General features: G+C 40.2%; 7 protein-coding genes across 27 annotated transcripts in view; 2 read left to right on the top strand and 5 right to left on the bottom strand.

The window, feature by feature from the left end:
• LOC129168120 (eukaryotic initiation factor 4A-I-like) overlaps positions 1–1,040 on the bottom strand; it is a 14,617-nt gene extending 13,577 nt beyond the window's left edge. The window contains exon 1 of the mRNA XM_054753022.1: positions 918–1,040. Within this exon, the coding sequence (XP_054608997.1) occupies positions 918–940 (23 nt within the window). The 5' untranslated portion in view covers positions 941–1,040. The remainder of the gene's footprint in view (positions 1–917) is intronic.
• Positions 1,041–5,268: 4,228 nt separating this feature from the next.
• Positions 5,269–26,437, bottom strand: LOC129168470 (sentrin-specific protease 3-like). Of its 2 annotated transcripts, none has more exons than XM_054753784.1 (12): positions 26,321–26,437; positions 24,229–24,354; positions 16,153–16,842; positions 13,325–13,435; positions 13,134–13,245; positions 12,494–12,641; positions 12,374–12,421; positions 12,217–12,294; positions 10,774–10,911; positions 7,230–7,313; positions 7,092–7,142; positions 5,269–5,951 (listed from the first exon to the last, which is right to left on the bottom strand). In XM_054753784.1, the coding sequence occupies exons 2-12, from the start codon at positions 24,314–24,316 to the stop codon at positions 5,841–5,843; spliced, it is 1,659 nt and encodes a 552-aa protein (XP_054609759.1). In that variant the 5' UTR covers positions 24,317–24,354; positions 26,321–26,437; the 3' UTR covers positions 5,269–5,840. The 2 variants fall into 2 exon arrangements, with proteins under 2 accessions (XP_054609759.1, XP_054609758.1); XM_054753783.1 differs by lacking the exon at positions 26,321–26,437 and adding an exon at positions 24,864–25,197.
• Positions 26,438–29,893: 3,456 nt separating this feature from the next.
• On the bottom strand, positions 29,894–90,477 carry afap1 (actin filament associated protein 1). Of its 7 annotated transcripts, none has more exons than XM_054753299.1 (18): positions 90,416–90,477; positions 70,980–71,108; positions 66,059–66,156; positions 53,638–53,746; positions 52,325–52,536; positions 52,049–52,228; positions 48,341–48,421; positions 48,106–48,184; positions 47,874–48,026; positions 44,701–44,912; positions 44,489–44,634; positions 44,284–44,416; positions 43,730–43,924; positions 43,488–43,617; positions 39,738–39,902; positions 36,686–36,876; positions 36,447–36,614; positions 29,894–34,042 (listed from the first exon to the last, which is right to left on the bottom strand). In XM_054753299.1, exons 1-18 carry the CDS (start codon positions 90,438–90,440, stop codon positions 34,016–34,018), a joined length of 2,433 nt encoding a protein of 810 aa, XP_054609274.1. In that variant the 5' UTR covers positions 90,441–90,477; the 3' UTR covers positions 29,894–34,015. The 7 variants fall into 7 exon arrangements, with proteins under 7 accessions (XP_054609274.1, XP_054609273.1, XP_054609276.1 ...); XM_054753298.1 differs by lacking the exon at positions 90,416–90,477 and adding an exon at positions 86,416–86,649; XM_054753301.1 differs by lacking the exon at positions 90,416–90,477 and adding an exon at positions 86,416–86,649 and having other exon boundaries at positions 44,302–44,416.
• An 18,897-nt stretch (positions 90,478–109,374) lies between these two features.
• ablim2 (actin binding LIM protein family, member 2) lies at positions 109,375–168,962 on the bottom strand. 5 transcript variants are annotated; one of them, XM_054753704.1, is made up of 22 exons: positions 163,534–163,768; positions 156,797–156,946; positions 151,011–151,194; positions 147,050–147,162; positions 146,859–146,985; positions 146,684–146,777; positions 142,798–142,885; positions 142,666–142,724; positions 139,807–139,884; positions 139,572–139,718; positions 137,025–137,142; positions 131,549–131,746; positions 126,095–126,166; positions 124,978–125,085; positions 123,964–124,017; positions 123,528–123,565; positions 118,310–118,403; positions 118,170–118,228; positions 116,357–116,417; positions 115,934–115,941; positions 115,740–115,820; positions 109,375–112,971 (listed from the first exon to the last, which is right to left on the bottom strand). In XM_054753704.1, the coding sequence occupies exons 1-22, from the start codon at positions 163,547–163,549 to the stop codon at positions 112,858–112,860; spliced, it is 2,061 nt and encodes a 686-aa protein (XP_054609679.1). In that variant the 5' UTR covers positions 163,550–163,768; the 3' UTR covers positions 109,375–112,857. The 5 variants fall into 5 exon arrangements, 1 of the variants encoding a protein (XP_054609679.1); XR_008566258.1 differs by lacking the exons at positions 126,095–126,166; positions 163,534–163,768 and adding an exon at positions 168,696–168,962 and having other exon boundaries at positions 115,740–115,941; XR_008566257.1 differs by lacking the exon at positions 126,095–126,166 and having other exon boundaries at positions 115,740–115,941; positions 163,534–163,767.
• A 1,434-nt stretch (positions 168,963–170,396) lies between these two features.
• On the top strand, positions 170,397–263,501 carry pde5ab (phosphodiesterase 5A, cGMP-specific, b). Of its 10 annotated transcripts, XM_054753692.1 has the most exons (24): positions 191,534–193,300; positions 194,964–195,002; positions 202,345–202,541; positions 205,403–205,835; positions 211,363–211,536; positions 225,176–225,265; positions 228,980–229,051; positions 230,249–230,338; positions 232,280–232,420; positions 237,267–237,334; positions 239,605–239,716; positions 239,791–239,869; positions 239,935–240,110; positions 240,350–240,400; positions 242,788–242,934; positions 243,004–243,129; positions 244,468–244,562; positions 244,631–244,718; positions 247,050–247,150; positions 249,922–249,999; positions 250,081–250,144; positions 254,528–254,602; positions 256,288–256,371; positions 258,800–263,500. In XM_054753692.1, the coding sequence occupies exons 1-24, from the start codon at positions 193,190–193,192 to the stop codon at positions 258,917–258,919; spliced, it is 2,811 nt and encodes a 936-aa protein (XP_054609667.1). In that variant the 5' UTR covers positions 191,534–193,189; the 3' UTR covers positions 258,920–263,500. The 10 variants fall into 10 exon arrangements, with proteins under 10 accessions (XP_054609673.1, XP_054609678.1, XP_054609677.1 ...); XM_054753693.1 differs by lacking the exon at positions 225,176–225,265 and having other exon boundaries at positions 258,800–263,501; XM_054753695.1 differs by lacking the exons at positions 191,534–193,300; positions 194,964–195,002 and adding an exon at positions 197,877–198,071.
• On the bottom strand, positions 260,486–267,780 carry mad2l1 (MAD2 mitotic arrest deficient-like 1 (yeast)). Its single transcript, XM_054753706.1, has 5 exons — positions 267,622–267,780; positions 266,875–267,021; positions 265,574–265,694; positions 260,974–261,077; positions 260,486–260,847 (listed from the first exon to the last, which is right to left on the bottom strand). The coding sequence occupies exons 1-5, from the start codon at positions 267,683–267,685 to the stop codon at positions 260,675–260,677; spliced, it is 609 nt and encodes a 202-aa protein (XP_054609681.1). The 5' UTR covers positions 267,686–267,780; the 3' UTR covers positions 260,486–260,674.
• Positions 267,781–274,655: 6,875 nt separating this feature from the next.
• Positions 274,656–282,777, top strand: arsj (arylsulfatase family, member J). Its single transcript, XM_054753705.1, has 2 exons — positions 274,656–275,173; positions 278,578–282,777. The coding sequence occupies exons 1-2, from the start codon at positions 274,899–274,901 to the stop codon at positions 279,953–279,955; spliced, it is 1,653 nt and encodes a 550-aa protein (XP_054609680.1). The 5' UTR covers positions 274,656–274,898; the 3' UTR covers positions 279,956–282,777.
• The last annotated feature ends 5,581 nt before the right edge of the window (positions 282,778–288,358 follow it).

The following is a 288,358-nucleotide window of genomic DNA, read 5'->3' as shown; positions in this document are numbered from 1 at the left end:
TTTTCCCCTCCCATTCAAGATGGTGGATACAACCTCAGACAGGCTTGCCATTCCACGTCGAAAATAGCCGCTTATGAACATTATATTTCATCTCAAATTTCAACTTAATCTTTTTCTACTTCAAAACCTGTCGTTAAATTAATATTTAATCCGTCGTAAAATCACCACGACTAAGCTAGCTATGGCATTAGCACCGTAAAGGTACCGTCACATCCTCTCCTATACGGTTTTTGAACTTCAGCATCACCAGCCGAGTCAGCAAATCCATCGTCTCACACGGCACAAAACACTTTTCACAACCCTTGGACAAGATTTCGCCCCCACTTTTACACACTAGCGGCCTACTCTTACCGGCATTGTTAGCCTGAGGACCATGTGACAGCACCCAACTTCAATAAAGCGTCTATCGAAATGTATGAACGCCACAACTTTGTAAACAATTGTGATTAAATATCAAATTGTGGTTAAATCCATCAAAAATGGCGGGGAACTCGAAAAACACAATATTTATGGTAGGATTAACCAATTTACACAGTAAGGCCTAGCTAACTGCCGCTAGGCCACAAGCAGTCACATGTTACCGGGGCCACATTAGCTTAGTTTAACCCGAGCGAACCAGTCGCCTTATTAGCACTCAACAGTTATTAGTAGGCTATAAAATGGCGGACACAGGTAAACACGAACAAAAGAAATTAAAAGAGGGGTAAAAGAGCGACGACTGGCAAGCAAGGGAGGCTAATAGCATTTAGCCACAAAAGGCCGAACGGATATAATACTATTTCAACATATTTGTCTTGCTCATATAACCCCAAGCGATTGTAAATCACACTCTAAGCATAACGACACACGTAAATATCCACTTATGCAGAGCCTAGTTCAGGTCTTTATTCAGTGAATAACGATGAACAGTTCCTTACCTATTATCGTTCTCAGCCGACATTATTACAAAGAAAGAAAGTATGGCGGAATTTTCTTATATACGTCGTAGTGACGTGTCTGTTGCGAACGAAACGGCTTTTAGATGCGGCTCCATGAAGTGACAATCGGGAGCAGGCTCTTTGAAAGAGTCGTCGTTTTTTGTCATCTTTTTTCGGTTACGACCGTGGGAGGTAGAGGATACACACACACAAGCAAGGTGGAAAGGTGAGGAAAATGAGCAGTACAAAATAACTTTGTGTTTCTGCATGCAAATCTTCACTAAAGACGAGCAAAAACTGTTGCCTGGATGCTGCTTTTCTTTTATTTTGCACATTGTTATTTACATCTCGTTGTGTACTGTTTTTATTGTTGTTTCACTGTAAATAGTTTTTAAAAATTACAATTTGACCTTTTTGTCTAATTGAGATGCATTAATCATATGAATAATAAACATTCAATAGATTGTATATTTACACGAGATATTAAGTTTACATGTATTTTGGCAATAAATTTAAGCAACACAAAAATCTGAGCAATTCGGGAGCCGAAAGACACGGCTCTTTTTAGTCAACCGAGCCAAAACAGACGGCTCTCTAAAAGGACGCGAAGTTTTCATTAGCAATACGTCGACGGCACATCGACGCTTTCTTATTGCAAGGGGCCGCCGTCATTTACAGGTAGTCCCGCCTACAAAAAATGGTGATTGGTCGAAAAGAACGTCGTCAAGAGGAGGCGGGCTTGACGCGCTCGGTGGGAACAGTCGGCCAATTCCGGTCTAAAGATGGCGTCTAATAGTCAAGGATCAGGACTGTCAAACTTACATTTTTTTCTCATTAGTGAATAAAACTTACTTCTGCCTTTCAATGGCACTCTTGTGCAAATTCGAAACGGGCAATTTTGTGGCGTTTTATTGCCTTGATACATTTTTTAATAAATGTGTTTTACTACACAATAAAAGTACAAATTCATGTATTTTATTCATATATCAAATATAAACGAAACTGTCTTAGTTTTGATGAACTACATAATTAATAAAACAAATGATTATTTATTATTTAGTACCTACACCTTCAGTGGGGGCTAAGATGGCCACTCAAAAAGTGATTTAATTTAATTGTAATTTAATTACATTTTTTAATTGACTGAACTGCAACAAGAGTAACATTCTGTGTTTCTGCGGTACTGATACTACATCAATTATAGTGTAAGTCTCCAAATATTCTAATACAGACCCTTTCCAAAAAATTAGAATGTCATGGAAAAGTTGTTTAATTTCCATAATTCCATTCAAAAAGTTTAAATTTCATAGATTATAGATTCAGGGCCCACAATTTAAACGATTTCAAGTGTTTGTTTATTTTTACGTAATTTGGGCTTCCAGCTCATAAAACCCACAAAAACAGGAATTCCAAAAATTAGAATACTGTGAAGAAATCACCATTTACTTCTCAGTTTTTGCAGGAAAAAAAAGAAAGAAATTAGGATCACATCAAATCAATCAAAATATGGTACTTTCAAAACGATATGTCAATCTTCAATACTTGGTTGGGAATCCCTTTGCCTTAATCACTGCCTCGATGCCACGTGGCATTGAAGCAATCAGCCTGTGGCATTGCCTGGGAGTTACGGAAGCCCAGATTTCCTTGATGCTTGCTGTCAGCTCTTCTTTGTTGTTGGGTCTGGTGCCCCTCATTTTCCTCTTGAGAATACCCCATAGATTCTCAATGGGGTTTAGGTCCGGTGAGTTGGCTGGCCAGTCAAGCACTGTGATGGCATGGGCATCAAACCAGGTTTTGGTGCTTCTGGCGGTATGGGCAGGGGCCAGGTCCTGCTGGATGATGAAATCTGCATCTCCATACAGATCCTCAGCAGAAGGAATCATGAAGTCCTCTAAAACATTCTGGTAGACTGTTGCATTGACCTTGGATTTAAGAAAGCAGAGTTTACCAACACCTGCACCGGACATTGCACCCCAAATCATGACGGACTGTGGATATTTCACACTGGACCTCAGGCAGCTTGGGTTCTGTTCCTCACCCGTCTTCCTCCAAACCCTTGGACCTTAATTCCCAAATGAAAGACACACTTTACTTTCATGGGAAAAGAGGACCTTGGACCACTGGCCAACAGTCCAGTCCTTCTTCTCCTTGGCCCAGTGGAGACGCTTCCTACGTTGGCTCAGGTTCAGAAGTGGCTTGACCTGAGGAACCCGACAGTTGTAGCCCATCTCCCGGATGCGTCTGAATGTGGTGGTTTTTGAAGCTGTGACTCCCGCCCCATTCCACTCTTTCTGGATCTCTGCCAGATTCTTGAATCTTCCCTGTTTGATAATCCGCTGAAGCCCACGGTCATCTCTTTTGCTGGTGCATCTTCTCCTGCCACATTTTGCCCTTCCTCTAGACTTTCCATTGATATGCTTGGACACAGCACTCTGTGAACAACCAGCCTCCTTAGCTATGAACTTTTGTGGCTTACCCATCCTATGGAGGGTATCAATGATGGTCTTCTGGCCAGTTGTCATGTATGCAGTCTTCCCCATATTGAACCCAACTGAGACAATTGAACCAAACTGAAGCAATTCAATGACACCTGGGGAAGCCTGTGCAGGTGATTTGAGTTTAGTAGATGATTAGTGTGTGACACTCAGTTTAAAACATTCATGCCCTGCAAAATTTGGGCTGATTTCTTCACAGTATTCTAATTTTTTGAATTCCTGTTTTCGTGGGTTTAATGAGCTGGAAGCCCAAATTATGTAAAAATAAACAAATAAACACTTGAAATCGTTTAAATTGTGGGCCCTGAATCTATAATCTATGAAAGTTAAACTTTTTGAATGGAATTATGAAAATTAAACAACTTTTCCATGACATTCAAATTTTTTGGAAAGGGTGTGTACATTGTCACCAATACTCCTGACTTACTTTACATTCCTGCTAGTAACTTAAGAGCATTAAAAAGAAATGTGATACTAAAACTATTTTGAGCAATTTATCGCAAACAAGCATTCAAGTGAAATAGGCTGTACACCAGCTGATGAAAAGTTTAAGACCATAGCTCAAAAGAACCCAAACCTCAGTCAGTAATGGGTAGCTGCGCCATTCTTGTTAATCACTTGAAAAATTGGTTTGGACATGCTTGATGCCAGTGTTTACAAGAGGCTGCCGGGAGTGTTGCTCCAGGTGATGAAGATGAGATAACTTTACGGAGGGCATCTACTGTCTGGAACTGATGTACATTTTGTAAACTTCCCTTGCCATCCATCCCCAAATGTTCTCAGTTGGATTTAGATTAGGGGAACACACAGGATGTGTCCAAAAGAGTTTATTCCTCTGGAAGAAGTCCTTTGTTAGGCAGACATTGTGAAGTGCAGCGTCGTCCTGTTGAAAAAGCCAGTCATTACCACACAGACGAGAACCTTCAGTCATGAGGGATGCCCCCTGCCACATCTCCACACAGCCATCTGTCGTTTGACGCCCCTGCACAAACTGAAGCTCCTTTAGTTCCATTGAAGGAAAAAGTAGCCCAGATCATGATGGTGCCCCTTCACAGTGCCGTGTGGAAAACATCTCAGGTGGGATTTCCTTTTCATGCCAGTAATGTTGCAAAGGATCAGGATAGTCAAGCTTATTTTCTCATTAGTGAATAAAACTTACTTCTGTCTTTCAATGGCCCATGTTTGGCGCTCTTGTGCAAATTTGAAACGGGCAAGTTCGTGGCGTTGAAGGAGACGAGGCCTTTGAAGGCATTTTTTCAAATTTTTGAATTGGATTTTTTTTCAGTGGATTAACAAGAATGGTGCAGCTACTCACTGAGTCCTTTTTGAACATTTCTCATTTTGGAGGGTTTCAGGGTCTTTTTTGAGCTGTGGTCTTAAAACGTTTGATCAGCTGATGAACAGCCTATTTCACTCGAATGCTTGTTTGCAATAAATGACGAAGTCAAAAATGGTTTTGGCTCACTCCCATTTGAAGCTCTACCCAGAACCTCGAGATCAAACAGTGTAAAATGTAAATTCTTACAATTTGTCAACTGGTCTTTAAAATTTTTCTCAGGAGTGTATATAATTTGAGTGTAATTTCGTGGTGGTTAATTTGTTTTATTCAGTTAATAGGAATAAAGTAATAAAATTGATGTAATATTCAAACTCGTACTTGTAGAGATTATGTACATTATATACACAATATGTATAATAACCTGCTTTAAAAATACTAAAATTAAGTTTTAAAAAAACGTACGTTATTTATGCAATATATTACACACACACTATGTATATATAGATATATGTATGTATACACAGAGAGAGAGGGAGAGAGAGAATACAATCAATTTTTAGTAAAAACACAACAACACTGGTAGGCCACATTTTTAATTTTGAGTAACCAGAATGCATTGTAGAAGATATATAAAACAGTTGCACCAACTCGCTTTTGGGGGAGAGAAAAAAACAAAACCATAAAAAAAGAAAAGCGCCTTGAACCAATATTTTTTTTTAAAACATTTTGGAAATCAGTATCACAATAAAAAAAAAAAAGCCAATTTTTAAATTTGTGTGTTCTCCCCTACAAATATCCTCATTTAGCAAAGTGTAGGGACCTATTTACTGACAAAGAAAATAAAGTAAATGACCTCAATCACTGTTGTTATAAAGGGAGCTCCAACCTGCGGCACTGGAGCTCCACAAGGGGTAATTTTTTTCCCGGGAGGGTGGTCGCCGATTGTCAGAGTTAAAGAGTGGAACATTAAATTCTTGTGTTGTATGCTTATATACAGTATGTTACGGCATTTTAGGACTTTTTTTTTCCTTTTGTAAAGAGAGTTGATGACTACAGAGTGGGGGACGACACAAACAAGTAGTAGAAGAAGCTGATGTTGGCTGTTCATCTTGGCCCTGCCTCCCTCCTTCAATGGTGGGAGGCAAGAGGTCACAGGGTTAGCTTACAGTGACACAGTTCTTTGTACATTTGCCTCCGCAGGCGCGGCATGTCCTGCTGGCCAAAATTGAATGGCTGCCCCAGCGCCAGACACTTGCAGTACTGTATTGTGAGAGAGGGGAAAAAAAAAAAAAAAAAAAAATCAACATCAAAATTGCTCCTCACCAATTGTGAGTGATAACTGCCACCTTACATAATAGAAATAAATGTAAAAAACTTTTTGTATTTTTGCTCATGCACAGTGCACAACCCAGATGAGTTATCACCATCGCTACTCCTCCCAATTAAAGCAAAGCGCCTGTAGATGCTCGGTATTGGGTTTTCTTTTCCTACCGATACCATCCAGCATTTCATGACAGATACCGCTACCAACCAATACCAACACTGGCAGCAGCTCTTCCCTCACTCAAACATCTTGTGTCATGAACGAACACATTATACTGTCATCCCTCGCTACGTCGCGGTTCGAACATCACGCCCTCACTCTATTGCAGTTTTTCAAAAATGAATTCATAAAATGATTCCTGTTTCATGGTAGAATATGGTCTATTTTAGTTGTTTTTTTTAAAGCATATTTAAGCAAATTGTACGTATTCATGGCCTAAAATCAGCATTTTCAAGCATAGAAATGTTCAAATGATCTAAAATACAAATACAATGCATTCAAATGACGTGAAGTGGCGTCAGCTGGCTAGAGTTGATTGTTAGCTGAGTGCTAGCAGCAGGTTAGCAGTGTAGAGAGTGGCCGACAGCAGCTCATGTGTGAATGTTCACCGACATGGCTTCTTGTTAATAAAGCGATTGAAGCGCATTGTGAGTCTCCCCTTAACCATAAACAGTGGTAGTAGCGTAGATATTATACACTGGTCTCTAGGTGTCAGTAACCTTACGTTTATGAGACAATAGCCACCAAAAAGTACGCTGTCACATCTTCAAATCCAGACTAAGAAGTCAAGATTGCATTCTTGCTATAAATGCTTGTACAAGGTCTTTCATTTATTTTCTGTTGATTTTATCCATTGTGATTTTATCCGTATATCTTGTAAAGTGTCCTTAACTTTCGAGAAATTCTCCTCGTCCCGCCAGTTATTAATGCTACCTGGTATACTAGGAACAAATCAAACAACCCAAAATAATCCCCAAAGTCTAGTGTGCTCGCTCTCACATTGGCACATGTGCAACATAGTCAGAATTACTGTGATTACTCCCTCCGGCTAGTTATTTTTTACATTACAAACTTACCTGCAACACAAACGCACCACAGTCGCTGTCATTGTTCTGACGACCCACGTTCTGAAACACACAACGTTTTTATTTTGGTGAAATGTGACACATGCTAGTGGCACACAGGGCGAGTGGTTAAGGGAAAAAATGTCTCACCATTTTGAAAAATCCTTTCCACCCGGTCAAAAAGTCTTGTTGGTCTTTTTTGATGGCTTCTGCTTGCAGGTACTTAAAAATGTGCTGTGAAGAAATCATAGCAACAAAAGCATCAGCTTATGTTAGCATGCTAATGTTATTTTGGATATTTGCAGTCTCGATAGCCATGAAAGTTTCAAAAAAGTGTTACGAAAGTTACAAAAGTCCCAAAGTTTCCTGTGTAAACGACATCAACACAGAATGGGGGCGGGAACGACCCAGGAATTTTCCGCCTTCTGGGATAGCATCAGAGTCACAATAACCATGTAAAATGCTCATGACACCAAAACACATGTTAATTTTGCTGTGAAAAATAACTTTGAAAGGCATATTTGTGTTATATGTGTTCCAATATTGACATTTAATCCTTCTCACATTTTTTTGCCGCTGAAAGACATTTCTGTCGTAGAGTAGACCGAAGAAGAAGGAAGAAGTGCCGTCACTTGGAGAACCCTTCCTCTTGGAACTACACATGGAATAGATTCTTTTCATTTTGCTGTGGTGAATTTTTTTTGTTGATTTTCTGTTATCTATATTTTTTGATATTGTGCCTGCTCGTTGTATGGCAGGCTTTTGCTGGCACACTCCGCCTGTTCACATTTCCAAAAGACGTCATTCGCCGTGTCAGCTTCTTTGGTATTGTGTACGGCACATTGAGGACAGTTGTTTTGATCATGTGCCTCAGGTAAAGGAAGGTTTGGGACTGAATGTAAATTACCACAGGGTGCTTCTACCATCAGCTACAATCTCGATCCAGGCCGGGGCAAGACACAAGCACTGGTACAGATGAAAATAAAAAAGTTTTTAAAAAGACGTTTGACTATGGAAAAGCATGCCAAGGTGGCACTAAGTAAATAAAAAATAAAATAAAATCAACTAGATCATCTATGAATCTTAGAATAATATGGGTTTTCAAGCAAAATTTAAAGGCTAGCTAAACAGGGACCGCTGCTCACTCATCTTGTATCTTCATCTCTGCATACTAGATCTGTCAGTGTCAACCACTGCATAAGAGCAATGCTGTGGCTGGCTTTCGCCAAACTATTTCAATGAAGCTAAGTTAGATGTACCGTGGGTGTCGACCCAGATGTAAACACAGGGCTAGGCTAAGGCTAAAGCTATGAGTAGACGCTGCTTTAAGCCATCAATTCCTTTCAGTAATGATGGGGAATGTCAATGCCTTCATGAACTGATTGCGCTGATAAGGAACCAACAATGATACAAACAGGGAGTGGAGTCTGCTTATTTCTTCACGGAAACCGGATGCTGTCATGGACCTGCCAGGCTGTGCCACCCTGAGAGCCGACCGGGACCCAAACACCACAGGGAAAAGTACAAGTGGGGGTCTTATTCTGTACGCCAACAAAAGATGGTGCCATCAGAACCATTTGAACGTAAAAACTGATGTGCTGCACGAATTTGGAGCAAGTCGCAGGTAGCAACAGACCTTGCCAGATACTGTATCATGTGAATTCTCACGTCATCGCTCTGTGTTTACATTTCCCCAAGAGCAGACACGGATGCATTACATAATAAATTAAATGAATTGTAATGCATAACATTACAAACCCAGCATCCAGAAGCACCTATTGTTATTTCTGCTGATTTTAATCATGCTAATATGGAAAAAAGATTGAAGAAAAAAACAAAAAAATGCTCGACTGTATGTAGAGCTGCAACAATTACCGTATTTTACCGACTTAAGTCTTAAATTTTCTCCAAAATGGACGGGGTGCCTTATAATGAGGCGCGCCTTATGTGTGCACAAAATCTGTTAATGTGTGACTTTGATGAGCGCTCCGCTTGACTGACTGTAAGCATTTCCTGCCAACACGCTGCTTATATAGACGAAAGGCGGACGTGACTGAAGATAGCATGCAGACGTTAAAGGGGGAAGGATGGGGTGAAAGAAGACACTAAAGGCACGCCCCCAGTAGGTACGTACAGTACATAGTGCCGGTATGAGCATTGTGCAAAACAACATCGGTTTGGCTAAGGACCCCCGAAAATGGCACCTACAAAGAGACAGGCTTATGAGGTACAGTTTAAACTGCAAGCTATCAGTTACGCGGAGGAACATGGGAATCGAGCAGCCGCAAAAGAATTCAAGAGAAACGAATCCATGGTTCGTAAGTGGAGGAAGCAGGAAAATTAGCTTCCGGCAGATTACAAGGAAAAGCTGGCCATCTTCCGCTCCTACTGCAGCCCAACCACATCCCCAACATGGACGAGGTGCTGCGGCGTTCAAAGTGAATTTGGGAGCGGTGTGGGAGCGATGGATGACAGATTGCAAACACAGTTTTAATAAGAATGGGAGGCAGCGCCGGTCGTTACGCCACAATATGTGAATGGATGGTGGATGCTCGGGCTAACGTGTCTGGTGCACTGTTGTTTGAGCTTTCGCAAAAGCCGCACGGCAACGAGACTGACTCTGACAATGACGAGAGGGAACCTGGCGTGTTTGATGGAGAACTTGCCCCGCTGTTCATTTGGGATACAGAAGATGAGGACTTTGATGGATTTGTGGATGAGGATTTATCAAAAAATAACGTGAGTACATTGTTAAATACTTCAATAAAAGTACAACTGAACTCAGTTTTGCCCCCGCTGCCTTTTTAAAAACATACGCTAGCATGCATGCTACCGTATGTTTTAAGCTAGCATATGTTTTACCATGCCTGTGCCCAATAATACGGTGCGCCTTATGTGTTAAATACAGAAATAGCACCCGGAACTGAGACTGCGCCTTTTAGTACGGTGCACCTTATGGTCGCAAAAATACGGTAATCGATTAATCAAAGGTTAATCGATTGCCTAATTAATGGACAACTATTTTGGTAATCAATTAATTATATTTTTTTTACTTATATATGTATAATATCCTTTGATTTGAGCCTCTCAAACGTGATTATTTTTTCATTTCCTTAGTCATCCTTGAAAGCAGACCTATTATCTTTGTGTTTTAGCCACAACAAGATATTCACACATATCAGCTTTGACTTTGGAAAACAGTGATGGGCATTTTTGCCTCTTTTATGATATGTTGCGGACGCAACCACTAACTGTAGGTGTTTGCTTCACATTAATTTGGTCCATCTATGGCTCAACCGATTACTCCATTAATTGAAACAACAAGCTTCAAATATCGATATTCAATCGAAGAAAATAATCCTGATTGTAATTTTGTTTACATTTGTTTTTTGACAAACATTTAGATTTTTTAATAATTATCATTTTAACAGAATATTCAAGCAGCAACCTTGTGTTTGTGCACTTATTCGCTCTGTCAGATCAGATCTATTTCTGAATAAAGAGACGGAAATTAAAAATGACAGACAGATGGAATGGAGGTAGCATCAAAAGCCTACAAGAGGCGGGATGTGGCAGCAGTTCCAATAAAAGTCAGCATTTTATGAGTGTTTTTGGGTGACGTTTTTCCGTCTAAACTGCACGGACACGGAATCGGGCTTTGGGAACAAAGTCGACTCCTTGAAGTAAATCTTACCTTTGGGCAGCGTCTATTGAGCGTCCGCTGAGAGTCAAAGTATGTGATGGCTTTGCGAGGAATGTCGACGCTAACCAGGGACCAGTGGACTTCCAGGTGGATGGGGATCAACAGCAGATCCTTCTGGAAGATATCCACCTGTGGGGAAAGCAGGAATTAAAAAAATAAATAAATAAAGCATGCTGCGTCAAAACATTATTTTACTCGCTCCAGTCATGAGTGCTAACTGCCAACTTGCACTATTAAAATAAAAAGTATTCCTCAAGAAACAAGTCCCAAAGTTACCAAAGTCACACTTACAAAGTAAAGTTGTAATATTGCAAAAAATGTCACAATGTTATGAGAATAAAGTTGCAGTGTTACAAGTAGTGTTATGTTTGAGCACTGTTTTTTTTTTTAAATGAGCTTAATTTTTTTGTTCATTTTTTGCAGGAAGCAGCTGATCAGCCCCACCCTCTCTGGAGCCTATAAATGTGTGCAGGTGTGCTTCGCTCTGTGGCTCTCTGCTGTGTTTGTGCTGCCTTCGTCCGATGCAGGCTCGTTCCCACCTAGTCAGGCTCCAGGGCCGCTCAGCTGCTTCATGCTGGCATGATACTGACAGCAGTCTGTTTTTTTTCTTTCCTCTATTAGTTTTTAGTTGTGTTTGTCCTGGTGTCCTGGTGCTGTCCCGTTTTCGGGTTTATTTTTTTTTTAGGGGTTTAGTTGTGTTTTTTTCTCATTTCGGGGTAGCTGCCAGGTGACAGGACGACGGCCCTGTATAGTCTTGGCCTGCTCATGTCATACCCCTTTTCCAGTGAAGTGAACTTTGGTGCTGGTGCAGATTTAGTTCAGGGCTGGAGTCGAACCAGTGTTGGCCATGGACAGACTCTACACCAGATTCATTTTCCATGAATCGTCACAAGGGTTACGCTTCCGATCAGGAAATAAAAAGGGAGATCAGCCTAAGTCACGCAATTTAAATAATGTTTATTAGTCAAATGTCCGGAAGAAAAGCAATGACTCCCCTGAAGGTTTTATTTTGAAGATTACTCATCTTCTGTCAGAATTTGACAAACTACCAGGCAATCAATAATTAAAAAATACTTACAGCTATTATTTTGTGTTTAAGACTACAGTATTTGTTCTTGAAAGTTACATGAAGCAGTGACTAAACACTGCTCTGTCACACAGATAAAACACTTCCTGCTCTCCAAAATAAAGTACAATACGCAATTGTATGCTAGAAATAACCATAAAAAAACATAATGTAAATGTAATATGAGTGTGTATTAAAAGTAATAAACCTAGATGGTGACTTATATGTTTATATTTATAGTATGTATGCGGTGGAAAACACTCTCCATCACAAACATGATGCAATCGCTCCTCCCGCCAGGAATTGCTCCAAAGTGTAAGAGTCACAACTTGTACATAGCATATACCAGCAACGGCTATTTTGCTTACGTTTTTCGTCCACCGCTTGACTCCTTCATAACCTTTTGTCCTTAGCTTATCGTAAAAAAAGCTGTTGAAAAAGTGAACCTGAAAAAGACCAAACAAGACAGAGGTGACATTAAGAAACGAATCAAGAAGAGAATCTTCTTGATAACCTGCTACTCGCCTTCTCTGGAACCGAATCCATGACCAGGTCGCCATACATGTTCATAATCTGGGAAAAAAAAGGAAGGATATTAGACATTTTACGTGACTATTTGCATTATTGTGTTGTAGTCCAACCTACCTGGTCGTTGAGCCAGTTCTGCCCGTACAGCGTACCAAGGTCGTCCATGGTCAGGACGTGCCGTTTGTAGTTGACTCTAAATGTTTTGGCCAGACTGGATCCGGAGGAACGCTGGAAGGACTGTATTAAGTGTTGGACCACTGCTTTCCTACAGAGTAAAACGTCCAGAAACAGACAAACTGTATCAGACTTTGAGGTGTGCCGAAAGGAGTGGCTCTCCTGTAATTTTTTGCTATTGAGACCTGGGGGTGAAGTATAAATTCTCACTTCTTGAAACCAATAGTCACAATAGGTTGTGGGACTATCTGTGTGGTTGCATGTCATACATAAAACCAAAGGGGAAGAAGTTGACAACCTGGCAGTTTTCTGCCTTTGGTCATAGGATCAGCCGTAACAAAGGCGGGATGGACAGTGCTTGTGTTCTGCAATGCCGGCACATGGAGGTGGGAAATTAAATACCCAACACTTATGTTCTTTGTCACCAGAGACCTCTTTTTATCAGATGCTGTAAAACTGCTGCATTCTATAGCCAGATGGACCAGTGCAGTTCGTTTAAAGCAATGTTGTGGGAAAATTGTGGTGCACGTTACAAGTATTTGCCACTTAGTACAGTTCATCAAGTTTACGGTGCATTTATAACCTGTGCGGTTGGGAAAAGTTATCGCCGAAGATGTCCTGGAGCCTCTCTGCGACGTCTTCGACGTGGATTGGGATCAAACTGCCGTATTTCTGCAGCGACTCCTCAAGAATACCTGGAGAGTAAATGATAGAGAACGATGAGATCCTTCCTCCAGTTATTAGTATTGATTGCCACCGCCGCCTAATTCCTACCAGTCACACAGCTCATGTGTTCTTCGGAAAGCGCAGGCTCCACTTGTTTGTCCTCGATTTCCTGTCTCCCTCTGTCCCCTTGCCTGTCGGATGAGATGCCACTCCGTTTGTCTGCCGGAAAAAAAGATGAGAAAAGAGATATAAGTCAGGAAAAAAATTCTGCGTTGACATTGTAGCCCCCCAGTTCTGTGAAGGTGCCGTTTATACAAAGGTACGCCGCTTTCTGGCCTGGGTTGACGTATGAAATACTTGTCGATACTCAGGACAGGCAAGTATCCTGTTATGGACGTGACTCCTCAAAAACTTCGAAGCTGTGTTTTTTTCATGTGTTGCAGGAGTTTTTATGGCTTTCTCTCATGTTGCTTTTCCAGTTAGATGGTGCTAAAAAAAGGCGGAAAAAATTCATTTTGTAATGTTACTACTGAGTTAACATCATGTCGTTGGTGACATTTATGAAAATGGAGAAAAAAGCTAAAAAAAATGCTAACATTTGACATCAATGGAAGCCATTTTTTCCACCCATACAATGAATGCGATGGGGGTGCAAAGTTAACCCAACATTTCTCGCTGTGAAACATGTTTGTACAGGTAGTCGTCCTGCAACTGTGATGTAAGTTGAGTTTTAGTGTAGCTAAATTAACAGACCACTACACTGCTGAGTTACCACTGTCCATTTCATAGTAGAAGATCCTTTCACATGTTCAACAATTCCATCTTTATCCTTGATGATAGCGGCCGTGGCATCAACCGAGCATGCAACCAATGTCCATTTCTCCACTGTGTTACGATGTCTAATCTTGCTTCACTTTTCACTTTCCTTTTCACGCTGCCACCAACAGAGTCTGCCTCATGCTTGACAGATAATGGACGTTCAAGTTAAGTACAGTCATGGCTTGCCACATCTCGATTCCAATTTTGTGGCTTCACTCTCATGGTTTATTTGTATTTGTACTTTATTTATCCCACAGCGGGAAAATTCACTTGTTACAGCAGCAAGCAAGATACGCAAGTAAAGAATACAGTGTAAAGAAAACATATTGACTACAACATGGTTCAGGTGGTACAGGTAACGTGTATCAAAAACATTAATAAATTATACTGCTTTATGGTTGAATATGCCCTGTTAGTTAAAAAAATGCATGTTTAAGCAAATTTGACATATTTTTGGCCCAAACTGAGCATTTTCACCGGATGTAGACGCATTTTGCACATGCGTTTCCAGTTCGGATTACGTAATGCGTAAAAAAAACAATCGTAGGACATAATGGGTTGAGCATGAAGTCAATCAGACAACACTTCTGTATTTTGTTTTGCATCGCAATTCTGGTTAAGTGGCCCCAAAAAAGTAGGACGTTGGAATAAGCAAACATGATTTAGTGTTGTGTATGTCGTCAAAAGTTCCATTTTCGATAAAAAGGAGTTTTCACCATGGCAGTTTCAAATATTGAAAATTAACAAACAGGCAGGAAAAGCACAGTATTTTCCTGTCTTTTTCCTCCCTTCTGTTAACGGTTTCATACAAATGTCACCGACAGGGAATGCTGCAAAGGACGATGTTAATCTGACATTTCTAGCAGTGTTTCCCGAAAAGTTACAAAAGCTGTCTTTGTCTGTGTCGCGGGGCTTTGTCAGTCTTTTCTACAATTTTCTGCATCAAAGTTCTGGTTAAATGTTGCAGCAGGAAAAAGCAAAGTGAAAGTTAAGTGAAAAGCAAACAACCAATACTATACTATATACTATGCCACCGAAAGTTCAGACTTTCCTCACCAGGCACTGGATGATAATAAATTAAATGAATTAATTAATCACACAAGAAATTAAAATGAACTCGATAATTTTTCCGGCTTGAATATATTGCCATGTGCATGTGTCTGCTGTCCTCGTCCCTCGCCTCCAAAGGGCAGGAAGAGGAGTTCACTCTGTGCATTGGTCTCAGCACCTTGGGGCATTTAGTCCATAAAACAATTGCATGAATGGAGTGGGCCATTTTTTTTCAGTCATACAGTCGCTGTCTCAATGTGTAGAGGTGGGGCCGCTAGCATAAACAAAGAGTGCAACATCCATCATTTAGGGAAGTAATTCCAGCAAAGAGTGTAAACACGACCAATTTGTTTCACTGTTCTACAGGGCTCTAATAATGGTAATAATCATATTTAGAAAGTCATAAACAGGTTTTCTATGCTCTATGAAAATATTCCATTTGTTAATATTGAGTCCTACTTTGCAGAAATTCACTTATCGCGGTCGGGTCTGGAACCAATTGACACAGAAGGCTCCTCTCTCTCAAATATTAACAAATCTGTATTAGTGAGCATTCATAACCCATCCACCTCACACATGTGCCATATCAAGAATCTCTGTTCATTCAAAATGGCATCAATAAAATGCACCTGTGTTGGCTAACATACGCCTGCCCGTGCCACAGCACCACCGGCACCGTAGGCCACCTGATCCACAGCACGGCTGCATTTTATTTATGTTAAAATGGTGCCAAAAAAGGCAGCACAGAGAGGGTTGCGTAATGTGAATAGTAGGGTAATGTCATGTTGTCTGTGACATTTATATAAAACCGTTATGGAAAAAGCAGAAAAAAACAGGAAAATATAGCTAAATATGCAAACTTTTGCAATCGTCCAGTATCGGTCCATCTTTTTTCCACCCTTTTCCATAAATGTCACTGACATGGAATGAGGTGAGCGATGACGTTAACTTGACATTTCTACCTGTGTCTCCTCAAAAGATACAAAAGCTGTCGCAGCACATTTTTTTCATGTCGTTGTACCGATTAAATGACAGGAAAAAAAAGTAGAATTAACCAAGTTCCCTACCTTTATTCAGCTGTGTGAACCTTGCGTTAACCTCACGGTTGTCTTCATCGTCTGTGTCGGGAGATGTCCGGTAGCGCTTTACCCGCCTGTGTTTTCCATAATAATTGTACTTTCGTTTGAGGCTGCATCGCAGCCCCAAGAAGTACGCCCACTGGGCACGCTGACGCCAGCTCTTCCAGTGCTGGCTGAGCCGGAACCCAATGCCGCCATGGAGCCGTAAACGGCGGCGGGAGCGCTTCAGCGAGCGGAAGCTGTCATGGCGGGACTGGAAAAAATGGCGTCCTAGCGCCCTAGCCTGGGAAAATGCCTCGTGTGCAACGGCGTCATCATCATTCGTCGTCTGCAACGGTGCAACATTTGGGTACTGGGCGGATTGGGAGGAAAAGTCTGGGAAGTTCCTCTCCACGACGGCCACCTGCTCTCCATGATACTCTTCTTCTGTCTCATTCTCTTCCCAACAATCCCCCTTGAATTCAGCGCCCCGCACGTTCAATTTGGGGTGGTCTTCCTCGTCACCGATGGCCTCGATCCAGCTGATCCCGTCTCCATCCTCTTCCTCTTCCTCCTCTTCCTCATCCTCAACAAACTCGCCCTGCCATGCCTTCTCCTTCTGGCCGAGTCGGAGGTGCATCGGGCTGGGAATGCTGTGGTCTGAAACCGGGACGATGAGGTGGTCTCCTGGGATGCCACCTACAGGCAAAACGCAGGGAATAGAAGCACCATTTATTTCAATAGACAATTGAATAATTCATTCATAATTAATATGAAATATTAAACAAAAAATACAATGCAATTTTAATAATTAATGGAAATAATATAAAAGAAAATAAATAACTCCCTTAGTCTTGATTTGCCTCACAACCTTGCGCTTCAAATTTTTTGGCTTCACTCATCACAATTTTTCACAAAATATATTTAAAAATGGTTCAATACAGCCTATTAGTCAAAACATATGCATATTTAAGCAAATGTTACATACTTTTTACCTAAATTAATCATTTTCAAACATAAAATTTGCTACATGAACTAAAATACAAATATAAGGCATTCAAAGACGATACGTAGTATTCTACGCAGGTGACTAGTTGTCAGTTATGTTCGGTGAGACACAAAAGCGCCAGACTTGATCGCGGAAACAGGCTTTTATTTTATAGTTTCGATGCCCACTCCGCTGACCAGAAGAAATAGCTGCACCAACACCAACGAAGACAAAGCCGGTGAGCACCAAGTGCGCACCAATAAAGAAAAAGTGGCTAAAAAGTTTGGCTTAACTTCATAAAAAAAAAGTTAAAAAAAAAAAAAAAAAAAAAGAGCGGATGGCTCAGTGCAATATTGCCAACACAATATCATGCAAAGGAGCACGACCAACATGACTTAAAGACTTCTGGATTCATTTGTGTAGAACCAACCCCCTGAGTGTCCCATCTTTGATGCTCTACATCTGACTTCCTCTAAGCCACCGGTGTCAAACTCAAGGCCCGCGGGCCAAATGAGGCCCGCCACGTCATTTTATGTGGCCCGCGAGAGCAATTAAATAGGTCAAAAGCGTGCTTTGATCAAAACCTACATTTCCCACAATGCCTGTCGACTACAATACGAAGTGACTGCTCACCGCCACTAAACGGCAGTGTCTCCACATCAATGCCAACGAGTTGAATTGACAAATAAACAATGATCCCAAAATGTCCGAGAGAAAAGTTGATGCGGATGGAAGACCGTTTCAAAAAAGATGGAAAGGCGGGTACTTGTTTGTGCTTCAAGGAGAAAGACCGGTATGTCTTTTGTGTTACGAAGCGGTGTCGGTTGTTCAAGAGTACAATCTGCGTCGGCATTTTGACACTAAACACGCAGCTAAGTACGCTAAAGCTAGCCTTCAAGAAAAGCAACAAATTGGCCAAGAATTAGAAGGCAAACTGTGGTTGCAGCAGAGAGTGGTCACAAAATCCACAGCCAAAAACAATGCGGCAGTGGAAGCTAGCTTCATTGTGGCTGAAGAAACTGCCCACGCTTCCAAGTGTTTTTCAGAGGTCAGAGGGAGCGTTTTTTGAAGCAGTGCATGCTGAAGGTCTGTGAGCAGGTGTGTCCCGACCAATTACAGACTTTAAGAAATATCAGTTTTTAGGTTAGTCACTAACCTAAAAACTTGACCAATATAGTTGTAAACTGAGTCAACTTTTATTTTGTAATTTTTAGTTGATTACATATTATTTATGTGTAGCTGCTGTTGCAATTATTTAGTGCTTGCAGGTTTTATGTTTGCATGCAGACAAATTATTGTAGTCAAAACATCAGTTGGATGCAAGACTGTGCAAATGCTACATCTGTCATACATGTTGTTAGCAGCTCACAATTGTTGATTTTACAGCAATTAAGCCCATTTTAACTTTGACACAAACGTTTTGAACAAAGTTAATGTCATCACTTGTGTTTTATGTTATTTTTCTTAATTCACTTGGATAGTTTGATCCTTGATTGATGGAGTAGTGTGGGTTTCATAAGCTGACAAATTCAAATGATATATGTTGTAACAGAGCAACAAGTAAAGATATTTTTTTCTATGCAACTGTAATGTTTGTCACTTGAATAAGTCATGAATCTAGATTTATTTAACATTAAGGAGTTGTTACGTTTATTTTACATTACATTCGATTACATTTAGTTTATTTATAAGTTACATCTGGCCCATTGAGGACAGCCATTATGTCGATGTGGCCCTAAGTGAAAATGAGTTTGACACCCCTGCTCTAAGCAGTCAGAATCAGGGAAGTCAAACAATAAATGGCGTCTGTCTCATGGCAATGTAACCGAGGGTTTCAGGATGCCCGCTGATGTGGAAGTTCCGTGTAAATAAAGGACGGGATCTATGGCGACAGGAGATAAGTTTATTCATGTGCACAGCTAGTCTCATTTCGCGAAAGTCAAGACACCTTCTCAACCATCACAACACAATTCCGTCCTTCAAAATAAGAGTGCTGCAGTGTACATCCTTTTTACCGGTAACAAATTAAGGATGTCACAAAATTCAACACTGAGGCAAACAAAGTATACTAGTGCTAATAAAGTCATCCAGCTAACGTTAGCATGTGTACTTTTCATCCACAAATCTTTTACAAGTTGTTTGAGATTCTGCACCCAGGTTAGTGCATGTTAAGTGGCGGCAGCATCACACACCAACACATAAACAACAGCATGTGTGGAAAGTCTTTTTTTTTCCATGAGCTTTTCAAAAGTAAACATCTTTTCTGAAAGTGTACTCCTGTACACTGTGTCCACAATTATTAGGCAATTTGCATTATTGATTATTAGTTTTATTATTTAACAACAACAGTGCTCCTGGTCAATTGCAACTGTAAATAAACCTCAAACTTGAATATTTGAGGAAGTGATAGTGAGGTTTTCGCTTTTGTTGACAATATCTCCATGTGCACAATTATTAGGCAATTCAAAGAAAAACAAATATTGCAGTTGCACTACTTTATTTTCATTTTTTAATGTCTGAATGATAAACAAAACAAAAGTTACAAATATATATTCTGACATTTCCAAAAATAAATCAGTGACCAATATAGCCACCGTTCTTTTCAACAACACGGAAAAGCCTTCCATCCATTAAGTCTGCCAGTTTCTTGATCATTTGACCATCAACTTTTTGTGCAGCAGCAACCAAAGCCTCCCAGACACTGTTCAGAGAAGTGTACCTTTTTCTGCCCTGTAAATCTTAGGTTTAATGGCCCACAAGTACTTAATAGGGTTTAGGTCAGGTGAGCAAGGAGGTCATGTCGTTATTATTTAAGACCTTTATTAGCTAGCCACTCTGTGGAGTACTTGGATGCATAAGATGGAGCATTGTCCTGCATAAAGATCATGGTCTTCTTTAAAAGATGCACAGTTTTTCCTGTACCTCTGTGTGGAAAAAGTAGTAGGTTTGGGAGTTGAATTTGAGTCCATCTTCAACCTGAAAAGGCCCACAAGCTCACCTTTGAATAATTCCAGCCTTTACCAGGACACCGCCTCCACCTTGCTGAGGCGTCTGAGTTGGAGTGGAGCTCTGTGCCCATTGCTGATGCAGCCACGGGCCCATCAAGAGTCACTCATCTCATCAGTCCATAAAACTTTTGAAAAATCTGTCTTCAGATATTTCTTGGCCAAGTCATAGCCTTTCAACTTGTGTGTCTTGTTCAGCGGTGGTGGGGTTTCAGTCTTTCTTACCATGGCCATGTCTCTGAGCACTGAACACCATTTACCAGGAATATGACAGCACTGGAGAATAATGGGTTCCTGGGAGCTTCGCGTTTGATTTTTCTCAAATATTTGGCAGTTAATTTGCATGTTTTTCTCTCGAAACGTTTCTTGCGACCCTTTATGCACATGCAACAAAACATTTCAAGAGCACTGCATCCGTATGACAGATGTTTTACAGTTCTTGACTTTTCAGAAACTGTTAAATCTCTTTTCTGGCCCATTTTGCCAGAGGAGAAGCTGCTGCCTAATAATTGCGCACACCTAATAAAAGGGTGTTGTTGATCTCCTAAGACCACACCCTCCCTCAGTACACACATGCACATCACCTGGTCCTGGTATGCTTAAACCCAATAGGCATTCAAGTTTATTCAGCTTGGGGTTGGAAAATGTGCATAAAAATGAGAATGTGGTCAAAATACTGACTTGCCTAGTAATTTGCACACAGAGTAAAAGAAAGGGACTTCATAGCATTTATACTTGTATTCATGTTGAATGGTTGGGTATTTATATACTGGTTGAAAATAGGCCTGTGACAAATTCATAGTAAAGTTGATAAAAAGCTCATATCATTAAATAATTCATGGGGAAGTTCAGACATTCTGGTTAGCACCCCCATTTAAACCATGCAAACTTTTATGACCCTGCTTCTTGAAATCATTGGCATCGAGAATCATTAGGAACTGGAATCTAAACAAGGCACCAGAATCATTCAAATTCAAACAATGCCCAAGCCTGGGCACAATAAAACCTCATCAAAATGCCTAATAAAAACACGGGCTCCTGTTGCGGCCATAACTCACGCCAAGCTAAAACTCAACTCTGAAACCTCGACGTTGCTTGCTGTCCGCCTTGCACTCATCTCCTTTCAGGAACACATTTACAGCAACACGCCGCACGGTGGTCTAGTGGTTAGCACGTTGGCCAGTACAGGAACAGTCTGGAGATCGGGAAGACCTGGGTTCGATTCTCCCCTGGGCATTTCTGTGTGGAGTTTGCATGTTCTCCCCGTGTGCGCGTGGGTTTACTCCGGCTTCCTCCCACATTCCCAAAAACATGCAGGTGAGGTTAATTGGCGACTCTAAATTGTCCATAGGTATGAATGTATGAATGTGAGTGTGAGCGTGTTTGTCTATATGTGCCCTGCGATTGGCTGGCGACCAGTCCAGGGTGTACCCCGCCTGTCGCCCGAAGTCAGCATGTCCAGCATGCCCCTGCGACCCTAATGAGGATGAAGCGGTATAGAAAATGGATGGATGGATTTACAGCAACACACACGAGTTTGACTGTCAAGTCATATTGTATGAAAATGTCATGTGATCAAGATCGTAGCATTCTGAGCACATGGGGGTGACCAATTTATCCTATTTTGATTGATGAGCTTAATTTGTGTTCATAAATAATTGAAAAAAGACATGAGATTAACAGAAGATCTATACTTAACACTGGGATGTCACGAGATCTTGTAAGATTTAAACGAGACAAGATTTCTGGTTCAGAAAAAAAATGTCTTGTGAGCACTAAGCCTGGGACGATAATAAATAACTAAATAAATCACACAATAAATAAAAATGAACTAGATCATTTTTGCCAGCCTCAATATATTGCCATGTGCATGCATGTCTGTTTTCCTCGTCTCCTGCTCCAAACAGGCAGGAAGAAGAGTCACACTCTGCATTGGTTTCAGCACCAAATGCATCTGCTAACAGAGTTGTGGCAAGTTGTCGTTTTTCAAGCCATGTTGTTCCTATTTTATGCGCATTTTTCTTATGTGTGATATGCCCAATTTCCGACAGATTGTGCAATAGTCGTTTCCAAAAAAAAAAAAAAAAAAAAAAAAGGTACTTTTGTTGCACACCTGCCATGTTTAGCTGAGTGTTTTAGCCTTTTTCTCTGAGGTGGAAAAAGTCGAAAATTAGATCTGTTTATTGGTAGGGATCCCCATTAGCTGTGCTCTTAAAAAAATACTAATAAATACTTTTAAAAAAACAACATTCAACGCTTAGTGAACTATGGAAAAAATCTAAAGAATCAGATTCGACTATGAAAATCCTTAGTCGAAGACAACCCTACAGATAACGTGAACATGAACCAGGCTAGTGTGCGTAACGATGTACCTGCTGCTGAAGTTTACGAGAAAGTTCAAGTGCGCACGTCCTACATACAGCTCTAATCGTCCACTCTTAACTTTAGCTAGCAACGGACTACACTGAAACAACATATCCGCGTGGCTCTTCCGTCCCCTCCTGTCACACCAACAAGTCTTCAAGTAAAGTAAAAATGATGTTCAGCGTGTTCATTTATCCATTTCATTCGTCACTTATATGTATTTTGCATTGTTTTCTGCATTTAAAACTATTTTTTTCTCTATAAAATGTGATTTGTGTGCATTACATTCGTGCTTCTCGTTTTGTTACATTACATTGTACATACATTTAGTTTTCTTTATGAGTTACATCTGGCCCATTGAGGACAGCCATTATGTCGATGTGGCCCTAAGTGAAAATGAGTTTGACACCCCTGCTCTAAGCAGTCAGAATCAGGGAAGTCTATAAAATGTGATTTGTGTTCATATTATGGTGTCTGGAACAGATGTCTTTCTAAATAACAAAATAAAAGAAAAATGCGTAAAGTATTATATGGTAATTAGACCTGTCACGTTCATTGATTAGTCAAACGATTAAAAAAAATGAAGTCGGTCAATTTCCTGGCCTTGATAAATTGAGCATGCGTGTTTGTTTCCTCTCTCTACTGCACAGGCTGGATGACAAGAGGGTTCACTCTGCACATTGGTGAAGTTAGTTTCATGTTGGACGTTGGATATTCGTCTCCGTCGCTGTTAATTTCACGTTGGATATTTGTCTCCGTACTAGCAGCGGTAGTTCCCCCTCACAGTGCCCTGGCTGCTCTCTCATGGTGCGGGGAGCTCACACGGTAAGAGCGTATGGAAATATTATCATTCACAACGGCATGTCTTCACAAACACTAACCAGCCCTCTCCTGAACTAAACATGTCAAGGCGGCAACTGGAAACATCGGTGAAAAAAACTTTGATACTCTTACTAGCCACAGCAATAGCCAGTGTAAGCTAGCTGGGTTAGCTTGGTTTAGCAGGACATGCTACTGCAGCTTTGTGTGTGTATGCGTGTGTGCACCACTCAGGCTTAATGAGGTGTGCTTTACTGCATGTTAATGTAACCCAGCGTTTTAGGTTGGCCGCTGACTTCGTGCACGTTGTGTGTGAAATTGGGACAACAGCCACGGCTTCAAGAGGCACTCAATAGCTATCTCACTTAGCCATATTCAAAACACATTTTCATCATACTTCACACTTACAGCCTTCAAAATAAGAGCGGCGCATATCCTGTCTAATAGTGGTAATAAAATAAGTGTCCTAAAAATAGCTTACATTAATAAAAGTGTTCCAATTGCATGTGCAATTTTATGTAAAAGCTCTTACACACTCCTGAGAAATGTAAAAAGTTTATTGCTTTCGATGTGATGGACTCACATTATTATGCCATAAAATTAATTTAAAAATTGTCTCAAAAAAATGTTGTCAATGATAGACTATCAACAATATTTGTAGGACAATTATCGTCAAAAAAAGCAAATATTTTTTTATCATGACAGGACTAACGGCAATAATAATTATTGAGGTGTCTCTTTTCTTTTATTTATCGATTTAATGGTTTCTAGCACAAGGGTGTTCAACGCCAGGCCACTACCAGCCCACAAGAGTCACTTTACATGCCCATTGAACACTACACCACTTATGATGATCTAGTATTATTACCGAGTGGGTGCAAAATAACATTTTAAAAAATGATAGATTACCTCCTCCGGTGTCGTCCTGGCCCACAGCAGTCAGACCCAGATCTCCCTGCCAGCGGTTCTGGGTCAGGCTACCGCCACTGTCTCGCATTATCCACGGACACCCTGCAACCTGCGCCAGCGCGTCACCTAAAACACAACATGACCAAATACACATTAGTGATGACTTCAAATGCTATATTTCCTATACTATACATTAAACTGCGCATTGTTTCTATAGTATTTGGGGGATGGTTAGCAATTAGGTACAGCTAAGTGAAGCACTACACCCACACCAACTATAATAATAGTCTGCTAGGCTACGTCATATCATACAATTAAAGCCTCGTTAGCATTCTATTATAAAGAATTAGCTCCGAAGCTAGCTTGCTAACGGCGGGATATTAGCAAGAAAGTGCTATTTGAGAACATTAGGTTGCTCGCGTCGTCTTATTCCAAACGTGGACAAACTTCGACGCCATTTCTCACGTTTTTTTACCACCAAAAATGTATGAATAATTAAGGGACAATTAAAGTTAGCTTAAGCACACTAGCTGCCGGTTAGCCATGTTGTCGTTGCCAACGCGAGCTAGCGTGTTAGCACCATTAAATTAAACGTTGCGTGTAACGTCTGCCGCACGTATTTCCACGTTACTTACCGTTTAATGGTCGATGTATTTAAATATATATCCGTTTGGGAGCTGAGCCGCGTCGAATGCTGGGTATTATTATCGTTGTAACAAAAAATGCTAACTGTGATGCCAACGCTTCATTGAATGAAAGTCAGCTGTCGCCTTCTTCGTCGATGTCTTTGACGGTTTGAATAAACACGCAAACACACCGCAACTTGGTGTTAGCATGTGTTAAATAAAAAAAGACTTTCTAATCATTTAAAGAACAATATTTATATACGCTAATGTAGCTAAGAAGACAACAGCAGCAGTAGCGCTCATGTCTTCCGACGTCCGTCGCACATCAAACACGTCATATAGGTTGGCACGTCAAAGGAAGCATATTTTTTGCTATATGAACGTGTATATTTTGTAAAACTGAAAACACTAATTTGGCTTTATGAACATGTACTTTACTGATTGTTAACTAGCAAAAAAAAAAACAAAACAAAAGGAAAAAAATCGGTGTTAAAAGCGGCAAAATGACAAACGATATACTTATTTTAAAAAAGGGGGGCTGTCACGAAATCTGCTTGGCAACACGTCACCTAAGAAATGTTAGGTCCGCCTAGCAACACGTCGACATTTTATGTAAAAACTATTATCACTAATAAAACGCCAAATACTACTACTTCTTGTACTACTACTACTATTATTATTAGTAGTAATAATAATAATAACTGACAAACATGAAGTCTGCCCAACAACACACTTTTAATAAAGTGCTTCGAATATTGTTTTGATTTATCTAAATAAATACTAAATTGACCTGTGGGACAGTTATTACTGTTAGTTATTACACCACCAAATATGGTGTTGTTCATATGGTTGCTGAGCAACCAGCGACCTTGTGTAACTATGTGTCAATTAGGGAACTGAGTGCGTGTTCACGAGCTGTAGTAATCCAAGCTAACAATGTATCAATCATAATCCAAACAGTTCATGAAGTACAAATTATCCGTACAGAACTCAGGGCAAAAAATAATACTTAGTTTTTGATTTCTTGCCTCTTTGGAGCTTATACAACATCCCACAATTCAGAATTTGATTTAAAATAATCTTTTCACTTTAGATTTTACAGAGTGTCCACATTACCTATGGTATTTCGGGAAGCATTTTTTCTTCTTCTACTTGTACTTGTGCTAGGAACACAAAATAGCACAACTCTTACATGACTATACGGTGTTCCCTCGTTTATCGCGGGTGATAGGTTCCCAAAATAGCCTGCAATAAGCGAAATCTGCGACGTAGCCAACTTTATTATTATTTTTTTACAATTATATGTTTTAAGGCTGTAAACATAAACTTTATACACTTTTCTCAGACAGGCAATAACATTTTCTAACACTTCTCTCTTGTTTAAACACTCAGAAAAGTTCAAACCTTCATTTGAATTTTAATGATCAACTTACAGGTCAGACAGAAGAAATTATTATGTCACTCACGCGTATTTCACTGCCGTTCCGCTGTACTGTCGCATTTTTGTATCCTTGTTAAAACATGTTGCTGCAGTCCTCCTCCTGTTGCAGTCCTCCTCCGTTCGAACCGAAGATTCATTTACAAGCTAGCAAGCAAGCAAGCTAGATGACACAGGAGACATGGCAGGGCGGCACCAAGGAGATTGACTGACAAGGGGCTACAGCCAATCAGGACGCATAAAACAATGGCCAGTGCAGACAGACAGAGGGAAGAGAGAGACACTCCTTCCCATAATGCAATTTTTCTTAAAGGGCAAGGCTCGGCCTGTCACACATTGCTGTTAGAAGAAAAAAAAGAAGCACTGAAAAAATTCAGAGAAACATAAACATAAACCATAAACATAAACCTAGTGGTAGACGAGTGAAACTGCAAATAGCGATGCTGTGCCTGTCCAGTGCATGCAGGGGCACTTCAATATAAACCTGAAAAGGTCTGCCACCTCATCTTGGCTTGTTGCGCGCTTGACAAGGTGTCTCTCCGCAGAAGGAACCCCCCCCCGAGCCAACCAATCAATCAATGCAGAGCCTGTCCCACCACTCAGTGCCACTGCCATTGAAACAAGTGACAGTCTCCCTATTAGCCATCTTTGAAAAGTGCAGCATCGTTGTCGTTGTGGAGCTGTGGACCAGTTCTACACTCTCAGCAGGGTCCTTGAGGGTGCATGAGAGTTTGCCCACCAGTGTACTTGAGTTTTGTGGACTTGGAGAAGGCATTCGACCGTGTTCCTCAAGGAATTCTGTGGGGAGCACTCCGGGAGTATGGGGTATCGGACCAGCTAATTCAGGCTGTTTGTTCCCTGTATGACGGTTGTCAGAGTTTGGTTCGCATTGCCGGCAATAAGTCGGACCCGTTTCCAGTGTTGGACTCATGCCAAGGCTGCCCTTTGTCACCAATTCTGTTCATTATTTTTATGGACAGAATTTGTACGCACAGCCAGCGCGTTGACGGGTTCCAGTTTGGTGGGTCTCTGTTTTTTACAGATGATGTGGTCCTGCTGGCTTCATCGAAGCGTGACTTTCAACTCTCACTGGATCGGTTCGTAGCCGAGTGTGAAGCGGGCGGGATGAGAGTCAGCGCCTCCAAGGCCGAGTCCATGGTTCTTGCCCGGAAAAGGGTGGACTGTCATCTCCGGGGATGAGATCCTGCCCCAAGTGGAGGAGTTTAAATACCTCAGGGTCTTGTTCACGAGTGAGGGATGGAAGGATGCAACGCGAGATCGACAAACAAACTGGTGCGGCGTCTGCAGTGATGCGGACTCTACATCGGTCTGTTGTGGTGAAGAGAGAGCTGAGCCAAAAGGCAAAGCTCTCAATTTACCGGTGGATCTACGTTCCTACCCTCACCTATGGTCATGAGCTTTGGGTAATGACTGAAAAGATAAGATCGCAGGTAGAAGTGGCTGAAATGAGTTTCCTCCATAAGGTGGCTGGGCTCTCCCTTAGAGATAAGGTGAGAAGCACTGTCATCCGGGAGAAACTCGGAGTAGAACCGCTGCTCCTCCGCATTGAGAGGAGCCAGATGAGGTGGCTCCGGCATCTGGTCAGGATGCCTCCCGGACGCTTCCCTGGGGCAAGTCCGACCAGTAGAAGGCCTCGGGGAAGACCCAGGACACGGAGAGACTGTCTCCCAACTGGCCTGGGGACACCTTGGGATCAGCTGGGAGGAGCTGGACGAAGTGGCCAGGGAGAGGAAAATCTGGGCCTCCCTGCTTAGGGGGCTGCCCCCACGACGCGATCTCGGATAAGCAGCAGAAGATGGATGGATGGATGGATGGATGAAGGTAATAGACTGTTGGGAATAAGTTAATATAATTTCATGCAACAAATAGTAGAAAAATAGAATTGAAGTTGTAAATGTAGACCAGCGCTTCTGGTAGTGGTTAGGCCAGCAGAGTAGGCTTTGCTACCCCTGACTGCACAATACGGATTATTATACAGTATTTCGAACATAATTTTTACAATAAAATATCCCTTATTTTGAAAATTCACATACATTTACACACAATTCAATGTAGGTATTTACAATTATTTTTTTTAAACTAGTTTCCATGGCCCGGCGGTAGGGGACCTCTGCTTTATTTTATTTATGGATTTGGCTGTGTCATGGCTGGAGTTTTTGAAGTATTGAAAGAACTAGACATTACTGTCATGTTTATTTGCATTTTGACTAACGACACGGTAATGAGGGAGAGGCTCCAGCATGCCCCCGCAACCCAAGTGACGAGAAGCGGCATAGAAAATGGATGGATGGAAACTAATGTTGCTTATCCTCCTCCAGTTACAAACATTCATGTCTGTGAGCTGCGACACACTTTTTGGCACTAACTTTGATGTCAAACCACTTTTTTTTAAAACATTTCTGAGACTCCGCTTTCCTCTGATCCAACAGAATTCTTTGCAGCCACGACCTTCACCCAAGACGATTTTTTTCTTTTGTTGGTCACACACACATGAAGTACCACAGACTACATTTTCTGTTTTTTTCTACTTCTCTTACAAGTACTGTGCATACTGAATAAGACACCCGGAACCTACATGAACAAAGGATGTGACTTCCCAGACAGTGCAGTGGGTCGGTTAAGTTGTGTGACACGTATCTTTTGACTTGTGTTTGTTTGGCACCGTGGGTGAGGTAGTGGTCTGGATCGCTGCATGTGAAAAGCTACTTAAACCATCAAAAGCTTGTCTCAGATTGACTGACTGCTAGCAAGTCATGTTGCCATCTTGTATCTTAAAGGTTGAATTACTTTGGAAGCAACTGGCTGGCTGCATTCAACGAATGTGGCCCCCGGGCCATAGTTTGCCCACCCGTGGCCTAAGGGGTAGTTATGAAGCCTGGCAACACATTGGTCAGAAAAATGCAGACAGGAAAATTAATCTTTTGTTTCCTTATTCACTTGTATCAATTTCTTTTATAAAAACTTATCACAAAATATTGACATTTTAGGGTATAACAGTATAAGGGCCGCACGATGGTCTAGTGGTTAGCATGTTGGCCACACAATCACAGTCTGGAGATCAGAAGACCTGCGTTCGAATATCCTTTCCTCCCACATTCCAAAAAACATGCATGTTAGGTTAATTGGCGACTCTAAACTGTCCATAGGTATGAACGGTTGTTTGCCAGCGATTAGCTGGCGACCAGTCCAGGGTGTACCCCGCCTGTCGCCCGAAGTCAGCTGGGATAGGCTCCAGCATACCCCCGCGACCCTCATGAGAAGCGGTATAGAAAATGGATGGATGGTAAAACAGTATACATTTATAGTATTTGTTGCTTTTAATCAAGTATTTTATAGTTTTGCCAAAATACATCATAAATAATTTGGGGCAATTTATTTTACAAAAAATGATGACTAAATATTTAAACTGTAGGATAAAAGTACTTTATCATAAGCCCAATGTCTTGTTTTTAATCAACTAAATAAACACCAAAATAAAATAATTGTCTATGTGGCAGTTATGAAGTCTGCCTAGCAACACATGGGCTGTTACCTTTTCATTTGTATTTGGTACATAATTGTGTAATAACAACAACTGGAACACAATATCAGCAGATATTTATTGATGCTCCTATAATAATATTTCTATATTTAAACAAAGCATTTTGTATTGTCGCCAAAGTGGTGACTGTCGGATATAAAATAAAGTAAAATATTCATAAGGTGCAAAAAATAAAATAAAATACAATGCAAAGCTTAGCTACAAATAGCATTTTCACATTTGTTGACATTACTGATGGAAAAGTGCGCAAAATAGCGCCAATTCTTTTTTATTACAAGCTTAGACAACACAATGAGAAGAACAAAAGAGGTTTAGAATTGTCAAATTGGCGACAGCTGTCCTGGCTGCTCAGTACAACACGGCTACATCGGTAATAAACAACTAACGGAGTGTATGAAAAGTCTCATCATGTGATGTTATTGCGATAATAAACTGACAAACTGGAAATTGACGTTACCATGACAAAAGTGTGTCTGTCAAACACGGTTACGTTGAAAATATGTATATTTATTGAAATCTAGAAAAGTGGAATGTAACATGAAAACTCAGCTAGGTTTTTTTTTTTTACAGTACACCCGTTTTTGACCGAACCAAACATGCCCCTGACCTCAAACATTATGCAAATTAGCGACAGTCAGTCCAGGCTAGTTCAGTTCAAAATAAAGTCAGAGACAAAAAAAAAAAAACAAACAAACAAACAAAAAAAAAAAACCCTAAAAAAATCGTAATATAAATTTAGTTGGTAGCTGCTGGTGTTTGACTGAACCAATCCTGTCTCTTGACCCAAAAACTTAATGACAATTAGCCATGGTTGTTCCAGGCTTGCAAAATTGAAAATAAGCCGCTGATAAAAAAAAAACCAAACAAACCCCAAAATGATTGGAAGTCATAAAGTATGTTAAGACATTTAGGCTTTAAGGCTAAACTAAAACTGACCCTTTTTGGCGTAACCAAAATTACCCCAGCCCCTGAAATGTATAATTATTGCTCAGTAAAATACAGCTAAGTTAAAATTAAGAAAAAAAAAAAAAAAAAAGCTCTAAATGTAAATTAGTCAGTAGCCGCCGGTTTTTCACAGAACCAAACACACCCGCAGAACCCGAAACCCATGCAAATTATTTCTCAGTAAAATATGGCTAAGTCAAAAATAAGCTGCTGATAAACAAGTGATAAAAGATTGGAACGTACATTTAGATGGTAACCACCCGTTTTTGACAAGTGCACCCCCAGAACCAAAAAACCCATGCAAATTATTGCTCAGTAAAATATGGCTAAGTCTAAAATAAGTTACCAATTTAAAAAAAAATTTGATCGAAATGTAAATGGCTGTTTTTTTGCGTGTTTGTCACTTTAGTGTGACAAACGCAAAGATCATCAAACATATTTAAATATTCGTCAAGGACAACACAACTGAACACAAAATGCAGTTTTTAAATGAAACTTATCATTATTAAGGGAGAAAAATCACCCAAACCTACATGGTCCTGTGTGAAAAAGTGATTGCCCCCTAAAGCTAATAACTGGTTGGGCCCCCCTTAGCAGCAACAACTGCAATCAAGCGTTTGTGATAACTTGCAATGAGTCTCTTACAGCGCTGGGGAGGAATGTTGGCCCACTCATCTTTGCAGAATTGTTGTCATTCAGCCACATTGGAGGGTTTTCCAGCATGAAGCGCCTTTTTAAGGTCATGCCACAGCATCTCAATAGGATTCAGGTCAGGACTTTGACTAGGCCACTCCAAAGTCTTCATTTTGTTTTTCTTCAGCCATTCAGAGGTGGACTTGCTGGTGTGTTTTGGATCATTGTCCTGCTGCAGAACCCAAGTTGGTCTCAGCTTGAGGTCACAAACAGATTTGCCGGACATTCTCCTTCAGGATTTTTTGAAGCAGCAAAACAACCCCAGACCATCACAATACCACCACCACATTTTATGATATTCTTTTCTGAAATGCGGCATTAATTTTATGCCAGATGCAATGGGTCCCACACCTTCCAAAAAGTTCAACTTTTGCCTTGTCACAAACCACAGACTATTTTCCCAAAGGTCTTGGGGATCATCAAGGGCTATGTCCACACTACAGGTCAATTCCGATTTTTTTGCCCACATGTGACCTGTATTTGATTTTTTCATGTCTATGTGACCAGCACAATACCGATTTTTTCAAATGCGCCTCAGGCCTCATTCGTATGTGGATGTAAATCCGATATGTATGCGATGTGGCTGCAGTATGAACGGTCAGGTCGCATAAGTCCGACCTGACCGTCATCGAAAGGCATGTACTGTATGGGCGTGTTTACAGAGACTTCAAAAGGTACTTGGATAAAGGTACTCACCAATGTAGGCAAAAGTTCTTCTCATCTAAAAATTATTATTATTATTTTTTTTAAAGGTGTTAGGGAAGCAGCTCTCGTCAATGTCTCACCACTCTTGCCTCAGACATCCACCCGCACGCTCCTTGGAACAGATGTGGCAGCAAGTTGTCTACGAACTGCCATATCCAAAATTCTTGCCTTCTTTCTTCTTAATCTCTTACACGGAATCATTTGGTTGTGGAAAATATTGACTCCCGTTGCACTAAATCCATGAAATTGCCACAAACGCTTTAAGGAGAGCATGCTAGTAATGTGAGGATCGATACTGAAATATCAATACTTCTGATACCAGCTCTTTTAAAGTCGATTTAAAATACTGTACACTACTTTTTAAAATTTACCAGACACATTAGGTGAATTTGTACATAGTATCGGATTGGTATCGCCGATACCAGCCTGTATTGTACCCAGTATCAGATCGGAAATGAAATCAATGGTATCTCACACCAAACTAATGCATGTGAAATGCATGTGATGTTGGGATTTCACGCATGCACGTCACTTTTCAGGTGCTTTGTGTTCACATTAACAAGTCCCATTTGTTTGGTAATGTGAACGACCACATATAGAAATCGTATTTAAACAAAAATTCTGAATTGGGCATCATACTCTGCAGTGTGAACGTAGCCTAGATGTTTTCTGGCAAAGTTGAGACGAGCCTTAATGTTCTTTTTGTTCAGCAGTGGTTTTGGTCTTGGATCTCTGCCAATGCGGGCTGTTTTTGCACGGTGTCTTTTTTTTTTGTGGAGTCATGAACACAGACCTTAACTGGGGCAAGTGAGGCCTGCAGTTCTTTGGATGTTGTTGTGGGGTCTTTTGTGACCTCTTGGATGAGTCGGCGCTGCACTCTTGGGGTCAGTTTGGTTGACCGGCCACTCCTGGGAAGGTTCACCACTCTTCCATTTTTTCACCATTTGTGGATAATGGCTCTCACTGTGGTTTGCTAGAGTCCCAAAGCTTTAGAAATTGCTTTATAACCTTTTCCACCCTGATAGATCCCAATTAATCTCTGTTAAGTTATGTTTTAACAGGGAGAGGACAACCACTTTTTCAGTTTCATTAAAAATTTTCATTTTAAAACTGCATTTTGTGTTCAGTTGTGTTGTCAGTGACTAATATTTAAATTTGTTTGATGATCTGAAACATGTAAGTGTGACAAATCAGGAAGGGTGCAAACATTTTTTCACCCCACTACAGGTAAAATAAAGATTGGAATGTAAATTTCGTGTGTAGTAGCCCGTTTTTGATGGAACCAAATGCACCCCCAGATCCCAAAACATAGGCTAATTAATGCTACCCACAATTACAGCTCAGTCGAAAATACGTCAGCAATGAAAATGAAAAAAGTAACGTAAATTCAGTCGAATAGTTTTTAAAGTAAGCGGCCCGACCCCAAAACTTCCGAAGTAAGAGGCCGGTAAATTGGACGAAACTAAAACCCTTTTTCTTTTCTTACAGAGTGTTTCTGTTATTTTAAGAGCCATTTTTAGAATAAAAGCAAAAGCTAAAAGTTAAGACATGTGGCAAAACCACAAAAAAAGCACTTTGCTGAATAAATGTAAAGAAATTCAATATATATACTTTAAATATATATCAACATAAATAACAGGAAAGCTAGTCTTGTTTTTTACTTTACAAATAAATATTTGAATCTGCTGACTGGAGTGAAAGAAAAAAGCATGCTCAACAGTATAAAAGTGTTTTTTTGTGGTTAATACAAACAACCATTCTAAATAAATATATACACAATTTCAACATAAGAAAAAGAAAAAATGTTGTGAAGGAATTTTATGTTCCACTCTTCTGTTCCCATTCCTGGAAAACAAAGAAAAACAGAGTTAAAGTTGTAATTTCTGTCATACTTTTGACAAACTCTTGTCAAAATTTCCCCAGTAGCGATAGCCCAAACTTTGCACAATTACACCAGTTCTTAATTATGGAAGAAAGAAATAATGGTATCCACAGTACATACACGTTCATGAGGGGTAAGCCCTCACCACTTTGCGCTTTAAATTTTGCGGCTTCACTCTATCAAGGTTTTTCATAAATATATTAATTCATAAATCATACTGTTTTGTAGCTGAATACAGCCTATTATTAGTCACAAAATATGCATATTTAAGAAAAATGTGACATTTTTTTGCCTAAATTAAGCATTTTGAAAAATAAAAATGGTTAAATGAAGTAAAATACAAATATAAGCCATTCAGAAGATAGATTGAAAGACGTTGTAAAGATATGTAGTATTCCACACTAGTCACTAGGTGTCCCGTAATGTTGTAGTTGTAGTAGTGTTACTGTATGTTGGTGAGACACACAAGCATCAGACTTAATTGCCAGAACAGGAGTGCTCACACTTTTTAGCCTGCGAGCTACTTTGAAAATGACCAAGTCCCAAAGATCTACCTACTACAATCAATATAGAAAGTATATATATTTACTATATTTATTTTAAAAATACATGAGTAGGTATTTATGTACGTTACACATGTATATCAGGAGTGCACGCACTTTCTCAGCATGCAAGTACAAGTCAAAATGATCTACCTCTTTCTATAAAACATATACAAAATGCAACCAGTAAACTCTGAAATTCTATTGTAAAAATTAATGATTAGTATTTCACATTTTCAAAGTTTACAGGTAATCAAAGTAGTTGCTATCATAATTCACTTCAATATGGAAATAAAGATAGTTACACATAATTCCTAAATAGTTGCGTACATAACCTGAGTACTGCTAATATGTCAGTCAAATTAGCTATGTAACGTTCATTAGGGCACACAGTTCATGTGTTACATCCCGTTAGCATTTGCTATCAAACATTACCGATATACAAGAATTTAAAATGATGATGCAAAAGTCAATGCAGCCGAAGTCAAGGCAACATATTGAAAAGGTTTCACCAATGGGCACATTTTTAATTTCATCATGAAATAATAGTTTAAGAAGCGAATGTGTAGAAAACACTGATTTCTGTAGTAGAGTTCATGACGCCAAGCAAAGCCAGTAAACAATACACTTTTTTTCTTCGTAACTAGCCGCTACAAGTGAACAGATAACTTGTGTTATAGATATAGACATCTTACCGCTGAGTTAGTTCATCCATAATCACAATAACAAAGATGAAAGTTGCATCTTCATGTGTAGCTTGAAATGCTGCTGGGGAGCAAGCGCGAATCAGGAGGGGAGCTTAATGTCAGCTGACTGATGTCATATGACAACGACAAAGTGACGTTTATGCGATCTACCCAAACTACCTTGGCGATCTACCGGTAGCTCGCAATCGACGTAATGGCCACCCCTGTGCCAAAACAACAGGGTTTTAAGCAGGGTTGCATTATCTCAGAACAGGCACAATAATCCCTAACACCGGCTACTGTTGCGGCCTATTATTTCCCCCCCACTCAGCTCCTCTTGCATTGGAGCACATTAAGTGCAACAAGTATTATTTATGCCTCAAATGGCTAATTTTCTCTTATTATGTCTACTATATTGGGGCTATGGATTAATTTACAGTATTTTGAACATGCATACTGTTTACATTGAATGCTTCATGTTACAATTCACAATTCCACAGGTCTGAAAAGGAGTAGGAAGAAGCACAGCTTATTCAATCCTACCCTCTCCGTATCACATCAATTGCTAATACATATGTCCACTTCCTGTATGACGTAAAGGAAGGTGTAATTTAATTTTTGAGGCAATTAATAAACAACCTCAAGCTTTATCGTCTCTAATTTGAAGGAAAAATAAATTCCAACAATCAGGAAGGGCAGAGTAGTTGTGCAAAATGGGAGTGGGCTAATTCAGGTAGGGAGTGTGTCCAAATATGACCCCTAAAATTTGTCAAACCATAAAGCCTCTTGTAGCCAAAATAGCCCACTTTCTGATTCTTTTAGAGAGTGTATCGTTGAGACTTTTTCGTCCAACTTGTCATGGCAGACATGTCTGCCGAATTTTATGTCGACTGGTGAAACTAATTCAGATTTGGGAGGAAACTACACATGAAACTTTAGCACCATTCTCTGCCCACGCTGTTTGGTGACGGCTAAAAAGCTTTGCAATTAATGTGTCTGGTGTAAGTGGGTAAAGTTTGGCTGTAATGGGGCAAATTCCTTTGGAAGACTTTGTCAAAGTATAACTCCTGCAAGTCCATATCTGGACAACAATAACTTACTAATAAGCTTTTTAGCCTAGCATCTATAGGACTTCTGACCTTAGCTTTCCTCAGGACGTGACCTCGGACTGGCGACGCCTTCTGGATGCCCAGCGGTTGGCGTCGGAGCAGTGTTGCGCTATTAATTGGCAAGCACATCTCGGTGTCGCTGGTGTCGCAACTGGAGAAGGGCGACGACTCCTGTGCCCGCCGTGATGTAGCTGGTGACTAAAAATGTTTTAGTAAGTATGTGGTGTAAATAAGTAAGACAGCCAGTAAATAAAAAGCTACGTGCTAACCTGGACTGCAGAGGATCCTGTTTTTGGTTCTATGGTAAGGCCCAGGGTGACTCCGCCGCTCAGGGCCTTCTTCAGGCTGCCTTTGACCTCTGTGAGCTCCAGCTCCAGGTTGACTCGCTCTTCCTCCTTCTGTTTGCACTCCAACTCCACCTTCTTGAGGCGTTCCGTCAAGTTGGCCTGCGATCGTTTGCCTAACGGCAAAAAAGACAAATTGGTTATACAGCGGAACCTCGGTTCCGGTTATTTTCCGGTTAGCGTACAATATGGCGCACATCTTGTCGTGTTAATACACTACGTGAGTGCAACTGTGTTAATACATGGAAACGGGAAGCGGAAGTCAGCTCCGTCACTCGTCTATGATGTCATTAGCACCCGTAGTATGACAAACAGAATTGCTCCAGGAGAAAGTATGCGAGAAGTAGAATTTGTCACATTTTTAGGGGTGGTGTTGGACAGTGCTCTGTCTTTTAACAAGCACATTTCTAAAGTTTCTAAAACTGTGACTTTCAATGTAGCTCAGTTGAGATTAATTTGCCATCAAATGTGTAGAGATGCAGCCAAGGTCTACATGCATTCCATGATTTTTTTTTTTCTCATTTTAAATACTGCTTAACAACTTGAGCTCATTTACTATAGGTAATACAGCTATACAACCACTTTCAAGTGCTCATGACACCAAAACACGTTAATCTTGTGATTTCCGCCAGGAAAAATAACACTGAAAGGTATATTTCCTGTGTTAGACGTGTGCACGAATGTTGAAATATTTATTAGGGATGTTCTAATCGATCGCCCACCAATCAGTATTGAACGTTTTCTGCGAATAATCACGTGATCGGTAAATGCCCTTCGATGCCTGTAGCTATCCCTGCGTAGTAGTGTAGCGTCTTGCCCTAACTAACGTCCTCCGCCCAATTTCCTGGGATATATATCCCCAATTTCTTATGGTTCCAACGTGGTGCCCACCAACGTGGTGGCCGCGGGTACCAGGGATCTCCCCACGCCCTTGAGGCGCCTGCAAGCCTGCTTTTTGTTCAGGTTTTCAGTTCATGTGTGAACACTAGAAAGAAATGCATTCTGAAATACAAAATGTATTCACTTTCTTTGGATTGAAATAAGTTGTGAAAATAATTGTTTATTAAAATGTTTTTTATTTATAAAGTTACACTTAATGTATGTGATCAGTATCGGCAGCATAACAACCTGATCGGAGCATCCCTAGTAATTACCTATGTCTTGGCCTCCCGGCAGTTAGGGGACAGTGGAATTGTTCCAACTTTTCCCCCTTGTACAGCACCCCTGGCCAATAGCACTTATCATAGATAAATTGAAAAATGTATAATTCATCTAGGAGTGAGCGATATATTGATATTTACAAGCACATGATCAAAAACAAACATATCGTTCATAGCGATATAGACTGTTTTCTTGTATCTTGACACTGATCTCTCAACTCTTCGCTCTGCTGTGTGTCAGCACTCTGAGCGGGGCTCCTACGTCGCCGCCCTCCGTGCGTAAAGGAGGTGGAGAGAAAAGGGTCGGAGCAGAAGCTCTTTGTGTCAAATCTAGCTACTATTTCTGCCGTCGTTGGGAGTTTTTTCTGGTATTTGGGAACTTAAAAGCGAAAGTACGTATTGTTGTGCAGTTTGTGTTTTGTCACTGAGCAGCAGCAGGTTTTCCTGCTACATCCACCCCGCCCCCAAAGCAGTCACAAGCCGTCCGTGCAGTCATCAGCTCCCTCGAGGCGCGATGCCACGGGGGTGGACCTCGCCCTGTTTTACAGAGCGGGATCTAAGACGTAAATGTTTCTTAATCTTCATGAAATGACTAGTCATTACACTCAAGCCTCACTCGGACTCGATAATTTACCTGTCAGTGTGTCAAAACGTGTGATGGAAGAAGGATGTGTGATAAACAAGTAGTCCTAACTACAAGATAAAAGAAAAAAAATCCTCTTAAAACAGGGTACTTTATTTCTTATTTTGTTCTTTTGCTCTTTTGGTATGAAGATTTGAGCATGACTAAAGGTTTGTTATAAAGAAGATTGAATATGTTTTACTTTTTCTGTATTTACTTCTTACAGAGAATGGACTTCTAGTTTAGTTGTTTTTTTTTTATTTGAATGAAACAACTTATAGTTGACTTTGACTTTGTCTAAACTCACTCAGTGGGAAAAAATATTGGAATATATATCGCATATCAAAATTCGACATACATATATCGGGATACGAGTTTTGGTCCATATCGCCCAGCCCTAAATTAATCCATGTGACATCAGCAGATTTCACTCATGGATGACCGGTATGGGAATTGGCAGCATAAAACCCTGATCGGAGCATCCCTAATATTTATTTATTTTTTTTTTAACAGTTTTTGTCACTTCTTCCAGGACTGAAGTGACGTTTACACCAAAAGTTCCCAACAGGAAGCTGCCGTCTACCCCAATGTTCCCCCATTGTTATGGTCCAGTTCTGGTTGAATTTCTGTTTGTTACATATTTTGTTGTGTTGAAGGCTTTTGCTGGAACACTCGAGGAGACAGTAAGCTTGTTAACATTTCCTAAAGACACCATTCACCTCGTCAGATGACTGGCAAACTTTGTGGGACAAATGTTTCAATACTGCCCCGTAGATCTCTGTGGGGATTCTACACTGTGCCTCCTTCTACCATCATAACAGAGAGGTTAATTACATTACAAAACTTAACGTAATTAATGAAATAAATTCGTTACTGCTGTTAACGTGTTATTTTTTTGACAAATATATTGGACTTTTGTTGATCTGATCTTTGTGATGATAATCTGTTAGTGTGTGCTGCTATGTTCATCTGTCTTTTACATTTTGTACATGGGTAATTTTCAATATGATTTTAATATAATTTTATTATATGGAGTACAATCACTGATTGTATTTTTAACTTGCTGTCATTTTGCCTGATAGCTTGTAGCTATCTCTGTTCGGTTCAAAGCTCAAACCCTCTGGTTCCTGGACAACCTGCTGCCCTCCCCGAGTCACTGGCGCCCAAAATGCAACATCATGCTGCTGCTGTTTACCTGACATCCCCTCAAGAGCACCGCGCAGGTCCTTCCTCTCCTGCTTGAGACTGGTCAGATGGTTCCGGATCTCGTGTTTCTTTTTCATCAGCTCGTTCTCTTTGGCCTGCAGCCGCTTGGCATCCGCCTCCACGCGTTTTTTGCCATATTTAACCTGCTCCGCACCTGGAATACAAGTGAAAACACCGGATGAGCCGACCAAAAAAGGCAATCATTACTGCCACGCACTGCCCACACACTGTGATGAAAAGTCGCGGTTTTCATAATTTAACTTTGACAGTAGTGGTTCCCAAACTTTTCACAGCCACGTACCCCTTCAGACATTTGACTTGAAGCCATTACCCCCTGATCCTGCACACTTAAAAAACAAAAACCTTTTTTAAACCTTCATCAACTAGAAATATTGAACATGATTAATTTTATTGTAGGTTTTATAAGTAATTCTGTTTCCATAATTGCTATTTTGCATGGTCAAAATTTTTGCATGAGCGCAAAAAAAGTACCGCAATTTCCGGTGTATAAGCCGCTGCTTTTTTCTTAAAACTTTGAAACCTGTGGTTTACACAGCCGCGCGGCTAATTTATGGCTAAATTCTAATCGTGACATCTCCTTTGCTTCAGAACTACTATTAATGGTTTAAATGCCGTGCTGCTCACGAGTCAGTGGGGAAAGGGTAGCTCTTTCTTTGGCTGGAGCCAGTCACAAGCTATCAGTGCACTCACTATCAAGCTTGTCAAGCCACTGGAAATCGCAAGGTCATTACAGTCTGACTCACGGTGTCATCTTACAAAGAACACAAAACTCATCACACAGCAAACTTAATGCTCAAAAAATATTCCTGAGAAATATACAAACATGTACCTATACAAGTTACAAAATGGGAAAAACCCCCAACTCTTTTAAAGTTTTCCCATAATCTATTGTGTCTGAGTAAAGCGTTCATTGGTGCCTGCCAGGGTGCTGCAATTATGTTAGCCTCCCTCTGGTGGACAGAGGCAGCATTGCAGCGCCATCCATCCATCCATTTTATATGCCGCTTGTCCTCCAAGGAAATGCTTTGCTCAGACGCAACGCATCATGGGAAAAAAAATCAAATATATATTTTTTATTCAAAACTCATATTGGTACACATTTGTATATTTCTTATGTATACCTTTTGTGTTTCAAGATGCTGTGTGATCGCTATAATGTTCTTTGTAAGATGACACCGTGAGAGAGAGACTGTTTTGAGTAATGGCCACCTGCATTTTCCAATGGGCGGACAAGCTTGTGAGTTTTTTCATAGCTCATTATTGGCTCCTTTCAAATACCGTAAAGCACCGTCTATAAACAGCACTTTTTTTCCACTGGTAAGAAGCAAAAAATCGGGGTGCGGTTTATACACAATGACAGGTCTGTGACCAGACGCAGAAATTGACGAGAAGCCCATTTTATAATAGTCGTCTGTGGGTCAGACAGTTGCTTTGACTTTAGCGCCCTCTGCTGTACAGTTGCTGAAAATGCTTGTGTATGCAAAAAAACTTATCTGACGGCTGTCTGTATTTTCACACAGTGAAAAGATCTCTATATACACTGAAGCTAACCTAAGCTTCCAATGTAAAATACAATACAACGTTGGAGTTTATTCAAATTCACACTGAAGCAATGCAATAAAATAATAATAGAGAAAAAGAGAAGCAGTGAAAGATAAGATATCAAAACATCTCTGAAAATAGCAAATTTCTTTATTTTTATTTTTTATTATTATTATTAATGTGTGCTTAGCCATAATATTAAAAATGTAGATGCCGAAGTTCAGATTTCTTCTTTATTCTTCTTTTTGAAATTGCTTAGTACCTTTACGCACGTTGATTTGAGATGAAAGAGTTGGCAAGCATTTATGAACTGAACATTTTTTTCCCCCGCCATGAGCCTGAAAATGGGGGTGCGGTTAATACACGGGTGCGGTTTATAAATGGTGCTTTACGGTAAAGAGCTGCCTGGTCCTCACAGACTCGTGCGTGCCACCGTTTTATGACATGGACATGTGCAGCTTATAGTCTGGTGCGGCTTATATACTGTATGGACAAGTCTGTTTTTTCCTATAAATGTATTGGGTGCAGCTTATACACCAGTGCGGCTAAAACACCGTAATTTACTGTATTTGTCCTAACTTCTGTGTGTTTTATTTCAGCCAGATGTTGGGATCCTTCCGTTTGAATGGGTTGAACTTTGAAGCTTTACTTTTCTCCACTTGCAGTGACTATGATTCAACTCTGCATATTGTTCTGATACCAAATTGAAAGGCAAAGTTTAACAAACATGATAAAGCAGTATTGAAAGTTTAAAAAATATATACTGTATATAAAACCAGCGATTAAAGGTGGTAATCCCCACTCTCTCATCCTGACACACATTCAATGACAAGGTTTTGACAGTGCTGTGACACCAATATAAATTAAATGTTTAAGATTAAACACTCTTAATGCACAACATAATCATCAAACTTGCTTATGTGTTAATATAACTCACACAGAGCAATGAACAACTTCACGCTCAGTCTCCTTCCTTCTTTCTGCTCTGACTGCACTCTGCACTGAGAGCCGTTCCGACGCAGTCGTAATTGTGAGCCAATAGTTTTTCATTTTTATTCACGTATGACAATTTGCATACCCACTTTGGGAACCTAGTGTCTCGTATATGTGAGTCAAATTCTGCGACAATTTGACAAATCGTTTGTTTTTAAAGCGTCCCAAGACCCTTGAGCTTCAAAACAAAACGGCCAACTTGGCTTGTTTTCATGCACGGGTAATATAAAACACACACTCCTGATTAAAAATTTTAAGACCAGTTGAAAAATTGCAAGTATTTACATTTTGCACTGGTGGATCTTAAAGAGGTTCTCAGTAGAGCTTCAAAATGCAAAAGGAAGAAATAGGAGTGAGACAAAAACCTATTTTGAGTAAACAATTTATTGCAAACAAGCATTAAAGTGAAACAGGCTGTTCATCAGTTGATCTAGGAATTAAGACCACAGCCTTTAAATGCCAAAATCTTGGCAAACATGTGGATTGAATATCATTTTCTGTCAGGTTATGGAACAAAAAAGTCAAGTGCTAGACCCAAAAAAATTCCACCATTCCAAAAAAAATGTTTTTGTCCACCTCAAAAAAGCTGAATATACAGTAACATAATTTTAAAGTCAGGTCTTTGTAGGAATTTCAAAGGCAGCCACTTGATGGCAGTATTGGCTTACTCTCTCTCTTGCCCTCTCCCTCTGCAACCAGCTGTTCATGCTTTGACTGATGATAAAGATGTTTTCAGTAATAGTAAGGTGGAGTCATGTTTCATTGCCTATTTACTTTTGCTTTTAAAGTGGTTGTCCTCCTGCACCAAAAGCGCATACACATGAAAAATAACCTCATGATACAATGACAAAATCACGGTGAACATTAATGATCATAAATATGGTTTTACTTGAACGATTTTCACCATTTAAAGACTCATATGCAGTTTGACGTCTGCACTTTGACAGTGTCTGTGGCGCCGGTCAGACTGCAGATACGAGTTTGTAAACTTGTGATTACATATTTATTTATTTAAATATGTGTATTATATTTTCTAGTTGTTCAATGCAAATATTTAATAAAAACATTGATAGATTTAATAAGCAATATGTTGATTATTAAATAATTAAACAGCTTTTTCAATATAAGATTTAATTAATTTATTTATTTTTTACATATTTATTTTTAATGTATTGTTACTTACTTGAGGTGTTGCGTTTCAGAGATGCTGTCCCGTTCACGTCGCTAGGTCCGTTCTTCTTTTGCAGGTTTTTGGGATCAGCCTTCTGTTTGGATGCTGAGCCGTTGGTTGCAGTTCCTGTCTTGCCCTTCACCTAATTGGACGACACTTATTAGCCAAGACAAAACACTAACAAAGCAACTAACCTAGCATTACTGGTGCCCAAACTGAAGTTTTTTTTGAGGGGGTTAGGGTATGTTAGTCACCTTAGCAGGGTATTGCTTTTTAGTATCATGAGTTAGGATCTTAGGAGAGATGTTAGAAACAGGTGTTTGGTAGTGACTCATAGCAGTTGTGGAGGTAGAAGAAGAAAGAGCAGGAGAAGAGGGCTTGTTTGGGGCCGTGTTTTCGTACAGTGCTGCTTCTTGTGGCGGACGCCCCCCTGTGCTGGTACTGGGTGACTGCACATCAGGAGAAGAAGAAGAACAAGAAAGTACATAGTGAAAAGTGAAAGAAGTATTTAGTATTTACAAATAGTGGTTCACTTGGCAGGGTTAGAAAAATGTTAGTACAATCCAGATTCAATTCAGGCATTTTTCAAGAGCTATGCACGTCTGAAGTGGCACAAAAACACGAACAATGTACTGCTATGTAGATAACATACTTAGTAGGAACGTAACTGATATGCATAAGTTGCATAGGTAGGTAGCATATTTAGTATGAAACATAGCAAAATAGTAAATCAAAACGATATAGGGTTATGTAGATAGCGTAGGTAGCATAGAGTAGGATTGAAACATAGTCAAAACAGTGCTCGTACTTGAGTAACCTTCTTTACCATTCCGTCGATGGGCACGTCATCATAGTGCAGCGCCGTGCCGCTGGGGCAGGCGTAGCTGCCGACCGGGTTGTCCAAGTACGGGTTAGGGGAGATGGCCCGCTTGCTGGTAAAACTGTAAGAGAAACATAGTTGGCAACATACAGCATGCCGCTGTGTTTACATGCCGCTGCAGAGCGTAGCCCACCAGAGGGACTGCTTGGCCAGCTGGATGACGTTAGCGGTGGTTTCCACGTCGATGTAGTCGTAATGCAATGTGGCCGGGTCTGCGGTGGAGCCGGTCTCCGCCAACAGGACCCCCAGCCAACGGCCCATGGCTTCAGATGAGGACGCCTGAAGGGAACAAGTTAGACTTGTCAGTGTTATAATATACAAATATACAACATACAAAACATGTACCTCCAGTACGGCCACTTCCTGTCCGTTGCGGAGCAAGCGGAAGGCAAAGCGGTGTTTGTGGTCGAGGCCTGGGATGACCTCACAGCCTCGTAGAGGCAAGGAAGCGATGTGGCTCTTCAGATCGTCCTGGTCCTTGTGGAGGAGCAGCTGGTTGTCTTTGAGGCGGCACCAACGCTCCCGCCACCGGTTATTGGACAGCACGTTCAGGTACCCTTCAGATGACATGCCAGTTATCATTAAAAACTGGCTGGAGGTGCAATTGTATTGATATAAGAAGAAGATTGGACTAGATTTATATAGTGCCTTTCAAGACAGGCGCTTCACATTGAAACCCATTATTCATTCACTGGAGTTAGGCTGACGGAACCGTGGCTGCAACTTTGCACCTATGGCCTCTCCAACCACCACCAAACATTCATTCACAATTATAATCCACTGTGGGCAATACCAGAAGGTAGGTGAAGTGTCATTTAGGTTGCAAGCATGCAGGTGCTTGTGCATGAGCAAGAGGTATTGTCTTTGTTTCTATTATACAATATGGCGGTTGTGATTAATAACTGGCAGGAGGAGTGATCACATGACACGCAAACCTCGGTTTTCGAACGCCCCCGGTATTTGCCAAAATATTGCCTCGGTTCCCGTACACTATCCTGGTTATTGTACAATACTGCATCTTACAAACTGTTATATTTTCGTATGTTGAAACCCTGTGGTGAGGTGCACGGTGGCTTAGTGGTTCGCGTCAAAAATCGGCTTCCGCCACGAGGTCCGGCCGTTCCGGTTGCCGTATAATGTTCCTAACTCTTGGCCACACTCCAACATGGTAGGTGCGGTAATGTGCCTCAAAGGAGGTTGCCACTCGACTCTCGCCACCCGCAAGAAGAAGAAAACGCAACACCACAATGCAAATATTTCTGCAGTATACCGTGGTGAAGTTAGTTTTGCGTTAGACGTTATATATATTTGGCTCCGTAGCTACAGCGGTAGTTCCCCCTTACTGTGCCAGGGTTGCCGAGTCATGAAGCGGGGAGCGCGCAAGGGAAGTGTCGCTCTAACCGCTGGTTGTTTATACTAGGGGCCGTCAATAATTTACTATTGCGTTTAAGAGAATTTGTTAAAAATATGTCATATATTCTAAACCACACCACAAATTGATCTATAACTATGTCATACTCTCTACCTTCGTACCTGCGACCCTAGTGAATGAAGAAAGCGACACAGAAAATGGATGGACAAATTTTGTGGTATTAATAAAGATGTGGACGGAAGATACTCCCAGCATTGGTTGTTTATTGAGCCATCTTGGATCAAACACCCAACACCAAATTTTGCAATACTTACTGTAGTTTACACAATACTGCTGTTACTCAAATGACTGACTCACTATCACTATAAACTAGTCCGTTGGCCATATCAACAGACAGTGCCATCCTGGTGACTAAAGAAGAAATCAAGGAAGCTAATGTTGCCAAAGTGTTAAACAAGAGATCACAGGCAATCAAAGATGTTGAGAAGTTGTTGCTGGTGTGGCTCAACCTTCTGTCAACAAGAGCATCAATAAAAGGTAAAAGTGATTTTTTTTTACCCATTCATTTTATCCATTTCATTCATCATTTACATTTAGTCTGCATGTTTTGCTGAATCTTTTAGGGTGAGTCCAGCCACCCTACGGAGGAAACTCATTTTGGCTGCTTGTATACACGATTCTTTTGGGCACGCGAGGGTGGTTGTGGTTTAATTTATTTCGAACATGCCGCAGTGAAACATTTTTATGGTATTTTAAATCATTTTCAAACTAATTGTGGTCAATATGTGCATAAATAAGCTACATATGTGTCTATATAGTATATATATCCATTCATACAATATATTAGTTAAAATTGTTTTCAAGTTAAAAAAAAACAACAACACATTTTTAAGTTGCGGTGGCTTTTATTTTGTAGTCGCGCACCGCCGCGATCAATTACATGTGACGGCCACTAGGCCCAGCGGGGCCCATCCATCCATCCATCCATTTTCTATACCGCTTCTTCCTCATTAGGGTCGCGGGGGCATGCTGGAGCCTATCCCAGCTGACTTCGGGCGACAGGCGGGGTATACCCTGGACTGGTCGCCAGCCAATCGCAGGGCACATATAGACAAACAACCCCCAGCGGGGCCACTATGTGGAAATACTATGTCGTGTCCTGTGTAATTCCTCGCAGCCTGAACTGGGCTTCGACGTGTTGCCAAAAGTCGTTAGCTGCCTTGTTAGCATTGAGCAGCGCCGGTATGGCTACGCTGTTGTCACCGTTGTCCGTCGACATGTTACTCATGTCGAGTGTCACCAAATGTTGACATGTAAACAACAAGCAACAACCACTTGACTCTCAGTGGCATGACACGTCACATGACCTGGAAACAGGTGTGTGGAAAAATGTGACCTGCCACTATGAAATATTGAGGTAACATGACGAGTTTTGTTAATTACTTATGTTGTGACCTTCTTGAGCCACTTATTTACATTTAGCTTTTCTTTTCTTTTCTTTTATTTGATTTTATTTTTCTTACTAAGGACATATTTATTGTGTTGTGACTTGAGTTGCAGAATTAGCCACAGTAGACTGCATTGACAACTGCATTTTATTAACGTACATTTTGATTATATATAGAAAGAATTCCGTTATTTTTTGTTATTCATTTTAAATATGTATATTTCACTTTCATCGTGTTCTATTACATGGTTTAACAATTACTGTTTTTATTACTTTTTTTTCTCTTTCCAATAAAGATATTTCACAGTAACACATTTTAGAGCTGTATTTATGATACCATCAAACAGTTATATTTTTGCCCAATCTATCAAGAATCTCATACCGGCCCATGCCTACATGACACATGCAGGTTGAGCATTTGCGCACGCATGTGCAGGAATTTTGAGGCCTGCTTTTTATATCTATTTTGCACAGTGGCAGTTAGCATTAACAACTGGTAGGAGGAGCAATCACATTATTACATGACACAAGCACAAGTGCGCAAGTGAGAGTTTGAGGTTTTCAGTTGAATTCTATCATGCAGCAAAGTGGCAGTTAGCATTAATAACACGCAGGCCGCGCGATCCCATTGATAGCACAACATGTACAGGTTGGGTGCTCATTCTTTAACAACGATGCTTCCACTATTGCAAAGCTTACCACAAGTTGGTACGTCTTCCTCCGCTGACGAGGTCTGCTCATCCATGGAAGGCTTTTTCTTGCCCAGACCGATGATCTTAGTGATTTTCATCCCGGTGCCCTTTCCAGTTGTTCCCGTCTTCTGCTCCGACTTGGAATTCTTCTTTCCTTTCCCTGGATATGAATAAAAAAAGCAAAAACGTTCAGTTTAGGTCAAACCTCACAAGAAGCTGTCGTTATTGATAATGCGCACCGTTGTCCTTGTCCTTGTCAACATGTCCGTTCTCGGGCGTTGCTTCGCCGTCTGAACTTGGTCTGTCGCACGACGATTTCTGTCAAAGAAAATGCAAAATAAATGAATTTCAAGTGTCCCTGATTGGCCTATGGGGAATCTTAATTGGTTATTTGTAAAATATTTTTTTTAACAGAATGGATCAATGTTCTGCACTCCTGTTTCCACGATGGCACACAAATGTATTGGGTTTCACCTTTTCCAGCTCTGCTTTGTAAACAGGAGATCCAGAGCGATCCAGTTCAGACGTCCCACTGCCGCACACCTCTCTCATGATCTGAACAGTTGACAGAATACAAAAACCCCAGACAAGATGGTGACTTCTGTCGACAACCAGCAAATTCAAGAAGACATTGCAGCTGAGTGTAAGACTTGTCCTGCGTAAGTTTCCCGTGGTGGCATAGAACCAGGACGTTTCATATGACCAAACTCATGGCACTTTTGAAGACAAACTTTGTCAACGTCACAGCTTTCTGAAACATCGACCGCTGTCCGAAACATTCGCAAAGTATGAGAAACTTCTATGGGACAGCAAAAAGTCATTGGCTGTAAGAGAAAAGAGACAACACCTGTCGGTGGTGAGTACTGTCGGGTTTAAACGCTTCATTGGGCACATCAAGGCTCGCTACATAATGCCTATTGTGGATAAAACTATACACCACATGCATCAAGAAGTACAGTGGTGTATATTTGCCCCCTTCCTGATTCCTTTTTTTTTTTTTTTTTTGGTCACACTTAAATGTTATGTGACTTCTTGGATAAGTCGTCGCTGCGGCCTGCCACTCCTGGGAAGGTTCACCACTTTTCCATGGTTTCGCCATTTGTGGATAATGGCTCTCACTGTGGTTCACTGGAGTCCCAAAGATTTAGAAATGGCTTTGTAATAATGTAATAACCTTTTCCAGACTGACAGCTCTCAATTAATCTCAGTTATGTTTTAACAGGGGGGGGGGCAATCACTTTTTCACACAGGGCCATGCAGGTTTGGATTTTTTTCTCCCTTATAAAAGTGTCATGTTCTGCAGGACAGAAGCGAGCACTTCCTGTCCTGCGCTCTTACTTTGGCGGGCTGCACTTCTTGCTAGGAGGAAACTGCAGCCGCTTCACTCCTGGTGGTTGCTGCGAAGCTGGCAGCGATTAACACTAGTGGCTGTTTAAAAGCCCAGCACCGCCTCGAGTACGGCGCTGGTTCATTGCCTCTAGTCATCTCGCCTATGCTGTTACATGACAGTTTTACTTACCTGCTGCTACTACCAATTGTGTTGTTTTCACAGAGCCTTTTCCTCTATCGCCTTCTGTTTTGTTCCTGTACAACTGTGAGTACCTGCACCTGTTCGTGCATCATTAAAGATTTTTATTTGCACCCAGCTCATGACAAAAAAGTTTCATTTAACAATTGCATTTTGTGTTCAGTTGTGTTGTCATTGACTAATATTTGAATTAGTTTGATGATCTGAAACATTAAAGTGTGACAAACATGCAAAAAAAAAAAAAAAAAAATCAGGAAGGGAGCAAACATTTTTTCCCCACCACTGTAAATGGGTCAGTTTTTCTACATTCCTGCTGTTGCTGACTATTATTCTCTGAGTAATATCACCGGATCAAGCCTTTTCAAACATTGCACACTAATAAACAAGTAACAAAATTATGTATGATCGGTACTGCTGTCGGATTAATATCGGTATAGGCTGATATTCAAGCTGCAATCTCGGGATCGAATAGGAAGTGAAAATAAAAAATATATTAATTATATATATATATTAATATTGGGGCCCTATTTTTTTTTAACCCCAATTCTGTTTTTTTCTGTTAAAATTTTTTAGAATTCCGTTTTTACCTTCCATCCATCCAACTTCGTGGGTATGCTGGAGCCTATCCCAGCTGACTTCGGGCGAGAGGCGGGGTACACCCTGGACTGGTCACCAGCCAATCGCAGGGCACATACATCACATCACTCTCCCATTCATACCTATGGACAATTTAGAGTCGCCAATTAACCTAACATGCGTGTTTTGGGAATGTGGGAGGAAAGCGGAGTACCTGGAGAAAACCCACACACGCACGGGGAGAACATGCAAACTCCACACAGAGCTGCCAACAGAGATTTGAACCCAGGTCTTCCCGATCTCCTGATAGTGTGGCCTTTTACACTTATTTTACCAGCAGAGTGTGTGCTATTTTGGGTTAGTGAATAAAATGTCAAATGCAAAAATCCTTACATTTACTGATGCAATACATCATATGCAAATTTTGGCCATTGATTGAGATGTCAGTCTCTGCACATATTGCTACAAACTGGAATGCCCGTGCTTGTGATTAAGGACGATGTAGTCGGCGATGCAATTCCAAATGCATTATTAATGTAAGATATTTTTTATGACACCCTTGTTTTGTTTACACAATTAGACAAATGTGACAGAGAGCGCTTTTATTTTGAAGGCCGGTAGTGGTAGTGTGTTGTGTGCATTGAGAATGTCTGTTGATGGTTAAGACGAGTTGGGAGCAAGAATAATGTGCCTGTGGTCTTTTTTCACTCAGAACTTGCATGGTGTCAGCGGGCATCGGAAAACGCTGACTTTTATTAAAGCGGTAAAACACAACACGGTGCAAACACACACAAAAAGCCTGTGTCACTCACATACAGCAGCACTAGCATGCGTTGCTAAACAGAATCAGCAACTTTGTCATTGTACAGAGTACAATGAAAATTATGTGCAACTCCTCTTCAGTGCAAAATAAAAGGCGAAAGACAAATAATAAAAAAGATTAAAAAAAGAGACTATAAAAACTATAAAAGCTTCCCGGAACCAGTATTATAAAATTAGCTGCCATGTATCAATGAATAAAGAAATAAACATTGCCCAGTGATATTAATATTACACCACTGTTATATTGCAGGATTTCCCATATGAAATATTGCACAGGTGGGTTATGTGACAAGAAACAGATTTATTAATGCTATGGCCCTGTAAACTAAGCTAACCCAGCTAGCTTCCAGGCACGCTCCGTAAAAGAAGTTTTCCCGTCAACTTTCACTGGTGATTCAGGTCACCATTTCAACATGTTTAGTTGAAGGGGGGGCGGGTTAGTGTTTGTGATGAGATTCCGTCTCGAGTGAGTGGTCCGCCGGGGGAAATACTTCCCCACACAAACATTCCTTCTCCTCACGATGACAGCATTTCTTTCACATTATGTAAATTTCCGCAAGATTCAGCGTTCAACAGTAAATTCAGTTTTTATTGGCCAATTCCATGATTACGTTTACGCTGAAATCATAGGGCCTTACAATAGAAACACTCTATAAGTAAGCATTAAAAGTATTTGATTAAAAAAATCCTGAGCCTACCACCACCGTCAGATTACAAACCTTACGTCAGATTATGAACCTTTGAAAATCTGGCAAAACTACAAACAATCTGCCTCATTTACAAGGGACTACACAATCTTGCGCCTCCTCCACTGATGAACTTAGTTAAACACAATATCAACATGCCTTCTCCACGTCCACAAAACACATGTAGAGGGGGGGGGCAAACTCCCTTGCACCCTCAAGGACCCTGTTAAGAATGTAGCGCTGGTCCACAGTTCCACGACCAGGACGAAAACCACACTGAAGACACCTTACCAGGCAGGCTGAGAAGTGGGACCCCAAGAGAGTTGAAATACACCCTCAGGTCCCCCTTCTTAAAAAGCGGGACCACCACCCCGGCCTGCCAATATCACATTTTTATTAAATGTAATGGTCAAATGGAAAATGTTGTACATGTGTGTTTTATGAAGTAAAAAAAATTAGGCACACGTTTGAATCTGGTGCATTTACATTTCAATGCACTACGCAGAGACAGGTTCAATAAAAATGCAATGCATCCCTCCCAAATAAACCTCTAATCTAAATCGCTGTTACCTTGAGCCACTGCTCTGCCTGTTCCTTACTCTGGACGGCCAGCACCAATGCATCCGCCCCCTGGTGGACAATCCTCAGTTCGTGTCTCTTCTTCTTGCCGTCTTTGGGGACATGGGTGATGCTGCAGCCCGTCAGGGTCAGCTCCATCTGGGGGGTGTGGTCTTTGGATGATTTGTAACACTATAGAGTGGAAAAAGGGGTTGTGGCATCTTCATCATACACTACCCAAGGAGAACATACTATAGATAGCGCTCCTCAGCCAGTAGTACTCCTCACCAGAAGTTTGTTATCTTTAATGACGCAGAGGAGCTTCGACCACTGTCCGAAGCGTTTCTTCCGCAGTAGGAACGCGCAGATGCGGGCGTCTTTAACTAAATCCATAGAAGCCTCCTCAGACGGCCACTGGTGGCGCATCTTCTGGCCCTTGTCATCCTCCTCTTCCTCGTCGTACGATTCGTAGGAGCTGCTCATGGCATCGGAATCGAAATCTGGACGGAAAAGAAAAAGCAAAATGAAAAGGCAGAAACAACTGTGTGCTACGTACAGTAAGGCTGGGCGATATGTACCAAACTCATATCCTGGTGTATTTAGGTTGAATATCAATATATGATATATATCCCAAATTTCTACATTTTAAAGCTTCATGCAAGATGCACATAAAAAAAATCTTATCTAAAAATAGCCTCTAAAACAGTGGTTCTTAACCTGGGTTCGATCGAACCCTAGGGGTTCGGTGAGTCGGTCCCAGGGGTTAAGACACACCGGACCCATCGTGTCAAGTCGTGATGACTCGCCACCGCTTAGCCATCACTGGCTGCAGATCATCACATTACATTGCTTGCCTTGGCCAATCAGTACTGCAAAGAATTTAGCGCGCTCATGGTGCGTTCCATTTGTACTTTGTCGGAAGTCAGAATTTTCGAGTTCCTAGCGGGAACACCCGACTGAAACACCCCCCGAAGTCGGAATGTTCAACTTGGAAGTCAGAGCATCCATACCACCTCCGAGTCAACAATCAATGATGGCTGCCTCGTGTGTAAACGATAAATAATCAATAAATAATTTATAAAAAAAATACTGCTATAATGTGAAGTTTTTCTGACTTGGCAACTGGAACGCTTTTAACTCGGAGATCACGTCACTGTCATTCCGACTTCCCAGTTCCGAATAGAAATGAAACGAACCATCAAGTAGTCAACGTGTGACTGATGCGGTAGTACATCGTGTGATTTCGTTCTTAATATTTTAATCCATACTACGTAACTATGTCGAGCAAAAAGAGAAAGTGGTGGGACGAATATGTACAGCATGGATTCACATGTATCACGAACCGTGATGGGAGTCAGCGTCCTGTCTCTGTCATTTTGTGCACCAGTAAACAAACATATACCTATAAACAAACATATACCTATGTCTTGAATTTGAAAAAAAATATATATTTTATTTTTCACTAAATAAGGGTTCGGTGAATGGGCATATGAAATTTATGGGGTTCGGTACTCCCAACAAGGTTAAGAAGCACTGCTCTAAAAGAAATATACAAAAAGTCAAATACAGTATACAGGTACAGTATGTCGTCACACACTCACTGGATGTGATGTATTCCGGGGCTTTCCCAGGACTTAAAGGGACGGCTTCCTCGTAGTAACCTTCTGGAAGGGAGGAGCTTGGCAAAGGTGGCGGGCCGGCATTTGTGGGCTGTAGGGAAATAACAGAACATTCTATTAAAACATGCAACCCCCCCCAACAAAACACTATTATTTATATTATGAAAGGTGGTTAACATGAATAACTGGAAAGAGGAGCGATTGCGTTGAATAGATGGCAGATCTAGCCTACGCATGTGCTCATGCATAAGCGACTGTATCACAGGCTGAGATGTTTTTGATTATTTCTATTTATTATAGAAGACTATTATAGAAGTTTGTGGTTAGCACTGACAACTGAATAAATGAAATGAATAAATAGTGGAATGAATAAAAAGTTGCCTTCCAAATGGGAGCTACAGAAAGATTTCCTAAAACTGGAGAGGAAGGAATGAGATAGAGGAGCGGAAGGAAGAATGCTAGCGAGGTTGCTGAAAAGACAATAATTATACGGCACTTCTGACAGAGGAAAAACACAGGACAAAGGCCAATGCTGAAAAATGTGAGTTATGGCAGACAAAGGTCAAAGTCGGTACAGACTGACAAAATGAGGGTAGTGCAAACTAGTCTCGGTTGGTGCTGCTGTTTTGGTTAGCAACGTATACTAGTGATGGCTATACTGTCACTGTCCCGCCTCTGATATAACATCTGAAATCAGAACAGTACCAGTTCGATTTCAACCACCCTCAAGAGCGACAAAAAATTGCTCTAAATCATCACTGGGCTGTTTCGTGGTTGACTACGGCCTATTATTAGTGTCAAAAAAATAAAGCATATTAAGCAAATTTTAAGTATTCTTGGCCTAAATTAAGCCTTTTCGAGCATAAACATGATTAAATGAACTAAAATACAAACAGCTTAAGGGAAGAAAAGGACGCTAAAGAACTGTAGTCTACACCGGCCTCTAGGTGTTACTAGTAACACGCACCAGACTTGATTGTTGTTAACAACAATTATTGTATGTGTCAATTATCTCACAACAAGCACAACAATAATACCGTCGTCCCTCGCTACACTGCAGTTAGACCATCGTGTTTTTTCAAAAATTCATGAACAAATGATCACTGTTTCGTTGCTGACTACGCCCTATTATGAGTATTAAAAAAAAGGCATTTTTAAGAAAATTGTACATATTCTTGGCCTAAATTAAACATTTCCAAACATAAAAATTTTCTAAATGAACTAAAATACAAATACAGTTTAAGGCAATACAAGACGATGAACTGCCACTTGGTGTCACCAGGTGCTTTTATTGCCGGTTTACATTATCTTGCAACAGGCACAACAATAACTATCATCATCATCATCATAATGATACTAATAACACAGGCTACTGTTGTGGCCGTACTTACTTCAGCTAAAACTCTGAATCCCCGACGTCACTTCCTGTCCACACATCCGGAATACATTTATTGAAACATACAGAAGCACGAGTCTTATTGTCATAGATGGCTTATTTTCTCTGATTATATCTACTATATTTGGTAATGTGAGTGTAAAGGTGACTATAGGACAGTTATTCTATGTATAGAGGGCTCTAATAATGTTAAAACCCATATGTAGAAGGTCGTCAACAGGTTTTCTATGCTCTAACTACAAAAATATTATATTTAGAATTAAGGAACCCTGGTTCCATGGAAATCCATTTATCGAGGAGCCACTTAACCATGATAAACGAGGGATGACTGTACAGTGCTTTATCTCTTTTATCTTTGTCTACACCAGAGCCATGGTTTGTGTCCTTTGTAGTTACCCCCGTCACCGTCACGTGACCAGAAGTGAGCTTTGATGACAAGCCAACATAATATCTGAATATTAGGACTAGCATGACTCACCCCAGTCGACGTTCTCCTGATATTTTGTTGTCTCAAACTCCAAAATGACTCGCAGAAGTAATTCCACTTCATCGTAAGTCTAGACGAGGTTTGGAAGGCGGAATATGACTTATGCGCACGCATACTTTCTTCTTCTATAGTTTGGTGCGTCACATGGTTTCATCTGCGTGTCTTTTCACAGCGCCACACATAGTTGTGCCATGTGTATTACATCATTTTCACTCAGTCATCCGTTCGCCACAATATTATTGCAGTCGTCTTCCACTGTGCTTCATTCGTCATCCTCTTTATAGAGGACTGCTTTCTTTTCCATTCCAGATTGAATTCAATAGTGTTTCTCACATCAAGTCTCTTCTTTTCTTTTGATCACAGCTGCAACATAATCCAAAATGGAGCCACAGAAAATTGCAAGTACCAGCCTTTAGATCAAGAAGGTGCAAAACACTCCTGGCAAAACACAAAGGTGGCGTGAGTGTTGATCTCGCGGCCACATCGCGTCTTTTTCCAACAATCACGTCTTCCATGTAATGACATACCCCGCTGAAGCCACTGATATGAAGACAAGACAGCCCCTTACAATATATGGAGGGTTCCACCCCAAGTCATTCAATAGTGTTTGTCACCTTCTTTATCAAAATGGCCCTTGCAACTTTGTTTAGCTCCATTGTGGATTTTCATTTTGAGAGCATGCTCATGCTAAAATTATGTAATAAAAATATGTTACAAAACACAACAGTTGGACTCGCAGTGAATTAATAACACCACAAGACATACACCATATTGTACGCAAAACAAAACACACGTTAAGGTTACGGTGAATTATCAGTAACAGACATGAAGAAGGAATACAATTAAATAAGCTTGACTTCTTCCTTCTCCTTTTTAGATATGTTAAATTGTGCAGATGTAAGCACGTGACGTTGCTTAATGTACATTGTCACGCATGTCTAAAACTAATAAACCATATATCATATCATACCATAGCATTCAAACTTTTCTCGTTTCTCAAAGAATTACGACTTTTCCTGTAATGTCCGACTTATTTCTCATTGTATCACAGTGTTTTTATTGAGGTTTTTATTTAGGTCCTCATAAATCACATTTTTATTCTTACAGCACTGAGGTTGGGTATTGTTTGAATTTGAACGATTCCAGTTTTGATTCCTTGTTTCGATTGCAGTTCTTAACGATTCTCGATGCCGATGCTTTTAAAAGGCAGTCATTAAAGTTTGCATGGTTTACTGTAAATAAGGGCGCTAACCGGATTCTTTTTGGATGAAATGTCTGAACTTTTCCATGAATTGTTTAATGATGATATGAACTTTTTTATCAACTTTACTATGAATTTCTTACAGGGCTGTTTTCAAACAGTATACAAATATCAAAGCATTCAAATTGAATATAAAAGTTGTGAAGTTCCTTTTTACAGGAGAGCACTTTCACAAAAAATGTCTACTTTTGACAAGTAGTATACTTTGTTTTCTGCCTCAATGTTGGTGTAAGTTTTTTATTACAACCTCATTTTGTTAACACAAACAGGATACAGCCCTCTTATTTTGTGTGGGTTGAGAAGGTCCTTTGACTGCTGCAAACAGAGACGTACTGTGCAAGTAAATAAATTTGCCTAGCTGTAACCATAGCGCTCATCCTTTAATTACACCGAACTTCCACATCAGCAAGCATCCTGAAACCCTGGGTTACATTGGCATGAGAGAGACGTCATTTATTGTTGGACTTCCCTGATTCTGACTGCTTGGAGGAAGACCGATGTAGCGCATCAAAGACGAGGCACTGTTATTTCTACACTATGAATGTGTGCATAGGTATGAATTTGAGTGTGAATGGTTGTTTGTCTATGTATGCTCTGCGAATGGCTGGCAACCAGCGTGTACCTCGCCTCTTGCCCGAAGTCAGCTGGGATAGGCTCCACCATACCCCCACGACTCTAGTGTGGACAATCGGCATAGAAAATGGATGGATGGACGTTGATTGTGCATTGATATCTTTGTGTTGCAAATGTTGCACGAAGCCTACCCCAGCTGACTTCAAGCAAGAGGCAGGGTACACCCTGGACTGGTCGCCATCCAATGGCAGGGCACATATAGACATACCATTCACATTCACATTCATACTATGGACAATCTAGAGTCTCCAATTAACCAAACATGCATATTTTTGGAATGTGGGAGAACATGCAAACTCCACACAGAGATGCCCAAACGGAGATTCGAACCCATATCTTCCTGATCTCCTGACTGTGTGGCCACCATAATTTTATCCAACAGGATGAAGGTCTGCGCAAGAAGTGAACCGGCACCCTCTTGGTTGGGAACCAAGCACTCTGCCACATTACCTCTCATAAAATCACCAAGTCGGTTTAATTTGGTGGTCAAGTTGCCGTCATGACACGAGAATAAATACATTATTCAGGTGAAAAAGTTCTGATCCGAACAGAATCATGTCGGAATATTACGAGAAAAGTTGTATTATTGCGAGGGGAAAACGTAGTAATGATACGAGAATAAAGGCAAAATATCACTAGAAAAAATGTTGAGAGAATAAAGTCAAAATATAACGAGAACAAACTTTAACATTACGAAAACAAAATAAAATATTTACAGCAAAACTTGTTGCTTTTTTTGTAGTGTATCGCGCAGGACTTCAGTGGAACTGTCTTGACGTTGTGGCTTATTATGTTAGCTGTTGGTTAGCATTAACAACTGGCAGAAGGAGAGACTGTTCTTTTATGTTCTTGTATTCTCGCTACATAAAAACAAAATGACTAGTCTTTGCACTGTACTCGTGAAGAGGAAATGAAGTCTGTATATGATGGAGTTCAGTGGATAACACAACCCAGATAGTACAGTGTCGACATGTCAGTGACCTACATACAAAAAAATGATGAATGCCTTGAAATTGTAGTGCTTGCGTGACGCAACCGCCTTGTGTGTTGACTTGCCAAGAAAGGCAGGCAGGCAAGGGAGGGGGAAGAGAATCGGTCTCCAACATCAACACATATGGGAGTCATTTGTGTCTCATCAAAAAAAAAAAAAAAAAAAAAAAAAAACCCAAAAAAGACCGTTGCAACATTTTCCTCAAAGCTCCAGCACGAAATGTAGCGTGGTGACGTAACCCGGAAAACACCGACTTCACTGGGGCGCGCTTACTGTCAAACATTTCTGGACTGTTCTGACCTGAAATTGTCTAAGTGTGCATGTAGTATGTATTCTCATGAAATCAAAAAATACTGAAATAAGCAATAACAAAATAGAAGTACTCACGTAATGAAATGTTTTTGTCATACTGCTGTCATACCTATAAAATGCGAGTGTCATTATCAAAACGCCCCCCCAGCGAGTTTTCTGAACCGCTGGCATCTTGGCTGTGACGGCATGCCGAGGACTCATCAAAACACAGCCATGGCAGCAAAGCGAAGAAAGAGAAATATTCACAATAAGAACACAACAATAACATTCACTGGCCTGTCACGATCGATTAATTGATTAATTGCTTAATCAAACAATTAACAAAAATTGTTAATTATGCCGCCTCGATAAATTGACATGTGCATATATGCCTGTTTGTTTTCGTCGTCTCTCTGTTCCACACAGGCTGGATGACAAGAGGGTTCACTCTGCATGTGTCTGTGAGCCCTCCTCTCATTCGGCGGGGCGACCACTGAGTGCATTCACAGACAAAGTGCTAGCAGTTAGCAAGCAAAACGCTAATATGAATGAAGGCAAAAAAAAGCCATGGAGCCATGTTTTCTCAGCTGAATGCCACAGCTCCATTGTGGCGGTGCAGTTTAATCGGCAAAGTGAATATAAAACGAAGCAGCGCAAAATGGTGCACGCTCACAGACACAGACTCGCTACATTGCAAAAAAAATGCATACTTTCAATACGGTCGAAAAGCAAACATTTCGGGAAATGTTAGAAATGTTTGACAGACAGTACAAATTTCGTAGGAGGACGTATACATGTACATGTCACAAACAGTAATTCCTCAAATGCATAACCGAATGAAAGAAGACATGCTGAAGGACATCGCCAACACTGCATTTTATTCCACCACTACAGATATATGGTCCAGCTCAAATATGACCTCCTACATTAGTTTAACAATTACACTACAAAACCGCGTGTGTGGTTTTTATTGAAGTGTTTGATTTTTTCTTAACAGAGACAGGGTCTATTTTGTATTGTTTTGGGTTATTATTGTGATTTTTATTTGTGCAATTTTTGCTAAAAGAGACTGAGAGTCCATTTTATTTTCATTGAGGTTTTTTTGCCTTTTTTGTTTGTTTAATTAATTATGTTGTTCGTTTAATTTACTGAAAAACTCTTGACATTCCAATTACAATGTTAACTACTTTTGAGAAATTAAAGTAATTCAGTTAGAATTTTAGGATCACGACCAGAAAATTTAGAGGTGCACACCAAAATCAACTTCCAAAATAAATATTTACATTTCCTCTCATAAATACTTTAATTAGTTTATTTCCATCTTTCGTCTGTGCCTGTGTTTTCCCCAGTATGCTGATGGAAGTACATGCAAACTGGAAAGTTAACAGCTCAGCCACATTAGCACTGTGGTGTCTTTCATTCGTTGACGTTGTTTGGCGCACATGTGACATTAGAACAAATGATGTCGAGAGACGGGCATCAATAACATGTAACTGCAATTTGACTTTCAACAGTGAGGATCGTTTTGGTTTCGTCCTAGAGAGTCGGGATGGGATGGTGTACCTGGGCTCCAATGTATTGTTTGAATCGGATGATTTGAGAAAAACAAATTATATAATATATCAAAGTAAAACTAAAATAATGCTATTTGGCAAAAGTAAAATAGACACTCAAATACAAATTCAAATAAGACAGTGTAAACATAGAAAGCGTACAAGAAAATCCATTTTTAAAATTCATAATAGACAAAAAATGAGCTGGAAATCACACATTAAGTATGTACAGTGGGGGTGTCACGAGACACTCAGTTCGCAAGACTAAGATTGGATCTACTAGAACGAAACAAGATTTTAACATTACTTTTAAGAAAAGTACAATGAAAAAAATGACATTTTTGCAATTTACTAATTTAATTACTACGAAATTACACTCTTCTGCTCTTCTGTGTGTATGCTACCAGCCCCCCCTCCACCCACCCAGACTGACAAAAGGGCTCACTCCTTTCATGCCATTTTTCTATGGAACAAACGCGCCAAGGTGCTGAAACCAATGCACAGACTGAAACCTCTTCCTGCCTGTTTGGAGGCGAGAGATGAGGAAAACAGACAAGCAATGCACATGGCAATATATTGACAAAATCCCACAAGACATTTTTTTCTGAAAAAGAAATCTTGTCACATTGTGATCTCACAAGATCTTGCGACACCCCAAATATACAGTATAAAGTAACAAGGGATATCTCAATAATGAATAAGGCAAAACCAAAAAGCACTCTATGCTCTTTGCTGTTCACTGGTTGCACAATGTTGGGGAAATTCAAACACATTTTCCAAACTGCACATTTCCAAACAGCCACAATTATGCACAAAGCTAATAATAATGGACTACCCAAAAATGTACACCATATTTTTCCCCATAAGAGAGGATAAATACAACCTTAGAGAAAAGGTACATCTTAATGGGATAGTCTGGACTTTTTGACATGAACTTGTATAACTTCCCCATCAGCAGTGTAGTGCATCAACAGTGACTTCGTATCACGTGATACAAACGAAGAGAAAACAACGCAGAGCGATTGAGAGGTCTGACTTTTTTGTTGGCAACGGTTTTGTGATGCAAATGTTTTACTCTTTTGAGAAGCCAAGCACTTTACTTAAGTGGCCCCAGCAATTAACTGGAACTACGTTCCTCATCACCAATTCCAACCAGATTAGGCCTGGTGACTTTAAAATATAGACTTAAACTGTGACATTGTATCTATGAAGTCATCTGTTCCGTTTTGCTTATTTAAATTCACAAGATCAATATTGAAATTGCCACATACAAAAATTATTTTTTGAGTGATATCTGTAAATATTGCTTTGCTCCAGTCCTCGAATATTTCAATACTTGACTTAGGTGTCCTATATACTGTATACACACAACTTAGTAATACATTTTTGCTTTTTTCTTGAATAATTTCAATGGTTAAGCATTCTAAAATGTCAATAGAAAATGACATGTTCTCTATCGGACTGCACGGTGGCCTAGTTGTTAGCATCTTGGCCACACAGCCAGGAGATCGGGAAGATCCGGGTTCAAATCTCCATTGGGTACTCCGGTTTCCTCCCACATTCCAAAAACATGCATGTTAAGTTAATTGGCGACTCTAAATTGTGGATTGTGGGTGTGAATGATTTTTTGTCGAGATGTGCCCTGCGATTGGCTGGCGACCAGTCCAGGGCGTACCCTGCCTCTCACCCAAAGTCAGCTGGGATAGGCTCCAGCATACCCGCGACCCTATTGAGGATAAGCAATGGATGGATGTTCTTTATCACTTTGTAGTTTAGATGTTTACCCACATACACGGGCCCCTCCTCCTCCTCCACCTTTGTTTTATGGTTTTGTATACATACTACCCTGTATATATACACATGTAGTAACAGGCACATTCGTGACAGCATTTTGCAGTATTTTGGTCATTTTAAGCATTACCAGAACTTCTTTCCTTGGCCTACTGATTTCACATCACCCACAGAAATGAATACTACTTCCGTCAACAACAGGAGCATAGAAAGCTTCTAATCATGGCAGACTTCATGAGAGCTGCCACCAATATACTTTTGGACAAATGAAGATCCAGGACCTTATCTTTTTGAACACGAGGAGGATGAGCTCTAAGTTTTAGAAGCTGAGCGGACAAAAACAGAGAGTGAAACATTGGAGCAGACAGGGGCCGAGAGCGTCAGTACCGGCATGACCTGGTGGTGTAAATGTGCAGCTTGCCAAGCCATGGCGACAGAAATTGAGTGTTTCTGCTGCACTGATGTACATGGCGCACATAGTGCTTGATATCACAGCTATATACACAGTCCATCCAGCAGTGTACAAACATGAAATGTGGGCTAATACAGACAGATAATTTGGTTGTCTATTCATAGTTATTATTGTTTCCCAGTAAGTACAGATTGGTGTCCTATCGCATTGTTTTGGAGTTGGTCCGAGGTGTTGTGAGCGAGGTGCTGTGTCACAACGCCAGAAAATTAGTTCTGTTTTCAGTTACGTTAAGAATCACGTCTTTAATGAAGGTAGTCGTAACCTTAAATATTTATTTATCCCTTTCATTCATCATTTATATGCATTTATATGCATTTCCAATTGAATTCTGCATGTCAAACTATAATTGTCAAACTATAAAAAAAACGTGTTTTGTGTTAACATTTTTGGCTATCTGGAACGGGTTAATTGGATATACATTATTTCTTATGGGGAAAACCTCCGTTTCGGTTAGAGTCGGATCTTCTGGAATGAATTAATAACGCTAACCAAGGTTCCACTGTATTTTTCCATACCGCTTCTCCTCATTAGGGTCACGGGGGCATGCTGGAGCCTATCCCAGCTGACTTTGGGCGACAGGGGAGGTACATCCTGACTGGTCGCCAGCCAATGGCAGGGCACATATAGACAAGCAACCATTCACACTCACATTCATACCTATGGACAATTTAGAGTCTCCAATTAACCTCACCTGCATGTTTTTGGGAATGTGGGAGGAAGCCGGAGTACCCGGAGGAAACCCACGCACACACGGGGAGAACATGCAAACTGCACACAGAAATGCCGAAGGGAGAATCGAACCCAGGGTGTGTTGGCCAACATGCTAGCCACTAGACCACCGTGCGGCCCCATTGTATTTTTACATGATCTAAATAAACCTTGATTGACTGACTGATTAGTTGATCAGTTACATTACTTTGCATTTGTTGTGTTGTTTTAGTGCTTTGTTTTACAGCTTATGTATAGCGTAGCTCTTGTCAAGTTTGCCTCCACTGTCAATGTTGTAGAAGTCTAAGTGTTTCCACTCGTCTGCTTTTAAATTAGAAGGAGCTGGTCGGATCTCACAAGGAGGCGATGGATAGCTACAATCAGCCATGTTTGTTTTCTCTGTGCCGTGTGCTCCCCATAGTGTCTCGGAGATGACACATGCCGTGCTTCTTGGTTCCGCATGTTACATTATTAGGATAGTTATACTCTACATCATATTTCTAAAGCTTTTTTTTTTTTTACTCAAGATGTTGAATAATATTACATTTACTGTATATAGTACTTTGCTAGATACTCAGATGCCAAATAACAATAATGCTTTGCATTTACATAGCACTTTTCTAGCTACTCAAAGATGCTGAATATTAATAATATAACACATTTATATAGCGCTTTGCTAAATACTCACACTTAAAGATAATACCACTTAAAAAAAAGGAGGGCTTAACTAATTATGATCTGTTATTAATTGATGACATTTTTAATCTCACCTAAAAATGCAGAGAAAAGACCCCATCTTGAGGTATTTTCATTTAATTTCATTACATTATTGTGGCAGATCAAAATATTGATATATAATCTAAAAAAGTGGCCTCATAAAGTAATTTCTTGTTTTTAAACAGACTTGGACAGATGCAGTCCTAGCCATTTACATTTTCCTGTATTTGAGAGTAGGCTCAAGTGCTGCCTGCAACCTTTAGTTTTAACCGCCAGGGGGAATATTGCTGTGTTCTTTTGTCAATATCCAAATAATAATAAAAATAAGAATAAAATAAAACATCAGGTCCATACAGATACAGAAGTTAACACATAAAAAAATAGTAAGAACAAGTTTCTGAGCAATACAAATATTGAACGCTGAACCAGCTGAGGTCCAGTGATCTCCCGTTACAACAACAGAGTTGGGCAAATCCTCCACCAAAATCTTAACTTAGTTTGCCTTTCCGTCGTCACTGTAGTCCTGCACGGTGGCTTGTAGGATGGGTCATTGGATGCAGTTTGCAACACCTCTGTTCACACCTCGTCTTCCACTATGTTTATCAACCTGCAGTTCATCGCTATCTACTTGTCAAGAACACTTGTGTTCTCCTCGAGTTTAGTTTGGTGAAGAGCTTTGCTATTGCTCGCTAAATTGTTAACGTCTTTGCTGCTAACGTTAGCTGTGGCCGCACTCGTGATTGCGCTGATATTGTAGGCTAAACTTGAGCTGCTTCGGTGATAAGCAAACTCCTTCTTACCAAGAAGGCATAACACTGCACCTTTATCAATGGTGCCGTCGGGGCATTTCTGAAATGTAAATTTCCCATTCATTGGACCGACAACTCTCCCATGCTCCAGCATTTTCAAGTCTCCGCTCCGTTACTCCCCGCTCCTCACCTTGCCCTACCAACTACAATGGGAGCCTATTGGCTTAGGCTAAACAAGTCCAAACACAATGACAGCCAATCAGTGTCCACTTCAGGGTGTAACTGACCATTGTTTTCCACCCCCAACGCCAAAGCACAAAAAAAACCTCATAAAAATAGATTTCATAAAAGCCAATTCGCGTACAGAAACAGTAAAATTATTTAATTAATTAACTAATCGTTATTAATACTTCAATTTGACACCCCTAAGTCATAACACATTTATATAGCACTTTTCTACAGGTTACAACTACAATGTAGAAGGCACACGACTTTACAAAAGCTTTGTGTGCAGTGACGACTTCCAAGATGGCCACCACAGACTGACTGTAGCCACACTGTTGAAGCTTCTAAAGCCGCACGGCTGCTTGTCTTGCCCAGCATTGTTGGTTTGGCTGGACTACGACGGATCACAGACAGATTGTGGTCAAGGGTGTCTCTTCCTCCCCCATACTGACCCTTTCTGCAGTTCACTTATTCAGATTCCCTGTAACTACAACTCACAGCAATACTGTATTAAAGTGGTTGTGTGTTGCTTTTACACTTAGTATCGCAAAGACATGCTAAGAACAACAACAGGAAGTAGAAAACTAACCTCGATTTGTTATAGCATCTGGAATTTGTACAATATTCAGTCAAAAGACTGCTAAGTGTAATATTATGAAAAAAAAAGTTGTGATGATACAAAAATACAAAGGTATCATTACTTGAAAAAAGTTAAATTGCAATTTTACAAGAATTAACATAACATTATTGAGAAGAGCCATCATACCACGAAAACAATGTCATATTACACACGAGAAAAAGTTGTAATGTTACAAGAAAAAAGTTGTTATGCTATGAAAATAAAAACATGAAAAAACAAACTTACTGTATGAGGAAATTTGGAGTATTACAAGGATCAAAGTTATGAGAAAATAAAATACTATGAGAATAAAGTTGGAATATTACGAGAAAAACGGTAAGAATATAGTGATGCTACGGGGGTACTTAGTACAATTAGTATTACCGCCAGCTATTTATGCTAACCGCCACTTTGCACAAAGGTCATGAACAGAGCTAAAGAAGCGACAAGTCAGGGAAGTTGCAGTAATGCAGTGTTGTTTCATGAAGTGATGGTCAGAAAAGGTCTTACCAGCCATGGGTGAGGGATTTCAGGCAGTGGCATCTGAGGTGGGGCTGGCAGTCCAGTGTGGATGTCTGGCTTACGTAACAGCTCTAGGGAAGAACATTCTGTATTTGAACACATTTTAATATACAGTCAAACCTCCATTAGCGCACACCCCTGTGAGCACATTTTTCGGTTTACAGAGAAAATGTATGTGTGCATGGCTCAGATCAAAGGTACCCAAGGGTTACATTTAAAATTTCAAACTCGTGGATAGACCTTGGTAATGTTATCAACACAAACTTCAAACATTGCAAAACACACACACCCAACATACCAGAGCTCGAGACATCTTCCATTTCCCATAGCAACCCTCCGAAGTTCACTTTTTCTTAAATGTAATGCACATAACTCGGTGTCCACTCGGTGTTAGACCCTTGTTCAAATAATCTATTTTACTCTTTTATACATTAAAAAAAAATCACTTTAGTTGCAGAGTTGAGTAATTATTCCATGAATACATACCATTGTAATCATCATGGGGTTTGTTTTTCCATGGAATTATGTTCTTCAAAATTTTTATCGGCAGGCGGACACGAAGGTTATGTACTTTTCACTAATGATTACACAACAGTTATTTTTTTTTAACACTGAGAATATTTGAATAAAACACATTAGAAACCAATTTCAGACATCATTCTTTAATTCTAAGTAGAAATCATGACAAAATTATCAGAGAAAATATTGTTAATTTCACAACAAAAGTAGACATGCTTTACATGTAACATTTCAATGTCCAAATACAGACTCTTTTTTACAACATAGCCGTGCTAGCGCAAAATAAAAACATAAAAACATGAACAGGTTTAATTTATGGTTTGGTAAGCTTCCTCACTCTAAGGGTACCTTTGATCTGAGCCATGCACATGTGAAAATTTTGCGTAGATTTCAATACAGTATTTTTACAATATGGTACATGTCTTGTGTTATTAATACACTGAGTTCAACTATACTCAACAAATATATAAACACAACACTTGTTTTTGTTCCCATTTTTTATGAGATGAACTCAAAACTATCTAAAACTTTTTCCACATACACAATATCACCATTTCTCTCACATATTGTTCACACATCTGTCTAAATCTGTGATAGTGAGCACTTCTCCTTTGCTGAGATAAATCGATCCCACCTCACAGGTGTGCCATATCAAGATGCTGATTAGACACCATGATTAGTGCACAGGTGTGCCTTAGACTGCCCACAATAAAAGGCCACTCAGAAATGTGCAGTTTTGTTTTATTCACCCACACGACGGCACACACGCTGTCTGCCATCTGGCCTGAAGAGTGTACACCGGGATTCATCCGTGAAGAGAGCACCTCCAGACGCCATTGAATGTGAGCATTTGCCCACTCAAGTCGGTTACGACAACAAACTGGAGTCAGGTCGAGACCCCGATGAGGACGACGAGCATGCAGATGAGCTTTCCTGAGACGGTTTCTGACAGTTTGTGCAGAAATTCTTTGGTTATGCAAACCGATTGTTTCAGCAGCTGTCCGAGTGGCTTGTCTCAGACGATCTTGGAGGTGAACATGCTGGATGTGGAGGTCCTGGGCTGGTGTGGTTACACGTGGTCTGCGGTTGTGAGGCTGGTTGGATGTACTGCCAAATTCTCTGAAACGCCTTTGGAAAAGGCTTATGGCCGAGAAATGCACATTCAATACACGAGCAACAGCTCTGGTTGACATTCCTGCTGTCAGCATGCCAATTGCACGCTCACTCAAATCTTGCGACATCTGTGGCATTGTGCTATGTGATAAAATTGCACAGTTCAGAGTGGCCTTTTATTGTGGGCAGTCGACGGCACACCTGTGCACTAATCATGGTGTCTAATCAGCACCTTGATATGGCACACCTGTGAGGTGGGTGGATTATCTCAGCAAAGGAGAAGTGCTCACTATCACAGATTTAGACAGATTTGGGAACAATATTTGAGCGAAATGGTAATATTGTGTATGTGGAAAACGTTTTAGATCTTTGAGTTCATTTAAAAAAAAAAAGGGGAGCAAAAACAAAAGTGTTGCATTTATATTTTTGTTGAATGTATAGATTTTTGTCACAAAACGTCCCTGTTGGCATGTTATGAACTGGAAACTGGAACCGGAAGTCATTGTCCCCCAGCTCTGTCGCCCGTCTATGACGTCATTAGCAGTTAACTTTGATAAAAGAAGATGAGAAACCCGATCCAATTCAAGAAATTACAAACATGGAGGTGGTGTTTGTATGGATGTTTTAAATGTTCATTTACCCCTTTCTTCGTCATTTATATGCATTTTGCATTTTTTGATGTGCATTGTTTTGGTTTTTACTGTATTAAAAACTGAATTGAAAGAGTTTTGTTTTTGGGTGTCCAAAACAGATTAATTGGATTTGCATTAGTTCTAGCATTAGCATTAGTAACAAAAATGTATTCCCTTAGGAGGACGTTTTGGTTTGAGTCGAACCTTCTGGAAAGGATAAATGATGCTAACCGAGGTTCCACTGTATTTAAATGGGACCGCTGTCTATTGGATATACAGTATATGGGCCGTATATAGTACAGTAGATGGACTGGATTTATGCATTGTTTTGTTGGTTATGCAACTTACATTCTTATGGGTCACGGGCATGATGAAGTAAATTATTTTTAAAAATTGGAAAGTTATGAGAATAAAGTGTGTGTGTGTGTGTGTGTGTGCGTGTGTGTGACTGTGACGTGTCTGTGACAGTAAGAATAAAGCCCTAATACGGTGAAACCTTGGTTAGCGTTCGCCCCGGTTAGCGTGTTTTTCAGGTAGCGTTGAAAATTTACGGCAAAATTTTGCCTCTGTTTGCGTGCACTCTCCGGGTAGCGCATGTCTTGTCGTGATATTGATACACTGCATGAGTCCAGCTGTATTCTTAATACATTTTTTAATCAGAAAATGTCTTTTCTTGTTAGCATCCTATTAGCTAGCAGAGCAAGATGACAACGGGAACCGGAAGTATGATGTCATCAGCAGTTGACTCTCAAAAATGTTAATACAAAACAAGTTTTTAGAGTTTTATATGCATAAAGCAATTCTAAAATCGTATAAATGATAAATGTAAAAGTAAACATTTAAGGTTGCTTTTACCTTCACTGAGGACTATTGTTCCCAGAGATAAGATGTGGCAGCGGGACACCACACAGATACCATCTTGCTGTTTTGTCATGACTTATTTCTTGAATTCAGTAGTTTTTGTTACATTCTTCATCAATATGGCATCTTCATCAATATTTGGCACTTGCAACTTTGTTTGGCTCCATTTTGGTTTACAGTATTGAGGTGAGAAACACTACTGAATTCAACAAACAAGTCAAAACATGACCTATTCCGCTTATAAAGACTTCTAATAAAAAAAATCCAAAACCTGTAAAAAACACCCCATTTACATAATGTGACCTGCATATTAACCAAGCTAGACAGACATTGTTGTTATTATTATTATTATTATTAAAAATGTTACACTGAAGAACTATGTTACCGCTGTATTGACACCTCGCCACACCACACCACACCGGCTAGCTGCTAGCCAGCTAGCGCCTAGTTTCACCACACATTCGCTCACAGCGCGTCAGCAATGCATCAGACCACTACCGAAAGCTAACGCTACATATTGGAGCTGCCGCTGTGTTTTTATTTTTGAGTTTAGAAAAGTTAACGCTAGGTGCAGCGTTCCTTTCTATGTTGCTATGTGAAATCAATGCGCCCAGGAAGGAAGTTCTGCTAATGCTTAAAAAGGACCAAAATACGGCAAAATGCTTTAAGTATTACATGTTATCATGAATATAGCTGTTACTACATGGTTACAGCACGGATATAAAACCATAAAACATTGCTGGAGGTGTTTTAATAGCAGGCTTTGTAGGCGGAATAGGTGTGTCCCATCACTGTACGTTTGGCTGTTTTTATATTTTCAGAACACACAGAGAATGAATGGATGATGTGCAAAATTCCCCAAAAAAGTGTAGTGTTCTTTGAAAGACGTGATATGTAGTTTTCTACACTGGTCACTAGGTGTCAGTTATGTTACTGTAGCGAAGGGTGTATTGTGTAAGTTCTGAGCTGCGGTTTCGAGTGTGGCCTACAGAGGGCAGTGACGTTCTGCATGCTGGTTAGAGCTAGCTTTTAGGAAACAGTCTGGAGAAGAAGAGAACTACAAAGTGTTGAAATATTCATGCTGTGGTTTGAGCATCTGCCTGTAAGACACAGTGCCCTGTGTCTACTTCAAATTAAAAGGCTGACTAATTTACAGATGTGGTGTCATTCATCCACCATTACAATACACTGATGAGACAATAACAACCGCAGGAAGTTCGCTGTCAAGAAAAACAACAAGGAACTCTCCCAATGTTGACATGTGAGTATATGTTCTGTTTTATTTATGTCTAATATGCCTTATTTTCTGTAATTATTAAAAGGTGACTAATCATGACTACAGGGTTCTAATAATGTTAAAAACTGTATTTATAAAGTCACAAAGAGGTTTTTTATGCTCTAACTATGAAAATATTGATATAACCTTAAATGTTCAATTTATTAATAAGGAATCCTACTTTGCGGAAATTGACTTATCACAATCGGGCCTGGAACCGATGAACTATGATAAACGAGGGATTACTGTACATTGAAAAAGTTTTAGATCTTCGATCACAGCTCATGAATGATGGGAACATCGGCAATTAAAAAATTGAAAAAGTTGAACAAATTGTGATGTTACAAGGATAAAGTTAGGATATTCTGAGAAAACAAGTCAGGATACTATGAGAATAAAGTTACAGTACAATGCTATGAGAAAAATGTCGGAGGCTCCAGGAATAAATCTGGAATATTAAAAGAATGAAGTTGCCATGTGACGTGTGCTACAACAATAGTCATGTTACCTTTCTCGGAGATGACTCTGTTAAGGATGTTGGAGAGGTGTGTTTTCTTCTCTCGGATTCCGGCGCTAAGATACTCCCGATCGAGAAGTTCGAGGAACAAGCGGAGCTCGTGCACCAACTCCTCCATTGCTGTGAAATAGGAAGAGGAATGAAGTTGTGATGCTACGAGAATCACATTAGGGAGCGAAAAGCTGTAGTATTAAGTGAAAAAAAGTTTTAAAGTTATAAGAATACAGTTGTGCTACTACAAGAATAGTCATAATGTAGACGAGGATCATGTCGTACTTATACGAGAAAAGGTTTCCAGTTATGAGAACAACATCATGATTCATCGGTGTGTTTCTATGCAAATTTTATAGGTTTTTAGAGTTTGAACCCCCGTGCACTTGGCGGCAGCGAGTCTGTCACCATGACAGTCCACAAGCAGCACATACTGGAGCCGATGCGTTGCTTCCCCGTGTTCGGGGTTCCCCGTGGTGGGTGTAGCAGGGGTGGTCAAAAGGAAATAAGGGCATACGCGGTAGAATCCGCAGCAGAAAATGCACCGCTAATAGCGGTGGAGGTAGCAGTGGTGTTCAAGATCCCGCTGTAAACGACGACGATGGTGGCTGGGGTTTGCTTGAGAGATGAGGAAGAGTGTCACAAGAAGATCAGACATTTAGATGAGCCTGCTGGGTATCGTGGAGACAGGGATCGGACAAATGTTTAGCCTGGTGATGTCATAATATGCAAATTAGATGAGTACATTTACTCCCATCACAAACTCTGGGTCATACTGATGATTTTTCTAATATACAGTATGCCTTTATCTCTAACCATTTTCAAGCTACAACCTTTTGAAATAGTAATATACAGTAAAAATTGAAATATTTTCTTTAAACAACTCTGGTGTCTAAAGGGTTAGGTCTGATTTAACGAGACACGTTGTAAGCACAAACCCTTGTGTTGACTGGAGATGAAACATTTACTGGTTTTGACGTGTTAAAATTTCTCAAAGTTGAATAATTATCATGAGTTACGTATTTAGTAGGGGTGTAACGATTCATTCACTACGTTGATGCGTCAATTTGTATTCCTAAGATTCAACTACAGCGATCTGGGTTCTCAAGTTTCCTTTCAGGACGACATCTATATCGATCAAACATCATTTAAAAGGTAATGAATCGATTGAATAGATACTAGGAAATAAAGCACAGTATTTAATCACAGCAGGCTTTATATGGATGTGGGGGTTTTTTTAGCACTTTTAATGATAAAGACGTTAAACGTTACTCGATTCAGTCTATGACGTCATTGTGTTCCAGGTATGTGGCATGGGAGTTGTAGTTGTTCTTACTCTGAGCGTCAACGCACGTCAACGTCGCCGCCATAATGGATGTGGCAGGAGTCAGAGCGGAGAAGATCCCTCATTCACTCGTGTTACTGCCCAAACCAAACCTCAGGGAATAAGCTTTCACAGGTAAGACTTAATTATCTTTGACGGTATTTGGCCCATAGACTGCATGATTTGGCCATAACCTCGTTTTGAGAGCATAATTTGCCAACGTTGTGGAAAATGCTGTATTCCCGTGCACAATTCATTAATTGTCATCTCCCAGTCTGTCACTATTTTCAGACATACAAGTACATGAAACACGTCAGTCATGAATGTGCATCCCTGACACACACACACACACACAGGCACACACAGTGCTGGAAGAACAAATGCAGAGTGATGACGTTAAGAATGTGGGATAGTTGACATCACTTTGTACGAACAAAGATGTGACTGACTGTGACTGGGTGATTGAGTAAGTGTAATACAAGCATGAGTTATAATATGTTCATTCGGACCGTACAGGTGAGATACTTTCAACATCTAATTGAAGATACCATTCCACATTCATTTGCTGAGGAATTTGCATAATGTCCCTTACATTTGGATGCAAAGCGCAGGTTTGGATTGCATTATTGAAAGTAAATAATTAACCATGGCAAGCTATACCACCGTCTGTTCATCCTGATTTTGTATTGCATTTTTATCTCATTTTTTGTACTCAATAATTTATTCTTAAGTATGTCATCATTATTAATAATTTAGACCTGATTCCCAACAGAAATCTGTCCAGTATCCAGGGATTTATTTCACAGTCACACTGATTGAATTTTTGGCAAAAAAGTTACTGAATCGATTTAAAGTTACCGAATCATTTTGGATCATATCGTTCTAAATGAACCAATATCGTCCTTGACTCGTATCAGCAACCTCGAATCGTGATACGATTCGAATCATTATTAAAATAAATCATTACACCCCTAGTATTTCGTGAGTCTGGTGCGCAAACCAAAGCTAATGGCCAACAAACAAAGGAACAAGAATGTAGGCCGACAAGCAGTGGAATTTATGTTAAACGCAGAATCTCACGGAAAGTGACATGTGAATTAAATTATGTCATCATGAAGAGAAGGAACGTTTATGTGGGGAAGTATTTCCCCCGGCGGACCGCTCAATCGTGGCGGAATCTCATCACAAACAGTAACCTGCCCCCTCCCGAACGAAAAATGGCGGCCAAAAAACTTGGAAAGTCCTCTCTTACGAATCGTGAATGGAAGCTAGTGGCGTTAGCTTAGTTTAGGAGAGCAGGCTCGTGCTGCTGTGTGTGTGCGACTCAGGCTGGATGAGTGTTTGCACCGTGTTGCTTTACCGCTTTAATGTAAGCCAGCATTTTACAATGCCTGCTACCGACATGCAGGTTCTGAGTTAAAAAGACAAGAGGCACCTTCTTAACCGTCAAGACACATTCTCAACACACACAACACACTTCCAAATCCAAACTATCCCTTTAATAACGCAATTGGAATTACATTGATGACTACATCTCCCTTAATCACAAGCACGACATTACAGTTTGTTGAAGATTTTGTCGCAATATGTGCAGACGCTGACATGCCATTAGAAAAGTTAGCTAGGCTACATCCATTTCTCAATTACTGGGCAAAATTGGCCAGTAATGTATTCCATCAATAAATGTAAGGATTTTTGCATTTAATTAATGGACATTTTATTCACTAACCCAAAAAGGACACACTCTGCTGGTAAAATAAGTGTAAAAGGTAAAAAATGGAAATCTAAAAAATAAAAACAGAATTTGAGAAAGAAAATAAAACAGTTTTCATAGGGCCCTAGCGGTGTCATTCATTTTGCTACAACAGAACATGATGGAAAAAAAACGACTTCCAACTCATTTCTCCTGCCGTTGTGTTGAAAGCCGTGTCTGACAAGTATTTAACACGTCACACGAGACGTATTTTGTCAGGCTTCAACTTTTTGGCGCAACACCAGAAAGACAAATGATAGGACATGCCATTACGGTATTCGTATACGACGAAAGACGAGCCGCCCCGCTCCCTGCCTCCGCGTTTGTAGGGTCTGTAATTACGAGGTCCGAGCGCTAACCGATCGCTATCAAACAGGTGGTTTCAGCGTACGACCAGATGTTTTCCCTAACCAAAAGTATACATCTGCAAAAATCTGGAGACTGAGAAAGAGGACGGGACGGAGGTACTGGGTGGAAGGTTTATAGAATTTGGAGAGAGTGAAGATGCTCCCGCTTATATTTTTTTTCTGAGGGATAATTAAAGGGTGCTGGCACTCCAAATTGTAAAGAGCCTGGGATGAATGAGAGTTACACAGAGTGGCTATATACTGGATCACATAGCCGCACATCACTGAAATAGTACAATCATTAAAGTGAACAAGACACCGATTTGGAAAGAAGAACAAAGATAGTAAAAGTAGTGGTACGAATCAAATTTGTCATATTTTTCCAAAGAATAAAGTTGTGATGCCACGAGACAACAAAGTCAGAAAGTTACAAGAGCAAAATGTGGAACGGTACGAGAAAAAAAGTTCTAGTATTACGCAAAAAAGGCTGTAGTTGCGAGAATAAAGACGCCATATTATCAGAAAAGTCATGCTGTTACAGAAAAATACTAACGTAAAGAGAACACATCGGTAATATCACGAGGAAAAAGTCTTACATCTACAAGAATCAAGCTGTGATACTGCAAGAAAAAGGTGTTTAGTTTCAAGAATAAAGTTGGGATGCTGTAAAAATATGATGAGACATATTATGTCATATACCCGCGACCCAAATGAGGATAAGTGGCATAGAAAATGGATGGATGGATGGATATTATGTCATATTATGATACAAAAGACGCAAATTTACAAGAAATAAAGTCATGATGCTATAAGAGCAAAGCCGTATAGTTACAAGAATAAAGTCTTATCATTTATAGCAGGGGTGTCCAAAGTGTGGCCTGGGTGCCATTTGTGGCCCATGGCTGTTTTTTTTTACTGACCCGCTGCACAGTCTAAAAATACAATTTAACTACAAGAGCAAGAATTGAAAAATCAACAGTAATTTTACAAGAATAAAGTCTAAATATTATGAGAAAAAGTTAAATATATTTATATATATTTATCGTCATAATATTACAACATTATGCTCGTTAAAGCCTTTTTTTAACGAGCATAACGTTGTAATATTATGACGATAAATAACGTCATTTTAGTAACAAAGATGAAATATTAAAGAAATAAGGTGTCTTTTTAAGGTCATATCATCATGAAAAGTAAACAAAATAAAGTTATAATGTAACAAGAATAAAATAAAGTCATAATTTAAAAAAGAAAAAAAAGAAAGTTGACATAAGTTAACATTTTTGGAAGTTAAAAAAAATTGCAGAAATGGAAAAAAACAGCTGTAATTTTACCAGAATAAAGTCATACTATTGAAAAAAATATTCTAACGAGATAATTTTTTACGAGAATAAACGCGCAATATTATGAGGGAAAATAAGGTCATTCTAGCAACAAAGTTGAAATATTAAAAGACAAAATATGATCGTAATCATTAATTGTAATATTATCAAACAAAAACATATTAAGTTGTACATTTTTGGAAAATTAGGTTTGGGAAAAAGTCCTAACATTGCGAGAAGAAAATTTCAAAAGATTTTTTACGTTTTTTAAAGTTGAAATAGTCAGAATATAAAAAAAAATAATTTCTAATATTGCAAAAGAGTTGAGAGTTGAAAAGTTGCAAGAATTAAAGTTGTGATGCTAAAAGAATAGTTGCAATGTTACGTGGAAAAAAGTTGTAACGTCAAAAGAACACAAAGGTGTAGGAATAAAGATGTGCTGCTACGAGAACGCTGAAGTTATGTTTACATTTACAGGGCTTTTAAGAAAGTTAAAAAACGTCACAGATGAAAAAAAGTCTACATTTTTCACAATTCGAGTTCAAAACGAGTTCAACTGCATAAAAATTGCTGTAAATTTTCATTCAACCCAAATAATATAACTGGCATTCATGGCTGAAACTGGTAACAGGTATTCACGTACATGTCATGGCGCGTGCACACACACACACACACACACACACACACACACACACTGCGTGCCCTCAAATTTTTTTTTTAAATTTTTTTTAAGACAGCTTCCAGAGTGTAAAAATCTGATAATGCCAGCTTGTCGTTGCCGTATAGACAAGCAAACCGCTGCTTTCTGAAAACGATGACGTCACCGCCCCGTCGCCATCACGTGACCAGAAGAACAAGCAGGAGCCCCGCATGCTAAACAACAATGGTGGACTACAGAGCTGTGTTTGTTCTGCAGTTGATGCCATTAGCACTACTGTAAGAAAACCTCACCGCCCTCTATGAACTACACGTGGAGCAGAGATGCACACACAAATTACACACATACGATTCTTGTTTTGTTTGCGTGTAGTGGAAGACGGACTTATGTGCATGCATTCTATCTTCTATAGTTTTGGCGTGTCAAGTGGTTCCGTCTGTGTCTGTTTACAGCGACTCACGTAGGTGTGCCTTCTGTAGTACATCGTTTTCACCCAGTGATCCGACCTGAAAACCTTCCCATGTGGATGTGACTATTTACTGACAAACTGACAAATGTAACCACAGCAACAACATAACAATGGGCTGGGCGTACTTTACGTACTCAAAGCAGGAAGAGGGTGGGATATAATGCTTGCAGCACATTCAAACATATCATACATATCATACATATCAGACATATCAAAGATGGCGTTGCAGACGTCTCTGTGACACTCTCCCGTGTTTTCTATTTTTTGCTACTTTATTGTTCATTTTGGACATTCAACACACTCACGCAGTACATTACAACAGAGAGACACTTTTTAACATCGGCAGGGTTCACCATGAACTTTCATTTAGCCTCTCAGACTTTGCCTTTCTTCTGCGCCGGGAGAACGCAGCAGCCTGCGGGCCTGGTGAGCTGAATACCCGGCGAGCAAAGCATCTGAGGCGTAAACGAGGCAAGCAGGCTAGGCTAAAAGCTAGGCTAAAAGCTAGAGCGACTAGGCCACCGCTACCAAGCCTGCTGCTAGCCAACGTCCGCTCTCTTGAAAACAAGATGGACGAACTAAGAGCAAGGATTACAGCTCAACGTGAGATCAGGGAATGGTGTGCTCACCTTCACATAAACCTGGCTGACGGAGGATATACCGGACTCGGCGATCCAGTTGGAAACATTTGCTGCTTACCGGGGAGATCGGACTTTAGCGTCTGGTAAACATGAAAGGTGCTTTGAAGGCTGTTCCAAGACCCCACTTTGGAAAGGCTGACCACATCTCTATATTCCTTTATCCAACATACAGACAACTTCTTAAAAAAGCTCCCCCTGTAAGTACAGAAGTTAAAGTGTGGAATGAAGAAACTGATCAAGTACTTCAGGACTGCTTTGGCTGCACAAACTGGGATGTGTTTAAAACTGCAGCGGGGAGGGAAGATTGTACTGTTGATTTGGATGACTATGCTTCTGCTGTTACTGGCTACATTAGCACATGCATAGAGACTGTTACCACCACCAAGTATTACAGAAAATACCCTTACCAAAAACAGGGGATGAACTGTGATGTAAGGGCTAAGCTACGTGCTTGTTCGACTGCATTTGTCATGGGCACCGCTGATGACTACAAAAAGGCCAGATATGACCCGAGGAGGTCCATACGAGAGGCCAAAAGACAGTACAGACAGAAGCTGGAGGGCTACTATTCCACCTCAGACCATCGGCGCATGTGGGCGGGGCTCCAGCACATCACAGACTATCGACAGCGGAGTAGCGTAGCCACGTCCAGCCAAACCACACTTCCAGATGAGCTGAATGAGTTCTATGCCCGCTTTGACACCCAAACTCCTGATGAGCAGAGAGGGTGGCTGGACTTGGGGAGCACACAGGACTCACCTCTCATGGTGACATCAGCTGATGTGCGCAGGGTTCTAAACAAAACAAACCCACGAAAAGCAGCAGGCCCAGACAACATCTCAGGACGTGCACTTCGGGTTTGCTCATCAGAGCTAGCTGATGTGCTTGCTGACATATTTAACCTGTCGCTTGCACAAGCATCTGTACCGACCTGCTTTAAGTCCACCACCATAGTGCCCGTACCCAAGAAGAGCAACGTGACCTGCTTGAATGACTATCGCCCTATAGCACTCACTCCTATTGTTATGAAGTGCTTTGAAAGAATAGTCATGACCCACATCAAAAAGAGCATCCCGGCAACTGTGGAGCCTCTACAGTTTGCATATCGCCAGAACCGGTCCACGGATGATGCAGTCAACACTGCCATCCACACAGCCCTTTCTCACCTACAGGGCCAGGACACATACGTCAGAATGCTATTTATAGACTATAGCTCTGCTTTTAATACAGTCAGCCCCCACAAACTCACAAATAAGCTCCTCACACTTGGCCTGTCACCCTCCCTCTGTAACTGGGTGTTTAACTTTCTCACAGGCAGGCCCCAGTCAGTCAGAGTCCACAATTGCACATCCAGCTCAAGAATTGTGAGCACTGGGACCCCACAGGGGTGTGTGCTGAGTCCGCTCCTCTACACGCTCTTCACCTACGATTGCGTGGCCTCCCAGAACAACACCAGCATCATTAAATTTGCGGATGTCACTTCAGTCATGGGACCGATCACTGGTGGTGTTGAAACGTCATACAGAAGAGAGGTGGCGGACCTCATAGCTTGGTGTCGTGATAACAATCTCCATCTCAATACAGATAAGACTAAAGAGATGATCATTGACCCAAGAACAAGGGAAAAGGAGCCGCATAAACCCTGTTTATTGATGAGACTGAGGTGGAGAGGGTGAAAACCTTCAAGTTCCTTGGCACACACATCAGCGAGGACCTCACCTGGTCTCACAACACCCAACAAATTATGAAGAAGTCCCAAAGGAGACTGTACTTCCTAAGAAGACTGAGGAAATTTGGCATGTCCACCAAAATCCTGAGTTGCTTCTACAGATGCACTATCGAAAGTGTCCTTACCGCCTCCGTCACTGTTTGGTACGGTAACTGTACAACACGTGATAGGAAGGCACTCCAGCGGGTGATCAAGACCTCACAGAACATTGTTGGGGCAGCCCCCCCCTCACTGAAAGACATTTATAAATCTAGAGTCCTACGAAGAACACACAACCTCATCAAGGACAGCACACATCCACAACACTCATTATTCACACTCCTACCGTCAGGCAGACGCTACAGGAGTTTGAAGTCCAGGACCACAAGGCTGGCAAACAGCTTTTACCCACAGGCCATCAGGCTTCTCAACGAAGCACTCACACACGCCACACACAACACAAGCACACACTCATAGCACTTTATTTATTTATTTATTTATTTGTATTATTTATTTGTATTAATGTCTCTTCTGTTGTTGTTGCTTAATTTATTGGTATTTATGTTTATGTTTCTTATGTTCTTATTCTTTCTTGTGTTTTCTTTCTTTTCTTGGGAGAATGAACAGAATAAGATTTTCATTGCATGGTATAACTGCTGTTTTACCATGCACATGGCAATAAAACTCTCTTGAATCTTGAAAATGTTATCACCCGTGACGCCCTCTAGGGCTGTAGCGATACCCGAATGTCATAATACGATACGCGATATTTAGCTCACAATACAATATCTATCACGGTATTCTGCATATGATACAATTCAATACACTTACATCATTTTCTGAATGATTTTAAAGGGACAGAGTGATTTTGGTGGCATCTTGTGAGTGTTCCTCTGACTTGGATTGAATGAATTGAATTTAAAACTGAGAGCATCAGTTATATAATACATAACTCTGACTGGACAGAGAGTCAACAGCTTCATGCTGGGCTAAATAAATCAAAAGATGTGATGGGGAAATTTGTGTCATTTATTCAAACAGTGCGAAGTGTGACCTACAAGAGTTTGAAAAGCGTACAAATACAGTATAATGAACAATGAGGTGTAGCAAAAAGTGGCCTCTTCTGTTTTTGCAGCTTTTTTAGCTCAACACTAAACATATGAGGTAGCCAGTCTCGCTACCAGGTAAGTAAACATAGTACAAGGAAGGACTCCAACTGGGCTCTCAAATGAGTTTATGCCATCCATGGGTTTAACCTGGGATGCTGGGATTCACTGCTGGACCCTCTGGAGGTGTTAAACACCTAAGAAGAAGGCTGCCTGCTTAATAACCCAGTGGATGTTATCTGTAAGGAAACTATTTCGCTGACCAAGCTTTTTTCCATGACAAACAAAACGGTGATGAGCTAAACATGGCTCATTCATGACTAAAGCGTGACACGTCGTGATTGAGTTTTTGTTGATGAGGTGAGACTGGACGAAAATGTTAGTGGGTGGTCTATCAGATGTTTACAATGCATGACATTTCTGCCTATTGTGTGTGTGTAATCTTTCAGTAAAAAACTAAAATGTAGCAATGCATCCTAGCTTAGCATGCAGCGCACTTCCTGCTCAACACGCCGGTGGCTGGTGACGTGGGCAACGGGAGCACTGTTGGTCGGAAACAACGCACTGATTTGTGGAGAAACTTCAAATATAATCCCTCCGAAAGACAAACTGAATGCATTGTGCAGAGAGACAAGCAGCACCTAAAGGCTCATCACACTGATATTCTTTTGAAGGTAAGTTACACGTTGTGTTAACATATCATATACTGTACATACAAAGTCACTTGACAATTGGCTTGCGATTAATTTCATAGTAAGCCTAAAGCTTTCCACGTAAGTGCTGTAGCCAATTTAGTCCTAACCTCAGGCTAAAGTTAGCTTTGTTGTGCTAACGTCAACTCATTACTTTACTGTATATGCGTGTTACTAGCTGCATAAGCAAGGTCTCTCGCAGCGCGCCATTGCTGCTGAGGTTGGATGCTGTAAGACAGTCATTTGAAAGTTCTTCAAAGATCCTAAGGGTTATGGAACAAAAAGTCAAGTGGTAGACACAGATAAAAATCAGCGGCACTGAGCTGGAGGATCCCACTGGCTGTCTGTCAAGACACGGGACCATCCTCGGCTCAAATGAAGGTTGTTACTGGTGGCGAGTGCAGCCCAACAACCACCAGACGGCATCTGCAATAGAAGGCTTTTAAAAACAAAAACCATCTTCAAAGGCCTCCTCTCCTTTAATGCCACAAAATTGCCCGTTTGGAATTTGTTGTACGAGCGCACCAAACATGGGACATTGAAAAGTGGAAGAAGGTTTTATTCTCTGATGAGAAAAAATTGAATTTTGATGGTCCTGATGGCTTCCAACGTTATTGGCATGACAAGAAGATCCCACCTGAGATGTTTTCCCACACGGCACAGTAGAGGGGGCGCCATCACGATCTGGGCTGCTTTTTCCTTCAATGGAACGATGGAGCTCAGGTTGTGCTTGGGCGTCAAACTGCAGCTGGCTATGCAGAGATGTTGCAGGGGGCATCCCTCATGAGTGAAGGCCCTCGTCTGTGTGGTGATGACTGGCTTTTTCAACAGCACAACACTGCCCACCTAACAAAAGGGCTTCTTCCAGAGGAATAAGCTCACTCTGTGTGTTCCCCTGATCTAAATCCAATTGAGAACATTTGGGGTTGGATGGCAAGGGAAGTTTACAAAAATGGACATCAGTTCCAGACAGTGGATGCCCTCCATGAAGGCACCTTCACCACCTGGAGCAACATTCCCACTAGTCTTCTGGAAACACTGGCACCAAGCTGGCATGGCGCAGCTACTCATTATCAAGTCCTTTTGTGAACATTTTATTTCTTTTTTGAAGGGCTTTGGGGTTTTTTGAGCTATGGTAAAACTTTTGATCAGCTGATGTACAGCCTATTTCAGTGTAATGCTTGTTTGCAATAAATTGCTTACTCCATTTTTTAAAACTCATAGTTAGAACATCATTAACTCCTTCAATCCCAGCCATTTTTCAAAAGATAATCCCTTCAGTAGCGGCCATTTTAGTTGATTTTGACGTATCTTTCAAACATGGAACCTACCTAAAGAAATATTACACTCCCGTCTTTCATCAGAAAAAAAAAGTTTGTTTCTACCTTTTTCTGTTCTTTAGTATTCAGCAGTAGAACATAGGTACGTTTCAGGAAAATATCAGTTCATGACTAAAAAAGGGAGAAAACCAGCTTTTTGTGGAAAGATACATTTCAAGCATAACTTTCACTTTGACAGTAATATTTTTTGCTTTTGTGACAGCCCAAATATCTAAAGTTGTTTTACATCAAAATAACAATTTATTTATAAATATAACACCATGAACTATTTACAATCTTCACATTTGTAACTGAACTGTTCCAAAATTGCGACGAGCAACATTGCTGAACAAGCCATTTCTGCAAATATGGTGCCTCGTGTAGTTAATACTTTCCACCAGGAGATGGCGGACATCTGTAACTTCAATCTGAGCAACATTTGTGGGCGCGTTCTATGCAAGATGTATAAAGTTTACAGTAGGGATGTTGATCGGCTGCCAATCCGCTGTATTTGTGAAGATTGGATAATATCGGCTTCTGTCACAAGATCGGAACTCGTTCATACCACGTTCGTAACTCTGAGCCACACTCCAACATGGTAGGTGCCGCAATGCGCATCAAAGCTGGTTCCCACTCGACTCCCGCTACCCGCAAGAAGAAAACGCAAGCCACCATGCAGACATGTCCGCGGTGTACCGTGTCGATGTTTGTTTGTTGTTTGGACGTTGGATGTTCGGCTCCGTAGCTACAACGGTAGTTCCCTCTCACTGTGCCAGGACTGCTGCCGCATGGTGTAGGGAGCTTGCACGGGAAGTGCCGCTCTAACCGCTGGTTGATAATAGGGACCCCACAAACACTACAAAACATGAGTATATTTTAACTGTGTTGTGTTTTACTGCTTTAATGTAAGGACCATTTTACAATGCCCACTGACGACGTGCAGGTTCTGAGTGGCACGTTTATCTTGCACCTAGCGCATATCAACTGTCAATTGCCATTCTCAACACACACAACCCATTCCGGCCTTCAAAATAAGAGCGCTCTTTGTCACATTTGTCTAATTGTGTAAACAAAATAAGGGTGTCATTAAAATATTTTAGATTAATAACGCGATTGGAATTGTGACATCTGTGTCACTAACCCAAATAGCACACACTCTATGCTGGTAAGTGGAAAGTAAAAAACTGAATTCTAAAAAATTAAAACGGGAAAAAATAAAACAGATTTCATAGGGCCCTATGAGAGTTTTTTAAAAATTCTAAAGTTGGAAATGACACCACAGATTGATCTATAACCATGTTAAATGATTAGTCCTACCCTAAAAGCATTTTGCGCGCCCATTTTTTCGAAGTTAAACTTTTGTTGGATCTGTTATTGGATTAGGCACCTGACTCACGGAGGTTTGTTACAGAAGCCAAACAATATTGTTCGTCATGCTGTGTGATCCCACAAATTCATGTTTGTAACAGAAGCTTATTATTATTTAAAAAAAAAAAAAAAACAAGATCGGTACAGGATCGGATTGGCAAGACTATAAAATAATCGTATCAGAAGCCAAAGCATGTGCATCGCGACATCCCTAGTTTACAGACTTTGAAGGCCCCTGTGTGTGCGGGGAGATTTTCTAATTTACAGTATGTCTTTATCTCTAACCATTTCCAAGCTACAACCTTTTGAAATAGTAATGTCAAAACTGAAAAAAACTGTGGCGCCTAAAGGGTTAAGATCCATCAGTGCAAAATGTAAATTCTTGACATTTTTCATCTGGTCTTCAAATTTTCAAATCAATCAAATCAGGAGTGTATGTAATTTTATTTCATTTTACATAATGGTTAACTTCTTTTTACACTTGCATGACAGAAGTTAAAAAGCATGACACGCTGTAAATGCTACACGATCAACAAACAAGTCATTTTACTTTACTTATCTTTGATTTATTATTTATTCTTTCATTTATTTCATTTTTATCTAACATGTTTTATTTGCTTTCATTAAACTTATTTATTTATTTATTTTTTGAGGGCATGAGTTGGATTTGAAATATAAATATTGGTGGTGGTTAAATACTGGCAGATTGAATAAGACTAATTTGATTTTTTTGTTTGTTTTTTGTGGCTTGCTGTCTTGTTTTGGTTTGTGCTTTGCTAGAGAAAAAAAAATTTGCTACTTGATTGTTCGATTAAAATTGTATATAGTGATGTGAAAAGGTGTTTGCCCACTGCCTGATTTATTTTTATTTTTTTTGCATGTTTGTCACAAGAGCGCAGCGACGACTCACCCAAGAGGTCACAAAAGACCCCACAACAACATCCAAAGAACTGCAGGCCTCACTTGCCTCAGTTAAGGTCAGTGTTCATGACTCCACCATAAGAAAGACACGGCCTGCATGGCAGAGTTCCAAGGCCAAAATCATTGCTGAAGAAAAACAACATTAAGGCTCGTCTCAATTTTGCCAGAAAACATCTTGATGATTCCCAAGACCTTTGGGAAAATACTCTGGTCTGGTCTGATGAGACAAAGGTTGAACTTTTTGGAAAGTGTGTGTCCCATTTCATCTGGTGTAAAAGTAACGCCGCATTTCAGAAAAAGGACATCATACCAACAGTAAAATATGGTGGTGGTAGTGTGATGGTCTGCGGCTATTTTGCTGCTTCAGGACCTGGAAGACTTGCTGTGATAAATGGAACCATGAATTCTGCTGTCTACCAAAAAATCCTGAAGGAGAATGTTTGGCCATCTTTTCGTGATCTCAAACTGAAACCAGCAGGACAATGATCCAAAACACACCAGCAAGTCCACCTCTGAATGGCTGAAGAAAAACAAAATGAAGACTTTGGAGTGGCCTAGTCAAAGTCCTGACCTGAATCCTATTGAGATGCTGTGGCATGACCTTAAAAAGGCGCTTCATGCTGGAAAACCCTCCAATGTGGCTGAATGACAACAATTCTGCAAAGATGAGTGGGCCAAAATTCCTCCACAGCGCTGTAAGAGACTCATTGCAAGTTATCACAAACGCTTGATTACAGTTGTTGCTGCTAAGGGTGGCCCAACCAGTTATTAGCTTTAGGGGGCAATCACTTTTTCACACAGGGACATGTAGGTTTGGATTTTTTTCTCCCTTAATCGTAAAAAGTTTCATTTAAAAACTGCATTTTGTGTCCGGTTGTGTTGTCACTGACTAATAAATAAATTCAAATTTGTTTGATGATCTGAAACATTTAAGTATGACAAACATGCAAAAAAAGAAGAAATCAGAAAGGGCACACACACTTTTTCACACCACTGTATGTTTCAAAACTCAATAAACATCCATCCATCCATCCATTTTCTATGCCGCTTCTCCTCATTCAGGTCGCGGGGGCATGCTGGAGCCTATCCCAGCTGACTTCGGGCGACAGGCGGGGTACACCCAGCCAATCGCAGGGCACATATAGACAAACAAACATTCACACTCACATTCATACCTATGGACAATTTAGAGTCTCCAATTAACTTAACTCAATAAACAAATATTTTTTAAAAAATAAGAAAAACAATGGTTAACAAATTTTTACACTTAACTGTGGTGTCAGCATGCTACTTAAACACATTACCTGAACAGTTAATAAGACATGTGTGCCACAGTTTTACACTGGAACAGATTATCCCGGTGGGAACAACACTAATGTATTTATGACGGCCACAGTTTGACACTGGAACAGATTATCCAAATCGGAACACTATGGTACGCGCACACCGGTGACGCGCTGGCTTCTCTTGTGTGCACGTGCGCGTCTGGACAGCTAAAACATGTGCTGTTAACATTTTGGTCCAAAATATAGAATGTTTATGCAAAATATGCGAAATTCAACATGCTACGACTGCGTACAATATTAGCTAAACTAAGCTAGCAAGGAACGGTATACTTCACCGTAAAGTGGGCCTAAAAGTAACGTAAGACGGCTAAAAACAAACCAATTTAAGGTAGCTATCGCACACAACTCACTGCAAAACAAACTAAACTTAAGTCTATTGCGGAGGTGGCTGTTTAAAGGGCGAATAATTGTCGCCTTGATGTCCGACAGCTAACAGAGAAAAATCCATTATCAACTACTCACCCCCGCTGGAAGTAAAAAGCACAGGCTCGCTCCTCATTGCAAATGTAATCCACCAGACGACGGCCCATAGACGGCTACACGGGCGGCTTGATGACTTTCCTAACGTTCAAAGAGGAGTTTTTTTTGTTTGTTTTTCAAAATGTTCCCAATTTTTCTCCGGATCCTTTTCTCTCCTCCTCCCTTTTTCTTCCCACTTTCCCTCCTCCTCCTCCTCCTCAAGTCCTACACTTTTGCTCCTGATGTGACGCGTTCAAACACCCTCGGAAGTTCCGGCTTCCTACTCTCTCCCTTTGCTCGTGATGCAATCAGGTATTTTCCAGGTTTTTTTGGAAAGTACGGCATTTAAAATTACAAATGGCTTTAAAATGACGTCACAAAACATGTAAATAAACCTTTACACTTTTTATACACATTCAAATAAATAATTATGCAAAATACTAAAAAATATATTTGTTATTATACATTTTAAATGTTCAATTTCCAAATACTGTTAGGTCAAAATTGATTTATTTGAAAATATGCTGTTAAATGTAAACACCACATGACAGGGCTGTTAGGGTGTCACGATACACAATATTTAAACGTTACTTATAAGAAAACTACAATGACAAACTATAGGACTGGACCAACAGACTTTTATTTAACTGAGTCAGAAAACAATGCAGGTGCATTTTGAAATGTTTTCTAACTTTACATGCATGACCTAAGCACGGTGCTGTTCACTGATGAACTTCTTTCCACAAATTTAAACTAAAACTAGGAGTAAACTAACAAAATGATAAAAGTTAAAATAACGACGGCAGTTCGATTCAGTTTTATTATCATATGCACAGTAAAATAGGTGTAGTTCTGCTATTGTAGCTGCTACTCCTAATCATTCATGTTGACTGCAGTTACAAAAATACACATGTAAAACAGACTGTCTAAAAATGTTAAATGCTTTCTGAACAAATATTCTTGGTGAATTTGACCTAAGCTAGTCTGTGATAAACAGCAGGGGTGTCACGAGACACTCAGTACACGAGACGAGACCGTACGCAAGATTGGGTCTATGAGAACGAGACAAGATTTAAACATTACTTTGAAGAAAAGTACAATGAAAAAATTAAAAAAATGACAATACAGGGTTCCCTCGTTTATTGCAGGGGATAGGTTCCCAAAATAGCCCACAATAAGTGAAATCCACAAAGTAGCCAACCTTATTTGTTTACAATTACTATGTATGTTTTAAGGCTGTAAAACCGCTTACAATACACTACACTTTTCTCAGACAGGCATTAACATTTTCTCACATTTTAAGTTCAAATTTAATTTGAATTTTAATTATCAATCTTCTAGTTTGGACGCAATAAATGCTTCATCCTGGCGCCGTTCGGCTGTTGCGTTTTTGTTTCCTTGATAAAACATATTGCTCCTGTCGTCATCCTCCTCCTCGTCCTACTCTTGAACCAAAGATTCATTTAGCCGTTTAGCTGCTTCTTCTTCTATTGTTTATTGGCGGTTAGCAAGCAGCTCACGCAGATAGCTAGCTACGGCACTAAGAAGATAATGATTAAGTTTGATCAAAGGAGATGTCACGAGATTAGAACATAGCCATAAATTAGCCGCACCGCTGTATAAGCCGCAGGGTTCAAAGTTTAAGAAAAAGGTAGCGGCTTATTTACAGTAGTCATTCTATATGTATCAGGCCTAAGAAACTGAGATTGATTTAGTCGGTTTAGCTTCTTCTTCTTCTTCTATTGTTTATTGGCAGTGAGCAGGCAGCTCACACAGTGAGCAAGTTTGCTAGCTACTATTGACCACAACAGGAAATGGCATGAAGGAGATTGACAATGGTCTACAGCCAATCAGGACGCAGACCACAATGGGCGGGTTCTCCCTTAGCCAATAAGGACTGTTGTGGCTCTATATTTAGCTGGCTGTTGTCTACTGTGGGTTCCTAATATGTTCCTACAGGCACATAAACATACTGGGAGAGGTGGAGATGCACACGTCTTCAACTCTCACATGAGTATACAACACCCTCTACTAGTAGTAGTAGTAGCAGTGGTAAATACAATAACAGACACACAGAACAGAGCACGGATAGATTGCTCTAATACACCACAAGGACGCAGTGCGTGTTCATACGCTGTTAATAAAAAAACGCGAAAGGTGAAACGCGATGTAGCGAGGGAACACTAAACGTAAACCCTAGAATTATTTGACAACCTGATGTCATAATTAACATTCATCGAACACATAATATTATTATGATTAAAAAATAATTGAAGTGTTCAATGATATGATATCCATGTGTGTCATGTAAAGTAACAACACTTTCCACAAATGTTTTCAGTCAATCACGGCGTGATGTTTTCATGCAATGATGGATTCATCTTCATTGACTTCCATCCATCCATTTTCGATGTCGCTTATCCAAATTAGGGTCGCTGCGGTATGCTGGAGATTATCCCAGCTGACTTCGGGCGAGAGGCAGTGTACACCCTTGACTGGTCGGTCGCCAGCCAATCGCAGGGCATATATAGACAAACAACCATTCAAACTCACACCTATGGACAATTTAGAGTCAAACCTAACATGCATGTTTTTGGACTGTGGGAGGAAAACGGAGTACCCGGAAAAAACCCGCGCACGCACAGGAGAACATGCAAACTCCACACAGAGATACTCAACAGGTCTCCCCAATCTCCTGTCTGTGTGGCCAACGTGCTAACCACTTATCCACCGTGTGGCCCTCATTGGCTTCCATTGCATGTTTATTTTGAATACACTGTATATGATTTCACATCACCACACGTGCGTTGCCTTTTTTGCCACGTTTCCAAAAAATGCATAAGCCAACTAAAGGTGGCGTACGTATACCGGTGGGAACATTCTCACGCCAGGTTGTGTTTTTATATGTGACATACTGTACTTGCCGTGGAAAACGGCGTACACAACTTTTCGTCCCCGTTTTGTGCGTACAGTTCACAAGCTTTATAGATGAGGCCCCTGGGCTGTCAACTCGTTGTCCAGCGCAGCACTTAAAGGGATTGTTTGCAGTGGTTACACAGCTGCCGAGAGGGCGCTAACGTGCTGCAATCATTATTTCCTGCCCTCTCCCTGCTACGCCCTAAGTACCACACAGGCACGGTCATTAGTTACGTTTGTTAGTGATAGCAATTTGGCAAAGTTTAGCGACTAACGTGAGCAATGATTGAGCGTATAGCCCATCGTAACAACACTGACTACTTTTGTGTGTGTGCGACAGGCATGCACGTGCGTGCACATACAGTACGTATCAGACAGCCGTGAGTGACAGCCCATCAACGAGTCATCTTTTTTGGGGTTAATCGCCAATTTTTATTCAGGTTAGATTTGTAATTGTGAAAAATAGACATTTTTGTTTTCAGTTTGTTCTTATAAACCACCAATGGTCACATGCACTAGCCAGTAATGTTCTTACATATTTTTGTTTTAAAACATGTAATTTGGCGCTTCTTGCAAACAGTCCCTTTAAGGCGTCAAGGAGTGGGGTTTACCAACGTGCTAAAGCACAAGTGACACTTAGACTACATTTGGTGAGAATCTATATACTGTAACTGTTTTATCGTAAATTTGAGACTTCCGTCGGGAGCCATCTTGGTTGCCCTCGACGGCTCGTACCCCATGTGGTCCTCTTCTCCTGGCCAACAAAAAGCTTTTTCCCCATCCTTCCTCCTCCTACCGGGATGCTGACACTACTCCGCCCCTCCTTGCCTACCCTCCTCCATCCACACGCTCCTTTGTAACATGAAGAACATTTAGCAACGGAGATTTTTTAAATCTTTATAAGTTATAAACTAATGATAATATCTCACATTAATCGTGTGTATGACGTTATAGCCCTGCACGTGTTACTAGCATTTTAAATAACAGGTTTACGACCACCACAATTTACAAATATAGAACAAAAACGGCAAAAAGAGAATAAAAGAGCATAAAAACACGGCGATAAAGATCCAATTTAGCTTCTTACCTCGCTCTCTTTTCCCTTTTTCCATGCTTACAACACCGGATGACGGGAGGAGCCAGTATTGTTCGCTGACCACCGGTGATAATCAATAGAAAAGAAGCTGACAGATTTAGGGACGGAAGTCCCATGCACGGCAGCCAGTCAGCGTCCTCGAGGGCGGGGCTTGTTTATTGACAGCGGCTGCACATGGTTCTGGGGCCCTACACAAAACTAGGATCAGGGATTAAGCCTGGATATCTTTGTTATCCTGGCTCAATTCATCTGTGATCCTGTTGCACAAAATTGGGATACTGGAAAGTGGGATATGTTCTGGCATAAATTGCCATGGAGATTTATTCTGTGGCGTTAACCTGCTCCAGACCAGACACCATGCTCATGAATAAAGGCTGTTGGTTGTGCTCAATGAAAGAATCAAAAAATGCCCTGTTATTCTTTTTGACACATCATCACTCTTGATTTAGATCAGGGGTGCCCAAAGTGCAACCTGTGGCACTTTCTAAAAATATCATTTCACATGAAAACTCAAACGAGCAAACATGAGCAGTATTTTTTCATGAAAAAGTAAAATATTAATAAAAACAGCTGCACTCTAACAAGAAAAAGTCCTCATTTTAGGAGAATAGCTTAATATATTATTCATGTAATATTATGAGGAAGAATAACGTCATTGTAGATTCAAGATTCCAGAGTTTTATTGTCATATGCACAGTAGAACAGGTAGTTCTGCCATGCAATGAAATTCTTGTTCTGTTCATTCTACCAACAGAAAGAAAGAAAGAAAAACACAAGAAAATGAATGAGAACAGGAGAAACATTATAACAATAAATTACGCAACAACAACAACAGTAGAGACATTAGCTTTTCCAAAATGGGGACTTGGAAGAGCCTTCAAAGCACCTTTCATGTTGCTGTAGACTTGGTACAGGATGCTATTTGCCCTCGGACAAACAAAACACAAATATACTTAATAATCCTGATTACTAATTTTTATAAAAATTCAACCTTGGTCGGGACCTGCACTCTACTGAATGACCTTCTGGTTTCATATGGTCATTAAAGTATTGCTAAAACAACACATCTAATGATGGCCAAAGACTTTTGCACAACCCACATATCCAATTCAAAACAGCAGCATCTCCCTTATTATGTATTTGCTGGTAACATTCGGGGAGAACAGTCCCGAGGCTCTGTGTCCACAAGACGCCGAAGACCGATCTCCCCGGCAAGCGGCAAATGTCCGTTGTTACTATGCTGCAATGCAACGCAGCACGTTGAATGTCCAACACGAACAACAAAATAGCAAAAAAATAGAAAAAAACGGGAGAGTGAAACAGAGAAGTCTGCCACGGAGGGCGCCATCTTGCTGTTTTAGTGGCGTATTATTGAAATAGAGTATTAAAGAAATATACTTACTTTTTAAAGGTTGTGTTAGGAGAAACAAACAAAACAACAAATAGCGTTGTAATTTTTTGAAAATTAGGTTGCAGAAAAAGTCATAATGTTACCATAATGAAGTCAAAATATTATGGGAAAAAAAGTCATAATTCAGGGAAGAAAATTTACAAAAACAAATAGTTGGAAATAATACAAAAAAAGACACAGTAGATAGAAAAAAAGCTGTAGTTTTATGAGAATAAATTCAAAATATTAAAAAGAAAAAAGTTGCATTCAAATGAGAAAAAAAAGAGGCAATTTTACAAGCACAAACTCATTATTATGAGAAAAAAAACGTCATTTTAAAGCATAGAGTGGAAGTATTAAAGAAAAAACGGGTTATATAAAAAGTGTCATGTTCTGCATTCTGCTCTGCTGCCCTCTGCTGTTTTTGTGTTGCAGCACATCCCTGAACATGACCCAGACCTAATCACACACACCTGCAGCTCATTACCTCCTCCCTTCTTAAGCTGCAGCCAAACAATCTACCAGTGCCAGATTGTACTCCTTGACTCCCTGACCTCCTGTTCCTTGCTCCCGCTTAGCCCGGCTTCTTGTTCCTTACCCTGCATTCTGGCTCCCTTACCTGCGTGTTCATTCAGCCTTGTATCCAAGATATCTCCTGTCAGGTTTGCCTACAGTGTTTTTTGTTTGTACTTTGTTTTTTGTTCCTGACAGCCTTTTGCTGTCAGTGTTTTTCGTTGGTTAACCGTTAGTGGATTTTCCTTAGTTGTACTTTTACCTTGTGGACTCTTTCTGTTCCATATTAAAGTATTTTTGTTACTATTTTTGACTCTGGTTGTCTGCATTGGGATCCTGATTCCTGTCGTGGCTCCCACCACGCCTGACAGAACAATCTGGCCAAAATGGATCCCGCAAACATGGAGCACTTCCGCTCGGCCCTGGCACATCAAGGCCAATTAGTCGGTGGCCACGAGAAGACCCTCCAAGGCATCATGGAGGCCATATCGGTCCTATCTGCCGGCATGGACGCTCTAAACCTACGACTCGCCAGCACCTCCTCTCACCCGCCACCAGAGGTCGGTACGTCTCCACACGCCTTAGACGCACCTGTATCTCATCAGCTGCGAGAGCCTAATATCCCTCACCCTGCTCGCTTCTCTGGAGATTCGGACTCCTGCAACCAGTTTCTACACCAGTGTTCCCTCGTTTTTGACCAGCAGCCCACCACGTACACATCGGACCAATCCAAGGTAGCATTCATAATGAGCTTACTCTCGGGTAGAGCCGCTACGTGGGCTATGGTTGCGAGCACATCTATGCCTGCCATACGCACCTCCTTACCCATGTTCCTGGAAGAAATCAGACGGGTTTTTCACCATCCCATTCGGGGAATGGAAGCAGCTAGCCGACTACTAGACATGAAACAGAAAGGACGCTCGGTGGCAGATTTTTCTATTGATGAGTGCTTGCTGTAGAGAGTGGGTATCCCGATACCGTTCTCCAAAGTATTTTTCGCAAAGCACTCGATGTACACATTAAAGATGAGCTGGTGGCTAAGGACAACACTACTTCCCTCAACGGCCTTATCAATTTAGCCATAGAGTTAGAGAACCGCATAAGGGAGAGGGTGAGAGAGTACACCAAGGAGGGATACGGCGGCAGGTTGTCAATTCCTACCAGGATACCATTACCATCTCCTGAGGGACAGAGGCTCGAACCAGGGATCGGAGACGCCGTGGCCGTACTACCAGAGGTTCCCATGCAACTTGGGGGACGACGCCTCGCCGCCGAGGAAAGAGCACGTCGTCGCAAGCTGAACCTCTGCCTCTACTGTGGAGATCCGGGGCATCGACTCCTCCAATGCCCCATTCGACCACATCGTCGCCAAGGATCGAGTTCTGGATCAGCAGCGGAGTTAAAGCCAAGATCCAGGAGCAACCAACCGGCTACGGAGGACCATCCAGCCATGGGGAGCTGTGAGTACCTCCATGATTCAGCCACTACAGCGGAGGAGGTTTCCTTCAAGAGACTTCAAATTAAGGGAGTAATTATAAAGAAAGAGAGAAGTATTGACATAACCGCACTTATTGACTCGGGCGCCGATGACTGTTTCTTGGACACTACGTTTGTTCTCAAACATAATATCAGCATGATTAAGTTACCTGCTAAGAAGGAGGTCTGGTCTTTGGATAGGCGCTTCCTGGCGGCCATTACACACCAAACCGAACCGCTTATCCTTCATCTCTCTGGTAACCACTCCGAGACCATCCGTTTTTATGTCATGCCCTCCCAGTCCGCACCACTAGTGCTGGGGTTAACCTGGCTTAAGCTTCACAACCCACTCTTAGATTGGAACAAATTGCACGTCTCCAGTTGGAGCCCGTTTTGTCACGCTAACTGTCTCCGTTCGGCTCGATCCAATGTTCCCTCTTCCATATCCCCAGAGGAAGTTATAGATCTTACAGGAATTCCTAGCGAATACCACGACTTAAAGCAAGTGTTCAGCAAGGACCGTGCGCAAACACTTCCCCCTCATCGACCGTACAACTGCGCCATAGAATTACTCCCTAACGCCACATTTCCTAGCGCCAAATTGTATAACATCTCCGCTCCAGAACAGAAAGCCCTCAAAGAGTACATTTCCTCTTCCCTAGCAGCCGGTCTTATTCGACCCTCTTCCTCGCCACTGGGGGCGGGCTTTTTCTTTGTTGCCAAGAAAGACAAATCTCTACGGCCCTGTATCGATTACCGGGGGCTCAATAGCATCACGGTCCGCAATAGTTACTCCTTGCCACTTATGGATTCTGCCTTTTCCGCTTTACACTCTGCACGCATTTTTTCAAAATTGGATCTCCGTAACGCCTATCATCTGGTACGCATAAAGGATGGAGATGAGTGGAAGACCGCGTTTAACACACCGCTGGGGCATTTCGAATATCTGGTGATGCCTTTCGGTCTCACGAACGCCCCGGCGGTGTTCCAAAATCTCATTAACGATGTTCTCAGCGACATGATAAATCAATTCTGTTTCGTATATTTGGATGACATACTTATCTTTTCCAGGAATCTTCAAGACCACACCACTCATGTCCGACTAGTTCTCCAGCGTTTAATGGAGAATAGGCTCTACGTTAAGGCAGAGAAGTGCGACTTTCACGCCACTTCGGTGCCATTTCTGGGGTACATTGTGGAGAAAGGTCAACTGCGTGCCGATCCAGGCGGTGGTCGAGTGGCCTACTCCCAAATCAAGGAAGCACTTGCAGAGGTTTCTCGGGTTCGCCAACTTCTACAGGCGATTCATACGTAATTTCAGCAGCAAAGCAGGACCTCTGACTAGGCTTACATCACCTAAAATTCCGTTTGTATGGACCCCAGAGGCTAATTCTGCGTTTAACACACTCAAGACCTTGTTTACTTCCGCTCCGGTTCTGGTACATCCTGATCCTAATTTACAATTTTCTGTTGAGGTTGACGCTTCTGATACGGGAGTGGGAGCCGTGCTGTCCCAGCGGTCCCCGGTCGACCAGAAGCTGCATCCCTGCGCCTTCTCGCGTCGCCTCACACAGGCTGAAGGGAACTACGATGTGGGCAACAGGGAGCTGTTGGCCATCGTTCTCGCGCTGCGGGAGTGGCGGCATTGGCTGGAGGGCGCAGTTCATCCTTTTATAGTTATCACCGACCACAAGAACTTGTCCTACATCAGAACCGCCCAGAGACTCAATGCCAGACAAGCCCGTTGGTCACTGTTCCTAACACGCTTCAATTTCTCCATCACCTACAGACCCGGTTCACGCAATATTAAACCTGACGCCCTGTCCAGAGTCTTCAGTCCCACGGAGGAGGGAACAGTGCCGGAAACCATCATACCTGTGGCCCGAGTGTTGGGCGCTCTTCGGTGGGAGGTGGAGAAGAAGGTGTCGGAGGCAACTAAAGGGGAGGAGTCTCCAGAGGGTTGTCCTGCTGGTAAATTGTTTGTTCCTGAGACGCTGAGGTCGGACGTATTGCAGTGGGGTCACGCTTCCAGAGTTACCTGTCACCCAGGAACCAGACGAACTCAACTGGCATTGGCGCAGAGGTTTTGGTGGCCTTCCATGGCGGCGGATGTGAAGGAGTTCGTCGTGGCCTGCTCTGTCTGCGCCAGAAATAAGTCATCGAATCGACCTCCGGCGGGTCTGTTACAACCGCTGCCCATCCCGACCCGTCCCTGGTCACATATAGCTTTGGACTTCGTTACTGGACTACCTGCTTCCAGAGGAAATACCACAATTCTGAACATTGTTGACCGGTTTTCCAAGATGGCACATTTCATAGCGTTACCTGGACTACCTACTTCACTGGACACAGCGCGACTCTTGGTGAGACATGTCTTCCGCATCCACGGAATCCCAATCAACATTGTTTCCGACAGAGGGCCCCAATTCACTTCCAAGGTCTGGAAGTCCTTCTGCAAGATGCTCGGGGCATCAGTGAGCTTATCATCCGGTTACCATCCACAGACAAACGGCCAGACAGAGCGGGCCAACCAGGACCTCGAGGCCGCCTTACGCTGCGTCTGCCACCGACACCCGTCATCCTGGTCCATCCACCTCCCCTGGGTGGAGTACGCGCATAACACCCTTGTCAGCTCGGCCACAGGTATGTCACCCTTTAAAGTCGCCAATGGATACCAGCCTCCTCTTTTTCCGTCTCAGGAGGCAGAAGTGTCAGTACCATCGGTCCAGATCCACCTTCGCCGCGCCCGAAGAGTTTGGCGAGAGACGGTAGCCGCACTGAACCGCACGGCGGAGCGCAATCGACGCCTGGCCGACCGCCACAGAATTCCGGCACCCGTCTACCAGGTCGGTCAGGAAGTCTGGTTGTCATCCAGGGACTTACCACTGGCCGGAACCAGCCGGAAGCTTGCACCCAGATTTGTGGGACCATACCTAATTGACTCCATCATCAGTCCCTCTGCCGTCAGACTTAAACTACCTCCAGCACTCAAAGTACACCCGGTATTCCACGTCTCCTGCCTCAAACCTGTGTCCTCCAGTCACCTGTGCCCCCCGGCCGAGTCGCCTCCTCCGCCGCGCCTGATCGATGGCCATCCAGCATACACGGTGAAGGCTATCTTGGACTCCCGAAGGAGGGGCAGAGGATTCCAGTACCTGGTCGACTGGGAGGGTTACGGCCCTGAGGAGCGTTCTTGGGTCTCCCGCTCCCTTATCTTGGATCCGTCACTCATAAGCGACTTCCACCGTCTCCATCCTAACAAGCCAGGTAAGCCGCCAGGAGGCGTCTTATGAGGGGGGGACATACTGTCATGTTCTGCATTCTGCTCTGCTGCCCTCTGCTGTTTTTGTGTTGCAGCACATCCCTGAACATGACCCAGACCTAATCACACACACCTGCAGCTCATTACCTCCTCCCTTCTTAAGCTGCAGCCAAACAATCTACCAGTGCCAGATTGTACTCCTTGACTCCCTGACCTCCTGTTCCTTGCTCCCGCTTAGCCCGGCTTCTTGTTCCTTACCCTGCATTCTGGCTCCCTTACCTGCGTGTTCATTCAGCCTTGTATCCAAGATATCTCCTGTCAGGTTTGCCTACAGTGTTTTTTGTTTGTACTTTGTTTTTTGTTCCTGACAGCCTTTTGCTGTCAGTGTTTTTCGTTGGTTAACCGTTAGTGGATTTTCCTTAGTTGTACTTTTACCTTGTGGACTCTTTCTGTTCCATATTAAAGTATTTTTGTTACTATTTTTGACTCTGGTTGTCTGCATTGGGATCCTGATTCCTGTCGTGGCTCCCACCACGCCTGACAAAAAGTGTGTAAAAGTGGAAAGACAAGTATTTGGGGAATCCGACATGATAATGTCTGGGATGTTTCCAGTCATCTGCTCCAGTCCAGACTTTCATCTTAAAATGGGCTATGAAAGCGCCACTGTTTCACCATCTAACTCATTAGGAGATGGTGTCACCGTTTATTGAGAAGCCAGTGGACCTTGGAGCAAGAATCATTGGAGCAGCACGACTACGGTAGCGGCTTTTTCATATGACACTGATCTTCTGGCATTCCCTGATGAAGTTCTCTAGAAGAAATATACATTCTCAGCCTAGGGAATATGCCAGTACGCTCTCAGTGTGGAACTGACAGCGCACTGACGGCCAGTGTTGCCAACTTGGTGACTTTTTCGCTAAATCTGCTACATTCCACACCCTCTTGGCAACATATTTTCTCAAATATATTAATGTCTCTTCTGTTGTTGTTGCTTAATTTATTGGTATATATGTTTATGTGTTTATGTTTCTTATGTTCTTATTCTTTCTTGTGTTTTCTTTCTTTTCTTGGGAGAATGAACAGAATAAGATTTTCATTGCATAGTATAACTGCTGTTTTACCATGCACATGACAATAAAACTCTCTTGAATCTTGAATCAAAAGCAACTAGTGACAAATCTAGCTACCTTTTCTGGCATTGTTGGAGTTTTCCGGTCTTTTGGGGACTTAAAAGTGAAAGCACGTATTGATCGGCAGCTTGCACGCTCACCGAGCAGCAGCGGGTGCTCCTGAGAGGTCTGCCCCGCCCCCAAAGCAGCCACAAGTCGTCAGTGTACTGTCAGCTCCCGCTGCACACTGAGAGCAAAGTGGAGATCCACGCAGCCATGGATCGCGCCCTGTTTTTCAGAGCGGGATCTAAAACGTAAATGTTTCTTAATCTTCTTGAAATTCCTACTCATTACACTCCAGCCTCATTGGGACTCGGTCACTTACCTGTCAGTGTGTCCGAACATGTGATGGGAGAAAGATGCACGGTAAGTTAAACAAGTAGTCCTCACCACAAGATAAAAGGATGTAATTAATATGCTGTCTAGATTTTAAGAGGCGCCGGCTGAGATAAAATATTAAAATTATTTTATTTTGATGAAGTGATGGTCACTTTTTTGTCTCTCCTACGAGGTTATGCTTTTTTCCTACAGCATGTCTTACATCATATGCAAATAGCAGGCAAATTAGCCAATGACATCAAGTAGCGGCTTCTAGGATGGCCGGTAGCTACTTTTCTGACTGAGGAGTTGGCAACAATGGCTGTGATCTCTTTTTGCTGGGTCATGATGGGCTGAAAGGCAAACAAGCATAATGCTAACTACTAGATGTCAAGTCAAGTCAGAGCCAAACATGTGGAAAAGGTTCAAATAGGGCTTTGGGAAAAAGTTACTAATAAGATGCTTCATCATAAAGGGAAACAGAGAAGTGCAGAGAAGGGTGGCTGCTAAACCTGTCGGACGTAACAATTATTATCACTTTGACCACATGTTTATTAAAGAATATGACATGTTTGAATGCCTTGTTTATTGCTTATACGACATTGGAGATCACATGACCAATAGTTGCCAAAGCTTATATGATACAACATGATGCAACGTGACAGTGATCACCTTTATGATGTATTTTTTCAATCATGTGACATGTTGCTATATATTTGCAGGCTGCAGTTTTAGGAGAAGACACTGCGCAAGTGAGTCGAAGCATACAAAACTTGAGCCAACTGGTAAATAATAACCATTATTGATTCCGAAGTATACTGTAATGGTGGATGGAAATGTCTCAATGACAAATTAGCTTGCAAATAGTACAAAAAAAACATTTGAAAAATGGATGTAATGCATATGTTTGTATATTTTCAGACATATCAAACATTCATAAATGCTGATTGATTTCAAACCCAGAGCTGTGGTGTAAAGTGTAAAGGCAACAAAGTTTTTCACTTTTGAAAATTGTTCAGGTACTTCTTCACTGCCACGAACGAGAGTGTAAAAGTGGTCATGGTTATACAATGGCGCCGTCTGCTGTACAAAGAGTAGTTATGACGCAAATGTACAGAATGAACAATGGCTTCACTTAACTGTGAAGCGCTTTGGGCACCTCGAAAAGCGCTCTATAAAATCGAATCCATTATTATTAACTGTGGACTATTTCCATTCACTTTACATTGCTGCTTTGGAATGATCAAGGACAATAAAACAAAAATATGTTGTGAACGGACAGCAGATAACATCTCTAATAGGATTAAAACTGCTGATGATGATGCCATTTGGCTCATATTTTTACGACTTTTATGATGTTAGTGACACGTATCTCTCATATGACACGTTTGCTATAAAGAATATGCATGTTGGTATTAATTAGCTGAGGGTGTAGGGTATAGAAGTGGAGAGCGCACACGTGATCGGAGGACGTGAGAAGACGAGAGTCGTGCTAAATCAAAACTATTGCTAGGAAAATATATTATTGGCTGGGCATGGCTCAGTGACCAAAGCTTGTAAAAAGTTTTTTTCAAATGGATGTCTTGTCATACATCATATTGGAACTTGTTGCACACGTGCAAGTGACTCGAGTGAATCGAGGCACGGACTGAGTTTCCCATCACGAGAGAGCAGGGTTAGGGAACCTATGGCTCGGGAGTCAGCTGTGGCTCTTTTGATGACTGCATCTGCCTCTCAGACATTTCTTAACACGATAAAATGCATTAATTTTAATTTTTTTCAGTGACATTTAAAAGTAAAACATTACAGGAATCACAGTGTTAAAAATTACATTAAAAATATAGTAATATTTCCTATGCATTATAAGCCATCCGTCCATTTTCTAGCGTAATGTGGGTGGCCACAGCCAATGCCAGCTGTCCTTCCGATATTTTCCGGGTCAGACATCAAAAATTGGATTATTATAGGATAATGCGGTAGCCTACCCGGGTCATTGAGAGGTCGAGAAGTAAACTTCCCCCCATTAATCAAACAGACAGCTTGCTAATTCTGCAGAGTCAAACAAGAAGATGGCGAAAAGAAAAGATACAGAGTACGCTGCAAAACCTAGTGCTGCACGAGAAGTTGCATTAATGATATGAAGTATTTTATTATTGGTTAGCATCAGTATAAACACGTTATTCAAAAGAATAAATTCAGAGACTTCTAAAATGTAATTGAATACAATATAATTCAATACAACTAAAGTGCACGCATTTAGTTGTATTCAATATTTAAAAATATTATATGGCTCTCACAGAAATACATTTTAAAATATGTGGCTTTCATGGCTCTCTTAGCCAAAAAGGTTCCCGACCCCTGCAATAGAGCACTGTCTTCCTCACCCAACTTGTTCCACATGAATATTTAGTCTTACGCATATGTAACACTGTTCGTCTCAAAAATAAAAATGCTCAAGAGAAAACTTTGATTTTGTCATTTTGACAAAATACTACCATGTGAAGAAAATGGCCTAGTAAAACATACATTTTGATATCTTATGAAAATTACTATTCAAAGTTTATTCAATACTGCATTGAAACAGTCACACATAATAGTAGTCATGAAATGATGAACTATGATAGTGATCACAATGACAATACTGCACTGAAACAGTCACACATAATAGTAGTCATGAAATAATGAACTATGATAGTGATCACAATGACAATACTGCATTGAAACAGTCACACATAATAGTAGTCATGAAATGATGAACTATGATAGTGATCACAATGATAATACTGTAATGCACATCATTGTAAAAACTATAATCATACTGCTGACATCACCGTCGCTGTAATAAAACCAACAACATAATAACACCCTGGTTAACTCAGTGAGTAATGTGGGGAAGTACGTATGTACTGTGAGTGTGCATATGTACGTGTGTACATGTATCTCTGTATGTGGGGAAGTCTTCATATGCATATATATATATATATATATAAATAAAGGTGCGCAAGTGGGTGAGCGTGTAATTGTCACTAAGAATGCATGAAAGGAGAGGGGCCGACCTCCACCACCCAGCAAGCCCCGCCCCAAATAGCCAGGCCGAGCCCCCACTGCCAGAAAGCCACCGGGCCCACAGGGGCAGGCAGCACAGGCAGCCACCGAGGGCTACACACCAGCAGGCCCAGAGAGGCCTCCGCAACCGGAAAGAAGCCTGCCCACGCCGGAAGCGCCAGCCCTCGCCACCCTCCACACCCAGGAAATGGAGCCCGGCCCACCTCGGGCCACCCCATGCCCGACCTGTGTAGGCCCCCCCCCAAAAAAAATTCAAAATAAAAGAAAATAAATAAAAGCACACACATGCAAAACCCCAGGCCACCCTATCCCAACGGCAGGACGCTACCAGCAAGGCAGACGGGGGAGCAGGCAGAAGGGCGAGTGTAGCCTCATGGGGAGCAATGCATGGCAATATAGAAATTGGTAGTTGCTATTTTGTTGAAAAATGTGTATAAATAAAAAATGAAATCCATAAATGTTTGTGTTTGATGATTACATAACATATACAGTATACAGAGGTGTGAAAGTGTTTTCCCCTCTCCTGATTCCTTATTTTGTTTGTCACACTTAAATGTTTCAGATCATCCAATAAATTTAAATATTAGTCAATGACAACACGACATACAGTTTTTAGGACCTGCCTGACAAAGTGAAGTAGACAAAAAAAAACCTCAAAAGCTAAGATATCATGCCGACATCTGAAGAAATTGAGGAAAAAATGAGTAATTGAGATTTATCATCTAATTTATAATTTATCATTATTTATCATCTGGAAAAGGTTATAAAGCCATTTCTAAAGCTTTGGGACTCCAGCGAACCACAGTGAGAGCCATTATTCACAAATGGAGAAAACATGGAAGAGTGGTGAACCTTCCAAAGAGTGGCCGGCCAAACAAAAATGACCCCAAGAGCACAGCGACGGCTCATCCAAGAGGTCACAAAAGACCCTACAACAATACCCATAAAACTGCAGGTGTCAGGCTCAGGGAGCCGTGTAACTTGGATCCCAAGATGCAGACACAGGTACAAGTCCAAAAGTTCAAAATATATTTAATGTGCAAGCAAAGGAGGCAAAAAACAGGAACTCAGGGCGATGGTGCAAAAAACTAAGAGGGCACCGTGGGCAAAAACAAGGACAGCAATGAACAAAAAGGTACTGGAACTACCACATGAGCTGGACGGAGGTCTGGTGCAGCAGGACGACAGAGCTGGTTGGAGTTGCCAGATGAACTGCAACAGGAGGATAAGGTAAGTGGTAGCAGGAGAAAAGCACATGGTCTGGAAGCACAACCATTGAGAATAATCCAGCACTGACAGGCTGCAGGTGAGGAGACTAAAAAGGTGGCTGATTGAACACAGCTGCAGGGATCCGGTAACTCCGCCCAGCTCAGGAGGTGTCACAGTCTGAGCAAGTAAACAGAGGAGAGGTCAGCAATAATATACAACATAATGAAAAAACAGCACAAAACTAAAACAGGCGACAGGTGTCACCATAGCGCGTGACAGCAGGCCTCACTTGCCTCAGTTAAGATCAGTGTTCATGACTCCACCATAAGAAAGACACTGGGCAAAAACGGCCTGCATGGCAGAGTTCAAAGATGAAAACCACTGCTGAACAAAAAGAACATTAAGACTTGTCTCAGTTTTGCCAGAAAAGATCCCCAAAACCTTTGGGAAAAGACAAATGTTGCAAATTTTGGAAGATGTGTATCCCATTATATCTGGCATAAAAGTAATGGTTCATTTCAGAAAAATAACATTATACCAACAGTAAAATATGGTGGTGGTAGTGTGATGGTTTGGGGCTGTTTTGCTGCATCAGGACCTGGAAGACTTGCTGTGATAAATGGAACCATGAATTCTGCTGTCTATCAAAAAATCCTGAAGGAGAATGCCCGGCCATCTTTTGGTGACCTCAAGCTGAAACCAACTTGGGTTGTGCAGCAGGACAATGATCCAAAACACACCAGCAAGTCCACCTCTGAATGGCTGAAGAAAAACAAAATGAAGACTTTGGAGTGGCCTAGTCAAAGTCCTGACCTGAATCCTATTGAGATGCTGTGGCATGACCTTAAAAAGGCGCTTCATGCTGGAAAACCCTCCAATGTGGCTGAATGACAACAATTGTGAAGATTAGTAATAATTTTTGTAATAATAAAAAGTAATAGTAATAATAAAAAGTTTCATTTAAAAACTGCATTTTGAGTTCAGTGTGTTTTCATTGACTAATATTTCCATTTGTTTTCTGATCTGAAACATTTAAGTGTGACAAACATGCAAAAAAAAAAAGAAAAAATCAGGAAGGGGTGAACACTCTTTCACACCACTGTATATGACAGGAGTTCTTTTTCCAGTAGGTTGTCAACAAAGCATAGCACTTCAGTCAGGCTAGCCTTTTTTTGCAGTAAGTGCTTCAAGGAAAACTGCACTTTTTTGGAATTTTGCACATCATCCACAATCCTTATGTGAAACATGAACACATGTATTTCCCTTTTCTGTGCATTCTAAAAAGAGAAAACGAGTTAGCCTGAGGGAGGTATGGTAACAATGCACATAATGGAACACCTATTTCGACTATAAAGCCCGAAACAACCCCTCAAAAAACGCCAACAATGTTCCATTTACATAACTGACCTGTATATTCACCAAGCTACAGCCACATTGTTATTGTAACTGCTAACATGAAGAACTATATTTTTCGGCGGAGTAACACAACGCCTCACGAGTCTCAGCGTCACTCATTACACCTCAAAAGTGTTGCCAACTTGGCTATTTTTTTTTGCTAGATGTGGCGACATTCCAACCCCCCTTGACGACATATTTTCTCAAATCTAGCGCCTTTTTCTGTCGTCATTGGGGGGTTTTCTAATATGGTGAAAACATGTATTGTTCTGCATTTTGTGTCGTCACTTAGCAGCGGCGGGTGCTGACAGGTCCGCCCCGCCCAAAGGCAGTCACCAGCTTGATGTGGAGCTCTGCGCGTGCAAAGTGCAAATGACATGCTATTACACGTATTCACCAGAAGAGTGCGCTACTCACGAACCACATCTGTCACGTTAATGTGAGCCAAAGACTAAAACGCAGCATAATCTCTTATTCGCTGTTCAATTGTGCTAATTTGAAAAAGTTCTCAACTGCCAACGTGTGATGAGAGGACGCTGAGGCGCTGGCCGAGATGAAATATTATTTCATTTTGATTAAATGAACCATATTAAATTAACAAACAAATAATCAAGTTCATTTGTAATTCTAAACGTAATTAAGGTGTGTTTACTCACTTTTTTGTCTCTCTTACGAGATATTTTTTTTACAGCATTTTACAACATCATATGCAAAATAGACGATGGCGTCATCCAGCGACTTCTAGGACATCCATATTTCTTTGCAGCAATGAAAAGTATACCTTGTAAGTCAGTTGGAGGGGAAAGGAAAATGGTTCCATGGTGGAATGAAAAGTGCACAACAGCTGTAAAAGAGTGGAATAATGCACTAAGAAGGTGAAGGAAGAATATCAGTCAAGAAAATGTAATAAACTACCAGAGAAAAAAAAGCTATAGCCCGAAGAGTGATTAAGAACAGTAAACAAAAGGCATGGAGGGATTATTGATCTGCCATAGGAAGGGAAATCAAGATAGGAGATGTGTGGTCAATGTTGAAGATGAGTGGGAACAAAGTGTTTGTTAAAATACCTGCATTAGGAGATAATGGAACACTGGTCAGAAGACTTAATTATTTCCTTCAGAGTCAAAAGTTACTTGCAACTTATTGTGGGTTTAGAAAAGGACGATCAACAACGGATGCTGTCGCAAAAGCAAGTCATGAAATAGAGAAAACCTTTCAAATGAAAGAGTTGATGAATATTGTATTCTTTGATATTGAAAAGGCTTATGACTCCATGTGGCGGGAAGGTTTATCAATTAAGATGAGCAGGATGGGAATTAGAGGTAGGTTTTAGAACTGGGTTCTTGATGTACACGTGTCTGGATCCCAGTATGCAGAGGCGAAAACCAGTGTGAGCCTAACAGTCTTTTAATGGCTTCTAAGAACGGCACAGGAACGAAAAACTACGATGCCAAGTCAGGCGGCGCTACACACGTGATGCAGGGATACCAGGCAGGACTGGATGGCCGACGGTAGCAGGAACAGCACATGGCATGGAGGTTCCGCCAGGAGGAATCACCGGAGTGCCATCCAGCCGCCACAGGTGAGAATAAAAAGCTGTGAATGAAAATGAGCGACAGCTGCGCACGTCCTGTAGCTCCGCCCAACTAGAGAACCCCGGGAATCCTAATGGTAAAAACAAAAGCAGATAACAAGGGAAAGGAAATACAAAAAACAAGCTATAACATGACCTTAAAATGTCGACCGGTGTCGATGCAGATCGTGACACTTGATTTCATATCGCACAGAAAATTCAAAGTAAAAATTGGATCAGAAATACCAAAAGAATATAGTACAGCAAATGGTATTCCACAGGGAGTGTAATTAGCCCAGTTTTGTTCAATGTTATGATTAATGATATACTGTATTTATGAATTTGGATAGAAGGATTGGATCGGCCCTATACGCAGATGATGATGTTATTTGGGCAAGAGGACGAAACTTTGTACCCAGTAAGTCATGTTATATGATGATTACCAGGAAGAAAGGCATACAAAATGAGAACCTGAAGCTGTATGGACAAAACATGGTAAAAGTGGACAGTTTTAAATACCTTGGTATGTGGCTAGATAAGAAAGGCACATGGAAGACTCAACCAGCCTCACGTGGTCTGTGGTTGTGAGGCTGGTTGGATGCTCTGCCAAATTCTCTGCAACGCCTTTGGAGACGGCTCATGGTCGAGAAATGAACATTCAATACACGAGCAACAGCTCTGGTTGACATTTGTTGAGTGTACATTTATAGAGCCTTGATGAGAGCAACTATAGATCATGGAAGTTTTGTTTATGGAGCTGCAGCTAAAACACATTTAACGAAAATAGAAAGAAATATTCACAAAGCATTTAGGATATGTACAGGTGCAATCATATCAACACCAATTAAAGCAATGCAGGTTGAGTTAGCAGAAGTAGCGTATGACCCGAGAAGAGAAACTCATGTTGACATATTGGAGTAGATTTAAGGGATGTAGGCATAGAAATTTGGCCTAATGTGATAGAGGAATGTTGGGAGTATAATACAACTAAAAGTCATAGCTTTGGGTGGGTAGTTAAAGATAAACAGACAAATATAACATAAAAAATATACATAGTAATAATTCTATACCCATAAGTAATGTAGGTAATGGCTATTTCCAAAACCTGAAGTAGATATACATATAACAGAGTTAAAAAATAAGTGGGAAGATGGTGGAAAAGGACATAAAGCAAGTCAATATATTAGAAATGAATATTACAGTTATTTAGATATTTCTACAGATGGATCAAAAAGCGAAGAAGGGAAGGTGGGGATTGGAATCTATTTACCATCAATGAACTAAAGCATTACAAAAAGATGACCAGATCAGCTCTCAGTTTATACAGCAGTGATTATTGGTTTGTAATGGATAGAGGAAATAAAAGCAGATAGAGTGGTATGTTGTGTGGACTCTATAGTATTAATATATAGTATTAAAAATATGGAATCAAGTCGAGAGGATTTACTATTAGAAATACATCAAAGCCTATTCCAACTACACATGTTAAAAATAGAAATAAGGTTCTGCTGGGTACCTGCACATGTAGGGCTGGAAGGGAATGAGGGAGCAGATAAAATGGCTAAAATGGGATTAGAAGGAATGAAATTATAAATATACCTGCTGGTAAAGGTGAAGTAAAGGCAATAATCAAAAAACAAATGATGGAGAAATGGCAAAGCAGGTGGGACGAGGGTGGTAGCGGAAGAAAATATGATAAAGTACAAAAATCTATCAGTGCAGAAGGAGTGAAGAGGAAAAACAGAGGAAACTGTTAACTAGGATGAGGTTCCATCACATGTTTTTGGTAGGGAAATGCAAATGGAAAGTATGTGTGGAGTGCAAAAACCTAGAGAAGGTGGAACACATATTACTACGCTGCAAGAGATATAGGGAAGAGTGTATAAAGTTAAGAAAAAGGATTACCAAGGTAGGAAGGGAATGGAGCATCGAGGGTATTTTAGGAACAGGTGGGGAGGGGGTTAGAGATATACAGAGGGTGGTGATAGAATATATGAAGGACAAAGGATTGTATATTGAATATAGATAATTATTAGAATATTTTATTATAGTGTTATTATTAATATTATGATTCGTATAAGTAGTTCCCTCTCAATATCCGAATTAGTATAAAATAAGATACATGGCCCATGTTACATACTCTGGCACAGTAGGTAGCGGTATGCACCTTTAAAGTCATGGTTGCAACCCGCCATTAAACTAAAAGAAGAAGAAGAAGCTACTTTTCTGACATTGCACCTGAAGTCTTTGCTGAGCGGTACGCTACCTTGTGGCGCTGCTGCTGTGTTTGCGGGTTTGGAAAAGTTAACGCCAGGTTACAAATCATGCCTCGCACGCGTAATGTAGAAGGTTCCAACTAAACAAGCTACCAACTAAACATCGTGACAGACTGAATGAAGCAGCGGATACCCGCTCTCAACTTAGACCAGCAAGATGCTTGCTTGCTGTCACACGTCTTGTGCTGAAAGATACAGCCACCCCATCAGTCGGCATCAGTCCACTGTTTTAATTCTACTGTTATTTTGTCCATGAAACATTTAGCTAGTGCTACATGATAACGCTACGAGAATGCCTTAGTGTTTCACTTTAGCTGGATCTGCCTAGCAACCTGTCGTGGCTCGATGTGAGGAGCAGAACTCAAAGGCAGAGCTGACAGCTCTTCTCAAGGTAAGGTACAATATGTGAGCAGGGGTCGGTACACAAGAAGTCAGTCCAGTAAGGCAAAGGTATTCAGAAGAAGGGGTAAAAAAAACCTAAGACTGCTAGGATGTGGCATGGGAGTACAGCTAACTTGCAGCTAACAGGCGGAACCAGAGGGTATAAATAGGGAGCAAGTAATCAGAAGTGACGAGGAACACGTGTAGAATCAGAGAGTAGGCGGGACGGATGGGCAACAGGTGTGACAGGTGGCAGGCGTGACACACCCAGCAACATTACTCTCTGCCTGGGGGGAGGGAGGGTCTTACCTGATAACCTGAAGCCATGATTAGTCTGCCATGATCAGTAATACCGAGCAGACAAACTCTTCTATGCTGCTGTTGTTGAAGGACGTAGCGTTATTTCCTATGGGCTTTGTGAAATCAATGCGCCCAGGATAGAAGTCCCGGTAATGTTTAAAATGATCAAAATACAGCAAAATACTGTAAGTATTACTTGGTATCATGAATGTACCTTAATGCACGATCACAGGGCTTTATAGTCCCATGACGTGCATCATCAGCTCCCTCATGCAAACTCGTTTTCTCCATTTTAAAACGCACAGAAAATGATAAAAGGGCAGCACTATCTTGTCGCTGGAAGGTCTTTGAAGAGCTTTGATGCAGTCGGTCCACAAAAACAGCAGAGCGCTCGTCTCACATAGAGGATCTGAAGCTACCGTAGTGTTTTTCTAGTAGAAAATAGTCAAGCACTGGTCATATCAAGTACTAGTAAAGGAGCTTTCGTTTTTCAAGTACAGCGTGTGCTTAAAACAGCAGATTGCCAAAGTGTTTCTGCAGCAAAAAAAAAACAAAAAACAGCAAAGTGCTCCTGTCATATAGAAAATCTCTGACTAGTAAAACAGGAGAGCAGCATGTCAAAGATAGTCCAAACAATGAGGATGGTTAGGATAAAGCACTTTAATGGCAGAGGAATATTAAACAGGAAACGATGACAACATTTAGTTTTGGACTTTACAAGGTGGAATATAAATGTACTGTAATTTGTTTTCCTTAAAAAAAAGAAGCATATTCCTTTACTGTATGTCACAATCAAATCCTTCATTTCCTGTCATTCAAAGCCAAAATAATCACACAGTATTTACGTTCAAACTTAGATATTGTCACCTATCATGCAGAATGGCTCGCATACACAAATATATGCTATGTATACTGTACTGCGTATGTATATACAGTATGTGTAGTTCACATACATGTTGCAGTATTGTATGCAGTGATGCTTTCAAGCCACAAACAAAGCAGAATAAATAAACACAAATAGAATAATATACATACAGTCATGGAAAAAAATGATTAGAGCACGCTTGTTTCTTAGGTTTATTGGTCCATTGTAACGCCAGGTACAAGTAAAGGTACTTTTGTTTGGACAAATATAATGACGATAACAAATACAGCTCATAAGAGTTGAATTTAAGAGCTGATGTCTAGCAACATCCATGCTTTTATTGATAATAACCACAATTACTTAAGTTCTTACATGAATATCTATTGCATTGTACTGCCAAAAAATAGATTTTTTGTTGTCATTGTGATATTTGTCCAAACAAATGTACCTTTTAGTTGTATCAGGCATTAAAATGAACAAGAAACTGAAGAAACCAGGGTGGTCTAATCCTTTTTTTCATGACTATATATATACAGTACATCCTGTATATACAGTATATTATACATACACATAGATATTAGGGGTGTCACAAGATCTCGCAATATTAAAACATGACAAATTTGTCGTTCAGAAAAAACAGTCTTGCGATAATAAGTACATGAATAACAACAAATGAAAATGAATTGGATCATTTTGTCGACCTCGATATAGTGCCCTGTGCATGCATGCCTGTTTTCCTCTTCTCTCACCTCCAAACAGGCAGGAAGAAGGTTCGCTTTGTGCTTCTTTTCGGCCCCTGGGCGCGTTTACTCTATGAAACAAAGGCTTGAATTAAGTGAGCCCGTCTCTGTGAGGGGAGGAGGCGGGGCCTCAAGCATACACACAGTAATGCAGGTATCGTAACATGATATATTATAACATATATCGTTGAAGTAATAATTTGGGGGACAATAAACATTTCAAAATGCACCTGCATTGTTTTTTGACTTAAATTAAAAAGTCAGTTTTTCCCATCAGTTGTACTTTTTTTTAAAATGAACGTTAAAATCTTGTTTTGTCTCATGGACCCAATCACGTGTATCGTCTCATCTCGTGAGCTGGGTGTCTCATGACACCCCTAATATATACTATATACATATACAGTACGTACAGTGGAAGTAGCTTATAAAAATAAAGTTATTGTATTGTTTTAGCAGTAAAAAGCTAAAGATATGGCTTAATAATAATCATCATCGGTGTATGCAACTTTGACAGTCACTCAGTGCAGGATACAAGGGTTAAAATGAACATAAATAAGAAAGTTCTCATGACAGTACAGCAGCATATATGGAACACACCATGAAGTGGTACAGTTTGGAAGTAGACCCCAAAATCTTTGCAATAATGTCAACTTTTAGTCGTTTTTGTTGGTTGTTTTTGGTGACTTAAATAATTTTTTTTTTGTTATTTAAAAAAAACAAATACTAAAACAATATCTCCATGTGGTCAACCAAAGAAATGTAAAGAAATGATTGTAAAAATTCCATGACGTCCAGTACATCCGGTATCAAAATTCAGTAGTTTGATTTGATTTGAGTTTTATTTTGTCAAATTGCAATGTCCGTAATAAATACAAACTATAAAAATAATGAAAAAAATGTATTGGTTGATCACTAATTTTCCCTATATGGAAATTTAGTCACATTAATAACATTAAAAATCACTGCCAAAGAGTAGTAATTTAGTTTTATTTTTGTTGTAGTCATTTAATTAATTTTATTAGTTTTAAATAACGAATGCATATATATATATACATATATATATATATATATATATACATATATATATATATATATATATATATATATATATATATATATATATATATATATATACATACACACACACTGGGTCCCCAACTTACGAACATCCAACTTGCGAACATTCGCAGATACGAACAAAAGCTGACTGGTCTATATTTTATTTTGCCTTGTATAGTCGCTCCATCAGTATTTATACTGCTACATGCTTGACCAGTAGAGGGCACTGTGACACTGCTAATGGGACCAACAGGTCGAGTAAGATGCTGGGGAGAGAAAGCTAAATTGTAGCTGTATGATGCAACCCGGACAGAGCCCGTGATTAAAGTTTATGAAGAATTAATAGGCCTGCTTAATTCTACACCACCCACAGAACACTACCTCTTTTAGAAGAGTCTAACCACCACCACCATTTGTCCTTTTTCAATAACTCCTCCTCCTTTTCCAGCACAACGACGTATGCTCGACCACTCCTCTTCAAAGGTAAATAACATTTATCATTACGTATTATTATATCATTTTTATTATTGTTTTTTTCATTAATTATCTTCGTTTAATATTACTACTACATCCATAATATTACATACATACATACGCATATACTGTATATGTATACACGTACATGTAGTACCTATATCATTGGTAATATTACCTTTTGTTCGACTTACGAACAAATAGACTTGCAAACGGTCGTCTGGAACCAATTGTGTTCGTAAGTTGGGGACCTAGTGTAATTTAAAATATTGACTAATGGGTCACTAATTTACCCTATTTGGTGAATCAAGGACATTTAGTCAAATTAATATTAAAAATCCATGATTGGTAATTTATTGTCTTTTAGGTCTCATAAAAGAGTGATTAGTTTTATTTTATAACAATTTTACTTTTAAAAATGTAAAATGGATTAGTTTGTCATAATATTGTAATATATTTTACATCTTTTTTTAATTAATTAATAAAAAAAGATCAAATGTTAAATACATGAAAATGTAAAAAAAAAGGCTGTCAAATGATTAAAATTTGTCATCTGATTAATCACAGTTTTCAAATTAATTAATTATGGTTAATCACCATTTGCATCTATGTCTGAAATATGCCCATAGATTAAAAGAAAGACAGGACAGGATGATATATAATTGTATATGAAGTATAGCAAAAAAACTGAGGCTCCCTGTATTGTACATGCTTTGTTTGTTATGATTTTCTGCTAAATTATCATGAGAACAGTCAGCGGTTCAAAGTAGGTGAGTCGTCATGCAAACAAACAACAAACAGTAGCTCATTCAGGAGTCAGAGATCGCTGTAAAGCTTTTAGGTGTTTCATTGTATGGCATCACACAAGCACACGGACATAAGGGACATGACGGGTGTTCTATAACATGACGGCAAGGCATTTAGTCATTGTTATCGTAGATTTACAACGTATTCTTTTTTTTTTTAATTAAAAAAGGCGTGCCCTCTTCTTCAAGTCGTTCCTCTTCCACAGGGCCAGGCGGTCAAAGTGTTCCAAATTCATTCCAAACACCCTCTGGAAGTCTTCGGGCGATAGGTGGCGCTAAAAAACACAATACAAACAAGTTGACTTGATATGAGAGTGTGGAAGAGACAGTAGGAAACAGGATAGTGCACCAGAGGCCAGGGTCCTGTACGACGAAGAAGGATTTCTCCTTATCCTGGATAACGTTGAAGATTAAGTCCGGATATGCCGTACTACAAAACTGGTTCACTTATTAGCATCGTAACCATGGTAATTTATATGATGATGTTAACCTGCCTGCAAGTAGGTTAGGTTCAGGCAATACAAGGTCAGAGCCAAATGGCAAGGGTCTGAGATTAATTTCACTTTTACTGTATGTACAGGAACAACCGAACATGTGTAATCAAATAAAATACTTGAAAATGCAAACTATTCTCTGTCCTTTTATGTGCACTGTTAGCACACTGTTTCACCGTGTCTCATTTAAAACATATGACCCCAAAAGCTGAGGTAAAGCAGTCCATCCGACCTATCCTTGAAATCCTTGCTAACTCTTCCGATCTCGTCAATCTTCACAGGCTTGTCAATGAACAGGACGTCATTTTTTCAGAGACAACTGATTTGTCAGTAGGTGGTGCTTTGATCGGCTCTGATCTCTTATCCCTGAGTATAATCTTCTGTGGCACAGGTTAGCGCTAACCAGCTGTGTAGTACAACATATCAGGAGTTAATCCACAAACTGCTCCTGGATAAGAAGAAATCCTGCTTCATAGTACAGGCCTCCGGACAGGTGGAAAAGGGCCAGCGTAGGACGGCAACAACCTACCAACGAGCAAATTTGAGGAAAGAAACTAAAAATAAGCAAAATATTTAGTCGAAAGCTGGGGCCGCAAGATGGTCGGTGCCGGTCGTGGCGACAAGCCGCGAACCCGATGGTGGACACCAGAGTTCAGGTCTGCCGTCAAGCTGTAGAAGGAGTCCTATTGAGCATGGATGGCGTGTGGGGCTCCTGAAGCAGCTGACAGGTACTGGCAGACCAAGCCGCATGTGGGTTTGGCGGTGGTCGAAGCAAAAACTCAAGTGTGGGAGGAGTTAGGTGAGGCCATGGTGCACGATTTTTGGTCGAAGGGGTTCTGGCAAACCGCCCGAAGCCTCGGAAAGGGGAATCAGTGCCCGGGCCACACTGTTTAAAGTGGGGATGGAGGCTTGCTGACCTTGACTGAGGATACAGTCGGATGGTGGAAGGAATACTTTTGAGGCCCTTCTCTATCCCACTGACATACCTCCCATAGAGTCTGAGGACACGAACGTGGACAGTTCCATCACTGAGTTTCGCCCTCAGTTCCTCAAGGCTCTGGATGTTGAGGGGCTGTCTTGGCTGACACGTGTCTTCAACATTGCGTGGAAGTCGGGAACAGTACCTCTGAACTGGCAGGACGGGGTGGGTAGTCCCCCTTTTCAAGAACGGAAGCCCGAGGGTGCGTTCCAACTACACGAATGTGTCCCTCGTGGTATCCTGTGGGGGGTGCTGCGGGAATATGGGATTGGTGGCGCTACTACGTGCCATTCAGTCCTTGTACAACCGGAGCAGGAGCCTGGTTTGCATTGCCAATAGTGAGTCAAGCCTGTTTCCGGTAAATGTTGGCCTCTGCCAAGGCTGCCCTTTGTCACCAATTCTGTTCATAATTTTCATGGACAGAATTTCTACGCACAGCCAAGGCATCGAGAAGGTCCCATTTGGGGGCCTTAGGATCTCTTCTCTGCTATTTGCAGACGATGTGGTCCTGATGGCCTCATCGGGCTGTGACCTTCAGCGTTTACTGGGGCAGTTTGCAGTGTGAAACTTCTGGGATGAGACTCAGCACCTTCAAATCCGCGGCCATGGTTCTCAGTCAGAAAAGGGTGTTCTGCATCCTCCGGGTTGGGAGTGAGGTTTTGTCCCAGGTGGAGGAGTTCAAGTATCTCGGGGTCTTGTTCACGAGTGAGGGAAGGTTGGCGCGTGAGGTTGACAGGCAGATCGGCGTAGCGTCTGCAGTAATGCGGTCGCTGTACTGGACCGTCGTGGTGAAGATAGAACTGATCCGGAAGGCAAAGCTCTCAATTTACCATTCGATCTATGTTCCCACCCTCACCTATGGTCATGAGCTTTGGGTTGTGACCGAAAGAACGAGATTGCGGATACAAGCGGCTGAAATGAGTTTCCTCCGTTGGGTAGCTGGACTCACCCTAAGAGATAGGGTGAGGAGCTCATTCGGGAGAGGCCCAAAAATATCTATACACTAAAAGTGCATGAAATGTAATTTTCAATGTGAGAAAATTACATACAGAAAGAAAATACAGAATTTTCTGTAAATATACAGAAAAACGTAGGGAAAATATATGGAAAAACACCCAAATTTGCCTGAATACAGACAAAATGAAAACAATTTTGTTTCCAAAGTGGGAAACTTTCAATGGGAATTAACTGGAATATATGGGAATATGTAGGAATTTACTGAAATACTAAAAAGATTACAAAATTGAGTTTAGAATTTCTCCAATGACTGTTTGAACTATGAGGGGAAACATGAATATATTGGAATGTCCAAAAATGAGTTTTCAAAATAGGAAAATTGACCTGGAAATTATGAAAAATGATACCATATGATAACTGAGTTAAATTAAAGGGAATTCTCTGAAATGTTCCATGGGAATTCACTGGATAAATCTGATATTCCAAAAATTAATTATACACAAAAAAAGTAAAAATAAAATCAAATTAAATGAAAATACATTCAATCAATCAATATTCAATAAATGTTGACATTGACTCATTTTTTGGGGGGAGAAGAGAATTTTCTACCCACCTCAAGTCGGGTGCGATCGATGTCTCTGGGAAGTTTCACTTTCACTCTGTTTGTTACTGCCAGCATTTCATAAGGGTACACCTGCAGCAAATGGAAAAATATATATTTTAATATTTTATTTTATTTGAAATATTCTCCAAAAATATGCTTACTAATAATAATATTTAGTATAATTTAAGAAATTTAAATCTTACCTTGTATTCTGGGAAAAAGAAAGGACAAATGTGAGAATTGGTGAACATAGTGAGACAATAAATTAAGGTAATGACATTTAAAACCCAGTAGAGGAAGCCCGAGCACACACAAAAAAAGAAATGTTTACAGCGATACCTTTCCTTTCCTTTTCACTATTAATTCATTCTAGAAGGTTCGACCAAAACTGAAACGTGCAAAAGCTGGAGCAACTTTTCACACAGGAAACCATGTAAATCAATTCCAGACACCCAAAAATACTAATTCTCAAGGCACTCTTTACTTATTACAACAAGACTCAATGTACCAAAGGGCAATAATGTACGATAACTGAGACAGTGTACACATTTTGATGAAAATCTCCAGCAAAAACCTAATCATACGAAAACGAGGGCGTTTGAAGTCCGAGGTTTGACCGTATTTACCTCTCATGCCTCCCCAGCTTTGGGAGTCTGGATCAGCGTCATCCTCCGCCATCTCAGCAGCCTGTTAAAAAACACATAAGTAGTATAGCATTCTAATCTATTGGAATTCATAGCAATATGTGGGAAAATGACGGGGAAAAACTACAAATTTGAAAGTGGAAAACATTCCATGGAAATAACAAATATTTTACAATGGTAGAAATGAACAAAAATTTAAAAAAATTAAAGTAGGGAATGTTCCATGAAAATTACAGAAATTAATGGGAATTCAATAAAAAGGTGCAAATTAGAATTTTTAAAATAGAAAGCGTTCCATGGGAAATAACAAATATTTGGGGACATTATAGAAGTATATGATAAATAAGCTAAAATTGTACCAGGTTAAATTTTTTAAGTAGGAAACATTTCATGGAACACAAAACAAAAATGAACGACTAAACGATAAATAGGAACTGAATTTTCAAAGTGGCCGCACAGGGGCCGAGTGGTTAGCATGTTGGCCACACAGTCGGGAGATCTGGAAGGTTTGGTTCGAATCTCAGTCGGGCATCTCTGTGTGGAGTTTGCATGTTCTCCCCATGCGTGGTTTCTTCCCACATTGCAAAAACATGCATGTTAGGTTAATTGGTGACTCTAAATTGTCCATAGGTATGAATGTGGTGTTATTGGTTGTTTGTCTATATGTGCCCTGTGATTAGCTAGCGACCAGTCCAGGGTGTACCCCGCCTCTTGGCCAAAGTCAGCTAGGACAGATTCCAGCATACCCCCGCGACCCGAGTGAAGATTAAGCGACATAGAAAATGAATGAATAAATTAATTTTCTAAGTGGATAATCTTCCATAGTTTAATTAAAAATGTAATTTTAAAATGACAAGAATTGGTGAAAGTACACAAAAAACTTCCAAAATCCAGTTTTTAACGGCGGAAACCTTTTTTGGCAAATAACTTAAATATTTGGTAAAATTGCAGACATTTAGGAAAATTAATAAAAATGTATGCATTTGAATTGAACAGCAATACAGTTGTTCCTCGCTACCTTGCGGTTCAAACATCGCTCCTTCGCTCTATCATGGTTTTTCAAAAATTAATTAATGAATTCATAAATGATTGCTGTTTTGTGGTTGACTTTGGCCTGTTATTAGTCCAAAAATATTGAAAGACAAGTCATATGTAGTATTCTGGTTACAAGTCATCAGTAATGTTACATTAATGAGACATTGCCCGACATTAAATTAACTTAACACTGCATGTAGTCAGCCATGGCATGTCCGACATGATAGAGCGAAAAAAAGTTTTCCTCCCATCCCGTGTGAAAGTGGTACGTTTTTGGCTTCTTACTTTGTCCTTCTTCCCCACTCAGTTTGAACACTTTCTTAAGTTTCGAACACATAAACTGGCTAACTAGTTAACTCGGTAGCTTGCTATATGCTATGAGCGACGGCCATCGTTTATTTCCCTGCAGTGATCCCATACCCTGCGTATTAGTGTTGCGCAATGTGGGTAAAAACAAAGACTAATAGGAGTGTAAAGGTGACTATAGGGGTGTTATTCCATGTCTACAGGGCCCTATAATGGTAAAAACCGTATTTAGAAAGTCATAAACAGGTTTCCTATGTGCTAACTACAAAAATATTACGTCTATTAATATTGAATCCTACTTTGCAAAATTCACTTATTGCGATCGGGTCTGGAACCAATAAATTGCGATAAACGAGGGACGACTGTATATGGAAATTTATGGAAATGTTACATTTTATAATACTTCAAAATCACATCAACAATCTAGCATTATTAGCTAATAGTGGTAGCTCACCTTGTCGATGCCATTCCTTCCATAACCGGGCAAAGACGCAAATTTATTATGAGGGAAACCTGACAAAATGTAATAGTAAAAGTTAATATTTTATTATCTAAGAGTTGTCAATTTGCGGCGTATTGCCGGAGCGTACTCACTTGGCTTTGAGGTTTTCATTGGCAAACTACATGTTGACTTGCGTGGGTCGAGATCTTCTGGAATCATCTGTCCATCCGTCATCCAACTGGTCCTCTAAAATAGAATGGAAGAGACTTAAGGTGAGTTGTCAAAGTTCGTCACCATGCCACGCCCTCACACACATTGACGAAAATTCTAAATATTCTCAGTTTAGCATCGTCCGTCTGTCTAGTAAATGTGGTCCTAATTTTGCTGCAATCAGCCAAAAAAAAGTTTGCTTTTGAAAGACACCTACAGACCCTTTCCAAAAAATTAGAATGTCATGGAAAAGTTGTTTAATTTCCATAATTCCATTCAAAAAGTTAAACTTTCATAGATTATAGATTCAGGGCCCACAATTTAAACGATTTCAAGTATTTATTTGTTTATTTTTATGTAATTTGGGCTTCCAGCTCATAAAACCCATGAAAACAGGAATTCAAAAAATTTGAATACTGTGAAGAAATCACCATTTAATTTTCAGTTTTTGCAGGAAAAAAAAGAAAGAAATTAGGATCACATCAAATCAATCAAAATATGGTACTTTCAAAACGATCTGTCAATCTTCAATACTTGGTTGGGAATCCCTTTGCCTTAATCACTGCCTCGATGCCACGTGGCATTGAAGCAATCAGCCTGTGGCATTGCCTGGGAGTTATGGAAGCCCAGATTTCCTTGATGCTTGCTGTTAGCTCTTCTTTGTTGTTGGGTCTGGTGCCCCTCATTTTCCTCTTGAGAATACCCCATAGATTCTCAATGGGGTTTAGGTCCGGTGAGTTGGCTGGCCAGTCAAGCACTGTGATGGCATGGGCATCAAACCAGGTTTTGGTGCTTCTGGCGGTATGGGCAGGGGCCAGGTCCTGCTGGAAGATGAAATCTGCATCTCCATACAGATCCTCAGCAGAAGGAATCATGAAGTCCTCTAAAACATTCTGGTAGACTGTTGCGGTGACCTTGGATTTAAGAAAGCAGAGTTTACCAACACCTGCACCGGACATTGCACCCCAAATCATGACGGACTGTGGATATTTCACACTGGACCTCAGGCAGCTTGGGTTCTGTTCCTCACCCGTCTTCCTCCAAACCCTTGACCTTGATTCCCAAATGAAAGACACACTTTACTTTCATGGAAAAAGAGGACCTTGGACCACTGGCCAACAGTCCAGTCCTTCTTCTCCTTGGCCCAGTGGAGACGCTTCCTACGTTGGCTCAGGTTCAGGTTCAGAAGCGGCTTGACCCGAGGAACCCGACAGTTGTAGCCCATCTCCCGGATGCGTCTGAATGCCTCGTTCCACTCTTTCTGGATCTCTGCCAGATTCTTGAATCTTCCCTGTTTGATAATCCGCTGAAGCCCACGGTCATCTCTTTTGCTGGTGCATCTTCTCCTGCCACATTTTGCCCTTCCTCTAGACCCTTTCATGACTTCCTCTAGCACTCTGTGAACAACCAGCCTCCTTAGCTATGAACTTTTGTGGCTTACCCTTACTATGGAGGGTATCAATGATGGTCTTCTGGCCAGTTGTCATGTCTGCAGTCTTCCCCATATTGAACCAAAATGAGACAATTGAACCAAACTGAAGCAATTTAATGACACCTGGGGAAGCCTGTGCAGGTGATTTGACTTTAGTAGATGATTAGTGTGTGACACTCAGTTTAAAACATTCATGCCCTGCAAAATTTGGGCTGATTTCTTCACAGTATTCTAATTTTTTGAATTCCTGTTTTCGTGGGTTTAATGAGCTGGAAGCCCAAATTACATAAAAATAAACAAATAAATACTTGAAATCATTTCAATTGTGGGCCCTGAATCTATAATCTATGAAAGTTTAACTTTTTGAATGGAATTATGGAAATTAAACAACTTTTCTATGACATTCTAATTTTTTGGAAAGGGTCTGTATATGTATCAGTTACCGTTAATGTTGAAATAAAACGCACTCTCTTTACTGATTTAAATGCCGAAACTGGGGTAGATCATCAGATTTTTGTATGATTATATTGTATGATATATTGACTTGTGGCTTGCTTGATTCTCAGCACGGTGACTTAGGACTTGCTTGAGACTTGAAGGTTATGACTTGAGACTTGCTTGTGAAATGAATGACTTACTCCCACGTCTGGCATTTAAGATTTAGAAATGAAAGATACAGGTAGACTATAGCATTGACTGTGTTCAAACACACACTGTAAATACAGTATAAGCAGCATCTTAATACTAAGAACATCCTTTCAAGTCAGTGACGCACATGGACATTAAACATGATGGATACAGTGGTGTGCAAGTGTTGGCCTCCTTGCTGATTTCTTATTTTTTTGCATGTTTGTCACACCTAAATGTTTCAGATCATCAAACAAATAAATATAGGCAGTGACAACACAACTGAACACAAAATGCAGTTTTTAAATGAAACTTTATTAGTGAGGGAGAAAAAAAATCCAAACCAACATGGCCCTGTGTGAAAAAGTGATTGCCCCCTAAAGCTAATAACTGGTTGGGCCCCCCTTAGCAGCAACAACTGCAATCAAGCGTTTGTGATAACTTGCAATGAGTCTCTTACAGCGCTGTGGAGGAATTTTGTCCCACTCATCTTTGCAGAATTGTTGTCATTCAGCCACATTGGAGGGTTTTCCAGCATGAAGTGCCTTTTTAAGGTCATGCCACAGCATCTCAATAGGATTCAGGTCAGGACTTTGACTAGGCCACTCCAAAGTCTTCATTTTGTTTTTCTTCAGCCATTCAGAGGTGGACTTGCTGGTGTGTTTTGGATCATTGTCCTGCTGCAGAACCCAAGTTGGTTTCAGCTTGAGGTCACAAACAGATGGACGGACATTCTCCTTCTGGATGTTTTGGTAGACAGCAGAATTCATGGTTCCATTTATCACAGCAAGTCTTCCAGGTCCTGAAGCAGCAAAACAGCCCCAGACCATCACACTACCACCACCATATTTTACTGTTGGTATGATGTTCTTTTTCTGAAATGCGGTGTTACTTTTACGCCAGATGTAATGGGACACACACCTTACCGAAAGTTCAACTTTCGTCTTGTCAAACCACAGAGTATTTTCCCAAAGGTTTTGGGGATCATCGGGATGTTTTCTGGCAAAATTGAAAAAAGCCTTAATGTTCTTTTTGTTCAGCAGTGGTTCGTGGTCTTGGAACTCTGCCATGCAGGCCGTTTTTGCCCAGTGTCTTTCTTATGGTGGAGTCATGAACGCTGACCTTAACTGAGGCAAGTGAGGCTTGCAGTTCTTTGGATGTTGTTGTGGGGTCTTTTGTGACCTCTTGGATGAGTCATCACTGCGCTCTTGTGGTCATTTTGGTTGGCCGGCCACTCCTGGGAAGGTTCACCACTGTTCCATGTTTTTGCCATTTGTGGATAATGGCTCTCACTGTGGTTTGCTGGAGTCCCTAAGCTTTAGAAATCTCTTAATAACCTTTTCCTGACTGATAGATTTCAATTAATCTCAGTTCAGCTATGTTTTAACGGGTGGCAATCACTTTATCACATAGGGCCGTGTAATTTTTTTTCTCCCTTAATAATAAAACGTTTCATTTAAAAATTGCATTTTGTGTTCAGTTGTGTTGTCATTGACTAACATTTTAATTAGTTTGATGATCTAAAACATTTAAGTGTGACAAACATGCAAAAAAATAAGAAATCGGGAAGGGGGCCAACACTTTTTCACACCACCGTATATTTCCAAGTATGTCACTTGAGCCACTGAAAATGAAATGGAGATGATCAACATAATTGTACCTATGATTTAATTCCTAAATGGTATGCGCTTTATTTTTGTCAATAGAAAAAAAATGCTGGTTAAATTTACAGTAGCAGTCAAATGTTGGGACGTACTTACTGATGTATTCAAACTACTTCAAAACAAGCATTTAATTCAATTTCGAGTCAAAATATTTGATTCAAATACTATAAAAATCTGTTTGTTTAGATGGAGGTCATTGTAATCCGCAAGATTGAATCGAGACAACAGGACTCTGACTATAAAACTTGTTTCACACAAACAAAAAAAGCAAAAGCAAAAAACCCAATAACAGTTGGTTCGTACAAGATGCCCCTTATTTATTTTTCAGGGCGACCCTAGGCACCAGGAGCTGCATTTTCTGCATTTACTGGGAGTTTCTTGGGCTTTTTTCGAGTCAGACAACTTTTTTCACATGGCCAACATGGGTTCTTGAGACTCTTGAGACTGAAGGGAAACGTTTTCAGGTCAAAACGGCAAAGTATTTTATTGTTTCAGCGTTTCATCCACGTGGAAACGGCATTCTGGGTGACCTGAAACTGTATATTTTGAAAACGGCTTCCAGGGGGGAAAAATACCAAAACGCTGGCTTGTCGTTTCCGTGTAGTCAAGCGAACCGCTGCGTTATGAAAACGATGAGGTCACTGACCCATCGCCATCGTGCGACCAGAGGGGAGCTTTTTACGACAAGCCAACATAATATTATTAAGAGTATTATAAAAGAGTATTTCAACTGGCATGACTCACCCCAGTCGACATTCCCCTGATATTTTGCTGTCTTATTCTCCAAAATGGATCGTAGAAGTAATTCCACTTTGTCATAAGTCTAGATGAGCCTTGGAAACTGAAAGAAGACGGACTTATGTCCCTGTTCAGGTCAAAACGGCAAAGTATTTCATTGTTTCAGCCTTTCACCCACAAGGAAACGGCGTTCTGGGTGACCTAAAGGGGTATTTTTTGAAAACTTCCAGAGTGGCAAAATCTGAAAACGGCGGATTGTCGTTACTGTGTGGACAAGCAACCCGCTTCTTTCTGAAAACGTGACGCCACCGACCCGTCGCCGTCATGAGACCACAAGTGAGCTTTGTCGACAAGCCAACATAATATCTGAGTATTTCCACTGGCATGACTCACCCCAGTCGAAATTCTCCTGATATTTTGTTGTCTTATACTCCAAAATGACTCGCATAAGTGCTTCCACTTCGTCGTAAGTCTAGACAAAGCGAACGACGACGGACTTATCTGCATGCATTCTTTCTTCTTCTATAGTTTGATGTGTCACGTGGTTCCATCTGTGCGTCTGTTCACAGCGCCACACGGAGGTGTGCCTTGTGTATTACGCATTTTTTTACTAATCCGGCACAGTGTAGACGAAGTTTTTTCAGCCTGCCAAAAAAAATCCCAGGAACATTTCCGTGTGAGGACCTAATGACTACTCACCTTGCTATCCTCGCCATCCTGCCAGGAAGTTCTAGAGGCTGAAAAACAGTAGAATGTTACAAATATGAACTTGTTAGTTCTGTGTTTTATTTTATTTTTTAAATATTGACATTATCATAAAATGTGCTTTAATTAGTATAAATTAACTAAAGATACGTTAAAAGTGGGAAACCTTCCACTGTAATTTCTGCGAATTGCTTATGACAATAAAAGTGCCTCCTGACAAAGATGATGCATTTTCATAACCGCATCAAATAACCACACAGTAATTTAGACTAACATGATATAAAAACATTTTTTTAAAGACGCTCATTCTGCTAGCCCAATTCTGGTAAAGAATCCTGCTGCTTGAGCGTTGACGAGGATACATAAGTGCGGAAAAGTTTGCATGCAAGAGAGGAAAAGTTAACATTATAATCCAGGAAGTGGACTGTACCATGCTGTTTGTAGATGGGGGGTTTTCTATAGATATTATCTTTGACCACAGGCTCTGAAAACGGGAATACAGGCAGAGAGGGACATGAAAAATTTGACCAAAAAGAAGCAAAAAAAGGAGAGAAAAGGAGAGACAAGAGGGAAGAAGAACGGAGGAAAAAGAAGAATGAGTTAGTGGTTATTTTTGAAGGGGTCACATGCAAAATGTGATGTAGAAATATTACCATTCATTGTTATAGAAGAGAATTAACAAATCCAACCTCATAAGACCCTTTCATGACTTAAGTGGAGTCCATAATTCATAGTAATTAACAGTAATAAGTACAGGAAATGTTAATACGTTAACATGAATAAATAAACATTTTCAAATGAATAGCTTCAAAAATTGAAAAAAAAAATCAAAGAGGTATAAACAATAATATATGGGGAAAACAGTGGGTAATAACATTTTTCATAAAATTAATGAACTTAAAAGTAATAATTTACTGACATTTATGGAAATACCCCATTTTTTAAATTTAATAAACTAACACTTAACAAACTTTTTCCCAAATAAAAGGAATGAACTAGAAAGTAGCTGAAAAGGAGAAAAATTGTATTTTGGGGAAGAAGCAATAATGTATAGGGGAAAACTCTAATAATAATAATAATAATAATAATAATGGATTAGATTCTAAGTAGTACTTTTAAAGGTACTCAGTGTACTCCTCAGTCACACACTGGTGGTGGCAAACTGCATCTGTTGCCACAGCGGCCGTTGTAAAAATAAATAAATAAATAAATTCCCCAAAATAAAATGCATGAATAAACTGTAACAATTTCATATTTTCTTTCAAATAACAGAGATAAACTAAAAAGTAGGAAACGTTTTATTTTCAACAAAAATATTTTGGGAAAATTATATCCATTTTAAGTGAATAAACTAGTAAAATTTCATTTTCATGGGAATTAAGAGGAACAAATGTGAATTGATAGAAATAGCATGAAAAATATCCCCAAAAATATTCTGGCCTACCTGGTATGTGGAAATGGCGAGGGGCAGCCACATACGTCGACCCGGAGGAAGGGGATTTTCCGTCAGAGTAGGCGGATAAGCTGGGGGTACTCCGACCACTTTCGCTTCCTCCAAGTCGGGAACATGAAACACAGAAAGAAAATGAATACATTTGCCCGTGTATATGTTCAAATCGAGTACAACGTCACAGGAAAGACTGGAAAAACCATACATCCAATGCAAGTCAACCACAAAAACGTACTGTGCATGATTTAGTTAACACACAGCAAACAATGTAAGGTGATGCAAAAACTCTGTTATGCCCCCGTGGGTGGTGGCTCCGCGTGTGGGGGTGATCCACGTCCTCAAGAGAATTGCCGTAAACAGGAAACAGCTACTGCCATTGTGACCGGCAATGTGCCACGCCTGTCTCTCGTTGAGCCGTACAAAATGTTTGCCTGAAAGTATGTTATGCTAATTATGCGTCAACGGTTTCAATGGAATGTACCTGTAAATGTCTAATTAGTCATGTAAATCGCTATTGTATGTAAGTCATACCTGACATGCTTAATTTCTGAATGTTCAGTTTTATAGCGCTTCAAAGTAAAAGCTTCTAAGTGGAACTCAACCGGAGTCTTTATTGAGAACCTGTTAACTATCTGCTGAGCTACACAGTAGAGGCCAAACGTTAGCGGCAGCAGAACAACATTGATACTGAAAGTACCCCCCGAGCGTGTGCCCACAAAGCCTCCTATGGTAATTTGTACCTGTAATCTTGTCCTTGACCACAGGTGAGGGTAACCCGTAACTTCACCATGAAAGAGCAACAGTTCATCCTCGTGACCAAAATACTCCCCTAAGAACTTTTCCCCCTGAGGCAGGACTCCCAAAATCCGGTAGGCTGCTGAAATCCGCCCTTTTCTTTGTTTGGGAACCAAGGCTTCCGATTGAATGAGTCCTGTCCCAGCAGTTATGAACCCATGCATAACAAGTACACAGACTGATGGCCAGAAACAACAAATGAGAGAATAGAATGGTCCAAAACGAGTAGTCCCTTGATATAAAAACCACAATACTAAAACCACATGACAAAATCCTGCTAACCATTCACAGACAAGATAGAGAAGTGGTCTTTTACCATCAGGAGAAGGTAAAGTGAGATGCAAGGAGGTCCTAGCTTTAGTGTCAGGTAGCGAGTCCTGTTTGAATCCTGAGAGACGATAATGGAGGTCAAGTAAGCGTTAGAGAAAACCCTTTAAGACCAAAAACCAGGACTCTTAGCATGTACAGTATGTCACAACAGTGAGTACACCTCTCATATTTCTGCAAATAGTTTATTATTATCTTTTTATGGGACAACACAGTCAGTCAGTGTACAGCTTGGATAACAGTGTAAATTTGCTGTCGCCTCCAAATAACTCAACACACAACCACGAATGTCTAAACCACTGGCAACAAAAATGAGTACACCCTATGTTAAACTGTACAAATTGGGCCCAATTAGCCATTTTTTCTCCCCGTGGTCATGTGACTCGTTAGTGTTACAAGGAGTTGAATGGGGAGCGAGTGTGTTCAATTTATGACTGTCACTGCCTCTCATACTGGTCAATGGAAGTTCAGCATGGCACTTCATGGCAAAGAACTCCCTGAGAAAATTGCCAACAGCCGGTCAGGTCTCAGAAACGTACGCCGCACTCTGCATCAAATTGGTCTGCAAAGGCTGTCATCTCAGAAGGAAGCATTTTCTAAAGGTGATGCACAAGAAAGCTTACAGTTTGCTGAAGACAGCCACACTCAGGACATGGTCTATTGGAACCATGTCTTGGGGTGTACTCACTTTTGTTGCCAGCGGTTTAGACATGAATTGCTGTGTGTTGGGTTATTTTGAGGGAAGAGCAAATTTATACTGTTTGCTGACTACATTCTATCTAAGTGTCGTTTCTTTTGTGACATACTGTATATATGTGGGGTTAGCATGAAAGCAAACTTCAAGCAAACAAATATGGTTAGCGTAAAATGGTGATAGTATCACTCCATGATGCAGTGGTTCATGTACAGACGATAGACCACTGGCTGGTTGGGAATGAGGAAAGGCTAAAGTTGTACTATTATGAGATAAATATCATGAGAAAAGTATGTCACAATTATCAATGAAAAAAGTTGTGATATTACGTCAATACTAGGAGTGTCACGAGATTGGGTCTACGAGACGAGACTTTTAGGAAAAGTAAAATAAAAAAAAAAAGACAATATATTGCACTGCACTCTGTGTGTATGCTTGTGGCCTCGCCGCCACCCACCGAGACAAAGAGACTGTATGACTGACTAAAGGGCTCACTCTGTTCATGCTGTTGTTCTATGCAACAAACGTGCCAAGGGGCTGAAACAAATGCACAGAGTGAATCCTCTTCCTGCCTGTTTGGAGGCGAGAGACGAGAAAAACAGACATGCATGCTTTGTTTATTGTGTGATTAATGAATCATTTATTAACGTCCCAGGCCAAGTGCCCACAAGGCATTTTTTTCCAGAACGAGAAATCTTGTCACGTTTTAATCTCGCGAGATCTCGTGACACTACTAGTGAATACGATGTGGAACCTCAGCTAGTGTCCGCTCCTGTTAGCATGTTTTTCAGTTACCGTCATAAATTTACACCTGAATTTTGCTTCGGTTTGTGTTCATTCTCGGGTTATTGTTGAAACACTGCATGAGTCAAACTGTGTTCTTAATTTTTTTATTCACAAAGCGTCCTTCCTTGTTAGCATCCTGTTAGCTAGCTAAACAAAATGGCAACCGCAACCGATGGTTTTGTCTCCCATATATGATGTTATCAACTGTTGACTCAAAAATGTTAACACAAACCACATTTTTAGAGTTTTACAATGATAGTTTTACTTGCATATAGTAATTCTAAATGCATATAAATGGTTACTTTTACCTTCATTGAAGACATGACTGTTCCCAAAGACACGATGTCGCAGCGAGATCAACCACCAAAATGTAATGTAAATGTAAATTTTATTTCTATAAATGTAAATTTATAGAAATAAAACTAATACTATGAGAAAAATATTACATTTTTATGTGAATACAGTGGAACCTCGGTTAGCATACGTCACGGTGTGCGTGTTTTTTGTTTTACATTGACAATTTACACAACAATTTTGTCTTCGTTCGCGTACATGTCACGTACAGCACGGCGCGTGTCTTGTCTTGATATTAATACACTTCATGAGTCCAACTGTGTCAATCTTCAGGACAAAACTCGCCCACCCACTGAGCTTTGCCACTGGGGAGCGTTTTGACGACCCCAGATACCTCAGCCACGGTGATGGAACTGTCCGCGTTCGTGTCCTCAGCCTCTGCTTCCTCTATGGAAGGTATGTCAGTGGGATTGAGAAGGGCCTCAAAGTATTCCTTCCACCATCCGATTTTATCCTCAGTCGAGGTCAGCAGGCCTCCGTCTCCACTGTAAACAGTGTGTACCGGGCACTGCTTCCCCTTCTGAGGCGCCGGACGGTTTGCCAGAACCTCTTCAAGGCCGACCAAAAGTCATGCTCCATGGCCTCACCGAACTCCTCCAACACCTGAGTTTTTTCCTCGACCGCCGCTAAAGCCGCATGCTGCTTGGCCTGCCGGTACCTATCAGCTGCTTCAGGAGTCCCACAAGCCATTCACGCCCGATAGGACTCCTTCTTCAGCTTGACAGCAGGCCTGACCTCTGGTGTCCACCATCGGGTTCGGGGCTTGCCGCCACGACTCACACCAACCACCTTGCGGCCGCAGCTCCGTTCGGCTGCCTCAGCATTGGAGGCACGGAATAGGGCCCATTCGGACTCAATATCCTAGTTGTCCCTCGGGATGCAGGCGAGGCTTTGCCAGAGGTGAGAGTTGAAGCCTTGACGAACAGGAGACTCTGACAAACGTTCCCAGCACACCCTCACTACACGTTTCGGTCTTCCAGGTCTGTCCGGCATCCTCTCCCGCCATCTAATCCAACTCATCACCAGGTGGTGATCAGTTGACAGCTCAGCCCCTCTCTTCACCCGCGTGTTCAGAACATGCAGACGCAGGTCTGATGATACGACTACAAAGTTGATCATAGACCTGCGGCCTAGGGTGTCCTGGTGCCAAGTGCACTTGTGGACATCCTTAGGTTCAAACAAAAACGCATCAAAAACGCACCAAAAACATCACACCGCAAGGGTTCATATCGGGGAAGCCGTTCCTCCCAATCACACCCCTGCAGGTCTCACTGTCATCGCCCACATGAGCGATGAAGTCTCCCAGTAGAACGACGGAGTCACCAGTTGGGGTGCTCTCCAGCACCCCTCTGATGGACTCCAAGAAGGCTGGGTACTCTGAACTGCTGTTCGGCGAGTACGCGCAAACAATAGTCAGGACCCTTTCCTGAAGGCGTAGGGAAATGACCCTCTTGTTCACCGAGGATGACTCCAACACAGTGGGTCCGAGCCGGCGGGCTATTAATAAGAGCACACCAGCTCGCCACCTCTAACTTGCAGCAACTCCAGAGTAGAAACAAGGTCCAGCCCCTCTCAAGGATTTTGGTTCCAGAACCCAAACTGTGGGTCGAGGTGAGTCCGGCTATATCTAGTCTATATAGGAATGTCTCAACCTCTCGCACAAGTTCGGGCTCCTAACCCACCAGAGAAGTGACATTCCATGTCCCAGGAACCAGATTTGGCCGCCGAAGACCAGGTCGCCCAGGCGCCCTCCCTCGACCGCCACCCAAAACACATTGCACTGGACCGTTTGCAACCTGCTTGCCCCCGCAGGTGATGGGTTACGGGGGGGGATCACGTGTGGCTTCTTCAGGCTGGGCCCAGCTGGGCCCCACGGGTGAAGGCCCGACCACCAGGCGCTCGCCTGCGAGCCCCTCCTCCAGGCCTGGCTCCAGGGTGAGGCCCCGGTATCCCAAATCCGGACAAGGTGCGGTCCCTCCTCTTGTGTTTATTCATAAGTTCTTCTGAATCACTCTTGGTCTGGCCCATCACCTAGGAGACCTTGGGAGACCCTACCAGGGACATACAGCCCCAGACAAAATAGCTCCTAGGATCACTCGGGCACTCAAACCCCTCCACCACGATAAAGTGGTGATTCACGGAGGAGCCCTTTCATTTGTCATTTATATGTACAATGTTCCCTCGGTACATCGCGGTTCACCTTTTGCAGACTTGCTGTTGGCCAAGCCTGGCCGTTTAAGAAGAATTGCATTGTGGGAAGTTGAGTATCAAGGCGGCGGTGTTGCTACTCTCTCTCTTGATGTCTGCACCGCGCATTGTCTTCTGCATCCTGATTGGCTGTAGACCATTGTCAATCAATCTCCTTTGTGCCGTCTGTTGTTGTAGTCATTGATAGCAAACTAGCTAACCGAGTGAGCTGCTTGCTAACCACCAATACTGTAAACAAAAGAAGAAACAGAAGAAGCTAACCGCGTGTGACTCAGAATGCTGTATGGTTGCAAGTTTTCTCCCCGACAAAGCCCACAATGTCGATGAAACATTGTGCACCTAAAAAGCATAGGAAGCCAGCTATCACACAAAAAGTTGGACTTCTGGACATGCTGAAGGAAGGCAGAAGTTACGCGGCTGTAGGGCGCCATTACAAAATAAATGAATCTTTGCTTCATAGAGGCCGACGAGACAGAGGAAAATACGACGACAGTAGCAATATGTGTCAACAAGGATAGGCTACAGCCGAATAGGCACGGTCAGAGGAGTGAAATAGGCCTCAGCTATTTAATAATTTCTTGTGTCCAACCTAGTTGATTGATCATGAAAATTCGACGAAATTTGAACTTTAAGAATGTTTAAACAAGACAGAAATATGGGAAAAGATTAATGCCTGTCTGTTATATGTGTATAAAGTATATGGTGAGGGGATTTACAGCCTCAAAACATATATAATAATTGTTTCACTTATTGCGGGCTATTTTGAAACCTATCCCCCGCGATCAACGAGGGAACACTGTATTCTTATGCATGTTTTCTGCATGTAAAACTATTATTGTTCTTACACATTGTTTTGACATTTTTCGGTGTCCGGAACAGATTTACATTGTTTCTTATGGGAGAAATGGGATTCGGTTACAGTATGTTTTGGTTTGAGTTGGATCTTGTAGAACAGAATAATGACGCTAACTGAGGTTTCATTGTAAAGGTGAAATTATAAATATAATAATTATGAGAAATGAAATTTTGCAAGGATGATGCTGTGAGTGAGAAAAGGTGGTAATTTTATGAGAATAAATTTGTAATATGTAAATATGGTCATCATTTTATGTGAATAAAGTCAATATTTTATGGGAATAAGGTTGCAATATTATGAGAATTAAAGAGAAAAAAAACCCTAATATTAAGAGAATTAAGTCGTAATATAATGAGATAAAAGTAATTTTTGCAAACATGATACATATTGTAAGATATAATATTTGAAATGAATAATATACAGTATATAATATACAATACATATCAATATAATAATTTGATGGTGGATTAAATATGATTAGTATAAAATGACTCCAGCAAATGGTCCAATGTCAGCATTGACGGCGATGGAGTCTGGAGCGCTACCTCTGAAGTAGGGGATGAAGTTGTGCTGCTGCAGCATGGACAGAGTGGTGGGGTTCAGGTGTAAAGACACCCCTACGCTACCACCTCCCACTGTGGCTGTGTACTTTGGACCACCACCAGGACCACCCAGGGGTGGCTCCAGTGTACTGGGGTCAGGGGCCTGGCTGCTGGGTCTACTGCCAAGATAAACCTCTGCTCCTGAATGTCAATTATGAAGTCAAAGAATGAAAGGAAAATGATAATGCAGTGGAACCTGGGTTAGTTTTTGGTTTTTTGGTGAATGTTGAAAATATATGCCAAACTTTTGCCTGAAGTTTGCATATAAATGTGTTCTTAATGTATTTTTTAATCTCAAAACATCCTTTTTAGCAGCCAATTAGCTTGCTGATACATGGAAACAGGAACCGTAAGTCAGCTCTGTCGCCCCGTCTATGATGTCATCAGCAGTTGACTCTGTAGTTCTTTGCTAACTAACACAGTTACACCACAAGTCTCAAAATGTTAGCACAAAAAAAAAATTCTACAATTATAGTTTAGGAAACAATTGGAAATGCATATAAATACAGATAAATAACGAATAGAAGGGATAAAAGAGCATTTAAAGTTACTTTGTATCTTCACTGAAGACGTGATTGTTGACGACGGCGATGTGGAAGCGAGATCAACACAGACATCACCTTTGTGTTTTGCTACGAGTTCAATCGTAAATTCAATCGGGTTTTTCACCTTCTTTATGAAAATGCTGGCACTCGTAACTTCCTTTGACTCCTTTGTGGGTTTCTGCAGCCGTGACCAAAACAAAAGCTTGCCTGGAAAAGGGTGGAGGTGCCATCTCCGGGTCGGGGATGAGATCCCCAAGTGGAGGAGTTGAAATACCTCAGGGTCGACCGGTCCATCTGCGTACCTACCTACGGTCATCAGGTAATGACGACGGTGGTGTCTGTGTTGATCTCACTGCCTCATCACTGTCTTCTGTCTTTCTGTTTCCAATTAAGGTAAAAGTAACCTTTATCCCTTTCATTCATGGTTTATATGCATTTCCGATCGTTTTCTGCATGTAAAACTATCATTTGAAAACTATAAAAACATGTTTTGTGTTAACATTTATTTTGTTTTCTGGAATGAATTAATTGGATTGACATTATTTCTTACGGAAAAGAATTATTTGGTGAGAGTCTGACCTTCTGGAACGGAGAATGACACTAACCAAGGTTCCACTGTAATATGAAACATGAATATGAAAACATAATGTAAATACTAAAACATACTGTGGTGTGAAAAAGTATTTGCACCCTTCCTGAGTTTGTCACACTTAAATTTCAGATCATCAAATTTACATATTAGTCAATGACAACACAACTGAACACAAAATGTAGTTTTTAAATTTTATTATTAAGGGAGAAAAAAAATCCAAACCTACATGGTCCTGTGTGGAAAAAGTGATTGCCCCCTAAAGCTAATAACTGGTTGGGCCCCCCTTAGCAGCAACAACTGCAATCAAGCGTTTGTGATAACTTGCAATGAGTCTCTTACAGCGCTGGGGAGGAATTTTGGCCCACTCATCTTTGCAGAATTGTTGTCATTCAGCCACATTGGAGGGTTTTCCAGCATGAAGCGCCTTTTTAAGGTCATGCCACAGCATCTCAATAGGATTCAGGTCAGGACTTGGACTAGGCCACTCCAAAGTCTTCATTTTGTTTTTCTTCAGCCATTCAGAGGTGGACTTGCTGGTGTGTTTTGGATCATTGTCCTGCTGCAGAACCCAAGTTGGTTTCAGCTTGAGGTCACCAACATTCTGCCGGAGATTCTCCTCCAGGATTTTTTTGCTAGACAGCAGAATTCATGGTTCCATTTATCACAGCAGGTCTTCCAGGTCCTGAAGCAGCAAAACAGCCCCAGACCATCACACTACCACCACCATATTTTACTGTTGGTATGATGTTCTTTTTCTAAAATGCAGCGTTACTTTTACACCAGATGTAATGGGACAAAAATTCAACTTTTTTCTCGTCACACCACCGAGTATTTTCCCAAAGGTCTTGGGGATCATCAAGATGTTTCCTGACAAAATTGAGACGAGCTTTAATGTTCTTTTTGTTCAGCAGTAGTTTTGGTCTTGGGAACTCTGCCATGTATGCCATTTTTGCCCAGTGTCTTTCTTCTAGTGGAGTCATGAACACTGACCTTAACTGAGGCAAGTGAGGCCTGCAGTTCTTTGGACTTTGTTTTAGGGTCTCTTGTGACCAATGGCCCCAAAATGGCTCTCACTGTGGTTCGCTGGTTCACTTTTTCTCACAGGGCCATGTCGGTTTGGATTTTTTTCTCTCTTAATAATAAAAAGATTCATTTAAAAACTGCATTTTGTGTTCAGTTGTGTTGTCATTGACTAATATTTACATTTGTTTGATGATCTGAAACATTTAAGTGTGACAAACATGCAAAAAATAAGAAATCAGGAAGACTTTTTCACACCACTGTGTACTGCATGATGCAGTGTTAATTTTGACAGCAGTTTTTAATTTTTCAATTTTAGCGGACTCAATTTCACAACATTTTCGTCAACTAAAATTATAGTGAATTTAGTCGACTAAAATAGAAATTGCAAAGGCTAAGACATCTTCAAAGCAACTCTGCTCTTCCTTAACAATAAAAACAGCAACAAATTGCAGGTGTGTGATACAGTAAGTGCTAATCATTCTACATCAGTGATCCCCAACACCCAGGCCGCGGCCCGGTACCGGGCCGTGGGTCATTTGGTACCGGGCTGCACAGAAAGGAAAAACTAATTTCCATTATTTCATTTTTTTGTGGCCGGATTCTCTCTGTTACATCCGTCTCACTTGACGCATGTCCATTGTGGGTGTGCTAACTTTATCTCATGCCGCACAGATAGACTACTACTGTATTTTTACCATTTTTCTTTCACCTCATATTTGGTGTCAAATGCTGATACTATGTGGGAATGCATAAAGGTAAGTTTTGATGACTTATTGAGTGCTAATGTGCACATTTGTCTTAAGTTAATTCATGCTAGCCCACTGCCTTTTACCACACACGTCAAACAGCGACGTAATAATCTCTCTGGAAAAACTCCAGGCTTGAACACGTGGCTGGTGGGTCAGCATTCATTTTTTGCTTTTAATGTGATGTTATCATGTCTTAGTTTTACACGAAACATAATAAATAAGATAAATTAGATCGTTATAATGTACGAACCCACCGGTCCGCGGGAGATTTGTGGGAACACAAGCCGGTCTGTGGGTCAAAAAAGGTTGGGGACCACTGCTCTACATGGTTCAGACATTGGGCCTCATTCACGAACATCTTCTTAAAAGTCTTCTTAAGAAGTGTACTTAAGAAGGCGCGGGTTGGAAACTGCGCCGCATTCACGACACGTTCTTAAGTAGGGATAATCGTTCGCACCGGTGTTCTTAGGTTGATGAATGCCAACTGCGGTGCCCGTGCATGTGAGCCCTAATTTGCATAGGTCACCGCCTATTATTTCCCATACAAGGTAAAAAATGTGCCGTGTGCAACAGGCAGCTGGAGGCGGAGATGGCAACACGCAAGGGCAAGACTGAGAAGCAGCTGGACAACAAACGAAAGAAAAACTTCAATTCTACTGAAATAGAGGTGCTTTTACAAGGAGTGAGCGAACACAAGACCACCTTATTTTCACGTGTATCCACCCGTCATCAGGCCAACCAAAAAGAGTCGGCATGGAGCACCATTGCAGGAAACATAAATGCTGTTTCCACGGAGAAACGCACCACCGCAGACGTTAAAAAGAAGTGTTTTGACTTAAAATAGACTAAAAAAAAGATTGGACTGCACCGGAGGGATCTGGAGGAAACGGGAGGTGGGCCATCAATCAGAAACCAAACCATTTCGGAAGCTCTAGAAAATATTTACACAATCATGATGGAAAAATAAAGTCAAAATACATAGTTTGTGTGTGACAATTTATTTTTTCTGTGGTTACATTTGATTAGACGCTGCCTAATTAATACAGCAGCCCCGTGCTCTGGCTCAAGACGTGGCTGGGGGCGCATGTCGTTATCTGGGGGTGCTACGTGCGCAATAGGCACACCACGTTTCATTGTGATGTTATTCTGATGATCCTGCACACCTGCAAGAACAGAGAGGGAAGCCTGAAGCGGGACATCAAATATTGGTGGCTTTCAGCAAATAAATCTAATGGTCCCTTTACATTCTCTCTCTGCGCAGCGCACGTCCAGCCAGCTACTTTTTTTTGATGAATTGGGATTTGAATATATATTTATCAATGGAGTATATTTTAGTTGTTTTGATGATAAATAATTGTTGGGATATTTTATTTGCACTACATTTTTTGGGATCAGGTTGCAAAATCCATCATTAGGGCGATTGCGCATTGAAAGTGCAAGCTTTGCTTGTGCGTAAGAGTCCTCCTGAGCGTTCGTAGAATTTGTACTTAGATCTAAGAACTGTGAGTTAAGAACACGTTTCGTGAATGCCAAAAATCTTCGTAAGAAGGCTTAAAGAACAGATTTGTGCGTAAGAACGTTTCGTGAATGAGGCCCAATGTCTTCTTCTCCACAGCGTCAAACATGAAATGTGCCCATGAAGTCTACTCTACTCTTTCTCCCTGCCGTAGACATATTGCAGCATGTGACTTGGTATGATTTTGCAGCATACAGTATGGTATTGCAGTGGAAACAGCCCCACCTCACAAAGACAGTAGTAGTTTAACACTGGTTTATAGAAAATGCGGTGAAAACAAAGCAATTATTTTACAAGAAGAAGCTGTAATTTCATGACATTCATTTTGTAGAACAAAGATAACATATTATGAGGGTAAAAACGTAATTTTACATGGAAACCGTTGAAAAATTTGACGACAATAAAGGAATATAATGACGGAAAAGTCATTTAATCAGGGAAAAAAGTGAGAATATCGTGAAAATAATGTCATAATATTATGAAAAAATAGTGATGATTTTATGAAAATAAAGTCATACCTTTATGAGTGCATATGAGGGAAAAGTCATACTTTTATGACAATAAAGTTGTAATTTTAGAATTAAAGCGGACGTACTTTTAAAGTTGTACTTTTATGAGAATTAGGTTGTAATATTATGAGGAAAAAGTCATGATTTTATGAGAAAAAAGTGACAATATTTCAAGAATGAAGTTGTACTTTTATGATAATAAAGCTGCAATTTTATGAGAATTACGTTATTTTATGAGGAAAAAGTTATGATATTATGAGAATAACGTCATAACATTAGAGGAATTGTTTTTATGACAGTAAAGTTAAAATATGTTAATATTTTGAGAATAAAGTCATGTGATAAGAAAGTCACGGTAAAAAAAAAAGAAGTTATAATATTCCCAAAAATAAAGGGCATTTTAAAAATTGATAAAAAAAATAATAAGAATTGTGACTGATGAGTGAATGACAGGTGTCAGATGTTTATATTTCTTAAGGATTTACCTGGTCTGCTGTTATTCTGGGGGGATCGTGACGGAGTGTAACGTCCATAACCCCCCAAAGAACTGTTAGAACTTGGACTGGATGGTCTCATCTGACAGGGGGACCTCTCTCCATTGCCCTACAACAACAACATTTTGGGTATTTTTTTAAGCTAGAAAATATACAAGAATTGACTTAATATACATATACAAATAAATAATGTTAGATAGATGTGTTTGTATTTTAATTAATGAATGTATTTTGTTATTTCAATGTGAAGATTATAATTATTATATATTAATGTAAAAAAATATTTTAAAAAGTATTATGAGAAAATTGTAAAATTTGCAAAATGAAAAAAATGGAAGAAATATTTTACAAGAGCTCTTATCTTACGGGAAAAAGTAAAGATTTTACATGAAGAGGTTGGAATTTTACATAAAACAAGTTGCATTTTTACAAAAAAAATGACAAACATTTACAGAATATAATGTAATATAATACAAATAATAATAACACATAAAGTCAAAATATTGTAAGAAAACGGTCAAATTTTGTGAAAAAAAAAAAACTTCTGATGAGAAGTCTTCTGAGAATAAGTCGTACATTTACGAGAATAAAGTTGCAATTTTAGGACAAAAAAGTTGTAATATTACGAAGCAAGTTACGGCATAATTTAACACAAAAACATGTAATCTTATACAATTTTGGGGGGATTATTATTATTATTATATAATACTGTAAAAATATGAAAATAAACTATTATGAGAATATTTTGCACTTTTATGTGTATTATAATTCTAATTATTTTACATAAAGAAGTCACAATTTTACGCGAAACAATTCTACAAAAAAAACGTCACAGTCATATGAAGAAAACTTGTTAGAGGAATAAAGTCATGATATTGCAAGAAAACCTTTACAATTTGGTATAACTATATTTTATAATGTTACAAGAAAACTGTTCTGACTTTACATCAAGAAGCCCTAAATTTATTTATTATTTTTAGTCAAAATTTAAGGGAATTAAGTCATAATAGCACAAGAAACGTTTTACGGTCGTCCCTCTTTTAGTGCGGCTAATTAGCTCCAAATGAATTTCTCCAATATAGGATTCAATGTCAATAAATAGGATATTTACGTAGTTAGAGCACAGAAAACCTGTTTATTACTTTCTAAATACCATTTTTAACATTATTAGAGTCCTGTAGACAAGAAATAACACCCCTATAGTCACCTTTACGCTCCTATTATTCACTGAGTACAACACATTTTGGAGCTTGTGACGGCCGCTAGCTAGCAAGCTAGTGAGCTAACAAGGTAGCAAGTTAACCAGTTAGCCTCGAATTTGTTTCTTCTAAACTTAGGAAGCCAAAAACTTACCACTTCCACACAGGATGGGAGGAGAACTTTTTGTTCACTCTATCATGTGAGACATGCCATAGCTGACTTCATGACTTCCTGTAGTGTTAAGGTAATGTAATGTAAGGTAATGTCTCATCAAAGTTTTGTGTCATTACTGCCGCCTAGTGACCAAAATACTACATATCACTTGTATTTCGATATATTTTGACTCATAATAGACCACAGTCTACCACCAAACAGCGATCATTTATTAATTCACAAAGTTCTGAAAAATGCGATATAGCAAGGGAGCGATAATCGAACCGCTATACTGCGAGAGTGACTGTATAACGAAAATGTTGTACATCTATAAGAATGAAGGTCTAATTTTATGAGACCAAATTTGTGATTCAAGTTCTAATATAAGCAAGTTATAATTTTATGTAAAAAAAAAAAAGAAGTCATATTCCTATGAGAAAAAAAGTTCTAACCTTACGAGAATAAAGTCATGTTGCGAGGATAAAAATAAACCTAATTTTATGAGAAAAAGGGTGAAATTTTACAAGAGTAAAGTCGTATGCTACAGGAAAAAGCAATAATGTTCATTGTAATAATATGACCTTAAGAAGCAGCAATATCACGTGGACCAAGCGGCAATTTTCCGAAAAACAATTGTTTGAGGAAAAAATGTTATGACAATAAAGTCGTAATTTTACGTTGCAATTTTGCAATGAAGGGGGAAAAAATGTGCCAAAGTCAGCTGGGAAAGGCTCCTGTTCACTCTTGACCCAAATGAGGACAAGAGGGATGGCAAAAGGATAGAAAAATGGTAATATTATGAGAAAAAAGTCGTATTGTTATGAGGAAAATAAGTTTAAACATTCTGAGCAAATTATTACGAGAATGAAGTCGGAATTTTGCAAGAATAAAGTTGTAATTCTATTAAAAAAAATGTTTTAATTCGGCAAAAAAGTGTTACTTTTAGCGAAAAAAATTGAATCTTTTCACAAGGAAATTGCATAAAAAAAAGTTGTAGTGTTACGAAAAAGTCAAGAATTTTATAAGAAAAAAGTTGTATGTTTACCAGAATTTTAGCATAAGAATTTAGGATAAGAAAGTTAGAATATTACCTAAACAAACCATAATCTTACATGGAGAATCTTGCATTTTTAAAAGTTGTAATTTTACAAAAAAACGTCCAAAGTACTAATGACGAGTGTGTACCTCGCCGTAGTGCGTGGTTTCTTCGGCTGGGTAGCTGACGTAGGGCGAGTATGACAGCATGTCAGGTCGGTCTATGTTGTAGATGGCCTTGGTTTTTGGCAGGGCCGCAAGGTCTTTGTAGTCCAGCAACTCCTCTCCTAGCTTAGCCTTGCAACGTAAAATAAAAATACATTTTCCAAACAGAAAATTCGTAAAATTTGTAGCTGGTACATTCGAGCTGTAGTTGTCGTCTTACATAAATGACTCGGTTGGGCGATCCTGAGGCGCTGGATGCCGGGACGGACGTGATGCTCTCTGATGAAGTCCTGGTCACCTAAAACCACAATCACAGGACTACATTCATTCAGGTTCTAGTCTGCTTCCTCGATGATCAAGTCTTTGGTTGTGAGGTGTCTTATTTGGGGATCTCTTCTCTAAGATGGAGTTTCTTCTGAGGATGCAACTTCAAGTCAGGGACCAGGGACTAAGTCCTAACAATGGTCTTGCGCCTTGAAGGTAGTCCTGCTGGTTGAGAATGATGAGTTCTTCTGGAACTGGGACTAGTTTGCAGCTTGAGACTTCAGACTTGTCTTAGATACACGGGTAAAGAGTCAGTCCTTGCAGACTACCGTCATCGGATCTCCAGCATATATTCTCCTTCATGTTCCTCAAGGTGGTTGGTTTTAGTCCTGGTAGCAACCCCAACATTACAATGCTGGACAACATAGGTACCGTACTCCTTGTGGGATTCCTGGGACGACTGACAGGTATCACCAAGCCAAAGAATATGAGGACGTGGTCCTTCACTGAAGCTGCCAGGGTTGACAAGGTAATCCAAAAACTGAAGTAGAGTCAAGGTATGAATGCGAACCCAAGCCATGGAAATTAGACAGGATATCAAATACCTAAACCTAACCCCCTAACCCCAAACTTCGAACCCGGAATTCAACCAGAATACTTCATACCCAAGTACCTGACCCTAAATCCCTAACCCTAACTCTCTCAACCTTGTACCCTAACCCCTAACCCCTAACAGAGAATTCAGACAAAATGTGGCAATGGACTTTCACTTTTCTACCTTCAAGGTATGGAAAGCACTACATATGTTATTTAAATACGCTTGAACAAAAATTTTAAGACCAGTTGAAAAATTGCAAGAATTTACATTTCGCACGGTTGGATCTGAAGGAAGTTCTAAGTAGAGCTTCAAAATGCAAAAAGAAGAAATGGGAGTGAGACAAAACATTTATTGAGTAAACTATTTATTGCAAACTGAACTAGGCTGTTCATCAGTTCATCAAAGTTTAACACTTAAAAAAAACCCAAAACACCCCCAAAATAGAAATGAAATGTTCAAAATGCTGCCGTTTGACGCCCCTGCACAACCGGAAGCGCCATTGTTCTATTGAAGGAAAAAGCAGCCCAGATCCTGATGGCGCCCCCTCCACTGTGCCGTTTATAAAACATCTCAGGTGGGATCTCCTTGTCATGACAGTAAAGATGGAAGCCATCAGGACCATCAGGTTACATTTTGTCTTATCAAAGAATAAAACTTTCTTCCACCTTTCAGTGTCCAATGTTTGGTGCTCTCGTGCAAATTCCAAACAGGCAGTTTGGCAGAAGGAGCCGAGGTCTTTGAAGACCTTTTTTCTTCTTAAAAGCCTTCTCCCGCAGATGCCATCTAATGGTTACTGGACTGCACTCGGCTCCAGAAACAACCTTCATTGGTCCAAGGACGGTCCCGTGTCTTGACAGACGGTCAATGGGATCCACCGGTCTAGGGCCGGTGACATTTTTTTGGGTCTACCACTTGACCGTTTTGTTCCACACCCCTCAAGAGAAGAAGAAGACGTTTTTGTTTTTTTCTGACTGTGTCCAATCTCAGCAGCAATGGCGCACCGCGAGAGTCCTTGCTCATGCAGCTCAACAGTCCGACCGCGTTCAAAGAGAGAAAGCTTTTTTGCCTTTGCCATCAAGGGATCATGACAGTGTGAATGCCTGACATTGAATCCACATTTTTGCCAAGATTTTGGCTTTTAACAGCCTGATTTCAGTTTAATGGTTGGTGGTAATAAATTGCTGACTCAAATTTTTTTTCGTCTCACTCCCATTTCTTCTTTTTGCATTTTGAGGCTAAAAAAAAAACCTCCTTAAGATCCAAGAGTGCAAAATATCAATTCTAATTTAAAATCTAATCTAATTAAAATTGTGATTAGGAGTGTATTACATTTATAGCGCTATAAATATCTATACCTAATCCTGATCCCTAAACCTTAACCCCTAACCCTAACTCTGAATCTAATCCCTAACCCAAAATTCAGACAGAACGTCTAATTCTTACCCGCGCCCCAAGCCTTAACCCTAATCCTAAACTATTCTGGATGTTGTGGGACTGTTTTGGTTGAGACAGTGTAGTGGCTGTTGGTGGTCCCCCTTTATCAAGTATGGGGGTTGAAGGAGTGTGGGTTGACTCCAACTTGGGAAAGTCGATTTCAGAGTCCAGGAGATACAGCCATTATTTGAGCTCTTGGATTCAGAGTTGGAACACTATATTCTGGCAAGTGCGTTGGAAGACGGTCATCCAGGGTCCAAGACCTGCTGCCACCCAGACCCTAGTAGTTTCTTAGTTTGCATTGCTGGGATAATAGACTCTGCCAAGACTGCCCTTGGTTCTGGTGCATCAAGTGGTTTTGGGGCAAACTATTACACCAGGGATGATAAGATAAACCATTTTTTCCATGTATGGTCAATAGGGGTGTAACAATACGTGTATCTGTATCGAACCGTTCAATACACATGCATAGTGAACAATACGTTTCATATTTGATCAACTTCTGACGGCGCTCTGTGCTGCAAGCTCAGTGTATCTGCGATCGATTACTCTGGCTTAGGTTGCTTTGTCAAGCACAGAGCCACTGAGCTCCGCCTCCCACATTCACACCATGCTGAAAATGTTGAAAAATGTGAACAATGTTGGCAATTTCAATGAAATTAAAATGAAAGAAGGCAAGGTAATTTATTTTTTGTATTGAAAAAATATCAAACCGTAACACAAACGTATCAAACCAAACCAAACCGTGAATTTTGTGTAATTTTGTGCAGTATGACCCCTTACCTTACTCTTCTCTTCCTGCTTGGCTGCTTGTCTGCATGGAGGATGCCAAATAGAAGACCCTAAAGGTAATAAAGAGTTACAAGTATAAGGTGATAGTTTGACCCTGGAGCAGACTATTATTGTACTTAATACCTTGGAGGTACATCTCTTCTCCTTCTGCAAACATCTGCTCACAGCGAGTACAGCGGGCACACGATGGATGGTAATGCTTCTCTCCGGCCTGGTGAGAGGAGGAAATTCCTAAAATCTTTTTCTTTGGCTGTTTTTGTTACAACAATAAGTACAGAACAGGAAATGGAACTTATTGCAACATCCACAAATCTTTAGCTCATTTAGCATCTAAACCAGGTGTGTCCAAAGTGCGGCCTGCGGGCGATTTGCAGCCTGCAGCTTTTTTTTTTTTTATTGGCCTGCGGCACATTCTAAAAATCTTATTTAACAAGAAAACAAAACAAAACAAAAAAAACAGCCAAAATGACAAAATATTATGGGAATAAAGTCAAAATATTACAGGACTAAAGTCATAAATAATGTCATTTTTAAATATTATGGAAATAAAGAAACTTTTTGAAGACTATTTAAGAAGAAAGTTCAAACTGAAAATAAAAAAAACTCTTCCACTTATATCACAAAGCTAAGATGCATTTTCTTTTTCTTGAAATACTGTATCTGCTTTGCAAAATATCAAAGTGGCCCTTTCATCCTTTCATTTTCAGTGTGTGGCCCTCTCTGAAAAATGTTTGGATACACCTGATCTAAACTATTAATGCCAATAGTGTGCACTTTGCTTTTTCTTTGGCTTTTGTTAATTTTTTTGTGACGATAGAACAGGAAACGGGATTTATAGAGTGACTTACTGTGCAGCTGCAAATCTCGTCGAGAGAATTTGACTAACTAACCCAGATAGCAAGTGCTATTGAAAACATGTTGCTTTTCCTAGATGTTGAATCAATATTGCCACACTGACGAAACTTGATATGTTGATATGTTCGCTGATTATCCCGATTATGATTGATGGAGCGTTGATATTTGGTTGTCACAACCAAAACTTTTCTGTTTTGTCTTTGTCTGGTTGTCATTTTGGTGAGTCTGCGTGTGTTTTATAGCCCCTTTTTTGTGTTTTTGACTTAAATGGTAATTTTTTATTTTGGATCCTATGTTTCCATACCTTGGAAATAAATCTTTTTTAAGGAACATGGCACTTTTGCCTTACTGCTTCTTGGCACTTGCCCCCACATCCTGACTGTGACAGTTTGTTTCTGTCCCGATGATTTTGGCGTTGTCCCAATCCATGATGTAGTTATTTCTTTTACAAGGATCCCAAATGGGTGATTTTAAGTTTTCTTGTTCTGCTTTTTGGTTTCTTGCGAGTCTTCCTCCCGTCTCTTTTTGATGTTCTTTTATTCTGGTGTTGAGTGTCCTTCCTGCTTCTGGCTCTAAAAATGTCTCTAATAAAAAAAGCATTGAGAAGATCGTAAACAGGTGTTCCATGCCATAACTATGAAACTATTCCGTTTATTAATATCCAATCCTACTTGGATTTGAATTTACTAGCGGATATTCACTTATCACGATCGGGTCGGGAACCAATTACGGTAACCGCGATAAATTCTATTATGTCGTTTTCGTAAATGGTTGTTTGTCTATATGTGCCCTGTGATTGGCTGGCAACCAGTCCAGAGTGTATCCCGCCTCTCACCCAAAGTCAGCTGGGATAGGCTCCAGCATACCTCCACAACCCTAGTGAGGATAAGCAGCATAGAAATGGATGGATGGATGGCGTTTTTGTAGCATTTCCAAAAAAAAATGGGTCAACAATGGATAGGTGCCGTGTTGATGGCTGTGCTTTCAAAGTCCTCCATGAAAAAAACTTCTCTTATGGCAGATAGTGGAGTAGTGTAGATATGTGGGATTTGTTCTTGATGTGGTATTCTGTGAGACCAGGGAGTGCTTTTATTATTTCAACAAGGGCTTTTAATAGATTATACATTAGTACCTCGCATAACGTAAACCTCCTTTTACGTAAATTCCACTGAACGTAAAGAATTTATGTCAAGTTCTTGCATCGTATTACGGAAGAAATTCCATATAACGTAAAGCATCAAGCAAGTTCAGAAATTCAATTTGTTAAGCGCTTGGTGACTCACTGGCTGATTATTGGGGCACCGCCTTCGCTCTCATCTCATTGGCTGATTATCAGGGCACCGCCTACGCTCTCATCTCATTGGCTGATTATCAGGGCACCTCCTACGCTCTCATCTCATTGGCTGACTTATCGAGCGCGTCCGTGTGTTTGTGTGAGACATGCTGCTCCCTTCAACCTCTCTTGCTCATGGTAGTCGCTCTTAAACTAGTTTGCACGCATTGAAATCTCTTCTTAATGTTTTCACTTTTCTTTGTGTTAAAATGACCGTGATCATGAGCCCTAAACCAAGTGTAAGTGATAAGAAAAAAAGGGAAAAGTTGTCGATAGAAACCAAGCAGGAAATTATACTCCTGCCTCCACTTGCGCTCCTGATCAAGACATCTCGTGAACGGTAGGATTGTTTTTGTTTTTCAGTTTTATTCATTTACAGTAATCTTATTTATTACCTTATTTTATATTGGAATGTTACTCTACTATGTTTATGCTAACGTTTTCTTATATTTTCCCACCATATTTGGTAGACTTTGAATATTTTGAAGTGCCAAAGGGGTGAGTTGGAAGAACTTGGAACGGATTAGGCTATTTACATGTATTTTACGCTTCGTGTAAGACAAAATCCCTATAACATAAAGGTTCTCGGAACGGATTATTTATGTTGTAGGGGCGTCTACTGTATGTAACTGGTCCTGTGCTATCTACTATAGGGCACAGTGGGGTGCTTTTTTGGGAATTTTGGGGGTGCCAAAACATGTCAAGGTAAAACAACTCCATCGAATATACCTTACAAGATTGTCTGAATATAAAAAAGTCAACATGTATTCAATGAGACAAAATTAAGTTTTTGGCTGCAACTAACCATTATTTTGATTACTGATTAATCGGTTGGTTACTTTTTTGATATTTGAATATTCAGTTAAAATAATGTTAAAATAAAAATAATGTTAAACAATAACAAATCTAAATGTTTGTCAAATAGCTTCAGTAAAATAAGAAATGTACACAAAATTACAGTCGTGATTATTTTCTTAGTCGATTAATCTGAAGCTTGTTGTTTCAATTAATGGCGTAATCGGTTGAGCCATAGATGGACCAAATTAATGTGAAGCAAACACCTACAGTTAGTGGTTGGGTCCGCAACATATCAGAAAAGAGGCAAAAATGCCCATCACTGTTTTCCAAAGTCAAAGCTGACATGTGTGAATATCTTGTTGTGGCTAAAACACAAAGATAATAGGTCTGCTTTCAAGGATGACTAAGGAAATGAAAAAATATTCACATTTGAGAAGCTCAAATCAAAGGATATTATATATATTTAAATAAAAAAACAATTAATCGATTACCAAAATAGTTGTAATTGGGTAATCGATTAACCACTGGTTAATCGATTAATTGTTGCATCTCTGATTAAGTACTTGTGAGCTGAAGTCTACCGAGGAGATTTCCGGATGTCCACAAGAAGTTCTGTGGTAATTCTCACTTCCTGTTTGATGGTTGTCGTCATTAAAAAAAAACATACAAAAAAGCCAAAGAAAAAGTAAAATACACGCTTAGTCTTTTTAGATGGAATGTGAGCTGAAGTCTCACAACGTTGGTAACTAGATTTGCTGATTTTGTATTAAGTTCAACGATAAGTTCCACCTCCTGTTCCATGGTTATCGCAAAAAAACAAAAAAAAACAAAAGAAAAAGCAAAACACACACTGGGGAAGTGAACTGAACTCTCACGATGAGATTTGTGGATGTTGCAGTCCAACTTCCTGTTCTATGGTCATCATCACCAAATAAAACAAAAAAACAAGTGTGGGTTTTGCTTTTTCTCTGGCTTTTAAAATTTGTTTGGTACTATATACGGCATAATCAATTAATGTCGTACCTCCAGGACTTTCCCGGTGATGTACTTCTTGCAGCTCTCACACTGGATGCCGAACATGGCATGGTAGTCCATTTCGCAGTAGGGTATCCCATCCCTGGTGGCAAAAAACAAGAAAATACCACCACAGTGACTACAAATGAAAATGTGTGGTGTTTTAATCGTAACATGGACGTACTTGCTTATGTATTCCGCGTTGAGGACCTTGTTGCACACCTTGCACTTGAAGCAGCCCAGGTGCCAGTGCTTGTCCAGCGCTACCAGGGATTGTTCATTTTTGAATTCCTTCCCACAGCCGCAGCAGTCTGCAACAAAAAAATGTCAGTATTTACCAGTGATGGAGTCATAAATCAATAATAATGTACTGACTGTGGACAGCTTGTATGGGCGCAGGACTGTTGACAGGAAGAGGTTGGGTACAGTTTTGGCAAATACACTCCTTGCCGTTGAAGGTCACTCGGTCACCGGCCGGAAACGGCTGCCTGAAAATGGGGGAAAAAAAAAAGTATATCAGTAAAACGCTTCACCACACAACATAGGGGGCCATAAATCCCAATATATGGATGTAATGCATTTTTGTGGCACACCTATGACTTTAGAGCAGTGGCTCTCAACTGGTTTGGCTGTGGGATCCACCATCACCGCCCAGATACAAGCGGCAACCCAAATTGCTGAATTTTTTCAACTCAAACTCATACTCATGTATTTTATATTTGAAGGGAGTGTTTGCAACACAGCGTGAACTGCAGACGCTCTCCTCTCTGTATGACGCTATTGGCCAGCAGATGTCTACAGCTGTGTGTCAGACGGACGGCACGTTAAGTCCCCATTCGATGTCTTTCCCCTGAGGCTCAAGCTGGACAAAGTTGCCTATAAACATGGCACACACCCCGTGGCAGCGTAGTAAGCAAATAGCACAAACAGGATTTCATTGACATCGGGTCATTACATTATTTTTTTTATTTTTTTGCACAGACACAGACCCACGACTCATTGAAAGTGGTTCCACGACCCACATGTGGGTCCCGACCCACCATTTGAATCTCTGCTTTAGAGAGAGTCCAAGAATAGGGATAGTACCGAAATTTGGTTCCATACTTAAGTCTTAAGTCATACTTAAGTCACCACAGAGGAACACAGAGGCTGAGGCTCATTTTAAGCTTTTTTGCCTTAATACGCCAACAGAAGTTTCTGGATTCCAACACTGCACACAGACTTTGCTGTAGCGCTGTCCACAACAGAAACCCAACACTTCTTCATTCTCAGCCAATCACGGTCATGGCAATCGAGGTGCATTCAACAACAGAGGAATTCAGGACATCTTTTGTTCCCATTCGTATTAACCAGCTCTTTGATTTGTCATCAATTTTCCTCCTGCGGCCGCGTCCAGGGAGGTTGGCTACAGTCCCATGGATCTTACATTTCTGAATAATATGTGCAACTGTTGTCACAGGAACATCAAGCTGCTTGGAGATGGCCTTATAGCCTTTACCTTTTTACATGCTTGTCCATCATTTTCTTTCTAATCTCCTGGGACAATTTTTTCTTTGCTTCCCCTGGTCCATGTTGAGTGTGGTACAAATCATGTGACCAAACAGCACAGTGACTGACTGTAGTCCCATCTATAGACCCACTGACTAATTACAAGGTTGTAGACACCTGTTAGTGGACACTCTTTGAATTACCATGTCCCTTTGGTCGCATTATTTTCAGTCTTTTCTAGGTGTACCATCATTTTTGAGTTCATTTTTTTTTCAATAATTCTGTTGAAGCATGGCTGAAAAGCAATGTCTGACGTTTATTGGTTAAATTTCATAGAATTTTTATTTATTGTTACTTTTTCAGATTCAAGTTATTTCTGTGACCGGTGTGAGTTTTTTTCTTTCATTGAACGAAGGGTATCAACACTTTTGTCCACGTGTGTATAGACAAACAAGCATTCACACTCACACCTGTGGACAATTTAGAGTCGCCGAACATGCATGTTATGAAATGTGGGAGAAAACATGCAAACTTCACACAGAAAATGCCCAATGGAGATTTGAAGCCATGTCTTCCCGATCTCCAGACTGAGGCCAACATGCTAACCACTAGACCACCGTGCCGCCCCTTCTGACTCGTTCGTACCCATTTAGGTAGGAAAAGTATAATAAATTGGACTTTGTTGTGCAATTTTGTGCACAGATTGCTAAATTTAAATGTTAGCAGGATGAAACCAAGCCAGTGAGCTTTCGAGACGTCATACGCCCAAATGACGTTTTCCCCGGGGTCCTACGAGTCCCGTTTGGAATCCGAAATACACGCACAATAAGTTTGAATAGTGCCCCCTTTCGGCCAATATACTCCCAATATAAACACATATTTTTGATGTTCAATAATCCTGATATTTCTTAATTTTTTCCCGTCAATAAAAGATAAATCCCATTCTCAGGAGTCGAGCCTTCGGTGAAATTGTGAATGGAGCTGTTTTTTTGTATTTGTTTCACCACTAGATGGAGCCAGAGACCAACAGTTGCTTTAGAGCTGACAACATGGAACTCTCCATTGACATACATATACGGGGAAAAAACATTTTTTTTGCTATTACAATGATCTTCGGGACCTTAGATTCATACAGGTGAATTGTGTGCGTGTATCTGTGTGTTCGAACTTCACGAAATCTTATATGCTTTTTCAAAATGCATGTCAGCATTTGTGAAATGCATTTCTGCTCGTCATATGCAACCCTGTTTTCATTGCCATTATCATCGTGTTTGTCGCATAACCATGACGTCAAATGTACGCGTTTGGATGCAATCACACGACTACAACATGAAGAGGCGATATTCCACATTAGAAGCGCTCAAGGCGGTTCGGGAGTCTGATGAGCTCATGTCCACCGACGTGGGCTCAAAACTTAATATCATTGGATAGATCTGGAGCTGAGCTAGGGATTTAAGCGTTTTTGGAAAAAAAAAAGAATATATGACTTACTTATGGGCGTGGCCCAAACAGTGTCTACCCAACTTTGGCGTGATTTTTTGTCAAAAACTGGCATTGTTCCATAAGTAACAATGCATCATAATCAAAGTTGTTATGGATTATCGACCCATGCAAGGCTCTAATGACCTCATATTAAATATTCTACTTTGACACTTATATTTGGAAAATACTGCATATTTTGTGATTTAGCCATTTCAAGAATGTTTGTTTTTTTGGACAAAAAGGAGGAAAAATTAAAAAAATTAATACAAATCTGAAGTTGATAAAGAGATTTAAGCATTGAAAGTAAAAAAAAAAAAAAAAAGAATATATGACTTAATTATTACACTCTCATTTTCTATGCCGCTTGTCCTAATTACGGTCGCAGGGGTATGCTGGAGCCTATCCCAGCTGACTTTGGGCGAGAGGCAGGGTACACCCTGGACTGGTCGCCAGCCAATGGCAGGGCACATATAGACAAACAACCATTCTCATTCACATTCATAACAATTCACAATTTAGAGGCGCCAATTAACCTAACATGCATGTTTTTGGAATGTAGGAGGAAACCGGAGTACCCGGAGAAAACCCACGCACGCACGGGGAGAACATGCAACCTCCACACAGAGATGCTCAGTGGAGGTTCGAAGCCAGGTCTACCCGATCTCCTGACTGTGTGGCCCGTGTGCTGGGGCGTGGCCCAAACAGTGTCTATTCAACTTTGGTGTGAGGGACTTCAAAGCAAGCATTAAGCACCAGCACCATTTCAGAAGCACTGATTTGGCACCGATATTGGATGAAATGGAAATGATACCCATCCCTCTCCATGAGACACAAAATGAAACATTAAAGTCGAAATATTTGAATTTGACATGAAAGACCTTTTTCGGGAAGACATGCAAAACATATCAAATCTTGTCAACAAACAATTCATTTTTGATATTCAGCTTTGGATTTGAATAATATTCTGAGAGAAAATGCACACACGAAAAACAAAACATTTAAATTTAAATTTTTGAGAAAAATATACAAAACATCAAAAATGTATAAAAAAGTTCAGAGTATTTGTTGTTGTTTTTTTTCTCCTTTAGTTGAGGTTGGGCTTATTTGTTTTACAGTTGTATGACAAACAAAAATTGGGGGAAAAAATGCCAGCAACTGTAAAAGAAATATGGTAAAAAATAAAGTACATCAAAAAAATGTTTTTTATTTAAACATTTTGGGAAAAATATGGTCTTTCAGTGAAAAACTTCTGAGCCATTTTTAATCAGCATTAACTTATTTTTGCGTAACTGTGAAGAACATTAAAATGCTAGCGCATTATGTGTGTTTCGGTGTTTTTTTTGTTTTGTTTTTTGTCATTACTTACTTGCAAGAGGCGCATACAAAGCAGTGTGGATGATAAGTCTTTCCCAGGGCAGACACCACCTCTCCTTCAATGAAGTCCTGGCAACTGAAGCAGCGAGTCCCGTAAAGGCGCTGGTAGTCCAGAGTGCACATGTACTCTCCTTGTCGCAGGAAGAAGCCGCCATTGGCCAGCTGGCATCCGCACACTGGAGAGAGAAGGCATACTGAAGAGCGACCTAGACACATTTTGCAGTAATGTGTGAAAGTACGAAATGCAGTTTCATGTGTTGTTTCGCACAGCAGGTCATAAACAAGAAAGTGGCCGGTGTGCATTTTTGGAGGTCACATAGTAACTGGCATCGTAACTATCAGTCCAACACTTATACTGAGGTACTGGAGTTGCCAGGAAATGGACGTACTGACCCAATAATTTCACCAAACGGGGAAAACATTACCTTGCCAATATGTAAACTGAGGTGACCATATTTTGAGACTATGGATGGTGTCCTGGGGGATCTCCTCCCAGATCTGGACCAGGGCATCACTGCGGTACCTGGACGCATGGAGGAGATTCCAGGAGACAGGTAGTTACTCCAGGAGAGCTGGACAGGGCCGTAGAAGGTCCTTCAACCCTCAGCAGGATCGGTATCTGCTCCTTTGTGCAAGGAGGAACAGGATGAGCACTGCCAGAGCCCTACAAAATGACCTCCAGCAGGCCACTGGTGTGAATGTTTCTGACCAAACAATCAGAAACAGGCTCCATGAGGGCGGCCTGAGGGCCCGACGTCCTGTAGTGGGCCCTGTGCTCACTGCCCAGCACCGTAGAGCTCCATTGGCAACTACACCACTGGTGCCCTGTGCTCTTCCCTGATGAGAGCAAGTTCAACCTGAGCACATGCGACAGACGTGAAAGGTTCTGGAGATGCCGTGGAGAACGTTATGCTGCCTGCAACATCATTCAGCATGACCGGTTTGGTGGTGGGTCAGTGATGGTCTGGGGAGGCATATCCCTGGAAGGACGTACAGACCTCTACAGGTTCGATAACAGCACCCTGACTGCTATTAGGTATCGGGACGAAATCCTTGGACCCATTGTCAGAACCTACGCTGATGCAGTGGGACCTGGGTTCCTCCTGGTCCACGACAATGCCCGACCTCATGTGGCTAGTGTATGCAGGTAGTTCCTGGAGGATGAAGGAATTGATACCATTGACTGGCCCCCACGTTCACCTGACCTAAACCCAATAGAACACCTCTGGGACATTATGTTTAGGTCCATCCGGCGCCACCAGGTTGCTCCTCAGACTGTCCAGGAGCTTATTGATGCCCTGGTCCAGATCTGGGAGGAGATCCCCCAGGACACCATCCGTAGTCTCATTAGGAACATGCCCCGACGTTGTCAGGCATGCGTACAAGCACGTGGGGGCCACACAAACTATTGAGAATCATTTTGAGTTACTACAATGACATTTTAGCTAAATGGACCAGTGTGCTGCATCATTTTTTCACTTTCATTTTTGGGGTGTCTTTGATTTCCCCCTCTATAGGGTGATCATTTTCATTTCTATCAAATGATGTGGCATCATTTTGTTACTAATACATCACCCACTTATTATCAGGAAAGATATTCAACATCATTTTTCCCCAGTTTAGATCTGATGTGTTTTCCAAGTGTTCCTCTAATTTTTTTGAGCAGTATACTTTCTATAACCAAACACACAAATTCAGATTCCAGTTTTATTATGTGTTATTGTGCCGAAAATAACATCTCTTTGTCAAGTTTCAATTGTGCAAAAATAACTTTTAAAAATCTCTGGAATTAAATGATAGAAATAATGTCTCACATAAAAAAATAATAGCACTCTTTACAAATCTTACTGGACAAATAACTAAAAATATGAAATAACATTAGCTATATTAACAAATGCAGCTTTTTAATGTAATGATGTAAATAATATTACATAGAGAAACAAAAAATATCTACAGTAATGCCTTGTTTATCGCGGTTAATTGGTTGGAAGTTCTGCAAAGATTTATAAATAGATGTTATTAAGAGCATAGAAAACCTGTTTACGACCTTTTAAATATGTTTTTTAATATTATTAGAGCCCTCTAGACATGTAATAACACCCCTATAGTCAACTTTATACTCGTATTACCGAATGTAATCGACATAACAGAAAATAAGACATATCAGACATAAATAAGATGTAGCATAAACTCACTGGTTAGCATCCGGAGAGTTCCTTGATTTTTTTCTGGACACCGTACTTCCTGGTGGCTAATGTCTCATCAATGTAACGTTACTGACGCCGGGTGACCAGCGTAGAACACTACATCTCACACCTTTGAATGCCTTATACAATGGAACCTTGGTTAGCGTCACTAATTCGTTCTAGAAGGTCCAACTCTAATCAAAACAGGTGTTAACCAAATCAATTTTTCCCATAAGTAATAATGTAAATCCATTTAAGCCGTTCCAGAAAGGCAAATATGTTAACACAAAACATATAGTTGTACGTTTATAGTTTTACATGCAGAAAACAATAAAAAATGCATAAAATGCATACAAATGATGAATGAAAAGGATAAATGAACATTTAAGGTTACTTTTACCTTCATTGACGACGTGAGTGTTCCCAAAGACGCAATGTGGCAGCGAGATCAACAACCGCCAACCTTCCTGTTTTCAGTCAAGAACCACATCTTCGGTGAAGGTAAAAGTAACCTTAAATGTTCATTTTTATCCCTTTCATTCATCATTTATATGCATAGAATTGTTTTATGGATGTAATTCTGTAATTGTAAAACTGTAAAAATGTGTTTTGTGTTAATATTTTGAGAGTGTGAATGGTTGTTTGTTTGTATGGCCCTGTGATTGGCTGGCGACCAGTCCAGGGTGTACCCCGCCTATCGGCCGAAGTTAGCTGGGATAGGCTCCAGCATACACGTGACCCTAATGAGGATAAGGAGCATAGAAGATGGCTGGCTGGATGGATTTTGGAGAGATGACATCATAGATGGGCGATTCTGGTTCTGGTTACCATTTTGTTTAACTAGCTAATAGGATTCTAACAAGGAAGAACATTTCGCTGGGTATTAAAAAACATGACGAGGCGTGTGTCATATTGTACGCTAACTGGAGAATGTACATAAACCGAGGCAAAATTGTGGCTTAAATTTCCAACTTTAACCGAAAAAAACCTAACCAGGGTGGACGCTAACCAAGTTTCCACTGTTATTCTGTCGGTCATTTTGCCATTTTATGCTTGAAAATGCTTAATTTAAAAATGTACTAACATATATTCTTTTTTTGAAATTTTTTTTATATTAATAATAGGCCGTAGTCAACCACGAAACAGGGAAAATTGATAAATGAATTTAGAAAAACTGATGGCGCGAAGCCGCGAAATTCGAACAGCGAAGTGTATATCTCTAGTCACATCCAGCACAGTGCCTAATGCTGGTCAATTTAAATGAAAAACAATGAAAATCAGACATTTTCATCACTTTCTTAAAAAAAACAACAACAAAAAACAGGACTGCCAGGACTGGATGTGAAAACAAGACATGTCCTGGGAAAACAGGACGTTTGGTCACGCTATTGTAAGCAGTATAGTAATCATCAGTCCCGCAACTTCTAGTAAGTTACTGAAGTTGCAAGGATACATACTATGCCTACTTTAATACAATGTATTAAAGTATTTTTTTACCATGGGGAACCTTACACCATTACTTTGTCGACATATAAAATGAGCATATCAACCAGCTAAAAATACTATGATCCTGATGCGGTAATGGTAATGGCTAGGGATGTGAACGATAAACCGATGCGACCGGGTATCCGCTTTGAGGGGTGAACGATTCCGATTTGTCGGTAAAAGAATCCTGTATCGATGATAATCCGCCATAAATATTTACATTAATCGATTGCGGAGACCGGGTATCGTAAGAGAAGCAATCGGTTGACGGTGTCTTATAAACAGCGCGAGAGCCTGGGCTGCCGGCGAGGCTAGCTCGCTAGGGCCGGTGCTAGCTAACTAACAGGCGTTTGAACGCCAAAGTTTGGAACGTCTTTGGATAAATTTCAAGAAGGGTGCACAACTTGACAACTTGAGACATGTTAAAACTTAAATGTTCCAAAGGTAACAGCTATAAAAATATAGACATAACATGTAGAATGTCAAATATTGATCAGATCAAACAAAAAGATGTTGCTTCAACAAGTTTATTTTTTTGTGTCTTTGTCTCAACAATATAAACATTTGACATGTTATTCTGTTGACTTTATTTTTGCCAGGTCCTTACAGCATGCAAGAAGTTGCAAGAATGCAGCCATGCTAATTTTGGCAGCTTGTGGAACATTACTCCATTACTTTACCAATATCTAGCCATCCATTTTCTTCACGAGGGTCGCGGCCTGCTGGAGCCTATGCCAGCTGACTTCGGGCAAGAGGCAGGGTCCACCCTGGAATGGTCACCAGCCAATTGCAGGGCACAAATAGACAAACTGCTTTACCAATATATCAAGGTAAAAGCATCATAGTAATAATAGCAGAAAGCATACATTTTTTACACAATCTCGCTGCCAATGGCGAGGTATTAGCCATTAACAGAAGCCATGTTAGCACTGTGAAAGGCAGCGACGTGAATGAATACAATCCCTATGCTTCAAATAGACTTTACAGTATTGCTATATGTGGTGTCTGAATGTGAGTTTCACCTCACGTTGAGTGGGGTTACACGCTTTGTGCGTGTTAGCATGCCACCGGGTCCTCTGGGTTAAATATACTTAGGCGATGCCATTTCTGGTATGACAGTGCAACCATACATATCCACGTGGTAGCCGCACTTTGTTTGTTTGCCTGACCTTGACTGCGGAGACTATGGCTAAAACAGAGTACAGTGGAACCTCGGTTAGCGTCCGCCCCGGTTAACGTAAAAAATTCACGTCACAATTTTGCCTGGGTTTGCACGCATTCTCTTCCTTCCTTGTTAGCATCCTATTAGCTACCTAAACAAAATGGCAAATTTTTTTGAGTTTTACATGCATAAAACAATGTTAAACGCATATAAATGATGAATGAAAGGAATAAATTTACATTTAATGTTAATTTTACCTTCATTTGAAGACGTGAGAGTTCCCAAAGACACGATGTGGCAGCGAGGTCAACCACCACCGCATTCCCGAATCACGTTATCAATGAAGGTAAAAGTAACCTTAAATGTTAATTTATCCCTTTCATTCATCACTTATATGTATTTATATGTAGTTCCAATTGTTTTCTGCATGTAAAGCTATAATTGTAAAACCATAAAAACATGTTTTGCGTTGACATTTTTGGCTTTCTGGAACAGATTAATTAAATTTACATGATTTCTAATGGGAAAAATGTATTCGGTTAACATCTGTTTTGGTTATAGTCGGCCATTGTGGAACGAATTGATGCTAACCAAGGTTCCACTGTAGTAGTGATGGATCAGGTTCCCAAGGCTGGCAAAACAGCACATCAATGAGTCTGAATCCATGTAACGTTTGTATCTTGAAAGCAGGTGCTTCATCTGTTGACTAACTAATGGAAGAAGGTCCATCATAGCACCCTTTCCACCACAGGAACCTTTTCAGGAATTTTCCTATTTACCCCAACCGCAGGAGCCTTGTACTTCCAGGAACTATAGTTACCAATCTCAGTAATGACGTAATAAGTGTTGGACTGATGTTTGCTGTGCTGCTTTTTACATATATGTTGATTAAGTTATGGCGTAAGGTTCCCCAAAGCCAAGTTAGTGCTGTTGACTGTCACCTACCTTTACAAACGAAGCACTTAATGTGGAAGTGTTTATTCTGGACTCGGAGGGCCTCCCCTTTACAAGGTTTTCCACAGTTCTGGCAGGCGATGGGGCCTCTTCCTGGTTTCTGCTGGGCCACAGGGCTTTGGACTGCCTGCGGTTGAATCACTATGCAAAACAAATAGCTTGTCACTTAACCAGTCACGCCTTCAGGGATCGGCTTAATTGCCTTTTATTTTCACAGGAAACATGCATGTCATCCAACCGGTTTCAACGCTGACGCGATACATCGCTCCGAGGTTCAAGTGAAGGTCTTGGAGATGGGTTGAATTAAAGTTAGTATGCACAGGTAGAAAATAGCATCCTTGTTTTAATCTTATAATGTATATATTTATATAACATTATTTTTTTAGCGTATAAAACACATCAGCATGGTTTTTAATTTATATTTTTAATGTTTTCTCAAATAAAAAAATCATCAGATCATCAATCAGATAATTTTTGGCTTAAATTCAAATCAGTGTTAATTTTGACACCAGTGTTTAATGTTGTTTTAGTCATAGTTTGCTTTTGGACGAAAATGTATTTTAGTTTGAGTCATATTTTAGTCATCAAAATTGATCTAGTTTTAATTGACTAAAATGTTGCGAAATTTAGTTGACTAAAACTAGACTAAAACTTTTAGTTGGCTAAAATGAAAATGAAATTTCCATCCACCCATGCATCCATTTTCTTCTGCTTATCTGTGTACGGGTCGCTGGGGGCACCAGTATCAGTAGGGAAGACCCAGACTTCCTGGTCCCCAACCACCTCTTCCAGTTCCACCGGGAGGACACCAAGCTGTTCCCAGGCCAGCTGTGAGACATAATCCCTCCAGCGTGTCTTAGGTCTGGCTTAGGTCTACTGGCTGGACATACTCGGGACACCTCACCAGGGAGGCGTCCAGGAGGTATCCGTACTAGATGCTCGAGCCACCTCAACTGGCTTCTCTCGATGTGAAGGAGCAGGTATTCCTTCCACTGCCCGACTATATCCTCAGTTGAGGTCAGCAGGCCTCCGTCCCCACTGTAAACAGTGTGGACCCGGCACTGCTTCCCCTTTCTGAGACATCAAATGGTTTGAGAACCTCTTTGAGGCCGACCGAAAATCTCCATGGTCTCACCCGAGTTTTTGCCTCGGCCACCGCAGAAGCTGCATGCCGCTTGGTCTGTCGGTACCTGTAAGATGGTTCAGGAGCCCCACAAACCATCCGTGCTCAATAGGACTCTTTCTTCAGCCCTAACCTACGGTATCCACCGTCAGGTTCGGGGTTTGCTGCCATGACTGGCAGTGAGCACCTTGTGGCCACAGCTCCGATCGGCCGCCTCAGCAATGAAGGCAATGAAGGCTCGATATGCTCCCCCGCGATGCAGGCAAAGCTCTACCAGAAGTGAGAGTGGAAGACTCGACGAACGGGAGACTCTGCCAGACGTTCCCAGGACACCCTCACTACACGTTTGGGTCTCCCAGGTCTGTCAGGTCTAATCCAACTCATCACCAGGTGGTGATCAGTTGACAGTTCAGCCCCTCTCTTCACCCGTTTGTCCAGAACATGCAGATGCAGGTCTGATGATACGATAAAGTTGATCATAGACCTGCGGCCTAGGGTGTGCTGGTGCCAGGTGCACTTATGGACATCCTTATGTTCAAATATGGTGTTTGTGATGGACAAACTGTGTTTCGCACAGTAGTCCTATAACATTATACCGCACGGGTTGAGATCGGGGAGGCTTCTGCTCCCAATCAAGCCCCTCCAGGTCACAGTGTGATTGCCCACATGGGCGTTGGAGTCTCCCAAAAGACCTACGGAGTCACCAGCAAGAATGCTCTCCAGCAGCCCTGGGATAGACTCCAAGAAGGTTGGCTACTCTGAGCTGTCGTTTGTACAAACGACAGTCAGGACCCTTTCCCCAACACGATGGTGTAGGAAAATGACCCTCTCGTTCACTGGGGATGACTCCAACACAGAGGCACTGAGCCGGGGGGCTATTAATAAGCCCACCCGAGCTCGCCGCCTTTCCCCTGCGGCAACTCCAGAGTAGAACAAGATCCAGCCCCTCTCGAGGAGTTTGGTTCGAGAACCCAAACTGTGGATCGAGGTGAGTCTGACTATGTCTAGTCGGAATGTCTCAACCTCTCACACAAGCTCGGGCTCCTTCCCCACCAAAGAAGTGACATTACATGTCACAAGAACCACATTTGGCCACCAAATACCAGGTCGCCCAGGCGTCCGTCCTCGATCGCAACCCAATACACAATGCACCGGTCCCTTATACTTGCCCCTGTAGGGGGTGGGCCTACAGGGGGATAGATCCTGTGTGGCTTCTTCGGGCTGGGCCTGGCTGGACCCCACAATAAAAAGAACATTTTACTTAAATTTAAAAATGATATTTTGTCAACTGAAATATAACGTACAAAGTATAAGGCATCTTAAAGTGTCCTTGAAATCACCTTTATTTAGGCCAAGGGTGTCCAAACTTGTTCCACCAAGGGCCACATACTGAAAAATGAAAGGCTGCAATGTAGGCGAAAAAGCGTATTTTTAGCATGAACTTCGTTCTTTGCTCTTTTTTTCCCCCATATTTGTTGTTGTTCTTCTTTTTAATTTTCCAAATATTTCACATTTATTCTGAAATTATCTTTGTAAATTTTCTTTTCGTGATATTGCGACTTTATTATCACTTCTCCTCCAACCTAATTTTCCAATATTTGCAACTTTATTTTGTTGTGTTTTTCATAATTGACCAGTCCAGAGTGTACCCCGCCTCTCGCCCAAAGTCAGCTGGGATAGGCTCCAGCATACCGTCTCCCCCCCCGACCCTAATTAGGATAAGCGGCTTAGAAAATGGATGGATGTTTTTTCATAATATTAGGAAAAAACATATTTTTTTTCTTGAATATTTCAACTGCATGCTACTGAAATTACATTATTTTCCCTCATAATGTTTCGAGTTTATTCTCCTAAAATTGCAACTTTTTGTCTTCGTTTGAATAAGCCTCTCTTTTTTTCTCTTCATAGTTTGACCTTGTTCTCGAAAAATTACAGCTGCTTTTCCATTTCTGCTGTCGTTAACCGTAACTGCGATGTGACCCACAGTGAAACCCAGTTTGAAATATCAAATAAAAATATCAAATACTAGTCTTAAACAAATAAAACAGAGAGAAGACCTTCTTACTTGCAAAGCAGGGACAGACAGGCTTATTGGGAGGAGGAAGTCTCACTAATGGAGGTTAAATTTAGAAAGTAATTTAAAAACAGTGACGTCCTTTGTCAGCAGTGTTTCCAGTAAATGAATTGTTTCATTTTTATTTATTTGTGCCAACTACTGTAGTTCTCTTTTTCTTTTTGTACAGTATTAATAATTTATGGGAGTGCGTAACCATGAGAAGTCGTAACATCTGTACTGTAATTTTATTGTACGACATAAATTGAATTTATTTAAATGTAAAATAATATAAATCTACGAATATAAATATTTATTGTCAAAAGAAAACAGTGGATAGAATACTTAAAATTGAGCTATGTGTTTTTTTTTAATGCATTTATATGTAAAATAATGCATAGAAATTACTGCTTAAAAAATGCTTAAACTAATGCTTAGCATTTCCAAATATATAAACAATTTTTTAAAGAAAACTCCTCTAGTGCCATATTTTCCCTCCATGGCATTATATGACAGCGTTTTTCCTCATAGATATCATCAGACTAGTGTGAAAAGTCGACACTCGCTGTTATTCCTTCTGAAAAGCACTAACCTCCAAGAGGTGAGCAAACATCGCACCGACGTACAAAGTGACATGTTACTGCTGCTGACATCCCCGGGGATGCGCTAGCCTCCAGTGAAAACTCCACCTGGGCCTTGAGGGACAACGCTAGGCAATACTGTATATCATTTAGATCACATGTGTCAAACTAAGGCCCAGGGGCCAAATCAGGCCTGCACTGCATTTTCATCCGGCGCGGGGAACTGTTAGGAAAATAGCATTGAGTTATCAAACAAAGTGCTTACACCGATCTGTGTCATGAAGCAATTCACAACCATTCTTAATCAAGGTGCCAGATTCAGAACAAAAGTTTAAAAAAATGTAGAGTAGTACCTCGCATAACGTAAACCTCCTTTTACGTAAATTCCACTGAACGTAAAGAATTTATGTAAAGTTTTTGCACCGTATTATGTAAGAAATTCCATATAACGTAAAGCGTCGTCGGTGCAAGTTCAGAAATTCGATTTGAATAGCTCACGCAACAGAGAGAGGGAAACATTTTCCATGACTAACAGAGTACATTTGGTGACGCCTTCTGATGCTTCACCCTCTCATGGGCTGATTATCGGGGCACCGCCTACGCTCTCATCTCATTGGCTGACTTATACAGCGCGTATGTGAGTTTGTGTGAGAGACAGGCTTCTCCCTTCAACCTCCATTCCTCATCATAGTCGCCCTTAAACGAGTTGATTGTTTTTGTTTTTCAGTTTTATTCATTTACAGTAATCTTATTTATTACCTTATTTTATATATATATATAAATATAAATTGTTTATCGCAAAATGGCTGTATAATGATACCACTGTCATTGGAAAATATCGCTATACACTAATGGAGGGGAGTCCAGACTTAGTGAGGGCCACACAGTGAAAAATGAAAGGATGCAAGGGCCACTTTGATATTTTGTACAGCAACACGTGGATATGCGAAGAAGTTATATGTATTTAACAAAAAACTGCATCTCAGCTCTGTGATATAGGTGAAAGCGCCTATTATTAATATCAACTTAGTTAGTGCTTAGCTGTTCCCCCCCCCATCAAATTAAATTAAATGTTCCAAATGTTTAAATAATATTCATAAATATATTCATACATTTTCCTCTTGTAATATTATGACTTTATTCCCACAATATTATAACTTTTTCCCCAAACTCATAGTAATGTGACTTAAAAAAATAGATTGCATTTTTTCTTTAATATTTAAACTCTGTGCTACTAAAATGACATTCTTTTTCTTCATAATATTACCAGTTTATTCTTGTAAAATATAGACTTTTTTCTCATTAGAATCCACCTTTTTCCTATGAATATTTTGACTTTATTCCTGTAAATTTACAGCTGTTTTTTCCATTTCTGCTGTTGCAATTTTTTTTTTACATTTTCTAACTATTTCAGCTTTCTTCTTGTAAATTTTCTTCATGTAATTATGACTTTTTTTTCCCAACTGCCTCAAATAAAAAAAATGTTCAACCCCAAAAATATAAGAACACCACCACCGGTAATTAGTTACCAATAGTGGTTTAAAAGAGTGGTTTTCAACTGGTGGCTCGGGAACCAAAAGTGGATTGCAGAGCCGTTTGCAGTGGGTCGCAGGTCTTTGCCTGGGGAAAAAAATGATGCCTCTGTCTGACTTTGTCAAGCTTGAGCGCGAGAGGAAGGACATCGAGTTGGAGAACTAATGTGCCGCTCGTCCGACACACAGCTGCAGATATCTGCTGGAGAATAGCGCGCCATAGAGACACAGTGTCTCAGCGCTGCAGCTCATGTTGTGTTCAAAACAGTCCCTTAAAATATAAGATATGAGAAGTTTGAATTGATTGTCATTGAGGGGTGATGGTGGCTCCTGGATCCAAATCAGTTGAGAACCTCTGGTTTAACAGAACAAAAAAAGGTCTATATTTTTCACAATTACAAATTAAACTGCATAAAAAAAATTGTCGGGCACTTCAATTCGGCCTAAATAATATGACTGGCGTTTACGGCTGTCTCGTAGACACATACTGTACATGTCTGTAGCGCGTTCACACACACAAAAGTAGTCTCAGAGAAGCGACTGTGAGTTGCAGTCATTCTGTTGCTATACAGTACATTCAATGATAGCTAACATGTGGAGCTAAACTTCGCCAAATCGCTATCATTAGCTGGCTTACATGCTCGGAGCAGGAAGAGGGCGGGAAATGTTCCAATGGTAGCGCTCTGTCGGTGACAGTTTGGGCAAAAAAGGCATTGCAGCATGTCATGCACTGTTGTGACTATTAAAGAGCAATTTTCCAAATGAAGAGCATTGTGTAGCATATTGCAAAAAACATACACGTGTAAATCCCACTCAGTGCTTGCCTGAAGCATGCTTAATTAAATATGTATGTATTTACAGTATACCATTATATTTTTCTTTATTTAATGGCATATTTATTTAATAACCAATTAATGTTTTTACATTTCCATCCAATTTTTTAAAATAAAGTTCTTATGTTTTACATCATGACATTTTTTTTAATTTGTTTACTTCTGTATTTAAGTGCTGATATTTTTTATGAATCCAATTAATTATTTATATTTTAAAAGATATATTCCTGTATTTATTCAATTACATATATACTTTTTTTAAATGTAATATTATTATTTTATTATTTAATATTATTATTTTATAATATTATTTTTATTCATTTTCTATGACTTTATTATGATAAATAAAAAAGGTTTTCGGACATTTTTTTGAAACAATTACAATCCCTGACGTTGTAAAACCCAATGAAAAATCTGCCCTTTTTTAAACCTGGACCCTCAGTTTGGAAACCCCTCACAGGGTAAACAACATATTTAAAGCCCCTGGCTTTTCCCCCCCTCATGTTAACGCAACATTTATTCAAACAGAAGCACTACAACATTCTGTTACATAACAACATCCCGCTACAAAAATATAACAATATTAGGTTTAAAGGTCATTCTTACCATTCTCTTCCGGCATTTCGGCGGTTCAAAAAAATACAACAAAAAACAGAATGCAGCCCTTTTTGCGTTACTGAGTGCTGGTGAAAGTGCTGTGCTGTCAGCACTGTGGTGTAATAATAAATGTCTGCCTTCTATCTGCAGCTCCGGAATGAGCTCGATGTCATGTGACTTGCTCTCTCTTGCTCGCTAGCTAGCTTTCTCTCTGTTATTCCAGACATGCGTTATAAATAGAAAAAGCATACAGTGTGTGTGTGTGTGCGTGTGCATATATACAGTGGTGTGAAAAAGTGTTTGCCCCCTTCCTGATATCTTATTTTTTTGCATGTTTGTCACACTTCATTGTTTCAGATCATCCAACAAATTTCAATATTAGTCAATGACAACACAACTGAACACAAAATGCAGTTTTTAAATGAAACTTTTTATTATTAAGGAATACAAAAAATCCAAACCTACATGGTCCTGTGTGAAAAAGTGATTGCCCCCTAAAGCTCATAACTGGTTGGGCCACCCTTAGCAGCAACAACTGCAATCAAGCGTTTGTGATAACTTGCAATGAGTCTCTTACAGCGCTGGGGAGGAATTTTGGCCCACTCATCTTTGCAGAATTGTTGTCATTCAGCCACATTGGAGGGTTTTCCAGCATGAAGCGCCTTTTTAAGGTCATGCCACAGCATCTCAATAGGATTCAGGTCAGGACTTTGACTAGGCCACTCCAAAGTCTTCATTTTGTTTTTCTTCAGCCATTCAGAGGTGCACTTGCTGGTGTGTTTTGGATCATTGTCCTGCTGCAGAACCCAAGTTGGTTTCAGCTTGAGGTCACCAACAGATGGCCGAACATTCTCCTTCAGGATTTTTTGGTAGACAGCAGAATTCATGGTTCCATTTATCACAGCAAGTCTTCCAGGTCCTGAAGCAGCAAAACAGCCCCAGACCATCACACTACCACCACCATATTTTACTGTTGGTATGATGTTCTTTTTCGGAAATGCGGCGTTGTAATGGGACACACACCTTCAAAATGTTCAACTTTTTTCTCGTCAGACCACAGAGTATTTTCCCAAAGGTCTTGGGGATCATCAGGATGTTTTCTGGCAAAATTGAGATGAGCCTTAATGTTCTTTTTGTTCAGCAGTGGTTTTGGTCTTGGAACTCTGCCATGCAGGCCGTTTTTGCCCAGTGTCTTTCTTATGGTGGAGTCATGAACACTGTGTTGTCATTGACTAATATTTAAATTTGTTGGATGATCTGAAACATTTAAGTGTGACAAATGTGCAAAAAACTAAGAAATCAGGAAGGGGGCAAACACTTTTTCACACCACTATGTATATTGAGCTCAAAATTACCGGGGGGTGTTCCTGCTAGTAATTTTTAACGGGGTGATGATAACAAAAGAGAAAAGCTATATGTTCACTTTCAACCAAATACGCAGTATTTAAAGTGTTACATTTAATCAGATGTATTTATCTTTATTTCAGGCCATTTGTACTTTTTTATTCACATGAATATTTGTATTATCATATTATATATTATATATGATATGTGTTTAATTCACAATTTAAAAAAAAAAGTATTTCTATAATATTTTTTAATGTATTTATTTGGGGAAATGTCTATTAATTTCCATCCATTCATTTTCTATTCCACTTGCCCAATTTAATTTCAATTTTTGCTATTTAATGACTGAATTTAATTACTATCTCAGTGAAATTGGCATTTTATTTATGTAACCGAATTTATATTTATTTCAGAACATTTTTATTCATGTATTCTTGTATTTAGGTCATAACTGATTTATGTCTATATTTTATGACATTTTATTCATTTAAAATGTATACTTTTTATGTTTGCAGTGTTTATATACTTCTTTTAGGATATTTTTATTAATATATTTATGTATTTATTTAATGGCTGATTTATTTATTTCATGACCAGTTTATGTACAGTATGTATTTATTTCATGCCCCATATATTTTTGTATTTATTTAATTACATTTTTATATATTTTACTACACATATTTATTTCAAGACATTTTTACTCATTTATTTCATGACTGATGTATTTACTTGATACATGCATTCATTAATTCATGTCTTGAAATAGTTTTAAATTTCATTATGAAATAATTTCATGAGCCATTTATCGCCGTATTTCTGTCATTTTATTTGCATCAATTGATTTATTGCCTGGCATTGGTAAACATGTAGTTATTTACTTATTTCATGACTCCAGGGGGAAAGACGCTCCTGAAGTATGTGACACCCAAGTTTTTGAGGGTCCTTTACGGCCATAGAGGAGTACTTCTGGACTACCTCGAACCTCGATGTCTGGTTCCAGTCGGTGTGGCACCCTGAGCCCCCGATGGTGGATACCAAGTGGAAAGATGCTAACTTGCACTACAGCTAAAACAATTTTTGAGGGTTCTGTTAAGCAGAGTTTTTGATTCAGCTCAAAGCCATGTGGTTGGTTCCAGTCGGTGTGGTAACCCCGACCCCGATGATGGACACCGGGGGGGTATTCCAGGTAGGACGTTACCACTACCACGGGAATGGAACCTCAGAGTTTAAGGTTACAGGTGAGCTGAGTTAGTTCAATCAATGCTGAGTATGTTAACTCTGAGTTAAGCATGTGCATGACCACAATAGAACACCTTCACCAATGGAACCCTGATACTAGGATTCACTGCGTATAGAAAAAGGTTGGCTTTCTTCACCTCACTGGAACTGGAACTGTTAATGTGTTAACTGTTAATGAAGTCATTCAGTAAAAATAATATATTGCTGCCTAAGCCAATGCGTAAGCTTGAATGTTGTAGTTTATTGAGTTGACCTTTAATTACATTTTCTTATTAGTGAAAGAGTTGTGGAGTGAAACACAGCAGGAAAATGAAACATAAAAATCATTATAATATATCTTACTTGTTTTAATTGTACAATAATCCCTCGTTTATCGCGTATAATTGGCTCCAGACCCGACCGGGATAAGGGAATTTCAATATTAATAAAGGGAATATTTTTGTAGATAGAGCATCGAAAACCCTTTTATGACTTTCTAAATACAATTTTTACCATTAGAGCCCTCTTGACATGAAATAACACTTTTATAGTCACCTTTGCACTCATTTTACCCAATATATTAGATATAATCAGAGAAAATAAGCCATTCAAGACATAAATAAGACTCATGCTCATGTGTGATTCAATAAATGTGTTCAGGACGTGTGGACAGGAAGTGGCGTCGGGGATTCAGTTTAGTTTTAGCAGGAGTACGGCCATAGCAGTAACCCATGGTATGATGATGATGATGATGACTTATTATTATTATGTTATTATTGTGCCTGTTGTGAGATAAATCATTCTAAAATAATAAACTGTCATTGGTGATCACCTTGTGGCCATTGTAGACGACAGTGCATAAACGCCTTGCTTGTTTGCCTTAAGGGTATTTGGATTTTAGTTTATGTATCCTTTTTCTATGCCGCTTATCTTCACTGGTGTCGCGGGGGCTATCCCAGCTGACTTTGGGCGAGAGGCGGGGTACACCCTGGACTGGTCGCCAGCCAATCATTCACGCTAACATTCATACCTAGGGACAATTTAGAGTCTCCAATTATCCTAAGATGCATGTTTTTGTAATGTGGGAGGAAACCGGAGAACCCGGAGAACATGCAAATTCCACACAGAGATGCTCAAACAGAGATTAGAACCCAGATCTCCTGACCATCCGCCACTTGAATATGCACTACCACTTACAGGACTCCACTACCGACCTCCTACCTCTTCTGCTTATTTGCACGCTGTTACTCCAGCAGCCCTGTACAGTATAACCATGCACTTTTATCAATGCACTTTTTCAATGTTTCGTACGCTGTCATTCCCGTCTTCTATGTGCTGTTTTTGCCCCCCTCCTTAGTTTTGTTTGTCTAGTTGTACTGTCATGATTGTATTGTCAAACTGTGAGCACACCAAATACATTCCCAGCAACTGTGTACCTATACTGTTGAAATGGCTAATAAACTTGAAACTTGTTTGGCCGACATGCTAACCACTAGGCCACCGTGCGACCCTATTTTAGTTCATGTAGAACATTTTTATGCTTGAAAATGCTTAAATTAGGCCAAGAATTCATAACACTTGCTTAAATATACGTTTTTGACTAATAATAGGCCGTAGTCAACCACAAAACAGCAAATTAATTTTTGAAAAACAGTGATGGAGTGAGGGACGACAGTATTGGACATGCAAAAATGCAAAGATGAGATTATTAAGTCGCTATACAATTTTTTTCTCACCAGGCATGTTCTATATTAGACCAATTTGCTTAAGTATTATGGACTCAAATTTGACACACACTTCTTAAAATAAGCACTATATTCTGTCATTTGCCACCAGATTATTTAATTTATTTGGTTTATAAGAAATTCCAAAATAATGGACACATCCAAGTTTTTCAGGGACTGCAAGGCCGTAGAGCAGGACTTTTGGATGACTTCTAAACTAGATCGTTGGTAGCGGACTGTATTGCAAGACCAGCCCCCAAGGGTTGACGCCAGGAGTTTAAAACGCTAACTTCCGAGACTCTTGGCAAAAAAGCAAATAAATGCAATTAAAGTACACTAAAAACAATTAAAATAATGAATAAAAACATTTAAAAAGTAATACAAAAAGGACAAAAATAATAACAATAAAATCTGACTTTACAAAGAAAATTTTATATTTTATGTACTTTTTTTTAACACACTAATAATAATTATTTTATATTATTTGATAAGACATTATTCACTTATTTATAAATTACTATTATTCTTAGACGTAGTAGTGTTTGTATCGTTGTTATTATTTACACTTTTCTTTTACTTCATTGTATTTAAGAAAACAATGCTCAGCCTGTTTTAATTCCCTTATTTATCTACTGTATTTATTCACGTATTCATTTCTTAACACAATAACAACGCAAACCACGGCCACACAATAATAAAAATACCGTCTAGACGTGGGTTTTCCAAACTGAGGGTTGGGGGCCAAAACTGGTGAGGTTTTTTTTAATGGGGTCAGCCATATTGTAAATTCCTCAACCAAACCAGCCTTTCCTGGCCTAAATAGACACCGCCTCCTTCGAATAAGTATCATAAGCATGATTTAACACAATGGGCGCTTCTTACCAGTGCTGCTCATGCTGTCAATCTGCAGTCAGTGGTCAGATGATGCTGGAAATAAAGACTCCTGAAGGATGCCAGCAGCTGAGGCCCTCCTCCCACTGCACCCCCTCCCCCTTTTGGAAGTATGTAGCTAGGGTGGCGGTAATGGGGAGGGGGGGGGGTTCCTGGTTGGATGTGACTGATGGATTTGTGAGGATAATACTTCGTCCTGCCGCAGACACACTGCGGCAACGCCTCTCTATCTACAACTCAAGCAGCTTGGGCGTGGACCTGCTGGGCGAAAACATGGCAAGACGGAAAGAGGACGTAGTATTTGTTTCCTGGTTGGCCCACCAAAATAATGCCCTGTGTAACTACGCCATAATAGGTAGCTTATTAAAAAAAGAAAAAAAATGTTACTATAAATACATAAATGTTTTATTGCGCTTATTTAATATGTTGATATTAAAAAAGTTTTTAAATACATTTTTTATGAAGAGAAAATGCACAAATGTGTTTATTTTTGTACCCACATTAAAATAATTATAAATTAAAAATATAAATTGCATTGCATTGAAATTGTAAAAATATGTATGCAATGTTTTGATTTGTGTAACTAAATAAAATAATTATAATTAGATAACTTTTTATAAAAATACATAAATGTAATTTTTAAATTAATTAACTAATACAAACAAAAACATTGTACTACAATACACCAATATTACATTTACTCCCTGTTGCTTTGTTGGAATATGTTTTTATGCATTTACTTTATAATCGCAACATTTACGCTGAAAGGACACTTCCTGTTTGGCTGATCTGGTCAACTGACACAGCCCCGAGCTGACAGCGCGAAGACTTATGGGAAATGTATTTTAATGAACCAAGACTCAGGTTACAATGCTGATTGTGTCTTCTTTTATTTGTAAAATATTCTTACATTTAACCACACACATAGGATCCTTGAAACACATTCGAACACTATTTCAATTCCTGAAGTGTAACTTTGGGAGAAAGAAGTGACAAGTAAGCCGATGGCTAGCGGGTTGGCTGTTTACGTAAACGGTTAGACGCGTGTTTGTCACCAAGGACACTAAAATTTAATAGGAAAGTCAAGACTCCAAGCCCACTTCTGTAGTATGCCCTGCGCAGGTTTGGCCGCCATGATGGTGAGCAGAATCCAGAAACATTGCATTGTAAACATGTCCGCGGCACACTGCTCAGCCATGTATTGCTCTAAAAGACGGTCCAAAAGACCAGATTTGTAATTTTTCAAGTTCTCCAAAAACAAAGACAGGTATGTGTCAAAAAATTGTAAATAAACAGGACAGTGGACAAGACTCACAAAGTGTATATTCTGTGAGATGATTTAGGACATAGTCTATCAAATGTATTAACAATGCTATTACTGAAATAAATGTTCCATTGTGTAAATACTTCCAGTTAACACTGTAAGGAAGGAAAAAGTCAACTAAAGAAGGAAAAACCTTCTTTCATACTGCTGCTCATGTTTTATTTCTGCAGTATAATGGATTTTTACACCCACACACATGTATGTGGGTGTGTATGTGTGTTCAGTAAATAACATCTATTTCATCGAAGTGTACGCACAGTGTATAACTTTATTTTATCTTCAGCTCATAGCTAGTGAATACATTGTATACTGTTGTCCGCCTAGCCCCGCCCACCTCTCTTGCTCACCATCATGGCGGACTTTCCGCTCCATGGCGTAATACACTCTGTACAATGCTCTTTACAGTTCATTTAAAATACTTGTAGAACCAACTCAATTCTAGTGTCCTCGGTTGTCACTACAGGAGACTACCGGAAACACTATGCGTTCTGCGCGTGTGCAAAACGCGTCTACATCCGGGCTGCGTTCCAATAGGCAAGGCAAGTTTACAGAGCACAATTCATTCACATGGTTACTCAGAGTGTTTTAATAGCGGTTTAAGTCGCCCTCGTTAACTTACCCGTTGCCGTGCTGTTCCATTTCCCCAAAAAGCTGAATTGAACTTGAGATTTATGCTTGGAGGGCCGAGGGTCAATCAAAATCGACCGTCACTGGATCCAGAATATCCAGAATATATTACCCACAATGCATTGCAACGATGCAAGAAAAATACATCCATGGTGTGGGAGGAATCATCAAACAAATGTTTATTGACACTGTCTCCATGATTTAAAATGTTTGAAGTCTTTGTTTTGTAAAACCTATTCCGAATTTTATTCATCTCAACTGTGACAATGTCTGCCATGTAATGACGGTAATCATTAAAACAAGATGGCAGGTATTTCCTATTTGTAAGAAGCAGTACAGTATAGACCTACACTTACAACCAGCGGTCGAACCATGATTGCTTGGGGTGAAAGTGACCAGGGGGAGGTGCGTTCCATTTATCATTTCCACTCCTCCCACATCCACTTTCTTTGGCTCTGCAAGTGTCCTCCACATTACGTCGTCAATTACGTAATACCAGGTGCCAGAGGTAAAATCAGTCAACAAGGGCGACTTGAACCGCTATTGGAATGCAGCCCTGGTGTTACGCTCTCATAGTGACGAACATGGCCGCTATCCTGTAAACAAAGCACGTTTAACCGATGTAAAGTTAATGTTCGATAATAATTATTACCCGCCTCTCACATGGACACATCGGGGAAAGACGACAGCAGCTTTGGATACGAGGTTGTTCTTACGCAAAGCGATAAATCAACGCCATGTTGCCCACACGGTAAGAAAGTCGAGAGCTCGCATAATCTCTGTCACGTGTGAGTGGGACTATTGTGTCATCTCTTTTTTAGGGCCAACGTTGTTATTCGAAAAAGTTCGCAAAGACGGCGAGAGAGGAAGGAGATTTTATGCATGTTCGGCTTGTAGAGACCGGAAAGACTGCAACTTTTTCCAGTGGGAGGACGAAAAGGTAAGCTTAATACAGGGGCTCGTTTTGACGTCAAACGGACGTGGCGTCATTTTATACTTCCAATAGGCTCGAACGTATCTGGAGGGGACGGAAGCGGAAGTGACTGTCAATGCTCGAGGCGCCAAAATTGAAGCTTGAAAAGTGCGAGATAAGGAATACAATAAGTGTTGAATATACAGTTGAGAGATTTGATATCTGGACTGGAGGTGGGTTGTGGGAAGTGGACTGCATTGGTCTCGGCCGACGGCCTATATGGGCCCGGTTTGACGAGACCGGTGCGCCACGACCTGCAACAAACCAAAAGAGACACAAAGAGCTGGTGGCGGTGGTGCGGAGGGAGCTGAAGTGCGGGTGCAACCAAACTGTACCGTGAGTGTAACAATGGGCTGTAGCTCAGATGATGTTAGCGACGAATGGGCAGACGAGATGGAGTACACACAGGTTAAAATAGCAAGGAAACAGTCATGGCCAGAAGCAAGCAGCGGAAAAGATTATGATGGAAGACAAACAAAGAAAAAAATACGAGCTAAAACCAACGGCAAAGAAGAGTCAGATGAAGAATGCAAAGTTATTATTACAATGAGCAAAGATAAAGGACATTTTCACCCAGTTCATCTGACTAAAGCAATTGAAAAAGAAATAGGGAAAGTTAAATACGCCAGAATGCTCAATAACAGAAGAATACTAATATCGACAGCAAATAAAAAAACAGCAAGAAAACATTATGAGATTGAAGTACCTTGATGGATGAGAAATAAAGGTACACATACCAGGAGAGGCAGCAGCAATAAGAGCAGTTATATTAATTGTACCGTTGGAAATGTCCGCGGATGAGGTGAAGAGAGAAATAAGAGGGGGCAAAATAACAGAAGCTAGACGACTCCAAACCAGTAGAGGAGGAGTAAAAAGTGACAGTTTGTCGGTATTACTTGTATTTGAAAAGACAATACTGACAGACATGCGTAAAGAATGTATGAATTTTAGGGTGAGGGAGTACAGCAAAAAACCCCAACACAAAAACACCCACAATGTAAGCCACACACAGCCCAAAAAGACAGAGGTCCGAGTTTGGTAGGACAACCAAATGCAAAACAACCAAAGCAAATACACAAGTGAGTTAAACAACAGATGACAGCAAATAGGCCAGAGCGGGAAAGCTATTGGGGAACTCAGGTAAATTTAAAGTTGTGGAAATATACTAAGAAAGGTCCCCAGACATTTGCTAGAACACTTTTAATGAAAATAGAAAGAAATATTTACAAAGCACTTTTATGTACAGGTGCAATCATATCAACACCAATTAAAGCAATGCAGGTTGAGATAGGAGATCTAGCCAAGAATGTGATAGAGGTATGTTGGGAGTATAATACAGCTTTGGGTGGGTAATTAAAGATAGATAGATAAATCTAACATAAAAAATATACATAATAATTCTACACCCATAAGCAATATTCCTATCTGGCTATTTCCTAAACCTGAAGTAGATATACATATAACCGAGTTAAAAAATAAATGGAAAGATAGTGAAAAAGGACATAAGGCAAGTCAATATATTAGAACCAAATATTACAGTTATTTAGATATTTCTACAGATGGATCAAAAAGCAAAGAAGGGAAGGTGGGGATTGGAATCTATTTACCATCAATGAACTATAGCATTACAAAAAGATGACCAGATCAGCTCTCAGTTTATACAGCAGAAATGATGGCACTGATTATTGGTTTGTAATGGATAGAGGAAATAAAAGCAGATAGAGTGGTATGTTGTGTGGACTCTATAGTATTAATATATAGTATTAAAAATATGGAATCAAGTCGAGAGGATTTATTATTAGAAATACATCAAAACCTATTCCAATTACACATGTTAAAAATAGAAATAAGGTTCTGCTGGGTACCTGCACATGTAGGGCTGGAAGGGAATGAGGGAGCAGATAAAATGGCTAAAATGGGGATTAGATGGAATGAAATTATAAATATACCTGCTGGTAAAGGTGAAGTAAAGGCAATAATCAAAAAACAAATGATGGAGAAATGGCAAAATAGGTGGGACGAGGGTGGTAGCGGAAGAAAATATGATAAAGTACAAAAATCTATCAGTGCAGAAGGAGTGAAGAGGAAAAACAGAAAAGAGGAAATAGTGTTAACTAGGATGAGGTTCAATCACACCGGGTTAAATGACAAGATGTTTTTGATAGGGAAATGTAAATCAAAAGTATGTATGGAGTGCAAAAGTATAGAGAATGTAGAACACATATTACTACACTGCAAGAGATATAGGGAAGAACGAAGAAGAAAGGAAGGGAATGGAGCATTGAGGGTATCTTAGGAACAGGTGGGGAGGGGGTTAGAGATATACAGAGGGCAGTGATGGAATATTTGAAGGACACAGGATTATATAATAATATATAGATCCATCCATTTTCTATACCGCTTCATCCTCATTAGGGTCGCGGGGGCATGCTGGAGCCTATCCCAGCTGACTTTGGGCGACAGGCGGGGTACACCCTGGACTGGTCGCCAGCCAATCGCAGGGCACATATAGACAAACAACCATTCACACTCACATTCATACCTATGGACAATTTAGAGTCGCCAATTTACCTCACCTGCATGTTTTTGGGAGGAAGCCGGAGTACCCGGAGAAAACCCACGCGCACACGCGGAGAACATGCAAACTCCACACAGAAATGCCCAGGGGAGAATCGAACCCAGGTCTTCCCAATCTCCAGGCTGTTCCTGTATTGGCCAACGTGCTAACCACTAGACCACCGTGCGGCCTAATATATAGATAATTATTAAAATATTTTATTATAGTATTATTATTAGGATTATTAGTAGTAGTAGTATAAGTAGTCTCCTCATTATCTAAGTTAGCATAAAGTAAGATACTGTATATGGCCATGTTACATACTCTGGTACTGTAGGTGGCGGTATGCACCTTTTAAAGTCATGGTTGCAACCCGCCATTAAACTAAAAGATGAAGAAGAAAGTATCTGGAACAAATGTGGCGTCACATCCGGTGGCCGTCGCCACCGGCTTGTGCTCAAAGAAGTGTATTATTAGTGGCTAGACTTCAAGTGAAGTCAGAGCGAAAATGCCGAATACATATGCTGTTCTCACATGTGGAAATCGTTCAAATAGTGATTTCGCAAAAAGTTACGATAAAGAGAGTCAATCTGAAGGAAAAAAGTTCAAGAAACAACCAAAAACGCAGAGAGACGTGGCTGCTGCACCTGTCTCTCTCAAGTGCCACAGAGTCTCACACTAGCGTGACTGACAACAAGCAAAATTTACACTAAATCCAATGTGCAAATATGGTTGGTACTCAAAAATGCTCATGAAAATGGGAAATGCAGAAAGAATTGCAGAACAGCAGAAAAGGTTCCCCCTCCATTTGAAATATTGATAAACTGATCATATCTATTTATTTATCTGTCCTGTACAGACTGAACTGGAAATTGAAACCAGTGCAATGCAACAAAATGGAGAGCAATTAAAGCATACAAGCGTATTCAAGAGTCAATTTGCATGATGAGTATGACAAGTTCATACATGCTGGCCGGTCTGCACTAATATTGAAAGTCCTCCCTGCTCCTTGGGGGTGGGGGCTGCCCCGCTATTTGAGAAGCACTGCTTTATTGGTATCCAAAGGTGAACTTGTTTTGCAGCCAGTAAGATCAGGACATCCATTAAAATATAGGAAAAAACACAGACATACCATAAAAAGTCTACTGTACCAGTACTACCATACTTAAAAAAAAAAAAAAAAAGACATTTGGATGAGAGTATATACAGTATATATGTACCCAGAGATTCCCCCACACAAGGCCAGAATATACAATCAGACAATGTTGGACCAAGTCAAAATACAATGCAATAAATAAATAAAAGAACACAATTATCCAATTATATAAATAGATGTGACTAAAGTTTGTTCAGTTGTGTTAAGGCAATCTTGAGAATAAAAAGCTCCTTCCAGAGTGATCATGTCCTTTTGTTGTAGGTATGTTGAGCTGATGGTAAGACTCATCATACCACCGTACAGAATCATCAATGACTGGGCGAAGAATCCATCCATCCATTTTTATGCCGCTTTTCCTCATTAGGTTTTTTTTTAACCTATTTATTAACCCATGGAGGTCTGGATTTGGAGTCACACTCAAAATTAAAGTGGAAAAACACACTACAGGCTGATCCAATTTTGATGTAATGTCCTTAAAACAAGTTAAAATGAGGCCGTGGGTGTGTGTGTGTGTGGCCTCCACGTGCCTGCATGACCTCCCTACAACGCCTGGGCATGCACATGTTGAGGTGGCGGATGGATTCCTGAGGGATCGCCTCTCAGACCTGGACTAAAGCATCCGCCAACTCCTGGACAGTCTGTGGTGCAACGTGGCGTTGGTGGATGGAGCGAGACATGATGGACACATACAGTACAAGAATATATTCATACAGACTGACTTGGTGTAAGAACAGATAGACACGTTAGAAGCGCTAGTTTCATCTGTTACATTCATTTCATGTGGAAAATAAGCTGTCACTGCTGTTTCATCCCCTATGTTTTCAACCATTTCATGGCTTTATGCAACACACCATGCACAATTGGAGCAAATAATTTCGATGGCATGCACTGCTATTTGCCTTAATCAACTAAACATTGCACAAACATACTGAGTTACAGTCTGTATGTGGCCATATTCAATGTGTCACACTGGAAATGACAGCCTCAAGGTCACATTCAAGAGATTCAAGAGTTTTATTGTCATATGCATAGTAAAACAGGCAGTTATACTATGCAATGAAATTCTTACTCTGTTCATTCTCCCAAGAAAAGAAAGAAAACACATGGTTGCAACCCAGCAATAATAGAGCCGCATTTGCAGAATAAACAAAATGTAGAAAAAGTATGAGAATATTTTAACATTTTTTACATAGTTTATATTAAAAATATTTAAAAATATATCAGTTCAAACATAGCCACTATTAGGAAATAATCTACATTTCAGGGAAGTATTTCAATTTAGGTTTAGGAGTTTTGTAGGACTGTGCAAATGTGTTTTGTAAATCATGTACAGCCAATGTTTTCCGTACCATTTTTACGCTCTTAAGTCTAATGTAAGTGTCAACAGAAGTTGACCAATTTTCCAATTTTGCAGATATCTGAGGCGAGATTGCTGGCCAGAGAAGCAGAGAACAAGTTAAAGAGGCCTCTGTATAGCCAGCAGCAGTGCGTTGCAAGGTAAGACGTGCCAAATATAGCTTCTTAGATAGCTGGACTTGTTGCTAAGGCTTCTTTTGGAATGTATGTAAAAAAAAAAAAAATGTGAAAAAGCAAAACATTTAATTTTAATCAAATGAAGAATATTGTCTTACTATTTTCTTCCAATTCTTGGTTTAGTTAGCCTTTCAGCACCTCCAAAGCTAGCTTGCGGCAAATATACTTGTCCCTCGTTTATGGCGGTTAATTGGTTCCAGACCTGACCACGATAGTTGAATTTCTGCAAAGTAGGTTTCAATCTTAAAAAAAAAAAAAAAAGTGAATATTTTTGTAGTTAGAGCATAGAACATGTTTTCTACCATTTAATAGAGGCCTGTAGACATGAAATAACACCCCTATAGTCACCTTTACACTTTCATTCTTTTTTTTACACCCACATTGCGCTACACTAATGCGCAGGCTACAGGATCTCTGCAGGGACATAAGAGACGAACACTGCTTACAGCATATAGTAAGCTACCCAGCTAGTTAGTCTCCAGTTTATTTCTTCTATACTTAAAGGAAAACTGCACTTTTTTTGGAATTTTGTCCATCATCTACAATCCTTATGACACATGAACACAAATGTCTTACTCTTTTCTGTGCGCTGTATCTTCCTCATCCCTGCATGCAGGAGGAGGGAGGAGGGGCAGAACAGAAGCCTGGCGGCTCACAGTCGAAGCGACAACGTCCGTGGTGGTAGAATTAGTCACCAAGGAATAAGCGGTAGCTCAGTAATGTGGAGGTACTTCGAATTCAGAGCATAAAAAAATATTTTTCACCACCTTAAAACTTGGCACAAACTCCAATACGAGAAATGTGTGAAGCTGCGCGGTCCTGTTAGGGTCCTCATGAAAGGAAAAGCAAAGTGGTGTGCTACTACAGTATAAAGAGGTGTCCTATCACACTGTTAAGATATGGTCCCGGTTCTAACCGTGGAAAAAACTGCTTTAAAAACCTACTGAAAGCGATGTCCAGCGAGCTTCGCAGTCACAATTATTTAGCACGACAAGCTCTACCACAAATGTACAAGGAAGTTAGACAAACCGTTGCTAAACCTCATGCATTTGACAGGTTGGTGTTCTTGGCAGAAAATAAGGACATGCGTCTTCTAAAAGTGTTTCCCTAAAAAATACTACTGTTCAATTTAAAGTATTTTTGAGTTGCTGACATTTTAAAATTTCCTCTTAAACCGGGCGGGCACTACTTTTATATTTTCTTCTTTTGTTTTTAGCTGAGGATTTGAGCATAGCTAAAGGTTTGTTATTTTAAAAAAAAGATTACATTTGACTTTTTCTATATTTATTCCAAAAAGAGAATGGCCTACTTTTATTTTAGAGACTATTTTTAGATACGATTTTTTTTTATGTGCATCTTGCGCGAAGATTTAAAATGTCAAAAACATCCTCATGTTAAGAATTTATTTTCATAAAACAACTTGACATGCATATTTGACTTTGATTTTGTCTAAACTCACTCTGTGGAAAAAAATATCTGGGGATATATATATCGTATATCAATATTAAACCTAAATATATTGGGATATGAGTTTTGGTCCATATCGCCCAGCCCTAGCATTTATAGAAAACCATAAAACCTCGTTGGATGGATGGGTGTTTCAAATGGAATGGGGAAGTAGGACAAAGTATGAAGCCAAAACCTTACCACATCCACACGGAACTTTATCATGTCGTACATGCCATGGCTGACTCTGTGCAGTGTGAAGGGAATATAATGTCTCATCGATGTAACATTACTGATGCTTAGTGACCAGAATACTAAATCTGACTTGTCTTTAAATATTTTTGACTAATAATAGGCCATAGTCAACCAAGAAACAGCGATTGTTTTAATCTCGTCCTGCTTACTTCGTTCCTCATCCGCTCCTCCTCATTTTAACATGACTACTTTCGGTGCTCGGGCTTTCTGCTGCTCAGCACCCAAACTTTGGAACGCTCTTCCACTACACATTCGTCTACTGTCGATATTTTTCAATCATAACTTCAAACCCAACTGTTCAAAACGGCTTACTCCTCTTCACTCTGGACCCTTTTGTGTTGAGTGTCTGGCTGTTCCACCTTTGTAATATTACTTTTACTTATATGTTTTATTGTGATTATTTTATTGCATGTAAGGTGACCTTTGGTGTTTTGAAAGACCGCAACAAATAAAATATATTATTATTAAATGTATTATTAATGAATCAATTTTTGAAAGAATGCGATAGAGCGAGGGAGTGTTGTTCAAACCGTGATGTAGCGAGGGACAACTGTACTTCTTTTTGTAATATGTGTTGCAAAAAAAATATTTTTTTTTTCAGAATAAATTGTTGTTGCTTAGCAAGCCGACTGTCAGCTAGTTAAATTTAGCTAACATTTTCACCCTTTTGCTTTTTCTTCGGATTTTTAGCAACACAATTTCCAAAAGAATCTAACTCGATAGGCCCTGATTTTCAAATTCTACAATCTTTTACTTTTGTTGTTTAACTGGTATTTTTCATACATTTTTTTTCCCCCTGACTATTATTCACATTTTAAAATTATTTTTATTCTCCCTTATGGCAATAATAATAATTGTAACCATACTATTAAGATGAAAATTACAATAATAATGATAATCCTGGTTGCCGATCTTGCAGGTTCCGACAGTTTCTCTCCCAACCGACAGACGAGAAGAAGTTTTGTGGTGATTGTCAGACGCTCCTCCTTCCTGATGAGATCTCTGAACACGCCTCCCACTCTTGCTTGTCCGTTTCTGCCTCTCAACTGCGAAGGCCTAGCGTGCTTCTACGTCCTCTGGTGGACAAGAAGAGCAACGCACAGTATCTCTTCACAGAGCGCACATCCCGCTTCCTGCTGGACACCCTGGTTGCTATGGGATACCACAAGGTGCTATGTGTAGGCACTCCAAGGTGAGTCCCATAACATAGTTTATTATTGGCTTAAACATAAAATTAAAAAGACAGTTTTTGTGTTGCCAGACTCCACGAGTTCATAAAACTTGGAAACCTGGAAACCTGGAAATCCAAGCCACTGAAGAGCCTTCTTCTGGATATCGACTTCAGGTTGGCTTAGAATATATCAAATACAGTGGAACCTCTGTTTTTGTGATTATTATCAGTTACAAAGGGTCCATCTAAAACCAAAATATATCAAAACTGAAACAATTGTTCCCATGGGAAGCAGTATAAATCCAATTGATCCATTCCAGACACCCAAAAATGTTAACACAAAACATTTTTAATATATAACAAGTATAGTTTGACATGCAGAAAATACAGTCAAACTTGTCTATAGCAGCCAAGGGAGTCTGCAAAAGTGGCCGCTATAGACAGGTGGCCTCTATAGACAGTTTGGCGTCCAGTTTGAATGTTGACCAGTAGAGGAAAAAAAGGGAAAAACATAATAATAATAATAATAATGTTGACCAGTAGAGGGCACTGCGGACTGCGGATAAAAGTTGTACAGCACTACTAGGCTTGTTATTATCATGGTTCATGGTTTTAATTCATCCTGAACATGCATATGAGTCAAACAGTAGCACATCACATAGTACAATTCACAATTTTGCATGTCCAAAAAGGAGTAGGAAGAAGCAAAGCTTATTTAATCCTACCCCTCATCAGTTTCACATCAGTTGCAATACATTTATTCACCTCTTGTTCTTCCAAGTGTACTTTGTAGGTCTACATGACAATGTAGTGCAATCATAGCCAAGGTTTTTACTTACTAAAAGGAAGCTTGAGGCTTAATAATAACTGATAGAATATATCCACCACCCACAGAACAAAGCTGTGCTAGTCATGTCTTACGCTTGTTTTTAATATTTTACTTTTTATACAGCTTTAGTTCATCGGGAAGTGACGGGAAGTGACGGGAAGTGACGGTGGGCGTCCCGAGCAGGAGAGCTAGGCTCAGTGCGAGCTGAGTTTCGGGCTCAAGTCCTCAAAATCCAATACAGAAAAATCTCACGTGGCGAATGTCATCTTTTGGAAATGTGAATAGGCTTACTCTGTCTGCTTGCGTGTCCAAGCAAAAGCCTTCCACACAATGAGCGGGCATAATATCAAGAAATATATGGCAAACAACAGAAATTTAACCTAAACTGCACCACAACAATATGAAACCAATGTATTCCACAGACTGGTCTTGTTCACGAGCGAGGGAAGGACGGAATGCGAGATCTACAGGCGAATTGGTGCGGCGTCTGCAGTGATGCAGACTCTGCATCGGTCCCTTGTGTTAAAGAAGGAGCTGAGCCGAAAGGCAAAGCTGTCACTTTACCGGTCGATTTACGTTGCTACCGTCACCTATGGTCATGAGCTTTGGGTAGTAACCAAAAGGACACAAGCGGCCAAAATTAGTTTTTTCCATAGGGTGGCTGGGCTCTCCCTTAGAGATAAGGTGAGAAGCACTGTCATCCGGGAGTAGAACCACTGGTCTTCCACATTGAGAGGACCCAGATGAGGTGGCTTGGGCATATGGTCAGGATGCTTCCCGGATGCCTCCTTAGGGAGGTGTTCAGGGCACATCCGACTGGATGACCTAGGACACGCTGGAAAGACTGTTTCTAAGTAGGCCATGGAACACCTCGGGATCTGTCGGGAGGAGCTGGACGAAGTAGCCAGGGAGAGGGAAGTCTGGGCTTCTGCTGCCCCTGCGACCCAACTTTTGATAAGCGGTAGAAGATGGATTGATGGATGGACGGTATTCCATGGACAGTTTCGGATGGGAGGGTTCTCACCAAAATGTCACATCGGCCGGAGCGATTGATGAACATGCAGAATTGTGGTGGTGGTGGCCAAATGCTTTAGCAGCTTAGGTCTCTATGGTAGCGGAGCCCTCCCACAGGCTCAGTTTTATCATCACAGTCCTGTCCAGCCAACTTAAATCTCTTGGATCTAGCCTGTCCCCAATGTGATGAACCAGCAACCCTCAAACACATCTTGGTGGGTAACGACCATCCTCTCCCAAGGTAGATACACCTGACGCCACAATCAAGTGCTAAATTAAGAACAAGAGTGCAACGAAAGACCATAAAGGAGCTCACCAACCTCGCAAAAAGAAGCAGTCACTGGCTATGGCTGAAGCGAAAGGAGACAGTTTGTAGCCCGAAAAGGCCGAAACACCCAATGAGTCGGAGGTACACAACTGACGAGGTGTCGTGGTGGTGGCATCAGTCAGTCACCTCCCAGTCTCAAATCCAACCCCATTCTGAGAACATCTGAGCTGATTGTCATGGGACTGTAACATCCAGTCCTAGAAAGCAAGTTCTTTACGGCGAAAATACCATGATGAACATGTGGTTTGGTGGCATGACTACTTTAAATGAACTTGCTTATTTTCGTTCTATTTCTGATTTTAATACAGACGTGAAATACTGTAGAATGAATGTACTATAAACAACTTTTTTTTTTTACGGTTTATGTTTTTATTCACTAACCGTAACCTGTGTTTTTTCGCACTTTTCTTAGGTACGCCCAGTTTTACAGCCAGGATGAGTTCTGTCACTACAACATGTTCAACCACCACTTCTTTGATAGCGAGGTAATTAATGATGATAATTGATAATATCCCTGGCCAATGAAAACATTTTTCATTGTAATTGTGTAGCCTTTCCCTTCCCATTTTTCTGTCTAGCGCTATGGAGGCTTTTCCTTTGCCAATGAAAAATGCACAACCTGAAAAACGTTGGTCACATTCATAATAGTATAGTATGACCTTTTTCATCCCATGTATCATTAAACTAGCGAGCTAGCTTGAGGTGACTTGTCCTTGGCTAACGGAAAAATTACCAAACTGAAAAATGTAGTGACTTTTCGAGTAATACGAACTTTTTCCTCCAATGTGTCCTTTAGCTAGCGAGCTAGCACTGAGGAGGTTCAACCTTGGCCTCCAAAAAATGCACAATCTGAAAAAGGTAGTTGTATTCTGAACAGTACAACCTTTTAGCTGGCTAGCTTGAAAATTGCAGTCATACTCCTTATTGACTGAGGTGTTTCTTCCAATATATTGTTTAGCTAGGTAGGGAGGCTTGTCCGATATCAAGACGAATACTTAGATGAATCTCGCGAGTTGACTGCTAGCCACTAGCTAACTGCTGCACGTGTTGTCTGAGTCAAGATGTTCCCTACACGTTGTCAAAAAGCTCGACTAGGAGCACTTTGTCACAGATTCTGTTCCATTACTTTTATGAACAGAATTTCTATGCGCAGCCATGGTGTTGTGGGGATCCGGTTTGGGGGTTGCAGGATTGGGTCTCTGTTTGTAGAAGATAAGGTGGCCCTGCTGGCTTCATTGGGCCGTAATCTTCAACTCTCACTGGATCGGTTCGTAGCCGAGTGTTAACAGCTGGAATGAGAATCAGCACCTCCAAGTCTGAGTTTATGGTTCTTGCCTGGAAAAGGGTGGAATGCCATCTGTACTGTAGGTCTAGGATGAGATCCTGCCCCACATGGAAGGGTTTAAGTACCTCAGGGTCTTGTTCATGAGTGATGGAAGGATAGAACGCGACCGATTAGAGATCGACAGCGGATTGGTGTGGCATCTGCAGTGATGCACTCTATCGGCCTGTTGTGGTGAAGAGGGAGATGAGCTGAAAGGCAAAGCTCTGAATTTACCGGTCGTTCCTCCCCTCACTTATGGTCATGAGCTTTGGGTAGTGACCGAAAAGACAAGATCGTGGGTACAAGCGGCCAAAATGAGCTTTCTCCGTTGGGTGACTGAGCTCTCCCTTAGAGATAAGGCAAGAAGCACTGTTGTACAGGAGAAATTCGGAGTAGAACCGCTGCTCAGGTCGCATTGAGAGGAGCCAGATGAGGTGGCTCGGGCATCTGGTCAGGATGCCTCCCGGACGCCTCTCTCGGGAGTGTTCATGACACGTCCGACCAGTAGGAGGCCATTACTCTCAACTGACCTGGGAACACTTGGGATCCGCCGGGAGGAGCTGGACGAAGTGGCTGGGGAGAGGAAAGTCTGGGCTTCCGTGCTTAGACTGTTGCCCCCGGGACCCGACCTATGATAAGTGGTAGAAGGTGGATGGATGGATGGATGGATGGATGGAGGAGCACTTTAACATTGTGTACTGTTATAATGTTAGCTACCTAAACTTAACTGATAGAAAAACATGGTATAAATCGGAACTGGATGAATTTTCAGCATGTGGGAAAGGTAAAGTCTCTTTTGCACAAGCTAGCTACCTAAATGATACATTGACAGAAAAAATAATTATGGGCGTGCCTGCAGTGCAGAGCTCCCATTCACTGGTGCGCTGCAGAAGGCCCACTGGCGCAGCCCAGCTTATTATTCACCACGCCTGCAATTCAGAGCACCCAGCAGTGAATCTTATTATTGCTCATACTGTATTTATTCTTTGTTGTGGGCATGCCTGCAATGCAGATTGCCCATTCACTGCTGAAGTATGACTCAAATGTTCAGCCTGTGCATTTTTTTGTGAGCCAAGGACAAGCCTCCTCAATGCTAGCTTGCTAGCTCAACGAGCAATGGGAAGAAAAATGTCGTACAATTAGGAATGTATCTAAATTTTTCAGCATGTGCGTTTTTCATTGGCCAAAGACAAGCTTTCTCAATGCTATCTACCTAGCTAAACAATACAAAGGGGGGAAAAAAGGTTGTTCAACTATTGAATTCAAGAAATAACTCATGGCAAAACATGAAGTTGGTGTACGTCAGGGGTCACCAATGTTTTTCCTTGTGAGAGCTACTTTTACAAAATGAAAATGGCCAAGAGCTACTCATTTTTGTAACATTTATTTTCAGATCTTATTTTAAACCCAAACACAGCGAATATGCTTGTTTTACCAGAACATTAACAAAATGCTGGTGTCCACAACTCACAGTTTGTATTTCAGAATGCATTTCTTTCTACTGTTCTGAATGAAACCTGAATGAAAAGCAGGCTTGCAGGCTACCTGGTGCACGCGGGCACCACGTTGGTGACCCCTGGTGTATGTGTTAATCTCACTGCCACACTTTGTCTTTGGCATGAATCACTTCTTCAATGTAAACATAAATGTTCATTTATCCCTCTCATATGTAATTTCTATGTACTGTATTTATATGCATTTGAATTTTTCTGCATGTAACACTATCATTGTAAAGCTATGAAAACCTGTTTTGTGTCATCATATTTGGCTTTTTGGAATGGATTCGATTTACGTTATTTTTTTTATGGGGAAAAATGTATTCGGTTGGAGTCGGACCTTCTGGAACAGACGCTAACCATGTTTGAACTGTGTTGTTGTGGATATCAGGCCTCAAGTGCAGTGCTCCAGGCCTTCCTTAGCGAGCGTAATGGGGAGAAGGTGGTGATGGTGGCCGACCCTCCCTTTGGAGGCCTGGTGAGACCTCTGGCTAACAGCTTCTCTTTGATGTCGAGGACATGGACAACCCTGCAGAACGCTTTTTCTCCAGAACATTCTGCTGAGTGTAATGCGGACATGCCCATGATATGGATCTTTCCATATTTCTTTGAACCTCGCATCCTGGAGTGTTTCCCTACTTTTAGCATGCTGGACTACCAGGTAAAAATGTGTTAATAATGCTACTAATAATAAAATGAATATTAATGATAATAATAATAATAATAATAATATGTTGATAAATGAACAGGTGGACTATGACAACCATTCCTTATACAAGCATGGGAAGACGGGAAGGAAGCAGTCTCCTGTCCGATTGTTTACGAACATCACAGCTGCACACTTTGTCCTGCCTCAGGAAGAAGGCTACAGGTATGACCCTTATAAGTGTAAAAATAAGCAAGTATAAACGTTGGCTGCCAAACAAGTGTAAAAAGAAGCGAACTGCATAACATAACAAGAAACAAAAACATTGTAACTCTGTCAACGCATAGAGTAGCTAGCCTGTCAAGCTACTGTTTAAAAATGTTTTTTTTCTTATAAGTAGGGGTGATCTCAGATATTGATCCGATATCGGCAAATAAAAACAGTATCTGGAAAAATCAGCGTGCAGCTAAAGTCATTCCAGACTCCGCTCCAGCCCTTATATCCACCTTATATCCAGCAGTTCCTGGATCCAGCATGCAGAGCCTTCCTGAGCATAACACTGTGCAAACAAAGTAGCAAGGAGCAGGAGCTAGTGATGTTGGCCATGTCTCATTATTTTTTTTTTATTAATGTCCGAAAAAGGCGAGTGCACAACCTATGCACGGGGGCATTCCTGCGGGGGCGCGGAATGGGGTTGTGCATTTGAGGCAGTATCACAAAAAGCAGCATGAGGGTTTACTGCAATAAAGTTGCAGAAAACACATTAACAGATTTGAACTTCTGAGATCAATCACTCCCAAGTGAATGGTTACATAGCAAACCGTACCTCTTTTTACCTGTGGCAACACAGACAAAGAGCTACAACCTTTTTTTTTTTTTTATTAAAACAAGCCATCTTCTGTGCAATCAGACATACATTGAGAAGCCGGCAGCAAGCCAGGAGTGCAGGGACTGTCTGCAAATGTCGTCTTCTTCCTCTGTATTATGGCGGTTGGCATCACTGTTGCCAACTCCTGCCAACCAGTCTGTGAGAATAAGGTAACTTTATATTTAAACAAGCAGTGCAACAACCCTCACAGCAAATTTACCTTTGTAATCCCGGGGGTTACTATTCCACACAGTAGTCTTACTCACAATGTTTTTAAAAGAGAGAGCTAAACAAACATCACACAGCAACGTAGTAGGTAGATAACAACAGACGAGACACTACCAACGAATAATGCAGAACAGCCGACAAGTATGTGAGCTCTAAACATGCAACTTAGCGGCTAGTTACAATGACAGTACTGCAAAGCACGCTGGGAAACAGGAAACACTGCCTACGTCGACATACGGTCAGCGTCGCCACCATATTGGATGTGGAAAGGCTGCGCTGTAAGTGAATACAAAGAAATGTACTTCATAAAACACCTTTCTAAGCAATTTAAGTTAATGCCTCACGTTTATACATTCACACACAGACTAATATACTTGGGAAACGGTTAAGCACCAAAAACAATGTATTTGATCTTCTCAGATGGCTAAGATAAGAATTTTATTGATCCAACACATCAGCTATAGTGCACAAAGTAGTGCCGAAAGACCATAGTTCTTATACAATAAAATAAGACTATAAAATAAGAACATGAAAGTTATCAATCAAAATAATAATCAGCAATTTCATGTATTTTAAACGGTACCCCTTTAGCTAAAAATAAATTACGTCTTTCCACAAATAACATAAATCAAGGCACGAAATACAAATGTATTGTTATATAAAATATGTAATACATGAATTATCTACTCAGATATGGGTGGAGTAGCCAACAAAACAACTGTACTCATTTTAGAGTCTTGCTTTACAACAATTTTGCTCAAGAAAAAGATATGTGACGTTACACATATTGGTATCGGTTGATATCGGAATCGGAAATTGAGAGTTTGACAATATCGACAATATGTTTTTGCATATCGGTTTTCGGCAAAAAGCCAATATCGGACATCCCTAGAAAGAGAGGAAAAAAAAAAAGACCTTCTCCTGGTTATATTACACCAATGAGTTTGGGAAAATGTGCTTTTTAAGTAATTTTATAAGCATTATCGTTCATAAATTCACTTCAATTCCCCAAAATTATTTATATGCACGTTTTCCCAAACTCGTTACTCATTGATGTGTGAGGTGAGTTTTGTTTCCCAACTCTTCATAGAAGTGAATTTATTGAACGTACACGTTACAGAAATGAATTTATTAAGCAATAGTCATAATAAAAGCACACTAATTGCTGTAGTAATACGAGGAAGAAGCCATTGATATGTGAGGTGAATTTCTTGGTCCTATACGTTACAGAAGTGAATTCATTAACAACCTAATAAACATTTCTCTAGATTATGTAGGGCGTTTTCCTAAATCCCTTGCTTAGTTTAACTATTATTATTTGTAGTTCTAAACATAATCAAAGTGTTTTTAATCACTTAATTTTTTCATCTCTCCTATGAGGTTATGTTTTTTTTACATCTCTTACAACATCATATGCAAATAACATGCAAAATAGCCAATGTCGTTATCTAGCAACATCTAGGACAGCTGATAGCTACTTTTCTTACTGAGGAGTTGGCAACAGTGATGTCCACCGCAAAAAACAAAAAACATAAAGACATTTATAGACGGTGCCTGCGCTCCTGTCTCGCTGATGGCTTTTCATAGATATCAATGCAAGTCAGACTGCGCAGAAGACTGCTTGTTTTGATAAAGAATGGGTAGTAGCTTTTTGTCTGTGTTGCCACGGTTAAAAAGTATGGTTTGCTATGTAACAACCATTCGTTTGGGAGTTATTGATCCCGGAAGTTTGAATCTGTGAATATGTTTTTAACTTTACCGCAGTTGAGGATTGTCGCAAGACCACAGAGTCAAAAGAAACAAACCTCTGGCTCCCGCAATCAAGCAGTGATGTCCGAAACATTTGCAAAGCATGAGAAACTAGCCGCCACTACATGGTTGATAAAACTATACCCCTGGTGCATAAAGAAGTTCAAAGGTGAATTGCCGCACATGTGGAGAAAGCAGATGTTGTTAGCTTCGCATCTGGAGCTCAGACCATCATCTGCTGCTGTTTTTTGAGTTGAGTCTGACTGCGCACTGGATAGATGCTGACTTTACATCGCAGAGAGCAGTGTTACATGTATGTGATTTTAGACACGCAGCTAATGCCATCACAAACGCCATGTAGGAGATGAGGAAGGTCCATGTCGTTTTAAGTGACAATGGTGCTAATATGATCAGCTATGTGTACCAAGCGTAGGATGTTTTGCATACAGTTTTCAAAGCTTGCAGTTCATGAAGGGGTCTTGTCGCAGTGAGCTTTAATTGATGCACTAGCCAACGGAAGAAAAATAATAACTAATGTCAGTGCCACCTCTGTTATCAAAGCCGATCATCCACTCTGTCCATATCCTGATACGATTTTGCGCTAAGGAGAGTGAAGGTAAGCAGGGGATCCAAACTATAAAGGCACAGCTGACTGGTAGGAGGCCTCGGGGAAGACCCAGGACACATTGGAGAGACCATGTCTCTCAACTGGCCTGGCCTGGGAGGAACTGGACAAAGTAGCTGCGGAGAGCCTGGGCTTCTTTGTCAAATCAAAAATTTTTGTATTTTCTTTTTATTTATTATTTACAAAAAATATTTTATATTTTTAGAATTGTTGTCTGCTCAGGCTGCTGCCCCTACCACCCAACCCTGGACAAGCATCAGGAGAAGATGGATGAATGGATGGATTTTTTTATTCTATTGTAGAATATGCTTATGTTTAAGTTAAACTAGTGGTTATTTTGCACTTTTTTTTTTTTTTTGCAAATTCTTTATTTTGAGTGGATTTATATAAGTTATTTTTCAGGGTCTTCAAATGTATTTTTTCATTTATTTTATTCCATTGAATGTTCTAATGTTTAAGGGTACGGTTTATGTAACCTATTGGGTAATAATAAATCAAGCCTTTTCTAACATTGCACTCTACAAGATAAGTAATACAAGTATGATTCAGGCTAACATTGTATTGGCTCAATATCCGTATCGGAAGTAAAGAAGTGAAAGCCGGGACACCCCCTACTTGTAAGAGAACAAATTTAAACATTAACTGTCACACAGTGTAAGAAGAAGCTAACTGCTATTGTAACATTAAAAAAAACGTTAAACTTTAAATAAAAAGGTTTTTTCCAAGTGTAAAAATAAGCTAATAAAAGTCTGTTGTTCATCCTTGCTAGGTTTTGTGATATTTGCAAGCGCTACGTCTGCTCCCTCAATCAGCACTGCGCTAAATGCAATGTCTGCCCATCCAAGGTAACAACTTATTCTTCCTACGTAGTTTAAAAAAATATCTAAGGCTACAACGTAAAAATGTCCTGTTTGTTTCCAGGATGGCCGTCAATGGAGGCACTGCTCCCTTTGCGAGAAATGCGTGAAACCATGTGAGTAACTGAAACTTAGTTCCTTTTTAAAAAAATTTGAAACATATTTACATATATATTTTTTTATATTTATATATAAAATATATATATATATATATATTTTTTTTTTTAACAGTACTTTTTAGGGCTGTTTTTGTCAAATGAATCACAGTTTAAGTTGATTTATCACCATTTGCCACTATGTGTGTGAAATATGCCCGTTTTGCTGTATTTTATTAACTGAAAATGACTGTTATATTTGTATATACTGTATTAACAGTTCCATATAAAGTGAAAATTTAAATCAAGCTGAAAGATGGCACGCATGTCTATAAGTGTATTTGCCTCACGCTAATCTTTTTAGTAGAAGCAGGACATTTGAATCGCACTTTAATCGTGTTATTATGAAAGGGTTGCGTTCAAAGACACCGCGTGACTTAAGTTGAATTCGCGCTTTGAGTTTACATGTACTTTCTGGGATTTCCGAGCATACTTAAATGCAGCAAATTGTACCTCGCTGCCATCTGGTGACAATGATGAAGTATTGTTGCTGACTAGAGACGTGTGTGTGAGTTGGAGATACATACATGGTGTTGGAATTGCAGTGCTGTTGATGTGATGTGTTCAGGTTACACTAAAGTTATTTAAGAGCGGCAGATTGTGTGACTCTGTGGGGGCGCTATTGTGGCTCCTCTGTCTGCCGTCATAACAGTCAGGCTGACATGATGGGCATGTGTTCATGACGCTGAAAATTTAAACGTAATTAATGAGATAAATGAGTTACCGCCGTTAACTCGCTATTTTTGACACTGTACGGATCTTGAACCGCTGTCATGGCGTCAAGCAAAGACCTTGGTAAACCTCGAGAGTTGACTGCTACCATTAGCTGCGAGCTAGCTAGATGGTGCATGTGTCGTAAAAGTAGTGGTCCCTGTTATTGTCATCTAGAGTGTAATAGGCACGCATGACGTAAGAGACGGACACAACGGATAACCTGTTCAAAGAACAATTTATTACATAACTAAATACGAAATACCCAAAAATAGAGACAGGGAGCCCAGCAACTACAAAGGGGGAAATTGCTACACTTCCACAAGGTAATCTGGGACTCCTTGCTACGAGCTAGTAGAACAAGGGAAAGGGGACGTGGCTGAGTAGTTTTGTGGCGAAGTGACAAGCTGTGGCTGGCATGCGTCCGGAGATAGAGCGAGAGCTTCCTGCATACTTTATACCCACATTAATGATCAATGAGCATTCCATTATTTATATTGGGTCAAGCATTTCACTACTTTAATATGTACTGTATTTTATTTCCACCAAGCATGGCAACACTGTCAATCATGCGGGCGCTGCGCCCTCCCGGATCACCTGTGTGACAGGTCAAATACAGGGAAGGTGGGCTGCTTCCACTGTACCAGCCTGGACCACAAACGCAGCGCTTGCCCTCTAAAGCACATCAGCAGGCAAGTACCACCCCCTCATTAATCCAGCAGTAATATCCCTTATTAAGATTATTCATTTTAAATGTAGTTCCAAGAGAGGAGGCAAGAAGAAAGGGTCAGCCACACGTTGTCCAGTCAAAACTAAGAGGAACACAAACAAGGCAGCTGTGCTGTAATTTGTATTCTTTTTATAAATGTTGTTATTATTATTATTAACTGTACAGTATTTCACATAGGACTGCAATCTATTTGTGGGGGTGGGTGTGGGTGGGGAGGCTCAGCGTCATGATGTCATGTCATTTGCATAATTGCATGCATGGGATTCCTTTAAAAGGCTAAAAAAAAATGTGAGACATATATTTGAAGACAAATCCTTGTGTTATTTGTTTTTTGTGTCTATTTTGGCTTGTTCTTTTTACATTATGCCTTTTTGCTCTATTTTTCCATTTTTGCTAGGATTTTTTTTGTTGGTTTGATTTCTACAATGTGCCTTAGGTCCATTTTATTAAAAAAAAAAAAAAAGTTTTATGCAAATGGACCCCAGGCCGCTCTTTGGACATCCCTGGTTTACTATTTCACCGAGAGGTGAGAAGTGTTACCAAACGACAGAAGAGTGTCGGTGAATGCATGATACAAGAAACACAAGAAATTGGGAACATACCACCGCCTAACAGGCTGTGCCAAATCCATTCGTGGCAGCTCAGATTTATTAGTGGCAGCCTGCCACAAATACATGCATGTATGGGAAACACTGCTGCAGAATAAAATAATAGAAAACACATTGTAAAAGTTTGACGTGCATTTATTTTTCCGAACACTGGAGGGCAGTACACAGCTTAACACTAAACACCCGTCCTGACTGTTGTATGAGGCAATCAAATAAGTCATTTTTACAACTCTTAACTTAGTTAAGGATTAGTTATTTAAAAAAACAGACTTGTTAAAGGAAAACGGCACTTTTTTTGGAATTTTTCCCATCATCCACAATCTTTATGTGAAACATGAACACACATCTTTCCCATTTCTGTGCGTTCTAAGAGAGAAAAACAGCTTGCAGGAGGCTGCTAGCAATGCACTTAATGGAACTCGCCTAAAGCCCGAAAAAAAACCCCACGCAAAACACCAACAATGTTCCATTTACATAACGTGACCGGCATATTAACCAAGCTACAGCTGCATTGTTATTGTAGGAAATACCACTGAAGAACTACTTTACTTGCGTAGTGACACAGCGCCTCGCTCACAACACCTCACGCCACAGAGTGATGTGTGATACCACTTTATTTTCCAATTCTCAACTCAACTCAAATACTGAGTAATATTCAGGCTGGTATCGACGATACTGATCCAATACCGATACTTTGTACAAATACACCTAACACAGGGGTCACCAGGTCGCCCCTAAGGACCATATTAGTCACCTGCAGGCCTGTTCTTGAAATAGCTCAAATAGCGCCACTCACCAGTGAGGTGCATCTCATTTTTTTGGTTGCTATTCTTGTTTAAATCACACGTCATTTTATGTGGCCCGCGAGAGCGATTAAATAGGTGAAAGGCGTACTACAAAAACTACATTTCCCACAATGCCTGTCGACTACAATACGAAGTGACGGCTCACCGCCACTAAACGGCAGTGTCTCCACATCAATGCCAACGAGTTGAATTGACAAATAAATAATGATCCCAAAATGTCCAAGGAGAGAAAAGTTGATACGGATGGAAGACCGTTTCAGGAAAGATGGGAAGGCAGGTACTTGTTTGTGTTTCAAGGAGAAAGACCGGTATGTCTTTTGTGTTACAAAGCGGTGTCGGCATTTTGACACTAAACACGCAGCTAAGTACGCCAAAGCTAGCCTTCAAGAAAAGCAACAAATTGGCCAAGAATTAAAAGGCAAACTGTGGTTGCAGCAGAGAGTGGTCACAAAATCCACAGCCAAAAACAATGCGGCAGTGGAAGCTAGCTTTATTGTGGCTGAAGAAACTGCCCACGCTTCCAAGTGTTTTCCAGAGGGAGCGTTTTTTGAAGCAGTGCATGCTGAAGGTCTGTGAGCAGGTGTGTCCCGACCAATTACAGACATAAGAAATATCAGTTTTTAGGTTAGTTACTAACCTAAAAACTTGACCAATATAGTTGTAAACTGAGTCAACTTTTATTTTGTTATTTTTGGTTGATTACATATTATTTATGTGTAGCTGCTGTTGCAATTATTTAGTGTTTGCAGGTTTTATGTTTGCATGCAGACAAATTATTGTAGTCAAAACATCAGTTGGATGCAAGACTGTGCAAATGCTACATCTGTCATACATGTTGTTAGCAGCTCACAATTGTTGATTTTACAGTAATTAAGCCCATTTTAACTTTGACACAAACGTTTTGAACAAAAACCTGTGTTTTATGTTATTTTTCTTAATTCACTTGGATAGTTTGATCCTTGATTGATGGAGTAGTGTGGGTTTCATAAGCTGACAAATTCAAATGATTTATGTTGTAACAGAGCAACAAGTAAAGATATTTTTTTCTATGCAACTGTAATGTTTGTCATTTGAACATTAAGGAGTTGTTACGTTTATTTTACATTACATTTGATTACATTTACTTTTATTTATAAGTTACATCTGGCCCTTTGAGGACAAAATGAGTTTGACACCCCTGCCATAGATGAACATCCTTAACTATTAACTTATTCAATCCCAGCCATTTTTCAAAATTAAACCCATTCAGTTCCGACCGTTTTAGACTATTTTGACAGAATTTTCAAAGCACACAGAATATTGTGTTCCATGGTTACATAAACATGGAACCTACCTGAAGAAAGAGTAGACTCCTGTCTTTCGTCAGGAAAAAAAGTTTGTTTCTACCTTTTTTCCTTCATTAGTTAATCAGCAGTAGAACATAGGTAAGTTTCAGGAAAATATGACTTCCCAACCAAAAAAGGCGAGAAAAAACACTTCTTGTGAATAGATACATCTCAAGCCTAACTTTCACTTTGACGCAATTTTTTTGCTTTGGTGACAGCTCAAACAACTATACCACAACATAAACAACACAAAAAGGGTTGTTTTGAAAATGAAAAATTGAAAATAAAAATAAAAATTAACATACTGTATATATCACCATGAACTATTTACAATTGTCACATTTGGAACTAAATTGTGTGCGTGTGTGTGTGTGTGTGTGTGTGTGTGTGTGTGTGTGTGTATGCGTGAATGCATGCGTTGAAATTTCCCTACCCTCATGTTCGTCCTTTTATGTTACGTGTCCTTCCCTACAGAACAGCCATGGGGACCGTAACAAATGCTGTCGACTGTGTTAATGCTTGCATCAAAATGCACTTCTGGCACTTTGTGGCCGATTTTATGGCTTAAAACTACATGAAAAGTGACCTCTTTTATTGTGCAAGTGCACAATAAAAGTGTCACCTCTTTTTGCCTGTCACGCAAAAAGCGTAAAAGACATATAAATACATCTTTAGGAGCAAGCGTTTGGGTTAAAAAAAAACGTATAATACATCTTTGGTATTGAATGAGTTAAGAATATATAAATTGGTGTGTGTGCGTATCAAACAGGTAGAATAGAAGAGAATACTTTGTTTGTCCCAAATGGTGACATAAATTCTACTTTGGCAGTGCTCACAAACACATTCACACATTACCATCAAGACACATTTTACATTATCCATCCATTCATCCATTTTCTATCCGCTTCTCCTGTTTAGGGTCGCGGTGGTATGCTGGACTGTCTCAGCCGACTTCGGGTGAGAGGCGGGGTACACCCTGGACTGGTCGCCAGCCAATGGCAGGGCACATATAGACAAACAACCATTCACACTCACATTCATACCTATGGACAATTTAGAGTCACCAGTTAACCTAACATGCATGTTTTTGGAATGTGGGAGGAAACCAGAGTACCCGGAGAAAACCCACGCACGCACATGCAAACTCCACACATGAATGAGAATCGAACCCAGGTCTTCCCGATCTCCAGACTGTGACTGTGTGGCCAACGTGCTAACCACTTATCCACCGTGCGGCCCACATTTTACATTAGAAACACCATCAAAACAAAAAGCACAAGGAATGAAAGATTTTTTTGTAGGTGTTTTTCCGGGCCAGTGGGACTTTATATCCCCTGCCTGACGGCAGTGGCTGAAATGATTGTTGAAGACGATGAGAGGGGTCCTCTGTGATCAGGGTGGCCTTCCTGATCACAGAGCGCTTGTACAGTTCAGACAGGGGAGTATGTGGTGAACCGCATTTTTACTGGCCTGGTTTATTATGCGGGAAAGTCTGGTTTTGTGCTTGGTGGTGAGCAATTGGACCAAGATTAAATGTTAAATATGAGAATGGATTCAATGAGTGAGTGATAAACCAGGGTTTAAATGTCCCTGCTGATATTAAAAGTCCTCAAAGTGGTCAGTAGGTGGAGGCGCTGTTGTGCTTTCTTGTATATCGAGTCTGTGTGCTGTGTAAAGGATAGACACCACCAAGGCCATGTCTGCATTATTTAAAAAGTGTCATTCCTTCACTGCTGCAGGAGATCGTATTAGTGTATACAGAGAAGAGGATGGGAGATAAAACACAACCTTGACAAACCAATTTGCTACATTTAAAACCATTGACGAGCACCTGTTGTGGTCTGTCTTGTAAAAAGTTCTTTATCCATAAAACCAGTGTTGGGTGTACCTGAAGTTCTAAAGGGCGGTGCAGAAGGGTGTTGGTGTTTACAGTGTTCAAAGCAGAGTTCAGGTGTTTTGTGACGATGTCTAAAAGTGTGAGACTTGCATCCTCTACATTACGTCTTGCTCTGTACGCAAACTGGAGTGGATCCAGTTTGTTGCACAGCATGTCGGACAGCTGCTCACCCACTGCTCTCTCCATGCACTTGCAGAGCACTAAGGTCAGGGCCACTGGTCTGTAGTCCTTTTATGTAGTGTGCCTGTGCTTTTTTGGGGATAGGAATAGCTTTGGGCACCTTCCACTGGTTGGGAATACAGCCAGAATCCAGGAGAAGCTGAAACAGCCTGGCCTGCATCTGAGCCTGTCAGGGCCAGGGGCTTTGTCTGGGTTGGCTCTGTGTAGGATGGAAGTGACCAGCGGCTCGGCAGTGATGAGGGTTGATGGAGAGCTCAGGGTTGGGCAGGTCCAGTTGCTTGGTGTGCTGTTGTTGCTGAACCGAGTGAAGAAGCTGTTCTCCGAAGGAGGCTGGGTCTGAGTGGTTGACCACGTCAGGTTTGGTGGTCGGCCCATCATGGTGTTTAATCCTTGCCATGGATTAATCAGTACCCAAGAAGTAGCTCTCGGTTTCAAAAAGGTCGGTGACCCCTTCAATAAACATATTACAGGCTGTAGAAATTCATGGTCTGGTTTGTCTCGGTCCGGTGCACTTGTTTTTGAACACGTCACCTCCGTAACTGGACAAAGATGAGTGCATAGGAGTGTGCTGCTATTGTTCAGTAGAGATGAATATCTTGCAACTCTTACCTGAACTGCAGCATTAATAGTTTAGGAACTTTAGAAAAAAATCGGAAAGAGGAACTTTACTAAAACATAAAATAACCATCGCACTGTTCAAACCCTTACTGTTGCACTTGCATCTTCATAAAAAGAAACCCCGTAAAGCGTCCAAAGTGCGACCTGGTCTTTGGCGGCCAGATCTGGTTCTTCGGACATAGAACCTGATGGAGAAGGAGCCTGAGCTTGTGCAAGAGGTTTAGGCATTTCCGACTAGACATTGTCGGACTTCCCTAAACCCACAGTTTGGGTTGTGGAACCAGAGGGTCACTCGCCTATGCCTTCGGGTTGGGGAAAGGGTCTTTCTGTCGTTTGTGCGTATGCACCAAACGACAGCTCAGAATACCTTCTCGGGGTCCATCCGGGGGTGACTCTGTAGTTCTCAGTAGGGAGACTTCAATCCCCAAGGACAGTGTGACCTGGAGGGGTGTGATTGGGAGGAAAGGCCTCCCTGATCTGAACCCGGGCGGCATTGTGTGGTACTGGACTGGGTGCTAACCACAACTTGTCAATAACAAACACCATGTCGAACATAAGCATGTCCATAAGTGCACCTGCCACCAGGACACCCAAGGTTGCAGGTATAGCATTAGCACTTTATTTTCATAATTTTACAGCGGAAGGCTGATTTTTTTTTCTTTTTTTTAAATTCTTTTAAGACTCATCAAAATTCATTCGCATTTGTTCTTACAACATTACGCCTTTTAAAAAAATTATATTATTGCTACTTTATTCTTGTCAAATTGCAACTTTAATTTTAAAAGCACTCGGACCGAGGCAACAGCTGTTATTTAAAATCTTATTTTTGAGAGGTCAGCTGTGGTTTTAATGTTTTTTTTTCCCCTCCATCCAGCCAGCTAAAGTTTGCCAAATGTTTCAGCACAAGTAAGAATTCAAGAGGGGACAGACAAGAGTGCAATTTCCTACGGTGGAATCATCCGGAGGCGAGCACCTTTAAAGAAGTCGTCCCCAACCACAGTGCCACAGCCTGGTAGCAATACGGGGCAGGCCGAACCAGGTGGCAAAAACTTTTAAAAGCAATGATAAAGAAAAAAAAACACATTAAAAAGACAGTTTTGCAAATAACTATAGAGAATTTTATGTCAATGCATATCAATTTTGGAAATAAAGGGGTTTATTTTATTTTACAGTATGCTGTAAAATAAAAATAGTAAAATAGTATGCTGTCAGAAAGCTCACAGTTTTTGTAAGTTTGTTTTCTTTCATTGTGTTTTGCAGAGCCACATTGAACGCACCATAGTTGCTCCAGAGGTTTATGGGAACGCCAGTCAGCATGTGGGCTCAAAAAGGTTGGGGATAACGGCTTTAGTAGTATTCAAGTCATGTAATAATTCACACGAAATATGAGCAAACCCAAAACATTTACTCTAGGATAATTATTCTGTCTAATTTTATTATTTTTCATTACATAGAATAATATGAATATTATAATAAATGTAGAAGTGATAAATAAATTGAATGTGAGACATGCTATCACGTTAACAGAATTGCAGACGGAATCGCGGAATTGGCCAATAAAAAACGGAATCCACTAAACGCGGAACCTTGCGGAAACTGACGTGAATGAAATGCTGTCATCGTGAGTATGGAGTCAAAAGGTGACAAAAGTCAAGAGGTGCAAAAAAACCCATGTACGAGCAAGCTGTTTAAATCCACATGCAAGTATAATACTCTCCACACACACTTATGTAAGTATGTCCCACGCACACAGATTTAATGGCCACGAGTGCTACACAGCGCCGCATTGTACCCAATGATGTATTGCATCAAAAAGTGAAAGGATTTTTGCATTTAATTGACGGACATTTTATTCACTGACACAAAAAGCACACACTCTATGGTGATTAAAATAAGCATAAAAGGTAAAAAATGTAATTGTAAAACATGAAAAGGGAATTTGGAAAAAAATAAAACACATTTCAAAGGGCCCAACAATCGCTTCTGATTGGGTGTCTTTCTGTAAATGGGATATCCCCCACCCCCCACCCCAGGGACAAGTATCCACCATCTGCCGGTAAGGTAACACCACTGGGGGGGCAGGAGACGGAGTGTCCATCTGTAGGTAAGCGGACACTTAGCACTAAAGCTAGCTAAAAAAAAATGTTTTATATTCAAAGGGCATAGCAGCATATCATGCAATGTCTTGACTAGTCCAGTCAAACTCATTCATAGAAATAGTAGTCTGGGGTGTTTATTTTTATTTACTTTATTTTGTACCAAGAAGCAATTAGGGGTAAGGCATTCACTTATGCTGATACATAATGTATTACATTATACTATATTTCCTAAAAAAACAACTTATTATTATTATTATTATTGTATATTATTGTAAAAGTAATACATTTAGAAAATAAATGTATTGTTTAATGTATTAATACTAGTAATTAACAGTCTACATCAGGGGTGTCAAACCCGTGCCATGGAGGGCCGAGACACTGCAGGTTTTCTTTCCAGCCAGTCACTAAAGCAGGTGATTTTAATGATCAACACCTTCAATTTGAGGGAAGGAGCTCATCAATTAAATCACCTGCTGGAGAAACTGGTTGGAGAGAAAACCTGCAGCGTCTCGGCCCTCCAGGGCACCAGTTTGACACACGTGGTCTACATTGTTTCATAATTGTATATATAGAATTTCAACAATACATTTATAAATGACCATGACAATAATAAAACCAATATAATTTATTGTTGTATACGACAATTTATGTGTAATATAAAACAATTGTGACCAAAAACAATCACCAAATTAAATTTGAAAAAAATTATACATGATATAAAGGGCTGTCAAATGGTTCCATCTATCCATCCATCTTTTATGCCGGCCATGCTGGAGCCTATCCCAGCTGACCTCGGGCGACAGGCGGGGTACACCCTGGACTGGTCACCAGCCAATGGCAGGGCACATATAGACAATCAACCATTCACACTCACATTCATACCTATGGACAATTTAGAGTCTCCAATGAACCTAACATGCATGTTTTTGGAATGTGGGAGGAAACCGGAGCACCCGGAGAAAACCCACGCACGCACGGGGAGAACATGCAAACTGTGGCCACCGTGCGGCCCCTGTCAAATGCTTACAATTTTTATTAAATTAATCACAGTTTTCAAAGTAATTAAACATGATTAATCACCCTTTGCAATTATGTCTGGATTATACACATTTTTACTGTATTTTATGAACAGAAAGTTAAATGACAGGACAGGATTATCTATATTTGGATGGAGAAGCAGCTCCAAATGAAAATTTTAATCAGGTTGAAAGATACCACACATGTCTATTTACTATTTACTCTACTGTAGTCTCTTTAATAGTACCAGAACATTTGAATCACACTTTAACCATGTTTGATGAGCAATGTGTGGTTGCGTTCCAAGACACCACGTAATTTAAGTTGAATTCACATGTTTTGCGTGTATTTTCTGAGGTTCCGAAGCACTCTTAAATGCTGACAGGAATATGAACTTATTGTTTTTCTTTGTCTTTCCGTTTATTTAGCCCACACATACACATTCACACATACTAAACGTACATGTATAATAAAGATGTTGTGATGTTTGGAGTGTCTGTGAATGCACCTTGCAGTAGTGGCCCAAAGGAAGAGGCGTTCTGAAGAGGAGAGACGTGTTTGTGAGTTTAAGATACATACACTCCCGATCCAAATTTAATACCAGTTAAAAGTTACAAGAACTTACATTTTGTATTGCTGGATCTTAAGTAGAGCTTAAAAATGCAAAAAGAAGAAATGGAAGTGAGATGAAGGAAAAATTTGAGAACACATTTTATTGCAAACAAGCATTAAAGTGAAATAGGCTGTTCATCAGCTGACCAAGACCAGAGCTAAAAAAAACAAACAAACAGAAAACTGTTCAGAAAAGGAGTCAGTAATGAGTAACTGCGGCATCATTGTTAATCACCTATAAAAATGGTTTGGACATGCTTGCTTTGGACATGCCAGTGTTTCCAGGAGGCAAGTGGGAATGTTGCTCCAAGTGGTGAAGATGGCTTCACGGAGTGCATCCACTGTCTGGAACTGATGTCCATTTTTGTAAATGTCCCTTGCCATCCATTCCCAAATGGTGTCATTTGGATTTAGATCTGGGGAACACGCAGGATGGTCCAAAAGAGTGATCTTATTCTCCCTGAAGAAGTCCTTTGTCAGGCAGGCATTGAAGTGCAGCGTTGTCCTGTTGAAAAAGCCAGTCATCACCACACAGACGAGGGCCTTCAGTCACGAGGGATGCCCCCTGCAACATTTCCACATAGTCATACCGTTTGACGCCCCTGCACAACCTTGAAGCTCCATTGTTCCATTGAAGGAAAAAGCAGCCCAGATCATGATGAAGTCCCCTCCACTGTGCCGTGTGGAAAACATCTCAGGTGGGATCCTTGTCATGCCAGTAACGTTGGAAGTCATTGGGTTACCGCTTGACTTTTTTCTTCCATAACCCTCAGGATCTTTGAAGAAGTTTCAAATGACTATCTTACGGCCTCCAACCTCAGCAGCAATGGCGCGCTGCGAGAGGCCTTGCTTATGCAGCTCAACAATCTGATTGTTTCCAAAGTGAGAAAGCTTTTTTGCCTTTGCCATCAAGGGATCACGACAGTGTGAATACCTGAAAGAAAATGACATTCAATCCACATTTTTGCCAACATTTGGGCTTTTAAAGGCTGTGGTCTTAAACCTTTGATCAGCTGATGAACAGCCTATTTCATTTTAACACTTATTTGCGATAAGTTGCGAACTCCAAAAATGTTTGTCTCACTCCCATTTGCTCTTTTTGCATTTTGAAGCTCTTCTTAAAACCTCCTTAAGATCCAACAGTGCAAAATGTCAATTCTTGCAATTTTTCCATCATGAAAAAAACACCAAAACACTGACATTTGGTGAAAATTAAGTGAAAAATAAATGAATATTTACAGTACATCCATCTATCCATTCATCCAAATTTTAAAATGATTGGGAAATAAAATTAAAGAGTGTTAAAATAAATATGTAAAAATACGTTTTGTAGGTTACAATTGTCATGTAATTCCAAATATTACATTTATAAATGATGTATAAATAAAAATACTTAATTAAAATGCTATTACTAATTATGCATTATTGCACTACAAATTTTCCATGATCTCTCCCATATTTATTTGTTTATTTATTCTTATTTATTCTGATTCTATTTCTTATTTTTCTTTTCTCTCATGTCTTGCCTTGGTTGTTTTATTTTATTTTGTGATTTAAGAGTTTAAATTTATGATGACGTTTTTGCAGAGCTGCTGGAAATATGAATTTCTCTTGGAGATCAATAAAGTATCTATCTGTCAATTATACGTCCTGAATGAAAAATAGTATATTTTGTTGCATTTTGCATTTTGTTGTCGGTGGCTTGTGTGCCACAGCTTGAGAAATCATGTCCGGCGGGAATTTCCCCCTGGGGAGCTTGTAAGCGAAGCTACGGCACTGCTCGTGCAGCCTCTCAGTGTGTGTTATCTCAACAAGAGGAAGGCTTGTTTTCCTCCATGTCTTTGTCTTTTTCTGTCTCCGTGTCTTCTGTCAACAGACGAGGACACCGTCAGTCATCGAGGGAGGGAGCGGTGCCGTTTTTGTGATTTTGGGCCCATATGGAAGCGGCGTTGAGGCATTGTGGAGAGAGACGCTAATCTTGACTTGCTGTCCAATGGAGGACGACATGATGGAAGCGTGGCTGGACGATCACCTCCAATTCACACACTCTTATTTTGTCAGGAAGGCATCCAGGTAAAGAGCAGCTTGTCGCTATTGCGTTGATGTAATTTTGATGTCTGCATTGTTTGTATACATAGTAGTGGTTGAAGTCAGATCCTCTTTACTTGGACTTCATGCACAGGCTGCTGTAATAATTAACTTTTACAACTCGAGCCTTTTAAATTTGCTCCCTGGAAATCTACCCTTGGTGGTAATTACACGCCGTCGTAAATACTTTTCTACTTGCAAATGCGTCCTCCTTATTTTTGTACTTTTTGTCCATTCATGTCAAATATTTCAAATTGTGTGAAAAACGCGAAAATGTGATATAAATGGCTAAAACTTTGCAAGTGTATATTTCAGATGCATAATTTTCCAAATAATAATGATACGTTGTTGATTAGATAATATAATTAGATAATATAATTGAATCCTAGTATCGTAGATATGATATAGATTTATTAAAATCTATAATATGAATGGAATAATTGTAATGATTATAACTGAAACTTAATCCCTTAACAAATGTATATTTTCAATACAGTACATATAATATAGTAAAATATAACTACATTGGCTTGGTTAGCTTTTAGTTAGATACTTAAAGATGCTTGATAATCCGATTATACAAATATAATGAACTCAATAATATAATGTAATCATATAGTTGCATATGCTTAATAATACATACAATTCATAAATATGCACAAATTTATCTGACATACAGTGGTGTGAAAAAGTGTAAGCCCCCTTTCTGATTTTTTTTTTGCATGTTTGTCACACTTAAGTGTTTCAGATCATCAAACAAATGTAAATATTAGTCAATGACGACACAACTGAACTCAAAATGCAGTTTTTAAATGAAACTTTTTATTATTAAGGGAGAAAAAAATCCACACCTACATGTCCCTGTGTGGAAAAAGTGATTGCCCCCTAAAGCTAATAACTGGTTGGGCCCCCCTTAGCAGCAACAACTGCAATCAAGCGTTTGTGATAACTTGCAATGAGTCTCTTACAGCGCTGGGGAGGAACTTTGGCCCACTCATCTTTGCAGAATTGTTGTCATTCAGCCACATTGGAGGGTTTTCCAGCATGAAGTGCCTTTTTAAGGTCATGCCACAGCATCTCAATAGGATTCAGGTCAGGACTTTGACTAGGCCACTCCAAAGTCTTCATTTTGTTTTTCTTCAGCTATTCGGAGGTGGACTTGCTGGTGCGTTTGGGATCATTGTCCTGCTGTTTGAGGTCACAAACAGATGACCGGACATTCTCCTTCAGTACTTTTTTGGTAGACAGCGGAATTCATAGTTCCGTTTATCACAGCAAGTCTTCCAGGTCCTAAAGCAGCAAAACAGCCCCAGACCATCACACTACCACCACCATATTTTACTGTTGGTATGATGTCCTTTTTCTGAAATGCAGCGTTATTTACGCCAGATGCAATGGGACACACACCTTCCAAAAACTTTAACTTTTGTCTTGTCAGACCACACAGTATTTTCCCAAATGTCTTGGGGATCATCAAAATGTTTTCTTGCAAAAGAAATGAGCCTTTATGTTCTTTTTGTTCAGCAGTGGTTTTTGTCTTGGAACTCTGCCTTTCAGGCCATTTTTGCGCAGTGTCTTTCTTATGGCGTCATGAACACTCACCTTAACTGAGGCAAGTGAAGCGTGCAGTTCTTTGGATGTTGTTGTGGGGTCTTTTGTAACCTTTTGGATAAGTCGTCGCTGTCAATGTAATACTACACTTTGTATATTACTCAGACACTTAATATAATTAGAATATAATTGTACGTATCAAAAATGTATATATTGAAATAATACAGTTGTAATTATGTGTCTAGATATATTTATTTCAATAATATAATGTATAAATATACACTATACATGTTAAAGTAATTATATCTGTATTACTTAAAAAAATAAATGTCCATCCATCCATCCAATCCATCCATCCATCTTCCATGCTACTTATCCTCACAAGGGTCACGGGGATACAGTATGCTGGGATATATCTAAAAATACAAGATAAATCAAAGTTGTTCTGTATGTTATATCAGTTTTTTAAAACATAGGCGTTAACCCATGATGTGGTATGCTTTGGATCATAAGCTGTGCTTTTTAATTTGACACATGGTATGATATCCTTTGGACCATGAGCTGTTCCTTTGGGATCGATGTTGATCACCAAGTGACTGAGCATATTTTTACTCATTATTATTATTATTAATTATTGATTCATTTAAGATTATTAATTTGTTTATGTCTTATGAGCAAACAGAGTTGGTGTCAAAAGCCACAGCACAGTCGTAACGGTAGATCCAATATTCATCCTTCTGTGCTTTTTATACAGAACCGAGCGAAGCCGGGATATTGCTGCAGATGTTACGAGAGTAAAGTCACAATTATGCGATTATAGAAAGTGTTTATTTGTTTTTACAGAAAAAAGCAGTAATTATTTTGTTATTACCACAGTCGAAAATAGATGTAATTTTCCGAGATAAGTTGTACTAATATGACAAAAAAAAGGTTGTTTTGAGAACATAACTGAGAATTAGGTAACGCTTACAAGAAAGTAATGAGAGTCAATGATTATGATTGTGATTATGAGAAAAATCCAAATTTTACAAGCTAAAAGTTGCAATATTCAATGTATAAATCCTATCATTTCGGGGAAGAAAGTTGTGATAGTATGAAAATAAAGTTGTGATATTATGAATCAAAATTGTAACTTTACAAGCTAAAGGTTGTAATAAAATGTTAATATTTTGAGAAAATATTTTTTAGTCATGACATGTAGCAGAAAACTGTAAGCTGTTGTTTACTTTTGAGAAGAAAGTGGTGATATTTTGAAAAAAGGTGTCATTTTTCCGCTCCGTCTTCTCTTCTGACAGGGAGATGGTAAACGCCTGGTTCGCCGAACGCGTCCACACCATCAAACCGGCCACCTCCAAAGACAGCCCCCCCACCTTGGACAACGTGGCGCCGACAACTGCAGCCACCAACCAGCCCCCAGCTACGCCGCCTCGCAAAATCTCTGCCTCGGAGTTTGACCGCCCGCTCCCACCCATCGTGGTTAAAGACTCTGAGGGCTCAGTGACGTTCCTGAGTGACACCGACCGCCCAAGTGCACCCCCTGAGCAGGGGTGTGGGGTGGCAGTGGACGGTGAAGATGGGGGCGGTGGACGGGCGGTGGGGGATCCTTGCACTCGACTGCTGGGGCTGGTGAAGGACGTTGCCAGCCATCTGGATGTGACAGCACTTTGCCACAAGATCTTCCTACACATCAACCAACTCATCGCTGCAGACCGCTACTCGCTATTTCTGGTAAGAAGGGAGGACAAGGAGGGTTGATGCCCTCTTAACTCATTCAATCCCAGCCATTTTTCAAAAGAAAATCCCTTCAGTAATACATTTTAGATGATCTTGACCGATCCTTCAAGGCACACAGAATATTGTGTTCTATGGCTATATAAACATGGAACCTACCAAAAGAAAGAGTACAAATACAGAACATTGGTAAGTTTCAGGAAAATCTCAGTTCCCGACTAGAAAAGAGAGAAAACCAGCTTTTTGTGAAAAGATACATTTCAAGCTTAAATTTCACTTTGATACAAAAATGTTTTTCTTTTGTGACAGCTCAAATATCTCCAACAACTGTTCCACAACATACAGTAAACAACACAAAAAGGGGTTGTTTTACATCAAAATGACTATTTACAAATATAACACAATGAACTATTTACAGTTTTCACATTTGTAACTGAAAAATTTCCCTACAATGCGTAACCTTCAGCGCGCTACACTCGTCCATGCTCTCTCACTTCCTCCTTCCTGTCATGTGTGATTCTTCCATTCAGATGATCCCTGCCGAGCTCTTATCAAATGCACTTCTACCACGTTGCGGCCATTTTTATGGCTTGAAATTGCTATATTGCTTCTTGGGCAAAAAAATCTAAAAGACGTATAAATACGTTGTTGGGATCGGGCGTTGGGGTTTATTAAAAAGGTTTAACTGCGTCTTTGGTATTGAATGAGTTAAAGCCTTGTTGTCCCACCCTCTTTTTTCAATTTAAGTCTAGGACTTACCCGAACAAAGCATCATATTTACTGCTATGGATTTGAAATTTACAGAAAAAAAGGTGTAATTTTATAAACGTAGGATTTTTACGGGACTGAAGTCATAACACACTCCCGATCAAAATTTTAAGGTGAGAATTTGCAAGAATTGACATTTTTCACTGTTGGATCGTGAGGAGTTTCTAAGCAGAGAAATGGGAGTGAGACAAAAAAATCGAGTAAGAAATTGATTGGAAACAAGCAATAAAGTGAAAAAGGCTGTTCATCAGCTGATCAAAACGCCCCATAAAACTTTCAAATAAAATTTTCAAAATAAGACTCAGTAATGAGTAGCTGCGCCATGTCCATTTTTGTAAACTTCCTTTGCTATCCATCCCCAAATGTTCTCAGTTGACTTTGATGGTCCAAAAGAGCTTATTCCTGTGTAGTAAGTCCTTTGCCAGCATTGTGAAGTGCAGCATTGTCCTGTTGAAAAAAACAGTCATTTTCACACACAATCGAGGGCAATTTTGTGGCGCTGAAGGAGACGAGGCCCTTCAAAGACTTTTTTCTTGTTAGAAAAGCCTGCTCTCACAGATGCCGTCTGATGGTTTTGGACTGCACTCAGCACCAGTAACAACCTTCATTTGGGCCGAGGTTTGTCCCGGGTCTTGATGGACAGCCAATCAGATCCTCCGGCTCAGGGCCTGTGCCATTTTTTTTTTACCACTTGACATTTTTTGTTCCATAACCCTCAGGATGTTTGAAGTTTCCAATGACTGTCTTACTGCATCCACCCTCAGCAGCAACGGCACGCTGCGAGAGGCCTTGCTTCTGCAGCTCAACAATCCAACCGTGTGCAAAGAGAGAAATATTTTTTTGCCTTTGCCATCAAGAGATCACGACAGTGTGAATACATGACAGAAAACGACATTCAATCCACATTTTTGCCAACATTTGAGCTTTTAAAGGCTGGTCTTAAACACTAAAGTGTAGATGGAAGTGCTTCAGTAATGAAAACACTACGCCGCTGATGCTGTTGTCACTGTCCGTTTTATATAGTCGGAGCAGATCCTTTCACAAGCCATACCATACTTATCCTTAATGATGGTCGCCACGCTTCAGCATCTTGGACAGCAGCATGCAACCAATGTCGATTTCCCCACTGGGCGTCTCATGATGTCTAATTTAAATTTTACTTTCACTTTTGTTTACATACTGCCACCAGACCAATCTGTCTCACTGCCATGGGAGTCAGAATGGAGACTTGACGACATGTTACCCCGCCAGTCTGCCAATGTATTCTTTTGCCTATGGTCTCTTTTTCTTTTTGTACAGTATCAATAATGAATGGCATTGCGTACGCAACCACGAAATAGTAAAACTCAGAACATCGTGATTTATGCAATTTTACAACAATAAAAGTCCTATTTTTGACAAGTCACAATATTATGAAAACAAAGTTGTAGTTTTGTGATAATAAACTAATAATTAGGGATGCTCCGATCAGGGTTTTATGCTGCCGATTCTGATACCGATCATCCATGAGTGAAATCGACCGATATCGATACCGATCGTGAGATTAAGTGTAAATTTTTAAATTTACTATTGGCTATATGATATGAAAAAGGGAACTATAAAATCACCTTCATTTACACAAAAACATATTTGACTTACTTTTTGAAGAGAACATGATTTGGATTAATGCAAACAAAGGAATGGACTTTGAGCTGGAAGGATATGAAATGAAATGATATGTACTCTTCGGAACAATTCAAACGGAGGAGGTGTGGCTGTATACGTGGACAAACATCTGAACTACAAAACGGTAAAGAATACGTCATTTGTTATTGACAACATCCTAGAATGTATAACGATTGAAATCTGAAAAGAAAAAAGCAAAAATGTGTTAATAAGCTGTGTGTGTAGAACTCCAAAGTCAAGGTTTGAACGACTAAATAATAAACAAAAAACTATTTTTATATGTGGAGACTTCAATATTGATCTTTTGAATCCACATAAGTACAAGGAAATAGACGACTTCACAGACACAATGTATAGTTTGAGTTTATATGCTAAAATAATTAGACCAACCAGAATAACAGACTACTGTGCCACCCTTATCCATAATACTGTGATAATAACACAACTAGTGGCCTGTTAATTACTGACATCAGTAATCATCTTCCAGTGTTCATAATTTACAATGAACATTATAAGAAAAGACAGGTAGTGGCTCGAGTCGCCAATTAACCTAACATGCATGTTTTTGGAATGTGGGAGGAAACCGGAGTACCCAGAGAAAACCCACGCACGCACGGGCAGAACATGCAAACTCCACACAGAAATGCCCAAGGGAGAATCAAACCCAGGTCTTCCCGATCTCCAGACTGTGACTGTGTGGCCAACATGCTAACCACTAGACCACCGTGCGGCTAAATAGTATTATAAAGAACAGTATTAAGAAAGCAGACTACCCTCAGTATTTTATGTTTTGAAACACTAACAGGAATGACATGAATGAGGTAGTTGAAATGTTCAACAATTATTTTGTAAATATTAGACCAAAACTGGAAGAAGAAATTCCAAAACTCCAGACAATGGACAAATGGAATGATATTATTGATAGGAATCTCAATTTCATGTTTCTCACTGTTGTAACCAAAAAGGAAATCACTGATGTCAAAAATTTGAAGGCAAAAACATCAATCGATTGTAATGGAATCGAAATGGAAACAATTAAAAGGGTCATCAGTGAGATTTTAAAACCGTTAACATATATTAGTAACTTATCATTTCCGACTGGAAAATTTCCCAGCAAAATGAAAATAGCCAAAGTGGTTCCAATTTTCAAAAATGGAGCTAAACATCAAATTACAATCTACTGACCAGTTTCCTTATTACCTCAGTTTTCTAAAATTATTGAGAAGCTATTTAACAACAGGTTGGACAAATTTATTAATAACAACAAATTACTAGCAGGTAGTCAATACGGATACAGAGCTAACATTTCAACTTCTATGGCACTGATCGAAATCACGGAGGAAATTAGCAATGCTATAGACAACAGAAGATGTGCAGCTGCAGTATTTATGGATCTGACAAAAGCCTTCGATACAATAATCACAATATTTTAATAACAAAATTAGAAAGGTACGGAATCAGAGGATTAGTCTTGATTTGGGTTAAAAGTTACCTAGCAAACAGGAAGCAATTTGTAAAGTTAGGAGAATAAACACCTGGGAGTTTAAATATCACGTGTGGAGTACCCCAGGGCTCCATATTGGGAAAGGTATTATACAAAAATATGACATGGAATACAGGAAGTGAATAATATGTACGGTCCAAGTTGTGGAATGGATGGGGGGTAGGATTAAATAAGCTTTGCTATGACTATTTTCAAGAAATCATAAAATTGAGCGAGAGTAGTTGTACAACAATAAAGTTGCAATGTTACCAGACAAAATGTAAGTAATATTACAAAAGTTACTTATTTTTGTTTTTTTACAGTGATTTCCTCTAGGGTTTATCGAAGCTGTGGTGGTGGGCTTCATGGGAGGGCAGACTGCCCCCGCTGTGTTGTGCTGCTGCGGCATCTGCAATAAAAAAAAAATACAAATAACAATTTATCAGAACATGAACCTCGAACATTGCAAAACTGTTAATTTAATGGCAAAGTTGCTGAGAGCACTGCCAACTTTTAAATTGTACTTTATGTACAAAGCACGTCTCCACTCAGTGTGCTCATTTTTCATTTAATACAGGTGTCATGTTTGAATAGAACACTTATAAAATACTAAGAGATGAAGTAAATATTCTTTGGTGAACTACTCAACATCAGCTGGTGAGCTCCCTGGAGACCCCTGTGATAGCATCACTGTCTAAAGCAGGACATACGACGTGTTTCAGGTGCACAACTTCGACACAACTAATGTTTTGAATACAAGCCATAAGTATTATAATGATAACAAGAGAGCAAGATTGTTAAGTGACACTTTAAAAAAAGTAAGTTGTGATGATGATCGATGATTGATGTGTCTCATGAACGTATTAGCCACTTGTAGCTCCGAGTTAGATAGATGCCGCCGGCCAGGCATGTAAACAAAAATGCCAGAAAGTGGAATGTTATTGAAACGTGAGCGATCACACATGCTTGCATATATAGGCTTAGCATGTGACAAGCTGTCGTCAATTGGCTACACATTTTACGGGCTATTGTTTATTCTCCCGATAATAACAAACAAAGTGAAAGTCAACACAAGAGGTGTCGCATATCTGGTCACATGCGCAAATGCCTGCAAGGCAGACAGGCAATTCTGGTGCATGCTTATCAAAATAAAGCGCAGTGAAACATTTTTATGATATTTTAAATCGGTTTCAAACTAACTGTGGTCAATATGTGTGTAAATAATAAGCTATACATTTATCTATATAGCATATATATATATACAGTCAAACCTGTCTTAGCGGCCACCTGTATAGAACGGCCACCTGCCTATAGCGGCCACGTTTGCCTTTTTCCTTTAGTGGCCGCTACAGACAGGTTTGACTGTACATTCATATAATATATTACTTAAAACTGTTTTCAAGTTAAAAAAAAAAAACAACAAATTGTTAAGGTGTGGTGGCTTTTATTTTTTTTGTGGCGCAACGCCACGATCAATTACACGTAGCGGAAACCCTGTGATAACTTACTATGATAGTCCACAGTCTCCAGTTTGCTGCAGTATTGCCCTCCACCTCCTCCCAACTGACAATGCTAACTTTTATGTGAATCTTACGTTTTTTTTAACAGGTGGGCGAAGACAGCTCCAACAAGAAATTCTTAGTCAGCCGCCTGTTTGACGTGGCCGAGGGTTCCACGCTAGAAGAATCTTCCAGCAGCTGTATCCGACTAGAGTGGAACAAAGGTATAGTGGGACACGTAGCGGCCACGGGACAACCGCTCAACATCAAGAATGCTTATCAGGTAAAGATGTTAGCTTCTCTGAGAGGCTTTTTTGTTTTTAAAACAAAAGAGTAAGTCATAATATTACAAGGAAAAAAGGCTGTAGTCCGACTAAAGTAAACTCTCAATGTTACGAGTATAAAACGGAAATAGTTGTGACCTTAAGAGAATTAAATCTTGACCAATTACAGAAATTGAAATTGATTATAGGAAAAGTTGTCTGTCCTTGTAATATTATCATACGTTTTTTCAAAAATAAAGTCCACTATTGATGAGAAAAAAGATATTACAAATATAAAATCACAATTATAAGAAAAAAGGTGGCAATATTGAAATAAAAAAGTCGGAATCTTACAAGTGTAAAGTTGTAATATTACAAGGAATATTTTCTTTATTTTCAAGAGTCGTAATCTTATGAGGCAAAATGGCAATCTTACAAGAAAAAAAGTGGTGTATTTTCAAGAGTCGTGATCTACTGAAAATAAAATTGTCATCTTCCAAGGAGTACATGTGGGGGTGTCAACTCATCACGTGTTCTCGCAAGATAAAAATGCGACAATATTTGTTGTTGAACTATTGCATTGCTCCACGCACTTTACGCACACTATACATTTTGCAATCCAACCTAACTCAGTGTTCCCAGCGTCACTCGCTCGTGACATGTGGCTGTTTTTTCCATCGGAGTTGAACAGCTAGTAGTAACATTTCTACATTTGATCAAACTTACCGATGATTTGTCAAATCAAAATACGATCGCTGCATAAGGATTCAAAACATAATACTGTGTGAGCGTCAGCCCTTTATGCATCATGGGAACTGTAGTTCCTTTAGCACAAACACAAAACTGATCTACTGCAATCTGCAATCTATTTTACGTGTGTCTTTATTAGGGCTGTCACGAGACACCCAACTCACAAGGCGAGACACGAGATTGGGTCCCCGAGAACGAGACGAGACATTAATTTTTTTTAAAAGTACAATGAAAGGACAAACAGACTTTTTTATTTAACCAAGTCACAAAACAATGCAGGTGCCTTTTGAAATGTTTATTGTCCTACAAATTGATGCTATATTGTCGTAAGATATTATTGTCAACATTTCTTGAGACCAAATAAGCCACAGTTATGATAATATATAGTGTTAATCATAAGTAACATTAATAATACACCTCACTGTTTTTCTTTTATTTACATGTCTTTGACTATTTACGTCAGGGCTGTCCAGCTGTCCGTTGATACTGTATATATATAATTTAAAAAATGTATATAATAAAAAAAAAACAACAGATACAAGGTTTCTTTGCTGATTTTTTGAAGCTGCGGTGGTGGGCTACATGGAAATTTTTAGGACGTATGTATTTATTTATTAACTTATTTATTTAACTTTTTTCAACAACCGGCAGAACATGAGCAGAGAACATTGCAAAACTGATCTTTTTATGGCAAAGTTGCTGAGAGCACTTAAAGTGAGAGTCTAAAATGTTCAGCCTCCTTTTGTTACCTGACCTATGTAGTCCAATAGTACTTATGTGACTATTAGTACACAATATGTTGTACTATTGGACACAATCCTAAATTTAATTTGATGCCTGTTTCAGAGTAATACAAATACATGGGAAATGAATTGTTCAATAATATAGTTTTTTGTTCAAAATAACACAGTTAACAAAATAATATAGCAATTTAAATATTTTTGTTATAGAAATCTGTCCTGTATAAACATATAATTTGTCATTAAATACAGGTGTCATGTTTGAATAGAATGCTTATAAAAATACTAAGAGGTAAAGCAAAATTCTTTAGGTGAAATACTCAACATCAGCTGGTGAGGTACTGCTAGCTTATGAGCTACCTGTTGGAGACCCCTGTGATAGCATTACTATCTTAAAGCTGGACACACTACCGTCAATTCCGGTGTATAAGCCGCACCAGTGTGTAAGTCGCAGTTGTGCATGTCATAAAATGGGATATTTAGTGCACAGAAAGACATTAGACAGAAAGATTTTTTAAACTTTTAATAAAATAAATGTTTTTTTCCCAAACAATACGTACCACACAGTGGTGCAAGACTGCTAATTAACACCGCAGAACCTTACACAGCTAGTTAAAAACAGTGCCAAATAGTGCATGTAACATGTGGTAGATAACAATAGCCTGTGCTTTTCCGTGTCAGAATTGAACAGCGTCCTAATTCTTGCATCACACACATTGTCAGTCGCTCGCTCTCTCTTTCTCTGAACTGTGTCGTCCTTCAACTGGCAGCAGCCATGTTTCCTTGTCTTGACAGCCAAATCCTTTGCCATTCCTCCATCTTCTGTACCGCTTATCCTCAAATCCAATGCCTTTAACTTGAAACTTTAACTTGACTTTCTTGTGTACGCCCCTGTACCACCCACCATGGTACAGTGGGACCTTTGTGGCCGCGTTTGAATCATCATTGTGCGTGGATCCCCCCGGCAGATGCAGGTATGCGTCAACGCCATTGCTGCACTAATACGTCCCCTCTTTTTTTTGTTTTCATTTAACATAACAGGCTCTGGAGTCTTGGTGATATATTTATGGTGTTTATTGAATAATCCAAATCCAACAATGTTTTACATTTGATTTTAGGATATTTAGTAGTATTGTGCTTACTTTAAACTGGAGTGTGTGCATGCATAACCGGCTCCACTCAACGAGAGCAAACGGTTAGCAAACGCCGAGAATGGTGTCTTCTCAGCGTTTTATGGTTGATTCCTGAATTTTTTTTTTTTTTGCCTTTACTATCTTAGTAATAGTGTTTTCCAAAATACACATTTGAACAATTAGTAGTAGTTCTGAAGTATAGTAGATGTCACAAGATTATAACATGACCACCCCAAACACCATGGGAAATGTAGTTTTTAGCCACATATTAGCCACACCGATTTATAAGCCGCGGTGTTCAAAGTTTGAGAAAAAAGTAGCGGCTTATACACTGAAATTTACGGTACATGTTTATGTTGAACCACTTCGACACACAACTCGTGTTTTGAAGACAAACCACAAGTATTATAATGATAACAAGAGAGCAAGATTGTGAAGTGACACTTTAAGTAAGGTATCATGACCATGACAGCTACTTGTAGCTCGCCTGTGGGACAAAAACGAGCTAGCCAGCTATCGCCAGCGAGGCAGTGAGACCCAGGAAAAATGTGTAAACAAAGATGCCAGAACGTGGAATGGTTCAGTAACGAGTCGGACTTGACCATCTCTACAAGACACCCACATAACCCTTTATCTTTGAATACATTGTCAAGATACGCCTGACGTTCATTTCTACTAGTAACTTGGGGCATTACGTATCTTAATCAACGCTGATCGGTGGCGCTCAGCCAAATGTAACGACCGTAAATGTAACGCGTCGGTGATGAAATGTGACATACACATACTGGAAACAGTGCACAAAGAGACACACTACGAAATGAAGATACAGTGGAACCTGGGTTAGCGTCATGAATGTGTTCCAGAAGGTATTACTCTAACCGAAAACGGACATTAACTGAATCAGTTTTTTCCATAAGAAATAATGTGAATCCAAGTAATGAAAACATTTTTATAGTTTTACAACTATAGTTTTTACAATTATAGTCTTACATGCAGAAAACATTTCAAAATGCATATAAATGATGAATGAAAGGATAAAGATAACAAAGAGGGACGTTTTCAAGTTAAAAACAAGGTTTTAAGAATACAGATGGACTTTTACACTGTATTCATAACACAACAAGATACCATACTATATGTATATTATACTACAAACATGGATACTACAAAATTTTGGTGTCAATTTTTTACCTTAACCAAAAAACAAGCTAACTGAGGCTCCACTGTCATACACTGTTGGGAATGAATTCATACAATTTTATGGAACAAAAAATAGAGTTGCACAGTTGTTATGTTCTGAGAGCATAGTTATTTTTAGGGATGTCCGATATTGGCTTTTTCGCCGATAACCGACCTGCCGATATTGGCCAACCCTTACCAACCGATATCAACCGATACCCATACCGATATGTGTAACATCACATATCTTTTTCTTGAGTAAAATTGTCGTAAAGTAACAATACTCCTACATGAGTACAGTTGTTTTGTTGGCTACCCAACCCATCTCTGAGTAGATCATTCATGTATTACATATTTTATATACGAACACATTTATGCTTCTTGTGCCTTGATTTATGTTATTTTTGGAAAGATAATTTTTTTTTTTTAGTGAAAGGGCTATCGTTTAAAATACATGAATGTGCTGAATATTATTTTCATTGATAACTTTCATGCTCTTATTTCATATTCTTATTTTATTGCATTAAAACTGCTGCATGAAAAGTAACGTGAATCACTACCTGTGTGGGTTTAATAAAGTTCTTATCTTAGCCATCTGAGAAGATCAAATACATTGTTTTTGGTGCCTAACTGTTTCCAAAAGAAAATTTGTATAAACGTGAGGCATTAATTAAAATTTCTTTGGTTTTTTTATGAAGTCAATTTCCTTGAATTCACTTACAGTGCAGCCTTACCACATCCAATATGGCGGCGACGCTGACGTACGGCTCTATGGTTTGACAGCAAAGCTTCCTGTTTCCCAGCATGCTCTGCTGTACTGTTGTTGTAAATAGTCGTTAAGTTACATGTTTAAAGCTCACATAGTTGCATTATTCGTTAGTCGTGTCTTGTCGGTTGTTATCCACCTGTTACGTTGCAGTGTGATGTTTTTTTTAGCCCTTTCTTTAAAAAACACAGTGAGTAAGACTGGTGTGTGGATTGGTTCTTGGGGGTTAAGGTTACAAAGATTACAAAGCAAAATCACAAGCGGATGGAACGTTATTGAAAAATATTAGCCTCAAAACATTGCAACTTTTGCTGCAACTTTTAAAAAGACACTTTAGGCCGCAACAATCACAAAAAAAGCCCACGAAATCCTCGACGGACTGAAAATAGTTTCTATCAAAGTACCAAAACTTGTATGTCTGTCTTCGAGTGTGAGGACATTTTCTGTGAGCAGAACACAGCTCACAGTTGTTGTTCTCCAGCTGACCTCTGATTGCTCATTGTTATGTGGTTGTCAGGCAACCAGGAGATGATGATGCTGGCCCACGAGCATGCTGTGCAATTAGCATGAGTGCTCTTATGTGTTCAAGTACTGTGCATGGACACAAGTACTTGGACAGTGTCGTAATTGTTTTTCCCTTACACACCAAGAACAGCCATTTCATCTTGAAATGCAAGTTATAGTAATAACAATAAAAGAGGCGTCTTAACGTAACGTGAATAGGTGGTATGGTAACGTAACATAAAACAACCCGCAATGTCATCTTTATTCATCGTCTTGGAACCTACCTGGGTGTGGAGACGTAACTGCACTGTTGACAAGCCTCTCCCAGCAGCACGTTGTTCAAGCACCCATTTATGAACTTGGTCCTCTAGCTGTGGCCATCTAGCTTTTAGCCCGGGAGTTACATCCCGACGTACGTGCGCCTACGTGCCTGTTACGTGCAAAAGTGGGTAAAATCGCAAAAGACACGCACGTGGCCCGCAAGGGTTTTCAAGCACGCAAAGGAAGAAAATTGGAAAGCTAATAATTTTCTGCGTGCACGCAGGAAAACCTTGCACGGGGCCAGGTCGCAAGAGCAAAGCAGAGGAGGAGTGCGTGTGTCGCAAGTTTAAAAGTACATTGTGTACATTGCTCCCGCGGCGGGCGACTCCTCCAGCTGTACACTCCGGTTCTCCTGACCTCCTTGGACGCACGGAGGCTGCTCACATAGTATCAGACATTAATGCACCTTATCCGGCCATGGCGGGCGGCTCTACCCGCTGTACACTTTGGTTGTCCCGGTCATGATAGCCGTAGGTGCCGTAGGAAGCCAGTACGCCCATGTTGCAATCGAAGTGAGTGGGCTTCACGAGCCTCGTACGATGCCCACACACCGTATGTCCCCAGTGAGTGAAACGTATGACAGCCTTGCCTGACGCGCACGAGTCACACGCCGCACTCACAACCTAAAAGCTACCAACGGAGGGCGAGCTGCAAGCATGTGGGTGTCACGAATCACTTGCTCCCTAAATACGACACACTTGCGACCCCTCTGATACCCTACTTCCCCTACGTGCCGGCCACGGCCAACACATTTCTCAAAAATTGCGGCGCCCATGCGCGTGGTAACACGTACCTCGGGATGTAAGTCCCGCTTTTTTTGCTTCCTTCATTGCAGTTAGAGTAGCCTACGCTTTTAGCCAGTCCCTCACAAGTTTCTCGTTCACTCCAAACTTTCTTTCTGCTGCTCGATTACCGTTTTCGGCTGCATATTTCACCACTTGCAGCTTGTAATCTTCAGAATATGAGTTTCTTTTGGGGGCATTTGTGGTCCGTCCTTCTCAGTTGTCTTTATTAGCGGCGTGTGGCGCTGTGAACAGGCACGCAGACGGAACCACGTGACACTCCAAACCATAGAAGAAGAAAGAACTGATGCGCATAAGTCCGTCATCTTACGAGAAGTAGAATTACTTGTGTGAGTCATTATGGATTATAAAACAACAAAATAGCAGGAGAATGTCGACTGAGGTGATGTCCGTCAAAATATTCAGATATTATGTTGGTTTGTCGTCAAAGCTCACTTCTGGTCACGTGACGGCAATGAGGCGGTGGTGGGTCGGTGATGTCATCATTCTTGCCCACCCTGGAAGCTGTTTTCAAAAAATACCGTTTCAGGTCACCCAGAACGCCGGTTCCGTGTGGATGAGAGGCTGAAACGATCAAATACTTTGCTGTTTTGACTTGAAAACATTTCCGTGTGCCTACCTTAGCTTTCTAAGTTGATTGTAAATTTTTGGTGGTACAGGAGTGATAGGAGTATCAGATATTGGCTGTTTTTATCTTCATATATCAATTAAAATGAGAGAAACTTATCTCTTGGTTATCTCAACATCTTGTCTCTAGCATAGCGACGGCACAAAAAGACATACTCCACATATGGCCAACACATTAGTGCCATCTAGGGGCATTGAAGTGTAACAACCTGACACATACACGACACCAGGGGTGCTCACACTTTTTAGCCTGCGAGCTACTTTTAAAATGACCAAGTCCCAAAGATCTATCTACTACAATAAATATAGAAAGTATATATATTGACTATATTTATTTCAAAAATACATGAGTATGCATTTATGTACGTTATACATGTATACCAGGAGTGCACGCACTTTCTCAGCATGCAAGTACAAGTCAAAATGATCTACCTCTTTCTATAAAACATATACAAAATGTAACCAGTAAACTCTGAAATTCTATTGTAAATATTAATGATTAGTATTTCACATTTTCAAAGTTTACAGGTAATCAAAGTAGTTGCTATCATAATTTACTTCAAAATGGAAATAAAGATAATTACACGTAACTCCTAAATAGTTGTGTACATAACCTGAGTACTGCTAATATGTCAGTCAAATTAGCTATGTAACGTTCATTAGGGCACACAGTTCATGTGTTACATCCAGTTAGCATTTGCTATCAAACATTACCGATATACAAGAATTTAAAATGATGATGCAAAAGTCAATGCAGCCGAAGTCAAGGCAACATATTGAAAAGGTTTCACCAATGGGCACATTTTTAATTTCATCATGAAATAATAGTTTAAGAAGCGAACGTGTAGAAAACACTAATTTCTGTAGTAGAGTTCATGACGCCAAGCAAAGCCAGTAAACAATACACTTTTTTTCTACGTAACTAGCCGCTACAAGTGAACAGATAACTTTTGATATACATATAGACATCTTACCGCTGAGTTAGTTCATCCATAATCACAATAATAAAGATGGAAGTTGCATCTTCATGTGTAGCTTGAAACGCTGCGGGGGAGCAAGCGCAAATCAGGAGGGGAGCTTAATGTCAGCTGACTGAACTACAAAGTGACGTTTACGCGATATACCCAAACTACCTTGGCGATCTACCGGTAGCTCGCGATCGACGTAATGGCCACCCCTGCACTACACAGTGGGGCAAAAAAGTATTTAGTCAGCCACCAATTGCGCACGTTATCCCACTTAAAAGATTAGTGAGGTCTCCAATTTTCATCGTAGGTGTACCTCAACTATGAGAGACAAAATGAATTTAAAAAATCTAGAAAATTACATTGTCTGATTTTTAAAGAATTTATTTGTAAATTATGGTGGAAAATAAGTACTTGGTCACCTACAAACAAGCAAGATTTCTGGCTCTCATAGACCTGTAACTTCTTTAAGAGGCTCCTCTGTCCTCCACCCGTTACCTGTACTAATGGCACATATTTGAACTCATTATCAGTATAAAAGACACCTGTCCACAACCTCAAACAGTCAGACTCCAAACTCCACTATGGCCAAGACCAATGAGCTATCAAAGGACACCAGAAACAAAACTGTAGACCTGCACCAGGCTGGGAAGACGGAATCTGCAATAGGTAAGCAGCTTGGTGTGAAGAAATCAACTGTGGGAGCAATTATTAGAAAATGGAAGACATACAGGACCACTGATGATGTCCCTCGATCTGGGGCTCCACGCAAGATCTCACCCCGTGGGGTCAATGATCACGAGAACGGTGAGCAAAAATCCCACAACTACACGGGGGGACCTAGTGAATGACTGCAGAGAGAACAAAGGCTACCATCAGTGAGACACTACGCTGCCAGGGACTCAAATCCTGCAGTGCCAGACGTGTCCCCCTGCTTAAGCCAGTACATGTCCAGGCTCGTCTGAAGTTTGCTAGAGAGCATTTGGATGATCCAGAAGAGGATTGGGAGAATGTGATATGGTCACATGAAACCAAAATAGAACTTTTTGGTAGAAACTCAACTTGTCGTGTTTGGAGGAGAAAGAATGCTGAGTTGAATCCAAAGAACACCATACCTACTGTGAAGCATGGGTGTAGAAACATCATGCTTTGGGGCTGTTTTTCTGCAGAGGGACCAGGACGACTGATCCGTGTAAAGGAAAGAATGAATGGGGCCATATATCGTGCGATTTTGAGTGAAAACCTCATTCCGTCAGCAAGGGCATTGAAGATGAAACATGGCTGGGTCTTTCAGGATGATAATGATCCCAAACACACCTCCTGTGCAACGAAGGAGTGGCTTCGTAAGAACCATTTCAAGGTCCTGGAGTGGCCTAGCCAGTCTCCAGATCTCAACCACATAGAAAATGTGGGAGTTGGGAGTTGAAAGTCCGTGTTGCCCAGCGACGGCCCCAAAACAGGAGCTCTGCATGGAGGAATGGGCCAAAATAGCAGCAACAGTGTGTAAAAAGCCTTGTGAAAACATTTGGCCTCTGTCATTGCCAACAAAGGGTATATAACCAAAAATGCAAAGTATTGAGATGAACTTTTCCTATTGACCAAATACTTATTTTCCACCAAAATGGGCAAATAAAAAAATCTGAAAAAAATCAGACAATGTGTTTTTTTGGATTTTTTTTATCGTTTTGTCTCTCGTAGTTGAGGTCCACCTATGATGAAAATTGGAGACCTCTCTCATCTTTTTTAGTGGGAGAACGTGCGCAATTGGTGGCTGACTAAATACTTTTTTGCCGCATGTATAACACAAGCCTAGAGCGCCCTCCCGCGGCTGTCAAACGGCTGTGTAAACGAAAACATATATAAGTCGCTCCGTAGTAGAAGTCGCAGGACTAGCCAAACCAAGAAAAAAAGTGTGACTTATTGTATGGAAAATACGGTATATTTTCAAGCATAAAATAATCGAAGCAGTTTGAGAATAAAATCTGAAATATCCGAATTCTGAATTATTAAGAAAAAAATTGACTAATGGAAAAAGTTATACTTTTATGATAATACGCTAACGTAGCATAATATTGTGCATGAATTCAGTTATAGTTAGTAATAGAAGTTAATAATAGAAGTTGTATACAGTATATACAGTAAGTTAATGGAACATGCAGGTAAGGGATTCCATGAAACTGGGCTTTCTCCCACTCGCTTTTGACAAGGAAAACGTGTCAACTTTATACTATACATTATAATGATTATTATTCATATTCTTACTGTGTTGTTTTGTTTTTGGGCCCTAATAAATGTCAGTTATAGTTACTGATTGCGGAGGGTTTGTGGATGTTGGGCTGTGGGTGGAACTTTGGGATGCACTGCGGCTTCTGCGGGTGGGCTTGGCCTTTCTGGATGTGCACAAACAGGCTGTTTGGTATCTGGGCTGGGCGGCACGGATCCGAACAGCCTGCTGTTGGAGCTCTGTGGCGCTCTGGGCTCATGGCTGCTTCCCTCTGGGAGCATCCTGTTTAGCGCTTTGCAATGTGGCGGTAGCCATACTGATGATTGATGCACCGTTGGGTGTCATCCTATCATCAGTGGGTTTGCCCACGGAGATCGTGGTACGCTTTGACTTCATCCTGGGCTTTCACCCAGGTGCCCCGATGTCCCTAGCTCTTTGTGAATCATGTATGTATTGAAACCAGGAAGTGAACAAAGTCATTAGTGATTGCTCAAATATGGAAAGGGGGTAGGATTAAATAAGATCTGCTGCTTCCTACTCCTTTTCAGACATGTTGAATTGTGAAACTGTAAATATAAGATGTACTGAATTAAACTAAACTAACAAAAGTAATATGTGAATAAAGTTGTAATGTTATAGAAAAATGTCATAAGCATAAAACAATGAAATTGTCATATTACAACAAAAATAAGACAAATTAATTATACATGATTAAAGCCGTAATCTTATGAGAATAAAATGATAGTTTTATGTGACTTCAGTAAGAGGAGCATCAAAAAGTCACAATGTTGTAATGTTGCAATCCTACAGTATGAGACTGAAAGTCGTGTTTTTAAGAGAATAAAGACTTCATTTTACAGGAATGGCCGTAATGTGAGAAAAAGTACTAACTTCACGAGAATAAAATCATTCCATTCCATTTTTCTCCGCTTATCCGGGTCCGGGTTGCGGGGGCAGCAGTCTTAGTAGGGAAGCCCAGACTTCCCGGTCCCCGACCACCTCCTCCAACTCCACCGGGAGGACACCAAGGCGTTCCGAGGCCAGCTGTGAGACATAATCCCTCCAGCGTGTCCTAGGTCTGCCCCAGGGCCTTCTCCCTGGCTGGGCATGCCCGAGACACCTCACCAGGGAGGCATCCGGAACAGATGCCCGAGCCACCTCAGCTGGCTCCTCTTGATGTGAAGGAGCAGTGGCTCTACTCTGTGCTCCTCCCGGATGACTGAGCTCCTCACCCTATCTCTTAGGGTGAGTCCCGCTACCCTACGAAGAAAACTCATTTCAGCTGCTTGTATCTGTGATCTCGTTCTTTCGGTCATGACCCAAAGCTCATTACCATAGGTGAGGGTGGGAACATAGATCGAATGGTAAATTGAGAGCTTTGCCTTCCGGCTCAGCTCTCTCTTCACCACGACGGTCCGGTACAGCGACCGCATTACTGCAGACGCTGCGCCGATCCGCCTATCGACCTCACGCAAAATTCTGAACAGAATCAGTGACAAAGGGCAGCCTTGGCAGAGGCCAACGTTCACCGGAAACAGGCTTGACTTACTGCTGGCAATGCGAACCAGGCTCCTGCTCCGATTATACAAGGACTGAATGGCACGTAGTAGCGCGCCAACAATCCCATACTCCAAGGAGCAACCCCGAACAGGACACCGGGAGGGACACGGTCGAATGCCTTTTCCAGGTCCACAAAGCACATGTAGACAAACTGGGCAAACTCCCAAGTACCCTCCAGTACCCATGCAAGGGTGTAGAGCTGGTCCAGTGTTCCGCGATCAGGACGAAAACCACATTGCACCTCCTGTAGCCGAGGTTCGATTAAGGGTCGTACCCTTCTCTCCAGCACCCTGGAATAGACTTTCCCAGGGAGGCTGAGGAGTGTGATCCCCCTATAGTTGGAACACACCCTCCGGTCACCCTTTTCAAAAAGGGGGACCACCACCCCAGTCTGCCAATCCAGGGGTACTGTTCCCGACTTCCACGCAATGTTGAAGAGACGTGTCAGCCAAGACAGTCCCTCAACATCCAGAGCCTTGAGGAATTCAGGGCGAAACTCGTCCACCCCCTGAGCTTTGCCACTGGGGAGCGTTTTGACTACCCCAGATACCTCAGCCACGGTGATGGAACTGTCCGCGTTCGTGTCCTCAGACTCTGCTTCCTCTATGGAAGGTATGTCAGTGAGATTGAGAAGGGCCTCGAAGTAGTCCTTCCACTTCCTAACTATATCCTCAGTCGAGATCAGCACACACTGTAAACAGTGTGGACCGGGAACTGCTTCCCCTTTCTGAGGCGCCGGACGATTTGCCAGAACCTCTTCGAGGCCGTCCGAAAGTCGTGTTCCATGGCCTCACCGAACTCCTCCCACACCCGAGTTTTTGCCCCACGGGTGAGAGCCCGACCATCAGGCGTTTGTTCATAAAGGTCTTCTGAATCACTCTTGGTCTGGCCAGTCACCCAGGACCTGTTTGCCTTGGGAGACCCAACCAGGGGCATAAAGCCCCAGACAACATAGCTCCTAGGATCACTCGGGCACTCAAACCCCTCCACCACGGTAAGGTGGTGATTCACGGAGGAGAGAATAAAATCATAGTTTCACTTCACAAGTTATTTAAAAAGTAGTACATTTCTAGCAATACGACATAGTTTTATGACAAACTTGAAATGTAACAAGATAGAATTTGGAATATTGCAAGACAAAAGTTGTTTATTGCTTAGTAAAAACTTGTAATCTTACAAGACTGAAGTTGTAGTTTAACGAGAAAAATTTAGTCTGAGGAAAAAGTCTTAATGGTACGAGAACTTAAAAATATTCCAAGAAAACATCATAAACGTCAAGAATAACATCTAATCTCTACTTTTACAACAAAAATTGGGCTCTTATGAGCCAAAATGGAATATGATAAGAATGCAATTATAGTTTCATGTGACTGAAGTAGCATTATAAGGGGAAAAATGTCATGCTACAAGGAGTAATATCGTAATGTTACGAGATTCACAAGAATGAAGTTGGTATTGTACTTTGAGACCTAGCATAAAGGTCATATTGCCCGACTTAAACGTTGTTCGAGACATTGAGGCAAAATCTTACAAGAATAAAGGTGTCATGTGGCAAGATAAGCTGTTATCCTATGAGACTAAAGTTTGTAAAATTTGTATTTTTACAAATTTAAAAATACAATTCTAAATCTAATTGTAATGAAGAAAAATGTTGGAATTTTACTTAAACGGTGATATGAAAAAAAAGCAATATAGTCGTTACGTGTTGAGAAAAAAAGTTGAAACCTTACAATCATAAAGTCGTAATGTTATGTGGCTGAAGTCAACGTTGCAAGAATAAAATGAAGTACTTCATTTTCAAGTAATTTTACCAGAATAAAGTCTAAGTGTGCCTGATTGGCTGGCGCCCAGTCCAGGGTGTACCCTGTCTCTCGCCCAAAGTCAGCTGTGATAGGCTCCAGCTCACCTGTGACCCTAAATACATGCGGTATAGAAAATAAATGGATGGATAAAGTCAAAATACATTTGTAAGAAATTATCAATGCTTGATTATCAATTATCAATGATTGATTAACATTTTTTTGTCAAGTTGAGTTTCTCAAAAATGCACTATTTATGGATTTGGTGTTGTGTTTTTTTTTTAACAGGACCCTCGATTTAACGCAGAGGTAGACATGATCACTGGTTACAAGACGCAAAGTATTCTTTGTCTGCCCATCAAGAACCACAAAGACCAAGTAAGACTGACACTCTTTTTACCACAATCAAGGCGTAATCGTCATACACTCATTAGTTGGAATGCTCCGATCGATCAGCCACTGAAAAAAAAAAAACGGTTTCCTCCCACATTCCAAAAACATGTACGTTAGGTTAATTGGAGACTCTAAATTGTCCATAGGTATGAATGTGAGTGTGAATGTTTTTTTGTCTATATGTACCCTGCGATTGGCTGGTGGCCAGTCCAGGGTGTACCCCGCCTCTCGCCCAAAGTCATCTGGGATAGGCTCCAGCATACCCGTGACCCTTGGGAGGATAGAAAATGGATGGATGGATGGATGGAAAAAAAGAAGCCAAAGATAAGCCTTGTTTACACTTTTTGCCTCCTTGCTCTTTGCACATTCTCTTTGTGCACCTGTGAGAAAATATAGACTTGGTTTTCTTTTTTGTTTCTTCTCTGGAGCGCATTATCTTGTAGGTTTCTTGCAAATAGAGGAATTAATGAAGCTATGGGGTGATGACACCCGCTGTTGCTGTGGGTCTGTGGCTATTGAACGTTGCTCTCTGTCGGGAGATGATGCTGTGCATTGGATGATGCTGGTTGTCCATGATGGAAAGGCACATCCTCAGTGTCCTTTGCTCTGCCACAGATGTCAGGCTGTCCAGCTCAGTGCCAGTGACAGCGTCTGCCTTCCTCACCAGTTTGTCCAGGCGTGTGGCATTCTTCTTCTTGAGGCTGCTCCCCCAGCACACTGCTGCATACAGGAGGGCACTCGCTACCAGTTTTGTAGAAGATCTGTAACAGCTTCTTCTTCTTCTTGGTATTAACGTTTCCTCCAGCCTGTCAGACCTGATCTGCTTGAATTATACCCCATGATTGAAGTGAACTCAGGATGATCTTGTGTGATAGACGATCTTGCCCAGCAAAATAAGTCAGCACCAATAAGTCTCAGGACGTTACAAAAATCTAGGGAATGTGGGGGTTTCGAACCCCCAAATTTGTCCAAGTGCTTCCTTGATACAGTATATCTCAAAATATATCTAACCCAACCCATTGGGTTATTTCTGGTTAGACATTGAACAGTCACACAGCCAGGAAATCCCCTCTTCATTCGACAAATCCTCCGGAAAAATAATTGCTTTAAAAGTATTTATGTAAGCACCTCTTTGGACAGCTTGGTGGGAATTTCTAAAAATAACCAGGTCCTCGCTCGCCGCTTGCCATCTGGAATAATCCGGACATCCTGCTTAAAAAGAAACCAATGGATTTTCCAACATGGCACGAAAAGGGAATTAGGTGCATGGTAAATATCATAACAGGAAACAATTTTATCCCATTGTAGCGCAGTATGGAATAAACCATAACTCATTTCTTGAAAGCATGCAAATCAAATCTATGATTAGGACAAGTTTCAGTAATATAATATGGGAAAGCAATCCCACTATTGACCAATTCTTTGAAATATATGCCCCCATGTGCGTTTGGTGGTGCCGGTTCTCCCTGTGCCTTCCTTCTGGGGGTGGGGCAGGTTCTGCTTGGCTGCCACACGAGGCTGTCTGGTGCGGGGTGTGGTGGGGCCCTCACCTCAACGGGAACATAGGCGCTGTTACCCAGCTTCCTGTACGGAGCTATCTCACCTGGGTAGCGGGTGTTAGGTTGAAGGAGGGTTGTTTTCCCTTTTTTCTCTCTCTCTCTCTCTTTTAATGAATGTATTACTTATTCTGTGTGTGACGTGTGGGGCCCGTGTGTTATCGGCCCATTGCCACGGGTGTTGCCTTCGGCGACTGGCAGCATTTTTGCATTGTGGGTTTCTCTGTGAGTTATGCTGTGGTGTTATTGTGGACCAGCTTGGGGGGGCGCGGACTGATTCTATTGGGTTTTGCTTGGTGAGGAGCCTGGGTAGGGTGGGTAGGGTGTCTTGGATGTCCAGTTTGGGCTTGGGGTGGGGGATGCGTGATACCAGGGAGTATACCTACCCCTTTTTTTCAGAAACAAACTTTTTTTTTAATGAAAAACCAGAGTCTAATCTTTGTTTTGGTAGTTCCCATGTTTACAGTATATAGCCACACAACACAATATTCTGTGTGCCTTGAAAAATCTGTCAAAATCGTCTAAAATGGCCGCAGCTGAATGAAAAATGGCTGGGATTGAACGAGTTAAACATCTCTTTAGTTGTCACTCACATACATTCTACCACAGGTAGAATTCTACCACCTCCATAGGTGTCCCGTACAAGAGACACAGTCCCATCCCTTCAATACATGGGTGAGGTGTGCTGATTGGGGTGCCTCTTGCTTGCCCCTTGATGCCTGCCTACCGGGTTGGGTGTGGGGCCAAGGCTGCAACTGTGGACAGCGTGCTGCTGGTGGCTTGCGTGCCATTGTTGGTGGCCTGGGGATGCTCCACTGCGATGGATGCTGGGGGGGCTGGGCTGCATGGTGGGGCGTGGTTTCGCTCACGGATGTCGGGCAGGGTGGGCATTTTGGGGCAAGGTCAGTCGAGGCTACAGTGCTCTGTCGGGTGCTGGGGTGTGCTCGTTGCCGCCTGTCTTTGTGCTTCACTGGGTTGTTTGGGTTGTAGGTCTGAGAACACGGGGTCCCCTGCCCGTCTACACTGTGGGTGCCTGCTTTGAGTGCTTGCTGGTGTGGCTCTGTACCCTTGTGCTGGTCTGGCGTGATGCCCCGGTGGGGCATGTCAGGTTTCCATGTGTGCTTTCATTTATTTACATTCCAATTTTTTAAAATATATTTTTTTACTTATTTATTTTTACTGTAATTGCTGGACTATCGAGCACACCAGACCCACCCACTAAATTTAAAGAAAAAACAGATTCGTACATATATAGACACATGTCTATAAGCCACAGACGTCCACGTCGTAACATGGAATATTTAGTACACAGAAACATAGTTGAGTTGAACAGTGGTTGAACGTAGCCTACCACAAAAGTCATACATCGCCACTCAAGTCATCACGACAAGCATCAACATTGAGCAGTCTCATAATTCCTTCATCACACACTTTGTCAGCCTCTCTCTCTCTCTTTCTCTCTCTCTTTCATTGTCTCTAGGCATATTTGCCATTTAGATTGAGCTATCCTCTTCATTAAGTCCAGCGTTTTGTAACCCGTTGGTGATAGTGGACAGTTGGCGGTCCGATTAGTCCAAAGAGAAGCTGTCGTAATTTAACACTTGATCAAACTTACTTAAGATGTGTCAGAGATCATGCAACATATCTACATCACTACTTCCTGAAGCTGCACTCTGAACATCACGGGAAATGTAGTTTTTAGCCATCACTGTACGAGCCGCACGGTTCAAAGCATGAGAAAAAAGTTCCGGCTTATACACGGGAAATTACGGTAATTTGAATTTTTTTGAGAAACAGTCGCAGTTTACTCATAATAAAGTGGCCATCTTTGTTGCCGTTAAGAGATATCCATCCATCTTCTGTGCCGTTTATCCTCACTTGGGTCACAGGGGTATACTGGTGCCTGTCCCAGCTGACTTGGGGCAAGAGGCGGGGTACACCCACAGGGCACATACAGACAAACAACCATTCACACGCACATTCACACATATGGACAATTTCGATTGGTCAGTTAACCTAACGTGCATGTTAACATGGAATGTGGGAGGAAACCGGCGTATGTCACATAAGGGAACTCATTAACAAGATTAACAAACCAAATATGGTGAAATGTAAATGAATTAAATGCGTTCGTTCATTTCAGGTTGTTGGAGTGGCCCAAGCTATTAATAAGAAACATGGTGAGGACGGAGCCTTCAGCCAACAAGACGAAAAGGTCAGGAAAAGTGTGCTTGTAAAATGTGCGAATGTTAAACATCACCATTTTCCAGTAAGTTGTTATTATTTAATATAGAATAACTCCAACTTACCAAACAAAAGTAATATTAGATATGTTTTGATATTATGAGAATAAAGTTGCAATTGTACAATAATACAGTCGTCTCTTGCTACATCGTGGTTCAAACATTGTGCACTTTTTCAAAATTTAATTGATAATTTGTTGCTCTTTCATGGTTGAATACAACCAGGTGTCGGAAGTTGTTGTAATCATAATACTAAGATGGGTTACTGTTGGGGCCACAACCACGACAAGCTAAAACTTTACTCTAAACTTCTGATATCACTTCCTGTCCTCCACACATCTGTCCGCCCACTACTAAGGTCCCCTACGGAACACATTTAATGTGACACACACGAGCAGGAGTTAAATGTCTTATTTACTCTTATTATGTGTACTATATTGGGTAATGTGAGTGTAAAGCCATTAAAAGTCGTCATTACAATACATTGATGAGACAATAATCACCGCAGCACGTACGCTGTCCAGAAAAAAACAACAAAGAACTGTTAATGTTATCTTATTTATGTCTAATATGTCTTATTTTCTCTGATTATGTCTACTATATTGGGTAATACAAATGTAAAGGTGACTATATGGGTGTTATTTCATGTCTAGAGGGCTCTAATAATGTTAAAAACTGTATTCTACAGGTTTTCTATGCAATAACTACGAAAATATAAAACGAAAAAAGTGTAGTGCATCACAAAAGTTGTAATATTGAGAATATATTAAGAATATATTAATATATATTAATAATATTATATTAATAATATTATATATTAATATATATTAAGAATATAAAGTTGTAATATACCAATATAAAAAGTTTAAATCAGTGTTATGAGGTTGTGATATTACCAGAAAAGTTGTTTATTTTCGAGAGAACTTCTAATGTTTTGCAGAGATGGTTGTAATTTTAAGAGAATGAAGCTGTATGTTTTTTTTGTATGTTATTTCTGAAAAAATTCAAAATGATTCAAAGGTTATCATTTATGAGATAGTTGTAATGTTATACATGGGGGAGAAAAAAAAAGTTAATGTAGTAGACCTAATCTAGTATGAATTTCTGTTAATGTGATTCCTTGTCCCGCTGCGTGTGTCCCTCTGTGTTTATGTCCTCCTGTCCAACAGGACTTCTCAGCTTACCTGGCCTTTTCAGGCATTGTGCTACACAACGCACAACTCTACGAGACATCACAGCTGGAAAACAGACGCAATCAGGTGGGTGTTAGCATTTCTTACTACTGGATTTAAACCACAATGTCACCAAGAACACACAATTTCATCAGTGAGGCACAACAGCTTGTGTGTGTGTGTGTGTGTGTGTGTGTGTGTGTGTGTGTGTGAAAGCCAACCAAATCTAACTTTTATATTTAAAAAAAGTGTTTAACTGGTAAAAAAAAAAACAAAAAACAAAACCCAACAAAAATCACAATGTTACAAAATAAAATCTGTAATGAAAAAAGAAAATAAAGTGACGATGTGAACAAAGCCATAATATAAAAATAATCTTATTTTCATTTTGCAATTTACGAGGAAAAAAAAGCATTCTTTAAAAGCCATAACATTACAAGATGAAAGTCGTGATGGTATGAGACAAAGGTCGTAATTAGGGATGCTCCGATCAGGGATTTATGCTGCCGATCCCGATCATCCAGGACTGAAATTGTCTGATATCAATCATATGGATTAATGATACATTTTTCAATGTATTTACAATGAGTGCTATTGGCCAGGGGTGCCGTATGAAGGGGAAAAGTCAGGACAATTCCAAGGTCCCTTGACCGCCAGGGGGCCCAAAAAAATAGGTAATTACTAATGAAATTCCTAATTAATTAATAAAGGGGCGGGGTGCAATGTGATTTTTTTTCATGGGACCCAGAATTCCTGGCTTCACTCCTGCTCCTGGCTATATGATATGAAAAAAGGAACATAAAATCAGCTTCATTTAGACAAGAACACAATATCACTGGTGAGACTTCCAGAGGATGAGACGCCTTCTTTCAGGAGACTTTGGACGTGAGAGTACGTTGGTGGAGCTCTAGCAGGACTTCCAGGCAAGTGAGCGCTCGGCGAACCCGGTGTCTTCCACCGCTGAGAAAGGCTGGTCATCTCGTCCGATGATTTCAATTATTTTTCGGGTTATTAGCTTAGCCTTCTGACTGCCACCCACTTACTGGCGAGTGTTGTCCACGTGGCTGCGTTAGCTGCCGTTTGACTGACGATCACACCAAACTCAACATACTCCGTCAAGTTTGCTCTTCCAATGGCGTATTAAATTCAAGCTTTTTAACGTGCTACCCCGTAAGATACAGTAGTTTTCGTGGCATCTGTTGGTAGTTACGTTCCAGGCTGCAGGCTGCAATAGTACTAGCCACAGGTGATTGACTTTTGTGATCCGGGTGAGAGGCTTTTAATGGCTTATGCCGATTACATGATTTTTCACGGAAATCCAGTCGGTGGCCGATCGATCAGAGCATCCCTTGTCGTAATATTACCAGGAACTAAAGGTGCGATGTCTATAAAATGGTTGAAAAAAGTCATGATGTCATGTGTGATGACGGAATTAAAACCAGAAAAGTTGTTATTTTACGAGAATAAAGAATAAATATGATATGTAATCCATCCATCCATTTTCTGTAGCTCATTCGTGTCACAGGTGAGCTCGAGCCCATCCCAACTGACGTCAGGTGAGAGGGGGGGTGCACCCTGGACTAGTTGCCACAGGATACAGCCTCCAGTTAACCTAACATGCATGTTTTTGGAATGTGGCCGGAAACCTGGAGAAATTGCAAGTTAACGGTACACAGAGATCCCCGAAGATTCGAACCCTCGATCTCCTGACTGTGAGGCCAGTAAGCTAACCACTTGGGCCCAGTGGAGCCTAAAGCATATGATAATAAAATGAATACATTTTAAAATACAGTCGTGAAGTTACAATATAAAAGTGAAAATATCACAATAAGAAAGTGTTTGTTTTCGAGAAAAAGTCTGAATTTTAGGAGGATTAAGTTTTAGTACTGTAAGAAAAAAGCTGCAATCTCACGAGAAGTTACTTTTGAGAAAACAAATGCATAATCTACGAGAATGGAGTGATCATCTTTGGAGACTAAAGTAATAATCTTACGAGAATCAAGTGCATTGAGCGTTTGTTGCGTTCAGGTTCTGCTGGAGTTAGCCAGTCTTCTGTTTGAGGAGCAGCAGAGTGTGGAGGTTCTCCTGAGGAGGTTTGCAGGAACCATCTTGTCCTTCATGATGGCTCAGTCTTGTACCGTCTTCATCGCTGACAACGACTCCACTCAGGTTAGCATACTCGCTATAATGCTAACACTTGAACACTTCCATTTACCAACAGTCAATCCAATAACTTACAGCACTTTACCTTCTTAGCTTCCACTGTAAGGATCATGATGCACTTTGGTGACGGAGGCAAGGAAAAACTCAGGAAGATATATCTCGAACAATGAATGGTGCAAGAAAAAAAGTTGTTTATTTTCCTGAGCAAAAGTCTCTAATCTTTCAAAGTGAACAAAGAACAAAGCTATCGTATGAGAACAAAGTCATTTGCTGCAAAAAAGTCGGAACATTAGCAGATGAAAGTTTCTACAAAGAGGTTCTAATCATTTGAGAATGAGGTCTTGCGCTACGTTCATATGAATAAGGTATGATGCCGCATTCAGATTTTTGTTAAAATCCGATCTTTTATGTCGTTTTTCGTGTTACCAAAAAAAAAAATGCGACTTCACTAAATGTGAACACAATGGATCCCGGATATGCGCACATCCGACGTTGCACGCGGTGCCGTGTGTTGACGGAAGTACACGTGGCCCCAATTCGTGGTCATTCCAAGCATTTTGTGCAACCGGAGCCAACATTTTCATAAGCAAATAATGTAGCGTAGGAGATGAAGAAGGAAGAAGGCAAGACTTCTGGCTATGGCAGTTGGTTGTAGTGATGGGAAGCTCCTCCAATTTTTTTGTTGCTTTAGTAGATTTCTTAACAAAATACGTCAATAAAGAATTTGTAAATGTAAAAATATAATTATATGAAATGTTTATTGTTTATACGGTGTCTTTTATATCAGGGGTGTCAAACCTTTTCCAGCATGGGCCACATAGTGAAAAATGAAATGATGCAACTATAAGACAACACATATATATGCTAAGAAGTCATACAGTGGTGTGAAAAAGTGTTTGCCCCCTTCCTGATTTCATATTTTATTGCACGTGTGTCACATTGAAGTGTTTCAGATCATCTAACTAATGTAAATATTAGTCAATGAAGTTTTGAAATTCAACTTTTTATTATTAAGGGAGAAAAAAGTCCAAACGTACATGGTCCTGTGTGAAAAAGTGATTACCCCCCCCCGTTAAAAAATAACTTAACTGTGGTTTATCACACCTGAGTTCAATTTCTCTAACCACACTCAGACTTGATTACTGCCACACCTGTTCTCAGTCAAGAAAACACTTAAATACGACCTGCCTGACAAAGTGAAGTAGACCAAAATATCCTCAAGACATGATGCAGAGATCTGAAGCAATTCAGGAACAAATGAAAACGAAAGTAACTGAGATCTGTCAGTCTGGAAAAAGGTTATAAAGCTATTTTTAAAGCTTTGAGACTCCAGCAAACCACAGTGAGAGCCACTATCCACAAATGGCGAAAACATGGAACAGTGGTGAACCTTCCCAGGAGTGTCCAGCCAACGAAATTACCCCAAAAGCGCAGCGACGACCCATCCAAGAGCTCACAAAAAAACCCACAACAACATCCAAAGAATTGCCGGCTTCAGTTGCCTCAGTTAAGGTCAGCGTTCATGACTCCACCATAAGAAAGACACTGGGCAAAAAGGAAAATCACTGCTGAACAAGAAGAACATTAAGGCTTGTCTCAATTTTGCCAGAAAACATCTTGATGATCCCCAAGACCTTTGGGAAAATACTCTGGTCTGACGAGACAAAAGTTGAACTTTTAGGAAGGTGTGTGTCCCATTACATCCGGCATAAAAGTAACACCGTATTTCAGAAAAAGAACATCATACCAACAGTAAAATATGGTGGTGGTAGTGTGATGGTCGGGGGCTGTTTTGCTGCTTCAGCACCTGGAAGACCTGCTGTGATAAATGGAACCATGAATTCTGCTGTCTATCAAAAAATCCTGGAGGAGAATCTCCGGCAGAATGTTCGTGACCTCAAGCTGAAACCAACTTGTGTTCTGCAGCAGGACAATGATCCAAAACACACCAGCAAGTCCACCTCTGAATGGCTGAAGAAAAACAAAATGAAGACTTTGGAGTGGCCTAGTCAAAGTCCTGACCTGAATCCTATTGAGATGCTGTGGCATGACCTTAAAAAGGCGCTTCATGCTGGAAAACCCTCCAATGTGGCTGAATGACAACAATTCTGCAAAGATGAGTGGGCCAAAATTCCTCCACAGCGCTGTAAGAGACTCATTGCAAGTTATCACAAACGCTTGATTGCAGTTGTTGCTGCTCACTGTTTCATACCGGGCCATGTAGGTTCCGATATGTTTTCTCCCTTAACAATAAACAGTTTGATTTAAAAAGTGCATTTCAGAATTGAGCTGCAGTGTGAACGTAGCCTTAATTTTCCAGATTTTTGCGAGAAAAATGACTAAATTCACTAGTTTCACTAGTCACTCGATAAAAAGAAAGAGTACTCTTTTCTGAAATCAAGTTGAATAATGTTACACATTTAGCTTGTAGCATCTTGGTACGCTCGAAGAAATTTGCAGTGCAGCCTTCACATTGGTCCGAAATCAGCAAATATTCACATATATTTTATGTGTGTGAGTCTGTTCTTAAATGTAGAAAGTTAGATCAACAGTTTTACTCTTAATTTAAGACAAATATTCCTAATCTGTTGCTGAAGAATCATCAAAATTAAGTTTTCATCTTGTTATTAGAACAAATTAGTCACGGCTGCCAAAACATATCATAAGAATTGGTTAGATATACTTTCTTAAATAATTGGCAATTTTCTTAATATTAGATTGTTTTTCTCACGTAAAAATTGCTAGGGGAGATTTTTTTTTTAAATTCTGAAACTTTTTAAGTGTTCTGTTATCTGATTCTTGAACTTTTTTGCAATATGTTCGTCATGTTGCAAGATTAAAGTTATTACTAACGAGATTGTTTTTTACTTCAGCTTCAAGAAAAACAAACTGTTAGACTTACAAAAGTCGTAATGTGACAAGATGAAAATAGTAACGTTACCAAATAAAATCTGCCGCGTTACAAGAATAAATTTGCGATTGAGATAAGCCGCAATGTTACGCGAGAAAAGTTGCATTATTACAACAAACAAGTCTGAATTTTGCGACTAGAGAAAAATGCAATATCACCAGGAACATTTTTGGAAAATACAGCAAATCTGTTATCTTAAAGGAAAACTGCTAGGGATGAGCGGAAGTGGGCGTGGTTAACCATAAACGGGTGGGCCTTACATCGGTACGTTATTTTAAGTCTGAAATTGACATGGATTGATCAGAAGTTGCTATATTTATTATTATTCAGCCATATGTGTATTGTGTATGTGTGTAAGTCGTCTGTAAGACTTTATTATTTCATTATTTTTAATGATCTGTGAAGTTGGTGATTCATGCAAACATCCGGTGATGGCAAACAGGAAAATAATCTGTCAGCCTTGTTCACTGTAGTTTTCTCAAACGCACGCCGTTCTGTGCTACGAGCAAAGTTTCCCAACTGACTTTATATCACCAGCCAAATTAGAAGCAAACACCGGCAGTGACGGACGCAACACGAGCCGTTTTCAACTCTGTCTTGTCAAATGCATCGCGCACTCCTCTCCGGCCGTAGGGAGTCTGTCTAGGGAGGGGCGGTCGCTGTGTGTGACTGGCCAATCACTGAGTGTGAAGAGTGAACACATAAGTAGTTACCCAATGACGATTTCCCTTCATCACTATTACAGATAATAATGAGCTGTACTCGTTTTATGCTCGTACTCTGCCAAAATGCGTTATCCGTAACAGATACTCGTCTAAAACGAATGTCCGGCTCATCCTCATTTCAAATTTTCCCATCCTCAACAATTCTTATGTAAGTCATGAACATACGTCTTCCTCTTTTCTGTGCATTCGAAAGATAAAAACAGATAAGATTACTGCACGTAATGGGATCCACTCATGGCGCCTACAAAGACTGCTCCGAAAACCTCCAACAAGGTTTTATGTTGTTAAACAGTATGTTACATGTGACCATGTCGTAACCGGTACATTCATGATATGATAACTTACAGTATTTGGTGTATTTTCCTCGCATTGATTTCACATAGCAGCACGGAAATGAACACCTACACCTAGCGTTAACTTAACTTAAACGGCATCTCAAATATGCAGCCTTACCTTTTGGTAGTGGTCTGGGGTGTTGTGAGCGAAGCTCGTCGCTGGCCAGCTAATAGCTACTCCGTGTAGTATGGCTAACGTAGTTGGATCGGCGTAACAATGTTAATAACAATAATAACAATGTCGCTGTAGCTTGGTTAATATGCATGTCACATTATATGTAAATGGAGCTTTGTTGGCACTTTTTGGAGACTTTTTCAGACGACTTTATAGGTGGAATAAATGTGTCCCAAACGTGTGGTAATGAGCTGTCTCTTGTTATATCTTTCAAAGGCACAGAAAAGAGAAAGACATATGGTTCATGTCTCAGTGAGCATCAGGATTGTGGATGATGGGCGAAATTCCCCCAAAAAGTGCAGTTTTCCTTTAAGGATATAATGTCATGCGTTACAAAAAAAAAGTCTTCTGAAGTCTTCTGGGGCTAGACAGGTGTACTTTTTCAACATAAAAGTCAACACTTCTTTTGGATCATTTGTGATGAAATAATGGCGATTAATGATATCTTTTAGTATGTTTATGTCCTTGGAGGAACCAGCGCCATTCTCAGTCACATCCTTCTCAGCTGTGTCCAAACATGTGCTATTTAAAGTACTTTTTTATGACTGAAACATTTGTTTATGTTCCACATCCTCTTAAAAGTTGGGAAGAGGATCTCTTTTTGCGAGAGGTCATGAGTGCACGTTGAAACAAAACATGCCCTTACAAGGACTTCGGGAAGATTCAGGAAGACATGGAATGTTAAAAAAACTTTTTTTTTTTGCAGAACCCTTTTTCCAGCGTCTTTCACATGGACTATGAGGAGCTAGGTCAAGTTCTTAATGCTCCCAAAAGGTAATATGAAACCTTAACGGCATAATATCATTGATGTTGTGCAATCGGAAAAATGTTGTTCATCACGAGTCTGAATGTCAACGTAAACACAGTCATAATGCCGGCATACCTGCCTTTTATTAAGTCAAGTCGCAATGTTATGACATAATTCAGCAATAAGTTAATATTTCATAAAATAATTAAATGTATTGTAACATACTTGTAATGTAATGTATTCATTTTTGAGAAGGCGTAATATGGGAACATACAGTATGTAATCATAGCAGTATAATGTAATGTTATGAGATAAGCCAGTTATTAGGGGTGCAAGATCTCGGGACACATCTGTCTCGGGAGAACAGGGCAGCCAGAAGCCTATCAGGCTTTGAACTATGGCATCCCCACTGTGAATGATAATACACAGTAGCACACACAATGATAATACTTGTACAGTATTATGGAAGTGGCAGTGCACAAGCAGGATTGGAACCGCCCATTAAGTGCTCTGCACACACTAACCTTGCAATCCAACCTGCAATCACTTTCCCGGTATTCCTCTCTTGCTCGTGACATGTGTCTGCTTTTTTCCCTCATCTGAGTTAAAAGCTGCCACGGTGTCCCAACAGAAGCTGTAGTAATTCTACATTTGATCAAACTTGCTTAAGATTTGTCTGATCAAAACACGATCGCTGCATAGGACTTCAAATCATGTGATAGTAGCGTCCATTTCAGAAGTGCAATACTTCCTGGTTCCACTCTGTAAGCATCATTCAAACTGTAGTTTTTGTAGTGTAAACTTAAAACTACTCTACTGCATTCTGCAATGTTTTTTACATGTGTCTTTACTATGGGTGTCACGAGACACCTGATCATGACACAAAGTCCATGAGAAGGAAACAAGACGAGATTTTAACATTAATTTTAAGAAAAGTACAATGAAAAAAATATGGACAAACAAAGTTTTTTTAACCGAGTCACATAATAATGCAGGTGCATGTTTCGATGGTCACTAGGTGTCAGTAAGATTACACTGATGAAACATTACCTTAGATTAGATTACCTTAACACTGCATGGAGTCAGCCATGGCATGTCCAACATGATAAGAGTGAAAACATGTTCTCCCATTCCGTGTGGAAGTGGTACGTTTTTGGCTTCTTACTTTGTCCTTCTTCCCCACTGCGTTTGGAACACTTGAAATTTAGAACAAATAAATTGGAGCCTAACTAGTTTGCTTGGTAGCTTGCTATATGCTATAAGCGGCGTCTCTCGTGTCCCTGCAGTGATCTTGTAGCCTGCGCATTAGTGTTGTGTAAACAAAAAACAATGGTGAGTGTAAAGGTGACTATAGGGGTGTTATTTCATGTCTACAGGGCTCTAACGATGGTTAAAACCGCATTTAGAAAGTCATAAACAGGTTTTCTATGGTCTAACTATGAAAATATTCACTTATTGCGGCTGGGTCTGGAACCAATTAACCGTAACTTAATGTTACAAAATAAGCCAATATTATGATAAAAAAAAAGAAGAGAAGAAAATTGATTATTTCCTAGAAACAATTTGCAATGTAATGATTAGAATGTTGCAGTGTTACGAGAAACATGTAAGTACAACAATGTAAGTTTACTAGAATGATGTCATTTGAATCCATACGTCCATTTTCTGTACCGCTTCATTAGGGTCATGGTTAAGCTGGGCACGTATAGACAAACAACCATTCATGCTCACATTGGACAATTAGTGGACAATTTACAGTTTCCATGTGCATATTTTTGGAATGTGGAAGGAAACCCGAGTACCACAGTGCCGGAGAAGAAAACCCGTGACCGCACAGGGAGAACATGCAAACTCTACACAGAGATGCCCAAACGGAGATTCGAACTCTCGTGTCCTGACTGTGCGGCCAGCATGCTAACCAACAGTGCACTGTGCCTACAGTGACAAGAAAAAAAGTTTGAAAACGTATTTTCTTAGTCTAATCTTCCACGAACAGAGTTGTAACATTAGAAGATAAATGTTGCAATAAAAGAAAAAGGGTTCAGTCTTACTTTAAAAGGTTCTTTATTTTCAAGGGGGGAAAAGTTGTTAACTTACAAGATAAGCCACAGCGTTACTCTTGTAAAGTTGTAATTTTGCGAGCCTGAAGCCATAATGATATAAGATAAAAGTTGTATTGCAAGAAAAAACTAGTAACTTTACCAGATGTGGAGGAAAAATGCTTACTGTTACGAGGATGCGGCCCTAATGTTTAATGTTCACAAGTCCTGTGTTTGTAAAACTACGTGCTTTGCAGTGTTAGGGACTGCGTGAGCCAGATGAACTACATGTACGCTCAGTATGTCAAAAACACCATGCAGCCCCTCAACATCGCCGACGTCGCCGAAGATCAACGCTTCCCCTTCACGGTGCGTATTTTTGCTTTTCATACATTGCTTTTGTTCCCCAAAGTGATGGATTTTGTCGTTGTGGATTCTTTAAGTGTGAACACCAATCAGGCAAACCACCGAAAAGTTTACTCTGCACGCCGATCAAAAACGGCAAAAAGGACAAAGTCATCGGTAGGAGACACAAAATCAGCACTGAAATACTTCAACAAACTGAAGAAACATACGTTTTTTTGCAGGAGTCTGCCAGTTAGTCAACAAGGCAGACGAAGCGTCGGGTAGCATAAAGACCTTCAACAGGAACGACGAGCAGTTCTTGGAGGCGTTCGCCGTCTTTTGTGGTCTCGCCATCCAGAACACGCAAATGTACGAGACGGTGGAGAGAGCCATGGCCCAGCAGCAGGTCACCTTGGAGGTCGGTGTCCCACAATGGGGACGGGAAGACAGGGACGGGTGTCACCGTGATAAATGTTTTTTTTATCTTGTACTATCCCACTTTGTTCTCGTCATACGAAAACATTTTTACTTTCGACTTGTACAACATGATTCAAGATAGTCTCTGAAATAAAACTACCAAAATAGCCTCTCACTGACAGGAATGAAATTGGCCATCGAAAATCTGTTGCAGGACTTCCGACATGTTTTTGTTTCCAGGTTCTTTCGTATCATGCCTCTGCTGCTTCAGAAGAGTCCCAGGAACTCCAGGTAACGACATTCATTCATACAATATGTCATATCAATCCTCGGGTTTCGATATCTCTTACTACATGTACGATACAACTTATTCATGTGAAATTACAACTTTTTTTGTTCTATTATTTTCGGTTCTATTATTATTCTATTTTTACAACAAATTGATGGATAACTTGCTTTGAAATGAGAAGTGACGTGAGAAGGTGGAAGGGCAGACATTTAATTTATTTTTGGGAGCAAAAAATATCTTGTTACATGATCAGATCATGTTAAAGTTTAGAAAAATTGGACGTAGTCCAATTTTGTTTTGGTCAAAATGAAAGAGCAAATGCATTTACGGTAGCAGGAAGAAGGTGAAGTGCATTATTGATCCACATTATTCCCAGGCTTTTCGCGGGCCACACACAATGATGTGACTGGCCACATCTGGCCCCTGTGCCTGAAGTTTGACACCTGTGATCTAAGCAATGGCATCTCCCGCCAAAGAGGCATCCGTGGTGTCAGGATCACCAAGGCCATGTGCGGAGCTGAGTTGTGGACAGATCACCGTCTTATGCGATCCACTCTATTGCTGTACATCACGTGGGTCAAACTGGTGCCCTGGAGGGCCGAGACGCTGCAGGTTTTCTCTCCAACCAGTTTCTTCAGCAGGTGGTTTGATTGATGAGCTCCTTCCCTCAAATTGAAGGTGTTGATCATTAAAATCACCTGCTTTAGTGACCGGCTGGAAAGAAAACCTGCAGTGTCTCGGCCCTCCATGGCACGGGTTTGACACCCCTGATGTACGTAACTCTGACACGCCGCAACGAGCCAAAAATCATCAGGCCGGAGTTCAGTGTTGCCAAACGTAAACAACCTCAGCAATGCAAGTGTAAGCCCTTCACATACTTCCAGAAGCAGGCCCAAGCAGCACTGCATAAAATGCAAGACAAATGGTGGGAGAGGAATGCAGATGAAGTCCAAAAATATACTGACACGCATAACTCCAAGAGTTTTTCAGCGCCATCAAGGAAGTCCATGGACCTGCCAAACCATGCATCACCCCACTCCTGGCTTGACTTTGCTACAGGAGAAGAATAGCATCAACTTGCGATGGCGAGAGCACTTTAACAACTTACTCAACAGGCCATCCTCTGTAGACCCCCATGTGCTCGACCTGATCCCACAGAAACCCACTCTCAAGCCTCAACTTTTCCCCTACAATGGACAAATCATGAAGGCGATCGAGCAAACCAGCCTGGGTAAAGTGCCTGGTATGGGTGGAACCCCAGCAGAGCTATTCAAGTCAGCAGGTCCCGTGGCCCCGAGAAGCCTTTGATGCCCTCCTCACCAGCATCCGGTAAGTACTCTGGCATCCCCCTCCTTTCCTGCACCAATCCGCCTTTCAATCTCACACTCCAGCCTTCCCTCACTCGTGAACGAGACCCCGAGATACTTGAACTCCTCCACCTGGGGCAAGACCTCACTCCCAGCCCGAAGGGAGGAATCCACTCTTTTCCGACTAAAAACCATGGCCTCGGATTTGGATGTGATGTGTCTCATCCCAGAAGCTTCACACTCAGCTGCAAACCTCCCCAGTAAACGCTGAAGGTCACAGCCTGATGAGGCCATCAGGACCACATCCATCAGGACAAGACCGTAAGGGCACATGGTAGCGTGCCACCAACCCTGTACACCCAGAGCTCCCCCCACAGGACACCGCAAGGGAGACAGTTGAATGCCTTTTACAAGTTTACAGAGCACATGTTTCCCCCTTCAGTACTCCTGCAAGGGTGTAGAGCTGGTCCAGTGTCCCATGACCAGGACGAAAACCACATAGCACCTCCTGTAGCTGAGGTTCAAGTGAAGGTCTTAACCTTCTCAAACTTTTCCAGGGAGGCTGGGAAGTATGATCCCTCTATAGGTGGAACACACCCTCCGGAAACCCTTCTTGAAACGCGGGACCCACCACCCGGGTCTGCCAATCCCGACTTCCACGCAATGTTGAAGGGCTTTTTTGACTAGCTGAGATACCTCAGCCACCGTGATGGACCGAGCCGCGTACGTGTCTTCAGACTCTGCTTCCTCTATGGAAGGTATGTCAGTGGGACTGAGAAGGGCCTCAAAGTGTTCCTTCCACTGCCTGACTTTGTCCTCAGTTGAGGTCAGCAGGCCCCCACCCCCACTGTAAACGACGTGGACCGGGCACTGCTTCCCCTTTCTGAGATGTCGAATGGTTTGCTAGAACCTTTTCGAGGCCGACTGAAAATCTTCAGCTTCAGGAGTCCCACAAATTAAATTAGTCATATTTTTAAAATATTCCAAATGTATTCTTAAAAAGAATCCCTAATGATTATTAAAAAAAACGTACAATGTTCTTAATCGCTTAATGACAATAAACTCTGTATGTGTTTTTGAAGGTAGCCGTGATCCCGTCGGCTCAGTCGTTGCGTCTTTTAGACTTCAACTTCAGCGATTTTGAATTGTCGGACGCTGAAACCGCTTTGGGGACGGTTCGCATGTTCCTGGATCTCAACCTGGTCCAGACCTTCCAGATGAAGCACATGGTAGGCTCTTCCTCAAACACTCCCAATGAAACAACGGCAATAATAACAATTGTAGGTTGTTTTTTGTAGAGTTTGTGCCAGTGGATCCTGAGCGTGAAGAAGAACTACAGGAAGAACATCGCCTATCACAACTGGAGGCATGCTTTCAACACAGCACAGTGCATGTTCGCGCTCCTCAGATCGGGCCGCTTGCAGGTTGGGCACAAACAAGTTATTTGTGCACACGCTTACGATGTTGTAAATATTGTATCGATACAACGAACAAATAGTAACGCAGATGTTAATGTCGCCAAGTTATCGGAAGTACCGCAGCATATCATGCACTGTCGTAACTATTCCAGAGTCATGCTAACTGCAAAGAAAAAGCAGGTTCCGCACATTTTGATTGCACAAAAGAAATTCATATTAATCCTACAATTTAGCAGTTGTTTTCCTGGACTATCACAGCTTTATTCTCTCAGAAAATCTCACATTTTGCCTCTGACTTTGTTCTTGTAAAGTTAACAACTTATTTTCGTCAGCAACACAAAGACACTTTTTTTCCTACTACGTCTTTTTCTCGTCCACTTCATTCACGTTAAACTGAGTTTTTCTAAAATATGGAGTTTACTTGTTGGCCTCACAGTCAGGAGATTAGGGGTTCCAATCGCCGCTGGAACATTTCTGTGTGGTGTTTCTACGTATTTCTGTGTATTCTGGCTTCCTCCCACGTTCCAATAATATGCATGATAGGGTTAATTAGAGACTCAAAATCAGGGGTGTCCAAACTTTTTCCACAGAGGGCCGCATTCAGAAAAACCAAAGGATGCGAGGGGCCCACTTTGATATTTCTATATATGTTTTTTATTTGATAAAAAGGCCCCCAAAAAAATTTACATATATTTAAAGCCAAAGTTTGGAGTTTTTTATGATTAGTATCAACATTTCAGCTTTTTTTGTTCACATTGTGAGTTTTTGTTTCGGTTTTCCCATTTTTTCAGTTTTTATTCGTCTTTAATTTTAGTTCTACAACGTGCTGTGAGCCAATAATAAACGAGTCACGTGCCGCAAATGGCCCCCAGGCCGCACTTTGGACACCCTCGCTAAGCTATCCACGTGTGAGTGTGAATGGTTGCTTGTCTATATATGCCCTGTGATTGGCTGGTGACCAGTCCAGGGCCCCGCCTCTCTGGGATAGGTTCCAGCTCACCTGTGACCTGAATGAGGACCCGTGATATAGAAGATGGATGGATGTAGTTTAAAACAATTTGAAAACTGTGTTTTTTATAATACTTTATTTAGTCTTTTTCGGACTCAATTATTTTAAAATGATTTTTTTTCTTTCAATCTCAATATAACAAATGTGTAGCATTTTCTTCTTTTTACAATGACTTAGAATTCTGACTTTGTCCTAACACTTTTTTTTTCCATAAACTTAACGACTTTTATCATTTTTGTTTCTTGCCAACTTCTGACTTTATGGTCCTAAAATTATAAGTTTGAAGGTTTTTGTTTTTTTTAGCGAGCTAGCTAAAATGACTGGTGTTGTGACAGAACAATCTGAGGGATTTGGAGGTTTTGGCTCTGATGATCTCCACTCTGTGCCACGACTTGGACCACAGAGGAGTGAACAACTCGTACATCCACAGGTAAAAGAATATGCTGTTAAATATTTAGTGTATATACCGTACGTTAACTAATAATAATAATACTGAAGGAGTGACCATCCACTGGCTCACCTTTACTGCCACTCCACCATGGAACATCACCACTTTGACCAGTGCCTCATGATCCTCAACAGCCCAGTGAGTAAAATGACATACAATCGTCCCTCGTTTATCGCGGTTAATTGATTCTAGACCCAGAACACGATAACTGAATTTCCAAAGTATGATTCAATATTAATAAATGGAGTATTTTCGTAGTTAGAGCATGGAAAACCCGTTTATGACTTTGTAAAAAGTTTTTTTTTACCATTATTAGAGCGTGGTAGACATCAAATAACACCCCGATAGTCACCTTTACACTCCTATTTTTTGTTTACACAACATTGCTAATGCGCAGCCTACGGGAACACTGCAGGGACACAAGCGACGGCCACGGCTTTAGGTACCGAGCGAAATAGTTAGCGTCCAATTTATTTGTTCAAAACTTAAGAAGTGTTTTCAAACTGAGTGGGGAAGAAGGACAAAGTAAGAAGCCAAAAACCTACCACTTCCACACGGAATGGGAGGAGAACTTTTTTTTTTCACTCTATCATGTCGGACATGCCATGGCTGACTACCTCCAGTGTAATGTCCCATCAGTTTTGTGCCAATTACTGACGCCCACAATACTACATATGACTTGTCTTTCAATATTCTTTTGACTAATAATCACAAAACAGCAATCATTTATTCATTAATTAATTTCTGAGAAAACGCAAGTGCGGGATGTTTGAATGTCGATGTAACGAGGGACGACTGTATATACATGTATATTACTTTTTTTTTTTTATTCTGACAATTTTTGCTCCCTTAGCAAAGCATTATCGTATGAACGTCATTGTCAAAAAGGTGGAAAATCTTAAAAAAAAAATGTTGACAGGCTCCTGCCTGACTTAAATCTTTTGTCGGACATATTTGTTTGTAGACAAGCTAGCATTGTTGATTTCCTGTGACATTAGCAAAGGACGATCGTAAGAAGTATTTTCCCGCACTTGGACAAAAACTTGATCAAATCTGCTGAATAAAATAAGAAATAAAATACAGGGATGATGAGTAGAATGTGAAGAATGGGAAGAACTTTTTTCTTTTTTCTCATGCAATGTATTTTTTAGTCAGAACTTTTTGGGGTAAACTTAGAAACTCTAACATAAAACTACTTTTTAATAGGACTGTCAAATGATTACAAATTTTAATCAGATCAATCAGTTTTTGAATTAGTTAGTCATGATTAATCACCATTAGAAAGTACAGGGTGTCTGAAATATGCTCATTTTTACTGTATTGAATTCACAGAAAGATAAATGGCAGGACAGGATTACATATATTTACATATATTTGTATCCACCAACAGCTCCAAATGAACGAAATGTCCATCAAGCTAAAAGATACCACGCAAGTCTAAAACTCTGTCTGCCTAACACCAGTCTCTTCAATAGTAGAACATTTGAATCAACCGTGTTATTTTATGAGCAATGAGGAATTGCGTTCAAAGACGTCACGTAATTTAAGACAAATGTACTTGTTTTCAGCGTATTTTCCAGCATACTTAAAGGGATAGTTTGGATTTTTGACATGAAGTTGTATGACATTCCCATCAGCATTGTAGCGCGTTAACAGTGACTTAAACCCCCAATTGGTCCCGTTCACGCATTATTTTTGACAGCCTGTAAACTTCCTACTTTATTATCTTAAAGTGACTGTTTTTAGGACATTTACATCATTCACGCAAAACTGGTTTTCGGAGAGAATGACCGCTTCATTGTACGACTTTTATCTCATAATTTTCATAACACTATATCTATTTTTTAAGATATTATTTTTTTTCTTGTACACTTAAAGTTGTTTCATCAAATCACAACTTCTTTGGTAAACATACTACAGTAATTGTTTTTTCACATCAATAACATTTCCTGGTGTTATATTTTTCTTGCAAATTTGAATCTATTCAGTCTCTTTTTTTTCTTTCTCATCATATTACTTTCTTGTTTTAAAATTACAATACGACTTAGTCTTTTTTTTAATCACAATTATGGCCTATTCTCCTTAAAATTACTATTATAACAACTTTTTCAAAATGTTTCTAATAAAAAAACGTTTGGTATGCTATAATACTTTTTTCCTAAGTGTAATCTTATGACCTAAATGTCTTGAAATCACCCTTTTGTTTGTCGTTATATCATTATTTTTGTCTTGCATTTGTACAACAAATCTTTTTTTACTCAACTTTTCTCTGGTAGTAATACAACTATTCTCGTCTCACCTTTTTTCATATTCTAAGATTTTCGGTCATAATATTGCAATTTTACTGCAGTAATAAGTCAACACTTTTCTCATGAATGTATGCCATAATTCTTATGACTTCTGTTTTTTGTATGCCATTGTGACCTTCAACTACAAGTTTTTCTGTTTATTTGCGTTGCGTTGTTTCAGGGTAACCAAATCCTGAGTAGTCTCTCTCTGGAGGAGTACAAAAGTACTTTAAAGATGATCGAGATGGCCATTCTCTCGACTGACCTGGCCCTCTACATCAAGTATGTGACATGTACACACAGCAAAAAATACACACCATAGACCTCTGGTGTTATATTGTGTAACATCAGTCAAAGATTTTCTATATACAATGAAACCTTGGTTAGCGTTCGCCTCGGTTAGAGTGATTTTCATTTAACGGCGAAACTCTATGCCACAAATTTGCCTCCGTTTGCGTGCATTCTCCGGCGAGCGTAGACTATGGCACGCGTTGTGTCGTGTCGTTAGTACACTGCGTGAGTCCAACGTTTTCTTGATGTATTTTTATCAAAAAAAAGGTCTGTAATTGTGTCAAATGTAATATTTCAACTTTCCGCAACATAAGATTCATTTATGACAGCAGGCAGCTAAAATGTTGATGCGTGCTACGGTGCTGCCACAAACAAGCTACTGCCTTACAACCTGCTCACCGGCAAACAAAACAACCTGCTGAGTCAAAATACGAGGATACAAAGTTTTGATATGCAAAGTATGAAGAGGCTGGGATGAGAATCAGCACCTCCATGGTTCTTGCTGGGAAAAGGGTGGAGTGCCATAACCGAGTCGGGGATGAGATCCTGCCCCAAGTGGAAGAGGTTAAGTAGCTCAGGGTCTGGCTCTCCTTTAGAGATAAGTTGAGAAGCACCGTCATCTGGGAGAAACTCTCCGGGAGAACCGCTCTGCTCCTCCGCATTGACAGGAGCCAGATGAGGTGGCTCGGGTGTCTGGTCAGGGTGCCTCCCGGATGCCTCTCTGGGGAGGTGTTCAGGTCACGTCTGACCGGTAGGAGGCCTCGGGCAAGACCCAGGACACATTCGAGAGACTATGTCTCTCAACTGGCCTGGGAATGCCTCTGGATGTGCCGGGAGGAGGAAGTCTGGACTTCCCTGCTTGGGCTGCTGCCCCTGTGACCCGACTCTGATAAGCGGAAGAAGATGGATGGATGGACTTTATAGTCCTTTTACTGTTGTTTTTAGGGAGACCATTTTTATCTGTCCAGGGACAATGGATGAAAACTAGCCTTTTGGCTAATTCCGGTGCAGTTGCATAAATGCTAATTCATGTACGCTGTCCCTGTTCAGTAAACCAATACTGTAAATAAATAAAATACAAAAACAATGTTCTCAGTAGCAGTTTTTCCATGGAATTTATTTTTCGTCAGTGTGACGAGAACAATCTTGCAGGCTGGAAATTTATTTTGTAAAAATACCAAAATTAAGTTTTTAACTAATTTATGGGAGCGCACACGTAAGCACAAAACGCCGAAACTCTGAACGCTGTAACCTGGACTATAATATTCAACTTTTTTTTATCGTAGACTTTGTTTTCCTAAACTACATTTTTTCTTGTAATATTGCGACGTCGTTCTCTGAAGATTTTATTTGTGACTGTTCCTTTAAAACAAAAACTTATACTTACGGTATGTCATACATACTTTTTTGTCATAAACTTCCTCTTTTATTTTTCCGAGTACAGTGGAACCTTAGTTAGTGTCATTAATTTGTCAAAGGTCTGACTCTAACCGGAACGGAACACTAACCAAATCCAATTTTCCCATAAGAAATAATGTAAATCCAATGAATCCGTTCCCGAAAGCCAAAAATTTTTATAATTTTACATGCAGAAAACAATTGGAAATAATATCAGTGATATATAAATATAAATTAAAGGGTTAAATGAACATTTAATTTTAGTTACTTTACCTTCATTGACGACATGATTCTCAACATGACTGAAAACAGAAAGGTGATGGTGGCTGATCTCGCTGCCACATCGTGTCTTTGGGAACAGTCACGTCTTCAATGTAGGTAAAAGTAACCTTAAATATTCATTTATCCTTTTCATTCCTCATTTATATGCATTTAGAATTGCTGCGTTGCCCGACTACATTGCTCGTGTACAGTATTAACAACACTACAAGACGCTAACTGTATTGTATGCTAACTGGAGAATGCACACAAACAAAGCCAAAATTGTGACGTGAATTTTCAATCCATCCATCTTCTATGCCGCTTCTCCTCTTTAGGGTCGCGGGGGTATGCTGGAGCCTATCTCAGCTGACTTTGGGCGAGAGGCGGGGTACACCCTGGACTGGTGGCCAGCCAATGGCAGGGCATATATAGACAAACAACCATTCACAGCTATGGGCAATTTAGAGTCTCAATGAAGCTAACGTTCATGTTTTTGGAATGTGGGAGGAAACCGGAGTACCCGGAGAAAACCCACTCATGCACGGGGAGAACATGCAAACTCCACACAGAAATGGCATAAATGAGAATCAAACCCCGGTCTTCCCGATCCCCAGATTGTGACTGTGTGGCCAAAGTGCTAACCACTAGACCACCATGCGGCCATGAAACACGCTAATCGGGGTGGATGCTAACCAGGGTTCCAGTTTATTATCTTGTGCAAAATATAATATATAATACTATATAAACTTAGTTTTGCTGTAAATGTTCAACTGTTTTCTTCATGATTTGTAAAAATCTTTTAGCTAGTAATATTCAAATGTTTTACTTGTACAGCGTAGACTTTATTCTTGTAAACAACTGACTTTTTTTCTTCCAATGCAACGTTATCATAAGCTAGTTTTCATTTAGTTTGTCCTTGTACAGTGACTTTTTCTTTTTTAAACATACTTCATTAACCTTGTCAGGCTAGTTTCTCATCTTCCTGAGGATTTTCTTAAAGTCATGTATTTAGCTAGTAATAATCCATGGTTTTCTATTATCTATTCACGCTTGTACTTGCTATGTTAGCATTGTGCTAATATAATATTGTGCCGCGCCAACAGGAGGCGTGAAGAGTTCTTTGAGTTGACTAAAAACAAGCAGTTTGTATGGGAGGATGAACATCACAGAGACTTACTAAGGTAAGAACAAATCACGTACAAATATACCATGTAACCTTATAAAATGTAAAAATAAATGTGCTATGTTGTCACCACGTTCAGATCAATGCTGATGACTGCTTGTGACATATCAGCCATTACCAAGCCATGGCCCGTGCAAAAGAAGGTAACGTTTCAGCTCCTTTAAATTACAACTTTATTTATCTTTTTCTAAATCAGAAAAATCAAAATATTACATTTGAAAAGGTTCGTCTTAAAATACACATTTTTGTCGGACAGTGTCCACCCTGGTTAGCGTGTTTTTCTATTAGCGGCTAAAATTTACGCCATTAATTTTGCCTCTGTTTGTGGACATTTTCCACTGACAAAATGAAAGGGATAAATTGACATTTAAGGTTACGTTTACCTTCATTTAAGATGTGGCAGCGAGATCAACACGGACACCTGTTTTGTCATGAGTTGGCACTTGAAACTTTCTTTGGCTCAATTTTGGCTTACAGAATTGAGGTGAGAAACTATTGAATTAAAGAAACAAGTTATGGAACAACAGGAAGGTGGTGGTGGTTGATCTCGCTGCCACATTGTCTTTGGGAACAGGAAAAATCACCTGTTCGGTGAAGGTAAAAGTAACCTTAAATGTTCATTTATCCCAGGGGTCACCAACGTTTTTCCTTGTGAGAGCTACTTTTACAAAATGAAAATGGCTAAGAGCTACTCATTTTTGGAACATTTATTTTCAGAGCTTATTTTAAACCCAAACAAAGCGAATATGCTTGTTTTACCAGAACATGAACAAAATGCTGGTGTCCACAACTCACATTTTGTATTTCAGAATGCATTTCTTTCTACTGTTCTTTCATTATTAACTGAAAACCTGAATGAAAAGCAGGCTTACGGGCACCTCATGTGGTCGTGGGGGGCTACCTGGTGCCCGCGGGCACCACGTTGGTGACCGCTGATTTATCCCTTTCATTCCTCATTTATATGTATTAATTTCCAATTGTTTTCTGCACGTCTGACTATAATTGTAAAACTATAAAAACATGTTTTGTGTTAACATTTTTGGCTTCCTGGAACGGATTAATTGGATTTACATTATTTCCTATGGGAAAAATGTATTTGGTTAGCATCCGTTTGGTTTAGAGTCAGACCTTCTGGTCACTAACCAAGGTTCCGGTGTATTGTAATATAAATGTATTGCAGTAATATGCCGACTTGTTTATTGTAAACTTATTCACGTCTTTGTTTTAATCTTCCAACTTTCTTGTCAAAAAAATGTACTTGCTCAATTAAGATTTTCTCATAATTGGACTTAATTCCCATAAAATTGCATTCTCTTATTTTGTACATTTGGGACGTCATTCTCATGCTCTGGCATGTTCTTTGTGTACGTCATGTACTTTTTCTTGACATTTTCTTCTTGTAATATACTGACTTTATGTGATTTTTTTTGTTATTCCGACTTTTCTTTTTCAATTCTGTCCTTATCCTCTTCAAGTAAAAGTTTTTTCTTGCAATGTTAGAAACGCAGGGGTCAAAGCACGAGAAAAAAGTAGCTGGTTGTACACCGCAAGTTACGGTACCTTTAAAAGTCTGATTTTCTTTATTGTAAATATTCTCACATTGCCTTTTATCACAAGCTTTCTTTTTTTTTTATTTAAACCTTTTTTATTTGATAATAATTGTGACAGATTTTTTTTTTTTTTTTTTAAAGGTCTTTCCTTCTACTGCTATATTCCCGGAAAACAGATTTTTTTCATTCTTGTAATAATCAGACTTTTATTTGAAAACCTACAACTTCATTGCAGTAAAATTACACATTTTCTGATATTTTATACAATTAAATACAGTTAGTTCCGGCTTGTTCTTTGATTCTCTTGAAGCAGGGGCAGGGAACCTATGGGGTGGGAGCCAGACGTGGCTCGTTTGATGACTGCATGCTCAAATGCTCTCAGACATTTCTTAAGTCAATAAAATTGATTGATTTACATTTTTGAAGATGCCATAAAGAAAGAAAGTGGTTCAAAACCGTGCAGCACCACAAGTTGGATTAATGGTAAGAAGTATTTTGTTATTATTATAGTATTATTTTTGGTTAGATTTAGCATAACAATGTTATTAAAAGGAAAAAATTCAAAGACATATTCTAAAATTGTTGGTCTTGCTTAAAAATGCACACAATTAATTATTCAATGTTAAAAAATATGATATGGCTCTCACAGAAATACTTTGTAAAATATGTGTCTTTTAAAAAAAGCCAAAAAGGTTCCCGACCCCTGTCTTAAAGTATAATTTTTTCTTGTAATTTTACGTTTATTTGGTCACTACGCTGGCGTACGTCGAATAAGTTATGGGTAAGTTTTGTATATGTTAACAGCAGGCGGAAGCACGCCGGCATACGTCCAAAAATTTGGTGCATGAACCAAACCTTTCGACGTATGTCAACGTATGCGTGTAACTTACAAATAACGTGTGTGAACGAGTGTCAACGATCGCATAACTTCTTGCCCGCGGATGCGGAACGTATGAATCATACATTGACATACGTCGAAAAGTTTGGTTCATGCACCAAATTTTTGGACTTATACAAAACTTATCCATAACTTATTCAACGTACCCCAGCGTATTGGCCAAATTTTTCACACGTTGGCGTAAGTTGCCTAAATCGTCAAGGTGTGACAGGGCTTTCAATGGTAGAAGGTCAGTGTAAAAACTAAGACATAGCATAGCATAGCATTTTGGCATGTCTACTGTGTAATGTAGTGTCCCTGATGGGCTTCGTTAGCTTGTTGAAGTAAAGTGCAAGCGTAGTGGAAAAGACAATCCCAGTCTCTCTGCTGACCTATCATGGAACGGAATCGTCATTAAACACAACCGCAAGCAACAGCTGCGTCCTTGTCCTCAATTAACTCACGGCATGCTGCTCTTTCTTGTGTGTTTCTTCTCAAATTCCAACTTTATACTCCTAACACTAAACATTTTCCCCCACACAGTAAATATTCTAAAATATTCTAATAATAATAAAAACATAACTTTCTATTACATTACATTTTCTCCCTATAAGATTATGACTTCCTTGTACAATTCTGACTTTCTCCAGCAAACGTTTTTTGTCGAAGACTTAACTTTATTCTGCATTATTAAATCTTTGTGTCATAATCTCTAAAAAATTCAAATATCTTGTATTTTGTAACGTTTTTACAAGTGTTTTTTTATTCTCTTTTTCGCTGCTAATAACATAACTTAATGTATGAATGTACAACCTTAATTTTTGTAAAAATATGACATTTCCTTTACTTGTTCAAATAAAAAAATACGTGTGATTTCAATTTACTGAAAGTTAACATTCAATATTTTCCTTATATTATGATTTTACTTGTAATCTGAAAAAAATGTGACATTGTAGTATTAACTCATTCAATAGCAAAGATGTATTTATAGGTTTTTTTTTTAAACCTGAACGCCCAATCCCAAAGACGTATTTATACGCCTTTTACGTTTTTTTGCGCAAGAGGCAAAAAGAAGTGATGTAACTCAGCACAACTGTAGAGCAATTTTATTATTAGAGCAATTTGAGCTGCCACAAAAGGAAAAAAATTGTGTCAAAGTTGAAAGTTATGCTTGAAATTGATCTTTTCACAAAAAGCTTGTTTTTTCCCTTCGTTTTGTTGGGAATTGATGTTTTCCTGAAACTTACCTACAGGATGTTCTACTGCTGATTACTCAAGAATGGAAAAAGGTGGAAACAAACTTTTTTTTCAGATTAAAGGCGAAAGTCTCATCTTTCTTTTGGTAGGTTCCATGTTTATAGAGCCACAGAACACAATAGCCTGTGTGCCTTGAAAAATCAGTCAGAATTGTCTGGTACTGGAGGGGTTGTCTTTTGAAAAAATGGCTAGGATCGTATGAGGTATTAGGACTTTTTTCTTAAACGTACAACTTTATTTTTGTAATACAGTACTCTGTCCAAAACCCCCCAATGTCCAACATGTCTCATTTTCTTCATTAAATCTACTATATTGGGTAATACACATGTAAAGGTGACTATATGGTATGGGTGCTATTTCATGTCTAGAAGACTCTAATAATGTTAAAAAACGGATTTAGAAGGTCGTAAACAGGTTTTCTATGCCATAACTAAGAAAATATTCCATTTATTAATACTGAATCCTATTAGGCGGAAGGGTACTTATCTCGGTCGAGTCTGGAACCAATTAACCGCGATAAACAAGGGACGACTGTATTACTTTTTTCTTGGAAAAAAATTTCTTTAAACTTTACTTCTGTAAATGTAAACATTTTCCCACTGTAAAAAAAAAGCTCGTTTTTTTCCTTTGCATTTTTTATGTTGTAATATTCAGACTTTTTGGTTTTATTCTCCCATTTGTTTCTTGAGAAATTTGTTCCTTCTTTTTTCCCCCCCGTTTCCTTAAAAACAGACACTTTTTTGTTAGATTATGTTATTGCATTATGAGTTTTGTTTATTTCCGACCCGTCAACTACCAATAATGTCCAAATACTTCAATGCTTTGGTTTTCATCCGACGCAGATCGCAGAGCTGGTGGCGACAGAGTTCTACGAACAAGGTGATAAAGAGAGACAAGAGCTGAACATGGAGCCCAGCGTAAGTGCTTTTGTCATTTTGATTTTCTTGTAAACTTTATTCTTAGAAAAGGAACTGAAAATTGCAATACTTAAAATAATCAAATAAAAATACAATCTCTTAACGACTTTATTGACTAAAAATGACAAGATTTCTCTTGTAATAGTACAACTTTTTCACTTTTCCTTACGATGACACATTTTTTGTTAAAGCGATTTTCTACTTTTTTGGGGAAATTGAGTGTGAAATTAATTTTTTGTTGACATTATGGCTTTTTTTCAATGTCCGATTTTCTTTTATAGATATTTTAGCAATTTCCCCAAATTGACCATTTTTCTTGTAAAATTTCTCAACATATTCCGACTTTTTCTTTAACACTGTAAAGTTTCTCAAACTACTTAAACTTTTTTTTGTAATTCAACTTAATTTTTAAATGAATTTATTTGTGGGTATAGTATGACTATTTTTCATGTAATGCCTTATTTATTCTCTTATGATGACAAAAACTTCTCACATTAATTCAACTTTGTTTAAAATGTAGTTTGTCAATACACTAAGTCCCCAACTTACGAACATCCGACATGCGAACTTTCGGAGATACGAACACAAGCCAACTGGTCTATTTTTTCATGTATTTTGCCTTTTAGTACTGTAACTCCATATTTGTACTGCTCCATGCTTGACCAGTAGAGGGCACTGTGACACTGCTAATGGGACCAACAGAGGGAGACAGGAAGGCTAAGAGTTGTGTGATACAACCCAGACAGAGCGTGTGAATAAAGTTTATGAAGAGTTAATAGGCCTGCTTAATTCTACACCACCCACAGAACACTACCTCTTTTAGAAGAGTCTAACCACGACGACCATTTGTCCTTTTTTTCAATATCTCCTCCTCCAACTCCACCACAACGACGTATGCTCGACCACTCCTCTTCAAAGGTAAATAACATTTATCATTATGTATTATTATATCATTTTTATTATTGTTTTTTTCATTCATTATCCTGGTTTAATATTACTACTGCATCCAAACTCATATTTACATACATACACATATACTGTATATGTATACACGTACATGTAGTACCTATATCATTGGTAATATTCATTTTTTTCCGACTTAAGAACAAATTGACTTGCGAACGGTTAGTTGGGGACTTAGGGTATACAACCTATGACTTTATTCTCTTACAATGACAAAGGTTTCGCCTAGGACAGTCTATTCTAAAAGTCTTCACAGCGCTCCACTTTTTCCGCAGTTACATCCTTATTCCAAAATAGAATAAATTCATGTTTTTCCCCAACATTTTACACACAACACCCATGGTTTCAGCCATTCCTCCTTGCAGCATCGCTCAAACTCCATTAGGTTTGATGTGTACCGGTAGTTTCTTTGCTGAGCCATTTTCATATCTCAAAGATTGTCATAGGATTCAAGTCTGGAGCAGATTTTCATCCAGGCTGTGTGTTCATTGCTACATGCCTCTTTCATCTATCCTCACTAGTCTCCCGATGCCCGCTGCTAAAATCATTGTTTTTGTCAATACACTGTATTATGATTTATTTTTTTCATGTAAATGCACGACTATGTTCTGTTTTTTGTCGATATATTACAACCTTTTTCATGATCCTCTCAAAATTTTATCATTATATGACTTTTCCTCCTCATACTATTTCAACTATTTTCTAATCAATGTTCATTTTAGGACCTAATGAATCGGGAGAAACGAGACAAGATTCCCAGCATGCAGGTGTCCTTCATTGATGCCATCTGCACTCCGTTATATGAGGTCATTTTTTTCATTAACCCTTTAAGTACAAATTATTATTGTGGTTACATTTATATTAGGAAGACGTGACTGGCAACGCTGTAATATGCATGACAGGCCTGTAGTTGGAAGCTGTAAAGGAACACTATATTTCTAGTATACATACAACTTCATACATGTTTCTCATAAATATGAATATCAAAATATCATCAATATTAATGCATGGAATGTTTTGTATTTATGGCATAGAAAACCTGTTTATGACCTTCTAAATACAGCTTTTAACTTTATTAGAGCCCTCTAGACATCAAATAATACCCATGTAGTCATTTACATTTGTATTAGCCAATATCATAGATATAATCAGAGAAAATAAGACACATTAGACAGAAATAAGATAACAGACTTGGCAACTTTAAATGGCTTTACACTCGTATTGCCCAATATAATAGACATAATAAGAGTAAATAAGCCACTTAAGACATAAATAAAACTCCTGTTCGTGTGTGTCACCGTAAATGTGCTCCCTAGCGCAGCGATTCTCAACTGGTGGGCCGCGGTGTCACCAAATAAAATAGTGTAATGACCCGATGTCCGTGTACACACCTCACGCCAGTAATACTCACTTGCTATGCCACCACGGGGTGCGTGCCATGTTTATGGGCGACTTGAGCGGGAAGGGGAGTGTGGACTTAAGGCGCAGTCTGGCCGACACAGAAATGGTGGCGTGACAAAGTGTTTGCCCCCTTCCTGACAACACAACTGAACACAAAATGCAGTTTTAAAAAGAAACTTTTTATTATTAAGGGAGAAAAAAAAACAAACCTACATGGCCCTCTGTGAAATAGTGATTGTCCCCCATTAAAACATAACTTACCTGAAATTAATTGAGATCTATCAGTCTGAAAAAGGTTATAACGCCATTTCTAAAGCTTTGGGACTCCAGCAAACCACAGTGAGAGCCATTATCCACAAATGGCGAAAACATGGAACAGTGGTGAACCTTCCCAGGCGTGGCCAGCCAAGCCAAATGATTCCCTCTCCCAGTCCCTCTCCTTTCATGCATTCTCAGTGACAATTACACCTTCACACATTTGTGCACATTTGTATACATGAAGACATGCACATATACAGAGATACCTGTACACACGTGCATATGCACACTCACTCAGCGAAGACTCATCCAAGAGGTCACAAAAGACCCTACAACAACATCCAAAGAACTGCAGGCCTCACTTGCCTCAGTTAAAGTCAGTGTTCATAACTCCACCATAAGAAAGACACTGGGCAAAAACGGCCTGCATGGCAGAGTTCCAAGACCACAAACCACTCCGGAAAAAAAACAACATTAAGGCTTGTCTCAATTTTGCCAGAAAGCATCTTTATGATCCCCACGGCATTTGGGAAAATACTCTGTGGTCTGATGAGACAAATGTTAAACTTTTTGGAAGGTGTGTCATTATATCTGGCATAAAAGTAATTCCACATTTCAGAAAAAGAACATCATACCAGCAGTCAAATTTGGTGGCGGTAGTGTGATGGTCTGGGGCTGTTTTGCTGCTTCAGGACCTGGAAGACTTGCTGTGACTTGTGTGGAACCATGAATTCTGCTGTCTACCAAAAAATCCTGAAGGAGAATGTCCATCCATCTGTTGGTAACCTCAAGCTGGGTTCTGCAGCAGAACAATGATCCAAAACACACCAGCAAGTCCACCTCTGAATGGCTGAAGAAAAACAAAATGAAGACTTTGGAGTGGCCTAGTCAAAGTCCTGACCTGAATCCTATTGAGATGCTGTGGCATGACCTTAAAAAGGCGCTTCATGCTGGAAAACCCTCCAATGTGGCTGAATGACAACAATTCTGCAAAGATGAGTGGGCCAAAATTCCTCCCCAGTGCTGTAAGAGACTCATTGCAAGTTATCACAAACGCTTGATTGCAGTTGTTGCTGCTAAGGGGGGCCCAACCAGTTATTAGATTTAGGGGGCAATCACTTTTTCACACAGGGACATGTAGGTTTGGATTTTTTTTTTTCCTTTAATAAAAAGTTTCATTTAAAAACTGCATTTGTGTTCAGTTGTGCTGTCATTGACTAATATTTAAATTTGTTTGATGATCTGAAACAAACATGTCATGAATGTTATGACTTTATTTACGTTACACTACGACTGTTATCTCATAAACTCTTTTTCTCCACATAGCCTTTGACTTGTTTTAAAAATTGTCTTAATCTAACAATATTGTATCTTAAGTTACCCCAAGGGAAATTGTGATCTATCAGTTACTTTTTGTACAACAAATGGCAGAACTGCTGTATTGTCATTGGTAAAATATCGCAATATTGTATTGCCAGTTAATGAAATGGAAACCATGATGGAATGTAGTCCCCACCCCCCCCCCATACAATACACCACACAATATAATAACTGTAAAAAATATTATCATTACAGACGTTGGCTACGATGTCAGAGTATTGTTCTCCTTTGTTGGAGGGTTGCCAGACGAACCGTCAGCACTGGAAGTGTTTGGCCAAAGAGTGTGACAAAGAGGACCAAAACAGCCTGGTTTGATGTCCAACAACATGCAGCTTTTCCAGATTCTTCCTGTTTTTTTTTTTTTTGTAGTTTAACTTTATTCACCAAAGTTGCCCAGCAAAGCAAAAAAATAAAACATAAAACTCACCTTCAAAGATAACTTCATTTGAGGCAGCTGGTGTTTCCACTAAGACTACAACTCGGGGTGGGACTCATGCAATACAAGGGTGATATTTGGCCGACGATGAATTCATAAAATGTACTATTTTTGCAAAGTAGTGTTATTTTCCTTGAAAACTTAATGACATTATGTGCTAAAAATTGTAGAAGACTATGACAATATTTTCCTGTCTAGTAAAATTACACGTTTTTTGGTGTAAACCTTATGACTAATTACATGTTTTTATGTCGTCACACGGCTTTATCCTCGTAATATTTTTTGTAAACCTACAACCTTTTTCTGGTAAATGTACAAGTTTGCGAGATTTTTAAAAAATGTTACAATTTTCTTTAAAAAAAAAAAGTCTTAAAATTGCAAGATTTTTGTTGTCATATTTCCTTTTTTTCTTGAAAATCTTGGACTTGTAAAATATAACTTCTTGTAATGTCGTGTTGACACTTTCTGTAAATGTACTCTTTAATTCACCAAAAACTACATGCATTTTACACATTAGAACTGCATTTGCTTAAAATTGCTTTGTTGTAGTATTACCACTATATTTGTTTTTTCATAAAGGTATGTTGCTTTAACATTTTTCTATTTATATTTTGTATAATCATAATAAAACCTTTTTTTGTAAATTTCAAACTCCTACAGCCAGTCTATGTGCAAAAAGACAGGCGTGACATGCTGATTTTTGAGCCGTAGAATGGCCTCAGACTGGCTGCAGAGGGTCTTTATGGGCGCTTACGTTTTTTTTCAGGTTGAAAGACAAACTTACACACTTTGTTTGTCTTCGTGCGTCGTCCATACGGCCAACGTGTGTCTTTTGTACCTTTTGTTGGTGTCAGATTCAGGTATTTCGCACATCCTCCATGCGTGTCGAGATCCTACTTCTTCATGATCACCACAACTACTTTCTCCACAAACAAGAAAACAGAGATTTGGGGAACAACAACAATCGCACGGCCAAAAAAATTCTACGTCCGGTTGTGATTTGGTCTTAATTTAACCCGCAATTCCTACTTTAATGTGGCCATGTAATTTAAACTTGTCAATCGTAAATGTTTTCTGGGATGCGTCGCCCGCTGTGTGCTCTGACACAAACATCTTAGTTGCCCCAGCAAGAACAGTGGTAACAGTCTTGGAAACGTGAATATTATTCCATACTATTCCAGACCCGGAACTTTCTAAAATCACATTCCATACTTCTCCATAGTTGCGTAGGACACAGGACCTTGTCTTGAAAATAGTAAAAAAATAAATAAATAAATAAATAAATAAATAAATAAATAAAATAAAAAATTAAACAGCAGGCAATGATCATTTTATTAAAATACCGAGGTGTTCACTTCATAAGATGAGTTTTGGCAGTCAATAATAATAATAATTTTAAAAAAACGCATGTTAAAACATGTTGATATTGTCCCCCCCCCCCCAACTGTTCTATAAAATCAAATCTATGGTACCATGTTCTATGAAATATAATCAGTTTTACCCATTTTTTCGTGTTTTGAAAAATACCAAACACAAAACGTCTGTTGGTAATTTTTAATGTCCGGTAATGACGCTATGGATGTAGAGGGTCATGTAACGTAACTGAGTCCATAGATATGAATGAATGTGTGTGTTTAGAAAGAGTCTGCCTTCTTGTAAGCCACCATGCTGGTCACCTTGTGGATAGAAGTGGTGAACGAGCGCAGGCGGACCTCCTCCGATTGGCTGATGATGTGCGGGCTGGACTCCTCCCACTTTTCTGGAATCTCTAGGTCTTTGTCGGTATAGACCAGGAGGTTGAAACCACCTGGAAGTATTGATGGAAGTAGTACTGTTTAAGCTTTTATTGCACGGTGAGCTGCATACATGTGTGGGTTGTTTATGGTCCCCAGGGGCACAGGTTGCCCACCCCTGATACAAGAGGGTTACTTACACGGCGTCTCCAGCAGTGGTAGGAACGTTACCGTGGCAGTTATCTGTCTGAGCACTGAGCGGATGTCATTCTGGATGGCCTTGATGGACTTCTCTCTTGGTGCACTGGGAAATGATACCTGGCAGTTATATATCACCATTCAAAATAACTATTGAAAACACCCCTTCTAGTGGTAATAACATCGTGAATGAAGATACATAAATATATAATTAGTAAGATTTAGGAGTGGGAAAAAATATCGATATGGCAATATGAATGATACTTTGGATATAATATTGATTTTTAATGTCGTAATAAATTTTTTAAAGTAGTAATGTAATTTGCGTACCTTGGCTCTGCAAGGTGTTGTTGTACCGCTACCTTGCTGTGTAGTGTTAGTGCTGAGTGAGGCCATGAGTGAGGCAGTCGCAGAAGTCGACAGTGGAGAATCAGAAGCAAGGATGGCAGCAAAACTTGGAGCTAGGGCTGGGCGATATGGACCAAAACTCAAATCCTGATATACAGTCAAACCTGTCTATAGCAGCCGCTGAAGGGAAACGGCAAAGTGGCCACTATAGACAGGTGGCCACTGTAGACAGGTTGGCGGCCATTTTGAATTTGTGCGCGCACATATTAACATGTTCACAAAAATTAAAAATGTATTAAAAATTTAAAAATTAAATCAAAGGTAATAAAATTATAAAAATATAAGCAGCAGAGAAATATTTAAAAAAATTAATTTCCATCTTTGATTTTTTTTTTAAAAACGATTTTAAAAGCAAGAAATACAAATTTTAGTGAACGAGCCTGAGGAATGGGATCTAACAGGATACGCGTGAAGCAGTCATGAATGGGTGTGTACGTGAACAATAGAGTGCGGAGGAGGTGCGAAGATCGGCGTAAACTAACAATACCATCTGTTAGGGAACGGCGAGTGCCGTGGATTGGATCCCAAGATGCGGTAGTCGACGTGTGGTTGGAAGATGTTTGTTCCAAACCAGAAAAAGATGAAAAGTACAACAAAGGTACAAAAGTACAACAGATGGTAATTACAACAAAAGGTGACCCGGAAGACACACGGGAAAAGGAGCAAAAAACAAAAACAGCTACCAAAAAGAGTAGAGTAAGACTAACACAAAACAAGTATCTCCAGGTGTTGTCAATTTGCTCTCCATGGTGGTGTGTAGGGTGTACTGCAATGAAGAGCACAGGAGAGGGCAGTATCGCAGCACACAGCACACCACACCATCTCTCCTTTCTTTTTGAACAGGCTTCTAATCTCTAATTAGTCGGCAATTAAGTGAAATTTTAGATGTTTTATTCAGGTGTTTTGGCCATTTTAGAATCTATTCACGGCGGCATTGCAAAGTGGGAAGATTACCCTTTTGGCCGTCATTGAATCTTTTCAGGGCGGCATTGCAAAGTAAGAAGACGACTTTTTTTATGTGGAACAACTGACAGTTTGTGTGGATCTTGTGAATGATTGTGACTGAGCTAGGACTCGGTAATTAAAGTCTACGCACGACGGCTTCATTGATTGAAAAACGAAACTTTTTCGTGCATGAAGCTTCTGCGTCAGTCGGTATTTTGGCCGCTATATGCGGTCAGATATTGACCAAGGGATACCAAATGGGTGGCCGCTGGCCGCGTTACACAGGTGACCGCTATACACAGGGTCTACAACACGCAACTTTTCTGCGAGGGATTTTTCAGTGGCCTCTATAGACAGGTGGCCGCTAAGACAGGTTTGACTGTATTTAGGTTGAATATCAATATCTGATATATATCCCGATATTTTTTCTACAAAGTGAGTTTAGACCAGGGGTGAGCAAACTACGTCCCAGGGGCCACATCCGGCCCGCCAAGCGTTTTAATCCGGCCCCGCCAGTTGTTTCCAAAGTAAAAGACAAATAATTCGCAATGTGATAGGACACAGCTTTAGTAATAACATGCCACTTGGCACTTTCATTCGTTTTTTACGCAACAGGAAAAAGAAGCAAGCAATGAGCTTTGTGTTTGGCAGGAGCTTTGTGTTGGTCCAGCCTGCAGCTTCACACACTCGTACTGGAGTTTGTGCCAAGTTTTAAGGTGGTGAAAAAGATTTGATTATGGAGCGGATTGAGTAAGGAACTCAAGCAAAGCACCAAGATGAGCGATTGATGTATGCAAAATACAAGGAAGAAGAGTCTTGAGCCACTGTGTACAAAATGCTGTGTCTAACCACGACAACACTCATTACTCTCTCATTGTCATTGTCATTATTCCAACTATGTTCTGTTATGTCTATTTATATTGATTATTATTTACTTATTATTATACTGATTGTTATATCTGATTATTATTTATTATGACTGTGGAAAAACCTTGACAATTATATTACCATATTGTTACATTTATTGCAATTGATGTGAAACGGATGAGGGGTAGGATTAAATAAGCTTTGCTTCTTCCCACTCCTTTTGGGACATGTGAAAATGAGAATTGTACTATGTGATGTATTTCATTGTAACTTGTATGCATGTTCAAGTAAATTAAACCATTACTTTCCTTCAATAAAATACAGTAAAAATAGGCATACTTCAGACATAGCTGCAAATTGTGATTAATCAAGATTAATTAATTAGAATTCTGTGATTAATCAGATTTTTTAAAAAATGAATCATTTGACAGCTCTAATATTTTTTTATTTTGCCCACTCGTTGTGCGGGAGGCTTTCGCTGAAACACTCGAGACGGAGTAAGCTTGCTCACATTTCCAAAAGACGCCATTCGCTGCGTCAGATGCTTTGGTATTTCGGCACATTTCGCAGACAGCTGTGTTGATACTGTGCCTCAGATAAGGGACAGTTTGGGACTGAATATGTATTACCGGAGAGTGTTCCTACCATCAGCTGTCCCGGCTCACTTTTCTCGACAGAGTCCGAGAAAACACAAGCACTGATGTGAATGGACGTAAACAAAAGCCAAAAAAACAGAAGATGTTCAACCGTGGCAAAGCGTGCCGAGGTGGCATCAAGTCAATTGACATTTTTTCTTCCAGATGTCTTATACAAATTTTAAAATAATAATATGAGTTCCTCATGCCAGGGCTAGCTAAACAGCGATCGCTGCTCACCGTATTGTATCTTGCAGTCGATCCATCAGTTTCAGTCACTGCCAGTCAAACAACATACTGTACCTTTGTGAGTGTTGATATCATACGCTTCACAACACAATATCAGTGCATGTTATTATTGTGTTATTGCTGGCAGATGACAGCACTATGACAAAAACGATTTATTAAGGGAGTACTTTCCTTTTGTTGCTGTTTTTTTGGTGTCATGAGCACTTTAAAGTATGCTGAAGCCTATAGTAGTAATATATACAAGTAAATTGTTACTACATGCATACTGTAATTTCTCACGCTTTGAGCCCTGCAGCTAATTTATGGTCACGTTCTAATCTCTTGATATCCCGTATACTTCAGATCAGCCATTTTGCGCTTCATGCACACACCCTCATCATGGAAAACACACAAAGAAATGCATATGATGCAGCTTTCAAGTAAAGGCGATCGATCTAGCAGCTTTTGTTCAAGTCTGCCAGTGGATCCTGGCAGCGTGGAGCAGTGTCAAAAAATCCACAATCCCTACAGGTAGGTGTGCTGAGTCCTTTGCTGTTCACTCTCTCACCATTGCAATATCTCATGTGAAATGCTGTTAATACAAGCATGGTGCAATATAAATATAACTGTGCAACATTTACAATATTTAGCAGCTAATTCAGAATACAAGTTTTGGGGACGTTTTTTTTACAGTTTTTATAGTCTCTTTTTAAAAATCTTTCTTTTATTTTCATTATTTGTGTTCATTATTTTATTTTGCACTGAAGAGGTTTGTACATAATTTCATTGTAGTAAGCATAATGACAATTAAAGTTTCTGATTCTGTGGGCTGGCACTACATCAGTTTTGGAAGCCAGAGCTGCCTTGCTTTGTTGACAAAGGAGTTCATAGAGCTGATATAACCCATACCAAAAATCATCCACAACAGGTACGTGGTCTGACTGACAGCGATTGACACTGACAGATTTATGCAGAGACTGCAACATACATGACGAGTCAGCAGCGGTCCCTGTTTAGCTGACCTTGACATTTTGACATGAAAACCCTTATCCTAGGATTTGTAGAATATATCTAGTAGGAAAAAAATTTGGATTTACTCGGTCGAACATGTTCTATTGTGTTTTCACTCACAGAGTGAAAGTCGAGGAAAGATAGTCTGAACAGCTGATGGTAGAAGCACCCTCTGGTAATACATATTTAGTCCCAAACTTTCCTTTTTCTGAGGCACATTACGCTCACATATGCTGTGAGCGGCAGCTGTCTCTTATGTCCCTGCAGTGATCCTGTAGCTTGCACAGTCGTGTCACGCAATGTGTAGAAAGTCATGTCCAACTCCAAAAATATTCTGTTTATTACTACTGTATTGAATCCCACTTTGCGGAAATTCACTCATCGCAGTTGGATCTGGAACCAATTAACCACGACAAACAAAGGACGACTGTAATTATTGGTCGTAACAATATAATACAATCAAACCTCGGTTTTTGAATGCTCCAATTTTCGGTTCGATGGCACTCACTTGCACTCTTTCGCCGACTTGTCGCACTCAATGTCGAACTGCCACCTCTCCAGCACCTCGTTGGTTTCCAGGCACGTGATCACCAACACCAGCTTCTGCACCGTGCAGTCGAGTAGCCACGCTGCAACGATAAAATCAGCAGCATACCAGCCCGATGATGACTAAAGCAATGCCATCGACATAAGTAAAAATGACAGCGATGCCAACTCCTGACAACCAAAATCAGAAAATTAAAGGAAAAAAAAAATAGCAGGTAGTAAAACATAAAAACTCTTGAATCTTGAATGGATGTTGTGGAAACAGCAGTGCCACAGGTTAGGGTTAGGGTCTTTCAGCTTATTAATTTTAAAAAACTAGGGCTGTCAAATAGCGCGTTAACGACGGGAACTAATTTATTTTATTAATTATATTACATTTTTTAGTGTGATTAAGGCATATGCATCATGGCAAGCTTCGGCTGTCTGTTATGACGACAGACGGCAGCACAGTGTAGCTCCCCACAGAGTTATACAGAGTCTGACTCTCTTTTATAAATTTATTCTGACCTGAACACATCAACAGCAGTGCAAATCCAACACCGTATATGTTTCTGCAACTACAAACAAACACATGTCTACTCCATTCGTCATTGCAACGACACTTTCCCATTTTCACTAGACAGGCCGCGAGATTCATTCACAGACACTCTGATAAGAAAAACAATAATAATTAATCCGGAATCCGGAGTATGCTCGGAAATCCCAGAAAATTATTTGAACGCAAGTCCTCATTGCTCATAAATAACGCAGTTATAGTCTGTTTCAAATATTCTGCTATCAAAAAAAAACAGTGTTAAGTAAATAGATTTCCAGACTTGCTTGCCATCTTTTAATTTGAATTAAATTTTCTGTTAAATTAGTGTTGTTAATACATGCAAATATATATAATCCTGCGCTGCCATTTATCTTTCTTTCAATAAAATACAGTAAAAATGGGCATATTTCAGACAGTGTGCCATGGTGATTAATCATGATTAATTAATTTGAAAACCGTGATTAATCTGATTTAAAAAATTTATCATTTGACAGCCCTAAAAAACACAACCTAATTATCACCTGTTACATACCTAACAGCTGTGTTATTGGTTCATGATATTTGTTCTTAGGTCAGTTGACGGGGAACATCCATAGACTTTCGCAGTAGCAGTGCAAAACTAGTACATAAAAAAACTAAAATTAAATTTTCTTCATGTATTTCGATGTAGAATCAGTCACTAATGGGCTGCAGAACAACAAATATCAATCTATGAATGGAAAACTTACCTTTCAGCTGAGACACCACGCTGTTGAGATAGTCCTTCAATTTGGGATCGTCGGTGACTTGGAGGTTCATATCATACTGGCTGACTCTGGTGAATGACTCTGGAGGATAGATGCCCCGCTGGTACAAGATGCTGTTGATGCCAAAAGCTGTGGAACAAACCTTTTTTTAATCATTAAGTGTACGTACGTGACATAGAATATAGCTAAAACAGAACAAACGAGCTGTTTTGTCTGTGCATTGGTCAGTCATCTGTATTTCTTTGTGGTTTTATGCAACATTAAAATTGTATGCAGGCCGTATCAAATGTGGACCAGGCCTGCCCTCACATATCAAAGGTAATATATAGTTTTTTTTATAATAAATATTACATATTGTTGATTAAAACATGTCATACTTTATTAAAATATCTATTGATCATTTAAAACGTGAAATCATTGTATTGAATGTATTTATTTTATGACCAATTTACTTATTTTATGACACCATCATGAAATTATTTTTATCTGTCAAATTGGCAGAGTAGTGAAATTACTAAATCATGAATACATAAGAGGGATAAGGAATGTAAATGTATTAATCCAATTTATGTATTGTAAATGATGTACTGTACGTTCTCTAACCAACAAGTAGAACATCCATTTCAAAGCGTTATGTGTTGCTGCCCCATCCAACATTAGCTCATAGCACAATGCTAACTTAGTTACACGTCTCAGGAGCTACGACACACATTCAAGATAAACACTTACAAAAGAAGTCAGCCACAACCTCTGCACTTCCTTTAAGAGTAATTCCTTTCAACGTGCTCGTCATTGTTTGATTATCTTGTATTATCTAGCTAACACAAAAAGTTCTGTTACGTTTCGACTCTTGTTTAGTGTGTCCGGCGACGAAGCGAGTACCCGCCGTTCTGTTTGAAAATGACTGCTGCGCATGCGTATTGAGAGCATTTCGTGGCTGTTGTTCTTCTCTTCCTTTGGTTTAACGGCGGTTTGCAACCATGTCTTCAAAGCTATACCGCCACCGACTGTACCGGAGTATGAAACAATCTACTTTACATTAATTTAAATGTAAAAAAAAAACACTATTATAAAATCACGTGTCGCTCAGATACTCTGAGGGATACTCTGAGCCGTCTGTGTGTGTCTCTAACTGCTTCTCCTCTCCTACGGTTCCCAAAATACCCTCAATACCCTCTCGATTGTTGAGTGTTGTTTTACGGACTCACGGCTGCCACCTGGTGTCTTGGGAAACACAACCTTACCTCTATGAGGAGCAGGTAATCAAACAAAACACACTGTGAATGAGATGAGACAATTTTCACATTGTAGGTGCATGCATGAATAACATTTGTCATTTCTTCGTGGTAAAAACAACCGAAGAAATACTATAGCAGTGCTATTTTCCACCCATTTAGAATGGGATTGATCAATATGAACATCCATCCATTTTCCTCCGCTTATCCGGGTCCGGTTCGCGGGGGCAGCAGTCTCAGTAGGGAAGAACATATACAACAACATGAAAATGAAAAATGACATATAAATTAAATGTCAAGCACAAGTCAATGACTTGACCTTATTATGCACTTGAAGCAAGATATACAAAGTATATTTATGTACTTTGTGGCAGAAAGACCTAAAATGTATACTAAAGTATAAGATTTGGTATTAAAGTATAAGTCTTAGTATTAACGTACTTGGTCTTAGACTTTTATTAATGCTTTTCCGTATAAGCCAAGTATATTTCACTGTGCTATTCTTAAGTATATAAAATATAGTTTATGAAAAGTCAACTTCAGGTATACCTCTTCAGTTTTAGTATAAAATAAGTGTACACTTGAATAAACTTCTTTTTGCTAAGGGAAGAAGGCACAAAAAAGGGATGAAGAGCTCAATACTGACGTACAATGACTTTTAATTATTTACATTTGAACTTTTAGCATAATTTTTTAGCATAGGTTTAAAAATTCCGTACCCTCAAGCCAGTCTGGAGTGACAACTTGGTGTTAGGGTGTCGGGGAGTGGCCACAGTGTTGGTGTGCGTGCGTGTTTTTATTTCTTTATTTAGTTATTTATTTATTTTACTTACTGTATTTGTTTTTTAATGGGGGGGGGGTCTGTGGGAGCGGGGCCTAGGTGTTGCATCTCTGCCGCCCAGGCCTCCTTGGGGCGGGGGGTGATATCTCCACCCACTGCTCCTGTTGGCGGCCGGGTGTGGGGTGGGCTGGGCCCTGCTCCCTGCTGGTGGGGAGGGTTGGTGGGAGTGACTCTGGAGCTGCTGGTGTGCGCCCTTGTAGTGTGAGGTCTCTTGCTGGATTGGGGGCTGGTTGTCCTCTAGCCTCTCTGTGGCCCCTTGATGGTCTTGATGGTCGGCTGTGCGGGCTGGGTCTTGGGGGAACTGTCCCGATTCTCTCTTGTGGTGGGAGCTCATAGCTGGCTGGGTGGCGGGAAGCAGCACTGATGCGAATTGAAATAAACAAAAAGTCAAAAACGCAGAAGACGTTCGATCGTGAAAAAGCGTGCCAAAGTGGCAGGAAGTAAATCCACATTTTTTTCTACTAGATATCCTCTACGACTCTTAGAATAATAATATGGGTTTTCATGCCAAATTGCTAGTTTACAGCAATCGCTGTCACTTGTCTTGTATCTTGCATTCGATCTGTCAGCGTCAATTACTGCCAGTCAAACGATTTACAGTACCTGTTGTGACCATTTTCTTGTGTGTGTTATATCATACTCATCACAACCGATCGATCGGCCGCTGATCAGTAGCGGCTGATTTCTGTGAAAAGGCATATGCCCATCAATGCCTTTCAATGCCGATCATAAAAAACGACCACCGGTGGCTCGTACAACTGCAGCCTGCAGCAAACACTGTGCAGTATAGGTGTCAAAACCCTGGGCAACACTCACCCGTATGTGCGTGCCAGTCATCCACACGGAAATGGCATTCTGAGTGTCCCGAAACGGTATTTTTTGAAAATGCCTACCAGAGTGGGAACATCTGCAAATGCCGGCTAGTCGTTTCCGTATAGACGAGCAATCCGCTGCTTTTTGAAAACAATGATGCCACTGACCCGTCGCCGCCCTGTTGCCACGACGTGACCGGAAGTGAGATTTGACGACAAGCCAACATATCCATATCCACCCCATATCCATATCCACCCTAGTCATGTGTTCCTGTCTGGATGCAACTATTTACTAATCTAATCTAACGCACATTTTTTTGTGATTATTTTGTGACGTTGGTTGGTTGAGAAAACTTGCCGTGTGGCGTTTGAAAATCACAACGTATTTCACTGGTATTTTATAGCCGATGCCAAACAGTACGGCGCTTTTTTTGGTGACATGAGCACTTTAAAGCTGCTCTATGTCACGGATCCAATGTTACATTTATTGTTTTTTTCTCGCTGTGCCCGGACTGCTCTCTCATGGTGCGGGGAGCTTGTACGGAAAGAGTGTGTGGAAATATTTCCTCAGCGAACCGCTCATTCACAGCGGCATGTCCTCACAAACACTAACCAGCCCTCCCCTGAACTAAACATGTCGAGGCGGCAACTGGAAACATCGGCTAAGTCGGTGTAAAAACGTTGATACTCTACTAGCCACCAAACGTGAGCATGAGTTCACGTACAGCAATAGCCAGTAGAAGCTAACTCGGTTGGCTTGGTTTGCTTTTGATATGATGTACTCGCATTATTATGCCGTATAATTAATGAAGAAATGGTCTCAAAACACGTTGTCAATAATATCGATTGTCGACAATAATTTGTAGGACAATTATCGTCCAGCAACATGTGTTATCGTTACAGGCGTACATACAGGTATGTCTTTCTCTTTTCTGTGCGTTCTAAAGATATAAAAATAGCTAAAAAGATGCATCTAAGAACACACGGAATGGGAAACACTTCTTACGCCTATAAAGTCTTCTGAAAAAAACTCCCAAAACACATAATTTACATATAACGTAACATTGTTATTGTTATTATTAACATTGTTATGCCGATTGAACTACGTTACTGGCGACTAGCCGGCTAGCGACTAGCCTCACCACACACTCGTCGGCAGTCAGTGACATGCTCACAATGACTCAGGCCACTACCGAAAGGTAACCTTACATATTGGAGCTGCCACTACTGCTGCTGCTGTTTATGTTTTTGAGTTTGGAAAAGTTAACGCTAGGTGTGGGCGTTCGTTCGAAATCAATGTGCCCAGGAAGGAAGTTTTGGTAATGCTTAAAATGACCAAAATGCGACAAACTACGCTCAGATTTGCATGTTATCATGAATGTACCTGATACTACATGGTTACAGCATGGAAAAAACCCCCATAAAATCTTGTTGGAGGTTTTTTGGAGGTGTTTTAATTGCGGAATTGTAGGCAGCATAGGTGTGTCCAGTAATGAGCTCTCTCTTTTTACCTGTTTTTATATCTTTAGAATGCACAGAAAAGAGAAAGAGGTGTGTTCATGTCTCACCTAAGGATTGTGGATGATGGGGAAAATAAAAAAAGGGGCAGTTTTCCTTTAAGGCAGCCACCTCTCTGTGACGTACCTACAGCAGTTTTACAAATTTCGCTGTACATTGTACACGTGACAAAATAAAGATCGTTGGTCTAATTTCTCAGGGTTTCCCGGGCTCTCTTTTTGTAGGTGGTGTTTTGGCCTATATGGCTCCACGGGTAGTGGACTCCAAATGGCTTTTTCATTCATGTTTGCAATAAAACCATGTTCATCGTTAGTTTTCTTGAGCTATAAAACTTAGCTAAATACTGCAACTGTGCAGGTGAATATCGGTGAAGTGTTGCAGCTGGTGTTTACAGTCATGTGGCAGTGCAAGCCTATAACAGGGCTGAGGGTGAAGGTTGGGGGGGTGGGTTAGTGAAAAAGACCTTTTTAAAGAAAGCTCATGTATGGTGAATGCAAGGCAGTGTGCTCTGCAGAAACACATTCACTGACACATAGATGCATACATACCTATATGTACTGTATATATACAGCCTCTCACAAAAGTGACTAGACCCTCACATTTCTGTAAATCTTTTATTATATCTTGTCATGGGACAACACCGAAGACATTTAGAAAATAAGCGCTGATACAATGTATAGCAGTAAGTAGTAATACAGCTTGTATGACTACTATTTTTTTCCAGCTGTCCTACAGCTGCACATTGACTACTTGACATTGTATCAAAGTGTCTGTTAGACTTGGTTCAGGAACAAGTGGCTGGAATCCGGGATGCAGACACGAGGACGGCTTGAACAGTAAGGGTCTCTTTAATATTACAACAAAAACCACAACAATCCAGGAACTAAAGGCGACTGTGCGAAGGGCTACCACAAGACCCGGACTGGCTACTGGGCTGCAGGATGGCCGAAAAGGTGGGCACAGAACACAGTGAGGACACAAATGACTCAAGCTGAGTAAGAGAAGCACACAATGCAAACACGTGGCATGGAGGTTCAAGCATAGACGATAATGCAGCGCCATCCTACTGCATCTGAGGAGATTAATAGGGACGGTTGATGAGGGACAGCTGTGGCAGCCCAGTAGCTCCGCCCAGCTCAGAGAGTGCCAGTAAATGAAAAGGCAAACAAAAGAGGAGCGTAAATGGTATATACTGTACTGTATATATAAATACAGTATATGTATATATGCACTACTCATACAAAGTTTGGGATATTTGGCTTTAATTTATGGAAAACTTATAAAGTTCACATTACAGTGATATTATACCATGAAAGCAGGGCATTTACAGTCAGTACAGTAAGGAAGACTGACCAATATTATCGCTTGATATTGGCAGAAAAATTTGCTATTCATTCATATCGGTATTGGTTTTTCTGCCGTTAATGATATCGGCACGCAAGTGGCAACAAGCCTGGTAGCTCAGTATGTCTGTGGTCTGGAGAAATGTATTTCCAAGTTTCGCCTTTGGATTGTATGTACACTCCTGATCAAAATTTTAAGACCAGTTGAAAAATTGCAAGAATTTACATTTTGCACTGTTGGATCTTAAGGATGTTCGAAGTAGAATTTCAAAATGCAAAAAGAAGAACATTTTGAGAAAGCAAAGAAGCGTTAAAGTGTTCATCAGCTGATCAAAAGACCACAGCCTTTAAAAGCCAAAATCTTGGCAAAAATGTGGATTCAATGTCATTTTCTGTCAGGTATTCACACTGTCATGATGTCTTGATGGCAAAGGCAAAAAAGCTTTCTCTCTTTGAACGCGGTGGGATTGTTGAGCTGCATAAGCTATGCCTCTCACAAACACGTCATTGCTGCTGAAGTTGGTAAGACAATCATTTGAAACTTCTTCAAAGATCCTGAGGGTTATGGAACAAAACAGTCAAGTGGTAGACAGAAAAAAATGTCGCCGGCCCTGAGCCAAAGGAGCCGATTGGGTGTGTGCCAAGACGATCCTCAGCCCAAATGAAGGTTGTTACTGGTGCCTGGTGCAGTCCAGTAATCATCAGACGGCATCTCTGAGAGAAGGCTTTTAAGAAGAAAAAAGGTCTTCAAAGGCCTCGTCATTCAACGCCACAAGATTGCCCGTTTGGAATTTGCACAGGAGCGCCGAACACGGGACATTGAAAGGTGGAAGACAGTTTTATTCTCTGATGAGAAAAAAAGTGTACCCGTGTACTGCGTGTGGAATGCATTTGAGGATGTGAACGACAGGACGGGACTTGCAGCAGGACTGATGTCAGCATACACGTTGCAGCTTTGACATGATATTTTGGGACACGGGGTGGGGTCGGGGGGGCTCAGGGGCACTCCCTAAGCAGCTGCCAAAGCCGCCGAGTGTGTCGTCACAAGCGTGTTCTCGCTACGAGGGTGTGTTTATTTGTCTGAATCCTATAATCCATTTTCCCCACTGAGAGCCATTATGACTGCAATAGTCTGTTCTGGTGTCAACTTGTCCCACATCAGTCACTAAAGCATAAAAACAATTATTAAACACTGTTGTCATATTATCATATGAATTTTTCACACAAAATGTCTTCATTTATTGTGTCACCACTAAAGAGTTCATATTGTGTGGTTATTATTAATGGCGGCCAAAAGGACTTGAAAATATAAAACAAGAAGGCAGTTCAAATTGTTTTTTAAAAATATGTTGCTAAATTCAGTACTAATGAATAAATTATTATACAAAATGTTGACATTATTGAGGAGTTACTTTCCTATACTCATTATTAATGGTGGCTGAAAGGACACAAGAAGGCATATTTGAAAATATGTAAAATATTTTGGTAAAGTAATTATTATATATTATAAATATTATTATTATATATTATTGTATTATAAAGTACAGTATTTATTTATTTATTTCAATGAAGAACAATTCCCTTGGAGATCATATTAATGGTGGCCCTAAAGGGCCAAAAGGCATTTGATGTTTTGCCTGAAATAAAAATTTGATTATTATTAAAGAGTAGCCTTTGTGTTATTTTTAATGGAGGCCAAAATGAAGAATCAATGCTGGACCCAAGAAGGTAGTTCAGAAAATATTTAGAAGTTTTTTACAATAATAACTAATAATAAATACATTGTTATGACAATTTTTGGCCTTTTTTCCCAAGTTAAATATTGTTATTCTTGAAGAGGTAATAAAAAACGTGTTTATTCATTGTGGCCTTAAAGGGCTCAGGAATCAATGCTCACGAGCCAAGGAGACAGTTCGAAAACATTTTTTGATTGAAATGTGTGATCATCCGCCACTAATGGGCGTTCTTTTTTTGGTCTTTTTTTTTTTTTTTTTAAGAAGGACCTGCCCACTGTGTCTTCCTACACGCACACGAGTGTTTTCTAACATGATGGAAGACATCTGCTATGGACAGCTTTGCTGGACCCGCTCCAGAATCATGTCTTAATGCTTTTGGACGAACTCGTGGAAAGTACGCGGCTAACACGATGGGAACTTTTTGACGCAACTTTCATGTTTCCCCCTCCGTGGGAATTGACGCCAAACAGCCCCCGTTTTACGACCACCTTCAACAAATGTTTCAAAACTAGCTTGAAGAAATGATGATTTTGTGGGTTCCGCTTAGTTTATTCCTGGGTTTTATTATTTCATCTCAGACGTGGAGCACCGGCAACAAAACACCCAAAGCGTCGAGCTCTCAGCCGCATGTCGTCTTCATCCTCGTGGATGATCAGGGCTTCCGGGATGTGGGCTATCACGGTTCTGAGATTAAAACGCCGACACTGGACCGACTGGCTGCGCAGGGAGTGAAGCTGGAGAACTACTACGTGCAGCCACTCTGCAGCCCCACCAGGAGTCAGCTCATGACCGGCAGGTAAGGTGCTGCACCCTCTAAAGGGCATTGCATTTGAAACCACAAGGTTTCCACATTTTCTCCAACATTGAAGAATGCGCCAGTTCAGGGTATACAAACTGTGGGTCAGGGACCCATAATGGAACATTGGGTAATGCTTTTAATAGGGGGCCCTATGTAAGTCTATCTTGTTAACTCCTTCAATCCCAGCCATTGTTCCAAAACACAACCCCTTCAGTACCTGCCATTTTAGATGATTTGAATGTGACAAGGCACACAGAATATTGTGTTCTATGGCTATATAAACATGGAACCTACCAAAACAAAAGGTTAGACTCTCGTCTTTCATCAGAAAAAAATGTGTTTCTACTTTTTTCCGTTATTTAGTAATCAGCAGTAGAACATACTGTAGGTACGTTTCAGGAAAATATCAGTTCCCAACTACAAAAGGGAGAAAACCAGCTTTTTGTGAAAAGATACATTTCAAGCATAACTTTCACTTTGACAGAACGATGTTTTGGTTTGTGACAGCTCAAATATCCAAACAACTATACCAACAAATAACACAAAAAAGAGTTGTTTTATATCAAAATAAAAATGTATTTACAAATATAACAGCATGAAGTATTTAAAATTTTCACATTTGGAACCGAACTCTGTGTGTGCATGTCCATGCATTAAAATTTCCCTCCAATGCATAACATTCTGAACGCTTCGCTCTCACTTCCTCCTTCCTGTCATGTGTGATTCTTCATTGAAATGATCCCTACCGAGCTCTTATCAAATGCACTTCTGCCACCTTGTGGCCGTTTTTATGGCTTTAAAGTGAAATGCATAACAGGAGAGTTGCGTCATCACCTCCTTTTGCCCCTCGTGCTAAAAATGTAAAAGACGTCTAAATACGTTGTTGGGATCGGTTGTTCGGGATTATAAAAAACGTATAAATATGTCTTTGGTTTTGAATGAGTTAAACTACGACATACTGTATTTCCTGTAAAATTTCGGTTTTGTTCTCCTGTATGTCTGACTATGCTGTCGTAAAAACGGATTTCTTGCAATATTAAGACTTTATTGTAGTAAAATATTTATTTTTTTCTTGTAATATTATGATTTTACTCATAAAATTCCGACTTAATTTGTTAATTATAAAATAGCATTTTTTTTTTTCTCATAACATTACGACTTTATTGTTAGGATTTTATTTTCCTGTCGTAACACAACTATTCTTGTAAAATACAATTTATTTCTCCTAACATTATGATTTTATTCCATAAATTTACAACTTTTTCCTGTGAATTTTTCCTTGTAATGAAATGACTTTGTTCTTGTAAAATTACAATGAATTTCTTGTCATATTAAGATTTTATTCCTGTAAAATAATAATATTCCCATGAGATTACAATTTTATTCATGTAAAATTACAACAAATCACAACTTTTTACTTTGTAATAAAATCACTTTAATCTTAATTAAAGTGATTTATAAAGCTTATTTCTTGTGATATTATTTTATTTTATATTATATTATATTATTATATTAGTATTATTCAATTCCCATAGAATTACAACTTTTTCCATGTAAAAAATTTGTTTATGTTGTGATTGGAATATTACGACTTTTTCCTCCTAAAATCACTATTCATTTTTGTTGTAAAATTCTTTTTCTGTACAATTCAAGCTTTTTTTTTAATGTAAAATTGCGTTATTTTTTATGGTCATAATGTAGCGACTTTACTCTTCTTATTATTTCTTTCATAATATTATGACTTCTGGTTCTTCTTTCCATGTAGTGGCAAGCTAAAAGGACATTTTGTGATGCAAATACATTAAGAACACAGTTGGACTCAGGCAGTGTATTAACAACATGACAAGACGCGCACCATATTGGATGCTAAATGGAAAATAGACGCAAACAAGGCAAAATTATGGCATACATTTTTTACATTAACCAAAAAACATGCTAACCGAGGTTCCGCTGTACCTTAACTGTTGTAACGACTGATGATGCAGTCAACACTGCCATCCACACAGCCCTTTCTCACCTACAGGGCCAGGACACATACGTCAGAATGCTATTTATAGACTATAGCTCTGCTTTTAATACAGTCAGCCCCCACAAACTCACAGATAAGCTCCTCACACTTGGCCTGTCACCCTCCCTCTGTAACTGGGTGTTTAACTTTCTCACAGGCAGGCCCCAGTCAGTCAGAGTCCACAATCGCACATCCAGCTCAAGAATTGTGAGCAGTGGGACCCCACCCCACTGTGCTGAGTCCGCTCCTCTACACACTCTTCACCTATGATTGCGTGGCCTCCCAGAACAACACCAGCATCATTAAATTTGCGGATGACACTACAGTCATTGGCCTGATCACTGGTGGTGTTGAAACATCATACAGAAGAGAGGTGGCGGACCTCATAGCTTGGTGTCATGATAACAATCTCCTTCTCAATACAGATAAGACTAAAGAGATGATCATCGACCCAAGAACAAGGGAAAAGGAGCCGCATAAACCCTGTTTATTGATGAGACTGAGGTGGAGAGGGTGAAAACCTTCAAGTTCCTTGGCACACACATCAGCGAGGACCTCACCTGGTCTCACAACACCCAACAAATTATGAAGAAGTCCCAAAGGAGACTGTACTTCCTGAGGAGACTGAGGAAATTTGGCATGTCCACCACAATCCTGAGTTGCTTCTACAGATGCACTATCGAAAGTGTCCTTACCGCCTCCATCACTGTTTGGTACGGTAACTGTACAACACGTGATAGGAAGGCACTCCAGCGGGTGAGCAAGACCTCACAGAACATTGTTGGGGCAGCCCTCCCCTCACTGCAAGACATTTATAAAACTAGAGTCCTACGCAGAACACACAACCTCATCAAGGACAGCACACATCCACAACACTCATTATTCACACTCCTACCGTCAGGCAGACGCTACAGGAGTTTGAAGTCCAGGACCACAAGGCTGGCAAACAGCTTTTACCCACAGGCCATCAGGCTTCTCAACGAAGCACTCACACACTCATAGCACGTTATTTATTTGTATTATTTATGTATTTATTTATTGGTATTAATGTCTCTTCTGTTGTTGTTGCTTAATTTATTGGTGTTTATGTTTCTTATGTTCTTATTCATTTTCTTGTGTTTTCTTTCTTTCTTTTTTTGGGAGAATGAACAGAATAAGAATTTCATTGCATAGCATAGCTACCTGTTTTATTGTGAATATGACAATAAAACTCTTGAATCTTGAACCTGACCAACTCTTTTTTCTTAACAACAGCAATGTTTGTTTTTTCTCATGAAAGTGTTCGTTTTTTTTCTCTCTCTTTAATCGTTTATCACCTTTAGTGTTAATATCAGGCGGGAGGAGCAATTGCAACAATTTTTTTGTAATTCAGCCTGTTGTCTTGTTTTTGCAGGTATCAGATCCACACTGGCCTCCAGCACTCTATCATCCGACCCACCCAGCCCAACTGCCTCCCCCTGGACAATGTCACCCTGCCCCAGAAGCTAAAGCAAGCAGGCTACTCCACCCACATGGTGGGCAAGTGGCACCTGGGCTTCTACAAACGGGGCTGCCTCCCCACCCAACGGGGATTCGATAGCTTCTTTGGTTCCCTGCTGGGGAGCGGCGACTACTACAGTCACTACAAGTGCGAAGGTCCCAGCATATGCGGCTATGACTTGTATGAAGGCGAGGAGGCTGCTTGGGAACAAGATCGCGGCTTGTACTCAACGGTGATGTACACCCAAAAAGCTATTGGTATCTTAGCAAAACATGACCCTCACAAACCGCTATTTCTCTACTTAGCCTACCAGGCAGTCCACTCCCCCTTGCAGGTCCCCGCTAACTACCTAGAGCGCTACAAAGGTATCGTGAACCTGCACCGGCGTAGGTATGCTGCCATGGTTTCCTGTCTGGACGAAGCTGTCCGCAACCTTACTTTAGCGCTAAAGCGCTATCGTTACTATGACAACACCATTATTGTGTACTCCTCTGATAATGGGGGGCAACCATTAGCGGGTGGTAGCAACTGGCCCCTCAGGGGGAGTAAGGCCACACTCTGGGAGGGCGGCATCAGGGCAGTGGGGTTTGTTCACAGCCCGCTTTTGGTGAATAAGGGGACAAAATGTCGCTCTTTGGTGCATATCACCGACTGGTTTCCCACATTGGTAACCCTAGGGGAAGGGACTCTGGATGAGGATCTGAACCTTGACGGATACGATGTCTGGGAGGCTATCAGCGAAGGACTACCATCTCCACGTCAGGACATTCTTCACAATATAGATCCAATCTATATTAAGGCCAAAAATGGGTCTTGGAAAGCTGGGTTCGGGTTGTGGAACACTGCTATCCAGGCGGCGCTCCGGGTTGGCCATTGGAAGCTGATAACGGGCGTCCCCGGGTATAGCGACTGGGTACCTCCGCAGACCTTCTCCACCCAGAGACTCACCATCCGCTGGCACAATGAACGAATCCGCTGGGACCGCGGCAAGTCCCTGTGGCTGTTCAACATCACCTCCGACCCTTATGAACGAGTCGACCTTTCCGGGAATTACCCACATATCGTGAAGAAGATGCTAATGCGGCTGGCGCAATACAACAAGACCGCTGTCCGGGTTCGGTACCCAGCTAAAGACCTCCGATCGAACCCGCAGTACAACGGCGGCGTGTGGGGGCCGTGGTACAAAGAAGAGCAAGCAGAGGAGGACAATAACAATCTTTTCAGCAACCATCTTCGCGGGTGGAAAAATCGGCCAAATAGCAAAAAAATGCTAATAAATGTGAAAACATAGCTTGGCATATTTTTTGTGTCAAAGTTTCTCAGGGATTGACATTTTTTTATTTCGGGGGTAGGTGAAAAATTTGAATTAAGTACTATTAAGGACCGTGTGCTGTAGGTTTATTACCCACCCCTGATTTTGACTCAGTAACCCTGCAAAATCCTGAAAAAACCATCACTGTCCAGGGAAAACAATGTATGTTTTTTCATAAAAAATTAACCGTAAACAGATCGCTCCTTCTGGTTCAAGGCGAGGAAAGTGTAAGAGCTGTTCCTGTTCCTGTCAGGATGTAAACAATAGGTGGCGACTGTTATGCTCGTTGTGGGTTTTTTTCGCTCCTTTCAGAGATATGCAGTCATCCCTCGCTGTGTCGCGATTAAAACATCACTCCCTCTATTGCGGCTTTTCCAAAATGAATGAATTCATTTATAACCACTGTTTCGTGGTTGACTATGGACTGTAATTATTTAAAAATACTGAAAGACAAGTTATATTTCTGGTGAAATTCTGGCGTATAAGCCGCTACTTATTTCTTAAACTTTGAAACCTGCGGCTTATACAGTGGTGCGGCTAATTTATGGCTAAATTCGAATCTTGCGACATCTCAACACTAAACTCGTCACACAGCAATTAAACACTCACAAGATATACCTCAGAAATATACAAACATGTACCAATACAAGTTTGAAATGAAAAAAGCTCTTTTAAACTCATATTGGTGCATGTACGCTCCTGAAGCATACCTTTTGAGTGTTAGGTTGCTGTGGGATAAGGTTAATGTTGTTTATAAGATGACAGTCAGACTGTTGTATTGACATGTGCACGCTACAGTATGCAATTTCATGACGTAGACACATGCGGCTTATATGCCGATGTGGCTTATATACAGTATGTACAAATCTGTTTTTTCCTGTAAATTTAGTGGGTGTGGCTTACACAGCAGAATTTACGGTAGTCAGCCAAGGCATGTCCGACATGACAGAGTAAAAAAAAAGTTTTGCAAGTTTTTGGCTTCTTACTCTATCCTTCATTTGAAACCCTTTCTTAAGTTTATAATAAATAAATTGGGGGCTAACTAGTTAGCTTGGTAGCATGCTATTTTTGTGTGCCTGCAATGAGCCTATCGCCTGCGCATTATAGCTGAGCAATGTGTTGTAAACAAAGAATAATAGCGGGGGAAAGGTGACTATAAGGATGTTATTATATCATGTCTAAAGGGCTCTAATAATGATAAAATCACTTTTACAAAGTCATAAACAGGTTTTCTATGTACTAACTACGAAAATGTTCCATTTAGTAATCTTGAATCTTACTTTGCGGAAATTCACTTATCACAGTCGGATCTGGAACCAATTAACGAGGGATGACTGTATGACTTCTTCAAGACAAATTATTCTATGTAACTTCCTGTGACAAAATGACACATTTGAGCATTTGAATGGTAGCAACTCTCAAGTTGTGAGTTTCTGCTAACAAAGCTGCATTTAAAATAGAAACCCTGCAGCACAGCTTGTGTGAGAAACCGACACATTTGAGCTGTTCCTCTTCCTGTCACCTTGTAGACAATAGGTAGCGACTCTTGAGCCTGTTGTGTATTTTTTCTGTGTGTTTCGTATGCACACCATCATAAGACAACATGCTGCTACATTTATTTGGATTACGCTGAAGTTTTTTTGAGTTTGTAACTGAAATTCAGGTGCCAGCTTGAGCCGAAAGATGGAGGTTTTTGTACGCAGAGCACAGCTCACAGTTTTCTTTGGATAGCATTTAAATTTGTTTGTAAACATACTTGAAATCTCAACATGGACGAAAATGATAACTCTGCAAGGTTTATGAAGACACCTACAGTTTTAATTGAATTGTATGAAAGTTTTGGGTGTTTGGAACCAAATTTGAGATCTTAAAATGGACCAAGAGTGGCATGGCTGCAAATTTGATGATATCACAACATTTTTTGTGCATGGAACACAGCACACAATTTGATTTGGATTATGGTCAAATGTTGTGTGTTCGTAACAGCACTGGAGATCTCAGCATGAGCACAAATGGCATGTCTGTCTCAAGTTTGATGATATTTTTTGTGCACGGCAAACAGCTCACATTTTTTTTTGGATTGCCTTCAAATTTGGTGCTTTTGTATTTCCAATGTATTTTCCAATGTGGAAACAAGGACCAAAAATGCTAGCTCTGCAAGTTTTTCTGTGAGCGGAACACAGACAACCACACGGCAATGACAAAATACTACTGTAATATCCCAACACATCCAGTGACCTCGTAGACTTTCTAATTTTTCTATATGTTTTAGCAGGTTATAGATTTTTTTAATATAGATTAATGTTTATTGTTGAAAATTGTACAACATAACTATAAATGGTAACGAAAATGAAGATCAGATGTGGTAATTGCAACATTACATTTTCAATAGCAAAGGAAATAAACGATGCATTGTGTGTCTTCAGTCAGAGTGATCATTTTGTTGTTATCTTACGTTATCATATCCTATTATTACTTGAGTCACTACGAGGTTTGAGAGCCGACACTATGTCATCAGTGTTTGTGGTTAACTTTGGGAGGGTACAAGCGCAGAAAGAGCAAGCGGGCTAGGATAGACCACTAGGGCCACCACCCAGAGCCCACAGCAATGAAAGGGGACCCCGAGTTGAGCAACCAATATCACGGAGGAACCCGCAGCCCCAATTCTGTGATGCCATCGATCCATCCGTCCATCCATCTTCTACCGCTTATCCGAGATCGGGTCGCTGGGGCAGCAGCCTAAGCAGGGAGGCCTAGACTTCCCTCTCTCTGGCCGCTTCCTCCAGCTCCTCCCGGCAGATCTTGAGGCGTTCCCAGGCCAGTTGGGGGACAAAGTCTTTCCAACGTGTCCTCGGTCTTCCCCGGGGCCTTCTACCGGTCAGACTTGCCCTGAACACCTCCCCAGGGAGGTGTCCCGGAGGCATCCTGACCAGATGCCCAAGCCACCTCATTTGGCTCCTCTAAATGCGGAGGAGCAGCGGTTCTACTTCGTGTTTCTCCCGGATGACAGCGCTTCTCACCTTATCTCTGAGGGAGAGCGTATTTTTGCTATTATCACTACATTACGAAGCACAGGAGTCTCGTGCAAGTTAAACCGCTTGATGTTTTCTTGTGTTATTTCGACTTTTTCCCACCTTATTATTGTAAAATGATGCACTGTTCCACGTAAAATGACAACTTGATTTTCGTAATAATACGTCTTTTCTGTCTGATGATATTATTACTTAATTTTCATCGTATTTTTGATATTACAACTTTATTCTCGTAAAATCATTTTTTTTTCCTCATTATATTACTGTATGGCTTTTTCGGAATATTACAACTTTATTTGATTAATAGTCTGACTTTTTTTGTCAAAATTATTCCTTATTTCTACTAATATTCCAACTGTATTTTCCAAAAATGTGGTGAACAACTGTTTTTGTGAAATTATAATTACATTTCTGTATTACTGTATGTTTTTTGTTACGATATTGTGACTTTATTTTCATAGTATTATGACTTTTTTCTCATATATTACAACTTTATTTTATACTAGAACTTTTTGGTTTAAAAAATATTCCTTATTTCTTATATTACAGCTTTGTATAAAAATAGTTTTTTTCATAATACGACTTAAATACTAATTGTAAAAAATGAATACTGTATAACACATGGCCGTGGAACCTTGGTTAGCGTCATTCATTTGTGCCAGAAGGTCTGGCTCGATCTGAAAAGGATGTTAACTGAATCTGTTTTTCCCATAAGAAGTAATGTAAATCCAATTAATCCAGAAAGCCAAAAATGTTGACACAAAACACGTTTTTATAGTTTTACAATTCTATTTTGACATGCAGAAAACAATCGAATAATAAGAGTGTATTCTCTGGATTTTTTCATGTTAGATTACAGCTGACAGAGGGGGACAAAAAAGACAGAGACAAGGACAACAGCAGCAACAACAATTGTGACAACAATAACAGAACAACAGAAACAAACACGACTAAATCAGCAAATGTCTGACGGGTACAAAATAATATCAACAACCACAATGACAATACTGCATTGAAACAGTCACACATAATAGTAATGAAATGATGAACTATGATAGTGATCACAATGACAATACTGCATTGAAACAGTCACACATAATAGCAGTCATGAAATGATGAACTATGATAGTGAACAGAATGATAATTACTGTAATGCACATCATTGTAAAAACTATAATCATACTGCTGACATCACCGTCGCTGTAATAAAACCAACAACATAATAACACCCTGGTTAACTCAGTGAGTAATGTGGGGAAGTACGTATGTACTGCGAGTGTGCACATGTACGTGTGTACAGGTATCTCTGTATGTGGGGAAGTCTTCATAAAAATTTCTGTTTTCTTGTTAAATTTTAGAATGTTTGAATGAATTTTTAGAATGTGCTGGGCGCCAATAAAAATGGCCCCCCGGCCGCACTTTGGACACCCCTTGTCCACCAGGGGTTTTCAGACACAGAACCTCCACAAATGCGACCAAATGACAAAAAACATTTTTTGCGCAGAACGCAGGTCACAGTTTTAATTGGATTGTGTTCAAAGTTGATTGTGTTTGTAACAGTACTTGAGATCTCATCAGGGGCCAAAAACGGTATCTCTCTCTTTAAGTTTGTCGTGGTTACGCCCAAGCCAAAAATGCTTCCACGCTTCCAGTGCAGAGGTCAGGCAGGAAATGGGAGTGTGGAAGTGAATTCCACACGGTGCAAGGCTAAACCTCTCAGCTTCTCTCGCAGCTCATCTTCCCTCTACATAAATCTTCTTTTCCCTCTTCGCCTTTCAGGAGGGATCCAGCTGGACATGTTTCAGCTGCTGCAACACACCTGTCAAATTCCAGATGGTCTGCCCAAGAAATCCCCAGGAATGATAAGAGGAACTGCTGTTACTTTAGCAGACTTATGTGGCTCAAATTCATTTTGTATGTACAGTGCAGTAATCCCTCCTTTCTTCCAGACCAGACTGTGATACAGACCTGATCCAAATCTTAAGACCAATTGAAAAATTGCTAGAATTTGCATTTTGCACATTTGGATTTTAATGAGGTTTTAAGTAGAGCTACAATATGCGAAAACAAGAAGGGGGAGTGAGACAAAAAGCACTTTGAAAAAGTCATTTATTGAAAGCAACGATTCAACTGAAATCAGCTGATCAAAAGTTTAAGAACAGCGCTCAAAAAAATAACAAAAAACTCTCCAAATCACAAAAAAAATGTTCTCAGTAGGACTCAGTAATGAGTAGCTCCACCGTTCTTGTTAATCACTTCAAAAATTGCTTTATGCTTGATGCGAGTGTTTCCAGGAGGCTAGTGGGAACATTGCTCCAAGTGGTGAAGATGGCTTCACCAAGGACATCAACTGTCTGGAACTGATGGTCATTTTTATAAACTTCCCTTGCCATCCATCCCCAAATGTTCTCTATGGGATTTAAATCATGGGAACATGCAGGATGGTCCAAAAGAGTGATGTTATTCTCCCTGAAGAAGTCCTTGGTCAAGCCAGCATTGTGAACTGCAGCGTTGTCCTGTTGAAGAACCCAGCTGTTACCACACAGACGAGGGCCCTCAGTCATGAGGGATGCCCACTGCACCACCTGAAGCTCCAGTGTTCCACTGAATGAAAAAGCACCCCAGATCATGATGGACCCCCCTCCACTGTGCCGGGTAGAAAACATCTCAGGTGGGATCTCCTTGTCATGCCAGTAACCTTGGAAGCCATCTGGTCTGTCAAGGTTACATTTTTTCTCATTAGTGAATAAAATTCAATGTCCCATGTTTGATGTTCCCTGGCAAAGTCTAAACGGGCAGTTTTGTGGCGTTTTTTTGTTTTTTAAACCCTTTACCCGCAGATGCCGTCTGATGGTTATTGTGCTGCAGTCAGCACCAGTAAGGGCCTTAATGAGGGTGGAAGACCGCCCTGTGTCTTGATGGACAGCCAATCGGATCCTCCGGCTCAGCGCAGGTGTGATTTTTTTGGGTCTACCGCTTGACTTTTTTGTTCCATAATGCTCAGGATCTTTCAAAAAATGTAGAATGACTGATTTACTGCACCCAACGTCAGCAGCAATGGCACGCTGCGAGAGGCCTTGCTTATCGATGATCCGACCACGTTGAAAAAGAGAAAGCTTCTTAGCTTTAGCCATCAGGAGGGCATGACAGTGTGAATGCCTGAGCAGATTTTGGCTTTTATAGCCTGTGGTCTTAAACTTTTGATGAGGTGATAAACCACCTATTTCATTTTTTTTTTGTTTTTTTTTAAATTACAAGTTCCAAATGTTTTTTGTCTCACTCCCCCTTCTTGTTTTTGCATATTGTACCTCTACTTAAAACCTCCTTAAGTTCCAAATGTGCAAAATGCAAATTCTAGCAATTTTTCAACTGGTCTTAAGATTTTGATCAGGTTTGTATATGAATCAATGTTAATATGTGGAATATTTTCATACTTGGAGCATAGAAAACCTGCTTAAAACCTTCTAAAGACATTTTTTCAACATTATTAGAGCCCTGTAGACATAAATTAACACCCCAAATATAGTAAACATAATACTGTAGTGTATTGTAATACAAAATATGACAGAAATTAGACATAAACAAGGCTGTAGAAAAGGCAGCACGTTTAGAAGCCATTGTGGAGTTTATGTAAAAGTTCTCAGAAATCAGTCACAAGAGCAAAGATACTGTAACAATCATGTAGGAAGCACGTGTGACAGACACAACATGCTGCATGAGGGTGAGCCAATCAGTGCCGAGGATACTGAACAACAATAACTTCCTGCACTGCACAGCATGGGCCCCCAGCCACATGTTATGTAAATGCATATACATTTTGGAAATATGGGCCCTTATTTTATTTAAAAAATAATACAAATCCCATAGTTTTTGCAAGTATATGTTGTTTGTCACGAGTGGAGACCCGACGGTTCTTGAACGCATGCGTGTGCTAATTTTATCCCAAGTTGCACAGATAGACTACTATACTGTATTTTACCCTGTTTATCTTTAACCTCATATTTGGTCTCAAATGCTGATATGAAGTGGGAATGCATAAAGGTAAGTTTGGATGACGTTATTGAGTGCTAGTGTGCATATTTGTTAGTAAACAACCTCAAGTTAATTCATGCTAGCACACTGCCTTTTCCCATACACGTCAAACGGAGACGTTATAATCTTCTCTCTAAAAAACTAACTCCAGGCTCGTACTGGTGGATGTTGGCTGTATATTCATTTTGTGCTTTTGATTTGATGTTGTTAGTTTTCCACGAGACATAATAAATAAGATCAATTATATCGCTATAAGGAAGGACCACAATTAGTTTGAAAATGATTTTAAAATATCCTAAAAATGCTTCACTGCGCTTTATTTTGATAAGCATGCACCGGAACATTCCACTTTCTGGCATTTTGCTTACATGCCTGGCTGGTGGGATCCAGCTAGCTCGTTTTTGTCCGACGGGCGAGCTACAAGCTATGATCATCATCACGACGTACTTTTTTAAAGTGTCACTTAACAATCTCGCTCTCTTGTTGTCATTAGAATACTTCTAGCTTGTCTCCAAAACATTAGTTGTGTGCCGAAGTTGTGCAACAGAAACACGTCGTGTGTACAGCTTGACACAGTGACGCTAGCACAGGGATCGCTCACCAGCTGACGTTAGTAGCTCACCAAATAATATTTGCTTCACCTCTAAGTGTTCTATTCAAACATGACACCTGGACTTAATGACAAAGGAGCACACTGAGTATGCTTTGGAAATAAAACACAATTGAAACGTTGGCAGTCCTGTCTTTGCCATTAAATGAACAGTTTTGCAAAGTTCTTGGTTCATGTTCTGCTGGTTAAGTGAAATAAGTTAATAAATGCACAATTCATAAAAAATTGCTATTTGTCCTAAAAAAAAATTGCAGACACAGCAGTGGCACAGCACAGCGGCAGCAGCCCGCCCTCCCATGCAGCCCCCCACCACAGCTTAAATAAATCAGAGGGGAAACCCTGCACACGCGTGCACACGCGTGCACACACAAAGTTCAGTTCCAAATGTGAAAATTGTAAATAGTTCATGGTGTTATATTTGTAAATAAATTGTTTTTTGTGTGTAAAACAATCGTTTTCTGTGCTGTTTATGTTGTGTTGTAGTTGTTGACACATTTTGGGCTGTCACAAAAGCAAAACATTTGTGTCAAAGTGAAAGTCGTGCTTGAAATGTATCTTTACACAAAAAGATGGTTTTCTCCCTTTTCTAGTTGGGAACTGATATTTTCCTGAAACTTACCGTCAGTATGTTCTACTGCTGATTACAAAAGAACGGAAAAAGGGAGAAACAAACCTTTTTTTCTGATGAAGTACGGGAGGTCTAACCTT

This window comes from Dunckerocampus dactyliophorus, chromosome 15 (genome assembly GCF_027744805.1).
Source record: "Dunckerocampus dactyliophorus isolate RoL2022-P2 chromosome 15, RoL_Ddac_1.1, whole genome shotgun sequence".
Classification (NCBI taxonomy): domain Eukaryota; kingdom Metazoa; phylum Chordata; class Actinopteri; order Syngnathiformes; family Syngnathidae; genus Dunckerocampus; species Dunckerocampus dactyliophorus.
This window is presented reverse-complemented; position numbering and strand designations above follow the sequence as displayed.

Excerpts from the sequence above, each read along its gene's own strand:
- LOC129168470 (XM_054753784.1), bottom strand. The coding sequence starts at position 24,316 with ATGCGAGACAGTGGCGGTAGCCTGACCCAGAACCGCTGGCAGGGAGAT. Across the intron at positions 16,843-24,228 it reads CCAGGACGACACCGGAGGAG|GTGGCATCCCAGGAGACCAC; the intron begins GTAATCTATCAT and ends TTTTGCCTGTAG. Across the intron at positions 12,642-13,133 it reads AACTTTTCCCAACCGCACAG|GAAAGCAGTGGTCCAACACT; the intron begins GTTATAAATGCA and ends TTTACTCTGTAG.
- afap1 (XM_054753298.1), bottom strand. The coding sequence starts at position 86,452 with ATGAGGAGCGAGCCTGTGCTTTTTACTTCCAGCGGGG. Across the intron at positions 52,229-52,324 it reads TTAAAGATAACAAACTTCTG|TGTTACAAATCATCCAAAGA; the intron begins GTGAGGAGTACT and ends TCCACTCTATAG. Across the intron at positions 44,635-44,700 it reads AGGAAGTGGCCGTACTGGAG|GCGTCCTCATCTGAAGCCAT; the intron begins GTACATGTTTTG and ends TGTTCCCTTCAG.
- ablim2 (XM_054753704.1), bottom strand. Across the intron at positions 126,167-131,548 it reads CTTCATCCCCTACTTCAGAG|GATTCAAACAGGACTCGCTA; the intron begins GTAGCGCTCCAG and ends ATCGTCTCTCAG. Across the intron at positions 124,018-124,977 it reads TCGCCATTTCCACATACCAG|AGCCTGTGGTCAAAGATAAT; the intron begins GTAGGCCAGAAT and ends TCCCGTTTTCAG.
- pde5ab (XM_054753692.1), top strand. The coding sequence starts at position 193,190 with ATGCGGCAGTGGAAGCTAGCTTTATTGTGGCTGAAGAAACTGCCCACG. Across the intron at positions 229,052-230,248 it reads TCAGCCAACAAGACGAAAAG|GACTTCTCAGCTTACCTGGC; the intron begins GTCAGGAAAAGT and ends CCTGTCCAACAG. Across the intron at positions 230,339-232,279 it reads TGGAAAACAGACGCAATCAG|GTTCTGCTGGAGTTAGCCAG; the intron begins GTGGGTGTTAGC and ends TGTTGCGTTCAG.
- mad2l1 (XM_054753706.1), bottom strand. The coding sequence starts at position 267,685 with ATGACGAGCACGTTGAAAGGAATTACTCTTAAAGGAAGTGCAGAGGTT. Across the intron at positions 267,022-267,621 it reads GGTTGTGGCTGACTTCTTTT|CTTTTGGCATCAACAGCATC; the intron begins GTAAGTGTTTAT and ends TTTGTTCCACAG. Across the intron at positions 260,848-260,973 it reads ACCACTGCTGGAGACGCCGT|GTGGTTTCAACCTCCTGGTC; the intron begins GTAAGTAACCCT and ends CAATACTTCCAG.
- arsj (XM_054753705.1), top strand. The coding sequence starts at position 274,899 with ATGATGATTTTGTGGGTTCCGCTTAGTTTATTCCTGGGTTTTATTATT. Across the intron at positions 275,174-278,577 it reads AGTCAGCTCATGACCGGCAG|GTATCAGATCCACACTGGCC; the intron begins GTAAGGTGCTGC and ends TTGTTTTTGCAG.